Source organism: Oreochromis aureus, linkage group 14 (genome assembly GCF_013358895.1).
Source record: "Oreochromis aureus strain Israel breed Guangdong linkage group 14, ZZ_aureus, whole genome shotgun sequence".
Taxonomy (NCBI): domain Eukaryota; kingdom Metazoa; phylum Chordata; class Actinopteri; order Cichliformes; family Cichlidae; genus Oreochromis; species Oreochromis aureus.
This window is the reverse complement of record NC_052955.1, coordinates 34,212,614-34,456,406: the sequence shown is the minus strand read 5'-3', so window position 1 is coordinate 34,456,406 and position 243,793 is coordinate 34,212,614. Positions and strand designations below refer to the sequence as shown.

Below are 243,793 nucleotides of genomic sequence, written 5' to 3'. Positions count from 1 at the left end.
TACAAGTGAGCGTAGACTTTGAAAAGATGATGCAGGCAAAGAAAAGATTAAAGTGTTTTTGTAGCAATAGGCGTGGTCGTACACGACTCTTGAGCAGTGACAAAAACAGAAAATGCTCATATTGTTTAGATAGCATGACCTGTTGTTGACTGCAGGGCTCGTTGCTCTTCCTTTGACATTATTTTGCTTTTCTTTCTACTTTTAATTAATCTGCGCTGTGGACGCAGGAAGCTGTGAGTTAACACTTATCATTTTATGACATCTTCCCCTCATTGCTGGTGCTGCTTTGTCCCTCACTCTATAAATAACCCGAGTGGATGAGTCATTCACTTCATTTCATTCACAGCATACTCTATGTTGGATACAAAAGAAAATTTACAAATTGTAAAATAGCCATTAAAAACTAGTGAAACACCATTTGCTCTGACTGCCACTTCAGGTTGAATGTTGCCATCATTCAGGTTATTTGTGTTCGCCTCCACAGCTCCACAGAGAATAACACCACAGAGGCAAATCAATTGTTTGTCCAGACAGATGGAGGCAGCCATTTGAGGAATCTGATGGAGACTCTTTAGAGACTTCAGTTGATATGGGCTTTTGATTACCAGTAATGATGGGACTACATTTAATTATAAATTCAGAATTAAATATCTTAATACATGGTTGAAAAACCTAAATGACAGGCGATAAAGGCCCTGGGTAATCTTTATGCTTTATTCCTTGTTTTCTCTCTGGGATAGTACAACAAACTGCAACACGCCTGTGTGCATTCTAACCATGTAATGTTTATGAACCAAAACAATGTCCCAGTAATGCAGAGTCACTCTGCAGGATTTGAGGTAACTTGCAGAGACCTTGCATTACAGACAAGAGGCCTCTGCAAAATATTTAATTGGAACTTGATCCATTATAAATGTATGCACTCTCCAAGCACTTTATTAGAAATGCTGGTACATTTGTACATATATTCATGCAATTTCCCTCAAAGATAATTGGATGGATATAGATTAAGGTCAGAAGCTTCAATTCCTGCTAACATCAGAAAGAGGTAAAAGGTTGATCTCACTAACTGTGATAACTGTAGTTTGATTGTTGGCAGACAAACTGATTTTTTTTAATCATTTCTGAAACTGCTTCTACACTGTATATCAAAATATCCTGCTAATCTTCTGCCATCACATTATTTTTTTTAAACAGAGGTTAAAAAAAGTCCTTAAAAAATGAATACAAAAATTTCCATAATTTTAAAATGGTACATTTGGCCTTTTTTTTGTAGGTTTTTTTTTCAAGGGATTTACAGCACGGTAAGACAGCTGGTCACAAAACAAAAGCACTGCAAACTGTTTTTGGGAACAATGAGGAATGACTTCGTTGAACTTCGGCGGCCTCTACACAGAGGAACCAGGATCTTAATCCCATTGAAGCACACTGGGTCTGTGAGGAATTATGGAAGTAAAATGAAATAATGGAGCAGAATCTCAAGAATATTTCGAACATCTTAAAGAACACAACATACCAAGAAATGAAGCCAAAATTCACTGCAATGTTGACAATGGACAAAAAAAGAAGAACAATAATAAGACGGAGACAACAGTGCTTACGTTTGCGTTACAAACCACTCATCTCTTTTGTTGTCTTTTCTTATTCAGAATGGAAGAGCAGGCTGATGTATTTCTTAATCTGCTCAAGGTTTAGTGCGCATAGCTGGCTTGTACTCTTAATGTTCCCTGTCCTCTGGTGTGCCAGACAGGTTCCTTCTCTCTCTGAACGTGACTCTCGTAATCTTTCACCAACCCTTTTCATTCATATAAATAGCTGGCCTGCAGACCCATCCAAGCACACGTTGTTCCTCCCCTCAGCCCAAACCCTGTTTTTAATGCAGCTCACTGTTGAAGGTTGATACATGCTCAGGGCTCGCAAAATTTCAAAATCCCTGGTAGCCCTTCGGGCAGGCACTTTTCAGTTTTTGGCAGCCCAAAATAAATTTAAGTAGCCCGAATAAAAAAAAAAAGAGGACAATTCTTTGATTGATGTTTTGTTTCCTTTATAATATTATACTTTAATGTATAATATTGTAAAGGAAACAAAACATCAATCTAAAAATATTTAAAACACAAATTACAACAACAATTTCAACCATCAACTCAAATATTTGGTTCTAATTGACCAGAAATTTCTATGAATTTGCAAGAACTGTGTACAACATGAATCAGTCTGTGTCAGATCCTGAATTTGAAATTTCCACTGAAATCACGGGTAAGAGGCAAGTGGAACCAAGATCGAGGACATTTGCTTTTTGAAGTTTGCAAAGACTGCTAAATTTTGCCAGTGGTAGTTCACTCTTTGCAACATAGTACGCTGTTCTAAACAGCTTTTTCAGGACTTCTTGTTATGCTTGGTTTACTTTTAGTATGCTTTTTGCAATTGGTGTTTGTTCTGGGAAAGATATTGCAGACTGAGCAATAATGTATTTCTTGCATTTCTCATGGGTTCTGATGGGGTCTTTCTTAAAATGACTGGTCCCAGTAACAAAGGCGCTTGTCGACTCAGAAATCGAGGGAAACTTTTGTCCATGAAACCAAAAAGCTGCGCTTTCTTTTTCCCTCATTGTCTGATTTGTCATAACTTTTCCGTTTTGTGGTCGGCTTTTCTTTGGCTGCCCCTTCTTCACCCTGACCTCTCTTGTTTGGCTCTGCAGAACTAAAATACCTGCCTAAAGCCATCTGCTCTTACACACATACTTACATAACGATCAGCAATTCTCTGCGCAATCAACCTCTATCACATGTTTAAGCTTGCTGCAGGAGATTTCACTTGTCATGTTTGATAGTAATCTAACGATTGATAAGACGATGTCAGAGGAATTGGTGCGCAATTAATCTGTGACTTACCAATTAGTGCTGCCGCTCTCTACACACAGTTCGCGCTATCGCAAAGTGAAAGTGAAAGCAAAAAACAAGCGCAAATTCAAACGCGATTTCAATGTGTCACATATTGACAGTGGCTCATCGATGCCGATGACATAATTACTCAGCTACATTTGTGAAAGAATGCAAAAGCATTGACATATCTTTCATTCCTATGATAGCCCAACGGGCAGGGCTGAGATGGATTTTGGTAGCCCGACTGGAAAAATCGCTAGCCCCAGGACGTCGGGCTAGCGATTTTGCGAGCCCTGATGCTTAAAGTTAATAATGCACATTTTTGTTGCAAATGAGAAATTGTTAGAAACAGTTACAGAATCTAAAGAGCTCAATTTTACTTTATGCTTTTTGTCTTCTTTGCAGCACGTGCAAAGTTCTTGTAGGAGCAAGTCTTGTCACTTAAAGGCAGCCCTACTTTAAACTAGAGATGGACCGATCCGATATTACCTATCGGTATCGGTCCGATACTGACCTAAATTACTGGATCGGATATCGGCGAAAAATAAAAAATGTAATCCGATCCATTAAATATAAAAAAAAGCACCTCACAAAACTTGCAACACCGCGTAACTCAGCTCATAACCGTAGCATGTCGGAGCAGTGTGCTCACGTGATAGAGCGGCTGTGTGTATTTGTAGCCTCACTACCAAACCAGCATTTCATCTCTGAGGAAGTTATCCCAGAGAGAAGTAAAGCAAGTGTGTAAGTTCATCTCTGAATGTTTGTAAAGCATTCCCATGTTAAGCTTAACAACCGATATATGGAGCGACTGCGCCTCTCTCTCCCTCACCTTCCTGCTGCTACTTCAATCGTGAAACTGCTTAACGATCAGCTGATCGGCTTTTCTGTAGCGAGTCCGTCTCTCTTCTTTGTTTTTTGGTCCACTTCGCGCCAGAAAGAGGAAACCAGCGGCTGAACAACAGCAGCACCTTTAACCTTGATAAGCTGTTGTTAGAATTTATTTAATATTACTTTCTACACCAATATTACTTTTCTTGTAGCTGACGGCTGGTAACTGTGCAGGGGCGGATCTAGAAAAATTTAGCCAGGGGGGCCGATAGGGCATGAACAGGGAAAAGGGGGCACAAAGACATACTTTTCTTTCTTATTCTCATTTAAAATGTCTAGCTTTTAATAAATAATTATCTGAATCTTACACCCAAAGTTTTAATCTGATGTAAAATGTATAGAAGTCCATTACTGCATATAGTAACTGTTAAGTCTAATATACCCTAGTAAGCTATAGTACTTTTTCCTTTGGGAAGGTACCGTCTGTGAATTCTGCAATTCTGTTGAAGAAAGATGTTGAATCTATTTAATTATTCTTGAAAAATAATTTGTTTCTGTGCATTTTTTTCACCCTGCATCAAATTAAAGTTGATTACATCGATTAAGCATCATGAGGTGGAGGGTGGGGGTGGTTCCCTTTTTTTTTTTTTTTTTTTGCTGGGAGTTTGCAACCCTATTAGTTAGGTTGCTTAATATTTCTGCTAAGTACTCTTTAAAATACCAGAATAGGGAGGATGGAGCAGGTTTAAGTTTATTAGATTGATCAGTGTTGCTGAACTATGAAATATTTTGGGTGCAGTATATTTTTACACAGGTATAACAGAATAGCTTTAGTGTTGTTGTTTATTTAAACTTGAGTATGAACTTATACAAAATGCAGCAAGATATTAAAAAAAACAGTTTTATTGATTAAAAAACACACAATATCGGATTCATATCGGTATCGGCAGATATCCAAATTTATGATATCGGTATCGGTATCGGACATAAAAAAGTGGTATTGTGCCACCTCTACTTTAAACTACTCTGCACACCTATTTTGAAGCCCAGTTTAAACCAATCTAAACTGTATTTTCAAAGGTCACCATAACGTATTGCTGCATGTATAGAATTATCAGGCATTATGTTAAAGGTGCCTAAAAATTTTACTGACTTTGATCTAAAAAAGATTTAAAAATGTTTCTTATGCCTTCTAAAGTTTTGGTAAAAAGACTGGTTTTTATATAGCTGGCTTATACTATATAGTGGTTTCAAAGCATTTTATACAACATCCTCATCCATCTCATTCACTCAAGCACTTTCTATCTAATCTATCATTCACACTTAGATGAATGCTTCAGAGGGCAACTTGTCGTTCAGTATCTTATCCAAGGCATGCTGCAGCAGCCAAGGATCTAACCACCAACCATCCAATTAGTAGATGACCTGCTCTACCTCCTACAGCCACCCCAACAGCCACCACTGCAGTGAACCAGAGAAAACATATCAAAAAATATATGAAAATGAAGATGAGCTAAAATGTAAAGCAGATTATTTAGTGTTCTAGCCTGTGATTTTGGGCTAAGACACTAAGATTGGTCAGGCACTTACTTTTAGGCATTAGGAGCATTTGTATGGCTTTTTTCTTTAGTATTCTCTCCTCCTGTTCTTGCTCTTAACCTTCCCTCTAATGAACCATCTTGTTGATTAGAGGGAAGGTAACCTGCAGAGAAGCAGAGAGTGGGTCTGCATCCATTCATCTAGGTCTGTCGTTAGCCTGTGAACCTGTGCGTCAAAGAGATTGTCATGTGAGTTAAGATAGTGAAGTGGGTTTTTGGGAGGCCTCTCAGCTCATTTCTGCTTGCAACAACAGTGTCGGTGCAGCCCACAGCAAGCTACCACGACTGCCAGGCCACAGTAGTAGTTGCCAGGCCCAGTAGTTACCTGCATCTGCTTATCCGTTTATAATCATCTTGATGTTCTAGCTGGCCTTGCCTGAGGAAACCATCCTCCTTGGAAACACACCTTGCCTCCTCACACCCATCCTACAGGAAACCTAAGTTTTTGTTTTGTTTTAATGAAAGCCCTGAGCTAAGTCTCTGCTTTCCTTATTTGTGAGTCTGATAGTTCTTGCTGAAATTGGAACAACAAACTGTTGATATTAAAGAATGACACTTTGCTAAAATTGAGGAACAAATCCTATTTGTCAGACTCACTCCTACATACTGCAAAGAGTAGGAGTAACCTTTAAGGACAGTGATCCTGTGATTAATCACATATATGCTTCAAGCAGGAGCCAAATAAAGGAACTGAAACTAATAATGTCATGTTGGCACATTTTTAGCTGAAAGCTGATCTCATGAAACTACAGGCGTAGAGTCTGAAAAAAGAAAAACATGAGCATTTACTCTCTAGCAGAGAGATTAAAAAACTGCAGGATGCTGTGTTTTTGAGCTTTGCACATATTAAAAGTCAAGACATGCTTGCCTCTGCTGCTTCTATTTTAGTTTGAACTATTTTTGCTTCTTTTAAAAAAAATATCTCTACTTAAGGAAGTTTCCCTTTAGTGCTTGCAGCGACACTTATCACACAGGATTAACTGGGAATTAAGCCTCCAGTCAAACAGGGCTAAAATTCTTATGATAGGAAACTGGAACCATAGAGGACACTCAGCAGAGCAGAGATCAAAAGGTTAAAACAAAAGATCCTCACATGCAATCAATGACAAGCTTTCAAGGTTGGGCTTCAAGTCGGTGTGAAAGTGGAATGGATGAGCTACTGAGCATGTTTTTAGTTTTGATGATGAAGATCTCTCAATACAGCTGAAAATTATGGGAGTGTAGTAACTCAGTTACTGGCAACAAAATAGTAATAGTAGAAGGAATCACATAAGGGAATTTTTGATAACTGACTTTATAGATCAGATGTAAATGACCTTACAGCTGGCTATAAGGTACTATAAATAGCAAAGTAATCAAAACCTTCCATTAAGCTAAAAACGGAGGGCTAATGGCAGAGAACAGAAGGCACACAGGCCGAGAGACCAGCAGCAGATTGGGCCACGTAATTGTGAGTAACATCAAGAAAAACAGGCCAGAAACAGCTCCAGAGAACACACTTCTCAGACCAGTAAGAACGTGTACAGAGGGAGCGTGAAAGCCATTCACAAGCTCAAAGAAAAAAATAAAAACACATCTAGGTCTAAATTAGTTAACAGACAGTAAGTTTAGGAGATACATTTTTTCAGATGGGTCCAAATTCAGCCTACACGGATCTTATGGTAGAAAGTCCTGCCAGAGGGGAAAGAATTATGTCCAAGAGAATTTGGATGCAAATTTAAAGAAATCAGCCAAAAGATTATTAAAGCAATGGGAGTGGGTCTTTCAATGGGATAATGATCCAGAGCACACAGCTAAATACTTACGGAATATTTTACAAGGAGAAAATGAAAGTGCTGGAATGACCACGGGGCAAAAAACAAAACAAACAACCTAACAGCTCGCTAATGTGCCACTGTGGGTGAACCCGAAGCTATGCTAGTCGAAACATGGAGCAAACTTTTATCACCAGGTGACAGCGCCCGGCTGAATCAACGATCAGATGGCAAGACAAAGAAAAACCAGCTTGACTCTCTTTTGCTTGATCTCCAGTGAAATAACTTTTAAGCATTTTAGAGATTTTTTTTTTCCAAATTTAAAGTGTCTCAGTTGCTTTATTATTTAAAAGTGCAATGTTGCATTTAAAAATTTTGATTTAGATGTTTAAATGCTTCTGAATCCAGTCGGGTTGTGTGAAAATTCAACTGGACTGAACCACACAGGAAGTTTCTTTTTGATACTGATGGTCTAATTATCACTCATTACTTAACTTAAGACCGTCTCCAGTTTTAATAAAATTCTTACTGAATTCTTACAGTGGTGTCCCATTTTCGGATAATAAAATGCTAATCACGACATGATGAAATAATATGTAGTTATTATATGCATCACTCAAGATGCTCCAACATGAACACATGGCCTTATTACATTCTGCACCCATGCAGATGGAAACTGTTGCTTATAATTACTTACACCATATGGCAGTTAGTACACAATGATCTGCCTCGTACAAGACGCCTCAAATACGGGTAACATGTGATTTAAAAGCCTCTGAGAGGCATCAGAGCTCCCCCATGCTGTCTGCTATCACCACCGTGTCCATCGCAGTAAAGTCCTCTGACTCTTGGTTTCAGTGGAGACACACCAAAACAGGCAGTAACAAGCTCACGAGCAGTTGTGACAATGACAGAGCACAGCTTTCAAGAAGATAATAATGGAGATACTGGCATTGGTGTGTGGTTGTCACGGTAACAAGCCTATAGGGGCTAGCTCTTTGACTGCATAATTAACAATAGTGGCTTAATTTGCCTCTCATTAGACAGGTGTGTTTAAACAGCCAGCAGAAAGCAACTTCTTCTTCTGCCGCTGCTGTTTGAGGCGGCCTGCAGTGTGCGATTACATGGAGCTGCTTTTGAAAAATAAAGCAAAATGTATCTTTTCTACACCTTGTCACTGAACCATGACTGTGCTCATTAGTAGTGATCCAGGCAAAACTGGCAGGAAGGCGCAACACCTCCCACTGACTTAATGAAGCTTCATACACACAGCACTAACAAAGCCGTGACCAAGTATTTTCAGAACTAAGGACTTCACTGCGCCTGGCTCGATGTGTCACGTGTGACTATGTCCGTACACCCCCAGACTTTTACATGAGTCAGGCTCTTTTAGAAAAGCAACAGCTTGTGCACTGGGTGACATGGTCTGAGGGAGACATTACATATTTCTGGTGTATTTGTTTTCTTTAGGACAGACCACAAATCTTCTTCCACTTATCCAGTCCCAGGTTGTGCTGGGACTGAAGCCTATCCTAGCTCTCACAAAGCAAAAGGCAAGCTACACTCTGGACAGGTCACCAGTCATTCAAGGGTTAACACACAGAGACAGACAGCCATTTAGACTAACATTTACAGCCAGTATGGAATCACCAGTTAACCTGCATGTCTTTGGACTGTGGGAGGAGGCCGGAGTAGATGCCCAGCCAGTGGATTTGAACCCAGGATCTTCTTTGCGGTTGGACAAGACTTCAGTCTTTTACATTGATGCCTGGATATAGATTAATAATAGGTTGTCCCAATAGACTGTATATAAAAGATGGAAGTAGCCACCGTGAGATCACCCATTTCTTTCTGGACTCCATATTTTGATGCCTTAATATTAATATTATTGTTTTGGCTTCATGCTAATTCATCAGCGAATGCTAGCTAGTATCGTTAACAAGCTGTATGAGAGTTTTGCGCACATTGAGAAGCCTGGTCGTTAGTGCTAACTATTATAAAATAGTAGCATTTTAATCATCAAACACAAACTTCTTGGATGTCTGTACCTCACACAAAGTCAGATAATTCCATTAGAAATTTTCACAAATTTAAAAACACACCAGGAGGTCTAGTGCAGTGACTCTGCGAGGATACTGATTGGATACAGCTTCCCGTGGTTCTTCTTTCAATCAAAGCAGATAGTCCTTAATTTTAAGCCTTGTCTAACTCCCTCAAATCCTAACGCTTCCCTTTTTTTCTGCTCCTAACATCAACTCTTAGGACCAAATGTTGACTTGCTCCCTCATATATCCCACCCACTAACAGGTAGTGTTGGGAAGGTTACTTTTAAAATGTATTCCGCTACAGATTACAGAATACATGCCCCAAAATGTAGTTTGTAACATATTCCGTTAAGTTACTCAGTGTGCGTAACATATTCTGAATACTTTGGATTACTTAATATATTGTCATGCTTTTTACAACTACATGAATGTACTATTGCTGTGTGATTTATTACTATTACTGAAGGATACTTGCCACCGAGCTAAAATTGTTAGCTGGCATTAGCTGAGGTTAGTTCATAGACTGCTTTCAGAACTGAACATGATTATTTGCAGCGAGCAGGTTGTTAACGCTATCCATCAAGTCTAACAGTCTGCAGTCTATGAACTAACCTCAGCTAACGCCAGCTAACAATGTTAGCTCGATACTTAAGTGGCACATAACCCAGGTAGCTACCATAACTAAAACAAGATAGTTGCAGTAGACTAACGCTAGTTTTTTTAAAAAAGAACTTACTTCCAGATGTTTCTTTAGGTTGGAGGTGGACTCTTTTGACACTGAGAGCAGCTTGGTTGCTTGCAAAGAGAGTTTGGATTGATCGGTCAGATTTTGCCCATCCCTTTCTTCTTTAAATATGAAGTGGTGTCAGAATTTCCAAGTAAGAAATGCATTCCTGCCCATGCACTGCTGGCTCTGTTGTGCTGGCTTTGGGTCCAATGTGTAACGGACGCCACCAACATTAACAGTACACTTACATTAGTGCCTATTATTTCGTGTTTTGTTTGGGTTTGGGCGAATGTGTGGAATTACAAAAATTAGAGAGGGGATAGAGAGGGGATAGAGAGGGGATAGCCTAACATATAAAACAGGAAAACACTGCCGTTTAATCCATTTATTTCAACAAAGTAACTGTATTCCAACAGCTACTCATATTTTGTATTTTAAAAAGGTAACGCTGGTACATGTATTCTCTTATTCCCCAACACTGCTAACAGGTACCATGATGGAGAGATAATCAGTGCTATTCACTTGACCTGTCAGCGCTCATAATGTTAAGCCTGATTGGTGTATATTGATGGTACAAGTCTGTACTTTACAGGCTCTTCTCTTTCTTGACTAGTACCGGTGCTCCCTTCAGACCAGGAAGACAGATGCAAATTAGCCTTTTGGCTTACGTTTCCATAGTAACACTTATTAGATAAAAGGTTGAGTCCAGACTAATGTTTGTGAAAAGGAAAACATGACTATCCACAGTCTGAGAGAAAGAAACACATTTAACGTGCAAAATCACACAACACTCGCACTTATTGGCTTTCTCTTTTGCTGGAGCTGACAGGTGTGTGAGTGCATTCAGTGGATAAGAGCCTGTTTACAAGGACTAAAAGAGTAGGAAGTTCGCACACAAACAATTATTTTTACTGTGCTGTAAAACACTACAGAAGAACACCTCTCAGTGTGACCCGAGAGCTCACTGGTTTAGTGACTGTGAGAAAGATAGTATTATTACGGTCTGCCCAGGAGAATGACTTCAAAACACAAGGCAATATGCTGAGAAGCTTTCTAGGATTAGGCACTAATGGTCTCTGAGATAAAGATCAAAAGGTCAGAATCAATACAAGAACTCCAAAGAAAGTTGTGGTTTTCATAATAAGCTCATCAGAAGAGTCTGACTACATTTCCATCCCCGTGTTATTAGTCTGCAAGAGGCTGTGAGAACAGTTCATACAGTGTGGATTACAGTGGCATACTGAAATGCCACGTGAGGAGACAGAGCTCCGACGCCTAACATCCTCGTGAGGTGAAAAAAGGAAGGTCAGCAGCTTTAGATTAAGCACCTGTAAACTAAAAGTACACACAAAAATATCAGTCCATCATTTAGCTGTGAGTACTGTTAGACATCTAAAGCTAAGTTACCTCTCAGACTGATTTTCTGACTGCCAAATAATAACTCTCAGCATGGCCCAAGTAATTCCTTTGGATTTGTGTTATAATTTTCTTCATCTTATTGACCTAGAAAAGATTGGGCACACACAAAGCAAAAAGATCCATGAAGACTGTTCTGGTTAATCCCCCAAAATCGGCAGATAATAGAAAAAATTACATAAATATGAAACAGTTTAGATTTTGGGATGTGAACATTTCTTTATCACTAGAAAAACTTTTTTTTTTTTTTTTGGCCATTAGTGGGCAGAACAATAAGTTTTAAATTCAGCACTAATCTGTATAACTTTACAACATTGCTTTATATGAATACGTTGCAGACTAGCTTCCTATTTAGATTGCTAAGAGAGCAACATCAGTAACATAAAGAGTATTGTAACTGGGACTCTGATGGATGCCAACTCAATATTTTACTCCAGCATCCACATGATCAAATATTCCAGAGGAAATATTTGATCATGTGGATGCTAAGTGCTACACTCTCTTCTCACGTTAAACAATTATGAAAGGTGTTTGTTCTCTGTGGGTTCATCGCTGTGGGCACTTTTCACACTACACACAATAATTTGATCCATTGTTAATATAATACCATTGACTATAGCAGCTTTAAACCTTCAGTATTTTTACGAGGTTTGCTTTCCACTAGATAAAAAAGACTACTAGCATGACGAAGATTTTCATATTTTTGATGAACTGACAAATGCAAGTTCTAAATACTTCCACTGACTACTTTTTACCTTGGCTCTTCTGGTGTCTAACTTTGAGCTGTTTCAGTGGGTATTTTTAGAGGTGTTTCACTGAAAAAAAACAGCTCCTGTTTGTGGTGGAAATTGGGTTGATAATGGTGCATTCACACAGGACTCACTGCTGGGTTCGACGTGCTATTTGAGGGAGCTGCAGAGCAAAGTGCGAAACTGAGTGTCTTTAAAATTTCCACCAGGATGCGTTGTGTCTCTGCCTCATTTCCACATTATCTCAAGACCTTCAGCAGATGGATAACAGATCTAACCTGAGGTTACACTCACTGCAGACTTACAGCAGGTTACAAACATGCAACTGATGTGTGTACTTTGATGAAATCTGTTTACAAGAAAGGCTTTTCCTCATGTGGTCTTGATACAAAATGTAACGTGTCGTAGTGTTCAGTTAATTCAGTGCTGTTCCTGTCTGCTGCTGCTGACTGGATGGACCTTCTCTGGGCAGTCGTCACATTGCACACTGGTCAGTGCACTGTGTGAAATCACCTTAATGGTGCTATGAGTAACCCCAGCCTACTCCCTCTGTAGACCTAAGAAGAGTTGCAGGGGTGGCTAATTCGGCTAATAACTAACTATGGCTTAGTTAGTATACATTGCCTCTTGATGCACAAAAAATTAGCTGCTACCTGTAAGGTGATGTAAAACATTTGTTCAGACATACTAATGCTAATTATATTTAGAGGAAATCTGAATGTGCCTTTAAGTGGACCTGTTACATAAACGCACATTAGAAAGGCTCCATTCTGCTGAAATCTCCACATTACACTTAATGAGATAAGAGAAGAGAGGACAAAAGGAGGACGAGGATGGAAAAGGGGAGAGACTATGTTGGTGGTTGGTAGTGATGGTGGTGTGTGTGTGTGTGTGTGTCTGTTTGTGTGTGTGTATGTGTGTGAAAGAGGCCTGAGGCAGGACGCAAGCTCCACCATTGACTCCCACAGGGGGACACTAATGACACACATCCTGCTTCACAGTGCAGGAGAAGCTCCATGCATCACATCTGCTTCTTATTCTTGCCCTTGTTACACTCCCTTGTTCTCTTGCTTTCCTGCCCCACTATGTCTCTCACACACTCACACAGCCGTTCTTAGACTGTGAAATAGGACAAAGGCAGTTTGCAGATATGTTTCCCAGAGACACAGCAGTGCACCCTCTTCGACTTCCTGGTTGATAATAAATGAACGGTCGACTGTGTGGCAGTGGGTTGGCTGTACATCAATAATTCAAGTGGGTGTTTATGTCGGAAATGCGATTTCGAACGCTTCAACAAGTCTGCATCCGTGTCAGAGTGTCTGGAGGTAAGGAAGACACACAGAAACAGAGACGTGCACCAAGGCTCCTCAATCATGCTTTTTCTCTTCTTCTCATAGCACTTCCAACTTATTTGAATGCGTTGCGTTCTGAAAAGATGACCTTCGTACTCTTACAATGGTAATAACGCATACTAGCAACCCCTCCACTAGGAATGTCTATAATAATATTCTTATTTTTTCTTGAATTGATCACCAGAAAAGAGCCCTTTAATGTTAGTGCATGGAATGGGCACTGGTGGCTGACTACAACAGCTTAAAGAGTCATATCTCAGAGACTCATTTTTAGGTGCTCGTACAAAAAAATCTAGGTGTTCTGGATGGCTTCATTTGGACACTGAGAAGGCTTAAATTTAGATTTACAGTGTGTGGACACAGCTGTAACGATTTGTTTACTGCTAGGCCTCAATGGCGGAAATTGGACTAACCCAAACTGGACCTGCTGGTGTTGGTGGTTTTTAATGATATTCTTTTTTTCATATTTGTCTGCAAGCACTTGCTATAACTATAAGCTGAGAGGTAGCACAATTTAAGCAAGTTTGACGAAGACTGGAAATGGAGAATTCTTGCCTGCTAATTCAAAGGTTGAAGGGAAATGGCGGTGGCCCTGAGAGACCAAACGCACTGCAACTTAACAAAATACCAGCAAATGCTGCAAAAATACACAGAAAAATGGAAGAAGTGAGACAATAACCAGACGGAACAGCTGCGGAAGTGGCAGAAAACAAAACATGCAAAGGATGGAGCCACACTTTTACAGAGGAGGATTAGTCAGTGTTGTGAGGGAAAAAAAGATGGAAGGTAATGTGTGCTGTATTCACATTATTCATATAATACTGTAGATATGTTTGCTGTTAGTCATTTACTGTAGCTCTCAATCACTTCCTTTGTATTTTGTTAGCTTTCATGGTGCTTTTCCTACTTCTGCTGTGTTTTGTGTGCTTTTGTAGTGTTTTTCGATTTGCTGGTGTTTTTTTAAGTTGCAGTGCATTTGGCCTCTCAAGGCCACTCTTCCATTTCCTTTCTGTGTGACACTTTTTAGTTTCATTATGATTCAGAGAGTAACTGGAAAATGGATGGCTGGATGAATGGTTGGGGAATATACATTTTCCGTAGGTCCGTGTCACTGGGGCTTTATTCCCTTGAGATTACATCGTTATTATGATTGTCACTTCAAAATGGTGGACAACTTAATGTCAACTGGTTAGTGGTCACGTGTCTGCAAAACCTCAATGTTCTGTGCTAATTACCCCCGACACCAGACTTTCCCTTACCTATGTCTTCATGTCACTATTCCAATGGACCAAAAGTTCCACTTTCCAGGTGAGTTACCCTAAAGTCAAGTCATTTAAATAATAAGCCTGCCGAGACTTTTGAAGCCATATGACAGCACAAGTGAATTTAGGTGTGCTATGGGAAAGAGTCTTTGTTTAAGTCCAGTTAAATTGCATACACAGCCAAGCTAGCTGCTGAGCTAAGCCACAGTGGTGCTTTGAGATAAATGCTAAAACATCATGCTAATATGAGGCTAACAACTGAGCTGAGCCAAGTTAGCATACTGAGCTAAGTTAGCATGCTAACTTGGTCTTAGTGAAAATGGTAAAAGAAAAAAAAACCCTGATGTTTGTTATTATATGTTTGGCATAAAGTAAGTAATACAGGTAGCTATACGCATATCTACATCCTCAAGCAAGCATAAATTTCTTATGAGAATCAAGCTGTTCAATGTTGAAGAAACATTAAAAGTGTTAATCCTCCATATGGGCTTCATTTGTGCTGATATTATGGCTAAATACCAATTACTGTGCTAGACAAAAATAATTTAAAACAAACAAAACAAAAGAAAGCCACACTACCAAAAGATAAATCTGAAACAATTCCTGACCTCTGAGGCTGAGACTGGATACACTGTGGGTGCTTCACTGGTTGGGGTTTTATAAAAGAAGGTCAAAGCAAAAGCTCAAGGCTCTGTCCCAGTAGTCTAAATATCATGTTTAGGTCCTTAGCATAAGCATTCACTAAACAGTGTTCGTGGTGCTGAATACTTATGAAGTCAAGTGTTTCAGTTTTTATGTTGGTAATAAACTTGGATCACATTGACATTCACATTGGATCTGCTTTGATTCACATGAGAACTTTCAGGGGAGTGGGTACTTCTCGTGATAAGAACTAAATGTCTAATCTCCCGGGATGAGGCTGAAGACCATAAAAACTCATAAATCCATAAAACCAAATATTTAGTGTAGCTGACTTCCTGCCTTTCAGTTCACTGAAATGTATTTACAATGGTGTTAAATTGAGCATGCCTGATAAACAAAGAAGAGAGACCCAGACCCTTGCCAGACACCTTGTGGGCCTATCAGGGCTGATACGGTGTCAATACATATACGTCATAAAGTCTTTACTTGTATTCCCCGTGGCCTATGTTGGTGCTAATGTTGTTGTGATGAGTTGTCATTGCAGCTGTGGGACTCAGAGCCTGCAGTGCTGCTGATAGCCCATGTTTGTGTGCTTGTGTGAGGCTGGTGGACAGGGTTGATGATGCGGTGGAGGAAAAAAAGACACATACACACATAAGAGCGAACTGAAAACTTGACATCTTTTCCCCTTCAGAGGAAAACCTTGGTGAATCATTGCTGCTGTCTGCTAGTGCTCCGTGTCAAATCACCACACGATAATGGAGGCTGATGGGTCTACAGATGTTGTCTGCGATCCCTCAGGTGGTCTGCTGTGACCTTAAACCCCCACACCAATAAAAATATTACCAATAAATAAGGAAACAAATGGGTTAAGGCTTGCTGGTTAGCTGACGGTAAAGGTTTGGGCATGGTCTGTGTTTAAACTAAGAAGCAGAATTGTGTTTACTGTGATAACCCCTGCTGTGTTTTTTTCAGGACTTTGGAAGTTTAACTAAGGATATGTGCAAAGGAGATGAGCTTCAGAGGCAACGATACACTTGTTATCAGCCCTATTTTGCATTATTCTAATATTAATCAAGGCTTTCTAAAAATAGTGAGTATTTCTCATTTCATCTCCATCATCCTTATTTGTTAGGAGCTACAACTACAACACTGCCCTCCATTGGTGAACCATTACAGTGCAAGAAAAAAAGACCTGAAGCTTGTCTTGGGTTCAAAAACATTTATTCTTTCTGTACCACTACAAAGATTCAATTTTAAATTAAGCCTTACAGTGTGACAAATGCAAACCGTATGTACAGTGCAGTGGTGTCATCAAGTAAACCTAACTCAAAGATTGTGTACAAAGCTACAATTACATCAGAGTTTACACTATTTTTCAAGTGGGTTCCAGGTATATATAAAAAACAAAACAAAAAACCCCAAAACTTAGGGTTGGCTGGGCCAGAAAGAGGCCAGGTTCAGTTTCAGACAAAATATCTTCCCCACAAGAAAAGTCATCTGTCTTCCACTCATCCCCCTGCAGCAGGGTGAGTCATCAGCCCAAACCAGTGCAGTGGAGCTCAGTGTGGCGTCAGAAGAGAGGGTGGGGAGCTCCAGCAGGGAGGCGTCACCACAGAGTGAAGCAAAAAACCCAAAACAAAACAAAATAATCATGAATATACAGTAAAATCATAGAATATATGAGTAAATATTCTGATTTACTTCTATTGAGGATATCTGAGTTTGACATGAACAGAATTCACCACTTGGAAGTTCTTCCAATATATAACATGTAAAATGACATCTGAATCTCAGCTTGTAGTTTTAAATAAAAGCAGATATACATTTAAATATGTGGCCTAACGTGGTGTATGTCTGTGGTTTCATGCTACCTCTGGGCACTCAGTCATAACTGTGACACCCTCTAAGTGGTCTGAGAGCAAAATCTAAAACATTTCACACTCAGGCTTCTTTGACAGTTCCCAGTCCCTTCATGGAACTTATATCATAAATAATGGTGGCTTGGGAAGTTGATGTTGGGCTGTTTAAGGCCCCTCTGATAGTAAGACGTCAGAAGACATCCCGATCTTCTCTCATGGTGATGTTTCTTCTCTTTTGGAATGGGGGAGGTTCAGCCTGAATCATCCCCGCTGTTCTCGGTTCCTGGCTTCGCGCTCTCCTCCGGTCCCTCCGCCGTGCCGCTGTCGGACTCCTCTTCTATGGTGAGGCGCGTGTCCGCGGAGGAGCACAGGGAACTGATGCTGCTCTGCTCCGTGCACAGCGCGCACGCCAGCGCGCTCTCATAATGGAGATTCCCAAAGTGGCTGCCGTGGTTGTTGTAGAAAGGCAGGGACATCTGCACCGAGCGCAGTCCCGAGGCCGCAGCGGGGCAGCTCAGGCTGTGCTTCTTTGGCAGTGCACCCCACTCCCGCTGCTCCTCCTCGTGCACTAGGCGCGTGAATATGTTCACCCTCCTTTTCTCCCTCCTCTTGGAGCGGAAGTAGCCCAGCATTATACCACAGAGGAAGACTCCGTAGAAAGACATGACTATCAGTATGTACAGGTACGCGTTCCCGTCGCTTTTGTCTTCTCCGGTGCTCTGCGCGTGCAGAACGAGGCGTTTTGGTGAAGCTGTGGAGTTTTCCAAGTGCTCCATTTTTAAGTGCAACTTTTGTGTAGGGGACCTAAAAAAAAAAAAAAAAGATTTCCATCCATAAATATAAGACTTTCTGTACCTTTTACACGCGTTTTACGTACGCGGCAAAGTTTCTACAGAGTGCCCCCCCCCCCAAATAGTTTTAAAAATTTTATAATTAAAATAATTTTCACGAGTTTATCTCCATGTTTAACACATGTCACTGTTAATGAAATTCTATCTATCCCTTTTTTTTTTTTTAATCCAGTGTCCTGGGGCAGGAGGCGAGGTACCGATACAGCTTGCCAGTCTGACCCAGGGCCAACACTGACAGACTGATAATCATTCACACCTATAGGCGATTTGGAAAACGCCCTCTTCTTCTATTCATGCACTCATTGCTTAAAAATATCGTTTTGAGGGTTTTTTGTTTGTTTGTTTTTAAAATTTTGCTCATTTGCTATATTTTAATTAAGCTTTTTGTGCATTTCCCTAAAGTTGAGAAAAAGTTACCAGCAGTCAAAAACAGAATTAGTCTCAAACTAAACCTACAGTCTGTAAACATTAAGAAGAGTATCAGGATTTGTCAACTCACCAAACTGAAGAGCGGTGTCTCATGTGGGCCTTTTTACCACTTGTGTCTTCTTGCAGCTCTTCTGGAGTTTGGCAGAACTACTAAAAGTTAGAAGTTATTTATACCCTTTCCCTGGAGCGTCATCGTGAGTCACATGACGGGGACTGGTTGTAAGATGAGCCCTCTGTATATGGAACCCTTGAGGGAGAATCTTGTGTTTAAAAAAAAAAAATTGAAGTAAAGTACATCTCTGAATATTCTTCACACCTCTGGAGGATTCTTATGAAACTACCACATGCTCATGAGTACTTTAGATCTTATGAAGAATTACATCACATCTCCAGAGTCCAGGAGAAAGTGGCCCCTGGGAGGGCGTAATGGAAAAATACTTTTAGACTGCAACTGTTTAGAAGCAGCTGATGAAAAGTGAATTAATACTGGAGTCACTGCTCACACTCTCTGCTGTCAAAGTCCATATCTTATCGGACCACTCTATTTTTCCATCAATCTTCTGGACCATTCTGAGGCAAAAACAGTTTTACGTTTCCTTGCAAATGAGCCTGAAGTCTATGGATAAAATCTTAAAGATGTGTTTGAATAATGTAGGGACTTCATTTCCAACATATCTGTGCTGACAAATATTCTGAGAACTCTACAGTCTGATGGTGGTCTTTTGAATCTCCAGCAGAAGTATCCATGTAACAATGAAATAATCACAAAATCCGTCCCAAATAAAAGTGTATCAGTGCTGTTAGCATTATGACAGTCTTACAATCAGAAGTATTTTAGTGTCCTAGCTGTTAAAGGAGCCGCTAACTGATTTTAATCTAGTGGTTCACCTCATGGAACAAAGTTCTGCTGCAGACTCTGTTCTGTTCTTCTGTTGTTGTTCTAGCATAATTTCCACCTGTTGGACCTGGTTTAAAATGAGATAATCAGAGAGGCTGAGAAGAAAAATCATTTTAGCCACTGATAGAGGGTTGAAATGTAAATGCACTTCAGAAGACCAACACTGATATTTGATATCTGAAACAACTGTCTGTTGTTTTAGATATCAAATGTTCTTTTCAAAATTCAGTAGTAACCTTAAACATATATGTAAATAGATAAAGTGCAATATCCCTTTCTTAAATGTATTACAAAGGAAATGTAATATAAAAAGTTAATACTCAAGTGCAGTAACAGTTTTTATGTAGCAGACTATAAGTATAAAATATCAGTGTATTAGCAAAGCACTATTTTTACACCTTCAGCAGTTATTGCAGTATGCAGCAACAGAACTGTTAGTTTGGAGTTTTGCATCTTATTATTTTGTTAGTGTAACTCCAATACTGACTGGCTCTTTGGTCTCTTCTTTGGTCTCCACCAGCCACTTAAAAGAAATAGCTCTACTTTATGTATCATGTATGAAAAAGAGCCAAAAGCATTAGGTTATTATGAGTTGTTACAAGCCAGAGAAGAGCTGCAGATTCATGTGAGATTCCCAAGTTCATCAAAAACTTCAGTCTTGGGTGTTGAAAATTGAAGGTTTTGCTAAAATGCCAAAAATTGCAGTTTTTCAAGTGGCCACTTGAGGCCAGCTCTAAAAGCATGTTAATCCAACACGTGCTACGCCCCGGGAGTGAGAACGGGCTGGTTAATCTGTACAGAACGTGATGTTCAAATGGGCAACTTTATACGAGAAATAACCACGATTATGGCATGGAGCAAAAAACAGTTTTGAGTTCTACAGATATTTTAACCGTTTCATAACAACCGCTGGTAGAACACAGAACAATGGTACAGTTGAAAAACACCTTAGTTCTTCAACACAGTGTGAACTAACTTAGGCTTTCTGTAATTTCTTTTAGTAATCATCAGGAATAGTGTCAAGGCTTCTTGACGGACATTCAGAGCTCTTGTGGGATCCTCTTGATCCCTAGAGGATCCCACACTGCTTCAGTGATGCTGAGGTCCGGGCTCTGAGGAGGCCAGTACAGGCTGATAGTGTTCCACTCTGGGCTTTTTCTAACCGGGTATGCTTTTATTGCATTGGCAGTTTGGGATCATTCCAATGCTGAAGCCGTTGCCAGTCACTGAGTCACTCTTCCACTGACATCATTTCTGAGAAGATTTCAGCGTAGATTTATCACACTAAAGAGCCAGGTGCTCTCAGGCCCTGTTTCAGATATTTGATGGATTTTTTTCTATTGATAAGATAACTTTCAGATACTTTTTAATTTTTTTTTAGATATGTCACTTCGTTTGTCCTACACTTTAACGGTTTTCTCAAACTTTTTAAGGACACACTGCACACCATGCAGCGACTTGTCAGATTTTTTTTCTACCTAACAGCTCTTTGGAAATTACCTTACTGGTGCAAGGTACAAGGACTGGACTGAAAATGAGTGAAAAGCAGCCAATGCCCAACGAAAAAATTTGAAAGGCCCTCAGAAAGCTGGAGAACTTAAGCTCAAGACCTTTTTTTTTTTTTACTACTACTATGTTCAAAGTAACACAAATAAATAGGGCTCAGATAAAAGGGCTGACCCTCCAGAAAGCAAAGCTAACATAGATGTTAAAGATCATGAAGGTCGCCTTGCAGTTTCATCTTCCATGTGATGTGACTGACCTGCTGACTGTTTGTGTCATTTCATTTCAAGGGCGCCTCCATTTGTTTTAAAAACGCGGCATCCAAAGGACATTTCACCAGACACAGCCAAGGATCAGTTTGCAAACACTCCAAACTGACTCCTCAAAACTCCAATGACTGCTGAGCATTAATGATTGAATTGAATTTAGTTCCAATTAGCCATTAGCATTATTGAATCAGTGGAGGCTGATTTCACTCTGTAGCTGACGTTCAGGCACAAATAAATGTCATCATTTCTCTGTTGTCTGGTGACACAGGCATCACCCCCACACCCAGTAAGGCTAATGTGCTCATTACAAAAGAATGATAGTGCTTAATACTTTCAATTTAATTAGTCAGACTTGGTGACCACAGCGGAAATAAAACGCACTTACAAGGAGACCAAAAGCAATCTTTATTTACTTCATTGGAGAAGGCAAATTATGAATAAATAATTTTCATCACTGGGCTGGGCGATGTGTTACAGTGTTCAAACTGGCAAACCACTGAATCACAAATATTCATGTAGGTGGGCGTACAGCACATGCAGGAGGTAGTGTGGCTCACTGCCCCGTGTGCCCTTTTCACCAAATGCAATCACGGAAGACTTTGTTATAATAAAAATGACGTATTCTTACACTTGCAACCTCTGTATAGAAAGACAACAACAGACAATAAAGCCCTACATAAAAGGTTTGGTCTAATTCTCAAACATGATTTTGGAACAAAGGTGGGAAAACACGATGCCTCAACTAGTTCCCGTTCTAGCACACACTTTAAATTGCACCTGACAGGTTGATTATTTAGCAGGCTTCTCAAGGTCTAGTTCCCTGAGCTGCAACACACACAAAAACAAAATTAAACACAGCAACATTTCACTTTAGGGAAAAGGTAGCCATAATCTTTTAAGATTTTAAATGCTGGATCCAAAGGCTCTCGCTAAATGTTGGTACTGTTCTTGTGTAAAATATAAACTGAGGGAATGAAAGAGGAGACTGGAACCTAAGGGACTACTTTAACAAAGATATTCAAATGATGTATAGGCAAAGTAGAGGACCTCATACACACCATGAAGCTCACAGTTTTTGTGCTGATGTTAATGCCACAGAAGGCTTAGGTTCCAAATGCTTCCACTCTGTAGTAATACCACTTACAGCTGATTCTGGAATATCTCGGCTGGACTCCAGTGAACTCTTCAGAATGGCCCATTTTCCCACAGATGCTTGTAAAAGCAGACTGCATGGCTAGGTGCTTGATTTTATCCAACTGTGGCAATGGGACTGAAAACATGTGAATTAAAACATGAAGAGGTGTTGCCCAAAATTATACAAGGCAAATATTCTAAGAGTAGAATAGAAAATAACCTAAAACAGCTCTACAATATCCCTTCTGTTTCCATAAAGTGAAATATTGTGTTTGGACAACAGAGTCATCGCATCATCAGATTAGCTCACGTGTATCTGATGCATTCATCGAATCGTGACATGCTCCAAGGCAGGTTCTCACTGCAGCAAAGGAGTGCAGTGAGTTACAAACCTGGTTTTTGATAATGTAACTTCAGTTTAAACACAGCCTACACATTTGCTTCAGTGACGGATGTGTGTGAATAAGGAGGAACACCCGATCAGCCAAGATTGACAAAAAAGGCAAAAGGCTGTGAGGGTTGTGTATGTGAAGCTACACACTTGGCCATTCTCACGCAAAACACAACACGTATGACACAACTTTAAAGAGAATGACTGCAAGGCAGACAAAGTCACACTTCTATAAATGTGCTTGTTCTCCAGCCCAGACACACACACACACACACACACACACTGATAAAGTTTTATTTAGATCCTGTCTGTAATCAACTGCCTTACTCGAGCAGATGCAATCTACTTTCATATTGCATTATGATTTATCAATACTACAATGATTACACAGTCATTTCATCTGTAATATAAGGAGTACCCACTGAAAAGTGTACTGTATTGCTGTAGAGAATGTCTAAACATGCACTTTTGTTTCTTTTTCTTCAGTGTTTAAAAGGCCTATTAGTCACAATTTGGTAATTTTCCGAAACTAGAATCATTGTTAAAAGATAAAAATCATCAGCTCACATAAAAGGATTTATCTTTGATTACCAACCTGCTTTCATTGCCCTCAAATGACTTTGTGCTTTTAGTTTCACAATGTGCTGATGGGAGAGACGCCCCACGAGCGTGGGAGTCGCAGTCTGACTGTGGGAGGGAGGCAAAATAAACCACTGACAGAACACCAAACAAGTTAAAGACAAGAAAAGAAAATTAACCGTCTCCTGACCTGCAGGAAATTAGAAATTTGAAGTTAAACTTTTAGAAGAAGACCAAAATGAACTGATTTCGCTACATAGTGCGACACAGGTGAGCAAAAAGCACCGAGGCTACAAGCGACCTGAGCTTCTGCTGTGGCAACTCAGACAAGAGTTCAACAGACAACACCAGCTTACGCATGCTCTGTTTCATAACTCACATCTGGAACAATAAAGACCTCTGGAATAGGGTCACACACCTGGATGGAAAAAAAGGGCACAAGGGATGTTTTCTTACAAAGACCTTCTCAGCCCGTCTTTTGCAACAAATTCAAGTAAAATCTGCTTCCTCTGTAAAACTGGTTTATCTGTGTTTCTGTGAGATCCTTGAAACAACAAGATTTCACACAGATTTATGTTGCTGTGGCTCTTTCACTGCAGACTAAAGGAATGGGGGTTGGGGGTGTGGGAGTGTTTCAGAGTTAAGTATTGTTCTGGTCTCGGGTCTGTGCTGGTCCTGGCTGTCATTTTCCACCGTACATTCTCTCTATGTCATCCTGGTAATGTGTTTTCAGCTCCTTGCGTTTGAGCTTGAACGCATCAGTCACTAATCCTGTCTCGGGTGTCCACGGTTCTGGGCTCAGTCGGATCTTGCGGGGGATCTCAAAGCGTTCTAGCTGGGCTACAAAGGAAGAAGAAACATGAACTTGGTAAAAACTAGTTTGTGTATGCAGCTCTGAGATGAAGCTTAACCCCTTCTCTGACTTTCTCACCTGTCAGTGCGGCCTCAGTAATGACCCTGAGGACGAGCTCCTCCACGGCTTTGCTGTTGCACAGCTCCTCCCATGACCCTCGGATACCGTACTGGTCAACCAGAGCCAACAGCTGCTTCTGATTGGGCACCACAAAGCCAATCACGTACGTCTCGTCACTGCAGAGCAGGAAGACGAGTCAAAGAGAAAGAAAAACAGAACAGTTATTAGCTTAAACTGGTCTTCAGGATGTGGACGCTGGGCCGAATAAGGTGATGGAGCACCAGAGTGAGCAATCTTTGCAATCTTTTCATCAGTGAGTGGCATATTTAGCCTTGTAAGGAGATGGAAAAACTACATGCTTGAGAGAGTGTGAACAGATTGCACGCTCCAAATCTCTTGACAAACAGCTGCACTGTGACCCAGAACTGAATAAATATTTCAGGCTGCAGAAACAGATCCAGGTTCTGAATCAGAAAAACAAAATGTTTTCGTGAATCTGTGGAAACACACAGAGCAGGAGGGCCTGCCACTTTTAGGGTACAAAATGACGGTTTTCACTCCTACCGAATAATGAAAAACAGATCAGAGCCCTTTGTTGTTAGCTGAGCTTAATTCACTATAGAGATGTCAACTCTGCCTCTTGGTTATATCTTGCGGGGTAGATACATGGAGCTTAATCAGAAAAATATTGCACTGCAGATTGCCAGACAGCCAAAACTTTAATAAACGATGAATAAACATTCATCTTCTTCTGCTTGTTATTTGCTAGTTATTTGTCCATCACATAGCTAACACAGACAGTCATGCTCACACTTATACCTTACAACCATTTTAGAGCCTTTCGGCCACAGATGTGGGCCTGTGGGTGTCCTGTGGACTGCAGCTTCCGCAGAATGGATTTTTTGGCACATCTGCTGTTAATGAATAAGACTGAGACGTGGTAACAACTTTGGCTATTTTTTGTGTTCCCTCAAGCCATTCCTGAGCAAATTGCATCTTGCTGGGTGAGACTGCTGTCATTGGGGAGTGCCTTTGGCATGAAGGGTTTGCTTTGACAGCCCCAGTTTGTTAAGGTGGGTTGATATGTCAGAGTAACATTCATACAGATGAGGACAAAATTATTACCCACCAATAACATTTAAAGTTTTTGTCAGAATTTTGTGTGTGTGTGTTTTTTTTTTAACAGAGCAAAAGATTTTTAACGTAACATTTCTTAACATAACAGTTTTCTTTATAACATGTAAATTATTTCTATTTGCACACAACAACAGACTCATTTAAGAAAAAAAAAGATGACCAATTCATTATTAAATTAGTATCGATAGATCGATAAATATTATTATTAGTGCCCTGACCCCTTTTTATTGAACAACAGAACAAACCAGTGCTGTGCAATCATGTGCTTAAACTTTTAATGCTCAAAGCAAATCAACTTAAAACTGAGAGGGTTTGAGCAGTTATCAGGCCAAAAACACAAATCAGTTTAGACTTAGAAAAAATGTTGTTGCTCAAGAAAAAAAACTTTGCAGAAAGACAGACTGAAATATGCTAAGGAAACCTGGAGAAAGATTCAGGATACGGAAGCAGGTCCTTTGGTCAGATGAAGTGAAAGTAGAGCTCTTTGGCCACAGAGATGCTGCTTATATTTAGAGAAAGAAGGGAGAGGCGTACAAATCTGGAGGGGCTTGAGAGATTCCCCAAAGAAGAATTGGTTGGGATATTTCAGGAGACGAGTTTGAGACTTACTGAAAACTACAACAAAAGACTGCAGGCTATTATACTGCATAAAGAACACATAATTAACTATTAGCATCAATAATTTTGACCTTGGTAATTTTTGTAAAAAAATTTGTTTCTAAGTACACAAAATAAAACCAGGATGTTTGAAAAAGCTGCATAAGAAATTCCTAGTTCTGCTTACTAGAACTTGGAAAATACTTTTTTTTAAAAACAGAAAATTTCATAGGGGGACTAATAATTCTGTCCTCATCTGTATCTGTGCCAGAGGGTCCTGAGAGTGGTTGTTGTTGATGATGTGAGTCGGGCTCTGAGCTGGAAAGCTGCAGCTGACTGAGTGTGTTTATAGCAGCAACTGGAGTTAACAAAAAGATGGTGAAAGGCATGTTCATGAACATGTTGCCGGGTCTGCCGTGGTTTGTTTACAGTGGTGCCAAAACCCAGCATGGGGGCACGGCAGACTCAGGACTGGGCCGAAATGGTGGCCAAGCTGGCGGCCACACAGCAGGAGCAGGCCAGAGTGTCACGCCGCCAGCAGGGAGAACTCCAGGACGGTATTGAGCACCAGATGCAGAGGATTGAGAATTGAGAATCTGGCAGCTCTGATCCGCTCCTGGCCGACACCGCCGCCATTCCCCCCGGCATTCCCCGGCGGCGTGACAGCTGCTGAGGTCCAGACTGTTCCGGCATCTGTGCTGGCCCCCAGGGTGCAACCAGCCAGGACGCAGCCTGCCACTGCACCCATCCCCACTCCTCGGGTGGAAGCGTCTGGTGCCCACCAGGGGCCTGCACCCATTCCAGCTCCCCAGAGGAGGGCGGTGGAGTGACCATCGTGTCCTTGACCGGAGCAGCTGTAGGTGGAGGACAAGGCATCCGAGGGGCCTCACCAGCCAGAGGTGGAGGTTGAGGCGCCAGAGGGACCTGCCCAGGAAGGTCAGGTGAATGAGGGACCGGTGCAGTTGGGGTCGGAGGTCACAGCGCTTGAGGGTCCTGCCCAGCCGGTGCCGGAGTTCGGGACATGCCCAGCCCGAGGTCGGTGTGCTGTCTGGACCAGCCTCGTACTGTGTGGTCCTGCGTGCTGGCCGCCTGTCCAGCCATCTGTGAGCCTCGGCTCACATCCAAGCCTGCTGCGGTGCTGCCACTGACCACATGGGTGGCCCCCAGACCAGCTCCGAGGCCACTGCTGGACACGCACCTCTGGGCCCATCTCGTCACCAGTCCCACTGGATACACGGGCAGCCACCTGAACTCACACCTCCCTGTCCGGGCTGATTCCCTCTCGCGCTTGTGTGGGGGCAGTAGGTTCAGCCAGATGGCTCCCCGGCCTCAGTCGGGTGATGTAGGTATGTGATGGGGCGTGGTCTGCGGTGCCACTGCAGGGGAGGCGGACACACCTGAGCGGCATCCGCAATCACGCCTTGCTGGTACAAAGAGTTCATACTGGGTCCTGTTAGGTGTTGCTGTTGTTGTTAGTGTTGTTAGTGAAGCTGCAAAGCTTCAGCCAAGCAGTGTGTAAACAGCAACCGTGTGAGTTAATAAAAAGTTAATGCTAAAAAGCATGAAAACGTCATTGGGTCTGCCGTGGTATGTTTACAATTATAGATTATGGAAAAGAAGCTAATGCGAGAGGTCTGTTTTATAATTAAAAGTCAAACCAATACGACGATCTAAAAGAACAGGATCCACAGAGACAATAAAGGTTTCAGTGGATCTGTAAACTACTCTTATGTATATTTCTGCCCCACTCCTCACACACCTGTTGGCATAGGCACAGATGTTATCGATCAGAGGGCAGTTCTTCAGCATGGCCTCCACCTTTCCCAGGGAAACGTACTCTCCTGCCTGCAGCTTCACCAAGTCTTTCTTACGATCTGGAAACAGCAAAGGGAGCAGCCGGTAAAAAGTGTGTTTGTCCATGTATACATGTGGATACATCTTAAAAAGAAAGGAGGAAGTGAGATAGAAGGATGCATTTTCTACTCAGCTGTGCGCATCTGAACAAAATCATCTTGATAAAAGAGGAAAGTTAGGGGCTGGGACTGGCTCACTGAAGTAAACAGAAACGTGAAATCATCCTAGGATATGAAGTAAAGCCTGATTTGTTAAAAGCTTTCCAGACACACTGATAAATGGCAAGTGGAGATGAAAGGTTGTCTGGGACAAGACCAAGCATGAGAGGCACAACTTTGAGAATGTGAGCTTTCAGACTTAGTGGCGTTAAAAACCAGGATAAGACCTTCTCGGTCTACTCACTCCACCCACACACACACCTCCTCATGCCTCCTCACCAATGATCTTGAGACAGCCGTCTTCCTGAAACTCTCCAATGTCGCCTGTACAGAACCAACGCTGGCCGTTCTCGTCTACAAAGAAGTCCTCTTGGTTTTTCGCATCCTTCTTGTAGTATCCCATGGTTACGTTGGGCCCACCAATGAGAATCTCTCCCCTGGGATGAGGCTTGTCAGTGCTACGGTACCCACCTAAAAGCATTAGCGGATTAGAAATGAAAAAACTTTTATTGGACTGAATCTGCTACATCATAACACTGCTGAGAAACAAAAAACCCCCAAAAATCAGATGGTATGTTTACTTAAAATTCTATTTTTACTCTGCAAGCAGTAAACTCAACTCGATAAGTATCAAAACTTCAACAGAGTGCAATGAAAGTGAGTTATGATTCCTTGCGTAAAAAGTGGAGAGAGCAGTGCTGTCCTTACAAGGTTACAGAGCAATGCTCAAAGTGCCACCAGGCAGGGAAATGTGAAAGAAAGTGTTGGATCAAGTGTGTATGTGTGTAAAAGATGACGCATAAAGAAACAAAACATGCAGACTAATGTTTTTTTGAATATTAATCCAAATGACCGTGTTTATATCATCATAAAATCTGCGTGTGTATGTGCGTAGTGCCTCTCCCAGTCTCACTCACCCTCCACCCAGTCTTTAAGCTTGATCTCACAGCACACCAACGGTCCTCCCACTCTCCCAGTGCTGTAATCCCACACTAGAACAGACAACACACATAGACACACGCACATATCAGGAAGCACACTAGCATCAAGGCACAACATTTATTGCCATAGCAACACGACCTGACTTGCTCTCTCGCCATGGAAACCCCATCCCTAAGGAGCATTCGCAACTCAGTGTTTTCCTGACTCAGATGACCACAGTGGATTTGATGGGTCTGTTGGTCTGGGCTGCCTGGGAAAGGCTGATAGGGTTTCTTACATTTCGCAAACGCTTTGGCAGTGGAACAGATAGATTAATTCATATCTGATTATTGGGACAGACATTGGCACTCTAGTTATGTGAAACATTCTTCTTGGTCTTCATGTTTATGAGGGAATGGAGACTCTCACTTGTGTCTCTTTTGTTTTCTTTTACAAAACTCATAAAATTTCACATTCATTGCTTTTCTTTTTCCTTTTTTTTAACCTGATAGGGTCTCAGTGTAGCGTGACTTATTGCTAATGTTGATTTTTCCACATCACTCTGTCTGCTGAAAACAGATAATATACTCCCTTTTTTTGTTTACTGCAACCCACGCACTGTATATCTACTAATTATTTTCCTCTCATCCATTTTCCCATCCTGGCTATAAGGCCTCTTTCCCTCTTTGTGTTCTCCCCCTGTTTTTATCTCTGCTTTCAGGCTGTCAAAGTTGACGGGAATTTCATGGGGAAAAACCACAAAATAGGAGGGTGCCAGGACTTGAATGGAAAAATATGGGAAAACTGAGGAAAAACTGGTAGTAGGTATATTTTTATGTTACGTGCCAGGGCTCTACAGATGTAAATTAGCAGCTTTACTAAAACCCAGCATGTTTACATCTTATATATTCACATTGATATCCAGTAATATGGAATGTCCCTGTTAAATAAACAAATAAACACAACAAGCTAGCAATTTTGCCTGAGAAAATGTGATTTGTGAAATTCCACGGATGTCTAAAATATTGGCAACATCCCATTTTTATTCTTACATATCATGATAAAATCAGTAATAAATTGTAATACTTTACATAAACAGTGTCTGTCCTTCTGTTTGTCTTTCTTCCACTGCACACAGACTAAGCATAACATAACAGTGGTTTGGAGTGTTGCTTTCAGCTGTATATGAAGCGGCGGTCCTGTCTGTGACTTTATTAAATGCCTGCAGATTTACAGGGTTACCTGCCCATTTCGGTATCCATAAAGCACGATGGTAAAATGTGACCTTAAAATTATTTCTGCTTCTATGATCACTAAAGGAGGTTTGTAGCTTTAGCTATGCTGAAATTTTTAGGTACACTTAGCAGTAGCTACTACAGTCTAGTACCATTGTAGTGAGGCATTTCCCTTGTTTAGTCTAGCCTCGTTTATAAAAATAGGGTCAGCAGAATGATAGAAACCACTGTGAGTGTGTCACAATGATACCGATGCAATCGGTGATCATACAGCTAAATCAAAGCATGTGTAAAACAGTTTTAAAAAACAGGACTGTACTGGACTGAATTAGTTAAACTGGTTGAAGTTAATAAACTGACAAGTGAGTGTATTTTTTTCATTTGCACAGGACAGATGTAAAGTGTGATCTACTGACTGATTGTTGCCAAACAGGATACAGGGATTTTACTCTGAATGAGTTCAGCTCACATTAAAAATACTGATGGCCGGCAGTGCTAACACTCAGACTCTGAGTAGCTACACCTGTGGTATGAATTTGAAAATCCTTGGTAATTTTCAGAAAACTTGACCTCTGACCTTGACATGGGTTAAGGTCACAGAGATTTGAACTCATCTGAGATTTTTAACAGTTGCACCTTTTATATAAGTTTGAAAAATTACATCGTCTCGCTCTCGATTGATTAATTTTCATATTCACCAACTTGGGTGTCCACCCCGTCCGCTCACTCGGTGGGGTGATGACAATACGTCATCAGCCTTTTAGGGCTGAGGGGTAAAAATTAATGACATAAAATGTTTTCGTTTTCCTAATTTGTGAGTGGTTTGAAATTTTACATATACTGCTTGCATGCTAACTGCATGCCTACTATAAGATTTCCATTCATGCTCACGCTCGCTAATGGTTCCAGCTCCGCAGGTCTCCGTCAGGCCGTATCCTTGACCCACAGGGCAGCAGAAACACACATTCATGAAACGCTGCGTGGCTGCTGAGAGTGGCGCCCCACCTGAAAGCAACACCCGTGTCCGTCCTCCTAGCAGAGAGCGGACTTTCCTGAACACCAGTCTGGATGAACAAAGGAGGAAAGACATGAAGAAATTCTGAGTTTTAAATATTTCTTGCGAGTCCAAGCTGCAAATGCAACAGTAACATCTTGTCTCCATACCTGTCACACAGTGGTGTGCTGTATCCTTTGGCGAGCTGCTCCAGTTTGTAGTTGTATGCCAGAATGAAAAGCGTTCGCTGAACACAGTTCATCTCCTCAACCTTGGTCATCACGTTCTTATAGATACGGTCCATGATCTCCTGAAGTCAGGAGGCGGGACAGGGTGAAAAGAAAAAGAGCATTAATAAGTAAAAGAAAACAATAAGAACAACAGTTAAGCCTGATACAGATACAGATACAGAGAAAATACTAAAATGATGGTTAAAAAATGTAAATTTTTATATTTAACTTATAAGTGAACTTACAGCTGTGATTACAGGTGATTATACTGGAGTCAGAGCAATGAAGAAAATATATATCAGAACTGGATTTTAGAGACCAGTGCAAGTTTAGGGTGCAATATTTTTTTTTTCTTAGAAACATTTGGTAAATAAATCAGTGAGAGTTTCTTAAAGTTTTTTTGAAAGCACGGAAAAGAATCCAGCCATTGTAAGTTGGAGCACGCTCTGCTGGACAGACTATGCGATGACACTGGTTCTAATGTTACCCTAAGCATGTTTTTTCAGCATCATTGTGCAGAAATAATGTTTCACATCTAAACCAACATATACACTGATAGCAATATCCCTGTCACAGGACGACAATAGGAGTTAACCTTCATGTTGGCTGGGCTTAGACATATGGTCCCTGCTTTGGAAGTATTTAAACAAGACTAAACACTAATGTGTTCAAAACCCCGAAATCTCATAGTTAAGCAACTGTATAAAACAAAAAAAAAGATCAACACAAGCACACATGCAAGTGTGCTCCTCAAATCTGGTTTCATAACTATAAGGCTCCCAATGGATATGTAATGTGTTTCTAATTTCTATGTGACCTACAAAACTACTAAAAAACCAAAAGCAAACCAGAAGAGGGACTTTCTCTTTGGAATAAACAAAACCATGTGGTAAACCCACTGCTAACTGTGGCCCTAATCATCAGATTGTTTGTTTTTTTTAATATTTATTTTCTGACATTTAGCCTTTGTTGGATAGGAAAGTAGGGAAACATGGTAGGGGGACAACACACAGGAAAGGATTGGAGCAGACTCAAACCCAGGCACCTGCAGTGGCAGCAGCTCAACCAGGTGAGCTAAAGCAGCTCCTGCTGAGCTCCTTTGTTTAGTATAACAATATGCCAGCGACAAAGCAACATTTGGGACTTCCTTGGAACAGCTTTCACTGATACATTACAGGAGAATTATCACCAGAATGAGCACCTGCATTCATCTCTATTGTGATTTACACTAAGTTTCATCTCCAGTACTTTCTGAGCACCAAACAGCAGGCAGACTCAGTTAGAAATGAGCTGGTGAACGTTAAGCAGCAGAGGATGCAGATATTTCCCCACAGGAGTCCAAGAACAGAGCAAAAAAAGAGGAAGTATCACATTTAAATCTGCCAGGTGGCCAGAAACCTTCTAAAAATCCTAATGAATGCACGTGTTTCTCTGTTAATACTGGGTAACTAAGCCACTGTCTGCCATACCAACTCAAACTATCTTCTGTCAAATGCCCAAAATGCCTTAGCCCAACATTCACAACAAATATCTTCTTGGCTAAAAATGGGGTGAAGTGGTGTAGGAACAGGACGGTACAGGGAAGAGGAATGTCAATCATGGGAAGTGGTATAATTTTGTATCACCAAAGGGACTGTGGTGCAGAGAACAGAAACCCACAGATCAAGAGCACTTCATCATCAACATCAGTGTCGTCAAAAGGCTGGACATGGTGAAATGGGGGAAAGGGCACAAATAAACCCCCCTCCCACCAAAAAAACAATAAAAACCAGCTGGTCCCGGTGGGTTTGTGTATGTGTGTGTACGTGTGTGCATGAAGCAGTGAGAGAGGAAGTCGACACAGGATCCATGCAGCCGCCTGTTGTCATATCACAGCAAACAATTTGTATGTGTGTGCGTGTCGTGGGGATAACCACATGGGGCTTTCTCACGTTCTGTTTACAGCTGTGAATGGTTCCAGAAACTGGGGCCCTCTGGCCTTTACACCACGACCACTGGGAGATGGGGGGGAGGGGGTCTCCATGTGAGTGAGAGGGAGAGAAGAGTGCATCCTGTATTGAATACAACTAGCTCGTTAGATGACATTCATTTTCAGGCGCCTTCAGTATTGCCAATGGTCACAGTCAAACAACAAGATATGGGAAAACAAAATCCTGAATGGAGGAAAAGTGCCGAGACCGTCACTTTATCAATGTGTCTGCAGTCTGTTCACTTTTAAACAACTGGTAGGTAAGCAAATGTAACTTTTCAGCCTAATAATACAGTTAAAACAATAAGTGTTTTTATACATGTAAATACAGTCTGAACTTGTGCATCAAACTGGTAAAGTTTTATTAAAAAGGAAAAGAACTTTGAGGCCACAATATACACAAATTTGCTCATCATGGAACGTCATATTAATTTGGAGCTTTTAATGCTTTCTTTTTTTCTGTTCCTTTTTCCAGACATCTTTAATGAGGCAAAGAAAAAAACACAAGAATTGGCTGCACAAGTTTGAATTTCTCAAGGTTTTTCTCAAATTCTCTACACAGAATCAAAAGATTACACAGATTACTGTCCATGAATGATTGTAACAGGTAGTTTATCTCTGCCAGCATAAAAATAATTTATTTCACAACACTCTTTCACTCACTCATTTCCCTCTGGGATTAATAAAGTTTTGATTCTGATTAGATGCCTTCTGGAGAGAAGTTTTATGGTGAGACGAGATAAAGACTTGGCTATGTGGCCACAATGATAAGAGATATGTGGAGGAGTAAAGGTGAGGTTTTCAACGAGAAGCGCAACTTCTGAAAAACAACCCCACACCATAATCCCCCTTCCACCAAACTTTACACTTTACCGTTCTCCTGGCAACCACCAAACCCAGACTCGTTCATCGAATTGAGAGACAGAGGGGTGTAATTCGTCACCCCAGACAACAGTGGCGGCGTGCTTTACACCACTGCATCCAACGCTTTGCATTGTAATTGGTGATATAAGATTGCAGGCAGCAGCTCGGACATTGAAACCCATTCCATGAAGCTCTCTACACACTGTTCTTGAGGTAATTAGGAGACCAGATGAAGTTTGAAGGTTTGTTGCAGTCAGCTCTCCAGAAAGTTGTTGACCCCTGTGCACTATGATCCTCAGCATCTGCTGACACCACTCTGTGATTTTACTTGGCCTACCACTTCATGGCTGAGTTGTTCTTGATACCAGTTGCTTCCACTTTGTTATAACCCACTGGGCAAAGTGATGTTGGAGAGACATCTTTTATGAGTCATTTTTGGACCTCCAATTTTGGTCCACTGAAGGGGTTGTTTTGTATCACCAGGCGTTCACAATGAAACAGGATACTTGAAACTTAATGCAAATGCTCTTTTAAACTTATGAAAAAATGTTTTTTATGAGTTTAAGAGCAAAAGGAATTTAAACATTTTTTAAATACTCTAACCATTACTGTTTTACATAGATTTCAACATATTTAATATTTCAACACATTTCAATAAATGACAGTTTTAACCTGGTTACAAACAAATAAGTTGATTAACTAAAATACTATCTATATTGGACCAACAGACCCAATATACACATGATCACATCTATCCACCAGTGTTTAGTGGGAACACCCACAGCTGACTGTGGAACATTTAGTAGCAAGAACATTTCACAACAGCGAGCTGTTCTTTCACAAATGTTTGAAGAAGCAGTCTGCATGCATAAGTGCTTGATTTTATTCACCTGTGACTAGAATATCTGAATTCAATGATTTGGATGTGGGGGTGAAGACATTTGGCAACATGTTGTACAAGTTTCCATCCTAGAAAAGAACAATGAAGAAATAATTAAAAGCCCCCAAATTACCATGACCTTTATGCCCATGTTGAGTGGATGTAAACCTCTGACCACAACTGTATGTGTCCACTTTTATTGACTACTTGAAGAAATAACATTTATCATACTATGGCTGTAGATATAGCTGTTATCGCTTTCTGAATTGAAGCATGGATTGGACTTTAAAGATACTACAGCCTCCAAAACACAATTTCAGTTTATGAATTTTGTAGAATGTCCTGGGAAGAGACACATATCCTTTTGGAGTTGTGTCAGGATCCAGGATAAAACTCTTCCAAATCAAGCACGTGGCACTACCCGCTGTGACAACTCCTTGTGAATAAGGATGTGGGTGTAGAATGGGGGAAAATTAAGATACTGCAAGCTGGAAAATGCAAACTAAAAGACACTTTAACAGTAAAATATAATTACGACTTCTTTTGGACCTGTAGACACCCTGTTTCTCCATCACGACTGAATAGAGTGCTAAATTTTGTTGACTCTGAGTATTTGTATGAATATCTCTCTGCAGCAAAGCACAATAAAATTACAACCAGAAGAACCTTCAAAAGTGTGAACACTTGGATTTGTTTGAAGTCATGTTTCAGGCCACAGCCTGAATTTTAGTCCAGCATTTACTATCATTTTTTCCACTTTTAATAATAATCACTTCATACACATCATATATCTACCAAGTAGCTGCAAAATGTGCTTTTTGGTTTAGAGCAAATGGGGGGGGCGGGGTTAGGTTTTAGGACTCTTTCACTTAAAACAGCCATCTGCAGCATTTCGACCAAACCAAAAGTTGTGTGTTGTAAAAGAGAAGTGAAAAGACTCCAAGTCCATCTCGGATTTCTGACTGCTGAAATGGATTAATGAGTAAAATATACTTCAAAGACAAGCAGCACTAGGCAACCACAAATATTCAACTTAGACCCCTGAGAATCAAACATTGTCTGGTGATTAAAACCAGCATTGACCATTGGTAGGATGTATTTACGTCAGACCAAGATCCAGCAGATCCAAGACTGCTGGACTCTGTCACTGCTATTCTATGAGTAAACCTTGTGCACAGGCCTCAAACGCAAGCCAGCACCATTGTTTGACACACAGACTCAAGTCGAGTGAGTCAGTGAGTGATACTGTTATTGTTAATGGTAATGGTTCTCTAACATTATACTGGACAGTGCATTATGACATACCGGGACAGCTGCCATCAGAGTGGGCTGGAGCACACTGGTGTCTCCTTTGCTTCCTTTCTTGATCTTTGTTGACTTAGGGTGGGAGAAAGAAACATCAATTTATTGATCATTTAAATTATTACATTTGTAATTAGCTGTTACCTCATTTTGGGGTTTTTTGCACATATTTGGACTGAAATGATGTCTAAAATCTAGTAGCTCCAGCTATATACAGTCATGAAAAAGTAAAAGTACCCACTTTAAGGTTGTTTTTGTATCAGTACATAACAGTAAAATAATCTGATGCTTAGCGAGATCTAAAATTATTTAAATACAACCTCAGATGAATATATTATATTGGGTCATTATTTATTTAACAAAAAGTATGCCCCCGCTGTTTCCACAGGAATTCAGAGGGTAAATAGCAAGCATGTCCTGCAAATCAAACGCATGTTTAGAACTGATCATCTGCAAGTGTGAGGCACCTCTATAAAACCAGAAGTTTTGGCAGTTTGCTGGTCTCGACTATCCACATGAGTGTTGACAGATGCAGTGGAGGAAAGACATCAGAAATGATCTTAGAAGAGTAATTGTTGGTGCTCATCTGGGAAGGGTTATCAGGTCATCTCCAAACTATTTGAAGTCCATCATTCTGCAGCGAGAAAGATTATTCACAAGTGGAAAACATTCAAGACAGCTGTCCATCTTCCCAGGAGTGGACGTCCCAGCAAATTCACCCCAAGGTCAGACAGAGCAATCCTCAGAGAAACTGCAAAAAAACCAAGAACTAAATCTCAGACTCTACAGGCCTTTAACCCTTAAACTTCAGGTCAGTATAATTAGAAGGAGAAGTATTTTTTATTTGGAAGGGTTGTCAGGAGAAAGCCTCTTCTCTCCAAACAGAACATGGTAGCACAACTTAGGTTTTTCAAAGTCGCAACTAAACTTCCGCAACAATGTCCTTCGGACAGATGAGACCAAAGTGGAGATGTCTGGCCATACACAGCACAATCACCTTATATTAACTGTATACCAACTGCATGAAGTTTCATGATTTTGGCTTGTTTTTAAGCCACATGACCAAAGTATTCTACAGCCCTGTGTGAGGCCATCTGTTCAACAATTAAAGCTTGGCTGAAATTGGATCATGCAAAAGGATAATGATCCTAATTTCAGCAGCAAACCTACAAAAAATGGCTGAAAAGAGAAATAAATCAAGGTGCTGCAGTGGTCCAGTCAAAGTCCAGACCTCAGCCTGACTGAAATGCTATGGCTAAGAGAGCTGCGCATAAAGGTATCACAAACCTCAATGAACTGAAGCCCGATTGTACAGAAGAGTGGGCCGAAATTCCTCCACAATGATGTGAGAGACTGATAAAGTCGTACAGGAAGTTACTGTTGCTAAAAGTTCTACAAGCTGCTGAATCATGATGTATCCTTAGTTTTTCACACAATGCTTCTACATGTTAGCTTAGTTTTTGTTGAATGAATAATGACACAGTGTGATATGTCGTGTGTTCTTATTCATCTGAGGTGGTGTTTAAATAATTTCAGAACATGGTAAAGATGTCCTGATATATAAAACCTTAGAACAGTCAAAGGGTGTGCTTTCTTTTTCACCACTATATATTAAATATTAAATACATGAAAGGTAACCTAAAACCAGAATGCACTTCAGATGAGACAGATGAGAAGTTTTATTACCTGGTCAGCAAGAGTCTGAGGCGATGAATAGCCAATCCTACAGCCATGAGACACACATACGAGCTCTGCACTGAGCTCCAGTACATGGGCAAGAGGCAGGTAGCCGATATAGGTGTCTTCTTCACTAAAAACACGCAAATTTCAAAAACCCCGATGTGATGTGGGCTATTAAATGTTTGAGACTACTGCAAACATGAAGGTCTTAGGGTCATCCCATCTAAAGTCAGACAATTTTTAGAAGGCTTCCTGCATGACCTTTCTCAATTTGCGTAAAAACTTTACCTTTATATATAAAATACTTTTCAAGATATATTTGCATATATTTTTATTTTTTGTATTGTTCAAACATTGCCACAGATTTCATAGCGCAAGACAAACCGCATGAAAGTGGGTCAACAGGCGTTTGGAAATTATTTTTTTTTTAAAGTTATTTGTTAAAAAAAGCTGAAATTAACAGCAATCATTACAGTTTGTATATTCAATTCGAATTTGGTTGGTTGATTTGAGACAGAATGACCCTTTAGTGAAATTAATCAGGCATTAGCGGTAGTTCATTTCATCAAGCTGAATCAGTACTTAGACAAACTATTGCAAAACATATTCATCTCAACACAAGTAACAACCAAATTTTGGGGAAATTTCCATTTTAGTGAACATGTTGTACATTCAAGCCATGAATGAGGGGGAGGTTTACATAGTCGTGTTACTTAATCCACAAAGGAAAGCCAACATTTTTATAAGATCGACTGAGACTGTCACAACTAAACCCCTTTAACCTCCATCCATCTCACCCTGACTCCCTTTCTCCCACATTGTTCCTCTACTCATACTAAGCTCCCTCCCTTTTCTGTTTCCTCTCACTCCCATCTTAATCCCCGGAGACGGGTCAGTTTCTCTTTTAATATAAGCAATTGAGCTGCATGATGATACCAGCTGAACAAGCATATTTCCCATAATGTTGGTTAAAATAATCCTTTGAAACATGCAGAAGAGAGAAATTTGAACATTGACCTCAGCTTAGTTTTGATTACAGACTTCCCGACTATTTCTTCTGCTTCCAGTAATCCAGTGCATCACACTCTTCTGGTAATGAACAAACCTAAATGGCATGTTCTAATCTGTATGTTTCCTGGCTGGTGATTCTGCTTAGACGTGTAGCAAAGGAGATGAGCTGCTTTGGAAATTGAATTTCCCTGCGAAACTGCCACCATATTTTACAAACAGATGAGCCAAAAATCATCATATTTAAAGCCAAAAACTATTAGACCATACCCCGGGGTGTGATATAATAAGTTAGTTTGAGGTCTTTACCACAGGTTGGGTATCCTCTCAGCCATTCCTGTAATCCCAGCGATGATGTTGCTGTGGGAGATCATAACGCCCTTTGGAATGCCTGTGGATCCGCTGGTGTACATGATGACTGCAATGTCCGAGGGCAGCGGGGCCTTGCGCTCACGTGCTGCTGGAATGTCAACAGAGAAAGCCCCAAAACATACACACTCAAATGTGGCAGAACTAGATTAATGGTTTATAGCACAAAAATTAACCAATGTTTAAACAATCCCCAGAAACACGGTTCACTTGTTGTGTGTGTGCTGGCTAAAAAAATCTTTTTGTATGTAGGAAAAACCACATCACTTAAGAGTCAAACACAGAAAGGTTAAATGGTTATCGCAGAAATTAAATCAACTAATTTCAGTTAATCAGGTAACACATCTGGCACAATGCAGAGTTTAAATAAGTGCGTTCGCCAAAAACACTATTTGCACGTGTTCATTCATCTCTCTTTCTCATGTCGTTTGCTGCTGTCTGTCCTTTCTTATCTATTCTTTTCTCCCTCCTTACACTCTTCCTTATGCTCCAAAAACTACCGTACTTCCTGGTTGCACTGTTTAGGCCAGGACGCTATGTTCAACTTTTACCAAGAACTGTACAACTGCATGTGTTTTACTGGCTACTGCAAAAAGTTGGTAGATTCCTTGATATTGCACTGCAGCAAAAGTTGAGCATGACTTTTTTTATGCATATTTTTCTTTCACAGACAGTCGCTTCCCACCCATGAGTCTGTTTTCATCACTGCCTCCCAGCAGGTAAGGTTCACAATCAAGACATGTGATCAAGAACAAGAAAAGCTGCTGTGAATGTTTCTTTACATCAAAGAACACAGCAGATAAAGGCAGTGAAAAAGACATTCACATGTCTAGACAGCAGAGCACAATATGATGAATCTCTTGCCTTCTGATCCCTCTCTTGGACTCCTACGGTCTGAATAAATAAGTAAAGAGCAAGTCAGTTTCCAGCGGGAACAGAACCAGTTGGGAAACAAGAGATTGGTTTTTGTTTTTCGCTTTCTGTCAAGAACAAAAACAGATCTAAGACGCCCAAGCTCAGCAGGCACTGACAAACCAAAGGATGAAGTAAAGTGCATCACAGTCACAAGGGCAGACATCGCTTCTCTCCCTCCCGAGACGCGGATACGAGGCGTGTGCACTCTGAAAGCTGATGTCATGTGAAGTTAATAGCGCCATGTGTAAACATGACCCTCGCCTATATCCCAGCACTCTATCCTCCCTTCCTACTTCCTTCTCCCTTTATCTGCACATGACTCTACCAGCTAGACATGTTTTGGGTCAATCAGTTCAAGGGGCCTCAATAAAAAGTGAAGATGGGTGATGGCCTCTTCCTTATCTGTGCGCTAACTGAGCATGCACGGTATCAACCTTAATCTGACACAGATGTTAGCACTTCCTTCTTCACATGACCTAATGGGCCAGATACCAATCTGCCCCCACTCCATACCCCCAAGAAACAAGCCCTGACTATTTCATTTATTTGAGAGGAAGAGATGGCTACATCAAAAAGCCCGGCAGATTAAAACACATGTGCTGTGAACGGTAGTGTTTTAGGACCTTTTAGTTGGAAAGTTGCTTCTCTTCAAGGTGTTCTGCTGTTTGTTTGTTTATTGGTCTTTTATAAATTATAACAGCACTGCCTGCTAATGGATTTGTTTCATTTGCTTTTATTCACTTCAAGCTTGTAACAAGGCAATTGTGCGTTGTAGGTTGCTTCTGCTGCCCCCAAGTGGCCAACTGTCATTTTATTACATGTTGATGAATACACACTTTTAAAAGAAAAAAAAATTAAATGTGTATATATAACTGAATAAAAGAAATAGACATTCAGTTTTGAAAATCTGTATCCATGGGAAAACAGGAGCACTGCAAGCTGCTGTCTGTGTCCCAAGTGGCACAGAGAGGAATGTAAAGTTTGGTTTCCACCAGAAAGCTGCCAGATCCATTAACAGAGCGCTGCTTAGTCACAGAAACCACACTAGCAAAGTTGGGACAGCTGTGTGGTGTAGGTGTAGCTCTCTTTGGACTTGAGCTTGGCTGTAACCTCAGAGGATAACAAAAATGAAGCAGCAGTTCTGCAGTTCTTCTGGTCAGGCTGCCCCCAAAAAGGAATCAGTCCCTGTATGCCCCAGTGTTAAAAACCTAACTGCAATAAAAAGTATGTTTACAGCCTGATACTGGAGTGTAAGGATAGTTTCTTCTTCAAAACAACCACACGAGTGGTGGATGCTTGGTGTGACAGGTGTGGACAGTAACAGCTACACCTGACTGATCTCTGCTAGGCTTCATGAACACTGATTGAAGTCACTGAACTGGACCCTTCAGCTGTGTTTGTGCTGTTGGAGCCTTTTGGAGCTTTTACAGTGGAATTATCTGACAAATAATATGGTGTGTTGTGTGCTGCCGACCATTCAGCTTAACAGTCAGATCAGGGCAGTGGTTAAATCAAGCTTTTTCCAATTGAGGCAGCTGGCCAAAACAAAGCCAACTGTTTCCAGGCTGATGCTGAAACCATTGTAGCCTCACTCCACTGTCTGCCCTAACATTTTAGGATTCATTTTAAAAGTCTTTTCTTTCCTTTTAAAGGCCTCATTGGTTTTGCCCTTCCCCAGCTCTCTGAGCTCCTGCATTCTTTTGCACCCACCTGTTTTCGTCTGATAAGCTGCTCTTGAGTGTGCTTAAAACGACACGTACGCTGTGAGGGGAGCACGCTTTCACTGTTGTGGCTCCCAGAATGTGGAATGATCTGCCTTTGCACATTAGACCGGCCTCTCCTGTCTGTTTTTTAAAGCTCTTCTTTCAATTTCTTCTTCTCTTCAATGACTTTATTGTATTTGATTTGATTTAGTGTATGACTGTTGTTCTTCTAATATTTTGTGTCTTTTATTTATTTCTATTAAAAAATATTCACACAGTACTTCTAAAGGCTGTTAAGAGTTTTTTTTTTTTTTGTCAAACTGTAGTTAAGGCCACAATTTTAGATCAAAATGCCTCCTAAGAGCTCCAAAATCCTTCACTGGAAAATGGCATTTTGCCATAGTGAAGCAACGTGGAAAATATTAAACACTACATAGATCACTCTGCACAACTCAGTTCTGTTTACACTGTTAATGTCCTGCAAGAAAGTACTTTATCTCAAGTGTTGTGTTGTGTGGTGACTTTAATTGTCACTGTGACTCACCATGATACACAAAACTGTAGAGAAAACCTTTTTCTTAATGGGCAAGCAGCTAAATACTTTTTTAATGTTTTAAAATGGAGCAATCCTAATTCTGTGAGTCATGAACTCTTGAAAGCAAACTTCACATAAATCAATAAACAGACACACAGACAAAACCTACCATTCTCATGCCTGGCTCCCAGCTTCTGAACCGCAGCCATGTTGTGGATGCTGATGCCACGTGGATAGCTGGGCCACACGGTCGGTGTGTTGTCCACTACGATGATGTGCTGCAGCCTTGGAACGTCTGTTAGGATGGCCTGACACACACACACACACACACCAAATGTATACACATGGCATCTTGATATATGTTGTTTCTATATTGACAAAAGATAAAGAGTGGGTTTATCTGTGAACAAGTGAACAAAGGAACATTCTGTTTATGCCGCCTCAATAAAAATGGAAAGATGAAATGCAGGAGCGCTGCTTGTCTTGGCACTGAACCTGGCCAAAACAGGCCAAAGCAGTCAGCACGTGTCTTCTAACATTTACAACTCTGTTATGGGAGGCTGCAACTTCTCTGTTCTGTCAGCGCTGAACATCGTGTTCTATCTGATTGAAAACTTTGGCTCCGACGTTTCCTCAGAAGATCAGATATATGAGATATTTGTCCACACAATGATGTTTGTCACTGTAATGTTCGCTGCTTTATACGGTTTTGTCTAGTAGTTTCTCATACTTTGTGATGAAAAATTAATTTCCTGTGAAAAAAGATTTGCAAAGAGAATTTACTCAGTGTATTCTAACCTTGAGTCTGGTCTCCAGGAGCTCCCTGCTGGTGATGATGTGGGTCACCTGAGTCTCATTCAGCCCGTGGGCAATAGCGGGACCTCCCAATGTGGAGTAAATGGTGACCACTGCAAGCCACAGGGACACAGAAAAGGCACATTAGAGTATAATAGACTAAAACATTAATGACCCCACAGGCAAATTTGCTTTCCACATAGTAGTCCGACAAAATATATACATGCATACACAGAGGACATACAGAACCCACATCCATATGTACTCGTCTGCCACTATGAAGCGTGAGGCAAAGGTGGACTTAATGTGATGTGCAAGAGGCAGGATGGGCTGTTTATCTAAACTGTGTTAATTCAAGACAAGCCTGTCTGTGTGTGAACACAGTGACCGCGCAGACATGTGAAGATGGACCATGTACGTGCTGACTGTCTACAATCCTCAGTGTCCCTGATTTAGGCCCCTCTCACTCAAATGAGCTCTTCAGGCACCTCCAGAGGCTGCTGCTAAAGCTTCCGAGCCAAACGGCTCTCGTTGCATGGTAAGTACTCTTTGGGGGATATAAACAAGTACTGATATTTGAGAGGGTTTACTGTTTTGACTAAGTGCATATGTCTAATGAAGCACTGTGTGTTTGCATGAATGCATGCACTCAGCAAAGCAGGGTTAGCCTTTCAAGCCGTCGTTTAAAACCAGATATTGACTCTTGTCTCATGGCTCATATGTTATGGATATGATCTAGTTTGGTTACACAACATTGTGCTTTTTGGGAAGACTTGATCTGAAGACTGATCAAACTCTGAACACCCAAATGATGCACCTATATGCGCTTGTTTAACATCTTTATAAAACTGCATTTTGGAACCAGAGCTGTTTGTATGGGGTCGACTATGTTGACTCTGTACAGACGTTCTTCACGTTCTTTGTGCTATCTGCGTGTGCATGAAGGGTCACGTCATGTTTAAACAGGAAACGGCATTAGCCCGATTTACTGCCACAAATTTAGAAGCTTTTGATTTTCTAAAATATCACTGGATGTTTCAGCATTATGATTTGCCTCGAAGGGAATAAAAAGGATCAAAGGGACTCAAAACATGACAAAAATAGCCCCAGATCATAAGCACAACTGAGTATGTAGTTTAAATTCCCAAACGCAGATCATAAAGTTTTTAAGTGAATTATGTTTATGTGCTTTTACAAAACTTCTCAGCAGAAGAAAGTTAAAAAAAGGTTTTCTCTTCTCTACTTGGGGCAAAAAAAAAAACATGGTTTCCCTGGAGAAATATAATCAAAAAGGGTTAAAAATCACAGCATTAAAAAAACCCTTATTTAAATTTGGACGATTTCCCCTTCAATCTTCTTATGCATGTTTGATTGGCTGTGTGTGTTATATGTTCACATCATACCAAATGTTCAACATATGTATGGTCTCTTTCTTCCTTTGCATTTTTTTCCACTCTGTCAATTTTTAGAGCAAATTTCAGACCATAAACTTTTACCTGTACTCAACGAGGAATATCATGCATTTTTAGAAAACAGAACCACAGGCCTATTAAAAGACATTTTAATCCTCCACAATTAAAGTACAGACAATAAAACCTGACTTCACTATCCATATGATTCCTACAATTGTTTTTCTTTTTGGCTGCCCCTCCCTGAGCTTGGACCTCTTAGAGGTTTCCTGCTATCACCTAGTGCTTGCTCTTGTGACTATTGGCATTTTCTCAAATGTTATAGTCTTTTATATGTTATTAAGGTGACTGCTGTTGTGATTTAATTCTATATGAATTCAATTGCTTGCCTCAAAGTTATCACGGGACTCGCTTGCATTGTGTCACTAATGGTTATTTCACCTGTTGACACCACATGTTGCAGAATTTGCTCTCTGTTTGATTCTAGTCTCTTCCTGCAAGGACCCCCACCCCCAACTTGTTAAATAAAAACACTAACAGTATTGATTTTGCTTCATGTCCGGCTTATGATTATTATTCAGCCTGGTGTCTCACTGAGGTACTTAACGGGTAATAACATAATTGTGATTGACTTAATTGATTGCCTCGAAATTTTCTTCATTCTTATGATTTAAAAAAAATCTTTTGCTGCATGTCCTTGTTGTGACTGATTCCCTGAAACTTAATACATTTTGAAAAAACTGCAATTATTTCTTCCTCACATTAGACAGAATGTATTTTCTTGCAAAGTGCCTCTACTATGATATACTGCAGGAATCCCCGCTATGTGTGCTTATAGTGTGCTGCTGACATGCACATTTACACAGAAAGACTGAAAAAAACATAATATAATTAGTGCTCAGCTGAAGAATGTGTTTGTTTTAAAAGATGAGGGCAGGAGACAAAAAAAACAGGAGGAAGGAAAGAAGGAGGAAAAAGTAACAAGAGGAAACAACAGTAGATACACTGACAGCAACAGAAGCAGGCTAGCACAGAATAATATGTCTGCAACCCTGTGTCCCGGCTCTGACACAGACACAGGGGTTTATGGGACAGGGCTTTGTGACATCAAAATCTTGCGTCAACACTTCCTGCGCTGCTGCTGTGTGTGGGTGACCATGTGTGTGAGAGGGAGGGCCATGACACCTCCAGCCGTGAGATCTAAACATTCATTGTGGCCCAAGCTTAACACATACACACACTGTCACACACTAGATGTCAGTACAGGAAGCTTAGCAAACATCCAGATTCCACTAAGTAGCAACAAAGTGGAGTCTGGACTCTTCTTTTTTTGATTTGATACAACAAATGACATCTTGAAAGAGAAGCCTGTCCTTGACTCTGCGAGGGGGAGCTCTGCTGTGCAGCTGATGCTTGTGATACACCTTTTATGTAACTTATATACGGTAGAGTAGACAGGTCACAAAAGTTGGCCTTCTGAGCCAATGTACAGTGAATATGAAGTACAATGAACACACATACACACACACTAAGTATGTGAGTTCACTGGGGGCCTTTGGCTGACTCCTTGATGCCTCTGTCAACATCAGATGCTCACGTAGACTCTCTCACCCCTCTTCTGACGCCATCGGCCCTCACTTGTCTTGTTCTCCTTCCTCCCCTCTGTTTCTTCCTCTGCTGCTCTTTCCAACCTTTAAGGCCTCTGTGTGCTGTCCACTGCCCCTGGCTTTTCCACTCTCCCACTGTTTGTGTTTGCAACGGAGGAAGATGAAATATAAAGATGCTTTCTTGGCTTGCATGGCTGTGTCTTTTATGAGAATGACAGTTTAATGGAGCTTAAATTAAAGTGGATAGCCCAAACAAAAGCGTCCTCTATGGGTAATCAAAAAGATTTAACGAACTGCCGTGGAAGCTTGTGATGAATAAAAGGTGCTGCAGTCTTTGCTATGGAACATATTAAATAGTAAATCATGCTGAAGCCCACAGCTGCTTTGCTCTCTCTGATTATTAACGTTTTTATTCAGAGTGAGAGAAGATCTTTGCTTTTCTTTCTTCCAAGTAATCCTCGCCGGCTTTTATTGTCGTTATTCTTGACGTTCCCAGAAACACCATTAGGAAGCTCAATCAGCTTTGCCCTAACACTGAATGATTCATTCACTGGAAGAAATGAAAAACTACACTGAACAAACCACTTTCCATTACACAAGACACGTTTTTGCTAAGTGTATGAGTGCCGTACAAGTACAGACACCATTCGTGTATAATTTTTTTTTCAAAAATGTACTCTTGTCAGTGTTTGAGCATCTTTTCCTAACAAGAACTCGGAAAAACGGATGGGGAAAAGAGAAGCACCGAAGGAGGAGAAATGGGACACTTATATAACGCCGAAGCAGAAGGGACAAATTGACCTTCTTCTGTCTCAGCTGGGCCCTCCATGTTACAAGTTGTCCACTAACATGAAACCACTAACATGCAAACACACACAAACACATTTTCAAACACACATACATGCACACACACAGAGAAATGGCTATAAATCTGCCACATCCAGACTTATTTAGAGCTACTCAGTGGGAAAGACCAAACAGAAGAGAATACAGAGAATACAAACCATACAGCCAAAACTGAAAGCACATGATAATGTGCAAATTATCTATATATCCGTGAAAAAGGCAGATCCATTTGTCAGCCTGTTTTACTGCAGGCACTCTTACTTTTCAATTGATACTATCCATTAGAATTTTTTACTGTAACACCTGTGGGAAAACATCAAACACCTTTTACTTGGGGAATTACAAAGTTACACGGCAGGTAGCTGTGGCTTACAAGTGTAGCGTGGGTCAGATACTAAATGAAAGGTTTGAGGTTCGATTCCTGGCTCATCCAGTGTATGGGCCAAAATATGATAATGATGATAACAAAGCATCTAGAGGCATAAAATAAAAGTGCTGCATGTGGGAATGAAGCTTGTAGTAGAAAAGCTATACAACTACAAGTCAATTTATAAGTATAGTTGGAATTGTTGTGGGAACAAGGTTGGTATATTATCTAAAATAAAACATTTAAGTTCACTAATAAAATTATCCAGGATGTGTTACAATTTGTGTCTGAGTGCCTCTGGTGCATGTTTATTGATACTGGGATGTCTACTATGAGCCAATCAGTTCCTCATGTGAACGTGGTCCAGCAGTTTCCCATGTCACAAGTCTGTTTATTGCTTTCATACCATTCTGTATTGAGCCTAGTTTATTTGTTGCTTCTTTCCTTTGTTCCTGGATATAAAAAACTGTCTTCTAGGAGTGGTGGAAAAAAATCCATACAGCAGAGTATTGCAATATTTTGTTTGGCAATATTGTATCAATACAGGGGCACCAAATATCTTTTTTTGTTTTTTTTTAAATAAGTTCAACTACTCTGAAAAAATACTACGATCAAGAGAGCTCATCCCCTTCACCACACTCCTGAGATAACATTATCTAAGAAAACTTGAAACATCAACACTGGAAACAAATCTTCCTCCTAAGAGCTCAGTCACACAAGTAAAATAGGACAGCAACCTCCTTCCATCTACAAAAAAACAAACTGGTGGCTGATAGATTGCATTTTTTTCACTAATTACAACTTGTGATGGTTAAATCGTTGCCCAGAGTTGAGGCTGTTACACACTAATGGCTGCTTATGATCCCAAAGTGATTGCACCCGAGCACAACTCAAGTGGACTCGACTCAACTGGCTGCCAGCTGGTTGTATTGTTGTTATGTTTCTGTAGAATACGAACGTTTCAGAGTGCAAATGTAAATGTTAAATGCAAATTTCTGTCTATGTAAAGAGCAACAGATATGTGATTTTTGATGCTTTATGGCAGTTAATTGTTGTATTATCAGAAATAAATAGGATATAATTGTCATAAATTGACCCCATACAATTGCAGACAGATATGTGATCAATATCAGACTGTTATCAGATGGATTCCACTTTATGGGAACATGTATTTCAGTTTTAGGGACAGTGTTGGTACGCTAAAATATCTTATTTTTCAGCAAAAAAATAACTGAAGTGAGATAACTTTATCTTATTGAATAACAGATATTGACAAAGTTTGACTCGGAGGACACCATTTGCAGGTGAAAACATGATTAATCACAATATATATTACTGAAATACTCAGCATATCGTGAGTTAAGTATTGTGATAATATTGTATCATTCGGTGTCTGGTGATTCTCACCTATAGCCTCTTTCCTGTGTTTTTATGTACCTGACTAGGTTTGCAATTTTAAGCTGATGCCTCCTGTGTCCCTCATGTGGGCTCGCCTACTTCTAAAGTAACACTGAACTGAGGAGGCCTTAACTTCAGCTCTGGACATACTGCTATAAGGGTGGATTGTAGGCTGAATGTCAGTTAGCATTTGTCACATGTAACACCAAGAAAAACTAACAGTACCTGACAGCAGCTCGCGCTGCACTGGCAAGAGGACCCAAAATAACACACAAGACACACACACACACTCCTCTCCATTACACATCTGTATACAGTGGTGCCTCGCTATATCGCGGTTCACTTTTCACAGCCTCGCTGTTTCACTGATTTTTTCTGGTGCAATTTTTCACCAATTTTGCATTTTTTTATTTTATTTTTTTATTTTTTTTACAGCGCATTGTGTTCTGCGTCCTGATCGGCTGTAGACCATTTTCAATCAATCTTGTGCCGTGTCTCCTGTACAGTACAGAATGCATCCAGCTTGTCAAATTTAAATCTTCGCTAGCAGAAGAAAACAAAAACAACAGTGTCGACGTCAAAGGATTATAAGGCGCATTAAGCGAAACCAAACAGTCAGATAAGTCAAACTTTACTCAACTCATTCTTCTTGCTTCCTCTACTTCTGTACCATTGATTCATTAATGTTGAATTCTCTCGCAGCTGCTCTATTCCCATGTTCTGGACCTGAAAACAGTTTGATCTTTGGTTTCATTCTATAATACTGGACTTATTTTTCTTTGAGAGAACTTTGAGAGTGTTTAAACAAGAGAGAAACGTGTGGAAAATGGCGATGCCTGTCTGGGAAAAGTGTATAAAGTGTGTAGTGAGGGATTTTACAGCCTTACAACATCTATAATAATTGTAAAAAATGGAGCTCACTACTTCGTGGATTTCACCTATTGCGGGTTATTTTTTAGAACGTAACACCAGCGATAAACGAGGGACCACTGTAGTGTAAAGGAGGGCAAATGGAAAGTCCATATGAAACAAAAAGATGCATAGTAGTATAGAGAGATCGATGTTTCTATCCTTGTGTTAGCATTATGTATGCAATATTCGCTGTATGTTTAAGTACTCAGAGAAACCTGGACTTACATGGGAAGTTGTATGTGAAACAAGCCTGGGCAGCTATTATCCATTCTGCTCGTGTCTCACAGAAGATAGCGATGTTGGTTTTAGGCCGCTGCCCCAACGCTGCCAGACCACTGCCCAGATGGGTGGCTGCAGTGAGGGTGTCCTCGTAGGAGAGCCAGTGGTACTCGCCCAGAAATACCTGCAGTGTTGGAAAGAGGGGAGGTCAGAGAAAGACGCAGAAAGATCTTGCTGTCAGTAAGAGAAAACTGTTTCCAGTCTCAATGAAGACAAAGTGTAAGTGTTAATGGGTTTTATTATCATTTTGTCAAATATAAAGGGCTTTATTAATGGAACAGAGCAAGGAAAAAGATGAATAGTAAGAAACTGAAAGATGAAATGATGCAAATCTATTATCTCCTTAAAAAAGCCACTGAACTGTTGCAAAGCCCTGCTCCTGTGTCCCATCCCACAGTCACATGCTTGGCCTGTTTCTTATTAAGAAGTCACAGGAAAGGGAGCAACTGTCCACTGTTGCCAAACAGAAGTACTTCCTCTTGCTGTCATTCTCATGCTGCTGCATGTCACGGTCATCAGCTGCACGAGAGAAAGATAAGCACAGGCTTCTGGATATTCTCTTCACCACTCACACATTATGATCAGAGAGCTTCCTGGACATGTATTAGTGAGCTTATACCGGCTCCTAATGGTTAATAAATGTCAGTGCACATAAACACGCAGAAGGACACAGAGCCACAGTGCCTACACGGTGCTGTTTTCCACTGTTTGGGAACAATAGCTAGGAGTTAAACAGCTTAATTATGTACTCTTGCAGCAATAAGTGTTTCAACAGTGGAGATTCAATGGATTACAGGGATCAGGCCACTGGGTTTAATGAGGTAATTCACAAGTAACATAAACACCTAACTGTGCAGGCACACTGAAGAAGAAAACATATAGCCACAAATCTTGAAAGCAGAAGCCTTCCTCCTTTCTTTCTACTCCAATTTACACTAATTCTGGATTGATAACAAATACTCTTTTTTTTTTTTACTGTTTTGACTTTGCTACTTCGTATTCATACTCTATCCTCTGTCCTAACATTTGCAAGGTCGAAGGAAATAAGTGGTCTAGTAGACAAACAAGCTGTCAGCTGAAAGAGTAGCAGCATCTGGAAGTGGATTTTGAACATTTTAAACATTAAGAAGAGGTTTGTCTAGACAGCAGGCCAAGAGAAGTCACAGAGGAACATTTTGAAGACATTTGGAATTTTACAAACTTTATTTTTTAGAATATGAAAAATGTCTAGCCTCCTCTTTTCCTCATTAGTTTCCGAAAGCTATACCCTTGACAGCTTGCCTATTGATTGACATCTCAGAATCCTTCTGCTCTTTGCCCAGTCCCTATCAGAGGCTTCCTTACACTGACTGACACCCTGTCCAATATGGCTATGCAATCTCTTGCTTATTATCCAATGGATGTGATGTTTTCATATAACACCATAGAAATCCATACATTGAGTGATAACTATCTAAAAATATTGTCTTACAAATACACCATTGAGCCACAGCGTTGCACTTGAATAACACGATCCTTCAATATAATGAACAAAGGAGCTCCAACATATCAAGACATTTCCACATACAGTTACCTGGAGCTTTGAGTATGCACCGATACAACAAATCTACAGATGAAAATAGTTCACAACAAAAGCTCTTTTTAGTCTAGAGTGAGTAACTTTTATTAAAAGCTACACTGCATAGCTGGTTTTCAGGTATTCATCCTAAATACATAAAAGATGTTTTTTTAAATGTGAGGTTGGGGCTGAGAGCTGGGCCTGTTAGATTTAAAGAAAAGGTGCCATGTATTTCAATGCTTTGCTTTAACAGGCACGTTGCTAACATAACTCACACTAGATAAAGAAATGAGGCAAAGCTTGTTTAAACAAGCTTTAAATGAGATCAAAGGTTTGCACACTGGGTGTTAATGCAGTTCACAGATCCATACCACAGTCATTATGGAAATATGAATTATAACTGAACCACTGTCGATGCACTTTTCCTACATGGAGCTACACACACAGGTGTTTATGGGTTGTAATTTAGTATCTTCTATGCTATCCCACATGGGAAATAAATTAATAAAAATGGTAAATATTCATCCACTGGATATATATAAAACTTGTGTTTTATATAGATGGTACCTTTCATAAGACTACTATGTCTCACATTTCCTGACAAATCCTGAAATTGTACCCATTTTACTTATTTCAAAATCAATATTTTTATTCTTGCACTCTAGAGCAGCTTTGTATGATTCAACTAACGCAAGCCTTCCTTTTTCCACCGTTCTCCCGGCTCTAGATGCAACTTCCAACCCCACACCTTGCAGCTCCATAGTGAGTCTTTCAGTTTCAGTCCCACTTTTAATATCACTCTCTGTGCTCCTTCTTATTCTATTTCTATTACCCCATTTGTAAGTAGACATACTTCCTAACTTTAAATGCTGGTTGCAGCTGCATACTTAAGGGACAGATAAAAGTGTGTGGTCCTTTAAGTACCTGTAATAGAATGTTGGATAGCCCTTTTTTAGCTACACTGCTACTACAACACAACATTTACTGCCTCACTTCCATATCATTTTTTACCTTCTTGAACACCTTCCCGTTGCTTTGTCGCTCATCTTCCTCGCTAATCACCTCTCTTGTCCCAAGGCAGTCTCTGTGGGGGAACCTCATGGCTGCATACTCGAACATCTTATCCAGTGTGTCCACTCCTGGATGCAGAGATGTGACCAGCTTCTTCATGGAGCTCACTGCTCGGTATGGTCCCTCTGGTTGTCCCAGGACCGAACGAGCTTTGGCTCTCTTGGCTCTCTCCTCCTCTGAGCCGTAGAAGCTCCCGTCAGGTCTGGACACCCAGCTAAGGAGGTAGGAAGGTAGAAAGGTGATGACGGTGTAGATCCACACCATGAGGTGGAAGAGGAGCAGCAGCATGGGGTTCAGGTCCTCTTTCAGCTTCATCTTAGCAAAGCTGTGACAAGCAGAGAGGAGAGAGTGGGGAAGAAGTGCCTGCTCGTGCTGGTTCAGTTGCTCCCTTGTTTCTTCTGTTGCCTTCTCAATTCTCCCTTTCTGCTAATGGAATGCCCACAGCTCTGCAATACTCCTAAAAAATATCCATAACATGGCATTAGAGGAAAAATTTAAACTAGTTTCAAAATTATGCTTGTGTCTACAACACTCCTGTGGTTTTCCAGGAGATTCATTCTGAAACTGAAACAAAGCACTGTCTCACATGTTCTCGCTGATAGTAAAGCAGAAGCTTGTTATTGTATTATTGGCAGGTGATGGTGTGACACACCGACTCTCTTACTCAAATGTTCCTTCCCCACCCTGCAACTCCTGTGTCCGGTGCACTCACGCCAAAGCAGAGAGCACATCAGTCAACGTCAGCCACTGTTAGTGTCGAAGAAAGCAAAACAACACAGACAGATGAAGGGGGTGAGGAAGGAGACCAGAGAGGAAATATAAGGAGAAACAAATCAAAAAGGATGGGGACACGTAGGAAGAAGTGAAAAAAGTAAAAAGGTCAGCTATAACAGACATAAACTACACTAACTGTGAGGTTTCTGGAAGTCTACATGTGGGCTGTGTGACAGGATACAAGCAACTTGACAGAAGGAGATAGCCAAGTCAGGAGCAGATAAGAACAGGGAACAGGCTGTAGCTCAAGAATCCACCCGTTAAACTCCATGATGTAAAATTTAGAGAGAATGTGATGAGGTTTGCATAGAGGGACTACCTCACATCTACTTCACTGGGTAAAAGGTGACTGTATTGTATGTGCGTATCTCTGAAATTTTACCTCATCCCTAGCTTCTTCACACACAGACAGAACAGATATGCACTTGGTGACGGAAACTGTAACCTACAGAAGATGAGTTTGGGAGCTATCCAGCGTCCTGAACAGAGATCAGCGTTAAGGTTATCTTACAGACTTCCTGGTAAGTGTAGTTCCCTATAATCCATGAAGGGAATTAGGCAACATTACCATGTCAATATAAAGATGCCTTACCAATAGGTACCAGTTAGGTACAGTATAAAGTGCCAATATCTAATTTTCAAGGCAGATACAGAACCTGGTCAATGACCTAAAAAATAATAGGTTCAGCATGAATGTTTATTTCACACCATGAAGGAAAAAGCAAAACAGATAAATGAATTTTGAGTTGAGATTATTTTGCAATTTAAAAAGCCTACATTGACTGAAATCTTATATTATCCTATCAATGGGATTTTTTAAATTATCTGAAGCATGTAGTTGTAGAAGAAATCAGGATGTGTTTTCATTCATCTGAGTTTAAGACCAGATTTTTTTTCATGTCCTGATACACAAAACCTCAGAATTTAAAGAGAGTTTACTTTAATGTTTACCATGACTCTATATGCCAAAAACTGAATGTAAATTTGCCATCAAAGAGGCACAGAATTGGGAGTTCACTGACTGGTTTTAGTACAGAGTGTTGAGAATGAGCAACATTAAACAGTTTCTTTTGTCAGTGTTACATACGTCTGTGTATCTACTGTACATACATTGACTAAACATTGACTTTCTCACAGTTGGACTTTTTAGTGTGTGTAATGAGAGAAATAATGATTTCAAATTTGGGGTGAGGAAACAGGAATGGTAAATAAAAGTAGTTCCCAGTATAACCAAACACTTAGTTATAATGTCTTCATCAGTATTAATAATGACAGTGATTCAAGTAAATTAAATGTCATGCCAAGCTGTAGAAGAATGTCCCATCAACGCTGAGACACCACAGACACCAGATCACAATTACTGTGGATTACTAGGATAGCCATACCCAACAGCCGAATAATATGACGATCTGGCTGTTAGGTGTGGTGACTGAGCTGGAAAAATGCTTATCTTAAAACTGTCATCACTACTGGCAACCACTTAACCACTTGTTGATACAACATGAGCATGATGTTATATTTACCAAGGCATTAAAGTAGTGATGAGACTATAAACCTATCAGTAAAGTACAACAGTTTAAGTGAGCTGTTTTCATAGACTGTATCCATAGACTATACGATCAGAGAATCAGCCCCCTCTTTGGTTTTAGGCTAGTTAACACTTATTGATAAGCTGTTTTCGCTACTCAGCTCTGTGCTATATTATGGGGTTTTTTTGTTATTACACATCTCTTAGTTTCTGGGTTAATAAGGTTCTTAAGGTGTTATTTACGGGCACCACTATGACAAATAACCATAATGTATATTGATGTTTCTATTCAGGCCATCGGCCGTCTTTGCAGCTGCGCAGCTAAAATAACACCGTCTGTCAAAACAGCTTGTGTGTGTGTGTGTGTGTGTGTGTGTGTGTGTGTGCGCGCACATTCGCACTCTACAACAGTCCGTTTTAGCAGCAGTAATTTATTATTCATAGGAGGAAGAGGCTCATCTTGCCACTTCACATTGTTCCCCCACCTCTCCAAAAAATTGCCCGCTGAAAAACACACACACTGTGCCCACCTTCCTCCTGTACACACTCATCTCACAAGTGTCCCTTTGAGACTCATAAATAAATCAAAGATTTTACCAGCGCTGCTCTCCCAGACTACCATCTGTTCCCTGTGGGACATGGACTCCTTTCTCTGCAGCTCTGTGGTTCTTCCTGGTGTCTCGTTACCCAGCAAGGACACCCTGCTTCATCACAGGATGCTAAAGCCTACCAAAACTGTACCCTGGTGGAACACAAGTTTTACCCCATCACTGTTCAGTGTTCGTTTGTTGGCCCCACTGTCCCACTTGTCATTTTTCTTTTGCTCAAAGTGGAGCTCAAGGAAATACAGACAACGGACGAGCGGCACTGTGCTAAACAACCTATAAACAAGAGGAAAAAGATTCAGGAAGGCATGGTGCTGGCAGACTACAACTTCTTCCACTGCTGCTCAGTGTCAACAAGGAACAGATGGCTTAGATCTCCAGTAAAAAATCAAATAATTTCCACTATCTTCTGCTAGTTGTTAAAAATGACTCCTGACTTCCATTAAGCAATAAAGTTAAAATCTGTTTTTCTTCTGAACTCAGTGACTCCGTCCTTCACTTTGCTTCAACTCATTCAGAGGGTTTGACACATTTTATACCATGGCAGAGGTTAAAGGGCCAGTGATTTATGTTTTAATTTAGTTTAGTTCTAATGATACAGTGCTGTTATTGTAGTGGATTTTTAAAAAATTGAGAACATTTAACAGAGAGATTTAAAAAATTTGAGAAAGTTTAGCAGGATAGACCCAGACATACTGAATTTTACTCCAGAAAACACAATGTCACCCCATCATGTCTTTAGAGATCCCTTACTGCTAAACAGTGACATCTTTTAAACTTCACAGCTCTAGTCAGTATCAGACTTCAGCTGCTTTGGCTTTGGTCAGGACTTTGAGGTCAGTTGGCATCTTTCCATCACTAAAATAGGAGCAATAAATATTTGCTGGGAAGCTTTTCTTGTTGGCTTATCTCTTCCCTTCTCATCTCTCTCTCACACACAGTGTCAGCAGAGGAAAGAAATTGTGAGAGTATGACCATGAAGGTTTGCATACTATGCCCTAGAAAGCACCTTTCATAGCTGTTGTTCAATGTAATTCATGTGTAATTGATATTCTTTCTCACGTTTCTGCTTTTTTTCTAGTGTCTGAAACATGTATGTGTGAAAATGATGAAATAAAAAGAAATCATGAAGGGGGTAATACTTTTTTACAGCACTGTACTTCCTGTTTTTTGGGGGGGTTTTGATGGAGGGGGGGTATAAAAAGTCTCTGTTTGTTTATACAGATTTTCCTTGCTTCTTTGTGGACACCTCTGTTTAAACAGTATTGCTCCTCTCCTTATCAGTTCTCCATTTGCTCTTTACTTGTTCCTCTTTTTCTCTTTGTTTTTTAGAATCCTGCTGTGGTTTTGAAGCCCTTTGGACTTTGTGTATCTCAGCTATTAAAGGTTCATCTCTTGCGATTTAACGTTGCTCTGCATCCTGCATTTGCAGACTCTCCCTCACGAACCTTTACAGAGGAGTAATACTCACATTTCAAAGGCTGAATACACACAATGTCCAGCATTGTTGCTACTTGAACAATATTTAAAACTTAACAGTGGTTAGTGCTATTGTGTGTGTTACCAGGTACCATTAGTTAGTTTGTGCGAGGGCAGTGAAAGGAGGACCTGATAACTTCACTACCTTTACAAAAAAAACAGTGAGTTCCACTAGACGCCTTCAGAATCAGTTAATTTTTTATAGCGTATTAAATTAAAAACATTAGACAATACAAATTTTATTTTGACACAGAAGGATGAAGATGAGCCTGGTATCAAAATGTAGCTAAGAAATAGACCTTTGAAATGCTGTAACTTGTTCAGGACCAGCCACCTGCCCACCTGCATTTTTCGCACTGCCCAAATGTGTTGAGGAAACTGTTGCTGTGATTTGGCACTATATAAATAAAATGTAATTCAATTTTTCAGCCCTCAAAATGTAATGTAAGATATCTTCATGGACAAATTATATGGGCTAAAAAATGTTGGAAAAAATAAGGCAGTTTAAAAAGTAGCACGTCGCACCCCAAACCTATGTGCTTATAAGCTTCATAACTGACATTATGGAGGTCAGATTTCACTTGGCTACATTAAATATACTCAAGTTAGCATAAAGAAAAGATTGATGGTTCTGAGGAGGTCTGGTGAGAACTTTTTTCTGATCTACATCACTAACTGCCCTAAATAGCCATTTGCTGACTATAAGACAGCATCTTGACCTCCTGATGGTTTAGAAGAGGCTTTTCAAAAGATACAACCACATGCAGCCTGATTTACACACGTCTTTCCACAAAAAAAAGGATCAAGAGTCTAAACTGCAAAACTGGAACCAATAACAAGGCTGACTCTAATCTCCTGCATTCAAGAATGGGTATTCATAACATGTAGCTAGCTTAGCTTTATGCAACCAGCGAGATCTCTGCAAGCAGCCTCCACTCACTGGATTAAATGAGTAATATAGTGGCACGGTCTACGTAGTGGTGGGGTGAGCTGGCATGTGTGTGCGCCTGTGTGTGCGCCTGTGTGTGTGCCTGTGTGTGCGCCTGTGTGTGCGCCTGTGTGTGCGCCTGTGTGTGCGCCTGTGTGTGCATGAGGGAATCTTTGCTTCCTCAGGAGATGGCGTGAATGGGGTCTTTTGTGTGCACACGTCATAGTGCTTACACCCACTCGGCTATGCAGGCGGCCTCGAAGCCTTGCAGAAACTTTAACAAGGACATTGTGGCGAAACAATGTACCAAACGGAAACAATCGGGGTCAGGGTTAGCAAATATAATCCTTGAGCCGTTTGCTGTGTGGGTCAATCTAATCTGAAAAGGGGCACCTCTAGGCTAGAGGGTCACACTTTGTGTGTGTGTGTGTGTGTGTGCGTGTGTGTGTGTGTGTGTGTGCGTGTGTGTGTGTAAAAAGAAATAGGATATGAAGTTAGTTTGTATGTTTGTGTTTGGTTTGAGGGATCAGATTTAAAATTATGACACAATTAAAACAAATGAAGTGTGATTTCAACAACAGTGAAAGCACAAAACACAATTGTTTGGATTATGCGGATCAGACTGCAGCTTTACTCTGCTTCTGTGGTGACACAAACTGTTGGCATGCATGCCAATCAACAACTTATTTCTTTCTCCGATATGAGCTCGCTTACAATAGATCGAAAACTGTTAATACAGCAGATACAGAGCCTTTAATCACATCAAATTTAGAAGGTGTTCACAGTTAAGCAGAACAATGACAGTAAATTTAAATAAAAATCCTTATTTCCCCTCCATACCCAGCTTCAGATGTGTTTTATAACAGCATAACAGCACAATGAAGTAGATAGTGTCTTGGCTTGCAGGAAGGAGTGTGTGTGTATGTATGTGTGTGTATGTATGTGTATGTGTGTGTGTGTGGTGGGTTTTCTGATCACATCAGACCATTCCCTGCAAGACAACAGCGTCTCTGTCTCTAGGTACAGGAGCACTCTAAAGGACCTGCATCATTTGATAACTGCCACCACAGGCCAGTTCCCCTCAGCTGTGTAAATAGAAACTAAAAGTGGCCAGCAGGTTGGGATTGTACGTGTTAGAGCAAGGATTGTGGTGAGGTTGACACACTTTCCGCTCTGGGCCTTTGAGTACAACAAATGCTCTTTTAAAATGTGCTCCACTTGTCTGCTTTTCGTAATTGGGTAAATGTGAATACCAAAGGAGAGATGGAAAAGGGACATTAATAAAAGTTTTCACGTCAAAAAAAAAATTAAGACTGTAATAAGCCGGCCTATATTAGCTCATGAAGAAATGTTACAAAATTATTTTAAGGGGCATGAATCATTCCTTATTAAGGCTTAAGAGTGAGACCAAAGACATGTAACATGTTGTGTAATTTCAATGACTTTATCAGTTCAGTGGGCTCAGCAGTGAGCCACAGATGTTCCAGCTGCAACATTCAACACAAACCAGTTACCCTCAGTTACACTTCCGGTTTCAAATTCTAAAGTAAAACACTTTACAACATGGAAGGCAATGCCCACATTTAAGAAGAAAAATAAAAAACAAACAAACAATAAAAACAATAAATATGGGCATTATTTATCCTTACCTGCAACGAAACAAGTCAGGAAGCTAATAGCAAAACTGTTATTTAAAATACTTAGTACATAAAATCCCCCCAGTCACTGGCTCTTTTTTTTGGTAGGCCTCTAAGTTAGCTCCCAAATATTTAGAACATGTGACATTCAACATCATTTAATAAACCCCTTAGACCTGTTTTTGTTTTTAGACTCATAAAGTTTGTTACTTGCAGAGTAGACTTCATTTTTTAGTGTAGCTTGACGGTGCCACAGCATCCTGTGTGCTCGTCACAAAACGACGGGGAAACTTACCGGTAAATGTTTCTGTCAGTTTATTGCCGACACGTCTTCAGTGTGTGCTCAGGCTCTGTCTGTGACGTCTCCGTTCATATGTTCATCCATCGGCTCTCACTCTGCCTGCTGATGCTGCGCGCTGCACAGTCCGGAAGTGACACGCGCGCTGTGTTGTTGTACGGGGACGACTTGGATGGCGGGTTGGGAGGGAGAGGGTGGGGATTCTTTGAGTTATGATTGGACTCGCGGAGGTGGCGCGTGCTAGGGGCCGGCCGACATGGAAGGAAGGCTCGACATGACCGCATGGGTTACTGACGGTCAGAAAAGAGCAAGATGCCACGAGCACCCGCACACAAACCAGTGCGCGAACCCCGAATTCACCTTTATAGACAAAATTTAAGATGGGATGCTTGTCGCCATGACAACGCGCGGTGACGAGCTTCTCGGTGATGGGAGATTCCTGCCTGAGTGTTTGTTTAATGTATATAATCATTAGCTCATGCAAAATAGTGTTCGTATAAACGTAGTTATTTTTATGTGTAAAACCACACAGACAGCGGTTTAAAATCAACCTCTGGGTAATACTTCAGAATAAGTACACACTGTTAAACATTAAAGTCTACCCTGGCATCATCAGAACAATTTGAAATTTTTCAATGTTTCAATTAAAGTGTGCTTTAAATCTCTGCATCTTTTTTTCCCCCACAACACTGAAAGTCTTATTGAGGCTATTAATGACAAAGCGCACTGTAACATCATGACATCAACAACACTGGACATAAAACCTGTTTTCATTCTATCCTGTACTGTCATCAAAAGATAAGTTAGAAGAAGATAGACAATTCCAGATAATAATTTTTTAAAGCTATTACTACTATTATTAAAGGGTCTAAACTTGCCTATGATATGACACACAATGCTAATCTGACATTTCATTGTACTGTATACTACGATATTTCATAGAATGAGTGGTGAAGTTCAAGTGTTTTTAACAACCTGTTTTTTGTTTTTGTAGAATTCATCAGCATCTGTGGAGGGATGTATTTGAATATCTCCAGTGACACTTTTCCTAACCTGCAAGCTGAGAGAGGGCTTAATCCTAACCAAGCGACAGATCTCAGTGCTTTGCATAGATGTTACATCCTCCGTGCAACAATTCCACTAAGAGAGCAACGATCATTCTCTACGATCAGACACAAGTCTGTCTCTTTCTGTTGCTGTGGTTGAAGCATAGCAAGATAACAATGAACAGATAAAATAATAAATACTTCAACTTCAGGTAGATTTGTATGAATCCGAAAACTGAAACTCAACTCTATTACCTATTTGCTTTTTGTCCAGGTGTATGGAATGGCAGTGCGATTGTTATGTCTGTACTGAATAATGCTATTTTAATCACGTAGAGTAAAATTGACTGACTTTATGTGATTAGGAGACTGAAAAAAGGAGACTGAAACAACATTGTACATGTTTCTCCTCATATCTACTTTGCAACAAGTTATTCTTTACTTAATTTGCACAATGTTCGTCAAAAAATCGAATCAGGTTTGATGACTAAAGAGTCGACACTTAAACACTGTAGAGTGGACATTTCTATATGGAAAACTGTAATCATTCATTCTGAATCATTCTTAGACTTGAAAATAGGTCATCCAACTTAGATTGCGTTTGAAAGTATCATCGCAATGTGTACTCTGTTGATTTGATTAGAAACAGACTGAATATGTTTGCAAGCAGCAAATATATGATCATGTGTTTGCTTCAGTTCTCTCAGGGTACTCCACAGCTTCCTCCCAGGTCCAAAGACATGCAATTAGTGAGGTTAGGTTCATTGGTCCTGGACCTGTCCAGGGTGTACCCTGCCTGCTACCTGTGGTAGCTGGGATAGACTCCAGAATCCCACCCCCACCCCACCCCACCCTGTGTGATGGGAGTGCATCACTACTAGTCAAATGTTTCTTCTCACTCATCCCTTTACTGTAGTGTTTTCAGTCAGCCCTCAAGGGTTCTCTGTCTTTTTTGACATTTGAATTCATTATTTTTAGCTAGTTCACATACTGCTACTCTTTTTCAGTACATTTTTCTTCTCTGAAATTATTTAACCTGACTTTTGCCTTGGGCGCCAACAAACAGTTTTCTCCTCAGTGTTACAAATAGTAGTGCATTTTGTTTTCTATGAGAGAACTTAACTCTTATTTGCTATGCTATCTGTCCTGTTAGTGGTGCTTTTTTAAATGTTTCATATATGTTCAGACAGAAAATGAAGAAAAGTACTATTTACTATGTAAATAGCAATCATTTTTAATTACATTATCTTCTTCAAAGTATAATAATAATTCCCTCATTAAGACAACTCATAATATTTATGACAAATGTGAAAGAAAATATGAACAACATACATCTAATTTATATAGCGCAAGTATGTTATATTTATAATTCAGGCTAAAAATGAATGTAATTTACCCCTGTAAAAATGCCAGATATTTGTGATTTTAAATTAATGAGACCACAATAAATAATTTTAAAAGTTTTCCCGTCTTTAATGTGACCAATTTAATTTGATTTTTCAATTCAATTCTATTTATGTGGAACCAAATCACAACAGGAGCCGCCTGAGGGTGCTTTATATCAAAAGTTTAAGTGCAGGATATAACCTCCGGGAGAACCAGGCTGAGGGAGACGCAGCCATCTGCCATTGTAGAATAAACCTGCATAAACTGCATAAGTTCATAATAAGTTGCATAATCAGTTTAGATCACCAAAAGAGCACCATACCCTTGGTGAAGCATGGTGGAGGCAATATCATGGTTTGGGGTTGCTTGTCTTCAGCTGGAACTAGGTCTTTAGTCAAGGTGAAATGAATAATGAACAGTTCCAAATGCCAGTCAATTTTGGCCGAAAACACAGAAAATGGTTTTTTTAAAACTTTTTTCAGAAGTGGTTTGGCTTCTTTTTCCTCAAAATCCTCCAAGTCCCGAAGCCTTCAAAAGAAAACAAAACAGAGGTTTTCTCTTAGCATTTACACTTCATCAGGTGTGAGGTGGATGGTCTGTAGGTGTCACAGTAACTCACTGCTCTCTGAATGTCTGTTTGCTCTTCTCCACCAAAAAATCCCCCAGATCTTCAGCAGTGATGTGTGATAGGATTTTGTTTTCCTGCTATAGTCTAAGGAACTAAAAAGGAGACATTTAAACCACCACCACTCTCAGGTCCTCAGAAATGATCTCATATCAGTCACTCATGTCAGTTTTGGTTTCGATGGGTGTGGGTCTTACATAAGCCCTGTAGCCTGGAAGATGCCAGCAGATCTTCAAAGCTGTGTTGCAAATGGGCGTGTTGAACAACACCTGCCAAAGAAATAAGAAGTCACTCATTGTTACTTCAGCTGATTCTCAGTTTATCAGCTTTTAAAACTACATCAAGTTCTTTAAACTGCTGAAATGCAGTAAAAACAAAAACTGTAACATACCCTGATGGGTTTGTACATTCCTCTACTTGCTTCTATGTAAATGTTGTTGTTGTATCACAGTCGGGAACAAAAACTGTCAAATACTCTCTAAAAATTGCGTAATGTAAAACTCTGAACTCGATGGTTTCTCTTGCAAAGATGAGCTGTTTTTAAAGTCTGTTGCAGATTTACGAATGCAGAATTCTAGAACGGTCAATATGGAAACACTTGATACAGGTTTCAGGTTATTAAATTATAAGAAAATGCTATTTTGCGCTACATTACACTAAACTTTATTTACAGTATCATATAAGTAAATAAGTGTAGGCTGCAGCTGTCTTTAGGTCACTCCTGTGAAAAGATGCATAAAAGCTGGTGAATCAGAAAAAAAGCCTGCAGCATCGTCATGTCCTTTCATATTATTTGCCTGCTTATCTCTATTTTCCTTCTGTAGATGTAAAACACTGGACTGTGGAGGGGGCTAATGCATAAATTTGAAGCCTGACAGCATGTGGTATATATTATATTATATATTATATTAAAACAGCCCAGAGGGAGAGACCTCTGTATAGAGTCTAAAACACAATAATAATGATAATAATAATAATAATACCCTAAATAATTAAGTCATTCTTAGTTACTGATTGTGAATGATCCAGACCCCACACAATGCTCGGGTGATTGTTCACTTTTGCTCTACTGCACACAATGCTCTTTGGTTCGGCATCCATTCTCAGTTAGGCCAGCGTTCCAGCAGACCTCAGGTTCCACTCCTCTCTCTTCCACTCCCCGGCGTCACTGAAGAAAGGAAGAGCATTTGTTAGGCAAATGACTTCCACGTGCCCCCTCAGCCTCCCTGGCATTTATGGAGAACCACAATAGCCGCACGTATCGAAATAAATATTCTGTTAGAAAATAATGAATTGTAGAATAAATTGTCCATTTGTAAATTCATTTTTGAATTCATTTTTTAAATCATTTTATTTAAAGACTATTTTTAAATACATTTTTCAAAATTAATTATTATTCCACCAATAAATGCTTGAAATCGAAAATAAATTTCACAAAAGAATTAAAGTCTCAATAAAAACCTCATTTCAAAGACCATTTTTGAATTCCAAATTAAAAAAATGATTTTTTAAATGTTTTTTTAAACACAATTTAAAATGATAATTCCATTCATTATAAAATCAATTTTCCTTTCCTGTTTGCTCACGGATTAGCTCACAGGTTAACTACTGGATGAACTCCGGGATTAGCAATGCAAAGTAGCCACACCGTTGGATGTAAGGAGCTCTCTGATTGGTTGGACAGACACAGGCCTGCTGGATTTTTCTATGCTGGTGTTTACTATGGAAGAGGATCAGGGCCATGAAAAAAATGGGCACCGCTTTTTTTTTTTTTTCCATAATTCTGAGAAAAAAGTCTGAATCTCAGAATTCTGACTTTTTTCTCAGGATTCTGACTTTTTTCCCAGAGCTCTGGAAAAGAAATGTAAAAGACGTGTCTACGTTTTTCGTTTTTTCTGGTGGCCCTAATCCTCTTCCGTACAATTGAAGCACGGTGCATTACTGAAAGCTTTTCAACACAGTGCAATATGGTGACATCTGGTGGCCAAAAATATGAAGAGCAGCTTAAATCTACAAAATAAAATGAACCGCTTAGACTGCCCACTCTACAGAGTGGAGTTCACAATTCTGTCTGATATTGGGCCACAATAATACACACACACACACACACACACACAGACACGTGTGTGTGTGTGTGTGTGTGTGTGTGCATGTTTATAAATAAACAAAATAAAGAGCAAGGAACAAAAATGAAGGAGATAAGGGGGATCATGAAAATCATTAAAAGTGAGGTTTTATAAACAAGACATATAACTCGAATAGGGGCTAAGAAAGATCAAGCTCTTCTAAAAAAATTTATGCAATTTAGTTGCCTGGGGCTTCAGAGAATTACACAACAGGGAGAGCTCATTTAAGAGCAGGCCATGAATCTTATCTTGCGGTAATAACCCGTTTTTTAACACAAGCTTCAAAATGCTTCAGAGAGCTTCATTTTGCCCTCATTAAATTTAGTGTTTATTTGCTGGTTTGTTGGTGGTAGGGCTGGGTATCCGCTCTGATTTCAATAACTGATTTGATTCCGATTCACAAGGTCCCGAAATTTTGCCTCAGATAGTCAGAAATATTATAATTCTAAACTGTTTATCGCAAAGTGGGTGATAAACAAACAAGAGAGACGGGATTTGCGATAGAAAAGCCGATCAGCTGAACATTGATCACTTTCATGATTGAAGTAGCAAGGGGGGAATAGGGGAAGAAGAAGAAAGGGGCACCTGCGCAGCGTAAAGACACAGAATAACTCCAGCTTTGTGTTTTGTTTTTTATTCTAGCTGAAGTACGGGACTAATCGCGTTCCTTTTAACCTCAATACGGATACCTCAATACCATTTTCTTCTGTTTATCTGTGATAAGGTTGCTTTCAGAACCGTTGCTCAAGGAAGGGGGAGGGTGCAGCCAACCTCCTCGGCTGTAATCCTCCACCTTTCATATACCGCTACAAAAAAACGAAACAAAACAAAACAAACAACAACAACGAAAAACATCTGCTCATCTGCCAACGGAAAATCACCATCGGCCCACACATCTGTTTGACCGTCACCGGTTAATTCACGACGCCAGTTAATCCAGAACACTGGCGACACAGAACACCTGTCGCACCTCCATCAGCGGGCACTCCCGCCTCAGGTGTCACAGCAGCCCACACTTCCAGCACTCCTGCCCCAGTTTCTCGGGAATAGTACCGGCAGAGACGAGGGAAAAGGGTTAGTCGACTGCAACGGCGGTGTCCGCTCCACCGGAGCGTTGCCAGGGGGCTTCCTCCTTGAGCCTCCTTTAAGTAATGATACTTGAAAATAGGTAAAGTGCTGCATTTCTTCAGCCCAAGGCTGTTCGGTCAGCACACGCAGTCTATGTAATATTTAAATAAAAATAAATATAGAGGTTTTGACCTTCAGCTAAAAGGAGCTTCGGGTTTTGTTTGTTTGTTTGTTTTAATATCTTACACACTGTACTACACCATACAGTGTAATTACTGTACTTTTAATTTCTGAAAAGCTACTCTAAAGCTTCAAAACCTATTTGGACAGAACTGAAGTATGAAAGTATGCGTTCCAAGGTTTATGTCGGGGCCCATGGGGTCAGGCGTAAATTCGATTTACTCAGTGTCTTTGGCAAATAAACTTACTAATGTGTATTTTTGAAGATGTTCAGCTACTTTCCAACCTTGAAACTTCTCTTCTGTGTGAACTTCATCTTTCAGGTGAATGATTCGGTGTATGTCAGTTAAATTTAACAAGTTTCCCAAATATTTCAGCAATTACAGGATTTCAGCTAAAAATATTCGCGTATCAGCTTTCGCACTGCATTTTCTTTAGGGAACGCATTCTCTAGTTGTTATTATTATGATGATGATTATTTATCCAGCACGCAACAATGTGTTACCGATTGTTTGAAGTAAAATTAAATAGCTAAAAAGCTGTAAATAAATAGCTTAACCTTTTTGTAGTTCTGTGTCCCAGAGCTCACATGCTGCACTGCAAAAATTGAACAAATATATATCTAAACGTTTCCCTTATGTTCAGAATGAACATAACGGCCTGTGTTAAGTTCTAAATAAAATTTTTGTGAGAGTAAAAAAAATGAATAGTCACTCAGGCACCTCTGCAGACAACTACAACCGGCTAGTGAGGGTCCTTTTTCCCACATAGCTGGTGACGATTAGCAGCAAACATGCCGACTGTCGGAGTTAAACGGGATCTTCTGTTCAAAGCTTTGGGTAGAAGTTACAGTAAGTCATATTTACTGTATTTTCCGGTAACCGGTAATTTGCTCGTCTATTTTCTCTGTTTTTTGTTTCTAAACAACAGAGTTAGGTCAGTACATTGTGAACTCGCTGTCTGATTGTTAGCAATTTAGCAGCTGCTCATGAACTGTATAGCTAATTTTAACTGCCTTCATTTCTAATTTTTTTTAAAGGAAATACCACTTATTTGATGGCGAGTTTATTTATTAATTTGTTTTTTTTGCGATAAGAAAATAGTACTAGTTCATTTTTATCTGCTTGTTGACTGACAGCGTGATTGCATCATTTCCTCCGCTTCCTCCTGTCATTTAAGCCTCTGGGTTTGTTCAGAGTCACTATCCTGTCAGCTTGTTCGTTGCCAAAAGTGTCCACCAACAGATTATATCTGTAATTTTTAAATAATTTTTATGTTTTGTTGCTATTTTTACTGCATAAAGTCTTTAACATCAGTTTTTATCATTTTTTTCACAATAGTCATTACGTTTGTTTGTACAACGCACATGTTGGAAGACAACCTCAAAAATTACCGTTTCATATATTTGCAGTGCTGCTTGATTTTCTTGTATTGTTAATGGTAAAGTCTGGGACATGTAATCGATTAGATAAACATTGTCATGAATTCCCTCTTACGTTTACTGATTTGCTTCCACCACGATTAAATCACACTTCCTGCACAGCTCTCTCTCAGTGTACTTCATGACCAGTATCTCACATCTCAGTATCTCAAATCTGTTTTCTGCATTATTCACTTTATTTGTTTATTATTCGCTTATTATGCACAAGTCATGTACAGTGCTGCTGGTTTTTGTTTTTGTTCGACAAGAAAGCATAATTTCTGCTGTTTAATACCGAAGGAATTTAAACTTTTTAAAATTATGCCAAATTTCAAAATGCTTAGATGTTTTATTAGAGACACAGCCAACTTTGCTGTGCTTCACTTCAGCAGCATTGGTTAATGTTCATATGTTGATTCATGGATTTCTTCAGTTTTTGATCTACTGCAGAATTTTTTTGAGGCAGTTATCTGTTATAAAAAGCCAGGCCAGGAAAATCTTCTTTGTGTTTTTCTGTGTTTTATCCTCAGTTACTTTAATACAAAGGCATCTGCTGTGATGCTTACACCTCAGATGAAGTCTCACAAGTGTCAGTACTGATCAGAATTGTAATATTTCTGACTGAGTCAAAATTGAATTGAATCGAATCGAGACCTTGTGAATCGGAATCGAATCGATTATAGAAATCAGTGACGATACCCTGTTCTGGTGAGTAGCCTAGGCCCAACAGTTTCCCTGGCTAAGATACAGTAAAGTTGACAACATGATGCACTGCATTTACTGTCGTGCGTGTGGAAGGACCATGGGCGGCAATACTGCATTTGTGACTGGTGCTAATACGTTTTAAATTGAAATGCTGAAAAAGCACAGTGTATCCAGAAAAAACATTATGTCACGATAAATGCACTGCTCAAGTGTCCCCTCTCCCCGCTGCCTTTCAGCAACAGGCAGCAGCAAACAGGTCATCAGAGGAGGCTGAGAGGATGGTTAAGTTTAACATTACCTACGATATTGCCAAAGAGTGACAAAGCACTTTAAGCACAAGCACTTTTTCAGTAACTTACCATATTTTCCATACTAGAACTCACTGGCTAGAACTCATCATCATGCGCTCAGCCTATTTGGAGATTGTCCCCTCATCTTCTGGAGAGGAAGTTTCTTCATCTTGGGTAGATGTCTTTTCTTCAAGGGCAGAAGACTCCTTGCTGTCCTTGCTCTCTGACCAGATCGTATAGACACTGCTTCAAGCAGTGATGCCCTTCTTGCCATCTTACCAGAAAAAAAAATGATCTGGAAGCTGTTAGGCTTACTTATAGCAGTAGCACTGACTGCACCTGCATAAACTTAAGGACAGATTTACAGTGTTTGGTGTTGTTTGTGCTGTAGCTTTAGCTGTGAACTCTCCAAAATGTCCTGCGATTATTATTATTATTATTGTTATTGTTATTATTATTTTTTTGAGAGTTAATATTTTGGGTATGGTATTTTTTTTTTTTTTTTATGAAAAGTACAAGAGTAAAGGTGCTTTTAGCATTTGCTTCAAAGTTAAGGGAAACTAAAAGCTCAATAACCTGCATCAACATAAATTCACTGCAGCTTATGTTATGTTTAATGCATCATAATTTCTTTCAGTCTGTCTTGCAAATACATATTTCTGCTGCAATGTCATGCACAAACACAAACTATTATCTGACATCCTCAAGATCAAACCTGTGTCAAAATTGTGTCATACTTTTGCATTGGAGTCTGGTAAGCCATCATATGCCCCTATTGGGAACTAAGAATATTACATGAAATTGCTTGTTTGACTAAAAATGGGTAAATGACGTAATTTAATTAAAAAAAAAACCCATTAAAAACTACAATTTTCATGTGTTGAGCTTAGAATGAAAGCAATTTTACCTAAATTACATGATTTAGTACTGTCAGTAACAAGGAATTAAAAAATGGGTTTAAGTTGGCCAAAAGTGGCCACCATAGAGCCAAGAGGAACAATTGGATGTATAGTGTATATTATTGATATAATTAAGGAGCTGAAGTTGAAAATTAAAAATTAGTGAAAAATCGAAGAAAGTGAAGTGGAGACAAATGGCCAGCATAGAGCCCAGAGGGTTAAATGTGAGCAGGCTGCTGTGACATGTGCCAGTAAATATCTTCTAATCATGTCTGTCTGCCTTTTGTTTTAGCTGATGAGGAGTTTGACGAGCTTTGCTTTGAGTTTGGGCTGGAGCTGGATGAAATTGTAAGTACATGACATCAAATACGAACAGCTCGCTATTTGTGGCTAATAAAGAAATACAGTAATGCTCTGTTATTACGGAGATGTAACTACAGTTCTTTGATTTGTCTACATTTTGTGTCTGAATTCCGGCATGCTGAAGTTCCTCTTCCCCATCTGCTTTACAGACCTCAGAGAAAGAGATAATCAGCAGAGAGCAAGGTGACACTAAGGCCTCAGGAGCATCTGATGTGATCCTGTATAAGATCGATGTACCAGCTAACCGCTATGATCTGCTATGTCTGGAGGGACTGGTTCGTGGACTGCAGGTCTTCAAGAATAAGTGAGTTTCAGAATATGCAAAGCGTCTTCTGTTTCTGCAATTTTTAACAGGCTTAACCTGAAATAAATGATAAGAGATTATTTATAAATCAAGTTTTGTTGCCGTGATTGACCAGGACTTTGTTTTTTTGTTTCTGTGTACTGTATTTTCCGCACTATAAGGCCCACTTAAAATCCTTAATTTTCTCAAAGATCAACAGTGCGCCTTAAAATCCGGTGCACCTTATGTATGATATCTGGTTGTGCTTACTAACCTTGAGCCAATTGTATGTGGTACACGGCGCTCATAAACCTGTAAAAAAATGTTTTAGTACGACTTTGGTAAGCTACGAAGCTGCACTGCTTGATGGATTGTCGGAGCATTACGGCTACCGTAGTCAGGAGCCTCGTGGAGTAATCTGGGTCCAAAACTCTGTCCGCTTCAGGTCCCAAAGTCAAACAAACACTGCGGCATCACTGAGAGTTAAAACTGTTCTTCCCGCTAACTGCAGAGATTGTGTTTTTGTTTTAGGCTGGAGGCGCCCCGATATAAACGTGTTAGCCCACTCAGTGGGGAGCCTCAGAAGCTGATCATCACTAAGGAGGTGTGTGGAGCTGTTCACAATGTTAAAATGTTTAACAAGAAAAAACTAGTTTGTAACCTAAAACAAGTATCAGTGCGATTTGCCTGTTGACCCTACGTTTACGGTGTTTCACTCCCCTCAGACGGAAGCAGTGCGACCTCACGCTGTGGCAGCAGTCTTGAGGAACATCACTTTCACACAGGAGCGCTATGACAGTTTCATTGAACTGCAGGAGAAACTACATCAAAACATTTGCAGGTGAGAGCACACCAACCATCTACTATATATAACATGAATGTGTTTCCTTTAAAAATTTGAGTCTAATGGCTAGCTGCAGCTTTATTTACAATGAAAAGCCCAGCATGATGCTGCCATTACCTCTGACACTTGTTACTATCCTAAGTCACCTAGTTAAGCAACTAAAGACATAATATACTTATTTAAAAGTACTAAAAATCCTTTTGATAAGACCCAGTAATAAATCTTGCAGAACAACACTTATGTTCTGTGATGATAGTTTTACTCTTATGAAACTCACTGCAGAGCCAAAAATCCTCAGGGCCTTTGTTGCCTCAGATTGATTTTTCCACATGCCTAAGGATGAGTTTCGTAAGGACTTAATTGTTTACTTTTTATTGATACTACTCCTTATTTTGTGTAAAATTTACTTGATGATTCATCAAGTAAATTTCATGAATGACAAAAAATCCTGGATTCAATTTTTTTTTACTTTGATGCTTTGTTTACAAAACAATGCTGTGGCGTTCTGTAGCCTTCATGGCAAGTGGTTCACATACATTTGCCAGTAAAACTACACCTTGAGCAGAAACATATCTAGGAGCATGTGTGTCAATAAAAAGTGTGACAATATTAAGCCCAAGGAGCCCCCAGTTTTCAAGAAAAAGACCGATAACACAACAACAACAGTGACAAATTTGCTGTCATAATTTAATGTGGAGCTTTTCTGTACACGTACAGCAAAGAGTGAAAAGGCGGTGCTGTTAATGAGATGGTGAGCTGAAATGGATTTATTACTGTAACCACTATTAAACCCCTTTACTGTGAAAAAGTTGGCGGAAGTCATTCATCAAACCACCTGATTACCAATGTCCAACATGAAGTAAAGCTAATTTTGTAGCTGCTCCCATTTCGTCGCAATTTGTTATATATACAGCAAAACTCAGCAGAAAGCTACAGAAGTTCAAATAAAATATGCAGAGCTGTTAACCTTGTCTGATACCATGTTTTAATCAACAGCTGTTACAGTGATACATGCAGCAAGCAGGAGTGAGGGTACAAGACTACATTTATTTAAAGGCTTTTGTGACATTTTATTTTTCAGATGTAGATTAATCTAAAATATGAATACCATATTCCATCCATCCATCCATTCGCTTCCGCTTATCCTTTTCAGGGTCGCGGGGGGGCGCTGGAGCCTATCCCAGCTGTCATAGGGCGAGAGGCGGGGTACACCCTGGACAGGTTGCCAGTCTGTCGCAGGGCCAACACACAGGGACAGACAACCATTCACTCACACATTCACACCTAGTGACAATTTGGATTATCCAATTAACCTACCCCCTCAAACTGCATGTCTTTGGACGGTGGGAGGAAGCCGGAGTACCCAGAGGGAACCCACGCAAACACGGGGAGAACATGCAAACTCCACACAGAAAGACCCCGGCCTGATGGTGGAATTGAACTCAGGACCTTCTTGCTGTGCGGCAACAGTGCTAACCACCGTGCCACCGTGCCAAAACAGGAAACATTTCACAGAATACTGATATGCTCTGTTTTCCTCATTGCAGCCACCACATGCTCCTATAAAGGCTTCGAGACACACACAGTTATTCACAAGCACACTTAAATACACAGAGGCACACACACACAGAATCTAACTCGGTGTTTCCCAAGCTTTCGGAGCCACAGCACATATTTTACATTAGAAAAATCACATGCCACACCACAAAACAAAAATGTCACAAAAAGCATATTGATAACTCTTCCGGTATACCTGGTGCACGTACCAGGTATACCGGAATTGGCTCAGTTTGTCCCCAATATACCATTTTTGCTTTCTTCTGACCACTACTTCATGCTAGGGCCTTCATCTGGGTCAGAATTTTCTCCAGGACCCAGGTTAGATTGACTACTTTTTCTTTTCAAATATTTATCTATTGCTATTATGTGCTGCATTCTCACTCACAGCTTGACTATTATGTACTTTCTTCAACCCATTTCATTAGAGCAGAGTAGTTATACTGCCCTCTAGTGGAAGAGAATGTAATTGTTGTGTCTGTTACTCACACCGATCGCTTAGAGTACTAATGAGGTTGAACCAGATAATCTTCCACGACACACCTGATCATTTGTGGTGGGGAAACACTGATCTAACTCATCCAGAAGATAGAAAAAAGCTCACAGTATTGTATCTTGCCTCCCACCAATGTAAGAAAGCCTGAGCAGTTAAAAGGTCTGAGTTTTTTTCTTTTGAATATTTTCTCATTAATAAGACAAAAGCATTTCTTATCCAGTTGCATAATTAATTGATGGAATAATCAATAGAATAACTGATTACTAAAATTACTATTAGCCGCAGCCCTGGTTGTCTCGAACACGCTGCGTGGACATCCACCCAACTGATTTTCAGCCTTTTTGTTGGAGATGAAAATAGAGGCTCCTTTGATGGGTTTTTTTCTTTTCTTTTTAACATGTATTCCTAACCATGTGTTACACTTCACATCACATCAGCTTTTAATTGCAAATGAGAGCAAAATCCTTTCACAATCAGAATATCAATTTAATATTAGTTCTTTATATCCTATTGTGTCCCAGACTCTACTGCCTAGTAGTTATTGAAACAAATTAAAGTGTTGTCTCAGGGCCCTTTGTTGTTGTTTAATACTAGAGATGGCACGATATCACTTTTTTATGTCCGATACCAATATCATAAATTTGGATATCTGCCGATACCGATATGAATCCGATTGTGTATTTTATAATCAATAAAACTGTTTTTTAAAATATTTTGCTGCATTTTGTATAAATTCATACTCAAGTATTAAAAAGCAAAACATTAAAGCTAATGTTGCCAACTCCAACTTTTTTGCTGCCAACTCCCAGCAAAAAAACAGTCAGCGTAATCGACTTTAATTTAAAGCTTGTGTAACAAAACCTTGAACCTTGAACCTTGAACCAAAACAAAAAAAAGCACAGAAATCAATTATTTTTGTACAATGATTAAATAGATTCAACATCTTTCTTCAACAGAATTGCAGACTGCACAGATGGTACCTTCCCAAAGGAAAAAGTACTATAGCTTACTAACTATTAGACTTAATATTTACTATATACAATAATGGACTTTATACAGTTTACATCAGATGAAAACTTTGGTTGTAAGATTCAGATAATTATTTATTAAAAGCTAGACATTTTAAATGAAAATAAGAAAGAAAAGTATTTCTTTGTGCCCCCCCTTCTCTGTTAATGCCCCTGGCCCCAAACAAATTTTTGCTAGACCCGTCCCTGCGCAGTTAACAGCTCTCAGCTACGTAAAAGGATCCTGGTGTAGAAAGTAATATTAAATAAATTCTAACAACAGCTTATCAAGCTTTAATGTGCTGCTGTTGTTTATCCGCTCGTTTCCTCTTTCTGGCGCAAAGTGGGCGATAAACCAACAAGAGAGACAGGACTCGCGACAGAAAGGCCAATCAGCCAATCATTGATCAGTTTCGTGATTTCAAGTAGCAACAGGAGAGGGAGGGGGAGAAAAGAAGAGGCAGTCGGTCCATATATCAGTTGTTAAGCTTAACGTGAGAATGCTTTACAAACATTCAGAGATGAACTCACACACTTGCTTTACTTCTCTGGGATACCTTTCTCAGAGATGAAATGCCGGTTTGGAAGCACATAGCGAGGCTCCGACAGCTCTTGCACACCACAGTCGCTCTATCACGTGACGCATACTGCTCCGATGTGCTAAGGTTGTGAGCTGGGTTACGCCATGTCGCAAGTTTTGTGAGGTGCTTTTATGATATTTAATGGATCGGATTACATTTTTAATTTCTCTCCGATATCCGATCCAGTAATTCAGGTCAGTATCGGACTGATACGTAAAGTCAAAGTCAAAGTCAGTTTTATTTGTCAATTTCTTCAGATGTACTTGCCATACAAAGGAATTGAAATTACGTTTCACACTGTCCCATGCGTAGACATAGACAACAATAAAGTGCAGATGCACAACATTTAGGTAACATACAGGATATAACAAGACAGGACCTAACATATAATAAAGTGTTCCAACAGTGTGCCCTGGAAAGTAGTGTACTAGTCTACTTGAGGTAGTCCCAGGTTGTGGTTGGTAAGTGTTTTTGTTTTAATGCAGCATAAAACTGTAGCAGCAGTAATAGTAATATAAATAATATAAATAGTGCTAAAAAAAATACTAAAAATATATAGCAGCAGGTGTGTGCAATTGTAATGCAGAGGTAGTTGTTTTCAGTCAGGAATGTTTTCCAGTTCTTGGTTCAGAGAGTGTTTCCTTGTTGTGGAGAGTGTGTGTGTGTGTGTGTGTATGTGTGTGTGCGTGTGTGTGTGGGGGGGGTAGAGTCCAGTCTGTCTTCCTATAGTTCTGCCAATCTGGTGGTTCTGCTGGCTGGGAGCCGGGAGGGGAGAGAGTTCAGCAGTCTCACAGCCTGGTGGATGAAGCTGTTGGTGAGCCTGGTAGTGCGGGAGCGGAGACTTCTGTATCTTTTTCCGGAGGGCAGGAGGCTGAACAGACAGTGCGCGGGGTGGGTTGCATCGTTGACAATTGTGATGGCTTTGCGGGTGAGGCGGGTGGTGTAGATGTCTTGCAGGGAGGGGAGTGGTACACCAACTATCCTCTCAGCTGTTCTCACAATGCGTTGTAGAGCTTTCCTGTTATAGTCAGTGCAGCTACCGCCCCACACAGTGATGCAGCTGGAAAGAATGCTTTCAATGGTTCCTCTGTAGAATGTGGTCAGGATGGGTGGTGGAGCACTTGCCCGCTTGAGTTTGCGCAGGAAGTAGAGGCGCTGTTGCTTTCTTGGCCAGTGATGCTGTGTTGGTGGTCCAGGAGAGGTCCTCACTGATGTGCACCCCAGGAACTTGGTGCTGCTCACCCTCTCCACCGCAGCGCAGCGCCGTCGATGGTCAATGGGGGTGACAGGTGTGGCCTCTCTGGAAGTTGACAATAACCTCCTTGGTCTTGCTAACATTTAGCAAGAGGTTGTTGTCTCTGCACCACGTGGTCAGGAGCTCGACCTCTTTCCTGTAGTGGGTCTCATCGCCCTTGGTGATGAGCCCCACCAGCGTTAGTGTCGTCCATAAACTTCACAAGGTGGATGGAGCTGTAGGTTGGTGTGCAGTCATGTGTCAGCAGGGTGAAGAGCAGAGGACTGAGCACACAGCCTTGTGGAGCCCCCGTGCTCAGGGTGATGCTGTTTGAGACCTTGTTTCCCACACGCACCGCTTGAGGCCTCTGGCTGAGGAAATCCAGCAGCCAGTTGCAGAGGGAGGTGCTGAGGCCCAGTCTGTCCAGTTTACAGATGAGTTGTTGTGGTATTATGGTGTTGAATGCTGAGCTGAAGTCTATGAACAGCATTCTCACATATGAGTCTTTCTTGTCCAGATGAGTTAGGGCTGGGTGGAGGGCAGAGCAGATTGCATCCTCTGTGGATCGTTTCGCTCTGTATGCGAACTGGTATGGGTCCAGGGTGGGAGGCAGGGTGGATTTGATGTGTGACATGACTAGTCGTTCAAAGCACTTCATAATAATGGGTGTCAGTGCCACGGGCGGTAGTCATTGAAACAGGCTGGGGATGGTTTCTTTGGCACAGGTATGATGGTGGCAGTCTTGAAGCATGATGGGACAGTGGCTTGCCTCAGGGAGATGTTAAAGATGTCTGTGAAGACATCCTTCAGCTCCTCTGCGCAGTCGTTCAGCACACTACCAGGGATGTTATCTGGACCCGCTGCTTTCTGGGCGTTGATGGTGATGAGTGTCCTCTTCACGCTGGCAGCAGACAGGCACAGAGGCTGGTCGTGTGGAGGTGGTGGTGTTTTCTGTGGGCGTGTGTTGTTCTGTGCTTCAAATCTTGCAAAGAAGCTGTTCAGGTTGTTGAGCAGAGTGGTGTCGCTCTCACAGCTACGCGCTGCAGGCTTGTAGTCTGTAATAGCCTGGATGCCTTGCCATAGGCTTCGTGCGTCCTTGCTATCATTGAAGTGGGAGGTTATCTTGTGTGTGTAGTCCTGTTTCGCTTTCCTGATGCCACGGGACAGGTTGGCTCTCGCTGTTCTCAGGCCTATTTCATCCCCAGCTCTGAAGGCCTTGTCTCTGGCCTTCAGCAGCCTGTGGACATCTCCTGTTAGCCATGGCTTCCGGTTGGCTCGAGTTGTGATACTTTTCATTTGTGTAACATCATCAATGCATTTGGTGATGTATGAGCTCACCGTGTCTGTGTAAAAATATCAGATCCATCCCTATTTAATACCATTTATTATGTTTGTGCAGAAAGAGGAGCCTGGTGGCGATTGGGACCCATGACCTGGACACCATCTCTGGTCCTTTCACGTATACGGCCAAACCTCCAGGAGACATCTCCTTCAAGCCACTCAATCAGACCAAAGAGTACACGGCCACCCAGCTCATGAGCCTCTATAAGGTGAGCAGGTGAATGACTCAGTGTGGGTCACACAGACAGTTTGTAGTTTTAGCTAACCCACTGATGTTCTGCTGGTTCCTACAGACGGACAGCCACTTGAGGCATTATCTTCACATTATTGAAGACAAACCTGTGTACCCCGTCATCTACGACAGCAACGGTGTTGTTCTGTCTATGCCTCCTATTATCAACGGTGAGTGCTGTAGCCTCATTCTGCTTTCATTTTCTGCCTCTTGTTTTTATCTTTGTTTTTTTTTTTTTAATTCAAAAATTTGTGTTAGATGAGATTACACGGTTTACAATTAATATATTTTGTTCATAAATGCCCAGGGTCTGTAGTTAGAGAAGATTAAAATAGGAAAGCAGTAACGCTTCTTGAAATATTTCCAGTAAAATGAAGTGCTGTTTGTTTCAGGGGACCATTCAAAAATCTCCCTGAAGACTAAAAACGTCTTCATTGAGTGCACAGCGACAGACCAGACCAAGGTACAGTTGAGAGAAGAAAACAATAAATCTGTCACTTATCACCACTGTCATGAGAAACTGACTTTAACTTGATCACATTTCCTACAGGCGAAGACTGTGTTGGACATGATGGTGACTATGTTCAGCGAGTATTGTGCTCAGCCTTTCACGTAAGTAACGTCTTTCTGAAATGCTGGCTTTCCTGTTTGCAGGCAGACAATAAATGGGATGTCAGGTCACTTATGCTTGTTCAGGATTGAAGATGGACATGTTGTTGACTGTGTAGTATAGTGTTGTAGAGGTTTACATTAGCAGTGAGTCATATTTTCACTTTTTACCTCTCACACTCTGCTGTGTGATGTGACAGCAGCTGTTTGCCATCAGCTGTCACATGTTTACTGGATATCATTTTAAAAGCCCGTCTACAAGCTGTACTTTATTTCACCGACTTTCTGTCTGTCTGTGTTGTTAAATTCGGCCCAGCTTTGACGTCACTGAATATTACAATGAGTGTGATGTTTTCTTCTTTCTCCCTCAGGGTGGAGGAGGCTGAAGTGGTGTACCCAGATGGCAAGACCTGCATATACCCAGTACTGTATCACCCACAGTTATCCTAAATGTGACACATGTGACACTAATTTCTTGGAATGGCTCTTAATTCTTGTCTCTTGATTTTTGGTTTACACTTTAGGAGCTGGCTTACAGGAAGGAGAAGCTGTCTAGTAAATTCATTAACCAGAAAGTTGGCATCAAGTAAGTCATTTATGTATCAGTGTAATTATCAAAGTTTGAGATGCATATGGAGCACGTGGATAAAATGCTTTGTTTTGGGGTTTTTTGTTTTTTTAAAGAGCCTTTTTTAAAGTTAATAATAAAGCTTAAGAATAAATGTCACGCTTACATGTTTCAGATTAACAAAAATTTATATAAGACAACGATAATCTGAATTTACATTCAGTTTTTGACCTTTACGGCCAATATAGGCCGGTACAGATAAACAGAAAGAGACTCCTCTTTAAAATTCTCTCTGATTTCTTTTCACACTCGCATGTTTCATATTGTCAGATAAATCTTAATATTAAACAACGATGATCTGAGAAAATGGGGAAACGGTTTTTAAAGTGATGATTTCCTTAAGCGGGAGAAAAAAGCTTTCCAAACCTACCTTGTTAAATCACAGAAGTTTAGTTCAATTTCAGTAGTCGCACCGAGGCCCGATTACTGCCAGAACTGTTGATTTAAATGCGTATTCACAGCACTGTATATTTTTAACTGATATATGGAGAGCAGAGTTACCTAAAACTGACCAATAGCTGCTGATTGGTCAGTTTAAGGTAACTCATCTTTGAGCCACTTTCCCAAGTGTAAATAGTGTAGTTTTTAGGTTTAAAAGATTTAATAAAAATTAAAAATTGTCCGACATGTCACTCTGAACGCTAAAATGTTTAATACAATGAGGCGGTGTTCCTGTAGCCCTTTTCCATTTAGTAAATATGTCTGGTGTACATTTATTACAGTGGTTTAACTTGGCAGCTTTACATATGTTCACATAAACTAAGTACAGTGTGTTAATCTGAGCTGTATATTCAATGTGTTTTGTTTTCTTTCTCAGGATAAGTTTGATTTGAATTTTAAAGTAGTTTAATGCCTCAGAAGATCCTAAGATCAGTGTTTGAAGGAGACAGATTTGGAAACTTTTCATGACCAAAGCGCAAATGTAGTATCTCCCTTTCCTGGTATGATAAGTTGGTTAACCCTTGTGGGGCTGACTTCAAAGATCTTATCAGTGATTTATCACATCGTACCAAATTTCAAACATATGATTAACTATTGATGAACAGATTTTTCCCACTCTCTCAGAGTATAAATCCATGTTGTGCCCAGGGAGAACTGTCTGTAGCCACGTTTTTACTTTCCATTGAAAAGTTTCAGATCAGTTTGTCAGTATATGTTCTTAAAATGATATACTCGCAATCTGCATTTGATTCTTGGTACTAAAACATTACATGCTTGGTGTCAGCTGATGTTCAGTAACATGAAAAGGCTCACTTTTGTTTTTCCTCTCCTGACAGTGAATCGACAGAGAAAATTGCTCAGCTGCTGACCAGGATGTGCCTGCTCTCCCAGGCTACCGGTGTCAGTGATGAGATTGAGGTCGAGATCCCACCCACTCGCTCAGACGTCATCCACGCCTGCGATATCATGGAAGATGCCGCCATTGCCTACGGTTTCAACAACATTACCCGCACCACCCCACGCACCTACACTGTAGCCAACCAGGTAGCTGACTTTGCTTGTTTTCTACACATGGTGCATTACTGTAAGCAAATGCTGAGTTAATTAAACAATCAAGTGTGTCTAATCAAGCATGTGCATTGTGTTATGTATTTGTTCACAGTTCCCACTTAATAAACTGACAGAGCTGCTGAGGCAAGACCTGGCAGCCGCTGGATTTACAGAGGCCCTCAACTTTGCCCTGGTAAAAAAAAAAAGAAGAAGAAGAATAGTCATATACTTTTGTTTTGGGTTGGGGTGTTTTTTGTTTGTTCTGGGTTTTTTGTTGCTTTTTTTTTTGTCTCCCTTTAAAAAAAATCCTCAAATTTTTCATCTTCTCTTTCTGTAGTGTTCTCAAGAAGATATTGCAGACAAGCTTGGGAAGAAGATCTCAGAGATGAGGGCAGTTCATATCTCCAACCCCAAGACTGCCGAGTTCCAGGTAATATACAGTCAAACAGAGAGACCAAAATATAATGGTGACGTGTTTTGGGCATTAAAAAAAAAAAAGTCACATTTTTATCCTCAAAGTAACTTAAAGAGTAGGTTTATTTGGTTGAGCATTAATTGGTCTTTTTAGGTCACTCTGTGATTGGATATTTACACTGTACAGTAATCTGCAAACAACAGGGTGCAGTGAAATTTGGAAATGTTCAGCATGTCATCTGCAGGTCTTCATTTCACTGTATGTGTAATGTACTCTACAAATGTTTCAACTCCAAATAATGTTTATAGATGCATTTTAAAATTTCTCTCCTTAAGCTTAAAATGAAAAAGGTAAAGACGTTTAATGCAGGGATGATTTTGAGAAGTTGAGAACTAATCAGAAGCACAATGTTGTACTGTTTCCATAAGAGGGCGCCCTCTTCCTCCATAAGGAACCGCAGGCCTGTTTCTAGCTTGACCTGATTTTTTTTTTTTTTCCCCACCAGGTGGCGCGCACCACCTTGCTGCCAGGCCTGTTGAAAACCATAGCAGCCAACAGGAAGATGCCACTTCCCCTCAAACTGTTTGAGATATCAGACGTGGTGCTAAAGGATGAGACCAAAGGTAGGCGTCAGCAAATCTGAAGTGATGGAGACATTTTTATTACATGTAGAGTTGTACAGTTTTAGAAAGGGAAAAACTTTCCTAAACACTACAAATTAGATAAACTTAAAGTGGAATCGTAGTTGAAATTAATAGATTTACTTAAAGAAGGGTCGATGAATGTTTTAATAAACATAAAGGATTAAAAAAAAAAACCTAAAATGTGGCATACTGAATTGTGTGTATTAGCTTTACTGTAGGAACTGTTACTTATGTCTCTCATTGTTCCACCCAGATGTTGGGGCGAGAAACAACCGACGTTTCTGTGCTGTTTACTACAACAAGAGTCCGGGTTTTGAGGTCATCCATGGCCTACTGGACCGAACCATGCAGCTGTTGGAGGTGAAGCCAGCCCGTGGAGAAGGCTACCACATCCAGACTGCAGACGGTAAGAAGCGTGGAGATGAAGGGGGACGTGGGACTAAAGGAATGTATGTACAGCCTAGCTTTGTTGGTAAATAACTGAAGACCGGATTTGTAAAGCAGAGAAAATCCCAGCCACAGATTTCAAACCACGTGATCTTTTGTTTCTGTACAAGCTGTTGAATGAATTAATCTGCCTCGTGATGATAAAAGGCAGGTTTTGTTGACATTATGTAAATCAACTCTTTGACTAGCAGCAACTGCCTTGTTGTGTTTGCTATGAAAGCAGCATCTACATGCTTTATTGTGAGGGAACATTTATCATCGCAGTGAGCTGCACAGTTCTGTTTCAACTCCACACTGGCTTGCATCATCAGTGGTGAGGGTAACTCCACAGGAAGGATATACAGGAGCTTGTGTATGTATACAGAGGGGTGATGTAATGATTGGCATGGATATAAAAATGGATTGTTGGCTTTTTTTTTTTTTTTTTTTAAAGTCAGAGTTATGGGTTGTTAACTCAATCCTACAAAACAAAAATGAATAATCAGTAGTTGCTTGGGCTGTTTAAATCAAAAAACACGTCAGGGGTTCCACTCATAGACGGATAACCATGGAGTCATAAATCAGATGTTATGCTGTAACTTCAGCACATTGTAGTGTCTATTTTCATCTTATGTTGTATGGTATTGCATTTTTGAGCACACAATCTGATTACTTGGAAGTCGTGGCCCAAAACTAACATTTAGATATTTGAGTTATTCACTGACAACATGGTTGCTGCACATGTAGTCAGACAGTGTTAGGATCCTTTATTTTCCCCATTCTTCATGCTGTAGTGCCTGAGCAGGAAGAACAGGTCTTTGTGTGTGTGTAAAACTGACCACACACATTTTTTTTTCTTTTTTTGTTAGCAGACAGAATTGTGAAGTAGCCACCTTCGCTCAATAAAAAGTTAATGGAGAGCATGACCGGGTTCCCCTCTGGTCTGGGTTGGACTGAACGTGCACGGTTGCTACAGTAGCTTATATTTTCAGTCTCTTCTGGAATAGACTCACCGGCTTCTATTTTCTTTTTCTTTTTTTAAAATTTATTTATTTTGGGACATAAAGAACTGGAGTGAAGGTCAACCCCCGCTTCCTTCCTCACCTCCAGATTGCTCACCAATTCCTGTAAGAAGAGGTTATGACTTATGTTTTATTGTTTGTTTTAGAAAGCTGCAGAGTGAGTTGCAGACCTCACTCATCCAAAAATCTGAAAGATGTGCGGGAAGGATTTTAGAGCTTCTTCACTTAAACATTCTGCTACAACAGATAATATGAACAGTGACCGATAATCATCAAATATTTTTATATTTAGAAATCCTATGTCATTTGAGCTCTTTTATTGATAGTAGACTATTTAGTGAGCAGGACTTGGCTAACATTGTGAAGAGCAGCACTACAGCACATTTAGCCAATGATAACAGTAAAATTTTAACAATATGGTAATAGTAAGGGTCAATTGTTGAATTAACTAACCCTCACAATTACTTTTCTCCAGATCCAAAGTCTTACAAGCCCAGTGGCCTGCTGTTTTTGTGCAAAACTACAACTGTTAAGTTGGCTAATGCATCTCATTAGCCTACTTTTACCTTGTGTGTTTAGCTCTACATGTGTAATATGTGTTTAAGATACGTAAAAGTAGCCAGAGAAAATCTATCAAAAGGAATGAGGAAACGGAGAAATGTTGCAAGTTGACACTGGAGATATTCATCTTTTAATCGTGGATTAATCTTGCAGTTATGCTAAGGAGAACTGTGGCTCTGGTCAGGGCATGACAAAAATGGCTGCAACCAGGTGCAATTAACTTGCAGTCCTGTTCCATTTGAAATGGTTGAGTTCTGGTGTGCCACGCACAGACACTTGCAATCTTCAAAGTGAGTTTGTTGTGTCTAGATGGTGATAAAAGCTAACAGTATGGAATTGGTGTGCTGTCAGGTTTCAATTTAATGGGGCCAAGTTGGCAATTACATACAGTCTGTTTATGATGAATGAGCAAAAATTGCAAATCTCTTGCTGTATGAATGTAAGTAGTTACTGTTTCTATGTGTAGAGTTCAACCAGAACCATACAGATCTGAAACAGAAATTCCTCCACAATGATGAGATAGTTGTTACAGGACAAAAATGTAACTGCAAAATGACATCATGATCGACAGCCTTGCTTTTATATAGGAGTGGAACCAGTTGAGTTGAGTCCCCTATTGTCTGTATTATAGAGACACTGCAGATGGGTTGTGCTACTCTGTATTTATAAATTGGACAGCAGTTATTTGCCAACCTTTGCCAAACTGTCTGAGAGCGACTGCAGTCAGTCTGAGTCAGACCGCAATTGTTTGCAGACAGGTGGCCTTCGACCTGTCCTCCTGTGCAATCACCCAGAGGTGGAGGTGTCAAATGTGAAAAAATCAAATGCAATCATCAGGCAAGGATTCAGTATCTCTCTCCTTGTGTGTGCAGAGGTGTATCTAATACACTGCACCTTCACTTCTCAATCTGTGCCTCATGATTAATGGTATAGTGGCTAAAAACATGCCAAAATATGTCTTTATACACGATTCTTTGTTAAGGATATCACTCTTGAAGTTGACTGCATGTAAATCATCCTAATGCGCACCATCCAGACCTGGCTCAATCCACCAGGATGTTAAAGCCACGGTGCTGCCAATGCATCTACACTTGATGCCAACATTTGACATGTTGGTGGTGTTGGTGTCATCCAGTTTCTCTAGCACCTGGAAAATACCAGATACGATTTTAGTGGGAACTCATAACGTGTCATCAGTGTCAGTTTTTGTGACACCCTGATTTTTAACACGTGTTATATTATGTTCCTTCGCTGCAAATCCAGCGATCACATCCCATCACCCTAATAATCAGTCTAACCCTCTTTCTATTACATTCATATACAGATGGCATTAAACTGTTCCTGTCATCTCTTTGCTCAATAAAAATAAAAGGTGTCACATCAGCGTTGGTGTTTCAGGGGTCATGGACCCAGAACGCCACTTCACTTAACTCTAATGATGAAATGCATCTGAGCACATTTTCATAGGGGTTCTTTCTTAAGTCACTGTGAATGAAATTAGTCATATTGCATCAGCACTTGGAGCCTGTTGAGAAATCTGCTGACCTTTAATTCTGAAAGGCTCTTTTAATCACCGAGAACTTGAAAGCTGTAAACTGTACAGTGCGAATGAATTTTCTTTTTCACAGTCCGCTGATATTAACATGTGGTGACATGTGACCAGCTTTGTCAAATTTGCTGTAAAGCTCAGTTTGAATGGCAGGTGTGACTCAGTTTCTGATGCAGTTGCTCTGTTCCTATGAGATTGTTAATCAGAAATGTTCGACTGCAGGCCAATCTGTATGCATTTGAGCTGCCCCAAGTTTCCCAGAGGGATTCTCATCCATTCATTTCAGTTTTAGATTCCTCGCCTCTTTCCATTTCCCCCACCCCCAGACCCATATTTTCCTACCTATTTACCTCTCCACCACCCACCACTTCCGCCCCACCTCTCCTTTGGGCTTTGCAAGGTCACGCTGTAGGATATCTGCCTCTACTGGCCCATTCAGACTGCAAATCAATGGGCTCAAGTATCGGTGAATGAGAGATGAGTGGAGAGAGAGGAGTGGGGAGGATTGAAAGCAGACATAGGAGAGGAACAATGGGGGGAAAAACTACAGGGTACAGATAAAAACTTGGGGGTGGGGGGGCAGAAGAAAGAAGCTAGGTATGAGAGCGTGTAAAAGCTGCAGAGTGGAGAGGAGCACAGGAGTCACGTCACCCACTGCAGTGCCGAGCAACGAGACAGACTGGCACATACAGCACCCACCCACGGGTGCTTAGACTGGCCATCTGACAGGCACAAAGTAACACACATACTTCAAACAGGAGCTGAAATGGACATCCTCACAGTTTGCTCTCATGCACAACATACTGGAACACACACTCCCACTCACTCTACCTTCTCCATTTGTTTTTTCCTGTAGTCTATGCACCATTAGCCACACACATGTCAGCATGTCCTTAAACCCATTACAAGGTCGTGACCCAGTCTCAGAGCCCACCTGATGCAGACACATGTCCTCAGGATGTGTCCATCAGCAGCTCTGGTGCTCCCTCAGCATCGCTCCCCAGGAATACATGTCAGCCGTGTTTCCACCACTCAATGCAGAAAGGAGATGAAATAACGAGTCAGGGGAACAGAGGCAGAGCAGAAAACACTTAAGTGACAGATGCCCACGTTTCACTTAACAACTGTGTCCAATGCACGGTCTCGGCCCATTTGTTCGTATCATGTCTTCTATGTTTGTTCGCTTTCTGACCTAGAGTGATCAGTCTGTGTGTGTGCTTTCTAAATTGTTCACAGGCTGAAGGCTCAATTTAATGACACTAAATGACTTATTTTCAATCTGTCCTTTGGTTATTGTTCCTGTTTGTACGTGGTAATGACACCTGTTACAAAGGTCCTGAGATTTAGGTGACGTAACTCGTTGTGAGCCCGACAGAAAGAAACAAGTGATCAAGTCTGTTTTTTTTAATAAAGCAATACATTATACAAAATTACTTGGGGAAAAACAGTGAGCAGTACTAAAAATAACCAAGTAAGCTGTTGTAAATGTGCAACATTTTACAAACCAGGCTCTTCTGTCTATACATACACAGCCTAATATTTTTCCCTCTGTGCTGTAGAGATTTGTCATTGGCATGACAAAACTCATTATGCATCTGGTATTTACATTAATTACATTAGTTTTAATGGTGATAACAAAACTGTAGACCATCCCCAGCTGTAACTAAGGAGTCTTGACTGACAGCTTCTGCTCTGACCCAGATTGAATTCATTTTAGGGGTAGAACTATAACATATATCATATCTCAGGAATTACGTGAATACACACTGTTTATCATAATTAACAGAAATGATGGCTGAAGCTATAAAAGCAAGACCTGGAATAAGATTTGGTGAATTTTTAACTCATTTCACAAGTTCTCCTAAAATGTGGAATTAAAAGCAGGGAAAAGCCTCAAAAAACGTAAGTGATTACTGAAATTCATTTGATGAAAGTCAGTTATATTGGTACTAATTTCAGATGTGTACCTGCTCACACAGTGAGGCATTCATTGCAGTTTGCTGCTCATTAAGTTGATTAAGAACTTGTTTGAATTCTCTCTAAATAAAATAATGGTGATAAATTGTCCAGTTGGACTTGTTGATGATGCTCCGATCTAACCGCGGCTTCCGCTGAAAGCTCCGCTGCAAGTTGGAGGAGAGGGGGCGGAAAGTGGCGGCGCTCAAGTGTAGGATTTTCATTGACTGATTGGTTATTTAAGATGTACCCGAGCTATTTATATAGTTGCCATGGTATCCTGCTCACGGTGCAAGTAAATGACGTGTGAACCGACGCAAGCACATTCCACCAATTTAACAGGCCCTGAAATAACTGCTCGACTTTTTCTGCTCTAGCAGCCCAACACATGTTTGAAAGCTCATGCATTTCTCTCGTAAGCCTTCGTCCACAGCAGTGATGGAAGATCTAAGCAGTGGGCTCTGGAACCCATTAGCAAGGCAGCGTGGGAAGAAGCGGTGCACGATGGGAGAATGCCGTGTCTGTGTGAGAGTGTGTGGGGCTGTAGTCATAGCAACCCCTGTATCTTGTTATCTCCTGACAAGTCCGTCTTTCAGTCAGTGTTTCACACGCCTCTCACACAAACAAAAATGTTTTCATATCTGTATCGATGGAGAATTTTTCTTCCCATCTGGAGCAAAGTGACCTTTTTTTTTTTTTTTTTTTTTTCTCAGTCCGGATGCTGACACACTTACCGCATCATGTGTGAGGGAGACTAAACCAATTATGGTCAAATGGCCTCCAGTGGTGGTTGTTTTAGAGTAGTGACCCATGACATTTTCGCATAAATGGTGTTCCTTTCTGTGCTTTATCATTGATCAGTAATAAACGGTAAGAGTCCAGCTCATACTCAGTCCAGAGGGCTGTTTTCAGTTTTTGAAGTTTTTCTTTTTTTTCCTTGAGAAGAAAAAGATGCTCAGGAAGTAAAGCCTTTGGAGGTTTTGGCTTTGTTCTTATCAGCTAACCAGTGACAATGAACGTGGGTGAACAAATTATGATCAGGGAACAAGAAAAGCTGTGCAGTGTTGCCCACATGCTACACTTGACTCATGATCATTATGATGTAAAGCAGGAGAAACACCAAGCATGTCCAAGGAGCTGGCAAAACACCTCATTTGGAGATGTTGCAACTATGGCACAAACAGGATCCAAGAAACACCCAAATCACACAGTTGGGTGTGTAGATAGTAACCCTAGTGGGGTGGGGGGGGGGTGATAATTGTCCAACAAAAGAAGTTGCTCTTGCGGGAGCTCAACAGTCGGGACTGTGGCAAGAGTAGAAGTTGGTGCCAGGTGTAGGTGTTAGCAGCCAAGACCTGGAAGTCTAATTTAAGCTGTTTTATTTGTGAGCAGAATCCAATCAGAGCAATGGACCTTCAAATTAGTTTTATTTATCTAACCCCACTTCAATCATTTTATATATTGTAATGTAACAACCCTACAGTGTTTCAAAAATACAAAGACGAGACAGAAGAAAGGAAAAAGCTCGACCATCTTGAAAAAATTTACCCAAGGATAAAACCAGTGAGAGACTGGGACTAGGTGGAGGGCCACACTGATGAGCTTTCTTTATAAGCTGCTTGGTACCGCCCTCCACAACAGTCCCAGTTGTGGCCCCTTGGGTAGATTAGTTGGCCACCCCTGCCCTTTAGGATGTTTCAGTAATTGTAGCTGGTTCATTGTCTTGGGCTAAAAGATTAGATGCTCCATCTGCTTCATTTTCCAAGTCTTTTTTGCTTTTGTTTTTTTGTCATTGGACACAATCCTGCTTCATTACTGCCACCCAGGCCTCACATTGTTAACCATTGTCACATCTTAAGAGACAAGGTAGCCATTCTGGCCTAACCTCTGACCATTATTCTTAAAGTTTCCTCATGTGGAAATTCTCCTGCTTTTTACTTTAGCAGCTATAATTCAGAATTATTGTGTCATGAATGTCACGAACATTCACACTGTATTATGAAGAAAATTGGCCATTACTAAAGAACACATGTATATTCATGATGGCGAATGAGGGCCATTGTCTGTGTTGAACACATGGTCTGACTGTTAGAATCAGTCCATTGGTTTTTATTAGAAGAAAGCTGCCTGGAGCTCCTTAATTTCTAAAAGAAAAAGATAACTGTTGCAATGCTTTTTCTAAAATGGCTTTAACAAGAAGGAAGTGGGGCCAAACTGTTAAGTTTATTTTCCCCCCCCCCTTTCAGATTCCACCTATTTCCCCGGTCGCTGTGCTGATATCTTCGTCCGTGGAAAGAACGTCGGGCGTCTCGGAGTGCTTCATCCAGATGTCATCAATCGCTTCGAGCTGACAATGCCCTGCTCCGCCCTGGAGATGGACATCGAACCCTTCCTGTGATTTCACCTTCCTAAACCTAAAACCATATATAGCTGTTTGTTTGGTGTATGTTACGGAGGTGTGCTGCTGATGATCGTTTTAGTTGGTTAATCAGGAAACAATACTGTGCGGGACTGTGTGGAAACATTGTTTTATATAAGAGTAACAGGGCTGTTTTTACTGAAGTCAGAAGAATTAAAAATTAACAAGACTCCATTGTGTTTGTAGCATGTGTTTGTGCGTCTGTGTGTGGGCTTGTGCATGCATGCCTGATCTTAATTTAGCCTATTTGTGCCTTGGGGTTAGTGCATGGTAATTAAACTGAGTGACTCATTACCTGTTGCTCTGTTGCCTTGGTTCTTCCAGTGGCCACACCGCTGAAACTCCCCTCACACACGACGTTCCCATGAAAGAAGTCGTCAAGCACAGGTTCCCCACACGAGATGAATCCCAGCAGAGTGCCCACTCCCGTCCGACTTCCACAAAAACTGTGTTTGGTGACGTGAGCACACAAGTGGGCCTCGAAGCTCTCAGTGATTTTCTGGCTGACAAAAGCTACATCGAGGGCTTTGTGGCATCCCAGGCTGACATGATCGTGTTTGACGCCATCCCCTCTCCTCCCTCACCGACGCTCTGCCACCTCTGGCGCTGGTACAACCACATAAAGTCTTTCCAGACAGACAGAGCTCGTCTTCCATCAGCCAAGAGTCGGTATGTCCTCCCAGCTACTCCACCGGCCACGCCAAACGATGCCAGCGACGAGGAAGACATCGACCTTTTTGGGTCAGACGACGAGGCAGAGAGCGCAGAAGCGGCCAGAATCAAGGAGCAGCGCCTCGCCGAGTATGCCGCCAAGAAATCCAAGAAGCCAGCTCTTGTCGCCAAGTCCTCCATCCTGCTTGACGTCAAGCCCTGGGACGACGAGACGGACATGTCCAAGCTGGAGGAGTGCGTCCGCAGCGTCAGCATGGACGGGCTGCTGTGGGGGCAGTCCAAGCTGGTGCCAGTGGGTTACGGCATCAAGAAGCTCCAGATAGGATGTGTGGTGGAGGACGATAAAGTGGGCACTGATATGTTGGAGGAAGCCATCACCGCCTTCGAGGAATATGTTCAGTCTGTGGATGTGGCTGCTTTCAATAAGATTTGAATCACTGAGACAGAACGGTACCATCTGAGATTTTGTGGACTTGGTGTAAGCTAGGTGATAAATGCAATGTTCAGTTAATATTCCAGCATCCTTGTATTAAAACAGCTAATGCTCAGGTGCTTTATTTCTTTATCCTTTGATACAAGTCCAAAAGGCTTTTGCCTTCAGACACAATTAAAGCTATTCAAACTTGTGACTTGAGTGCTCTGAATCTTTGTTTTTTCCACATATAATCTGCACCTGTTTATACATTACTAGCAAATGAAAGAGAAATTTGTGGAGCCAGTGGACTCCTGTAAGAAAACGAGTGACACAGACATCAATCTGCACTGTAAATGAAGTCTGACAGATGCTCTCACATTCCTTTAAACTCTACTGTAGCAAAGGGAGCTTAACTGCTTTATTCCTGCACTAGACAAAGTAACCAGGCCAGCATGGTGTAACAGATTGCATGCTCTAACCTGCTGAGAGGACAAAGGCGGGTTCGGCTGAAATTAACTTGTCAGGATTCAGTTAAACTGGATTTGGTATGAGCTAATCAGGTTTAAGGTGTGGTTCTCCCATTTGCAAAAGTAACAAGAAACTTGGACCTGTGTGCTCTGAAATGGAAACGACATGTTCAGAATGTAAAACCAAGCTTTTAAACACAAAATTTTATTTAAGCAAAATGTTTTATTTTCTTTCAGCTCAGTTACAGGTCAGTCACAAGTACACAGTTGTGAATCATTCCCTCTGAGGACTTTTTCTGAAAATCTTGCAACGTATTACAAAAAAATTATCATTTTAAGAACATTGAGATAAATATGAGGTTCAGTTTTGTTCAGATCGTTTTGATCAGTCAGGTCATAGCAGTCCCAATAAAAGGAAAATTCTGTTGGCCAGTATAGAATTAACCAGCCCAACAGATGTATATGTGGCAAACTTAGAAGGCACTTCAATCTCTTTTCTCCTCCTGGCATTGTTGTCACTTTTTGGTACTTTGTACCATGAATACAACACGTGCAGGCTCACTGTTTTTGCTATCTGCCGAGTTGCCAGCAGTATTGCAGCCCCCACCAAGAAGCGGCCAGTGCCTAGCGCCAGTGCGCTCGCTGTCATCGTGGGCAAAGGTACGGGCAACATCCCCTCGGGCTCAAACGTCTGCCCCAGCTGCTGATTCACCCAGTACCCCACTGAGGCCCCGGCGCAGGTTCCCAGAATGGTGGTCGTATCCGCCCGTGTGGTGCTGTAATGATCCAGCTCTGGGTATATGTAGCAGAGGAAGTAGAACAGTACCAGCACTGCAATGGGGGAGATGGGGCTGTTGAGCTGGAAGTGGTCCATTGTTTCCCAGTAGGGATAGGTGCCCCCTAACAGCACGGCAGAGATCAAGAGCCCACAGATCACATCCTGAAGGCAGAAAGAGAAGAATCACTTATAAACTGAATTCCTAAAAAGATGGGATGCCGCAATGAATCTGCATATCTCATCTACCAGCATTTTTTTCACATAGGAAACATATCAAATGTTTGAACTGTGACATTTCACTGTTTCAAGAAAATACTAGCTCATGTTGAATTTGATAGCAGCAACATGTTTCTGAAAAATTGGGAATAAAATGAAACAGCTGTAGGAACATTTTGCAACTAATTAGGTTACTTGGAAACCGCTCAGTAACACGGCTGGTTATAAGAAGAGCGGCTTAGAGAGACAGAGTTTTACCAATCTGCAGAAAACTGCAAATTTCAGAATACTGTTCATCAGACTCTAAATATCTCATCATTTACAATGCATAAAATCATCAAAAGGTTCTGGAGAAATCTCTGTGTGCAAGGGACAAAGTGGAAAATCAATATTGGCTACCTGTTTTCATCAGGCATGCATCATCCTCACACAGCACTGCACTAAAAACAGTCAAGATTCTGTCATAGAAATCAATGCATGTGCTCTGGAACACAACAAGTCTTCTCTGGATGAAAACATTATTTAAAATGGACTGAGGCAAAGAGGAAAACTGCTCTGTGGTCAGAGAAATTGAAATGTGATATTCTTTTTGGGAAAACAGAATCATCTGGCTCGTTATCAGCACTCAGTTAAAAAGCTCTGATCGGATGGAGGTGCATTACTGCCTATGGAAGTGGCAGCTTGCACGTCTGGAAAGGCACATCAGTCTTCAAAGGTAAATGCAGGTTTTAGAGCAACGCATCTTCCTGTCCAGACAATGTTTTTTTCAGGGAGGGTCTTGCATATTTCAGCAAGACTGATAAATCACATGCTGCATCTATTATAACAGCATGGCTTTGTTTTAGAGTGTGTGTGCATAATTGACTTGCCTGTAACATTTGGCATCAATCCATATGAAATGAGAAATGCAACCCAGGATTGTTGCGCAGCTAGAATGCACTATGCAAACACAGTCCCTGCCCTAACTTGAGATGTGTTGGTGCCATCAAATTCAAAGTGAACCAGTATTTTTCACATTTTCCTCAGTTTAAACATTTGAAATGCTTTTTGCGTTCTATTGTGAAGGAAATAGTTCACGAGGTCTGTAAATCATTGCATTATGTTTGTATTTACATTTTACATAGTGCCCCACCAATTTTTTTTTTAAGATTTGGTGTCGTACAACGAATGCATCAGGAATAAAACAGAAAGTTACAGGTATTTTTATCTTGACAAAATTCAGATAAGAAGACATGTCACCTTTGTGTCTACTCTGAAAATATGAGCCTATTGTTAGTGCTCAGTTAGCTCTCCTGATATGATATGATATGATATGATATGATATGATATGATATGATATGATATGTCGGTCATTTTGGAGAAAAATCCGGAGGAAGAGGAGCCACGTCAGTATTTACTGTAGCCATTCACATGCTCTACAGTGATACAATATCACAATATTTACTTTGAATTTATGCAGAAAAAGGAAAATCCAAACTTTAGTGAACACATCAGACTTTTACCAACACTAAAATCAACATGTCTGACAGCTTTAAAGGAGTTCAAGTCTCAGTCTGAGGAAAGCTCCTGTATGACAACTCGTCTGTCTGAGGTAGAGAAAAATACACACTGTAATACACCAGTTCCTCCTGATCTGACCTGGTAATTAATAATAGATTTTAATATCAAATGAAGGAACCTTTTGTCCTCTCACGTGTGTTAATATTTGTTGAATCTGCTGTGGGCTATGAGTCTCATTCATAACCTCTCATTCAAGACTTTATGTACACTTCTTGCAACCTAAGCAAGTAGACCTCTGTTTGTGTCCTCTGTGATGTTTCAGAGGACAGAATTGTGGAGACATGTCTGACTCGGAGTAAATCTGACTGTGTGCACATCGATGCTTTTTCATTAAGGAATGTCTGGAATGAGATGTGTTTGGGCAGAAAGTGAAAGTCTGTGCTATACCCTGCAAAAGAGTTGCAAATGAATTATTAAAGATTTATGGACTGCAGGCATAGGTTAGATCATGTAAAACCTGACCAGGCATTTATATTATTTATGATTTACAAGGTGCATTTATGAGGACGTATGGTGTTGTAACAGTGGACGATGGGTAGTTTAACCTTCTTGTACTCCACTGTAAATAAAGATCAAATTTTACTATGGTGCTGTGCACAAATCTGAATAGTGTGGCCTCTGTGTGACTGACCAGCGTGACATACGCCACTTGAAACCATGAAAGACGTCAACTACCATTCGATCTCAGTGTGACTGGATATTAGAGTCAGATGTTTTGGGAATTTTCTCACAAGCAAGAAAGCAGATGAGCATATTTCCCGTAATCCCACATTTTAAATGGCTATGGTCTTAATAAATGTGATAAAAAATAACTGTGTGAGTCATAAGTGCTGATGCTTCCCATTTAAAAGAAGGCAGCATGAAGTGCCTGCTGAATTTTGAGTCTTGGATCAAAGCCTCAGCCAGACAACTTAACCAGACACAATGAATAATGAATCCCGTGTTGAGCTTTAATGTTTTATACTGTAGTATGTGTGCATGTGTGTGTGTGTGTGTGTGTGCGCGAGTTGAGAGAATAGCTCACCAAAACCGAATGCATGCCAGTGTAGAGGCGGCTCAGAGACACCAAGGTCGCCAGTGTCACTGCGATGATCAGGCCCACCTCGAACTGGAACTGAGGCACAAAAATACCCACGTTATCAGCAGACATCACAGCGACCGTTGAGCAAAAAGCACTCCCTGATTACATGATAAAAGATTAAATCCATCAGCAGGATGAGGCATGCCTACAATTCTTCCTCGTGCAGTCATCTTTCAAGGAAAAAACCCAAGAATTGTTTTTATTTGGTGCTTTTTGTCCTTCCAGTTTGCCATTAAATCATCCATTCATCAATGCTCCTCATTTGGGCGTTTAGCTCGTCTCTGGCAGTTATATAGCCTGCCTAGTTGATGTACTGCCTGTCGCTGCTCCTTTATTCCTCTACAGCAGGGATGTCAAACTCATTTTACATTGTGGGCCACATACAGCTCACTTTAATCTTCAGTGGGCTGGATGGGTGAAGCTTCCCTTTCTGTCAATGAAAAGAAGTTTTTACTGCACAATTAATTCTTGAGATATTTTAATACAAGAAAAAGAAGTGAAATTGCAACAGCACGTCTCAGTTTTTACACACGATAACGAAATCCTGGTGTAGAAAATGAAGGCCTCTCAGCATGACTGTTTGAGCTTAAAATTGCTTTGGTGTAGTGTAAATGGTCATGGAGGAGGTCTTTATCAGTAGAAAAAGCTGTAACACTTATGAAAGTACAGTTTAAAGTCCAAAATCTCCATCCTTCTTCAAAGCCGTCCAGTGGGCCGAATTGGAGTCTTTGCCAGGCCGATTCTGACCCTCAGGCCGTATGTTTGACAACCCTGCTCTACTGTCTCTCCATCTTTTACCTATAGTGGCAGGTTTTGTTTCCTTCGTCCATTTCAATAACAGTAAGAAGAGAGGCCTCCCTCCTCTCCTGAGCCCCCTCTTATCCTGCCCTCTGCCTTTTTTCCTGTGTCTGTTCCTGTCCTCTGCAGCTGGAAGCCTATTCACTGCTAGTTCATGAAGAGTATTTTTTTTATGAATGGCCACAAAGGATGTCAGGGAGAGGGGGGGGAAAGAGTCACTCTGTGATTGACTGTCGTGACCTCTGACCTGCTTGGGGAGAAGTTGCCCCAAGGCCTTGTGGCTATTCAGTGGCCTCTGCAACAGCCTGCTACTCATCTATAGCGATACATGCTCTTTTCTTTCAGGGCATTCCTTGTGGAATTTCGGGACACGTTTAAGGGCTCTACTGTACATGCACATCCCTGGGGTGCTGATCTGATTTCTCTGACCCTGAGAACAGCCACAGCAACAAAGTGTGACACAGAGCTAGCCTAAACGATCCAACCGCAAATCAGTCTGACAGCACCGGAGACTGTAAACTACTAAACTGAAGGGTTTAGCATTCATTCAGCTCCTCAGTCAAACACGCTGCGTGACTAAGACACTCTATGATTGAGCCCCTGATTGTTTTATTGACTGGACAGAGGAGTGGGAAAGATAAAGAGAGGAAGAGTCAGAAGGAGGAGGGAGGTGGAGACGTGGACTGACAGTCATTGACTCAGCGGAGTCCATCAGAAGACCAAACAGCAGCTCGACGGGTGTGGCTGATGGTGACTGATGGTGACTGCTGGCCCCGCCCTTCCCCACCCATTGTCCAACAGCTCAGGCACGACTCTGTGATGGACAGCTGGGCCACTCCCTTCATCCCAAACCGCCATCCTCAGGATCCCAGTGACGACACTTGGATCTGAGAGAAAACGATCATTTAGCTGGGATAACTCAACACCCAATCTTACTGCGGTCCATAAAATCCAATGGCAGTTTAATAGCACATCTAATTAGAAACCTAGTGTCTGAATTACAGTTCAACATCCACTTAGCCAACACTTCCCAACTCTAATAGCAGATGAAATACATCATCTGTGGTAGGCAATGGTAATGAGCCATGACTATTACAGTTTCAGTAATATTATCTCAATAGTGAATCAAGAAATAGTTTGTAGAACCACACTAAAAACTATCTGATTATGTTATATCCTGATCATCTTGTTGTGTTAGCCCTGGGATGCCCTGTCAAGGGCGTAGCCTGTGACCCCAAGTTTGATGAACATTTAAGAAAAGAGATAAATGTTAGAGCCTGAAGTTATATAAGTTGGTATTTGTCAGGTTTTTCAGCATTGCAGAGCAAGTGCAGAATCTGATAGTAAAATGCTATTTCATTTTCCTCTTTCACATAAGTCCACACGTACAAGGCCTTGAATAATCAGGTCACATATCTTTTGTTGAAGCCCTCATAGTCCTGTATCACTCCATTAGAACACTTCGCGCTTAGACTGCTGGTTTATTTGGGGTGCCCAGGATATTTAAAAGTAGAATGGGAGGCAAAGCCTTCAGTTTATCGGCTCCACTTCTGTGGAACCAGCTCCCAGTTCCCAACTCTCCCAACTCTCCATTCTGGAGACAGACAAGCTCTTTACTTTTAAGATTAGGCTTAAAAAGTCTTAAAAGCTGGATCAGGTGACCCTGAATCCTCCCTTAATTATAGTGCAATATGCCTAGGTTGCTGGGGGATTACCATGATCCAATGAGTGTTTCTTCTTCACTCACCTTTTTCCCTTTCTATGTGTTTACACATCACTCGGTATCAATTTACACATCATTCTTAATCATTAGTTATTATTAATCTCTGGCTCTCTTCCACATCATGTGTTTTATCCTGTGTCCCTCCCCTCAACCCCACCTGTCACAGCAGATGGCCGCCCCTCCCATCGTTCTGCTGGAGGTTTCTTCCTGTTAAAAGAGAGTTTTTTTCTTTCCACTGTCGCAAAGTGCTTGCTTAATCCTAATTTTAGGCAGCAAATTTTATGGCAATCCATCAAGCAGATTTTGATACATTTCCCTCAAAGCTGCAGTGTCATGGAAACCCAACAAATTGTATGTGATGTACTTCAGTTTTGTACAGACAAACATTGTAAAGAAGCTCCAGATGGTCATGGCTGAAGTGTAATGTGCATTGACTGTAGTGACTTTGGGGTCTGACAAGTGAAGCTAAACTGGCTTTCTTGCCAGGAGGGGACAACTGGTGTGGTTGCAAAATCAGGAAAGCTCCTGTTGTATACAAGTCTATGTAAAAACACGATTTGGTTTCCTGATGAGCCTATGGGCGCAGGTTTGAACACTTATTGAACAGAACATGACATTATTTTGTAAATTATGGTCCCCATAGTTCCCAAAATGTGATAGCGAGAGTGAAATTTACTGGTTGATAGCTTTGTCCTTATTGTTGCTGTGACTCATTTTGGATCTAAGCCAGCTTCATTCGCCCGTGGAAATTCTGGGATGATGTTGAAAACTCAGGAAAGTGAATCTGAGCCAGTTTGGAACAGATATCATTAAGCTTGCTTGCTGTGTTTCATGTTTCCCTGCATGCTCACCTGTATTCTGGAGGTGGCGCTTAGTAAAAGTGTGAAGGAGATGGCAGTTGCTGCCATGGCATGGGTGGAGGGCAGTCCATATTCTGCGTCCACACGCGTCTCCAGCTTGACAACAGGGGGAGAGAAAGGGCGAGGCAGCTTCAGGAGGTCCTTCATCACCTGGCCGACGTACATCACTAACTGCAAACGATAGAGAAGCACAGCTTTAGTAGTGCATTATGGTATCGTGTTGTTGGCTTCAAATGGTATATATCTGCCATCCCTACCTCAATGGTGCATTATTACAATAAAGCAATAAGAAATGCTGCAGAAGTGTACTAAAGTATGCTGTCCACAAAAGCAGAAATTAGATCATAAAATAACGCAAAGAGGAAGCAAGGATCCTACTTTAAAGCTAACCACACAATCTCATAAATAAGTAATCATCGTCCCCACTCAAAAAAGAAAAACTGCCCTAGAGCAAAGACTCACACTTGTATAAAGTGCAGATGCTGCAGTAGTATGGTAACAAAACCTACTGCAAGAAACAGACGACTGAAGAAAGTAGAGGTTGCTGATGCAGCGTCTCCAGCTGGTATGGTGAGACAGAGGGGTTCTGACACAATGACACAGTCGGCGCGAGGTGTGCACGCGTGCTGGGGGGGTGTATCGATGTGTGTGTCCTGCCAAATGTGCTGCCTATTCTCTTTCATGAGATCCCCAGTGGCCCTCGATGGGGCAGCCTGCTCCAGCTCCAGGTTTATTTAAAGCTCTGCCTTGTATATTTAATGAATGGCTGTCTTAGCAAGAAGCAGGGAGGCTAGTTCATGGAGAGGGAGATAGGATACTAATGTATGTGTTTAAGGGAAAGAATAGAGAGGTTGTTATTACCATCTCCACTGACACTGTAATCAGGAAACTCTTGTTACCATGGCAAATGATATAAGAGCACATCTTCTGACCCGCTGTTAGTGCAGCAACTATTTAGAGAAACAGATGCAGATAGACACAGAGAAAAATGATAGGACCAATTGTGTGAGGACACTGAACATCCGTCTCAATCTTAAACAATATAAATAATGTGCTGGATGAGGATGAAATCAGAGCTTGGACTGATAAAACCTCTTCTTGAGGGTTGCTGTGTTCATAGGTGGGATAGAAAGAGACACAAATCCGTCATGGAGGGTATTTGGTCTCCAAATCTACCAAATCAAATATGTGAGCTGCCCTCTGTTGTGACCCTTTGTGCCATTCCTAGACTGCATATTATCTTTTTAAAAATCATATTGTATGAAGTTTGACTTGGTGAAAGTAGTGAATAAAAGCACAAACCTACTAGGCCTGTCACACAGGCCTAGATGCCAGTCTGGGACCCCCCTGGGAACATCTAATCGTATTCTGCAACCAGTTGCGCAGTGGTTGCTGGGGGTTGTGCTAGGTAAAATTGGTTGCAAAGGTAGTGCTGGTCACTTAAAGATTATAGCAGTCACCTATAGTCATTTTGTCTGCAAACATTCACTAACTAAACACCGAGCGGCAGTGAAACTTGAGAAAGGGAAATGGAAACCGGAAACGAAGAAAGTCCACCTTAAAAGTAAACGTTGTACTTAACTGCCAAACCGACCAGTTCCTAGAAATTGGGACTGGGGAATTAGGTAAGTGTTTACTGACATCACAAATCAAGTGACTGATAGTGACCTTTTCTCCTAGACTTTTATATAATCACCCCTAAAGGCCAGAAGAAAGAATGCACATTTAAGGCACTTCTGCTTTGGAGAATTGCATTGGATATGGACAGTATCTCTCACTGTGAGCTCTGGTGGCAAACCAGAGCTCACAAACCTCTTTATGTTTTCCTCATGCCAAACTACTCTGTTCCTTCTCTCCCTGTCCTCTGGTCATGACTGAATACGAAGTGTGTTATTGCAATATTTGCGTCTACACTGACTGTACCCACACAAACTGAGACAGACAGAATAATTGGCTCCAGGAGGTGAACAATAAACTGAGGTCAGACAATGGCAAACCCAACCCCTTTCATACATCACAACTGTGTATTCAAGCAATAATCCATACTAGTGTGCACCCCCACCGTCTGCCTTCACACAATGGATCTGCATACCAGTTCAAGTGCTTGCATGATATGATACCCCTCCACCACCCTCTGAACTCACCATCCACACAAACATCACATTCAGCTGCCTCCAGTGAAGCTGTCACCCCAGTGTCTCATTGTAACGGTCACATCAAACGGGCTGACCCAAGGACAGTCTGGCCACATTAGGGGAAGAGTTAAAGATAGCTCACACATGCTCTGAGTGATCCTGTGAATAAGTGTATTGATCGAGGCCAGAGCAGCTTTGGACTTTGATCTGTCAACATGTAGATGAGACTCTGTGCATGCGTGCATGCATGTGTATGTGTCGGTGTGAGTACTTGTTAAGACATCTTTGTGAGGACAGAAAATTGGCATGTCACTAGACTTGTGGGGACCAACAGTCACTTATGGGGACAAAATGCCCATCCCCACAAGTTTAAAGGCATTTTTGAGGCTCAAAATGTGGTTTTAGTGTCATTGTTACAATTAGGCTATGGTTAGGTTTAACCTAAGGGTTTGGGTTAGGCATTCATTTTTGATCGTTAGGGTTAGTGTAAGCGGCTAGGAGAAGCATTATGTCAATTAGATGTCCTCACTAAGATATGAAAATGAGTGTGTGTGTGTGTGTGTGTGTGTGTAGGTGTGTGTGGAGGAGATTGGCTTTCCCACAGGCTACTGTTTATAAGTCAGAAACACAAGAATGTTAGTTCATGGTGACATGCTAAGCGGGCTTAGCTTAGCTCAAAACTGGGTGGCTAGCTCATATATTTTTCTAATATATGACCTCCAAGGTGCTGTAAAATACATGTGTCATCAGAATTATTGTGATAAATCATGGTAGGACCTGTTAATGAATGCACACAACAAGTAAAGTATCAGTGATTATAACCACCGATATCATAGCTTCAAGAGGTTCTATCATGGATTTCCTTAAAACTGAGCTTATACACCAACATAATGTTCAGATAACATGTAGAATCATTAAAACACTGTGCGGTGCTTTTTTTTTCTATAATACTTACTTTTTGGATAATTTTATGTTTAAATTTACTTTATTATTTTGTCTTTTTAAAGTATACCTATCATTCTTTATTTTATTTTCTCTCATAGTGGCTGCCACTATTAAACATGACCAAAGTTCAAAGGTCAGTGTATGTACAGATAATCTCTTTGATCCAGGTCTGACTGCTCGGAGTCTGACAGTTTTTTATATACTGTTGGCTCTACATGATGTCATATAAAATGGTCATCACAAGCAAAGTCCCCACCCACCTATTACTTAGATCACTTTGCTCCTGTAGTAGAGTCCAGGAAAAAAACCATTGTGTTCAGATTGAACATCACAGGATTCCTTTTACAATAAAACCTTGAAAAGTTTAACTTTCCTGACTTCACGACTCCTTAACTACAAATAATAGGGGCTGGGTTTGTACAATGGGCAATCTGGTAGTCACGTTCCTCCGTAATATGGCTGTGGAGCCAATATGCCAGGTCCCCACAGCATGGTTTCTGCAATTTACTGCAATAGCTTTAATAAGGAAGTGGAAACTGTTATTCTTCTGGGAACAGTTTTAAGCAGTTCTTTTAACTTTTATGATTTAGAGTACGATCCTCCGGTGCTCCTTTGTAAGTTTCTACAGAATTGACTTTGCTGAGCGGGCCTTTACTTTTCAATTTGAGAATAATCTCATCTGTATCAAATAGCTTGTTCTAACATTTTGTTACAAGTGGCTTTTTCTGGGAATAAAATTAGTTTTTATCTCTATGTTGGAACATCATATTAGAACACCTAATGTGGTTAAAAAAAACAAAAGCTATGCCACTGTCTGGATGTAAACCTTAAATTTTTGACAGCACATGTGATTTGCATAACGCTATGTTACAATGACACCTGTGTAATTCATGACCATATGGTTAGGCACAGTAACTGTTTTCTAAGTCAACCAAAGTCATTGTTTAAGTAAAGCCAAGAGCGAGCAGTGAAGGACACAAGGGTGCATGTGGCATCCGTGCTGCCGGGGCGAAGATTTGCTGTTTATGTCCGCGACAGAAGAGAGGACGGGGGGTGCAAAGCCCTCCATGAACCTCAGATAACTCCACCGACACAATGGCGGGGCGCTGTGAGAAGTTAGAGGTGCGGGCTGACACGCCCCGAGGGCTGACAGACCAAATAGTGGGTCCAGAGAGAGAAAGCTCAAATGCACTGACGAGGCCAATAAAACACTCTGCTGGTAGAGCAGGGGGAGGAGAGCACACAGTAACGCTGGTAATGTCTAACTAGAGGGAGGGCAATGAGTGTGTTTAGCGAGTGAGATGGGGACTGTGAGTGTGTGTGTGTGTATGTGTGTGTGTGTGTGTGTGTGTAGCTGTTTATGTGTATGTTTGAAAGTTCACACAGGGGCATGGTGCAGCCAGGATTCCAGAAGAATGATATCCAATCCACCCCACCCCCCAAAAACACGGAGTTCAGATACAGGGCATCCACCCAGCTTTAGGGGCAGGGGCACAAAGGGCACAAAAACACACTGCCCATCACACACACTGCAAAGAGTGAGGCTGTCTGTCTGTGTCTGCATGTCTACATCTAGACTCCTTCTGGGGTTTGACATGTTTTCAGGGTCATCATGTGCTCGATTCTGCCAGAATACACATCTGAAGGGGAGCTCCTAACAGTACTTTCCCACTGATGTGTCCTCATGTGTGGCCTTTCACCATGTCAGGGGTCCTGGTCAGGCTGGCCCCTGTGCCCCCCACCCCAAGGCCTGGGGATATATGCACATGATGGTGTCAGAGACAGGTCACTGGAAGGGGGGGGCAAGGATGAAAGGAGGTTGAAAGGTGAAGAGAGGAAGGCAGAGAAGCAGAGAGAAGAGAGGTGGCATTGTGAAGGAAATAGACATCAGACTGGAGGCTTGTGCACGCTAATGCAGTCTGACTGACACATACACACACACACACAAAGACACACTCTCCAGCTGCGACTTACAGCCCACATGTTGAGAAGGCGGCGGCACAGGAAAGGGTCCACACTCCAATGTATGTTGGGCAGACAGGTGATGTAGAAGATTTCATGCCCGAGGCTGGCCGACAGCAGGAAGAGGAAGTGCAACGGCCAGTTCCTCACCTCGTACCGAGGCCTGCCGCAGTCCTGCAAATGAAATGCAAACATCATGGAACAAGCTGCCTACAGATAATGCCTGGCTGTCTGTCAGATCAGATCAGACCAGACACACCTTTTGTTTGCGACATATCATTTTCTTTTAAAGCTTCCTTATTTAAAAAGCAGGGAGTTTGAAGCCCATAGAATTCCTTTACTCAAGCATGTTGTGTCACTATCATGAAACCAGTGGATTCACAGAGATACCTAAATTGCAGTTTTAATCTCATGGTTCCAACATCTCCCATAATGCAACTGCTTAGCCTCTCCTATTAAACCTCACATTGCCTAGTAAATCCCCACTGCTTTCAAACCTGGCACTTCCACTTTGTTACTCACACTTTATGTTATAAACATTTCCTAGACACACTTACTACATCACTGCGGCATAATGGGGGAAAATTAACCTGGCAAAGGTCCTCCAGAGCCACAGAGGACATCACAGCCTTTTCTGTCGGTATATAAGCCTCATAGAAGGAAATATACTGCAGTTACTGAGGCTTCCTAGTCTTTAAAAACATCCATATCGCTTTGTGCTGCTCCGTTTATCAAGAAATCTTTCATTCTTAAGTCAGAATGTAACCTGACTGCATCTTCACTCAGTGGCATTACTTAGAAAAACAACAAGGCCACTGTTACATGTTAGTGTGTGACCCAACTTGTTATAGTGCACATGGTGATCTGCTGGCTGACAGAAGCAGCCAGTCAAACGGGAAAAGCCAGACAGCTTGTTTTGCATAATCTCAAATAAATCTAATTAACCCGAAAGTGAATTCTCAGAGATTCGCCACCAAATGTGCTTTATCCTACTGGATTTAATGCCGCATAGCAGGAATTAAATAAATGAATAAATAAAAATGAACACCTTCACTCCGGTGCTTTGATTGAACCAAAGAAGAAAGCTTACACGTGAAGCGCATCCATTCTCCTTGTATTTATAGTTGGAATTGCTGTCCTGGTGGTCCAATCTGTCCCTCACCAGCTGCCCACGTGGTCTCTCGGGCTTGAGATGCGCGCTTTCGACGAGGAAGAGTCCGCATAGCCGCTGGAACCGGGCCACGAGCTCTGAATCGTGGAGGTAAGTCAGGAGCTCCATGCAGCGCGAAAGGGGAACCGAAATACACACTCACACAAAGACGCACATACACACACACACACACACAAACTAAGGAGAGGAAGTGGGTGATGAGGATGTTCCGGACAGGAGGAGTAGTGGAAAGTGATATGAGCCCAAGCAGGGGCGCATCCCAGGGGGCAGGGTGTAGAAGGGCGTACAGGTGCGGCTCGCCGTGCGTCACAGGTGTGCGAAGCGAGGCGGGGCTAGCTACAAAAGGAGGCTGACCCGGTAGTCTTTAGTTGCTCACCAGTAGCTAAAAGTTAGTGCGACCTTTATACCGGGCTGGATCAGGTGTTATCATCAAGTATTTATAGCAAGCACGAGGAAGATTTATGGCATGTCCATGATAGCAGGGCTTTTGACGGGGCTGTATCTTCATGTTGCTGACAACCGCACAACAGAAGTTCAGTGGTCCAAGGCTGTGCTCATAGAAGGTTTTAAGTTAAATCAGCATGTCAGGGGGATTATTACTGAGTTATTACTATGGAGTGTCTGAAAAGTCAAACTGTGTGGCTTATTGCAGTAAACTGCCATAACTGTGAGCATTTGTCTCAAAACACAAGTCTCCCTTTTCCAATAATTGGTTTATCTCGTAGATATCAGATTCAGTGATGTGCTTCTCCCACAGGCTCAGACCACATGCATGCTCTAAGAGGTTTAACAGGCTTTTCTGAAACTTTATGTTTTCTTGTAATGACTTGCCTTTTCTCCCGAGCTTAAGATAAGATTTACCCCATCAGACTTCAGTCTATAGTATTCAATTTATTTAAAATTTTTCTGGTCTTTTAAGCTTAAGATTTCTTTTATGTTTTTATTGAGCTAAATTATTGTAAAGTTGTGTTTGATTTAAATGGTTTGTTTTTTTCTGTCATGTGTCAGATAACCAAGTGGAAACCTTTGCCAGGGTCACACTACTCCATCATATTCTGCAGGCTATAGGTATTTTCTTAATAATAACTATTTGTTTTTCTATCAATAATTAATTGATCATTGATTTAAAATAATAATAAACATTATTCCACGAAGCCCAAATGCACATGTTCAATTCAACCTCAAAAAATGCTTATTACCTAAATCAACATTTTATGGTCATGAGGTGGTTATCCACAAAATTAATCTGCCTGTGATTTTCACCACAGCAGAGACTTAACTGTACAGTTTAAATATAGCAGTGAGCTTTGATTGGGAACAGCTCTGAGGTGAATACAGGTCAATTGTGACCATTCTGTAGACATTATCATGTTCACTTTCATATGTGCAAATTCTGAACTCATTGTTGGTGCTCATATTCTCATATCATTGAATAACCAAACAGTAAACTAACTTACCCGTGGTTACTTGGGACCTAATACAAAAATCGGTTATACAATCCTGTTAGAGTGCAAAGTAAAATGTTATTACAAACAGAATGCGGTGATTCAGACATCATTTAACCTCTTCAGATGGAAAGGGTACAATGAAAACTGACAGGTTCAAATATTTGCCCATTTTAAATATGATAACATGGTGCTTATTACTGTGTTGCATCACCTCTTCTTTGTGCTTGTGCTGACATCACTGATATTGCAGGTGTTTGGGAACTCAGGAGCTCAGTTGCTGTAGTTTTGGAATGAAAATATTTCCATCTTGCTCGATCATATAATAGGAGGTTGGCTTCTTAACAGTCCGAGGGTGTTCTTTACTGTGCTTTTCACTGCTTATTGTTCTGACTCTTTTCAGTTGATCTGGGCAGCAGTTACTCCACACTATTCATCTATAGAACCATCCTGCTATAATGCAAGGTACCGGCTTTCTGAAATAAGCAACAGCTTCTTTGAAAAAGACGATTCTGCGTGGCAGAACCTGTGTATGACATTCAGCATTCATGGTGCCCTCACACATTCTGCAAATGCACCATGGATGCTGGCTTTCTGGGCAGTTGGTCCCTTGCACAAATAAACCAGAGCTTGGGATTCTCTTTTCACACCCAGTGTGCCACTGTGGGCCAGGTTTACTAAACAGGGTGAAATAGCGCTTATAGGTGTGGTTAGTTCTACAGGTGTTTACAAAAGTTGCACAGTTTTCTAAACACAGGTGCAGTCAGTTCATTTCAATATTAAATGCAAAAATAAGACACACTTAGGCCAATTAGCAGTAAATTGCGTGCTGCAAATGTTAGTGAGTCAGTTTGCTCCTTCCTGTATTTTGCGGTGTGAGAGAGGAACTACTAGAAATACATATGTATCAGGGTAGGTCGTAAAAAATCTCTGAGTTGTCACCTTTTATGCCTGATTTAGACTTCTGTGGGAAATCTGCATTGTAATGACATAACTGGAAACTCTAACTCTACAAAGTGACTTTCTACTTAACCTGAAGTGCAGCTCCCTAGAAATGTAACTACAAGTCAGGCTGACACAGCCCGCAGCGACTTGATGGAATGGAAGGTTCCGACATCAGGTGAAAAGGGGTGTAGGATGCATTTGATTGCATTAGTATTCGCCTCCCCTACAACTCTGTATGAATTAATGCGTTCTTTCCTTTCACGTTTGAGGGACCGCATAAGATGAGAGAGGGGCCACCACTGGCCGGCGTGCTGCATGTTGAGAACCCTGGCCTTAGCTCAAACCAAATGTGTGTCTCAGATGATTTCAATTCCGCTCATTCTTTAAAATACCTCTCCAAAGGGTTCTCATTTGAGAGCTCATGTTCATACTTTAGAGTTTAATTTGATAACCCAACGCCTAATTAGATTTGCCCTAAATGTTCAGATGTTATGCTTCAGCTTTAGTCCCTCACTTCCTCTGGGGCAGGTATGAAGTTTGAAAAGACTATGACTATGATTGTTGTCTGTCCTCCATCTACAGCCTACACCAGCTACGTATTTTTCAGACTACAGGTGTAAATGATTCTGAAGAGTGTGTGTATGTGAAACTTGTTGATGGTCACTGTGACACACCGCATTGTGTCTGCCAGAACACCGTGTGAGTTTTGATGTTCTGTGTTACAGGAAACAGAGAATTGACGCCCCCAGTTGACCAAATAAGCGCATCCTATTGTGAGCCAGGGTCTACGTAATTCCCAGCCAGCATGGCTGTCATCATAGGCAGCCTGCTGCACGACCACAGCGGGAACAGCAACAGCAGCTCTCTAACAGGACTCTAAGACGCAGAGTCCTCTCTCTCTCTCTCTCTCTCTCTCTGTTTTGTCGGATGCTCGGACTCTCTGGATGGATGAGCCCCCCTCCTCATCCCCCCACCTTCCCACCGGAGTCACCACCATTACATCATCTATTCCCACACAGGCGAACACGAAACGAGGGCTTCTTTTGAAATATTTAACCGGGATCCCGAACTGAGTCCGGGCGACTCCACGTGAAAAGGACGCTGAGGGAGGATTTTTTTTTTTTATTTTTAAAAGAACCAAAAACAACAACAAAAAAAGAAAACACACGAGTGGTGATGTCTGCACACGGATGATGGCGTTTCAATGAAAGGGGAGAGGAGAGGAGGGGGCAGAGGAGGAGAGACGTGCACCGTCATCAGCATCTGTCCGCCAGCTCCCTTTGTGTTCACCGGAGAATGTGAATGGCGAAAGATGACATGGCAGAGGTAGATCTGGCATCGAGTGGAGCGGAACCCCCCGGCGAGGCCTCCTCGGCGTTTCCCTACGAGGAGTACGAGTGCAAAATCTGCTACAATTATTTCGACCTTGACCGCCGGGCTCCCAAGATCCTAGAGTGCCTGCACACGTTTTGCGAGGAGTGCCTGAACACGCTTCACCTTCGGGAGGAGCGGCCATGGCGCATCAGCTGCCCCGTCTGTCGCCACCGGACCCCGGTTCCTGATTATCGGATACAGAACCTCCCCAACAACACTAAGGTGACGGAGGATTTCCCGCTCTACATCGACTCGGACCCCCTGCCTCAGGACGCTTTGCCGCCGTACCCTCCCCCGCTGCACCCGGCTCTCGTCGCCCTCCGCCGGGAGGAGGGGGCGTCCAGCGCCAGTCAGGCGACCCCGTCCACCACCGTGTCCGCGGCCACAACCCTCTCCCAGGACTCGGTGCGCTACGACAGCTGTCAGAGCTGCAAGAGGGTGGCGCTGACCACCGGCTGCGTGTGCGTGATCTTCTCCTTCCTCTCCATGCTGGTGCTGCTGTTCATGGGCCTGATCTTTGTGCACAGCCACAGCATTCCTCCCTCGCCGGCGGGACCCATTTGCCTGTCGGTAGCCAGCATCTTGGCCATGTTCTCGGTGGTCGTCACATGGCTCATCTGCTGGCTCAAATACAGACCGGACCATGAGACAGGCCGCTCATCCGCCACCAGTAACTCCCGGAGAAACGCCTGATAGGCTGCCGCCTCTGACTATCGATGGAGATGTTGCAGGCTGCTGTGGGTGTGTGGGTGGTGATGTACATAGTACTGGCAACTCCTGCTCCCTTTACTTTTCTAGGAATAAATCTTGCCCGAAATGGCCTTTTATGAGTATAGCAAACACCCGAAGGCCTTCATGTTGTTGGAGCAATAGGCCGACATGATCCTATATGTTGTTTTTTCTTCCCTTAAGTTATGCACTTGAATTTGCAGTCTGGGCATCTCGATGAGTGAACTCCAAGTCTTAGACCCTCTGCCTGGGCCTAAGTCTGTATTTGGTTTGTATATGGCTGAATGTTGAAGTGCTTATTTCCAAGGTTTGACACCCTCACCACCTTACCCTGCTGAATAATATGCATATCCCACTATGCCAATCACTGTATGATAACTGTCCACGATCGTTCACTCATATCTCAACAAAGCACTATTGTATTGTACTGATATTTGCCGATATCTCATCTCTGAGTTTCCAGGCTGGTTCTTATGAAGGGTTGCTTGTATATGTTTGCGTGGAGAGCCTCTAAGATGCCGATGCAGGTACAGTAGAAGATGCATCCACAATCTAACCTTGTAAATAGTCAACAGGTGCAGAGGTGTGGGAGTGATCAGCCTTTCTTGAGGACACTTCATGAACCTTGTGCTTTAACCTCGCCCTGCAGGGTACCACTGCAGGAAAACTGCAAAGCTTGTGATTTTGAACCTGTGTTTTGCTACATTTGTGCATGTTTGGCTACTGAAAGGTCAAGGCTTTTTTTTAATAGGTTTATTTTATTTTTTTTCTTTTTAATTGGAAGAGACGGTGCGTCTCCTGACTTGTGTGCCTCACCTTGTTGCTGAATGAAGCAAAACGTCACTGTTATAATAATGGAAATCATGCACGGGCCTCCTGCTGCAGACAGCACCCAGCTGTGGGTGCTGGAAGGGATTTCCCCCTCCTGTCACATCAATGAGAAACAGGGTTTCCAATGTTTAGCACACTTGCTCATGAAAAATGTGTGGTTTTGAAGAAGGAAGCAACCTGCCCTTGTTTGCTAAATGATCCAGGCTCCACTCCCAGCTGCTTCCAAACCCGCCCGTTTTCTTCCTTCAAAGCCATGTGTGAAAAGCCAGTGATACATCTTTAAAGCTATGAAGGAAAACTCCTAAAAGGATACATTTGGTGTCATTCTGGCTCTTGAGACATCCTGTGAGTCATAATTACCTCTGGACACTTAAAGAGCCCCGTGAGCTGTGTGTGGCTAGGATTAGGAAGAGGCATTCAAGATAGAAAAACAGTACAATATGGTCTGAGAGGGTTTGTGCTATTCCGGTGCCTGCAGTAAACTAAAGCATAATATAATTTAGATGATGTAATTTATAGCTCTGAAAGGCATTGCGGGTCTGCATGTAATGCACTGGGATGAAAGAGGCTGAAGCTCACAGGCTTTATCATGAGTCAGTGGTAAAGCCTGTGAATGTTCCTGTTGCTATAACCTATACGGTTATTTATTAGGGGTGCAGTGTGAGGCCTTTACACTGCTAAATGTGCTCCACAACACATGTGAATTTGAATACTGTGATATCTTCTAACTCCGTGACAGCATTTAATATAGAATTTGAATTCAATCTGGACACCAAAGTGGGTTTTTTTTCTTTTTTAAAAAATATATAAGCACTTCTGGCCCTTGGTATCCCTACCTCACTGCAGGGGGAAAGAGCAAAGCAATTTAACCTGATTATTAAACAAACCCCCCCTCTTCTCCTTCTCAATCTGATGTCGCGTTCAATCATCCTGCTTGACCTTTTCCCAACTTGTATTTGATGCACTTTCACCCTCTTATTTGACACAAGTAAAGGGGTTTACCTTTGACAGATGTACGCATATTGTATTTATTTCAGAGGACCTAGAAAAACGTTTTTCTTTTTTTTTTCTGAGATTCTGTGGTTGTTGTTGAAGTACCAAATGTATTTGCACAGAGAAATGTTCTTTATGTGCTGTTTTACATACATAAACACATTTCAGTAATAAAGGAAACATGAGTATCCGCTCCATTTTTTATTTCTCTCACTAGGCTGAAGACAATGGTCTCTTCTTCTCTCTTACATAATGAGTGGTCATACGCTGAATACTGTACGATCCAACTTGACACATTTAGCTCCCTGCTGTGCGTCAAACATGCCCCCTGCTGGACAAAGGATGCTACACGCAATAAAAAAAAAAGTACAAATTCCATCCCTTAGTGTCAACATGGTTGCACTTCTCATGTAGGTCTAGTTATGCAAACGTTCAGCGGCTAAACGCTGATTAAAAGTAAATACATTTTTGAAGTATGAGTTGGATGCTGATGTGCGCGTTAATATCACAGCCTGAGATTTGTCATGCGTGTTTACCTACTCATACAAGGCTTCCTTTTAGCTCACATAAATTAAGCCATTGAGCATCAAGACTTTTTCCCTTATAACATAAACCCAGCAGAACAGATTAAAAATAAAAACAACAACAGTGTTGACTGTTTACCGTCTAATTGCTGGTTACGATTCAGCTCGTGCATTCTTCCGATCACGTGTTAACCAGAAGTTCCATACCTCATAAACTGATGTTCTTACACAGCGGATTTCATCGAGGAATACGCACCTCTTTTATTATCATTAGAGCAGCATGTAAATGAGCCCCGGTTCACCGGTTTGAGTGTGCACCGCCCCTCTAAGTGCAGTTACAGAGATTTCTGGTAAATAGTTTGAGGCACATTTACAAGCATTTACAAACGACATATTCTTGTAGCAATGCTAAACTTATGTATGTATGTATGTATGTATGTATGTATGTATGTATGTATGTATGTATGTATGTATGTATGTATGTCGCTTTAGATAGTTTATTTTTATTTATCTTTAGTTTAATAATTACAAGTTTCCACCCATTGCCCTACAGTATAATATACATATATAATGCAGCTTAGTATGCCCAGTTTACTAGTTTTATTAGCTTAAAATAAAGACCAGCTTACATGTTCTTTGTTTCCATTAGTCATTGTAGACAAAACATCATTTTGGCACAGCACAGTGACATCTTATATTTCTTCATTTAGTTCTCATTGAACAATAAAATATAGAGTAGGATGCTATCAAACACTCATCGGAAATTAAAGTGTCTGGCAACAGCAAGGTAAATGTAGAAAATAAATTCTCTCTCTCTCTCTCTCTCTCTCTCTCTCTCTCTCTCTCTCTCTCTACCTATATATATATATATATATATATATATATATATATATATATATATATATATATATATATATATATATATATATATATATATATATATATATATATATATATATATATATGTAGTCGAGTAGAAGTAAAAATAAATACAGATACATACAATTAAACAATTAAACCATAGCTACATCGTAAATGTTATGGTTCCACAAAACAAAGCAAATTATACAATAAGGCTTTATTGTATAAAGCCTTATTGTATAATTATACACTTTTCTGTGTGTGTGTTGCTCTTAAAAGTGATGGATACAGAGATGGACGAATAAATTTAAAAATAAAACTACAGTAAACAGAAAAACTAAAACAAAACTTCAGCTGAATCAAAGACGGTAGGCAACTTTAATGAAACATAAGTGAGAAATGTTAGTAAAAGAGTGGTCTATAAAGTTATTAGGCAATATCTCAACAACGGAGAAAATGTTGCTTTATATTTTAATGAATTATGTTTCCATTAAAATATACAGGCTATAGTGGTAAAAATATGTAAGCAAAAGAAACAATCACACAGTTTAACTTAAAAAGTGGTCCACAACTTTAGCCTACTAAAAAATAGCCGGCCTAATAAACTTGAAGAAATAAAAGGACTCTACAGTCAACATGTAACAAAGCCAAAAATAAAATTTTACCATTTATGGTGTGTGTTAATGTAATGTCATTATTGATGTTTTAATTTATTTTGAACAACTTTCATACAGTTGTGTGTGGTTTGTGTAAAGCACCGAGCTTTGTGAAGTTGAACTTTCTTTCACCTGAAACACTCAACCCTATCTCAAATCAAATAATTAGCCCGCTCCTCTAATACACTGATGGAAAAGTGTCCTGATTGATGTGACAAATATACGTGTTTGTGAATGCCGTCCACGCATGATGCAACTAATTTATTTCTCATCGGGAAAGATTTCTGACTTTGAATCTCATCTCCCGGTAATGGATTGGACACGGAGATTCGATGTCGCTTTAAAAGAAAAGGGTCGAGGTATGCATCATGCCTCACTTTCTGTTTTCCATTTGCCCCTCTATGGATTTTTTTAATTCTATAATATCCAATTTCAACGGGATCTATCCCAAATCGTCACATCCGTCATCGAAAAGAGTGATGGTTCAAACTTTAGAAGAAACGAAAACACAACGCAGTTTAACTCCCAGCTTCTTCTACACTTTATTGTACTGCTCAGATGGGGTAAAACATTCATTTACATATTAACACTGTTCATTTGGATTTCCCTACAGCCTGAAAAATCCCTGACCTTACTACTCATGTTTAATTTGGCTTGAATGGCTGACATAAAGCTCTGCCACAGCGTAGAAATGAAATCACTCTTTACGCGTTTTCGGTGGAAAATAAACAGTTTTCTCTTCTCTTTGAAGCCGCCTTATGAAAACCTGCAGGATTCATTGGCTGATGATAATAAGCTTCAGCCCGCAGATAATGACACCCTCATTAGCAGGTGAAAGACCCCCGTTAGTCCAGCTTATTTTAAAGCCAGCTTCTATCTTTTGTCTTCGCGCGTTTTTGACAGTAAGGACAACATCTGAAGCCGCCCCCCCGCCCCCCCCCCTTTTTTTTAAAGGCGAGCGTTAATTGAAACCTACTAAGCCTGTGGGGTATCTCTTCCCTGCGTACATGAAGGTGAATGACAGTGAACCCCTCCGTCGAAGCCCCTATTGCTCAGTGGAAAGCCCATAGGTGAGTGGACTGAGACGTTAAAGGGATGATCAGGTGCTGCGGGGCTTTTCAGTTTTAGTTTTGCGCGGGTCACACGAAGATTTCAGGACTTTCGGTCCAGGCTTTAAACAGTGTACATCTCCACCTGGCGTATTCATCCATGTAGGCCCACCACAGCTCATATTTAATCATACAAATGTTTTTTGTATGATCACAGCGAAGCCCACAAGAAAATATGGGCTTTGATTTGGTCCAAAATCAAGGATGTAATTGTATTAATGAGAAATGCATCAGTGCCACTAAAAAGTCAGTGAATTTTAATTGCAAAGCCAGCATTTATGATATTTTCCAAAGTCAAATATTGATAAGTTCATCTGATGACCAGACCGAATATCCACTTTGATTGTCACATAGGTGATGATGGCGTCGCCTTTCGTCATCTAGACAGTGAAGGAAAGCGAACCTTCGCTCACAAGTGAGTCTCTGGCTTCAGTGACTGATCACAGGCTAAAGGATGCTATGGCCCACGACACCCGGAAAAAGGAGAAAGGATGCTGAATGTTTACAGAGTCAACTCGTCTCCCCCCATCGTCTTTACAGAGTGGTGGACAATATTGGACAATAACCTTTGGGGGTATACGGCTCTAAAGTGCCTCAGAGCTAGACTAGCTTTACAGCCGCCCTGGCGTCGTATCCTGCTGTGGCGCACGTCCCCCTTTAGACTGTTCTCTGCTGGTCGGTGCTGCAGTCTGAAAACCACAATAAATTCCTAGAGGTCCACACTTTTTTTTTATCACCATTTGAGTCATATGTGAGGGCATGGGGTGGGAACAAATTGGAGGTCATGAGCCATAACGTGCGTAAAACACACTGGAGACGATATTACGCACAGTTGTCTTTTAGCTTTGCTTTAATAGCTGATGCTCAGAGTTCTGAAAACGCTGAACTCATAGGTTTTGCTTCAGACTGAAGCTTTTTCTGAAGCAAAATTCACCATAAAACGTAGTCGAAAACAGAGATGACAGAAAAATGTGTGTCTGGACATACGCAGTGTTATTTATCAATAAAACTGGGTCGAGAAAATAAAAATAAATAATAATTATTATGTTTTTGGTGCCAAACCAGTTAAATCACAAGAATCTTTCTACAATGCAACACATCAGGCCGTCAGGAATTTGTGGAGTAATCGTTAGGACGCAAATGTTTCACAAGAAAAACTTACGCATATCTGAGATTCAGCGGGTTAAGCTGCAGTGGAGGGCCTTATCATTTTAGTGCAATCCTAAATATTAAAGTTTTTAGTTTTTACTTGCACATCAAGTCTTTATTATTATTTTTTGGCATTAAAATTGTGTTTGGATAATTTTTACTTGACAAGGCAAAAAATTAATAGACGCGCTTTTTTCAGGACCGAGTGTGTAGTTCTGTGAAAAATAGTTCTGTGACCTGCTAATTTTAACAAAATAATTATTCCTCGTCAGTCATCTTTTGTTGCCTCACTTTTCACTCAGCAGTTCACTCAACACACGAGTGGATCTGGAGATGTTTCTGTCGTAGCTTTGGATTTGGTGAATTGAAGCCCTGTCCTGTCCGGTCTGAGTGGAATTGTGACAGTCTGTGATAGGACGAAAGTTTTCAGTCTCAGCCAATCCGCGCGCCGTGCTGCCTACCGAGTGGAGACGCTCTACCAATCAAAGCCGGGAGCGCTGACCAGGGGAGACAGAAGAGCTCCGCTACTTTTGACGGGCTGCTCTCACTTTGAACCGGTGTCAACAAACAACAACAACATATTTCTCCCGGGCTACACCGCCTTAGCACCCGCGTTTCTCAGAAAACCTCAATACCGGCGATTAAAACCAACAGAATGAGAAACATACTCTTTTAACGACCCCCAAATCACGCTCTGCCTGTTTTTTTCCTCGTCAAATTTGCCTCCTCAGAGGCTCGTGGCTGTCCCGGGACGGTGCTTGGCTTTAGCACGAGCACGGCTAACTTTTCTCCGAAGCTACACAGGATAATTTTCGGGGGAAATTCTCGCAGTCGACGGGGAAACCTTTGTAACAACGTCCTCCTGCCGCTCGGTCGGTGCTAGAGCAGCTGCCTCCCCGGTAGGAGGAGGTTCCTGCAGTCGTTGGGGTGTCGGTGGTATGACTGCGTTAGCGGGGTCAATACCCAGGATGATGCGACCCTCGCTGACCCAGAACTATCCCCGCAGCGGCTTCCCTTTGGAAGGTAAAAGGACGCTTTAGTGGCTGAAGATTTTCTGCGTTTGAGAGCTAGTTAGCAAAAAGGCACTATTGTTTTTATACTCAGCTCCAAAGCTCAGCTCCAAGACTAACTTTGTTAGGTCACAGTGACAAGAATTAGAGGTTATATACCTATAAAATAGCCCCACATCTCAACTGACAGATATTTAACATTTTTTATTAGGTTTTATTAATTATTTTTAACACTGTTTTCACATTTTTGTACTTTTTTGTTCTAATTTATCCTTTAAAAAACTCTAGGCCATTTTAATTTTCATAAATATTTGCCCCACTCCGATAACATAATCAGCTATATTCTTTGTCAAGTGGAGCATTTGTCGCCTCCCTTTTTTGGTGATTATAGCCCAAATAATCAATGCTATATTATATATTATTTATATATTATTTTTGCGTCTTTGCTAAACTTGCCCTCTCTGTGGTGACCAGTTCTTGTAATATTTTGATTCAATCCAGTGTCTACACCGCTGGGTCAAGGCCGAGTCAACCAGCTCGGAGGAGTTTTCATAAATGGCAGACCTTTGCCCAACCACATCCGCCATAAGATCGTGGAGATGGCCCACCATGGAATCAGGCCGTGTGTCATCTCCCGACAGCTGCGTGTCTCCCACGGCTGCGTGTCCAAAATCCTGTGCAGGTACCAGGAGACCGGCTCCATCAGACCCGGGGCCATCGGAGGCAGCAAACCCAAGGTAGGGACCGGAATCTCTTTGATCCAAATTCATGTAAGGCTGTTTGATGGCGATTCATTTTAGTAACCTGTTGATTTTTAGTGATAATAGAGTCATGTGCCTTGTGCCCCAAGGGCCACAACAAGTGAATAAACACAGCGACTTTTCTGATCTTTGAAGCAGGGGACATCGCCGGACGTAGAGAGGAGAATAGAAGAATACAAGCGGGAAAACCCGGGTATGTTTAGCTGGGAGATTCGGGATAAATTACTGAAGGATGGGATTTGTGACCGCAACAACGTTCCGTCAGGTAAAAAATAAAAAAAAAAGTCAGAAAAGAACAGAGTGTGCCTACTAGCTACACTTTATTATTTTTTAATGTACTTATTATCCGTTGTTTTTATTTGTATTTTTTCCCCAGTATTTAATTACTAAATCTACATCCTGATAAAAATATTTTGAATTTGGAAAATAAAACAATAAATAAACTGCAACTTTTCTACTTTTTAAGACTTCTGACAAACCAATTTATTTCAGATTGTTGTTTTTGATACTTTAACTATTAGTTATTCATTTATTTCACTTCTTAAAACAATTCATATGATACATTAATTTTACATTCAGACTTAAAAATATTTACTTTAATTATTTATTTATTTTTACTAACTACTTTGCTTTATCTTAACGTACTTTCACAGTGAGCGCCATCAGTCGCATAATGCGGAGTAAGTTTGGGGGAAAAGGCGACGAAGAAGAGGATGAAGATGAAATTGAGAAGAAAGAGCTGGAGGACAACGAGCGGAGGGCCAAACACAGCATTGAAGGCATCTTAGGAGACAGATGTGAGTGAACTCTCCCAGCTGTTGTTATTGTTTTTGTTCTTGCTAAAGAAAATAAGTGAAACGACTTCTCTTTTTTCATATCAGTGAGCTTGATTAGAAACATTAGAGCTCAGCAGATCCCGTTTGATCAGATACGGTCTCAGTTTGCTGCAGTCATTTCAAGTTGGGAAGTTGCCTATCAGTGTAGTGAAAGTGGAAACACCCGCCTATATTCTGTGTTGTTGTAATTAAAGGGGGCATACGCTATCATGATCTCCACAACAGCCTCCACACCTCCAACCTGTTGAGCGGAGTGTAAAAAAACATTGCTTCATTTGGTGGTGCACTGGCCTTGTCTGTGAAGCTGCTGCGTGCAGTAAAGTTGCTGTGTGTGTGGGTGGAGAAAGTGTGTGCGTGAAGCTTTGTTAGGAATTCTTTATCGACCATATCTCTTCGCTAATGCTTTTCCCATGAGGCCGTACCGTAAATCAAACAGCAGGTGATGGCTCTGTGCGGGAAAAAAGTAAGAATGTGTGTGTGTGTGTGTGTGTGTGTGTGTGTGTGGTTTAAAAGCAATGTGGGGCTCAATAGCCGTGTTACAGTAACTGCATATTATTATGCACATATTTCAAAAAATCCTGTGTACTTGTGGAGCGTCATAAATCCACGCAGCACTTGTAAGAGAAGTGTCTTCATGCATTATAGAAACATAATTGGCGTTATGGAATAGTTTGATCTTTTTTTTATAATGTAACAAATCGATTTTTATTGGTGCTGCAAAATGCTGTCGACTATAAAAAAATAAATAAATAAAGAAGAAAAGTAAGCACCTGTTGGAAAAGTCTCACAATCTGCGGAGAAATCCGAGTTTTATGAAAATAATTAATAAGATAGTTTTTTTTATTTTTGTATGTTTTTTTTAAAATTGAAAGTTCATTACTTTTATTACCTCTTTTTAAAAGTAGTTGTTAAGTGACCCAAAATGAAACATGGCATATTCCCCTGCCTGCAGTCGCACTCAGACAGAAGCCTAATTGGAGATTAGTGACGTTTGAGGTTTGGGGTATCATTACTTCATAGCTGCATAAGGTCCAGTTAACTACCTCATTTGCAATGTCATCACTTTACCTTTAAGCTGCGTCATTAGAGTAGAAATTCGTTTTATTTGGTACCTTCCCAACTATTACTGCGCATATGCAGCTTCACTCCTAAAAAGGCCTGTAATGTGGTAATGTGCTTGTCAGCCTTTACTCGGTGAAATCACTTTAAACATTTTCTTCCTGGAAAAGTTCATTATAATTTTAACTATAGCTCAGAGGGTCGGTTAAATTGAAACGAGGCATATAATTCAGGAGAGAAACACTACGAATGATGGATGTCCGCTCCATTTATCCCCATCTTTCTATAGAACTGGCGGCATTATAACGAAACCTTTATTTACCGGCTGCTTTCATAATCAAGCTATTACTATCTATCAGCCGTTTGGCACCAAATGCTAGAATGCGTTGGTTATTACAAGAGTACGACAGTTTCCATTGCCTTTCCTACCACTTATTAAATCAGTTTAAGCCGCCAAATGTCAACATTTAACCCACTGTTTCCCTCTAAGCACTCGCTCGCTGTCTGCGTCGGGGGAGGACAGATAAAGGTCTCTGGTTTGAGGAGACAAAATGTCCCCCAGATGAGTTGATCAAACATTTGTTCAACGGTTTCCATCTCCTCACAAAGGCACGCCTCGCGCGCACAACGGGACGCTCAGGGATGAACTTGGGAGACAAAGGCGTGAGAGTCTATTTGGGGCTCACGCTTGGGCTGCACGAGGACAAAAGGCCAGCTTGGAAACAGCTTTGGCCGGCGCAAAAGAAGAAGAAGGCAACCTGCTTATAATTCAGCCCGAGAAAGAAAAAAAAATGTGGGGGGAGAGAGGAGAGCTTCTGCACAGAAAAGCCCAACGACGCACATTATGAGACCGCAATGAAGGATGAATTATTCAGGGAGCGCTCCGGCGCGGTTTAGAGGGCCCGTTCACCGAGAGAAAATGGCCGTTTTCACCTACAAAATGTTTCCTTTCGGGGTCGGCTAAAAGGAGCCGGCTGCCATTCAGAATGACAATTGAGGCCTCTGAAATCCACTCACGTATCGCCCGAAGTTGCGCGCTCGCTCCCAGAACCTGCGCGCGCACGTTGCCGCTCGCGTGTGCGCTGAAAGTGTACATTAAACATTTACAGTCGGTTAGCCACTTTGAAAGTAAGCTAACAAGTGGCACGCAGCAAGATGGAGCGGGTAAAACTTTGTTTACGAAAATAAAAGCACATTAAAAATGAAGACGTAAAGATGCTTAGTTGCAATTTTTGTGTTTTAATTATTTCTTTAAACTTTTCTGTATTTTTTTTTGTCTGACTACAGTAAACTTTGAAGACGTTTCTTGCTGTGTTGCGCGTGCAACCCCACGCGCTTAAAGCAATGTTGTCCCATTAAGCAGCATTTGAGGAAGCCTAATTGCCGCGTTTGTCATAATGTTCAGAATGTAATTGGTCAACAGCACAAAGTGGCCTTCTCCTCCTCGACGCATGAATTCCGCGCCGTGTCCAGCCTGTAATACACCATCCATTATCGATTCTTTGAGGCGCCCCGGCCTTGCCCCCTCGAACATCAATAATGTCTTCTAAATGATGTCGATATTGTGCTATGTCACATTTAATGATGGAGGGAGTGTATTAAAGAGTGTTTGCGGTGAATGGGGACCAATGTTCTCCCCGGAGAACCCCGGTCTGGCCCGGAGCGCAGCTTCACAATGGTGCACCCCCCGGCCACCCGTCCTGCGCTGCGCAAAGCTCCGAAAACCCTCCGCACCCCACTCCCCACTGCCCCCACCTCCTCTTCTACCCCCACTTGCTCCCCAAATCTCTTCAAGCAGATTAAATCGACCCTTTTATTTCATCTCACTTTCATCTGGAGAGCAACACCGCCCCTCTCCCTCTGTTTCCTACTCCTTCTCTCTGTCTCTGTCCCTCAGCCCGCGGCGCTGAGCTCGTTTCATATCGGAGCCGCATCCTCCGGAGCGCACAAAGGAAAGTCAGTCCACTCTCTAAAGTTTTCTAATCAAGCTCTGTATTAACCGTTTGTGGGGTGATTGTGTATGGATTTATTGCAATTTCAAGCCTGATTTTAAAAGTTCCCATTTGTAAATTTTGCTGCCCAGCTGTTTAAACTGGAGCAACACATAGTGTCTTCGATCCCAATGAACTGACATAAAGCGGTGTCAATAACACCATCACTGCTAACTGGGTTTTGTCCTTTAAAAAAACCTGTTTCAACAAAAAGTCACATTTGTTGAAAAAGGTAGCTTTATAGTGTTAATCCCCTTTTGGTAGTCATAGTCACACTGAAGGCGTTAGATTTTAAAAGGTGAAATATGTAAGCAGCCTGCTTCTAAACTAAATATATAAGGGCTTAACCACTAAGAAATGCCTAAAAGCTCACCTTTTGATTTACAGGTAAACATTTTATTCCAAATTCCCATGCAACAAGGAAACTGAAACTAAAAGAAAGGTTCGCCAAAAACATAATGCCTCTTCTCTTTCAGAATAAATACATCCTTGATAGTAAAGTTGGCCATGCAGACCTGTCACTGGGCTGCACCAAGCTCTCAGCCTCATAGTAATTAACCCTGGAGACAAAGTTAATGATTAAAACAGTCACAGTGCCCCCACCTCCTCCCTCCCCCTGCTGCACATTTTCACAGTATATCTTTTGGAGTCCATACTTAGTTAGGTGAAATTAGCCAGATAATACAGTGGAGCCTTGTTGAGAGCCAATACATTTCCATTTAGGCTGGCCGTGTGTGCGCGTACACAACATGCATGCATACACACACACATTCCACTCTGCAATGCAAACAGTCAAAGGGATAACTTTATTTGGTGAAAGGGGATCCTGGAAAGGGCTAATTGAATAAGCCCGGGATCTTTGAAAAACCCCTACCATGGTGAGCGCAGTCATCATGTCATAATTAGGTTTATTGAGGCGCATTCCTTCAATCTGCCTCCATTCTGCCGGCCTCATTGTATCTGTGGCCTGGGCCAATGGCCGAGGGACAAAAGAGAACCGTGAGCAGACAATACATGAAAGAGCCATAAAGATTTAGCTGGCTTTGTCACAGAAACGGAGCAGGACTTTGTTTGTGTAAATAATGCGGGTGAAGGAGGGATTCGGGGTTTCTCTGCCACTTGGGGTGAAGATGGCGTGCTGCAAATGTGATACATGGGCAGACCCTGGACCAATGCCATGGCAGGAGAAAACAACAGATCGAGGAGGAAGGAGTGAAGGAAAAAAGTGAAGGAGCTGAAGGGGAGGCAGAGGATGGGTCGAGAGAACATAAGCCTAAGGCTTTAGCTCAGGCAGAATTTTAACTTGAACTTTTGTATATAAACTATAGTTATTATCTGAAGATTAGTTAAACTACCTATTTCAGTTCATATCTATGCACATGAGAACACTTAAGGCAGTGGGTGTGTGCTACCTTACGTAATAGAATAATTTCTTTCTTATTTCTGGCTGTTACAAAAAGGGTCCAAAAAATTTCAAAGTTGAAAACTTATTGTACTTTTCACTAAGCTGCTAAACTGAAACAATAAGCCGGTCAGTCTGTAAACATACCTCAGATTCTCTCTTTTTAACTTCACCGATGAGTGTCTGATGCTTTCCTCTATTTTGTTTCACTGTATATTAAACATATTTGGGTGTCTGGGTATACATACAAATAAGACAGATGTGACCTTGGATTTTTCCAAAATTTGTAACACACATGTTCTGATATTTCACAGACCAAAGTCATTAATCATAACTGTGAAATAATCAGTAAATGAAATCGTAATGAAAGTAACTGCCCTAATAACTTACCAGTTGCTTTTTTGTCATCAGATCTGACAAACACAGAACCAATAAGATCTCGATAGATCCTGTAGCTATTAGCTGTTAGTGGCCTGAGCCAAGTGTCTGGTGAAGAGGGCTCTGTCTGTCCACTGAAAGAATGAATGTGTCACTCAGTGAGTCCCTGGGCACGAGGGCAAAGGGGGGCACGAGGGCCAAGTGGTCGAGCACCAAATCACTCTCTTCTGCCCCGGGGCTCTCTCTGTCTCTCTGTCCTCTCTCTTCTCCTCGCCCCGTACTCCTCCCTCTCTCGTGAGTTTTTTCTAATAAGCCCATGCATGATGACTATCCAAGCATGAAAACATAGTTATCTGCAAATGAATGGCCGCTCTATGCTTCATTAAAGCCTCTTTTTCCTTTCACACTCTTATTGTGACACTCTGATATCAATTCAAAGGGCAATTAATGAATGCACACCAACTTTGAAGTCAGGGTGATTTCTTAAAAGGGCGGGGCTTTCGAGTGTGTGCGCATGTATGTGTATAAGGGGGAAGGGGCAGTGGTGTGTGGTGGTGTGTATTTGGGGTATTCCCCCTTCAAGACCCGCGGTAGTGCCCCAGCCTTCACCCGTGATGGACTAGCCATATTGAGCTGAGAGTGAGCAAGCCCCAAAAACGATTTGAAGGGAGTGAAAGAGTGAAAAGGCCCAGCGAAGGTCAAGTAGAATGGCTCGCCTTAGAATAAGGCCCCTCTTTATCTGCTGCAAGTATGCACTATAGGCACAACAGCTGGGGGGGTGAAAGGGGTAGAGAGGTTGTTTTTTAATGTGCATGAGTGTGTTAGTGTGCATCTCTGAGAAAATAAGGAGGAATGTGAGTGCATGTCTGTCCCTCTCATATATATATCTGTCTGTTTAGGAGCATGGATGTTTTTTAATGTGTGTGCATCTGTGCATGTGCGCGTTGTGGGGTTAAGGGTTGAGTGTCAAAGATGGCAGAGGCCAGTATATGCTGCTGATGGGGGGACAGGCAGCTGTCAATCAGCTGACTGATGAAGCTTGACTTCTTCTTCACAGCTTTGTTAACTAATTAGCCCATGAGCTTTTGTGTTTGTGTTGGAAAAGAAGCTTTAAAAGTGTGTTAAGGCTGCGGTCGTGCCCTGTGGGAATATGTTTTAGAATAACTCTTAAACTTGAAAGCAACAACTCGACACAGAATTGGTGAACAGATCTATCAGTATTGTCCCGTATACGCCCTGTGGCCTGCCTCGGGCCTGTCAGGGATTTAGTTTCATCACTTTGTATCCTTGAATCTTTTCCTGTTCAAAGAGTATGTGGAAGGATACAAAGACTTTAAAACACTATCAGTTATTTATGTAGAATCAAGATTTTGTTGTTTTCCTGACTCAAATGGGTTAAAAAATAACTGCATTTTCATTTTAAACATTAATATTAATAAATTCTTGGGCTATAGCCAAAGAAAAACACATTTTAATTGAGGAAAAACTTTTAAACTCTTTTTTATTTCTTTTTGTTTAGCTCTTCGTGACACTATTCAGGGTTTCTGGAAGCAAAGTCGTTAGACCCGGCAGTGGCAACCAGCATGAGAGACATAATTTATCTAACACTATATCTTATTCATTTTATTTACCCTCTATCACACACATTGCTAACTGTGTGGTAGCTCAGATAGGGCAGCGGGGCTGTGTCAGGCTTGGAGGGAGACACAGAGAGATAAAAGAGGTTTTATTGTAAATACATTTACTAGCAGGAGAGTACTAACCCTTGTTCACGTACAGCCGTGAATGAATTAGACAACCTTAATTAGTGGACATAAGTGATGTCAGCTAAACGGGTCAAACAGAAGTCATAACATTTACCTGGGTCTTTATTTCTGCTGTTGTTTATGTGAGAGATACTCACTTGACTCACAATACTTCAGTAAGGTACACTAGCTAACTGAATGGCTGTACCTTTCTCTTAATTAAAAAAAGAAGAAGCTTGTAACACTGGCAGATACTCTTTGAGTACAAATTCGGCACTATATAATCTACCGATAGACCAGACGATAAGACATCACCTAAGAAAGCTGATACTGGCCAGTACTGGTTTTAAATATGAAAATATCAGTGCATTTCCAACACAAGTTGCATGTGAGCTACATTCATGATGAAAAAAATTAACCATATATAAGCTGTCTGAGTGAATGTACCACTGTGTAGAACCCGATTACAGGTATGTCTTTGTTCACACAGGGATTCACTGCCAAACCCAGAGTTCCTCTGTAATATTTACTATCTGAGGTAAAAAGTTGGAAATTCATGTCCACATTCTCCCATAAAAAAATGAATCAGTGCACCATTATGCAGCCTGTTACTTCTAATCCATAATCTCACTAGATTTTATTATTCATGCCTTTCATCATATTTGAATTAAAATACAAAAACAACAGTAACACATGTCCATGGATTGTTTCTTTGCCTTATATTTCCTCTGAAATTTACCTTCATTTCTGTTTTGTGCAGTGATGAAGATCCTCCTTGTCAGCAAAAAAATTAATAAATTAAAAAAAATTGCATATGGCTGTGAGGCCAGCTTACCTCCCCATTGACTGGAGCTGAGAGACATTTTCAAAAGTTAAAAGACAGAGAAGGAAATGCAGGGTCACCGGGCTGAGGAGGGTCGCTCCCCCCTAACGCTACACAGGAAACGGGGTTAGAAACACATTTAGCCATAAATGACAGGTAACCACTTCCTGATCCCCCCCTTGACATCCACAACAGCTCCCGTAAGTGTTGACTGACAGCATCCCCCTTTATTCCATTTTTCTGCTCATAACAAGGCAGTGATTGATGACTGTTTGTCCTCGTGTGCCATTTTTCTGTATATTCACATTTTAGCCAACACACACACACACGCACACGCACACACACACACACACACACACAGCTCTGGCTCATTTACAGGGCATCTGTGAAGGTTGAAACCTCCTCTTAGCAAGTCAAGTGAGATCATTCTCCTACCACCCCTCCCTCTTGCCTACCCACATACAAAAAATACACACATGCACACACGCACAGTTTTGCTCAACCCATCAGAAAGAGTCGCAGATGGGTCCATAAGCTGTCAGTAAAGCCATTATCCATCCCAGCATCTGCCTGCCTTGACTTCTATATACTGTTTAATGCAGTCGGCCAGTCACTTAGTCCCCCTGCCGCTGAATAGGAGCAGCATGGTCGGCCCGCCCAAATAAATGCTGCGTTTGTCTCCTCTGCCTTTTGTTTTGTGGGTTTTTTTTTTTTTTTTGGTGAGGGTGATGGGTGGGGGGTGCAATGTGTCAGAAGCTCAATTTACCCTCACTGTTAACCAAAGCCCCAGAAGAGCTATTGGGATGTCCAAAGAGGGGTGTAAATAGCCCACATATGGTCAGTCAATTCCCCCAAGTCCCAAAATCCACATTGGACACATCCCCATCAGCTCCTTCTCTGTCCGTCTCTCACGCACACAGGCGTACATGCTCAGTGTGTACTGTGTGATGTCTCTGTGGACATATTTAAGCCTTTGTGTCCCCATCTGACTATTCCCCCCCTCCCTCCTAGAAATCCAGCAATGCTGAAGTCTTTCCAATAGTGTGTTTCAGCTAAATCCCTCTCTTCTCCTCCTTTTTCTCCTCTTCTCTGGGATGGCGTTGCACGATGGGAGCCATTTTGGGGGGTTTTTTCGTTCTTTTTTTGGCTCTGAAAAAGTTGTTTTGGCCCGGAGTGCTGTGCCCCGTGTGCCTCTCAGGGCTTCAGTTTGGTTAAATTAAACAGTTTTCTTTTCTCCTCTAACCCCTTCCCACCCACCCTCCCTCCCACTCCAACTGCTCCTCTCTTATTTTGCGGCTTAATGCTCCCCAGCTCCCGGATAAGCTCGCAGAGGCTACTTTTCCAGGCCTTCTACTTCTCAGATAATTTTACCCTTTTAAGGCTTGTATTTTCTCAGATTTTGATGAATTGACAAGAGCTGGGACCGCATGCCTGTAGCCTTTAAGCTGAGGTGGAGCAAAAGTATACAGAGAGAAGTCAAGTGTTTACAGGGGCTATAAATACTGCATTTTAAGATATAGCATATGCATATGTGCAGGGAGTGATATGAGAGTTAGAGTGGGTAATTTGATTGGCTAAGGCTATTTGACGGTGCCAAAGCGATATGATCAGATCTTAGGGATAGCGAGGCGATGACGGCAAATGGGGCACTCCAAAACCACAGGTTTACAAGGTTGGAAAAGATCCAGGAAGCAGGGGAAAGGTTTCTCACCATCTAACCTTTCCTTGCTTCCTCTGTGAGTAGGAAAGGTAGGGTACACTATGTACTGATGTTGCTCCAGTATTTTATTTTGTCATTACAAAGATCATGGTGGGCTTGATCGGCTCTTTTAAGCCATGTGAGAAGGGAGAGTAATACTGGACACTGAATTAGGGACGCCTCAGGGCTGACAAGCTTGATTAACGTAGCTTTAAAAGCTTAGAATGAGGAGCGTACATGGTGTGTGTGTGTGTGTGTGTGTGTTTGTGTGTGTTTGAGAGCTCTTTAACTGAGCTGCAGGGTGTAGAGAGCTTTAGTGGTGGTTGGGTGACTGGCATCGTTCTTGGCACAGCTCTGCCTACACAACATATGAACTGCCATCACCTGCCACTTTAATTTGCATGACATTACATTTTTAGAATTTAAGGGATTTTTTTGATTTCAGGTCGGAAAAATTGCCAAGAAATACATTTTAAATTTAAGATTTTTTCTTTCTTTTATGACGAACACGTCTCTCACGGTCCCCCTTTATCACCTAGGTGTTGTGGGTTTTATGACAATTATAGAATTGGTATATTTAATATGAAGTATACCTTAAGTAAAAAACAAAAAATGCAGGAATTCAAATCTGTTTTTGGAACACGTTTTAATTATTTGAAAGGCACACTAAAAGATAATGTAATACTGACTTCTGATTCTTTAAATTTTTGTTGCAAATATACATTTGTAATAATTGATTGCCACAAGGACTTTATTTCTAGACACAAAAGTTGATTTCCACTGACCATTGCAAATAACAGTATAAAAGACACTGACTATCGTTCATTAAATTTATAACGTTAATGCAAATTTTATTGCTAACAAAACATAGAATAATAAGCAAAGTTTACAAACTGTAGTAATTATAACATAGATGTCATTAGGGTGTGAAAAAAATTTGCTTTATGAATTTTATCACAGATGATATGCACCAAGAAAAATTACATTCTGATGACATCGGCAAACATTTTAGATACATTATCTTCACTGTTAATCATTACCAAATGTTGTAGTTTTGTTATAAAGGATTTGTTACTGGTCAGTGAGCCTGTCCTCTTTCCCTGTGCATCTAATACTATCTGATGTTGTTTTAATGGGACCAGTCTTAGGCTTAAATCCTCATATGTAAGTGCAGCAGGAACCCTTGGTGTCATATTTTAATATGATGGGTGTCCTTGTAATTTTTTAGCCTGCAGAGTCAATGTTTGGAATGGGCTTTTTTAACACCAACCCTGACCAAAATGAATAAATAAATATATAACAGTGACAATAACACGACAGCGGCCATAACTGACATTTTACTGTAAATAGATATTTAAATAATGTTTAATGTTTGTTTACAAAAAAATCTGTTTTAACTTGACAATAACCATCCAGACAATGGTCTGCAAACCATTTATTTACCAGTCAGAAAACATTAATACATATAATCTTATTGTGAAGGAAACAGCTTTCAAGTAAAGTTTAAGTTCACAGTGACAATTTATTAACATTTTTATCACAAAGTTTTACATAAATGCTTGAATGAGTTGTGTCATGAGTATGCCATGAGTGTCTTCTCCCAAATGTGTTCACATTGTTGTTTTTCACCACTAAACATTCACAGTAAACTCAGTGTTTAAAGTCTTTTCCAAAGACATGTCATAAACAAACCTCACACAGTTGATTTCCAACTTGAGAGAGTCTCCAATTTGATTTCAAATGACATTTTACAACCAGCTGCACTGTTGCTTAAAACAAAGGAGACCTGTGGGAAGAGACACAGGTCTCTAAAAGGTTTGGCTCTTTTAGAGCACATAAAAATAAAATCTGGGGAAATTGTTGGAAGGGGCACACTGTATTAAAAGACAAAACTGTGGATGTACTTTGTGTCTACCAACAACAACCAAACAAACATAGATGCCCAGACAGACTATCCCCATGGGTACATTTACAAGCACAGCAACAGCCCCTGTTGCCTCCACTTCCCTTCTCACCCCCTCAGGTGCTCTTACAGTTCCCTCTGTAAGAAGGGTTTTTTTGGGGGGGGGGGTTTAGAATGCCCCCGGCTATACCCCCATCTATCCCACCCCAACCCCTCCAGCCCTCTGAGAAGCCTTTTCATGCCCCTCCCCAGCCCCTTCCAAGCTCCCCCGTGGGGCAGGTGACAGCCCTCCACTGTGAAGGGCTGAGGGAGCCATGACGGATTCCACAGATGGAGCGTGGAAATTGCCGGCAAAGACCTCAACTCTGTGGAGCAACAAAGAGCCCGAGAGTCAGAGGGAGAAATATGGGTGGAAAAGACAGAGAGAGAGAGAGCGATGGGAGACAAAGAGAGGGTGCGAGAGAGGGTGAGAAGGAGGGAGAGCGACTGAGAGAGAAGAGGGAGGAGAAGGTGGTGCTTGTTTAAGGAGGTCCAAAAAAGTGTGTGTTACGCTGCTGTGAAAAATGCTCCAGTCTGATGTTTTCTCAGCACTTTTTCTCGCCCGTTTCACCTGTCACTACATGGTGCTGCTATTGTTTTGTTGCACTGACCAACACGGTTATCTCGTTCGATCTTAAGATCAACCGATGCTACAATCCAACAAATCGAAATGAAACGAGCCAGCTTTGGTCCTCTCTGCAGGATTGTATCTCGACTAGATTCCCGAGACTTAAGAGGTGCCACACTGTCGCTTCTTTTGAAAAGTTCTTGAAACCCTGGTAGCGCTCATAACCGATAGGTAATTCCAAAGTGATTAAGGATTTTCCCGGGCTGCCTCAGCTTTCCCAAAACCCAAATCCCTGTGAAATGCCGAGGAACGTGCATGCTGGGGTGGAGTGGGGGAGGTGGTGGTGGTGGTGGTGGGGGCATTCCTTGCGGCCCTCCTCCACGCAGGAACTGGAGGGGGGAGGCTAAAAGAAGGCCTCATCTCTTGTTTTTCAGCCATCCTGTCCAAAAAAACTCCAAAGTGCCACATACCCCACACCCCGAATTCCTTCCTCGCCATCTGAAGCACAAAGTCCTCTAGTCATATAAAAAACTTGGCCCTCAAATCCAGAGAGGTTTTGCCTCCAAAACTGTGAGGAGCAAATGTAAGAAGTTCCAAAAACGGCTGTTATCTGAAACCACAGTTGCCGCAGTTTTGAACGATCGTGTCTTTGAGAAGCGCTGCAGTCTTTTTACGACCGCGATGGCGAATTTCTAAACTCACAGGGACACTGAATAAGAGCTGGAAATTATTGAGAGCAAAATTACAGAAATATTCAGCAGCAGCTTAAGGCAATGTCTCCATTTCTCTTGCTGCCTCTTTGAAAATATTTTACTTATTGCCTCCCTCATGCTTGAATGTTTCTTTACCAATTTGCTCCTAATGCATGTTAAGTTGACTCCCACTGCTATTGGTGTTGTGAGGAGAAAATCGCCAAAGGGGGGCAGAGAGGATCAGTTTCACATGAGGGGCCCTGAGCTATTTGGATTCTCTTGTATTTTATTGTTGCTTCTGAGGGGGGAACTAATACAGTGTTGCACACAAAACTTCCCCTGTGCTGAGGGGGAATTAATTAAGTGTAACACAAAAAGTGGGCGCTTTGGCCTTGGTGAACTTAGAAGGGAGCCAATGAAGTGTTTGAAGTAAGTGTGTTAAAAAAAACCCAAATGGCTGGCTTATAGAGCGCAGCTCACAATGGAATTAATACTAATCTGAGACAGAGAGGAAAAGTAAAAACACACAAAAGCTGTCAAGACACATGATATCACCAGGCTCAGTCAGCCTGGTAAAAAAGCTAAAATTTGCGCAAATTTTTTAAAATAAAATTGTGTAACATAGTAAGCAGGAATGGCAAACAATTCAGTGATTGGAGCTTCTCTAACGAGAGGATTTGCAGTTTATAAGGTTTAATGTTAGTTTTGGATCAACAGTGCTGGGCAGTATTACTTAAAAAAAACAAAAAACACCTGTTGAATTCAATGATTTTGTTAAAAAAGTAATCCATTATGCTTTAATATTTCATATTGAGAAAAGTAACCTTTTGCATTTAGTTTTGACCAAGGATTGTGTATACTGGTGCCAGTATAGTATATTTAAAGTAAATCATTAATTTTGAAAAAGTTCTCCAACATGTTCAGTCTGGTGCCATTTTTCACAAGTTGCCAAGCTTGACATGTTCACCTAATATGACACCTGCTACTGCAACGAGTAAAACTGATGTTAGATTTATCATGCTTCATTTCCAACTGCATTAACTTCAATAGATTGTGACTCACACTGTCATAGTTCTATATTCTCACTCTTCTCTTTTCATTCATAAATTTTTTTACTTTTGACCGATGAAAACTGGATTCTCTAAATGTTTTCATCCATTTTGACTTTGTAGTCATGGCGCTTTTACTGAATAAATCTGGGGATGCTTTTGCAATAATACATTTCAAACAACAGGCAGATTATTCATTGAATGAGTCAGTGAGTAATCTATCTGTTGTTCAGTGAATTATGTCACACAACCAGGCATGATACACATTCACATTTTCCTCCCAATATCAGTGTTATAAGTGCTACATTCAGCCCTGTACTAATTATAAGTCTTTTTATGGGTTAGTTTTAATCAAATCAACACATGTCATCCAATGTTTTGTCACCATTATAAAATCACACAGCCTAGTTTACAGCAGGCACTTCACTGACTTGTATCTGAGGGACTTGTGCAATTGTAGTTTTGTGCATGTCGACTGACAGGAAAAAGGAGACATTGTTAACAGCCGTTGCTGCATAGCGTCCCTTTGGATCATAAAGCGGCAATCACCTGACTGAAAAGACAGTTTGCCTTTCATCGAGTCAGCTTGCTTCTGGCCATTCAGGCTACTGTCCATACACTCACACCCTCACACACTCGGAGAATGGCCCCTGGATCCAAATTAGCCTTTTGTGTGGCTTTTAGTACACCGGTCCCCCTGTGGTGCTCTGGGAATCATGTCCGATGGGATTATTCCTTAGGCTTGGAATATTCCTTCTGAATGGAGGTCTGTTTGGCTGTTTGTGTGTGTGATTGTGTGGGTGTGTAAAGAAGCTGAACCCCCCCAACACACACACACACACACACATCTTCTATAAGCAACATAAACAAAGGACAACAGATGGCAAATAAGTGAGCATTTCCCAATCCTGCTGAAAGTGATATCTCGTCCTTATCATAAATAAAGGTTTTAGACTTTAATCTCAGTTGGTTTGTGCAGCAACAGGAATTCAGGTGTTCACTTTATGTTTTCTAGACAGACCATAATTTGGCTTTCAATGTGTCATAAGGAAAGACTAATGGACCTGTTCTTAAGGCTGTCTTCTTTTCTTTTCTCCTATGTCTGAGCAGCCAGTCACTCAGATGAGGGTTCAGAAGTAGAGTCGGAGCCTGATCTGCCGCTGAAAAGGAAGCAGCGGCGCAGTCGGACCACCTTCACTGCAGAGCAACTGGAAGAGCTGGAGCGGGCCTTTGAAAGAACACACTACCCTGACATCTACACCAGAGAGGAGCTCGCTCAGAGGGCCAAGCTCACGGAGGCCAGGGTGCAGGTATGAGCAGACACATGCGTGCACGGTCAGGATCTACAAAATGTTTTTTTTTTTCTCTCTCTTTTTCAGCTTTTTAACCCTACAGAACCATGAAAGCCATGACCTAACACCGCCATACATTAAACATCCCTCTGAAACAGACGTAAACTTTGTGGCTTTATACACACTCTAACCATTTAAAGGCAACCTGCTGATCTCTCTTTGCTCCATACAATAGCACAAACTTACCCTCTGCTCCCAGGGGCCCAATCTGTGCTTTCCTATTTCTAATGTGAAGTCCAGTAAATTCTCCTCCATGGGCTCCATATGTGAAGTGTAAACACTCCCAGCATGAGCTCCGTCCATATGGGCACAGTATGTCAACTCAACCAGCCGTGTTATACACGCATACACAGACTTTTTCTCTCACATTGCTTCCCACCTTCGTTTTCAACTTCACACCCTGAAAATGTTTCTCTGTGTATTTGTGAATATGTTTGTGTTTGTACCATTCAAAATATTTGTAATTATCACTACAGCTTGTAAAGGTGTTACGTTATTACCTTTATAAGCTAGATTCTACTGTAGTAGATGGGTTGTGTAAGATTGCAGGGCTAAATACCAAACTGTAATCATTAGGGAAGCACACACACACACACTGACTGAACATCATCACTGTGATGTCTTCTAGGTGTGGTTCAGCAACAGGCGAGCGAGATGGAGGAAGCAAGCTGGAGCCAATCAACTGATGGCATTTAATCACCTCATTCCAGGGGGTTTCCCACCATCAGCCATGTCCAGCATCCCGCCCTACCAGCTCTCTGACAGCAGCTACCCCCCCTCATCCATAGCTCAAGGTAGGTTTAAATTGTGAATGCAGTGCTCTTGGTGTCATGTTAGTGGGTTCTTTTTCAAACAAATTTTTGTTTTCCAAAATTCCTATATATTATTCTGGTATTCAAAACATACTTTTAATATCTTTTATTCTGGCATTTTTCACGTGCAAGGTTATATCGACAGCATCAGTTTTGCTTTTACTTTAGTGAAAATTCAGTATAGATGTCTGAAATCTGCCTGGAGGATTTGTTATAGTTTTAATTGCACTTTCAGTGATCCAAATCACTTCTCCCAAATGTTTTTCCAAACAATGTTAACTCTAACTCCATCTTTCCTGTTTCCAATAGTGTCAGAGCCACCCAGCACGGTGCATCGCCCTCAGCCTCTGCCTCCCTCCTTGGGCCACCAGGCCTCCGGTGGCGGTGGACAGGGAGAAGGAGGCTCCGCTTACTGCCTCGCCTCCGGACGCCACTCCTTCTCAGGGTACTCAGACAGCTTTGTGAGCCCTGGAGCACCAACCAATCCCATGAACCCTTCCATAGGGAATGGGCTTTCTCCACAGGTGAGACACAAGGTAGAAATATTTGGAGGTATGTGTGGTGATTAATTACTGACATTAAACAGGAACTTATATCAAGCAGTGTAAAAAGCACAGACGTTCTTGGATTCTTGATTTTGTTTTTAGAGAATAAGGAACAAACTAATCACTGAGGTAAGACTGCTTCACTCGTGCTCATTATACTTTATCGTATTTAGGGAAAATAAAAACCTTATATTAAATTACACATAGTGACATTTAGTTTGGGATTAAATTAACCCATAAGAACCCACGGTGTCACCACCGCTTTGCACATTGAAAAAAGTTCCTGTTAAAGTTTGAACATTGACCTTCCCATAGTTTTCCTGACAGTAAAAATGGGTCTGTGCTGTCATGGGTTAATTCAGGGGAAACAGCATAATTAAGAAGGTGCTTCTTCTGACTTGATTTTTTTAGGTTGGGAGATGGAGATCGTGTTACATACTGTATCTGGGGAGAATTAAATCTGAACATGACTTCAAAGAGTTGAACTCAAGTCGAGAAGCATGTGACGTGAGCTTTAAAAGTCTCAACCAAGTTGCAAAATGATAAAAAAAAACAGCGTTACTTCTTTCTGGTTCCAGTTTGCACCATAGCTTCAAGGCTCTCCGCTCAGTGGCTGATGGGTCACTTGCTGTTGAGGGAGATAAGTACGAAGACTAGAAGCACAGAGGACAAGTGAACGTGTGACAAATGAGAAGTGAAAAGACAATTACAGTCAATTATCGGGCATGAAGTCCCAAGGTCTCTGCATCTAGACAGAGGGCGCAGCAGAGGAGACAGAGGAGTCAGAGAGCCTAACAGGCAGAAAATGAGATTTCAGCCTGGCGGAGGCTGACTCCTCAGAGATCAGGCCACAGCAGTGTGAAGACGGAGACACTCGCAAAGATATACACACAGATTCACATAATTACACACACATACACACACACACACACAGTGTAGATAATTGATCAACTCCATAACATTTAGAGGATCACTTAAGGATTTTGCAACATCTTTTACACAAATATTACATGTCACGGTCAAGCGGCATGTCTAACTTAACTCTTCAATCTTGTGTTTAGATTGGAGGATTTATTACTGCATTTTTTAGGATTTTCAAATACATCATGCAAGAAACTAAAGCCAATTTATTCACGAATGACTCACAGTAATTTTGCTAGGAATGCACAAATTATGTAATTCTGGGCTGACACGGATACCAATGTTCAAAATAATCATTTGGCTGTTATTTTATCTTTTAGTTTAGTTTATATTTCTTTTTATTATAATTTCCAGCTCCGTGCCAAGGAAACAAAGACACGTCAACCATTAAAGAATACTAAACTTTTTAAAACTTTTTAGCTGTTGATCCTGATATATTTTAACATTTAGCCAGAATAAGAAGGATGCGATATAGCAAAGAAATATCAGCCACTGCCATCAGTAAATAGATCAGTGGTGATGTTTGGCTGATCTCAGCATTGATAGTCAAATGATCTGAATATACGCAGGTAAACTGAGGGAGCATGTGGAAGAGCTTTTAGTTTTACATACATCATACATACTTTTAGATGTTTAGCCGTTCTCCTGCATAGATAAGACGTGCACAAAATAAAATACTGTGCACATGTAGACAGCGTGGTCATGTGTGCATATGCACGCACCGAACGTTAAACTACAGCTGCAAGGAAACCTTCTCATGATCGCATTCTTAAAATGTTTGCTTCAACATTCTTCCACGCAAAAGCAAAGCTTCTAATTTTATTTGTATATATTTCGTACGGATGGGAAGGAATGCCCCATCTTAGACATTTCCCCCATCCTGACATTCTTCCCTGCTAAACCCTGATTTAGGCCGCTGGCAACGGCAGCGCTCCAAAATAAAACACCCTGGATGGGGCAGCCCCCTCGTGAGGTAGGGAGAAAGGGGAAGGATGGTAGCTAGAAGTCTGGTTAAAGCAGCAAAAGCATGAAAGTCATCAGAGTAGAATTCATTCACTCACGGGGCAGGTATTCCTGCTCGTTGTGGTTTGATTCGGCCGTGTTGTCTCCCCGATCTCTGTGTGCTTAAATCGAACCTTCCAAACGCAGGTTAATTCTTTAGGAAAATGTTACCAGGCACAGGAGGAAACACAACTCTCCTCTCAAAATCAACTTGGACTCCTCCACTCACCTCCCCTACTTGGGAAATGATTTAAGCAGGACCATGTGTGTATGTGAATGTAGAATAATATGTCACTTAGAGGACCAGGAGGACGCAGAGTGGTGTACCTGCTTCTGATTAGGACAACTGGAAGAGCCTTGAGGCCTTTGCGTGGTTGAGAAGGAGGTGGGATATGATACATTTAGAAGTAGCAGGTTCAGTTAGAGTTAATTTCATAAGTGATAAGGTCAGTCTATTCCTTATTTATGGTTTACCAAGGATTTTGTTAACAAACAGGTAAATTCAAAGAGTGAGCGAAGAGCATCGTGATATCAGGTCTGTTTTGAAGCCAGCTGAAACACTTTGCCCCGCAGCTCTTTTCCATTCTTTGCTGGCCAAGGACTATTCCCCCCAAATTTGATTATCTGGTCGCTAATAAAGACCAGGTCAAGAGCTAACGGAGATCTGAACCTGGAAATCTATTTGGAGGGTTTGAACGGAGCTGAGCTCACACAGACCTTTCTTTTGTGTTGTCTTTGTCAGCATATCTCTCTTGGAGATAAGTTGTTATCTTGTGCCATGGGTTTTGGAGCAGTGTCAAAAAGGAATTTTAGAATAAGTAGAGCCAAGGATCAGAAACAAATTGCTTAATTCTTCCTTTCTGGTGCTATCTCAGTATGGGACAGGCTCGCTGGCAGCCTTTTGATGTATGCGACAGGGGGATTTCCTTACTTAGGGTTGGTGTTGGTCTTAGTGTCTGTGGTGTTTTGTACTCTAGAAACTACAGATATTTAAGCTATTATAGTGGTTTATCAGAAACAAAAAAGGAAAAGGAAACATGTCTTCCACCCCTTTGGTATTAGAAAATAGGGGTTAAGGTGCTAATCACTAGCATTTTGAAAATCACTTTGAAATATTAAAGTTTGCCTTGCTTATAACGCATTATGTTCCAATGATTACACCTATCTGAGCAAGCCACTGGGAGGTGACACATATATTGTCTTCCGCTTATTTCCAAGATGAATAATCTGCACTAACATTATTCAGATGTCATTGTCTGCCGGTTGCAGCAGATGGCCGCCCCTCCCTGAACCTGGTTCTGAGGTTTCTTCCTGTTAAAAGGGAGTTTTTCCTTCCCACTGTCGCCAAAGTGCTTCCTCATAGGGGGTCATATGATTGTTGGGTTTTTCTCTGTATGTATTATTTTAGGGTCTACCTTCCAATATAAAGCACCTTGAGGCGACTGTTGTTGTGATTTGCGGCTATATAAATAAAATTGAATTGAATTCAGATCCTACCAACGTTAGAGGCGGTCTCAGTACTCGTATTCAAAAAAGAACACATAACTTATCCGATTTTCATTTCTCTCCTCTTCTTTTCATTTTTCTAATCAGGTGATGGGTCTTCTGAACCCAGGCGGTGTGCCGCATCAGCCCCAAAGTGACTACGCCATCTCCCCACTGACAGGCGGCCTTGAGCCGCCGGCCGGCATGGCTGCAAGCTGCAGCCAGCGGATGGATCACATCAAGGGCTTGGAGGGTCTCACCAGCGTTCCTTCCATGTCAGCTCTGCCCTCCCTGCCCAGCTCCCAGTCCTACTGCCCCCCATCCTACAGCTCACCGGGCTACACCGTTGACCACGTGGCATCCTACCAGTACAGCCAGTACGGACAAAGTAAGGTCAATAAACTTCACCTTTTTTATTCCTACCTTTTAGTTTCACACCAGCCACTGCATGGACAAAGTAAAACAGGAACCATGTCTAAATAATGACATTAAAATGCCATTATTTAGATATGGTTCCTGTTTGTGTGTTTTTTTTATGCAATTGTGTAAAAAAAAAAAAAAAAAAAGATGACAATAACACACACACACACACACACTTATGTGTTATAGAAAAAGTATTCAGTCTTGGCTCCATTACAAATAAAAAGCCTGTATTTCAAAAACACCGGTGTAGCTCAGTAGGTAAGCAGTCTTTTCTTCCCTGCTTAACTGTCTAAATAAAGGCGTAAAAGTAAGCAGTATTTTAAGATTATAGATGTATACATTGACAGATCCAACTTTAAATACTTTGTAAAATCTTAAAAATTTGTTGTATTTTATAAAGTGATTTTGTGTTTCGTGTGTATAGCATTAAAACATGCTGAGTGAGAAATGTATGAATAAATAAATACAGAGGAATGAAAAATACAGTATCCTGCAGTAAAATATGGTGTATTTTCATGTCTATACTTTTCTTAGGACTTTGAGATCATGTAACTAAAGAACAACAAAAACCACAGAGTTGTGTTTATTTTGAATCTATAGTATGGCTTTCAGTAACTTTCCAGTTTTCTAGTCCAAACTGCTGACTGGTTTTATTGTGGCCTTTTACTTACTTACACATGAAAACATTTGAGCCAAATCAGGCGTTACAGTGTATGATTATCGAGCACGCTGGTAGTCCAGTGGTCTCAGGTCTACCCTGTAACCACAGATTGGTTCCTTTCCTTCCACAAATGGGAAAAAAACGCTCTTGTACATGCAGGATGCAGGTAGCTGTAGCATTGCTTGTTAACATTTTGCGGGTCCAGTTATGCAGTTTCAAGTGTTGGGGTTAATTGTGCAGATCTGATTCCATCTAAGAGGAGATTCAGCTGGGCTGAGACTGAACTCGGCGGTGAAGTACACTGCAGAGTCAGCTTGCATCAGGGTAAAGGACAGCAGCAGCGGAGCCCTCCTCAGACTGTTTGTCCTCAGAGAATACCTGGAGTGAGGGTCTTTTCACTTCACATTACTGTTACCTGAAGGGTTAAAATCAACTTCAAACACATCTCCCTCTAACTTTGGAAGGCAACATCGTTTTCCGTCACAGCGTGATTACAGCGGCCGCCGTTTCCAATTTTGCTCCACAGGGGGTTGACCAATCAGATTCATCCATTGACCTTGTGGCAACCTCAATACAACTGGGTCCTTCAAAGAGCATGGCAACGGTCCAACAAGTCTGACTCTGTGTAGCTCTGTGGGGCGGCGGGTATCAAATGAATATCTAACTTAATATCCGATAGCAGCAAATGTCTAATGAAATATCTCGGTCTGATATCTTAAAGCGGACAGAATAAAGAATTAGTGCGACACACATGATGAACCGCTAACATGTAGCTCTGTGCGCTTATATACACACAGACCTCCAAATGCAGCCCCACACACACACACGCACGCACCTCGGCAGCGATACAAGGCTGAGCAGTCCATCTTGATGTGATTAATCAGTGTGACTGGATAGCCGGTGTGTGGTTGGGTTTGGAGCTGCAGAGGAAAGGTCCTTTCTGGGGGTGGACGGATCCTAATAGCCTCTGGCAGGGCGGCTATTAGAAACAGGTGCTAGGACTGAGGTCAGCTGGGGAAGCAGTGTTGAACAGTGCTGCTCCAGGTTCCAGAGCAGTATGAAAAAACTAGTCCACACACTGTTGCACATTTTGACAACACGTTAGCTCTCACTGGACCGCCTCACGGAAATTACAGCGGTAATCCATGAAGCACTTGTTTGGTTTTATTTATGTAATGTCTCTGTTGCTAAGCAGACATTTCTGTGGTGCTTTTTGCAAAGGTCACCTGTCATTTTCTTTACCTGTAAGGCTGTGGTGCCAGTTACAGCTCACGTCGAGTACATTGGGAAAAAATGGACACATCTCACATAAACACATCTCTTCCTGTGTATTAGGAAAGGCCTCCAATCAGAATTAGTCTGAAAACTGTTCCATAACAGACAAGTCACGGAGACCCAGGGCGCTCATCGACCCATAAAAACGTCTTTGTTTGTTGAACCGATGACATTTCTCAAAAATCTTCAGAGCTACTGTTTTCTGTGCTCTGTTCATTAAGTCTCATTTCCATTATATCTTTCATATGTAATCAGCCCTCAAAAATACAAAGCCAGTTTGTTCTTTAGCATTTGGTTTTTAACATACATACAAAACTCTGTTATAGAGGACCCTATACACACACGTGCTAATCAATGACAAAAATTGATGATAAAATTCTATTATAACAAAAAGCTGCGGCCAATTAGACATTTTTGATTTTCATATAAATACATATAATACTGAAATACTGGTATTGCAACATAGCTACCTGATTCCGCTGGCAGCACATATCAGTGTTTTTAATGAAACTTGCAGCGGCTCTAAATAGCCTCTCCAAACAATTCTACTTATCAGAATCACTACTTTATAATCCTCTGTGGACACGCTTGTCCGATGAGTGAGTGTGAGTGAATGCCAAGGACAGGTGACAGGCTTACAGAAGAAGAAAAAAACTACTAAAAAGATCGGAGCACTGGAAAAATAATCTGAGAGCTAATAAATGGAACTGGACCATTTGGTTTATGTGTGTATACACAATTAAAGGCACATTAAAGTGACCTTTCTAAGGCCTTTTTTGTAGTTTCTAAGATATTGGGATGTTTATTTAATAACAGTCTTGCAGTGTATTGAGTATTACAACGTCTCTGTGTCATGACACACTGATAACCACATATTGTAACATTATTACGAGGCGCTCTGAGATTCTCTGCCCTGTTTGTACATCAGACTCAATAAATAAGTGCAACACAAATAAAAAAAAAAATTCTGCAAATTACAAAATGTAGTTGCTGCGAGTCGGGAGAAGAATTTAAACCAGCATGCGATTATTATTATTATTATTATTAATATTAATATTATTGGTATTTAAATACATGACCTCAGTATATTCTACCTGATCAGAATAATATGTAGCAATTATTAAAGTGATATATGCTCTACATCTAAATTCTTCCATTAAATTTTTACTTTAATAATTAGTTTATAGTTCAGTTTCCCTCTGCACATACCTGCACTTCTCACACCTCTCACCACAAACCACTGTTATCACATGCGATGCTAACAACAGCCATATGTTGGCAGAACTGGACGTAAAAACACATGCCCAAAATTTATTGCAGCCATATATCTCTTTTATTGTATTTCCACTTAATTTTCTTTGAAAGAATTCACATTTTCCAGGTAATAATTTAACAACTGTTTCATCCTTTGTTTCTTTTCTTTTTTTTTTTACAGGTACCCTTCCTTATCTGAGGCCTGAAATCACCTGATGAGCAGCTACAAGCTTCACTGAAGGCCCCACAAGAGTGTGTGTGTGTGTGTGTGTGTGTGTGTGTGTGTGTGTGTGTGTGTGTGTGTGTGTGTGTGTGTGAGAGACAGAGCGAGAGAGTGTGTACGTAGTGACAGAAATATTTGAATATCTGGACCAAATTTGTTTTACCATTTACTGTCTACTACAGGATGTTACTTAATTGTCTTTGGAGGAAAAATGGACAAAAAAACAAAAAGAAGGGACCACAAGAAAGAATACGGGAGCAAAAACTCTTTATGAACCACAAACATTGCTATTTTAGATGAATGGCGGAGCCTCCAGTGCTTAATGTCGTTGAGTTTGGACCATTTGCTGTGACACGAGGATGAAGTTGTACGGCCAGCTCTGCCTGTAAGGACAGAGAACCCCGACCTATCATCACAGACTACCTTTGAGCCTCGAAGGGACATGTTTACGTATCTCTGCACCACATGAGCGCCTAGAAGATTCCCAAATTAATCCTTAAATTGTATGGGGGAAGAAAATGGCTTTGTTGATTCTGTTGCATTTATTTGACATCTCAGCATCCCACACATGGAGAGAAATTCCAGAGAGAAGGAAAACAAGCTCAAACTAACGAATCCGTGGGTTTTTATTGTGTCAGAAAGTCTAATGTACACCACAGCTGTACGGCAGAGAAAGTTAATTCAAACATTCCTCCCGCCTCCCTCCCCCTCTGCCTTCTCTCCCTCCTTTCTGTCTCATTGATGTCTCAGACGGTGAGGCCTTTTGTCGTTTTAAAGAGGAACTTTAAAGAGGTCAAAGGGTGACTTTAAGGAAAGTGACAGATGAGAGCGCAGTAGAAGAGGGTGGCAGAGAAGTGGCTTTTAAAAAAGGGTGTGCGGAACGGGAGGGGGGACGACAAGCTAGATCGATCACAGTGTTCAAAAAAACCCTCTAAAGATCTTCTCCTGGCAAGAAAAATCCAGCGGGTCACAAGTCACGACCAGGAGACACTTGAGAAAGCAAGAAAGCAAAAGAGTTTAGACTAAAGACAGCCACTCTCCCAGCTGACCAGAAGTGCAATATCACATAACTTAGAGTCAACCTCAGCATTAAAACAATAAGAAAATCAAACGTGCCTCTTGAAGTCATTCTCTGGATCGAGTTTGGGACTCTGCAAAGGAGCAACACATGTGCCTTTGAAGGCTTTCGGGTCCAAAACAAATAGGAAACACTGCTAATATAGCTAAAAGAGCACTCTGAGGGGACCACATTTGTTAGGGCTTGAGGGCCTTGAAAGGACTGAGTGAAGGGAAAGCCAGTATATAGAGCAAACGAAGGAATGACAAAGCCAAAATTGTATTTTTTTATTACTTTGTGTTGTTTGAAACTTTTTTTAAACTTCCGTCTTACAAAAGCAGGAAATGCTGATTAGATTTCCGATGCATTCCAGGCATATTTATTGTCACGAGCGTCCTGTGTGTCAGCAACGTCATTAAAAAAAAGCAAAAGAACTAAAATCCTTTATCCGTGAAATTGTGAATAGCAGAGTGTCCTCAAGAGCACTTCTGCTTTGTCCTTCTGTCTATATTAGAATGAAGCAGTCCTTTCATTCATTTGATATATTTTTTTGTATTATTTGACAAAGCGATATGACATGATGTCATGTGTACGAGCGCATTATCACTCCTATTTATAATGAAATAAAACTTCCAAAAATAGCTGCTTGTTTTCGTCTCTTTTTTGTTGTTCTGCTAAATGGGAGTCTTTGTGTTTATTTTTTGCCACAGCTTATAAAAAAAAGAGAGTGACTGTAATTCACTGGCGGAAGAATACTAGCGCACTCGGAGACAAATGTGTACTTTTCAAGGGGGCTCATGTGAACCCTCCAACCAAAATAGGCCCAGCCAAATGGGGATCACCAGACATTGGATTTGACACTGAACACAACAGGCTTTCTCACGGATGGCTGTAAATGCTCAGACATCTGCATTGGTGTGTATTAATACCCCCCGCTGGCCCCCCGCTACTGTAACAAACTCACTTTTGTTTAACAACCTCTCCGATGAAGAGAACAAGCCTTAAAGCGTTTCTGGACAAACAGCACGCCGGCCCAGCCGCTCCGAAAACCTCTGCAACCCATCCGGCCTGCTTACATACACAGGGCCCCTTCTGTGTATGTGTGCATGTGTATATGTGTGTGTTTGTGGACCACATGCATTCATACATTATGTTCATGTTCACTTATAGTGTTGTTTCTGTGTGTGCGAGTGTGTGTGTGTGTGTTTTCATGCAGCCTGAGGGTATTAACCCTAATTATAACATTCTTCTGATTAATCGTGTCTGCTCGCGCGCCTCGGAGGGGTGGCACTGTGTGCAGCTCATGCAGCAGGACCACACACTCTATAAATAAAGTCTGAGTCAATAACAACGTTAAGGATCACTCATAGTCTTGTCAGCTCTATTTGCCAACACACTGAGACGCACACACACAACCATACACACATATTCTGGAAAAGTGCAAGCAGCAGTGGTCTAATCACCTGCGGCGCGCACCAACACTACTGCGGGTACACACAGATGCGCGTGCATGTGTGTAGCCACATTTGGACTCTCTCTCACATACACACACTGTTTGCTTTCTTAATCAGTGCGTACCATTAAAGATGAAGACAAATCACACCTGCACAGTTCCTAAACTAAGACATTACTTTTATTAATGAACTGCTGCCCCCTGCTCTGAAAAGGCTATTATTTCTTTAATACACCCCAGAGTGTAGTTACATGGAACTATTTTAATGACATTTCATACTGCCAGATAATGATACATTTTTGGACGGGTCTTTTTTGCTCAACACAAGCTGCCGTATTCAAAGAAATCCAAATGAAATAACCTGATTTTTCCCCTCAAATTATTATTTTTTTCCTTCTTCTTTTTAATGCTCCTTTCTTCTCCACAGCATGGAACTGGTTAGTGCTGCAAGTGTATTTATCGTACCACAGACATATTTTATGATTATCTTATTGTTCTCACTGACTCCTGGTCAGGATTGTTTTCTCTTGGTTGCAGCACAGTTATCTATAGTACTAAAATCTTTTCTATTGCTGTCCTTCAGATAAAACGTTTTATTAAACCCAATCACACACACACTCTCTCTTTCGTTGTTACTCATAGAGACCCACAAACTCAGGCAAACACTCACAGCGTTGTATCACCATGTGATCCAGTAACTCAGATCTGAGACAACCCCCCCGGGTTAAAGAATTTGTTTTTTACCTCAGTGTTGTGATCTAACATGACCTCCAGATCATGCCAGCAGCTGCTTCTGTCATTCTCACTATGTTAAGTGTGTGTGTGTGTGTGTGTGTGTTGGTGTGTGGACACTTTCTGATTGTCTCTACCATGTGTTTCGTGGTTCTTGAGTAACTTTTAAAGGATCATATAGTCAAAGAGAAAGCTGCTGGCACACTAGCTCAGTGGTTAGCACAGAGGGGTTTTGGTTTGAATGTGATCACCAGCTGGCTGGTGTTAGCATGGTCTCCCTCTGTCTGTGTGGGTTTAGTCCAGATGTACTGAGGCCAGTTTCACACAGATAGACTTTGACTATGGCTTAGGTAAAACAAACAGTCAGACTTTCGATAGATGTATAAATTAATCAGTGGCACAAGGCAGATTAACCAATGAATTCTGGGTAAATGAAGACTTTGTTTACCCTGCCAAAAAAGTGCCTTCTGGAAGAATTCATCAGTTACTATAAGACACCACTAGAAAAAAATCAGTCAATTCAAGTATAATGATAATACTCTTGCAGCTTATCTGTTCTCTTACTCCTCTTAGGCACGCTGATTTGTTGATCAGTCTGAACGTAACTTCCTATGTAAACTGTCTATGGTACCAGGATCATATATACAACATCTATATAACTTCTGGGAATTATATTTACAACACTCAAATCCTTACAAGTTACATATTTTATATGTATCTGATCTCAGAATGAATGGCATGTTATATAACGTGTACGCTATAGACATTGCCTGTATTATGTGTATGTTGCTGTTTGTAAATAACATTTTTAGTGCAGTGTATCACTGAATTGTGTCATCATGCATATCTGTAAATAAATGTTCAGAACACAATTGAGCTTGAAAAAAACAAGAGCAATACATGTATGTTCTATTAAAAGTGCAAGACCCAATGCCTTGAAAAAATAATAAGAATTGCTAGTAATAATAATAAAAAATGAAATTAATAGTAATATTTGTGAGGAAGGGGGAAGCACCAGTTAACAATGCAGTTCATTAGTGCTGGGAACAAGTCCTGATATCTGCCGCAGACAGTAACCTTCTCTGTCTCCCTCTGATATTTGTCAAAAACAGGCAGTGTAGACTTTGTACACATTGTTTTATCTAGACATTGAGAGTTCCTTTAGCTACAACAATCTCAGCCAGTGTTTTACCGTAACGATTGAATGTTTTTGCTTTTTCAAGTGGTAACTGAACTAAGCACACTGGCACTTGTATTTTGTCTGAAACATCAATGAAACTCTTGCTTAGCAAACATATGAGCAGTTGTCAGTAACGTTAGACCTTCAGCTTCCTTTATAAGTGATTGTGACAGGGCAAACAAACACATTTTGACATTGATTAACAGTTTCTTGGTGGGGCTTTTATTTGTGAATTGTTTGATATTTTCCTTTATTGATTACGTTGTCAGTCGCTAGCTGACCATACAGCTATGGCTGATTTAGACTAGAGTGAAACTTTGTAGAGTCTATGATGTAACCTATGCAAGTGGACAGCATTTATATTTATGCTGGTGCATTACCTTTAAGTTAAATGTGTGGTCGTGTCCCGGTGTGCACGTCAGGTTATGGTTTGTGGTTATGTTGTACCTACAGTATAGATTTCCCGTAGAAGCATATCTCCCCTGTGAAGAGTTTTATAATGCTGATGTTAAGCAGCAGAGAGGCAATTTTTGCATTTATTTGATAGTGACAGGAAAGGAGTGAGAGACAGAGGGGAAAAACATGTGGCTGGGTCGCACTCGAACCCGGGCCACTGAAAATCAATACTGGATGCCTGTAGTTGAAAACAGTCATGATTCTGTTGTGGAAATCACTGCATGGGCTCAGGAACACTTAGATAAATCACTGTCTGTGAACAAAGTTCACTATTTTCATCCACAAATGCTCTATCATGCAAAAATGAAGCCAGCATGATCCAGAAACACCATTTTTGGAGTCCATTTTGAATGGGTCGTTGAGCTTATTTAAAATTTTTATTGAGCCAGATGTGCCATCCAGGGTGACTTTTTCAAGGTAGGCCTTGCGTATTTCAGCAAGACAGGAGTAAACTGCATGCTGCATCTATTATAACAGCATCTGTGAGCAGAGTGCAGTTGCTGAATTGGCCTGCTTGCAGTTAACAATTAAAAGGAGGACCCTGGAATATTGAGCAGCTACTATGCTATACCTGAAAACAGTGGAACAACATTCCTCTTCCAACAGTCTACTCACTTCCCAGACATTTATGGACTGTTGTTAAAATACGAGGAAATGCTACACAGTGGTAAACATGATTCTGTCCCAACTTTTTTAAGACATGTCACTGCTGTTAAATTCAGTTGTTTTTCCCTTCTCTTCTGTGTTGTTTTGTGAATAAAATATGTTTTAGGAGATTTGCAAATCATTGCTTTCTGTTTTTATTTACATTCTACACCAGCGGGTCCCTAACCTTTTTTTGGAAATTCAATATGATAAATTTCATCAGGAAAGCCTTGCTGTACTTTCACTAAAAGGGCTTCAATCTATTTGTACTATAAACCATAGTTTATAATATTTGTACAATATAAATATTATATTTGAAAGGAAACACTCAGAATCCAGACTAGAGTTAGCCAAAATATGAATTACACCACAGATTAGGTTAGGTGCAGTGGACTAACAGGAATTACAAACTGACATTAAATCTACGTGAAAGGTTGTAAATTGTTATAAATTCCAGAAATCAGGAAAAATCAGGTATCTTAAATTCTCTAATTAGATCATTCTTAACTTCTATTCAGATTTTGTTCATATGTAAACTCGTTAAAACCTGTTATCAACCCTGTCCTGTCTGAACACCAGGTGAAAAGAAGTATTTTGGGGTGTATACCCCAGCTCGCCATGCAACCTGTACACACACTTAACCCCTGACACTCCCCAGCGTTCACACACTCTGTCATCACAGGTTTTGACTGTTGCTGACCTGAGCGCTAACACATGCTGGGGACAACTTAACCTATGAACCTCCGGATGGAAAAACACATCGACACAAGAGAAGGAAGGCATCTGAGAAGGAGGAGGAGGAGGAGATGACGGGAATAGGAGGATGAAAGATCACTGTGTGTGCAGATTATGATTTATCAAATGTTGTCTCCATCCCCTTTTTTTAGCATCCTTGTTCCTATCGAATGTATCTACTTAATCTTGCCTGGCTATCTTGGGCTCACTGTATGACTGCAGGACTTAGGAGCACTTTTCAAAACTCAAGAGTTGAAAAGAAAAGAAAGCCATAAACAGCAGTTTTAACACTTGAAAAAGCTGACATGATGGTACAAATTTTATCTCCTTGGTTTGTCTCATTTCCTATGCAAAATATCCAACACATCTGAAATTGTGCATCTGTTGGTTTGGTTTGTTGAGTACTTGCAACTACAATCATTGCACAGTGACATCTTATTTGGTGATTTAACTAATTTTCTATAATTATTACTTTTTTAAGTCAGAATGTTCTTTGATTTTTCAGCAAAACACAAAGTGCCAGCGTTGGAAAACATGTATAAACCTCTGTTAAACAATCCACTCTGTTTCCTTCATCTTTAACAGTTGACTATTGGTTTTCTTAATGACTGACTTTGTTAACGAAACTGTTCAAAGTCAGAATCCCTAGTTTAACAATTGCTAGTTATTTTAGTCACAGATCTTACTTGGTAAAAGTTAAACCAATGGTGGCTTATGTTAAACACACCCTCTGTTACATGCACCACATGTTCGAAAGCACCATTAGGGTTGTGCTGATGGACGGTGAACTCGGGGGAAGGTCAGAGTGAGCCAGTAACTTGACAGTCAAGGTGATATTTAGCTTGTTTCCTTTCAAATGTTTTTAATTATACTAGCTTCATATTAAATCTCATCTCCCTTGCTATGGTGTTATTGCAGAATTTCTGCATTATGATGACACCTGTCACCTGTCTAGCTTCTTTAAAACGAATGTGCATGTGGCAAACAGATCCATCATCATCTCAAGATAAGAGAAAACAGAAGGAGGACGGTTCTCTCTGAGAAAAATTGGACCACTACCATTTTTACTGTGCGCATCCAAGCTGGGCGAGTGTTCCTCTACTGTTCATTCATATATATGTGTTCTTACACCAACTTAGAAACCTTGCAGGCTGCCTGCTGTTTAACTTCTAACTCTTAGGAAATAGCATAGAACAGAATAGCTCTTTATTGTCATTGTACATGTACAACAAAATTATGGAGCCTTTCACCTGCCAAATGCCAATAAGCTAACCCACTTATCGCTAATCCAACTTGAAGTTTAAGAAATATAATGTTCAGTTGCCTTTAAGAGCTTTTGTAGCTTTAAGCTGCTGTTGGTATAAACCATGTTAATGAGTGGGTAGAGAATAAACCCAAAAGGGCATATAAAACCCAAATAAAAGAGGTTAAAGGATAGAGATGAGAAGACTTTAAGAGTCTATAAAAACTGTATACACTGTTTCAATAGTTTGCCACTGTTTGAATGAGCTGGCATGACTGCATTGCAGTAGTGGGAAAGTTTGCCTTCAGGGCTCTCCGCCAGAAAGGCTTGCTTGCAATCACGAGTTTCATAGGGTTTAGGCACCAAAGCTACTTGGAGGAGTTTAGGAAAATGGCTTTGGTTAGGGTTAAAGTAGACCCTTTAGCAAAGTTAACTACATGTCAGGCCGCCTTGAAGCCAAAGTCCCTTTGCCCATGTGCCCCATTTGGTTAATAACTGCTGTTTAATACAGAGGATGAAACTATAAACCTTTAACAGCTACTTTTTAAGACAACAGCTGGTGAGTGTTGGTCACCCAAATGACCCGTTTTGTGTGCAGCATCACCTACTACAGCAGCCAAGAGACTGTTTTGATAGTGAGGGAGAACAGCAAAAAGTGGGACTGTACTGACCCGTTTATAGAATCACATACTGAGATAGAAATTATGTTGGGCAAAGAGAGAGTGGACGGTTGTGTGTCAGTGGAAGCTAGGTGCAGTATGTGCGCTGTAGCTTACATGTGTTTCTCTGTAAAAGCAAAAGACAACTGGCAGACACAAATCAAAGAGGAAGAGCTAGGGGAATGAAGTCAGGCAGGAATTTCTAGGAAATGACGGCTAGCAAAACAAGATCAACGTGACTGCATCAATAATAGTGCTGTTCTAGTCTTTAGCTATGCACTACCGCTGCTTTTAGGGCCTTGCTTTGCCCAGAGAAAATGTCACATGTCTTCTGTGTGCGTGTGTGTGTGTGTGTAATGGCTTGGATGAAGAAGCTGTTGGAAACTGGGCAGTAACATGAAGATCTATTCTGTGTCAGAAGGAGTGTTAATATCATGATATAATAACATGCCACAAACTATATTAGTGAAGCTAGATAATGTTATTTAGCACTTGTTGGAAGCACAAACACTCAACCTCTAAAAACACTAGAAGTTAATATGGGCTCTCTGGCAGGACTTATTTCTGTCTAATCTCTCTTGACAGTCATCTGGACTACAAGGACGACATCTGTGTAGGAAAACCCTGTCCTCATGTGGACTTTCTTATTTTACTCATCTTAAAAGCTGTTCATCATTTTTTTCGAATGCACTTCTCACTGACAATAGCCTTTCCTTACCCGTTTGCAAGTTGTTAGGTCAATCCTGAGGAAAAAGAAAATATCTAGGAAAACTGATGGAAGAAAATTAAAATAATGGCATAAAAACTATGTTGGAGAAAGAAAAACTTTTGTCTTTCTAGAGTCTTGAGATTAGCCTTTTCACCATTGCCCTCTTGGTTTAGAAAAACAAAAAGATATGACACGTGATATGACAAGGAGGTGGTGGTCTGAGTGTTAAACCACTTGGTCATTACTTTACAATTTGTCAATAACAAGTTGATACCTTGATTGAAACTGTATTTTGGCAAATGGACTGACTGAGACCATGAAATCATCAGTAAAGTGTTATCAGAGGTCAACCATCTATCACTGTCTGGTGGCCTTTAGGTAGAATGTAGATTAAAAGGACTTCTGCATGGGCTTAATCTTTCCAACCTGGATGCTACCTACATGTTTTATCCTATCAATAGATGGTACTCTAAAGTCAGCATGCTAAAAATGATGATAAACCGAGCAGCAGAGTAGCTTAGCCTAACATAAAAACTGAAAAAAAGCATTACTTTTTAAAGTTCTTCTTTACAGTATATAAGCTCTGTTACATGAGAAATTCCTATTGTTTCATTTTGGTTTCAAAATAAAAAAATTAGAATACTTTGAACAAATTTCATAACAAGTTTTAAAATAAGTCTTTTGTGTGTGTGTGTTTTAAAAAAAAATCTTTTTAGAGATAGTTTGTTTGCAAAAACATAAAAATAGTATATTTCTAAAAACTAGTTACAACATTTTGTGTAAATCAGCTGAATGGATGAAATTATTTTCCATCTGCCACACATATTGGTACATTTTGTTTTGGGTTATTTTCTTCTTCTTTTATATGTCTAGAGTTGTCACAACACTAGAATTTCAAACTTACGGCACCAATACCCAGGGAAATACTTGATGCTCAATAGCACTTTTGATGACATACTGGTATCTGAGTAATATTTTAAGATTCTCTCAGGTAGTGCAAAAGGAAAACCCAAAAAGAGACAGTAGCACTGTGCCTCTGGTGACCTGGCACCATATTGTTTTTGGTAAGGTAGGCTGATGCTGTTTCTGTCTGTTGCTGGTAGACTTTTCTCACTTTTAATCTGGGTAGTTGAGAAATGCAACACTTTTTAGAGACAAATAATTGTGTTCTCCTATCAAAATAACATTGTCTATTAACGTTACAGATGGGCAGGACTCATGAAGTTCCCTAGCTCGAGCACATTAACATTATTATTTTAATATTATCCACAGCTGCCAGCCACAACCCTACTGACAACTTCACAGACAGCTAATGTGGCTACTGGGTAATTGCTATAAGCTAAAAGCTGTGTTGGCAGCAGACCGTACAAACTGGATAGGGAACCAACTTTGACAGGGGCATTTGGCTCAAGTCGCTTTTCACTCACATAATTACAACCATACATGCATAGTACTCACAACACTCACAGTTATAAAAGTGCAAAAATATGTGTCTTAGATTGCAGAGGCAAAGCAAGCAAGACACCTTTTGTAGGTGCAGAGGTAGGTCAGTGAACCAGAGGTGGGAAGCACTGAAGTACAAATACTTCATCACTGTAGTTAAGTAGAATTTTCAGGTATCTTAGGTACTTTAATTGAGTATTTTTTTTCTCACAACTTTTTACTTTTACTCCCTACATGTTTAAACAGATATCTCTACTTTGCAGCAATCCTATTCAATTACTAATAACCAGGATATGTGGCACAAAAAGAGATGAAAGAGGAAAAAACTGTGTGACTAGTGCAATGAACACACGGCAGACCTATCCACACATTCATGCTTTTCAGCATCTTGCTTTTATTCACGGGTTGCTGTTCACACGCGCCTGAAGCTTTCCAGTTGCCAGCTGAACATACATGCCAACAACAACACAATCTCAGGACCCAGTACAGATTTTAAAGCCAGCGCCTCGCGACTGCAGATCCCACGAGCAGGAGAGAGAATCAGCCTCATCCTTCGGCATCCACAGCCCATGGCCCAGCGGCAGGGACGTGTTGATTCAGGGGGCCGCCCGCGGATCCACCGGCGGCGGTGATGAGGTGTGTCTGGGGGCCACCTGTGTGTCAACCAGCGACGGTGCAGCAGTCGCGGCTGTGACTCCCAGGTGGTTTGGCAGTGGAGGTGAGGCTGGTCTGGCCAGCACGCCGAGTTAGGCTTGGCAGGACCCTCGTGCCCCTCGAGTTCTGTCTCCGGCTGATGAGGTCCCTCGCGCGCCTCGTCCTCCACCTACGGCTGGTGAGGTGAGTGAGCTGGTGGTGGGCCCAGCGGTTGCTCAGAGGCCCTCCTCCAGGGAGCAGGAATGGGCGAAGGCCCCTGCCGGGCACCAGCCAGTCCACCCGAGGAGTGGAGACGGGTGCAGAGGCAGGCTGCGTCCTGGCTGGCCTCACCCTGGGGGCCGCCATGGGCGCCGGACCAGTCTGGACCGCAGTTCCCGTGCAGTCGAGGGTCGCGGGTGGGAATGGCGGCAGCGTAGGTCAGGAACTGACCTGAGCTGCCAGACTCATGATCACCTGCACCTGGTGCTCCGATTGGTCCTGCAGTTCTTCCCACCGGCAGCGAGACATGGCTGCCTGCTCCAGCTGCGTGGCCGCCAGCTGGTGATGACGCTTAGATCCACTGACCGAATTCCACCTTCATACAAACTTCATACTATCTAGAAAAAAGACAGCATAAACAGGTACTGCCACTGTAGAGGAAGGAAATCACCCACGACAACTCACGAAACATCTGCCCACATCTTGTTTAATTCAGCTGTGTACATCCACAAAGAGCAGCAGGTCAGCTGATCACAGCCTGTACATTTAGAAAGTCTGCTGGCGCTCTCAATAAACATTATTGTGAGTTGTGAATCTTTTCCTTACGCTGAGCCAATAAAACTGATTTTATAGTTCCCCCCACCTCCCGAATCCCACTTCCACCTCTTCCCTGCTCATTTCCCTGTTTCGAAGCAGAGTCACCTTCTACAATGTAGGCAACAGAAAATAGGGCTTTTTAAAATTTTCTGTTTTTTCTCTGCTCATTTTTTGCCTAACTGATTCAAGCTTAGTACCTTTATTAGAATTAAAATTTAGACTAAAATAAAGTCAGTATTCCTATTTACTAATATTATTTTATTGCTACATTAATAAAAATAGATGGTAGAATTGTCCTTCAAGGAGCTCCTTTTTACTTTCTTACTTCAGAACCAGTACTTTTTCACTTTTACTTGAGTAAAGAAGTTGAATCCATACTTCACCATTTACTGGAGTATTCTTTTTCACTTGCATCTGTACTTCTACTTAAGTACATAATGTCTGTACTTTTGCCACCTCAGCAGTCAACTCACCGCACATTAGGACGGTTAACTTATATTCTCAGCACTTTTGGATTTGTTTTTGGAACTTGACCTCGTTTTTGTTTCAAAGAGACATAAGCAGTACTGCCCAAAGTGTGACCTGCGCAGCCCCGTCTGCTCAGCATCTTCCTCGGTCATGATGGTTACCACGGCTGCTGCAGAAGCACCAAACTACTGTGAACCAAATAATTAAATTGAGCTGGCACTAAGCAATAAGCTAATTAAGATATGAGTGTCTAAGTTTTTTCATTACCAAATTATATAAATAAGTGTACTTTCAATTCAATTCAATTCAATTCAATTCAATTTTATTTATATAGCGCTAAATCACAACAAAAGTCGCCTCAAGGCGCTTTATATTGTACAGTAGATAGCACAATAATAAATACAGAGAAAACCCAACAATCATATGACCCCCTATGAGCAAGCACTTTGGCGACAGTGGGAAGGAAAAACTCCCTTTAACAGGAAGAAACCTCCGCAGAACCAGGCTCAGGGAGGGGCGCCATCTGCTGAGACCGGTTGGGGTGAAAGAAGAAAAACAGGATAAAGACATGCTGTGGAAGAGAGACAGAGATTAATAACAGATATGATTCGATGCAGAGAGGTCTATTAACACATAGTGAGTGAGAAAGGTGACTGGAAGGAAAAACTCAGTGCATCATGGGAATCCCGGCAGCCTACGTCTATTGCAGCATAACTAAGGGAGGATTCAGGGTCACCTGGTCCAGCCCTAACTATATGCTTTAGCAAAAGGAAAGTTTTAAGCCTAATCTTGAAAGTAGAGATAGTGTCTGTCTCCGAATCCAAACTGGAAGCTGGTTCCACAGAAGAGGGGCCTGAAAACTGAAGGCTCTCCTCCCATTCTACTTTTAAATACTCTAGGAACAACAAGTAAGCCTGCAGAGCGAGAGCGAAGTGCTCTAATGGGGTGATATGGTACCACAAGGTCATTAAGATAAGATGGGGCCTGATTATTTAAGACCTTGTATGTGAGGAGCAGGATTTTGAATTCAATTCTGGATTTAACAGGAAGCCAATGAAGGAAGCCAAAACAGGAGAAATATGCTCTCTTTTCTAGTCCCTGTCAGTACCCTTGCTGCAGCATTTTGGATCAGCTGAAGGCTTTTCAGTGAGTTTTAGGACATCCTGATAATAAAGAATTACAGTAGTCCAGCCTGGAAGTAATAAATGCATGAACTAGTTTTTCAGCATCACTCTGAGACAGGATATTTCTAATTTTAGAGATGTTGCGCAAATGGAAGAAAGCAGTCTTACATATTTGTTTAATATGTGCATTGAAGGACATGTCCTGGTCAAAAATGACCTCAAGGTTCCTCACAGCATTACTGGAGGCCAAGGTAATGCCATCCAGAGTAAGAATCTGGTTAGATACCATATTTCTAAGATTTTCAGGGCCGAGTACAATAACCTCAGTTTTATCTGAATTAAGAAGCAGAAAGTTAGCGGCCATCCAGGTCTTTATGTCTTTAAGACATTCCTGCAGTTTAACTAATTGGTGTGTGTTACCTGGCTTCATGGATAGATAGAGCTGCGTGTCATCTGCATAGCAGTGAAAATTTATGCTATGTCTTCTAATGATGCTGCCTAAGGGAAGCATGTACAATGTAAATAGAATTGGTCCTAGCACTGAACCCTGTGGAACACCATAATTGACCTTAGTGTGTGAAGAGGACTCTCCATTTACATGTACAAATTGGAGTCTATTAGATAGATATGATACAAACCACTGCAGTGCAGTACCTGTAATACCTACAGCATGTTCTAATCGCTCTAATAGGATATTATGGTCAACAGTATCGAACGCTGCACTAAGGTCTAGCAGGACAAGCACAGAGATGAGTCCACTGTCAGAGGCCATAAGAAGATCATTTGTAACCTTCACTAAAAGCTGTTTCTGTGCTGTGATGAGCTCTGAAACCTGACTGAAACTCTTCAAATAAGCCATTCCTCTGCAGATGATCTGTTAGCTGTTTGACAACTACTCTTTCAAGGATGTTTGATATGAAAGGAAGGTTGGAGATTGGCCTATAATTAGCTAAGACAGCTGGGTCTAGAGATGGCTTTTTAAGTAAAGGTTTAACTACAGCCACCTTGAAGGCCTGTGGTACATAGCCGATTATTAGAGATAGGTTGATCATATTTAAGATCGAAGAATTAATTAATGGCAGGACTTCTTTGAGCAGTTTTGTAGGAATGGGGTCTAAAAGACACGTTGATGGTTTGGAGGAATTAATTATTGAAGTTAACTCAGAAAGATCCATTGGAGAAAAAGAGTCTAACTTAACATCGATGGTACTAAAAGTAGCTGTAGATAATATTACATCTGTGGGATGATTATTGGTAATTTTTTCTCTAATGATAAAAATTTTATTTGTGAAGAAGTTCATGAAGTCATAACTAGTTAACGTTAAAGGGATGGTTGGCTCAGTAGAGCTCTGACTGTTTGTCAGCCTGGCTACAGTGCTGAAGAGAAACCTGGGGTTGTTCTTATTTTCTTCAATCAGTGACGAATAGTAAGATGTTCTGGCTTTATGGAGGGCTTTCTTATAAAGCAGCAAACTATTTCTCCAGGCTAAATGATGATCCTCTAAATTTGTGACACGCCATTTCCTCTCCAGCTTACGAGTTATCTGCTTTAGGCTACGTGTTTGAGAATTATACCACGGAGTCAGGGACTTCGGATTTGAGGCCTTAGTTTTCACAGGAGCTACAGTATCCAGAGTCGCATGCGTAGTGAGGAGGTAAAATTATTAACAAGATAATCGACCTCTGTTGGAGTAGCGTTCAGATAGCTGCTCTGCTCTGTGTTGGTACAGGGCATTGAAGATGATAACAGTGGGTGGATTATATTCTTAAACTTAGTTACAGCACTTTCAGAAAGACATCTACTTTGATAAAGTCTACTCTCCACTGCTGTGTAATCAATTATTGTAAATGTAAATGTTATCAGGAAATGATCAGACAGCAGAGGGTTTTCAGGAAACACTGTTAAATGTTCAGTTTCTATGCCATATGTTAAAACAAGATCTAGAGTGTGATTAAAGTGGTGGGTGGGTTCTTTTACATTTTGAGAGAAGCCAATTGAGTCTAATAACAGATTAAATGCGATGTTGAGGCTGTCATTTTTAGCATCTACATGGATGTTAAAATCACCCACAATAATTATTTTATCTGAGCTGAGCACTAAATCAGATAAAAAGTCTGAGAAATCAGAGAGAAACTGTATGAGAAAGTAGTATGTTGTATTACTACTTACACATTTATAGAATATAGTTTTACAAAATTAAAGCCTGATTGTCCCAAGAAGGTGTCAATATTGTATTCTTGTCATCAGTTGATGATGTCCTTCGTTGTAGCGTCTTGTTATGTGTATTAGAGACATACAAGAGGCCCCACCTTGAGAAGGAGAGGCTCCTTCTGTTCACTTGTCTGCTCCCTACACCCTCATACATAGCTGTAGGTCTCTTGCTGGGCCCCACCTTGCCAAGTAGTCTGAAAGATGTCCTGGCTCATAAAAATCCCAACTACATTTGTAAACATCGCTTGTGCTAAACCGTGTAGTAATCTGGTTGCCATAGCAAACAAAGCCATGCAGTAAGCCAGACTGAAGTGCCGTCTGACAACACGATGCTCACAGCAGGTGAGCAAATACAGTTATGAAGAAAAAGTAGAACATTTTAAAAGCACAGAGGGACTCTTATTTAGTGGCTTGGCAGATGCAAGGCAAGAATCTGCACACAGGACAGAAACACGGAAAATTCTTCCTGTTAACCATAAGCCAGTAAACTGCACCTATTGTCTTGTCTCTTACTACTGAGTACTGTCTTAGGATACCTGTAGAAAAACTAAATTAAGTATGCGGCCTTAACAAGAGAAAAACCCGTGGCCACTGCACACATTTTCTAAGGACATTTTCCCTTCGTAAAACTAACAGCCATGACCCGCCCAATACAAAGAGGAAACTATAAACCTTTAACAGTCACATCATAAGCCAAAAAGGGAATTCTGTCCAGTTACAGAGGCAAGTGCAAGGGTGGTTTCAATTTTCTCTTGAAGATGTGTGATGGACATTAGGCCTGTCACAACAGCAGGTTTTCACAACATCCTTACCATGGTGAAAATCCTTCACAGTAGCAGCAGTTTTGTGATATGCATATGCATTAGGAAAATAATAGAATGAGCTTAATTTGTCTCTTGCCCTATGTAGTCTAAGTTACCTGAATATACTAACCCCCCAAAAATAAAATAAAAATTAAACTTACCCAAGTATATAAGGGAAATCTCAGCAGAGTCAAACCTGTGAAAACAAGAAAGAGGAAGTTATTCAGCTCTAAAGGTCTAAAAAGATTATTTTCTTTTCTTTGTGGGGTAAAATAATGCATAATTATTTTATAATGCATGATAAAAAAAATTTCTTCTTCTTATTTTTTTCTTTTGTTTTTCTTTTTCATAGAATTTCATTAGGTTGACTGACATATTCTCTCTTTGTATGTCTTTTTGATTATTTTAGATTTTTTTATATATATATTAAATTGTATTATTTATTATTTCAGTTATTTAAGTATTTATATATTCACCTTTTGCCCTTTTAGCTTACATCCTTTCTTTAGAGGAGGGGGTGAGTCTCAGCTAAAGCTCCCTGCCCAGGTGGAGTGTCGTATATGGCGACAGGAACCAAACCCCTGTTGCCAAATCACTGGAGCCAGAATCGTGGCAACAGGATACCAATTTTCCCTTATCCAAGTCTAAATTCCGATTCTTCTTCCAAGTCCCAAATCAGTAAACAAAGAAAAAGAACATTCTAACACACATTAAAAACTGTCGGCATGCTTTTCTCCTAAGAAAATTCAGTTTTGCCCTTCTCTAAAATATAAGATTAGGGTAAAGTTAACAACTATGATGGCTTAGACCTCAGAGGGTTAACTGATACTGAAAGGGTAACCAGATGTACTGATAAAGAAGATACAAGGCCTAACATCTGCTATCCATACAGGGTCAGCTGAAGAAAAACTAGTGGAAGCAGGTGACGGAGAGTTAATGTGTACTGTATGAGAAAATTCATATCTACTGTGGTTTAACCCTCAGAGACTCTTTGGCAAGAGTGGTAAGGAAAAAATCCCTTTTAACGGGAAGAAATGGGTGGGAAATCATATTCCTGTTTAGCCTTTCTCCAACATATAGCATCACCTATGATGACTTACACCTCAGGGAACTGTGCTGTCCACTGAACATGCCCTTGTATGTTTTTAATTCTACCAAATGTTTACTTGTGGATTTCTAATATTCACTGAATATAAACATTTTACTTTTTAAATATCACAACTAAGATTATCATAGTTAAAAACATTCAAGGGGGCAAACTAAAAAAAGTGCATTCTGTTTTTAATGACATTTCACACAGTGTACTACCTTTTTTCAGAAGTGGGGTGGTAAATATGCTCCATTTAAGCACTTAAAATGTGCATTTGATCTTCTTAATTAGTTCTAGATTGCCTGCAGCCACTGGCAAACCAGTAGAGTATGTGGAGCATTTGAAGTTGATACCACTACACTTGCATCATTGTAATGTTATGAGACAAGTCCATGTGACCCATCTGAGACATACAACAAAGCTCTTATGTGAAGCTGAAATCAGGTTTTCTAATGCAGTGCATTATGGGTATTAATAGAAAATATTAGGAACAGGAGAAAAATTTGTAGGGTGTTTACCCACCTTAATACTTTAAGTATCAAAACTCAACTCATGACTTCAGCCATTAGTTGACCTGGAATGACATGACAATTGATCTAATTACACCGAGCTCATAAGAAAATAGAGCAGTTTATTTAATATAACATTGTAGCATGTTGAATTTAAAAAAGAGCTTTTTTTAAATTTGAAAAGAGTTGTTTAATTTCAGTTTAATATTAAATTTGCCTTAAAGTAAATCAGTAACTTGACTTGTTCATAGAATGTCAGCAATTATGAACCCTGATAAAGTACTGCATGCATATGTTTTATATCTCAACCTCAAATTCATAAGAACACCACCAGGCAAGTGACCAGGAAATCATGACACTAAACTGCAGTTTAAATAATGCAAAAATCTGTCCTGGGGTGTTTGGTTAACAGCAGACAATTTTTTACTATATGTAGTAAAGCTATATGCAGAGGTAATGCATCTCCCTGTGCAGCATGTTAGAGGTCATATGTTACCATACTGCCACATCAGCAGAGGATATGAATCCAATCCAGCCGTCAATATCCATTCATAATTCATGCAATTTCTTTGCCTTTTGTCTTTTCATAGGCTCTGTGGTCTTGTGATGTGATTGACAGGGGAGTTCCTATGAGTGCATATCTGAGACTACGAGTGCCTCATGGCTCTGGATTGTGCAACAGAATCGCCCACGAACTACACAGTCCATACCGTGAGGTTTGGCCAGCAGTCTGAGGACAAACTAGCAATCTTGCATTTGTGGTTATGTCATGTTGACGAGTGTGAAAGCTGAAAAGACAAGAGAAAGAGAGCGAGCGATTAAGATGCAGGGTGAATTAAGAAAGGGAGAAAGAAAAAACAACACAGAGAGGAAAGTTGGCTGTAATTTGCACACTCGTTCTTCCATAAGGGCGTTGTACAATGGTTTTATGACATGGAGGTAAAACTGGAAAACCTTGAGGGCAAGCAAAGGAGAGGAAAAGGCAAAGGTGGCTGTGCGTTGGAACTCCCAGGTCAAGAACAAGCGGGGATTTCGTAAAGCAGATGGACAGAAGCAGATGTAAATGTTGGCCAACACTTTTTTTTGAAGGATTCTACTTACTCAAAGAAATATTGGATCTCTGCAGAGTTTGTCTGTCAGTGGGAGAGCAGTGGGAGCTGGGAGGTATGCAGAATATTTTTTTTTGCAAAACGGTGGAAGTGGGATAGCAGCTGAAGCTGTCCATTGCCCATGAATCAGGCTGAGGCACCGTGAAGAAGTGGCCCTCACTGGAGCCAGATGGGCCCTTGGCTCGATGCTGGACAGGATGAAGGAACACACAAACACACACAGCGAGCAGGATAGGAACAAACGGCCCCTTGTGCTCGCTGCAGATACTGATGCAGAAAAGTAGGCTAAAGTGCCCATGTATACAGGGTTTTATATAATCGATTCATAGCCATATATGCATATATATGCAAGTAATTACTAAATTGTATGGAACTGCCACGAAACTGCTAAAAAGCAGAAATAAACAGTGTGTTCAAAAATACATAAAAACATTAGCTACACATATCAATACTAGTTTTCTGATAAAAAATGTATTCTGGTAACAGCGGTTTTATTTTAGCCAGCTAATGCAAATAGCATCAGTTAACTAACTTGTGTGATTTTGTTAGAAACAAAGATTTAAATCAAAACACAATTTCAAGTAACAGATAACTCTTTTATTATTTCCATTCCATCTTTGAATTTGAAGATATTGAAAGAAAGGCAAACGTATGTGAAGCGTTTTCATGAACACTGAAGTTTGTAAGGTTAGCGAAACTGTGCTAGCTTACATTAAATGACATGCTGTGTCATGGCTAGCTACAAAACTATGGTTAGCCTATTATAAACACTTGTGTAGAGAAGATGTAGGGTTAAATTACAAATGACAGAGAGATTAAAAAGAGTTTCTGATCCTATTCATAATATGAAGTTATTATCATGCCATTGTGTAATTTGGATAATGTGAAAAAAAAAAAACTGAATGAAAGAAAATGGATGGATGGTTAGCTGACTGTCCACACTGAAATCTTAATGGGCAGACATAGCAGAGTGGTTTTTACACTATCAGAACAGAAACACTGTCTAGAATGGCCTTTTAAAAATGTAGCTTAAGGCTTGCTACACATGCTACACATGTTACACAAGTGCTTATACAGGCTGTAGAGTCCTGAAATGGCAACTGAATCGTTTTTGATAGCTATTCAAAAAACGAGGGACAGAGCATTACACCATGTAGGCAAGAGTCTCATCCAGTGCAGTGGAGGCTTGGACCCAGAAACAGTTGCTATATTCTCACGTATCAAATTGATAATCTATGTATTTCTATGTGCACCATATGCTGTTCCTGCTAAACGCTTCTAGCAGAGAGCCATAAAGTTATTGCTAACATGCATGACTTTAAGTAGTCATTTTTTAAGCAGAGATTTTACTCAACCAGACACACAATTACTGAAAAGAAACAAACTTCAAGTGGAGTTAAAAAAAATCCACATTCAATTAAATTTAAAAGGCGGGGTAAGCATAACAAAGACAAATGAGGGAGCAGACAGCTGTAAGTAGAGAAGATCCTCTGCCCTCAGATCATTTCAGCAGGTCACTCTTTCAATGGGGCCTGAAAAGTGTACGTTTGCTACAATGAATGGTTTCCTAAAGCCCATCAGCTCTCTCTGGCTGACTTAACTTAGACAGACAGTGACTGAGCTCAACCCAATTTATAGGCCACAGAAGAGATGGGTCGAGGATAAAAAGCCACAGTTTTGCGACTAAGATCATTATTCAGTTTTATGTGATGGATTTCTCTGAAGTCTTTTCTTAACATAAAAAAGGCCAGAATTTAAATATTCATTAAAGAATTTACATTGATTTTTATTCTGTACCAAAAAATGGGTTAAGAGTGAAAACTTCCATAGTTTAAACACAAGTAAAAAAACATTATTTTATAAGGCTATCTTAATGAAATCTTCTTTTATAAAAAAGAAGGAAACAACAGTAAAATACACAGCATACATTTTAAATCTTTATACACTGCATTAATTTGGAAAGTGCTTGAATAGAATATTTTCCCTGGGAGGTCTTCAGATTCAACATATCAAAACAAAACACACAAACCAAACTGACCACTGTTTGTATATGAAGAAAAATAATCGCTCCATAAACATCTGAGGCCACTTGTGATCATGTTCATAAACATTTCCATAATTTTATCCACTGACCTCAGAAAAATCCGCAGGCTTGTGCCAAGGGTTTCATACAGTGACAGCTAATCATAAGCTGCTTTGACATATGGCTGCTCCGACATCGATCAGATTACTGTGGCAGGATTTGGTTTTTGTGGTATCGACTAGCCAATAAATCCAGTCCTGGTGAAGGCAGAACACAAGGCTGTAATTATTAACAGATAGAAAACTCAACCTGTGAGCCACGCTGAACAGATGCTCAGCCTCCAAGACAGAAAACTAGAGAAAGTGTGTCAAAGACTAATACTGAAATCATGCAACACCTTCAGATGCAACAACACAGACAGAATTGGAGTGTTTCGTGATTTATCTATAAATGCAATAAAAATCGAATAAAACAAAATACGAAAAACTCAGGTTAATTAAAAAAAAACCAAACAAAAATAATGTTGTCCTAGATTTAAGTTAAATTTATGAAAAGAAAAATTATGATTGAAAGCAGTGTAAATTTTGTTTTTGATAAATAAGTTGTTAAGAGTGAATAGTCACCCTGTTTCATTGTACAAATGCAAGCACCCATATTAGCATTTGTTCATAATTCTTCTTTTGGCAGGTCATTTAAGTCAAGTCTAAAATAAGGAGGCAACCTTAACATAATGACAGGAATAAAGAAATGCATCAGTAATAAAAACAACTGAAGACACTCGATTGTGCAGCACATCCACTGAGTTGTAACCTCCTTAAAACTTACTTGACATCAGCATTATCCAAAGCCTGCTGCTGCCGGTTTACTAAACTACATTTACTACTCAACACTGACCTCTGCTGGCCACTCGATGTAAAACAACTTGAATTCACAGCAGCTCTCACACAGTCAGGGATGGATCTAGATACATTTTCTTAGGGTGGCATGGAAATCAGATGGGTTGACAAAGTCAAAGCCAGGTGAGATAATTTAATATATTCAGTTTTAAAATTCATATTCATTTTCATTTGTAGCTAGACTTGCTCAAAGCATCAATCCTAGCTCATTTTAATAAACAAAACTATGCAAAACTAGGGTAGTGCTCAGGTTGGCAACAAATTATTTTAGAGTGGCACATGGCACCACAGTAGATCCACCCTGGTGTCTAGCTGGGCTAGGCTCCAGGCCCTAGGGGCATTTTGGAAAATAAATGGATCGATGGATACATTCACAGATATATTCTAAGGGGTTCTGACAGGAACAGATACTTTAAAATACAGCTCTGTTGGAGGTTTTTTTGTTGTTGTCATGTTGTGGAATCAGTTTGAATGTTTTATTGTGTTTGTTTTATTAGTTCGCATTTGTAGTTGAATGTTTTTATATATTTTTGCATGCTTTTATTTTGAAAAGTTATCACTTCAAACTCGTATTTACCTAATCAAGGAAATTATCAACAAGTGCTCAGTCACTGTATAAAAGAGGGAGGTCACAATCAAGGGAGCAGATACACAGCACAGCAAGCAGAAGGAACAAAATGGACATTACAGACAGATGTCAAGGAGACCTGGGATTGGCTACCAGAGCTGGCAAAAGTACAGACAATCTGTACTGAAGTAGAAGTACAAATACTACTGCTAAAAAATAAAGCTGAATTACTGATTCAGCTTCTTTACTCAAGATAAAGGAAAAAAGTACAAACTCTGAAATCTACTGAAAGTAGGGAAGTAAAAAGTAGCTCTTTGGAGGATGTTTCTGTTTTTGTGCAAAGCTAACTGAACCTTGTGCTATATTAACTTAACGATAAAATAATATCAGTAGATGGGAATACAAACTTTAGTCTAACTTGTTAACATTCTAATTATATTCAGCTTGAATCTGAAAAAAAGAAGGAAAATTAAAAAAAAAGATATCTGTTTTTTGTTGCCTACATTGTAGAGGGTGACATTGCCTCGAAATAGGAAAATGTGTCCAGTCAGGGGTTAAAGTGGATTCAGCAGGTGGGGGAACCTTAGAATTGGTTGTAATGGCTCAGTGTAAGGAAAATAATCATAACTCACAATAATTTCCATTGAGATCTCCAGGAGATTTCTTAGTGTACAGGCTGTGATCAGCTGACCTGCTGCTCTGTGTGGATGTACACACCTGAATTCAACCAGATGTGAGCAGATGCTTCATGATGAGTTGGCATGGGTGATTTCCATCCTACATTGGCAGTACCTGTTTATGCTGTCTTTATATTGTACCCTATACAGTTGGTATGAATTTGGAATTTGATGAATGGATCTAAGCAACATCAGCTAAATTCATATGAGTCTCTGCTACACTTGATGTAATCTAACTCTGACCATGAAACCACAGCCACTGTGCACCAGTCACACACTGCTCTTTATTTTAAACCCACCCGTACAGAAAACCTGTTTATCCTGCACTAACCTGCAGAGGATTTTGCAGCCTTTAAAAACAGTTAGCCTACCCCAGTTTGTCTTGCAGCAGGTTTCACAATATGAAAAAGCATAATGTCACATGTACAGACCCAATATCTGATTAAAAACATGAAGACTTCCATGTAAGCTTAAAATTTCCAGTTTATCAAGCACCACTGAGCATTCTTACATTTAACTCTAAGCTCTCTTCTTCCTCTCCTGTCCTGTCTTTCTTATCTTCCTCCATCTCTGGGTGAAGTTAGATCTCTGTCTTTTCTCTCCCTGTGAAATACAGCAGCTGGAACTTTAGCTAGCAACACACTGTGAGACAAACTACGCACAAACAAATTGTGTGATGTTTGTTGAGCTGAAAGAAACAATGGAGTTGCGATGACCTTCTACTTAAAAAGTGTCACTCCCTTTATGCTCCTAGCGCTAGTCGAATGCTAAAGTACTGCAACTGCAACTTACAGACACCTGTAGTGTTGTGCCGAAAACAATAACAAATAAACAAAAACAATGACTTTAGCTCTTGTGTTTTAATGCCCTCGGCTTGTTTTTATTGTAAATGCATTAAATTCTTAACTACAAAATTCTTTTGTAGTCCTTGACTACAAAGTTGCTCTCCAAATGGTAAATTAAAAACACCAAATAGGGTATACTATTTTTGAGCTCTTAACAGAATTTGCATTTGGATTAAGATTTAAATAGTAATACATTTTTTTAATTTTGCCTTTTATTTTTTTTTAAAAATGTATATATTAAAAATGCCTCTGCATCTTATAGAGGAAAATTTAACCTGTGAGACTCTTTAGAACACCAGCCTTAAGTCTTATGTCTCATCTAACATGAAGCCTTAAAAATGAGAAAAACATTTCTCATTCTCACACTACATCACCTCGCAGTATCCCCCAGATAATGCACCCCCCTCTGTTTACATACCCCCATTATCTCAAAGCAGGGTAGATTGTCATCCAATAATCCCACTAGGTGGCAGTAGTAGCCTGCTGTTGACTTGAGTTGATGAACCCATTAACCCCCACTTTCCACCCCAGAGCAAGAGAATCCTCAAGCTCCCAGCACTGTAACAGAGATATGAGCCTGTCTCATGCTGTTTCAACTCTGACATGCTGTGCTGCCAGACTAGACTATGAGATAGTTATGTATGGATGTGCACGTCTGTAAATATGTGAGTATGTCTGAAGGATGAAGTAAGTTGTCAAGAGTCCACCACAGTTTCCCATCCTAGCTGCTTAAAGCATGCAAAACCTCCACACCTCCTCTCTGCATATTGCTGGTTAGAGCTGCATGTATATGTGTGTTTCTGCTGTCTCCCGGGCGCTGCCACTCTGCCCAGACTACTAATGCCCTACCTGCTCCTCATTAGAATGTCCTGCTTGAGTGTAGCCATCTGCACCAGCTGGTTGGATAACCCTCTGCCAAGCGTTTGATGTCATTGAGGATCTTGACGAGGTGTACCGCCGCCAAACTACAAAGCAAAAAGACCTTTTTGCTTTGTAGTTGAGGTTTTTTTTCTTCCATTTTTTGAAAAACCTGAGAAAATTCTCAATGTTTTCATCTGGCAGGCTCATAGGGGACCAAGGTGGGTTTGGATGGCATGAGTCACAGGTACTTCACTGAGGTTTGCACAGATTGGACAGCCTGAGATGCACTTGTCTTGGCAGATGCTTTAACAGAGGGTGGGAGAGGTGAGGCGGCGTAAAACAGAGAGGAGGGGAAACTAGACAGAATGTACAAAATGTGTCCCTCTCAGTGGGTTTCAGAGGATTTTACAAAATCAAAACCACAAAAATTATTAACTGTTTTTCAAACAGAAAATTTTCTTCATCCTTGGAAGTCTTTAAATCGAATCTTAAGACCTACTTATTTTCCAAGGCTTTTACATTTCTCTTTGATATCCTTTTTATTTTTGTTTATTTGGTCTCTTATTTTATTGGATGGTGTTGTATGTGTATATACGTTATGTTCACATATGTGTGCTTGTGTGTGAATGTGTACAGTTTTTGTATATGTATGTGCATATTTGCATGTACATTATATGTTATATACTCTTACATGTTCTACAATTCCTTTTTTAAAAAATGTTTTTTCTTCTATTTTAATTCTTTCATTATATTATCCCTTTGTTCAGCACTTTGGCCGACACTTGATGTCTTTTAAATGTGCTATATAAATAAAGATGACTTGACTTGACTTGACAAACTCCATGTTTTTATATTTGGGCTACTTTGCATGTTTCACTAGTTTAAATGAATGCCTATTTAGTCTATGCAGCCTCTTAATTCATCCTCTGTCTGAAACTCTTATTTCTTTTGGGTAACTTGTTTTAAGCATGTTTATTGAAGGCGTATCAAACTGTTTATTGTGTGCCATGGACAGGTTGCCAGTCTGTCACAGGGCTAACACAGAGAGACAGACATCCAATCACACCTACCAATTAGAAAAACTAATTAACTAACAGGATGTCTTTGCGCTTTGTTAGGGAGCTGAAATACCTGGAGAGAACCTCCAGACACAGGGAAAACATACAAACTCCACACAGAAACGCTCTAGCTGGATGGTGGATTTGACACTGCTGACCCCTATTCCACCATGCCGTCCTGACATGACTATAAATTCAGCACTCACATTGGATACTTACACTACTAGGGTATTTACAGTCTATTTGCTATCTGTAATTTCTTCAAGATTTACTAGCTCAGAATCTCTTGAAAAGCCTCTAGATCAATAAAATTAAGGTAATGGCAACCTTGTTTCAGTCAGTACCACTAAACATAAAGAAGATGTTTTATTTTCATCCACATCCACCATATTTGGTGGCAAGACTGTGTTCTCCAAACTCTCCGCCCTTCCACATGGATACCCAGAGTAAAGCTGTGGATGACAACAGATGAGGCATTGGTTAAGTCAGATGCAGTATGAATTGGACATAAATTTGCAAAGTGGCTTGCAGATGTGCAGCAAATGTGTGCAGGCTGAAGCATCTGAAATAGTGGGTTCTACAAGCATTATTAGCTCAGATATAAGCTGATCTCCCAGGAGCTCGACTCCACAGCGTGCCGGATATGCTAACATTTTTGTAATTAAGGACTGTAAATAGCTTCTTTCATAAACACTGTCCTTGTTACTCTCGATACTTCAAGTCCACAATTTCCTAGAAAGTAGTTCCTGTGAAACGTGCTCAGTTTCAATTGTGAGGATTATGCAAAAGAACCATTTCTTTCTGAAGTCAAGAGGCAGTTTAAAACTAATATAACCAGCTCCGTACCTGCTCTCTTCCCCTCTAATAAAAAGATGAGTTATATGGATTTAGCTTCAGTACAAAGCATGCCCTGGTGGTTTTTCACCCCCCGTATCTGGATCAGCGATTCCTCTGCCCAGAATAACAAACAGCGAGTGGCTATTCTGGCCTGCTCTGATGTCAGGCTGGCCTGTGAGGCAGGCAGAGACGTCTACCGTCGTTGCTTTTGGATGCCTGCGAGGTGGGTAAACATGTGTTTGGAGATACTGGATACGGGCAAATACATTCACAGGCACAGGCTGACACATGGCTGAGCTAATCCTGCTCTCAATCTCTTCATCTGCCCCTCTCACCCTCTCTCTCTCCCTCCCCTGGCTCACCTCCTCCTCCTCCTCTTCTGCAGCATCATTTCCCACACTTTGAAAAACAAAACTACATAAACCTGAGGATCTAAATCAGGAGCCAGGGTGAGAAGAGGGGAGGAGGATGAGAGCAGTGCTTTAAACACGGTAATGACTGACTCTCCATCGTGAAGGGCTTCTTAAAGCTGGCAGCTACCATACCCGGGCTTCAAGTGGTCCACTGAAACATAAAGATAAATGAATTGTTGGCTTATCTCTTCATTCCTCCTCTCCTCCATGCCTGCTCTCTCTCACTTTCCTACAGCTACTCTCTTTGTCAACATTGCCTGCTTGCAGCATCTCTGTCTTCCTTTCTGCACTCTCTCTTACCTCGTTCCCATCGCCCCCATCTGTCTCTTAAATCCTCCCCTTCCTCCACTCCAGCGGGTTGTGCTGATGTGTAATGCTGACCCACTTTATCTGACAAGCAGTGAATAAGGAAGAAATGGCTGAGGGAGAGGGAAGATGGAAAGACTTTACGTCTCTCCTCTGCTCCCCGCTGCCACTGCTGTCCCACTGTGCTTTGTTTAAGGTAAATATTATTGCAGCAACGCTCACAGGAAGAACTTCCAGCCCAGCCGCCCCTGACTTTCTCCTACCACCCCAATAAAACCTCTCTCACTATAAATTAAAATATTCATACACCCTCCTATCATATCTCTCACGCACCCTCCTCATCTTTCTGTTACTCAGTATGCTTAACCCCAACATCGTGCCACTTCGGGCTCCATAACTCCTCCACACGCTTTTCCACCGTCACCCTTAGTTTTTTTCCCACCTTCACCCTAAACATGTTCCACCATCTCCATACTTGAACTCCCACATCCCTCAGTCTGCTCACACGCTCATGAGCAACATCACTTGCAGCCTACGTATGCTATCACTTTCAGCATGACACGAGCCTGAAATGCACGTGGTCACATGATCAGACCGACATGCTCAGCTATGAATGTGCATGTCACTCATGTGTTTTTTGAGAACAGCAGAAACAGCAAAAATGTACCGAGTTCACAGAGACAACTTGCACTTGAAATGACTGATTTATCGCAGCAGCAGAATACACTTACAAGTTTGGCATCTAGGCTCAAAGGACATTTGATACTCCCCTGCAAATATGATACACTGGGGACTAACAGTACATAAGTATGTACTTATGATGGTAAGAGTCTACAGCTGGATGTTGGTGGTGGGGGAGGGGTTGAGAAACCTGGCAGCAATATTAATTAAATAGACTGGGAGATACTTAAACTATAATAAAAACTAAACTAAGTGTATTTTTTTGTGTTAAGCAGGCTTTAGAGAAAAATGAACTATTTGATACTTACAAAAATAATGAAACAGGCTAAACATATACAGCAGTCATCCTAGTCTCAGTTTTTTATGATTTGGTCAAATTTGTCAGCACAGTCAGCATCAGAAAGCTTTGGTACATGCTTCATGAGCCAGGGATGTCTACGTCGCTGCCACTAAGATATCAGTACTGTTGTACTGTACCAGCCACATTATAATAACAATTAAACATGACTCTAAAAGTAATAAGAGAACAAACTCAGTCTGGGAAGTATAAGTGAATCTGATCTGCAGTCAAAACTTAATGAAAATAAAAAACTTTAATGACTCTATTGGGAGGGTGTGTTCGATGTATGATATATGGCATATGGTATGTGAGGAGTGTGGGGCATGTTATGGGTGTATGGAGTGCAGTGCAGCTTGAGTCACTTGCATGACCTAACTCGCTAGCTTCACTCTATTAAGAAGACTTTGTAAGAAAGGAGTGAATGGCAAATGTCATTCTGCCTGATTTATAATGAGCTTATACTGCTGCTGTACCAAATGTGTCTATTTTGTAGGTATTTAACATAGTCAGAGGGAACACTTCTACCATGTCAAATGTCAAAGTCATAGTCAGTGTTAATGAACCAATGTGCTGAAATGCTAAAAAATGTTCAGATTTGGTTCTGTTTGTCTGCACTTGTATAAAACATTTTTTTAAAATAAAGAGCCTTTGACGCTTCCTCTTATTTGGCATGAGATTTGTTTGGGCAGCATGAGAGCGTGAGACTGAGAGACTTGGCAAACCTTAACGATGTACTGTCCAATCTTGTGCATATGGCAAATATGGCACATATGGTGTGGCTCTCCTTGTCACTGTCATGGGTATGTTCAAATGAAGCCGTGAAAAATATTCACATAAAAGTGAACATTCTGAACAACAGAATGCCATCACTTTAACAGACTGACAATGTGAGCAATGTTACGTATCCTTCTAGAAAGCGGCATAGTGTATGTTAGGATAGACATATAGCGTATAGGTGGTACTTGTCATGTATTTAACACATCAGGTAGAAGCAATTTGTGGTTCCTTTTTTTGGACTGATGTAGGTTATGGTAAAGTAGCAGTTCAGCACAAACGCTCACTCTGCCACATGATTGCATGCAAGGACAAAACGGCACTGCTGGATCATACTGGAGGCTGAAATCTGAGAACAGCAGTGTAGGAGTGAAGCATGCTAAGTTAAAACATATCTTCTCTATGTCTTTTCTCCTTCCTCACTTTTAATAATACAGTTTAACCCGTAAAAAACATGCACTTTCTCAGTTTATCTAAATACCAAAAAGCAATCAGGACAGGGAATATGTTAAATAACATAGTAGTAAGATATGTACAGTGCTTCTCGAAAGGAGTCGCAGCGCTTCACTTGTCTCACATTTTACTGATTTTACAGGCTTTATTCCAAAATGGATTAAGTTCATTTTTGTTTCAAAACTACAACACCCCATAATGACAAACTTGCTCAGATTAGCTGGGCAGCTCTAGGAAGAGTACTGGTGGTTGCAAACTTCTATTATTATATGAATAATGGAGGCGACTGTGCTCATTGGAACCGTCAATGTTGCAGAAATGTTTCTGTCCCTCAAAGAAATCTTGTTTCAGAGGTCTACAGACAAGTTCTTGGACTTTACGGCTTTGTTTGTGCTCTGACATACTCTCTAAACTATGGCACCTTATACAGGCAGGTATGTGCCTTTCAAAATCATGTCCAACTGAATCAGGTCATAGAAACATCTGACAGATGATCAGTGAAAAGAGGAAGAGCTCAGTTCTGAGTGACGTGGCAAAGGTGGTGAACACTTTTGTACAATTTTTAATACATTTGCAAGAATTTCAGGCAAACTTTGTTCACGTTGTCATTTTGGAGTATTGTGTGTCGAAATTTAAGATGAAAAATGAATTTAATTCATTTTGGAACAATGCATAAAAACTGTGGAACAAGTGTAGTGCTGTAAATATGGAAGCCCTGCATATGTTTGCTACGTTCTGTCATGAACAAAATATGGCTGTATGAAATTTGTAAATCTTTTTTTAAATTTATATATTTTTTATTTAACAGTTTTACAACTTTTAAGGAATTGGGGTTGTATTTGCTGGGTGTTTGCAACATTTGCAACATTTGCAATACCAATGTAATGCAATGACATAGGCTCGAGCTTGTGCTGAAGCAGTACATGTGCCTAAAAATAGTCAATAATGCTTTACTATAAGTAAAACATGGCAAATGCATAATGCAAACGGGGATAAAAAAAAATCATACAGTTAGTATTTGCATTACTTTCTGTACTTTGCAGTAGAACATATGGATAATTTAGCAATTTGTCTTTGTTCTTTTCCACATTTGTGCTTTCAGGAGTGCCCACAGATCAAATCAACAGGGACAACAACAGGAGAGGGCAAGCAGGACAGGGAGAGAAAAAAATGAGTCAAGAGGATTTAAGGTGCATCTGAAGAGAGGGATGTAATTCATATGGGTGGTGGGCAGAAAAGCACGTGGCAAAGCTGCCTCTCTTCCTCTATGAATATTTGATACAAAGAACTAAAACCAGCGTCGTGAACTCTGAAAAAGTGTGACAGCTGAAAATGCTCAGAGGAGAACAGCTTACACCAGCCATCTAGAAGCAAAATGAAGGGAGGGCTGCTACTCCGAAAGACGTCTTAGAGAGGGAGGAATAAGGAAGAAGAGAGCACGTGAGTGTGTAGTAGCATGCCACGGGTTGAGTCACCACAAAGGGTAGTCTGAGACACTGACATCTCTATTATCAGCATCCCCAGAAGAAATAAAAGGGAAATATCAGTGTGTTTCTGAAAATCACATGCTTTTGTTTATTGGCGGTGGTTTTCTTAGGAAAATAAGAATTTTGCCCATCTTTGTGAAGGTGTTTGTGCATTACAGAATGTGCAGGAACACACATGGTAGCACTTGCACACACTTGTGGGCAGGCCCATTGAAATATTGATGGAAGCATTCCCCTTGCCGTAATGAAAAATCGTCCTCCGATAAATGTTTCATCCCTCTTGATGCATCACCTACCCATTTTTAACAGATGAGGCAATTCGCTGCAGAAACACAAACACTGGGGAAATGGGTCGCAATTTGTTGCCCTCTGCATTCAGCTGAGAGGGACAAGCTGAGGGGCTGGCTTTAAAACCAAAGAGAGTACAGGAGCAATGCTTTAAATCAAATTCTCACCCCAATTAGTCTAATTTAATAGTCTTTTTAAGATTATTTACTACCATCCATCCTACAGAGGTTGCTCAGGAAGACACAAAGAGGTCCATGTAGACGAGATTAATTTAAATACAAAATTATTGTTGTCGGAGTTTAGCAACAGACATTTAATCTGGTTCAGATACCACAGCTAAATATTAGAATAGAATAGAATTCAACTTTATTGTCATTGCACATGTCACAAGTACAAGGCAACGAAATTTGTATTTTGCATCCATCCAGAAGTGCTTTAGCCATGATATAGATATATTACAAAATATATATTAGCAATAATATAGATATATAGATATATTACAGAAATGGGTAAAGCGCGCATGCGCAGTGCCTATGTTTACATACGCACATGGCGGCGACGCAGAATGAGAAGAGCGAAAGTGGATCGTTAAATGAAACGGATGAACCAGAATTGGTTTGTAAAAATGCTGCAACTTCAGTGGTGTGGAACTGGTTTAGCTTTCGTCCGTCAGATACACAACAAAACACTATTTTTGGTAGAGCATGCTAGCGGGCCGTCGTTATTACCGTGTTGTTTGGAAAATACGGCACACTTAAAATCAATCCTTTGATTTTTCTGAAAATCGACAGTGCCCCTTATAATCCCGTGTGCCCTATGTATGAATTCTGGTTGTGTTTACTGACCTCGAAACGATTTTATGTACACGGCGCTCAAAAATCTGTCAAATGTTTTAGTACGACTTTGCTACGCTACGAACCTGCACCGTGTGATGGATTGTCGGAGCATTACGGCTATCGTAGGCGGGCGCCTCGCAGAGTGATACGTACTGTGCTTCAACATAATATTACCGTATTGTGTGTGTATAACCTCTTTTAAGTTTTGTGGATATTATACATGGTTGTGTTGAGGATATGTCGGCCAATTTCCACTGGAAATGCCTTTTGGTTAAACTGTCAGCAAGGAATTTGCATTTGCACTGTTAATTTTTATATAACTTTAATGCACATAAAAAAACAGCTGCTTGTTTAAGTGAAAATACATTGATGGGGTTTTTTGCACTAATAAAGTTGTGGAGTTGTAAAGTATTTTGTCTAGTGTCAATTATATCGTCAGTTATATCGTTATCGCAAATTTTCAAATGTATATCGTGATAAATATTTTTGGTCATATCGCACTGCTCTACTCAGTCCATTGTAAAGGAAGAAGCGCTATCAACACAACAACAGAACCTTTATAGACCAGATTGCAGGGCAGTCAAAGATGTGTAGAGCTATGAATGGGAGGTGTGGCTGCTTCTGAGAACTAGAAACTTTGAAAAACGCATTGAAAAACCTTCCTCAGAGGTAAACTCTATCTGTTTACTATACAATGCACCGCACCATTTTTTGCAGAAACCTGATCATGCTGGAAGGCATGAAAACTTTCCATCACACATTGCCTACTGCTTATATTGTGTCAATCATAAGCATGCACAGGAAGCTGCAGCTTATAATTTCTTTGTAATGATGCTTCCAAACAGTGTCGCATCATTTGAGAGTGAGTCAGGAGTGATTTCTTCCCTTTGAAACGACAAATGCGTCAGGCAAAGCAAACTTTAAATAAAGATTCAAACCCCCAGACAAATGAGTCATTTCCCAAAAGGATACAGTATGTGTCTGATAATTGATTCCTCTCTTAAGAGTTGCTTTGCCACAGCATTATATATTACCCCAAGGAAAGCACAGAAACTAGAGTTGAATTCTAGCTCTGTGACTTGAATGCCCTCCCATCATTGTGTGGGAATGTTTAATACCCCTTAGATGTTGAAGCTAACTCAACCTCTAGAGCCTGAAGATAATAAATAAATATATACAGACAGCTAGCCTGTGTAAAAAGTATATGGTTCCTTTCAGGGTGAACCTCCAACCCACTGACCCATTTTATACCATACCAATGGCCCATGGCTGAGCCATGCAATGCGGCATCTGCTGTTCTGCTCGCAGCACCTGCTTCCCTATATCTGCACTCTCTTCGTATCCTATTTATATATATATATGTATATATGTGCGCATGTATCTCGCATGCCATATGTCCGCTAAAGTGCAAAAGCTCTGGCTGAAATTTGCATGCAAGCTGTTTCCAATGTTCAACTGCTCTAATAACGTATGAAGAGTTTAACTTGAGTAACAAGGGCCACACGCACCCTCCTCTCTGTGAACACCGGCTTCCACTGATATACAGTGAGTGATTGATTGTCCACGGCCTGATATGTCATCTAAAGCATGAAAAATCACATGAATGTTTTGATTGTTCTTGCATGGTGTGGCTGGGCGTGGCCGCTCTGGGTTTGATTACAGCAGAGACTTGTTTGGGCCACATTTTGCCGCTCAGCGTCTGTAATTAGAAAAGCCTTTCTGCTCCCTCGCTCATTCAGCAAAGCGTACTGTAACTGGAACTCCTCTGGGCTATTTTCCTCAAACTCTTTCCAGGCTGTAAATGACTTGCAACTTGTTTGATTGGCAGCGCGTGAGAGCTCGTCATGGAAAGCAGGCCCGTGGTTGTATTAAAATGCGCCCGTCCTTATTAAGATTCAGAAAGGATTGGCTGATTCTGTCTTTATGGTACTCTCTGTCGCTTCATTGTTATTGAGCGAAAAGCCATTAAAGCTGGGCTAAGACTTGGCAAGCGTGCGGGATGCCGCCAATACAACTTCGCTGACATTGTCTGTACCCTTGATACCGCAGCCGTTTTGCCGGTCTTGTGCTGAATGATAGAAATATTGGAATTCAACTGAGTTTCCACTGGCAAAGCCAAGACACTTTTCCAGCTGCAGTTAAACACAATACGAGAGGTGAAACAGCTAAATTGAAATGATAAAACACTTACAGCTGGTGTTCTTAGAGACAATAATATCAATCAGGAAGGATCCTAAAGGCTTGAATGGGGAAAGAGTAATGTCATTGAATTCTTCTACAATGTCCCTGTGTGTCAGGGTGCTGGGGGGAACACAACAGCAAAATGGCCTTACAGAATCCCTTTTAGCACTGCAGTCATGCTTATCCTAACAATCTCTGTGATTGTTGGAAGGTCAAAATGACAAGCACTCCAGGGAAGATCACCTGGTCCTCTAGTTTTTGAGGCTAAACTGTCTGTGCTGTGGTTAGTTAGCACTTTATTCATCAACAGCTGCTTCGCTTTAATAGCTAGCTGAGTCACATGCTCTTTGGCTGATCTCTGCTGATCACTGTAGTTCATTCAGACCCATGCTGGGCTGGTCACCAACACAAACACACTAATCACTGGTGTCAGTGGGCCACTGTCAAGCAGGGAAATGGTCTTCTTTATACTACCCTGGTTAGTCTGTGTACATAGGTGTCAATAAAAGATGCAGGAAAATCCTCTACAGTTAATAATTTTAAATAATTATGGGTCAGAAGTTCTTGACCTCATGAGACGTCACTGGTGCATTGTAACAGGTTTTAGTCATGATCATGTGCACAAGTCTGATCATGCTAAGACACTTGTTCTTTCTGCTCTCAGTTCCAATTTTAGTTTCTATAGAGGTTAGAGGTTAATTTAAAAAACCATGCATGATTTTTTTTTCCAAGCTGTAGACTATTTATATCGTTGAACTGTTAAAACGCAATAGCTGGGAATGGGCTTGTTTAGGTGTTGTAGCACTTGCTAGTTTTACAACACTCTAACATCGGTTTTAGATATGTCCTTGATCGAACACAGCTGATTTAAATGGCTAAATTACCTCCTCAACAAGTCTTGAAGTTCTCCACAGGCCTGGTGATGAACTAATCATTTGATTCAGGTGTGTTGACCCACGGTGATATCTACAACCTGCAAGACACCAGCCCCTGAGGCCTGGAACTGGACACCTTGTTCTAAACCTTTGACCCTGAAGAGACTAATATCGATGATGAATATCGATAGTTTAAAACAGCAGTCCCCAGCCCCCGGGCTACAGACCAGTACCGGTCCGTGAGTCGTTCGGTACTGGGCTGCGAGAGTTGAGGCTCGGGTGTGAAATTTGTGGTTTTCACGATTTTTATCGTTAACTCGGTTTCCCTGGGTCTTTTCCCGTGTTGTAGCTGTGTGTCTTATTTTGAAAGAAATATTTAAGCATTACCATAGCGACCAGAGAGCATTAAGGGGCAGAGAGGATGTTGTTGGTGCATTTCAGGAGGACGCTGCAAATAAAGTTACACAATTACACAGTGAATTCGTGTTTATTATTATATTTACAAAATACCACAGTTTTTGTCTTGGTCCTATCATTTTATTTTGTTGTATTTATTTGCGACATCTTAAAAGCCCATTCGTGAAAATATTGTCTGACATTAAACCGGTCCATATAAAATGTTGTGGACCACTGGTTTAAAAGATTTTTTTTTTTTTAAATCATTGCTTGATATGTGATTTAAGCTGCTGAGCACTTCAGTGCCTCCTTTGTGCTTTAGAATGACTGCATGTGGTTTGACATGGTCTTGCTGTAATAAGCAGGTATTTTCTTTACAAACTCTTATTTTGAAAGGCAGCATATTGCAAATACTGCAATAATCATTTAGCTTTAAGTTAAATGTGTTTAACACTGCATCCCAATTTTTCAAAACAGGAATGGAATAACAGAAATTTTTGTGTAGTTCATTTTTATCACGCTTTACCACATATGTTTGCATAGACAAGTTAAGTTAATTGAATATTTCATTACAAAAGATATCTTTCATTCCACAGTTTTTTTTCTTTACAAAAAATATTGCTGCTTGACTACAGTGCAGTCACATTAGAAGAGGCCAATGTTGCCTTGAACTATTTTTTCTTTTTTACTTCCTCACTCTCTATCAAAGTTTACTCAAATAACAAAAGTGTTCATACAACTTTTTTTTGTTTACATATGTAGTCGACTAGAACTTCACAACCACTCTGAAGACATTTTTTTGTCTAAAATCAGAACAGCTCCCTTTAAAACGATGTGTTTTGAAATGATTAAAACAATAAATGTCCTTAACAGCTACCAGATCCCAGCTGAAACCTTTCGTGAGCCTTGGACTAACATGCTCAGACAGCACTCTACACAGACATCATAAATACGCTAAGTGCATAATTATCATTTGGTCATACTCTGTTCCACAATCAAACTAGAGTCTCTATTTTGCGTCTTCAAGAAGAGCACTGAAAATGAGGCCTGAGTACTGTTCTCACCAGTACATAAAAAAGATATGACTTTTTAATCAAGCCTCTATTAGCAGCTGTAAGGACTAACAGTTTTAGACAAAGGTGTTAGAATAATCCTATTAAGCTTATTGTGTTTCTACTCCTAAGGGGGGGATTTACAGTTGACCACTGAGTGCGTGAGGTGACCAAAGTCGCCTCCAGGGGGTGACAAGCTACAGGTCATCAGAAGAGGGACGGAAATAAAAAAGAATTGAACAGCTGCCGCTGGGTTTGGAGAGCTGGAAGAGGATAAACTTTAGAGAAAATAAATAAAAAAATAAATTGCAGATTATGAGTCAGACTTGACCTCATTTTCCATGGTTGGGGGCTAAAAAGGAAAGAAGCACAACCTTGTAATGGGGAAAAAGGGAAATTGTGTTAATGGGAATGTATGTATTGATTGTAGCTTTAAAGGGAGTTTTTGTCAGTCTTTTTTTGTTTCCAGCATTGATCTTATCTCCCAAATGCACTGTTGGACTCCTTCCTATTTCATTTAAATCGCTGCCATCAAGGTACACCATTTACTCTGCTATAACTGAACATTCAAGGTAAAAACTATTAAGCCTTTATGTATTACAAACCTGCACATTCTCTAACTTTCCACTTTCTACTTTGGAGCTGTGTCGGTCCAATTAACAGCAAACAAACTGAGGCAGCCTTTTCTGATATACATTGTTCGGCCAGATAAATTGCACAAAGATCGAGTGGTTCAGTGATACAATTTCATGCCTCAGCAGATAAAATTATTTAACAATATATATAGTGAGAGGTTTATGGTTTCAAACACTATTAAACCCTCTGCTGTTATTTTTTTTAACTTAAATTTAAAAGGAAATTCAATGTGATTCCATTTTCATATATCACAAACCATACAACTGATCATTTTTTATGACCATTAGGGGACAAAAACACAAATCTTTCCTTAACCTTATTTATTTATGCGACATTTCTTCTAACCATTTTTGTGCAAAGGCAACTGAATCTTGAGCTATATTAATATAACAACAATATTAGTACATAAGAATGCAAATATGATTCATATCTATATTTTAGCTCTAATGAATGTACTCAGCTTGAATCTGTTATCTAGGACACATGCACACATTCACACCTAAACAGTAAAATGAGTACAGTCTAGGGTTACAGTGGGATTCAGCATTTGAGCTTCAGTAGGTTTTCTTTGAGTACAGACTGTGATCAGCTGTCCTGCTCTTTGCTGATTTACACACTGAATTCAACCATATGTACGTAGTTTCACGAGCTTTCCTGGCTAATTTCCATCGCCTGCACTGGCACAATATAGCTTGTATTATCTTTATACTACGCAGTATAAACTTGGTATAAAGTTGGCATCCAGTGAATGAATCGAAGCATCATCAGCTTAAAATCAGATTCTCTGCTACACTGACCATCACAGCCACTGTGCACCAGTACAACACAGCGCTTTACTGTAAATTCACCACAGTACTGCAATATGTGAATAAAATGATGACATCGAATGTAATCTTTAAATTTGCAGTTTATCAAGCGTCGCTGAGCAGTCCTTACCTTTTAATCTAACCTCTCTTCTTTCTCTCGTGGCCTCTCTGTCATCCTACACCTCCCTTCATCTCTGAGTGAAGTTTGTCTCACACTCTTTTGTCTTGAAGTATTTGTACTTTGTTACTTTCCACCTCTGCTAATAAAACAGGTCAAGAACAGCAAGAAATGGGTTAACTAGTGCATTCATCCACTTCAACGTTAGCTTTAAATTTTAGCTCACCTAGCTTAAAACCGCCACAATATAGCCTACATGCATAGCAGCTTATGAAAAACGTCTCTGCTGTTGCTTTATTACAGAACGGTTCAAGCGAGCTTGGTCAAGCAGCAAAATTATATTAAACTGATTTAATCTACTTTTCTGAAGGTACGCAATGAAGTAACTACTGATACTCTCTTTGAAAGGCTACAAGTACTGAGTAAGCTGGTGGAAATTATGTAAGAGTAAAAATATACATGAAAAATGAAAAAAAGACATCAAAATCTGTGGATATGTTTCCACTAAACACGTATTTGAACATGTTTGTGGGTAAACTGCAAAATAATATATTTAAATAATTTTACAGTTCACTTAAATTGATGTAACTAGTAGATATTAATGAACTTTCACCATCCTCTGTGACTGCTACACAAAAACTTCAAAAAAAATAAGATAATGAATTCAGTAAGCAGTGATAATTGTAACTGTAGTTGGACACAGAGCCCGGATTAACATATATGAATCTTTTAGGCACAGTTTTACTATTGCAGTAGGATGACAGCTGCTACCCATGAAGTATACACTCTGTATAAATTACTTACAGTGCCATGTTTTCACATTTATTGCATATATTATTAGAAAATGTCCCGTTAACATTACCAAAAAATATAATACTGCAAAACACACGTCACTTTTCATTTTTGAACTTTTTTCCCTCTTTTTAAACAGTGAAATACATTCAAATAAAGATCTCTGTTTCTTGTCCAGCTTTCAGTGAATTTTTAAACAGTCTGATCTTGCTTTTTTACTCATGATCTGGTTAACCTCATTAATACAAGGCTAATCAGGCCTATGATATAAGCACATGTGCCATCACATGAGGAGGACAATGATGTATTAGTGAATATTTTGGAAAAAAAACCCTCTTTGGTTCTCCCTAAAATGCAAATTTCTTCATAGAATGACCCTGTAAAATCACCTATATAAGGTAGTAAAAATCTGTTTTTACTTGAAAGCCCTCCAGCTTATTTCTTAACATCGTCTGTGTACAGTACACTGATTGCTATACAGTAGGAGGAAGGGTTAAAGGTCATCACTAAACAGAGTGTTTTGCATCGACAGAGACAATTCTACTGTGATTTGGCCTTTTTTCCTCTCTTCCCCCTCATCTCTTTCCTGCACTACCCTGTTGTCTAACAGCCTCTGGTCAGCTTGCAGCTTGGTACTACCGAGGACAGAGAAGGTTAATTGCAGTGATGTGTGCCTAGCACTTCGCCGAGGATCTGAAAACAACTGCAATAAAGAAGAAACAGCAAAGAGCAAAGAATGTTTTAGTGGTTTTGAATTTGCCCATGAAGCAAATGTCCCTTTGAAAATCCCAGCTGTGAAAACTGTGCAGCTAAGACAAAAGTGCTGGCACCTCTGATGTTGGAGGCCTTCCTTTACCTTTGAATTACAGAAACAAACCTTTGTCAATAAAAACATCAATCATGCACATCGGACATTATGCATTTCTTCTTTCGTGCAAGCAACTTACTGGCACCAGAATGAGAGAGGATAATTGCGAGTGGTTGGAACAGCGACTGGGATTCCCAGCAGGCTCTTAGAGCCTGAAAGCGCTGCTGTATGACAGCATCAGACAGCACCCATGCGTCAAAATGATGCAGCATTGGCACATTCAGGACATATATAGACACAGCAGTATCGCCAAGTTGGCAATGTGGCAATCATGCCCACACACTGGTACGCCTGGCAGGAACATGAAGAAGAAAAGCTGCTGTCTGGGGCCTCGGGCATAACTGTTGGCACGCCTTGGCATTTATAGTGCCGGTGTAATGAGTGTGTGATTGATTGGCACCACAATAGGGGCTCATGTACTCAGAGTGGTATACAGCACACACACTCACACAGACACGGTGGCTGGCACTCCTGGATTAGAGGCCCCCTGGGCTTCCACCCAGATTAAAGGGTTACATTAAACAGCATGAATAAAAGATTGAAATTATTCTCTTTGGAGTGTACCCGCAGGAGAAAGAACCAGTTTCAAACTGTGCCTGCAGGGACGGATGCTTTGGATGAAGCTTTTTAACCATTTTTTGTTTGCTTCTGAAACACAAAGACGTGGATATCAGGGCCGTATCTGTCGCTTTATGCATCCAAAGGGCGCGCAGAATTTAAATATGTAATTAACGGCGACAAATTGTACAAATGGGACACCAACAACGTGATTATGCAAGAGTTAAAGGTTACCTCAGTCATTTGGATAATTGCATTTACACGCTTGGGGCCGAGGCTCTCCTTGAGGAGGAGAGGGCATGGAGGGAAACGAGCAGTGCCACCTGAACTGTTTTGAAAGGATCCAGGAGCTTAATGTTATCATGCTTTAATGAGGGCCTTTGCAACTGCCGTCAACATAATTTTGCTTAAACCTTGAGAGGAAGGACGGTTCCGGGCGCTTTTATGACTTTTAATCTTTGTAATTGGCCCTTTAGTTCATGAGTTTATAGCATAAAGAAGGACAGGGCATCTTAAATGCAACGGTAGGTAAACCGGCGCCTGGTAAGCTCTGACTCCCACGCCCATGCCACGATATTTCATCTCCAACTGATCACTTAACCAAATGAACTGACTTCTGCACATGGTGCCATGATGATATTTCACATGTTTTTACCAGCATCATAAATATTACAACCATTTCTGCCTTACTGGGCTTTGGTAATTATTTATTTATCAGCAGCAGTGCTTTACAGTTTTTAGCTTTCTAATGGTTCATACCCGGCTTCGCCAAGACTGAAAGGGGGGGCAAAAAGCCATACTTACCATGACATTAGGATAATTAAGGTGGGGGGGGGATCTTCATTCTGTGCCATCCTGATTGGATATTCTTCAAACCGCTCCTATTGATCTGTAATTCATCATTCAATCCAGGGCAATGGGCTAACGCAAGTGGAACAAGCATTGGCTCAGGTCTCAGATGATGGCTCGCATATAATCAATGGCTGATAATAAAGAGGCCTCCTTTGTTATTGACGACCAAAGCAATGCTTCCTTCTGTTTCACTCTTTATTCACACAGGGGTCCATTAAATTGCCGTTTCGGCCTCAAATCCGGGCTGTCCAGTTGGTCAGGGCAGGCTGGCGTCCTGTGGGAGGCAGAGGTGATAGGGTAAGGATGAAGGGGATAAGATCCAAGAAAAGATTTACTTATCTGTCAGCTCATCAGCGAGCAGCCGCAGGATCACAGGTGCTGCTTGGCAGGGGATGGACTCAGGGCGAAGACACAAAATCAACAATGACTTAAGGCAAGGTTACAGTCTCAATGTTATTCTTTATTTTCTTTCTCAGCGTCTGCTTGAGGGACATTATGTGTGTATGTGTACATGATATTAAATGAACGTTTAAGTGCAGCATACTTGTGCCGCATAGTTGGAAATGTTTCTCAGGATTTAGTGTTGGAGAATGAAAAAAAGGGCCTGTCATTGCAAGCATTTCACATATTTCCCTGTCCCAGCCTTGAAAAACAATTCTAGCAGAGGCTGGAAACAAAACAACACACGTTGTCTTGTTTTTTCCCATGAAACACACACCAGCTGGGCCGATAGGTGATGCTTGACTATCCAGAGTTGGGACCAGGAAGCAGAGTTGCAGTCTTACACGCCTCTCTGCAGCTTCTCTCCTCCTGCTACCCCCCCAAAAACCCATCTCCATTGAGACTGTGTCAGCTCCCAAACAGACAATAAACAAACTAAAAACCAGCAATAAACAACTTAAACATAAAAAATCAAAAAGAAAGAACAATACAGTATCCACATCTGAACCAAAGAGTAAAACAGTGAAATGTGCATTATTAAATATTAGGTCTCTCTCCTCCAAGTCTCTGTTAGTACATGACTTAATAATTGATCAACAAATCGATTTACTCTGCCTTACAGAAACCTGGTTGCAGCAGGATGAGTATGTTAGTTTAAATGAATCAACACCCCCGAGTCATTCTAACTACCAGAAATCTCGAAGCACAGGCCGAGGGGGCGGTGTGGCAGCAATTTTTCACACCAGCCTATTAATTAACGAAAGACCAAGACAGACTTTTAATTCATTTGAAAGCCTGATGCTTAGCCTCGTCCACCCCAGCTGTAAAACTCAGAAACCAGTCTTACTTGTTACCATCTATCGTCCACCTGGGCCTTACACAGAATTTCTCTCTGATTTCTCAGACTTTTTATCTGATTTAGTGCTCCGCTCAGATAAAATAATTATTGTGGGTGATTTTAACATCCATGTAGATGCTAAAAATGACAGCCTCAACATGGCATTTAATCTGTTATTAGACTCAATTGGCTTCTCTCAAAATGTAAAAGAACCCACCCACCACTTTAATCACACTCTAGATCTCATTTTAACATATGGCATAGAAACTGAACATTTAACAGTGTTTCCTGAAAACCCTCTGCTGTCTGATCATTTCCTGATAACATTCACATTTACAATAATTGATTACACAGCAGTGGAGAGTAGACTTTATCACAGTAGATGTCTTTCTGAAAGTGCTGTAACTAAGTTTAAGAATATAATCCACCCACTGTTATCATCTTCAATGGCCTGTACCAACATAGAGCAGAGCAGCTATCTGAACGCTACTCCAACAGAGGTCGATTATCTTGTTAATAATTTTACCTTCTCACTACGTACGACTCTGGATACTGTAGCTCCTGTGAAAACTAAGGCCTCAAATCCAAAGTACCTGACTCCGTGGTATAATTCTCAAACACGTAGCCTAAAGCAGATAACCCGTAAGCTGGAGAGGAAATGGCGTGTCACAAATTTAGAGGATCATCATTTAGCCTGGAGAAATAGTTTGCTGCTTTATAAGAAAGCCCTCTGCAAAGCCAGAACATCTTACTATTCGTCACTGATTGAAGAAAATAAGAACAACCCCAGGTTTCTCTTCAGCACTGTAGCCAGGCTGACAAAAAGTCAGAGCTCTACTGAGCCAACCATCCCTTTAACGTTAACTAGTTATGACTTCATGAACTTCTTCACAAATAAAATTTTTATCATTAGAGAAAAAATTACCAATAATCATCCCACAGATGTAATATTATCTACAGCTACTTTTAGTACCATCGATGTTAAGTTAGACTCTTTTCTCCAATTGATCTTTCTGAGTTAACTTCAATAATTACTTCCTCCAAACCATCAACGTGTCTTTTAGACCCCATTCCTACAAAACTGCTCAAAGAAGTCCTGCCATTAATTAATTCTTCGATCTTAAGTATGATCAGCCTATCGCTAATAATCGGCTATGTACCACAGGCCTTCAAGCTGGCTGTAGTTAAACCTTTACTCAAAAAGCCATCTCTAGACCCAGCTGTCTTAGCTAATTATAGGCCAATCTCCAACCTTCCTTTCATATCAAAAATCCTTGAAAGAGTAGTTGTCAAACAGCTAACAGATCATCTGCAGAGGAATGGCTTATTTGAAGAGTTTCAGTCAGGTTTCAGAGCTCATCACAGCACAGAAACAGCTTTAGTGAAGGTTACAAATGATCTTCTTATGGCCTCTGACAGTGGACTCATCTCTGTGCTTGTCCTGCTAGACCTCAGTGCTGCGTTCGATACTGTTGACCATAATATCCTATTAGAGCGATTAGAACATGCTGTAGGTATTACAGGTACTGCACTGCAGTGGTTTGTATCATATCTATCTAATAGACTCCAATTTGTACATGTGAATGGAGAGTCCTCTTCACACACTAAGGTCAATTATGGTGTTCCACAGGGTTCAGTGCTAGGACCAATTCTATTTACATTATACATGCTTCCCTAGGCAGCATCATTAGAAGACATAGCATAAATTTTCACTGCTATGCAGATGACACGCAGCTCTATCTGTCCATGAAGCCAGGTAACACACACCAATTAGTTAAACTGCAGGAATGTCTTAAAGACATAAAGACCTGGATGGCCGCTAACTTTCTGCTTCTTAATTCAGATAAAACTGAGGTTATTGTACTCGGCCCTGAAAATCTTAGAAATATGGTATCTAACCAGATTCTTACTCTGGATGGCATTACCTTGGCCTCCAGTAACACTGTGAGGAACCTTGGAGTCATTTTTGACCAGGACATGTCCTTTAACGCACATATTAAACAAATATGTAAGACTGCTTTCTTCCATTTGCACAACATCTCTAAAATTAGAAATATCCTGTCTCAGAGTGATGCTGAAAAACTAGTTCATGCATTTATTACTTCCAGGCTGGACTACTGTAATTCACTATTATCAGGATGTCCTAAAAACTCGCTGAAAAGTCTTCAGTTAATCCAAAATGCTGCAGCAAGAGTACTAACAGGGACTAGAAAGAGAGAGCATATTTCTCCTGTTTTGGCTTCCCTTCATTGGCTTCCTGTTAAATCCAGAATTGAATTCAAAATCCTGCTCCTCACATACAAGGTCTTAAATAATCAGGCCCCATCTTATCTTAATGACCTTGTGGTACCATATCACCCTATTAGAGCACTTCGCTCTCGCTCTGCAGGCCTACTTGTTGTTCCTAGAGTATTTAAAAGTAGAATGGGAGGCAGAGCCTTCAGTTTTCAGGCCCCTCTTCTGTGGAACCAGCTTCCAGTTTGGATTCGGGAGACAGACACTATCTCTACTTTCAAGATTAGGCTTAAAACTTTCCTTTTGCTAAAGCATATAGTTAGGGCTGGACCAGGTGACCCTGAATCCTCCCTTAGTTATGCTGCAATAGACGTGAGCTGCGAGGGATTCCCATGATGCATTGAGTTTTTCCTTTCCAGTCACCTTTCTCACTCACTATGTGCTAATAGACCTCTCTGCATCGAATCATATCTGTTATTAATCTCTGTCTCTCTTCCACAGCATGTCTTTCATCCTGTTTTCCTTCTTCACCCCAACCGGTCGCAGCAGATGGCCCCGCCCCTCCCTGAGCCTGGTTCTGCCGGAGGTTTCTTCCTGTTAAAAGGGAGTTTTTCCTTCCCACTGTCGCCAAAGTGCTTGCTCATAGGGAGTCATATGATATGATTGTTGGGGTTTTCTCTGTATTTATTATTGTGCGATCTATTGTACAATATAAAACGCCTTGAGGCGACTTTTGTTGTGATTTGGCGCTATATAAATAAAATTGAATTGAATTGAATTGAATTAATTCAGGATATTAGATGTTGTGAGAGTGTGGTTTGATATTTCTCCTTCCACATCACAACACTGACACTGATAAAGCTACGGGAAAATGGATTTAGCTAGCGACAGCTGCCCTCTCCTCTTAGCCACAGCTTACTTCTTTACGCAGTCCTTCATGTATCCCATTTCTTACAATAAAGATCTGCCAGGCATTTCGGAAAAGCTTACTGTCATCAGAGCAACTGTGTTGTTCATTTGTGACACGATTATTAGAAGATTTGATTTAGTTTAAATATCCATTTTTAAAAAGTGCCGCTTATTCACAAAGTTGACCCCATAACCATCTATTCTTATCACAGTGCATTCATGGTTGCGATGCACGAATGGTCATCACTGACAGGTTGCTCGTGTATTAAAAGAGAATTAAGTTGTATTTTTTTAATGTATCTTTTTAAAAATTATTTTTAATAAAGTTCTTCTATATGTAACAAGTCTTTAATTAGTAGGGTACTACTGCTGAAAAGCAGTTAAAGGGAATCTTTAATGTTATTAGAAAAGAGCTGTCATCAAGTAGTGTAAGATAAAAACTGGCAAAACCAATGGCAAAGTGAGGATTTGCTATGGAAGCCATCATATTGTCCTTTCTCAGAATTAATTTCAATGAGAAATGAGAAATCAGCTCTTGTATGAGTAAACAAGTTATAGTGCCTTAACTTCAAATGCCCTTGCAGCAGCCTAGTAAACACTAAAAGATTTCTTTCAGAACAGATAATCTTGCTTCCAGCGTGGATTCAGCAGCCAAACTGTCTTCTGTCTTGGTTTTTGAAACAGTGTCAGTTGTTGCATATCACATAATATATAAACAAGGACGATTATACACACCTGCAGGTGATCAGCCTCGTCGGGGGAGCTGCTTAGCAGTGTGGCTGAGCTCTCCTCGATGCTGGATCATTGCGTGAAACTTCCAGTCGGTTTCCCAGCTAGAAGTCAGTGAGCGTGAGCTTGTAGTGTGAGGTACTAACAGTTGCCTCGGTGTTTCGCCTGCAGGAGTAAAGCTTAAAGCTGGTTTATTTAATTAATATCCAATTTATTTCCAATTTGTGTCAAATTTATCTGTGTTAAGATGGTGTTTTAGGTCTGATTGAAGGACTAATGTGATGGTAAGGTGTCGGCAGCTCCGTTTTGAAAAACAGTAATAACTTGACACAGATTACTTAATGGATTTTAAGCAAAATTGTGCCCAAGTTCCAGAGCATATTCATTGGTTGTTTTTGTTGTTTTTTTTTGGGGGGGGGGTTACAAGAATTGCTATTTCCCCTAGAGTTTTGGCCACCCCAACATTAGACAATTCCCTATGAACAAGTATTTAGTAACAGTGGAGAGGAAAAATCCCCTTCTCAAAGGGAGTTCTTGATGTGATGACCTCTGGTTGATTTATAATGTAATTTCTACCTCTTTTGCAGACTATTACTAGATTCCTGCCCTTGTGATGCCTCAAGGCACTGCTGTTCCAGAACTCCCTCTATCCCTGCATAGTTTATGGTTCATGATGATGATATCTTTTGAAAACATCATCTCAGTCACCTAAATTTTGTGAGCCATTCTTAATCGAAGAAGAGTTTGTCATTTGTCAGCTTTTGGGTTTGTTTTTTTGGCCTTTTCCAACATTAAATCAAAAGTTTGGGACTGTAGTGGCATGGGGCAGCCTGAAGGATCTCCTCTTTACTGTTGACTGAACTGTAGATTATCAATGATAGCAGAACGATTACATTTGTGATATATGAGCAGTAAATTATGTTTGGTGACTTGGCTCTATTCTGGGACCTCTCCACTCATGCATGCATGGAGAGACTAAGGTGGGGGGAGCAGCACAGAAACCACAGCACAGAACATATGCCATGAAATTATGCTTAATTTCCTGACTTCAAGGTCAGAGGTCAACTTTTCTGAAAATCAGAGGAGTTACACATTTATAACACAGGTATGTCTACTAGGAGGCTAAAGGGTAGCACTGTATTTATAAAGAATTACAAACAACAATTATTATTCAATTTATTTATTGATTGATTTCCAATTTGTATTGAATTTATCTGCCTTAACATGTTATATTTAACATGTGATGGTAAGGTGTCCGCTGCTCCGCTTTGAATATTGGTAAGAACTTGACACACGTTTTAAGCAAAACTGTGCTCAAGTTCAAAACCATATTCTTTGGTTGTTGTTGTTTTTTTAAGGCTTTTTTTTTTTTTAAATTTTCACAAGAATTGCTAGTTCCGCTAGAGTTTTGGTCACCCCAACAATCAGACGATTCCCTATGAGCAAGCATTTAGCGACAGTGGGAAGGAAAAACTCTCTTTAAAAGGAAGGAACCTTCGACAGAACCAGGCTCAGGAAGGGAAGCCATCTGCCGTGACTGGTTGGGGTGGGGGGAGTGAAAAAATTTTTTAAAAAAAAGAAAGTGATCATTATTGGAGAAGCTTAATTAATTTTTGCAGTGTAATTTGCTGTTAATATCCTTTTCCAACCCCAGTTTGTGTTTTTGTCACTTTTGCCCAGGGTCAAAGAAGCGATGCTGGAGATTGCTTCTGTGTGGTCTTTCATTGTAAATACACGGGAACATCTTAGAGAGACCAGGGTTGAAAAGGGGATGCTGGAGAACCTCCGAGGGTGTTATCCGCTGGTGTGCATCCAAGGCCAACATCTGTTTAATAAGGGTGACAAATAAATGTTGGCCATTTTCATGTCCTCTTCTAACCTTCATTATCTGTTCAAGGTCATCAAGATGCTTAAGTTTAATATATCGAGTCTCCAGGGATTGATATCCTGTCTCGTATTTAAATTGTTTTTCGGTCTTAATTGTCCAGCACTGTTGGTTGTAGCTGTCTTCAATAAAATAGGCATCAGTGTAGATGCCAGAGTCAAGAACAGAATCTGGGAGCTGACCCTGAGTCTGTACGATGAATTTCAGTACATCATAATCAATATTTCCAGGGTAGAGTGGCACCCCTGTAGCAAGTTCCACAGCTACCAGTCCCAGAGACCACATGTCAGTTGCTACATTATAAGGAAGGCCAAGCATAACCTCAGGTGCATTATAACCAACCGTCCCCACACAGTCACGAGGATTCACTGCAGACGCAGGACATGCAAGGCCAAAGTCTATAAGTTTAACTTTGACGGGAGACTCATGGTGGTTCACAACCATGATGTTTCCAGGTTTGAGGTCAGCATGCACTATTCCCAGAGAACCCAGGTGGGACAGAGCATTTGTGAGTTGACGTAATATTGGCCTGAATTCTCTTATGGGGAGACCCTGGTTATTCTGGCTCCATATGTAGTCCCACAGGCATTGATCAAGGAGTTCAAAATTTAAGCAAACCCGCTCTCTGTCGAGGAAAAAGCCGTTCCATTTAACAATGTTGGCGCCATCTGGATCCAACCTTCGCAGCTGCTCCAGGATGAAAATTTCCAGTTCCATTCCATTCTATACTACAGACCTGTGAAATGTACACATATGATTGTGGAATTTGTATAAAATATTTTTATATGTGATTTAGATTCAATTTTCTGTATGCAAAGTTTCATCAAGATCAGTCTTCTCATCTAGGAGTAAATAAAGAACACCCATACATAAAATCCTTGTAGTATGACGATTACTCTTAGAAAAGTGGTCCAAAGGCATAACACTGCAATATTTCAGTTTAAACATGGATAAAAAAGGACATTAATCTCATGCAGATTTGGGTCTTGAACTAGAGCAATGATGCTGGAGAAGACTAGCTGTTGGCCTTTCCATTAAGAATTATTGTGGAAATTAAAAATCATACTGATTTAATGGTCATGAAAATGTGATTGGAATGTGAGTGGAATTTATAAATCTCCCCTAAACCTCCCCTACATAAGCTGCCTTTATTGGCTAAAAGTATCAGTATCAGTATTGGTATCATCATTACAGCCCTATATTTACTTGGAATTACTTGGTATTGGATCAATAACAAAATGTAATGTTTAGTATCCCACAGCACTACCACTGTCAGTCAGATTTGGTTGTTGAGCGAGAGCAATGATGCTGGAGAAGTCTAGCTGTTGTTCTCTGTGTATACCTGTGCTGTTAGACCAGCAGAAGGAGAATGATCTCAAGAATAAAACTTGGTCTGATTTCAATTTAAGCACACTACCACACTTCCTGTATGCTTTGTGTGTATATCAGAGTAAGCTAATCACCCCACATCATTTAGGATTAAATAAATATTAAATAATGACTAATCTTTAGAATAGATCTGTTCAAAATGCCAGATATACACTAGATGAAAAGCTCTTTTTTCCAAATACTTAACACATGGACACATGGAATTAAAATATATATATATATATTAGAATGTATTTGAATATAATGTTCCCTGTTTTGTATCCATGAGGGCATCATTTGATGGATTGACTGCAATGTCATTCATCTATTCTATGGGACACATTTCCATGCCATTCCAATGATTTATCCCAATGTCACATCTCACATTCAGCTTGTCAGCCTCTAATTAAGTCTCTGTGATAAGAAGCGCAGAGTGCAGACAGAGGAGGAGCAATCAATCTCTCCTCTGTGGTCACAAGTGTAAATGTTTAGATGTACATCCATGTTACTTCCCATGTTAACTTGCACATCCATTAGAAGGAGCCAGCAGGTCTATAGACTCCCTCTGACCTGTTGGGCTTTTATCAGTGGGAGACCCTGCACCTGGACTCACACGTTTGTGTGCGTAGGTGTGATGAGTATGGATCAGTTCACAAGTGAGGGGAAAATTGTGTATTTTCTGTTACAGAGAACAAACTTTGATTTGTTTTACAGAATTATGGGTGTATACCCAAGTGTGACTTCCTTTGTGATTGTTTTTATGTCACAGGTCAGAACTGGGAGACACTGGAAGGTCGATGGGATCGTGACATAACCACCACAACCGTCTCCCAACACACACATACATACACACACACTCCTCTCTCCCATAAGGAATGCCATTTTTCAGTCTGACGCTGACTTTCCTGTTTGAATTAGAGGTGCAAACATCAGTCTGCTGTGATAAATGATGTTTATCCAGGGCCAAAGGATCAAGGCGACTGTAATATAGTGTAAATTGATGAAGAAACAAAGAGAGGCACAACAATTGAGAGTGGAAAAAAATCCCAATGAAGTCAACATTGTATTCTGGCCGCTACAAAGACAAAGAAGCTGAGTGTGAAGCAGAAAGAAAGGGTTGGATGGATTTTAGCTTGAGTCAAAGAAGAGCAAGGCATGGGGGCATTAAGACTGTCTGGAGGCCACTCTTATCTCTTTCAATGAGAGGAATGCGTACACTCACAGAGAGAAAATTAAGAAGTGCATTGAAGGAGAAGCATGAACAAATCAATGAGCAGTTTAACACCACTGGTCAAAGGGGTGCAGGATACTTTCAGGGTAAGACACCAGCTCTCGACTGTTTTCAAGTATCACTTTTTGTACATGTGCATGTGGGGGTATGCACTATGTACTCTAGCTGCAGGGGGGAAATTAGGTGTGAACATACACCCACACACATGCTCAATCATCATCCCCCATCCTTCAACCACTAGAACACCCCACCTCAGCAGGTCTGCCTGCCCAACTGCCTGGAACCCTTTTTATTGGGGAGAAAAGAGCGTGTAGGTGGTGTTTAATGACTGAGCGGCAGGGTGTCCTTAAGCCACACGTGGGTGTACGTGAAAGATCACCATCCCCCTGAATGAGGGTTTGTCTTTGTTTCAGAGAGTAGGGGTGAAGGATTCTGGCCTTTAAATACTGTCTTACAATAGTAAACCGCCTTCAAACAATCCACACAGTTCCCTTTTTTATCTTATGCTTAAGCAACATTTTACACAAAAAAGAAGCTAGAAAGCATTTTTATAAATAATTTTATAAATAAAAAAATATTAACATGAGATGTTCATTTTGACCTCATTCAGTGTAAAATAGATTATATAGTAGCATGTGATTTAGGGCAAGGCTACCTTGTAAATGACAAGGCGCTACCAACAGGCTTTTAAATATATATATATGTGTGTATATATATATGTGTGTGTATATATATATACACACACACATATATATATATATATACACAACTGAGATTGAGATTATGAAAGAAATAACAAACCATCAAATCATCCCGTGACCTCTCAAAACTACTACAATCTAAACTTAGCTTTTCGTCTCAAACCATGAACCTTTCATGCTAGCTTATATTCAGACTGCAAGTCTGCTTTTTTTTTTTTTTTTTTTTAATAAAGCTGTTTTATTAAAGAAGAAGAGAACTTTTAGTAACTCTGCCTACTTGGACTGAATTGTGCTGTGAATTGTGCTGGTCCACTGCAGCACTGCAGGGTTAGAGTCAAGCTAAACGCTTCCTTTCCTAATGTAATAATTTCTCTTGCTTCTGTTTTGAGTTTGAGCATTTATTACAATATAGTTATGCATAAATAACCTATTGCAGTCATAGACAGTGAGACAAAAATGCTTTTGTCTTCTACCATGTCAAATAACAGGTATACATTTTTGGAGTGTAAACAAAGTGTCTGCATTAGTGTTCTTGGCTATGCCCCCCCAAAAAACATGTTTTTAATTTTCTTACAAAAGTCCCTTCACATTACCACATTTATTGTTGTACTGAGAGTTGGAAGGTTATGACTTGATTTTGGACTTCTCAAGTCTTTATTAAACATTATCATGAACATAGATCACTCCTTTTCTTAGCTATGAAATTATGCTACCTATATTTTTTCATTGTATTATATATATAGATAGAAAGAAGCTAAGATTAACTCTGAGCATAAGTGGGGCACTGTATTAATGCCCAAATAAAGAGTCAGTCTCACAGACCGAATGAAGGACAAAATAGGAAAATATCTTTTCTATTACTTTTTGGTCTTGACTGAATTTCAGTATGTTAAAGTGCTCTAAAGATTCACTTACAGTGTTAACTTAGTATTCCAGCATTTTCATATTTCTGTATATTGCATTATTTTTAAATGTCATTTTTCCATGTTAAACTCTTATTCCTTTTTTATTAGCTGTAGAAAGAAAGCTTCCCTATTGAGAATAATTAATGTTTTAATTACACCATCTAAGAGGCCAGATTTCAAAGTCAAAATATTTCTTGAACGTTACATTCTTTTATTCATCGAAAAGCAGTTTCGTGGTTTTACAAACGGCTCAGTTTGAAAATTACATTTATTGGAATTAGGTCAGGAGAAGTCAGAGCAGGGGGGTAAGAAGTGCAGCAGAGCGTCTCATTTCTTAGATCTGGCTTGTTTAACTCTGACATTTGAACAGAACATATTTCAGATCGCTGTTTTTTTTTTTTCATTGCAGCAGAAATTATAATATGGAGGAAATTAGTTGATAAATTGTAAAAGAGACACTTTCTTCCCTCTTTCTTTGTTTCTTTTTCCCCTCTCTCACACTCATACGTACTCCCACCCACCCACCCACACACACACACACACACACACACACACACACACACACACGCACACACACACACACACACACACACACACACACACACACACACACACACACACACACACACACAGCCTGGCTGATCCTGGTGTTTAATCATCATCCATTAGTAATTAGGAGCTGTTTCCTGAGTGTGTATCCAGAGGCTTGCTGAATAAAGGCTTTAGAGGAAATAATAATAAATAATAATCAGACCGAGCCAATTAAGACTGATTACCTTCCCCATGATGTTGGGTGCTACACACTGCTCTGCTCTTACACACACAGAGCCTGTTTATAGAGCTGTGCTGATATGTGAATATTTATGTACAGCCCTCAATACCATACACACACACACACACACACACACATATACATGTCGGATATTCATATCTTGTGGGGAAATCTAATTGAAATAATGCTTTCCCTAGCCCCTTACCCCAACCTTAACCATGAAAAATGAATCTCTAACCCTTACCCTAAACTTAAATATAACCCAACTAAATATAACCCAACCCCCTGTCACTAAAACCACATTTTGAGTCTCAAAAACTTGTGGGGACCAGAATTTTGGTCCCCATAAGTACAGTAAACTTCCAATTTTTGGTCCCCAGAAAGATATGAATACACGCTCACACACACACACACACACACAGCCTGGTTTTGTCCTAAAAAAGCCAATTCTATGCTCCAGTAAATAGTGGCGCAGTAATTGGGAAAATGTTCCTCCTCACAGAGGCTCAGTCTGACTCCAAGAGATGAGGCCTCCGCCTCTCAGGATGACTCTAAGCCCCTTTAAGTCTCAGTCTTAGCTGAAGACAAAAGCTAGGTGGCTTGGGGAGGATTAGTAATACGGGTGGAGAGGGTCGACATCCCAAAACGTGATTAAGTGTTTGGTAAGTGACTGAGAAGGACTCCTGAGATTTAAAGGTACGCACTGAAGACGTGGGGGCCTTTCTGATGTTAAATAAGGCTGGGAGATGCAGCGCAAGAGGGAGGAGAGGGGGTGACAAGTAAGAAGGAAGACGCGCAAGTTGTCAATAAGGAATGCTTGGCTTCTAATGACAAAGATGCGCCTGCTTTTGTTTCTCTGATAACCTGAGGCTGGACCACATGGAGGTATCAATACACAGATGCACTGAGGAACTATTTTTTAAATACATGATAAGTTCTTGACGCTTATAAAAAAAAGGCACACTCTTTTTCATGTATTCATACTTTTGTAACAAACAGAATGGACAAATTTGTCCATAGTTTTCCCCCCAAAATTAAAGAATCATTCTGTTATTGCCGCTGTCTCTTTCTTTCTGCTTCTATCAATGGATTTTTAATGGCGTGTAATCGTCATCTGTCAGTGGCCTGTGGGCCCTGTCCCCAACGGCTGGTTGGAATCCGACACCCACGGCAAGTCTCTAAGAAGTGCCATATGGCCACAGTTAACACTGATATATAGGACTGTAACACAGCCTCATGGGAAGTCAGTGACAGTTCTTGTGGAAATGGTGTAATGTGTCTGTTGTGTGTGTGAAAGCGAGTGAGCGCAAACACACAGTAACAGATTGGCTTTAAGAGATATCACTATCTGCGTTAGATTAGATGATTAGAAGAGTGGCTCTGATTTGTCGAGATGAAGCCCTTGTAGATTAGAACAAGGCCAGCGTGGATTTAAAATATTCTGATAAAGCATTTGAAATTACACTGGAGTGTGATTGGACATAGCTGACGAGAGCAGACGGGAGCAGGAAAATCAAAGCATTATTGCTTAAAAGGAAAAAGAATCCACAATAGGCGTGGCATATTACACATAGTTGTAATTATTCTCTGATACCAGGACTCAAAATGCTAATGATATCATACTCCCTCTTCCAATAATTATAGCACATTGATGAAACCTGAATTTAGTAAATTAATTAAAATGGCTACTGTCAAATATGCCTAATAAAAAACAACTTTTTTAGAACAGCCTGAATTTTTATGTTTTAAGATATATATTAACAATAAAATTCTACCTTCAGTAGTATGTATTTTAAAAAACTAGATAGAGCCACATATCTAATTTGGCACAGATGTTTACACCATGCAACCTTTCATTTATGCAGGCTTTAGATCAGCAGGGGTTATCCACTACCCCGTGACCCCTTACAGGTCTAGTATTGCATCTCCTACCAATTGTGAACCAGGAATTATTCCCTAGACTATAGAAACACATCAGCTTTAGTTAACTTTCAGCTTTATCCTGTAGACACAACATGAATGTCCTTGAAATATTCAGTGCATTTTGATAGTTTAGGCATTAGCATGTTTGTCTGACACATCAAATTTGCAACTAGCATGATAAACAAATCCAATCTTGAGTGGGGCGGTCACAAGTTAGTGTAGAGGTTGATCAGGAAAGGTGTTTGATGTAAAAATCTGTGTTAAACTCAGAAAAGTAGAAACTCATAGGAACATGGCAACTGATTAAACAACAGCATTCAAACTTCCAAAATTCTTCTCCAACTGTGAAAATCTTAGCAAAGTTAACAACAGAGGTCAAATGTTGAGCAAACTCAGAAAGCAATTGTATGGAAGCTTGTTCCCATCATTGACAAAAAAGAGCCATCCATAACTTGGCATTTCAAGTAAATAAGTCTAAATCCTGAGAAAATAACTCGAACTTTTGAGATGCCAGTTAGTAAGCTCTGTGAAGCTTCCCCATTTTTTTTCAGCAGAAGGCAGAAAGCATCAGCTGTTCAGCAGTTTGACATGAACACATTGCATACCTTTTATGCATGTATCATTTGCTAGAATACAGTCAAAGAACCTGAAGAACCTGGCATAAGTTTGCTCACGTTTGCTATACATTTTGCTATCGCTACCCAATTTTGAGTGCACATGCGTATGTGCCATCTACCTCCAGGTAACAAGGAAATGCTGTCAATCATGGGACTTCTGATTGGCAGAGCTAACTTGAAATTTCAACTTGCTAATTTTGAAAACTTCTTTCTAGAAAATAACTCAAAATTTTGACTTATTTGCTGAAAATTATTTCTGCTTATTAACTTGAAATTTTGAGATACCTAACTTGAAATTTTGTCTGAAGCACATTCAGTTTGGGAAAGTCTTCAGTCTTACTACTGTTGGGAAACCATAGACTGAAGTTACAGGAAAGCTAGCCAGCTTCTGAAGCATCAGACGTTGCATTTAGTTTAGTTTAGTTGCCAGTACTGTGATAGCTCACTGACATGTGGATATGACACAATGATTTGAAGCAGAGCCTTTCTTGTTGTTGGGCTAATTTTTACAGACTTGTCTCAGTTTAGAATTATCCCACCCTCTCTTACCTGGACAATATACCATAAAATACACTGCATGCATTGATTAATCAAAATAAAGTCATTTTATGTGAATCTAGGAAACAAAGCAAATGAAAGTGTAACGTTAACTTAACAAATAAAAATGAATCAAAACTCTGGGATACATTACAACACTCCCAAGATAAGAGAGCAAGATAAAAAACAGGAGTGCTAATATTTATGTCTGTAATTTAAACAGTTACACGAATGAACAAAAAAAATATTTTTTAGAGTGGGATGATACATTTTTCAGATGTGTAAGCAGCACACTGACATACTTCTGGTCCAGGTTGTTATTTCAACAGCAAAATTAGCTTTTAATAGGACCAATTTATTGCAACAGCTCTGAAGAAAAAAACTCTATTAAAAAAGCAGCATTCATTTCCTGTCTTACATGTTACAAGCACTATTCCTGCACTGATTATTTACTGAAAAACTGTGCTCGTACTGTATGTTCTGGCCTGAGTCATTTACTATTGGCTTCGTGTGATAAATATGACCTGTCTCTGCTACTCTGGGTTATGTGCCATTGAGGGATGGAGGCTGTGTTTTGTTACTGGGGAATGAGGCAGGAGAACTGGCCTAGTAAATGACTTTAACCCTGGGAGAGAGTTAGGTTATCATTAACAGAGGCGCAACACCGTCGCGCTGCTGTCAGAGCTCTAACCCGTGACATAGACGTGACAAGGACACGAGACGCTTCTCTACAGTTTTGACCTTGTGTTACTTTAGAGAGGCTGTGTTTGGCAGCTCAGCTGTTTGGCTGGCTGGTTTCCTTATTTTTGTGCTGCTTAGATTTATGCACCAGGTATGTCCATGAGTTTCAGGATGTCCATGAGTGCAAGTCCGAGAAAACATGCTGACACACATGCACACAAATTCACACACTTTCTCAAAGGCTCTTTGTCAGTTTGAGTTGACTTGGGTTGTATTCCACCCCTATTTTTAGATAGCTATCCTTTACCAAAAGCACGGATGTCAGATAAACAATGAACTGGTCGTATAACATTCATCAAACTATACACTTTGTCTGATGCCATAAAAATCCTTTGGAAAATGGTTCCTTGTAGCTCAGATTGTAGCTACTATATTATTAATTCCTGTAATTCCCTCCTGGGTCATCACATATATTATTTTTTCAAAGCTGCTGTATTCATAGTGACATGAACAAGGTGTCCTTTGGTTCTGGTGCCTTGACACACCAGCTGCAGCAATGTTGCACTGCAGGAGACTGCAATTTGTATCCTGTCCTGAGAGCTCTATGTTTTGCACTTTACTTTTTCTTTTCTCCTTTTTTCGCTCACTAGGTTTTGGTACCAAACATTTGGTTCGGTTAATGAAAAGTTAATGACAAGAAAAAATGTAATTAAGCCTGAACACTAATAAATGTTAAAGTGTAAGTAGTGCATTCAAAGGTAACATTGAACGTTCCTGACCAAGAATCCTTATGTTATGTATTGGGAGTAAAGCACATGTGCTTATTGTCTTGACCCATGCATTAAGGCACTTACACTAAAGTTAGATACTTATAATACCTAACAAAAGTATTTGATGACCTGAGAACAAGCATGGGGTCAAATATGTCAGCTTTGGATTGGACATGCCGCATGGATAAACTGCACTAACTATATAAGATCTCCCAACTTTTGATGTTGTACAAGAGGTTCAGATCTGTCTAAGAGTGAGATATCTCAACAGCTGTTGATCAAACTGATGGAAAAAGGATTCAGATCCAGCTTTAAAGTAACTCTAATATTGTTAGAGTTTTGATCTTTACTTTTTCCTGATGTGGTAATGATAGTTTTGCTTTACTTTTGTCATATAGACTAATATGATCAAATTTAGTGCAGTTAGCTAACACTCTAAATTAAAATGGATATTATTTCCTCTAAACATCTGTATTTTAGCTTTAGAAATGCAGCTTTAAACATGGTCTAAACAGAGCTCTCTGTAGACTCTGTCATTTTCCACTAAGGCCAGCCTAGTTAAAAATAATACATTTCTTTCCACTGTTGCATTGTTAGAGAACCCCTGTCTTCATCAAAGAAGCACTAAAAAAGCCTTCCTTTGTCTTTGTCTAGCCCACCTGTCTTTATTCCACACAAACCTCTGTCATCCCAGCTGTCTTCCTTTTCCTCCCATGCCCATGTCTCTGTCCTGTTGCCTAATCAGTTTGTCAGTCCATCACTTTCTAAATAGGCTAAGCCAGTGCAGCATTGTTGTTGATTTCATACATGTCATACGACACAATTGCGTTAATGGCTCCATGAATAGATTTCATGGAGAGTTGGTCGGATTTGTTTGGGAGGCAGTTTAGAGACACAAAGACGCTGTCATCTCTGTTTGGCCATCAGCGCCAAAGCTCTCATTAGCAGATGATAGATTTGACAGTCTTGCTGCAAATGAAGTGATGATTTCTTTATGATGAACACATTAGAGAATTGTCGAAGATGAGTTCACTTTCTTTCTTGCTTGCTCTTGTTTTACATGCTGGTGAATGGAATATTGAACTTGAAATTTTTTTATGTTGAATTTGTGTTTAGTTTGCTTTATAGTGTATGTAACGTAGATGATTTGGGTCAGCAGTCACACCACCTGGGCTATTAGAAGGAGAAAATTTGAACTTTCTTTGGGGAACTGAGCCAGAGAAGAATGCAATTCAGTCCAGTCACCTTAACACTCGCCTTTGCTGCTCCTCACTTTTAACACTTTAAATCACTTTCCACCTGAAGGCTCAGATTGTTGTCCTTCGAGGTGTCCTTCGAAGTCTTCTCAGTACAGGCTTATACAAAGTTATGAAATCAGCTTGTGTGCACACTGTTTTGTTGTTTAACTCTAGTTTTTGTGTAGATTGCTTATATTTGAAAGCATTAAATTTCCCCAGCTTGGGAGTAATGGGGTTATGACTGTCTGAGATGTCAGCCTCAGTGAAAAGGCTTGAGTTCCTGCATGACACAGTGCAATACTGGTTTGTAAACTGGTTCGTGAGTCTAAGAAGCACCAAAAAGGCGAGCCATTTCATGGCAAGCCTGTATTCATATCTTTGCAAAATAGCCTTCGTGCCATTTGTCTTGCCTGACTAATGGATGTTATTTTTAATAATAACTTTATTGTTTTTTCAGGTGCTATATAAATAAACAGTTTAAAAATAACAAAATGATAAAATGACATCAAACCAACTTCACAAAAATCTGGCTTTAGAAGTGAGTGCAGGAAATCACTGAGCCTTATCTCCTCGGCCAGGTTGAGCTTGATGGCAGAAGCACGGTCTCCTTTAGATTTAAGCTCTGACTCTGGAACAGCTAAGAGCTGTTTACTAGCACATGTGGGGTTAAGATTTTTGCTGTTTAGGCAGAGACCACACACAGCTGTTTTGTAAGTGATCAGTAAAATATTAAAAATCAATTCTATAAGAAGAAGATTTTGAAAGCTGAATTGCAACATCTGGAACAATGTGCACAATGTCTGCACATTTTGGATGTTGCTAGTCCTTTGGCATATACCTTGACTTCAATGCTTTATCCAATACTTTAACATAATCTTGGTTGAAATCTGGTTTGAATTCAGTACTCTTCTCTTCACAGAAGAAATGTTTGGTTTCCAAGTGCCTCTCTAGATTGCTTGACACCATGGTTGTCTGATTGTTGGGGTTTTCTCTGTATTATTGTAGAGTTTTCCCCTTACATTATAAAGCCCCTCAGGGTTACTGTTGTTGTGATTTGGTGCTAAATATATAAAAATGAATTGAACTGAGTATATAGCAGTAACAATATATCATAATTACAAAATGCAAAGTAGCTGGGAATACAGGAATAGCAGCACAATAGCAGTACTCTGTGTGCAGGTATTATAAAATACCATATTTAATAAAGGTTATACAAAATGCGTCCTTATTTAAGGTTAAGTTTGGGAGGATTTGTAGTGGTGATGTTCTGGTACAGTTATTCACATGAGCATAAAAGTAATAAATTGTACATTTTTTGATTGAGAGCCCATTCTAAGTCTGGAATACATACACAAGGTGTCCCTGGCATATCAGTGCAACAAGTCCCAGTCAAAACTTGTCACATATTGTCTACATCCTTTGTTTTACCTCTGACCTCACTGTCTTAAGCAGTCTTGAGAGTCCTTTTTGAGCATAGTGCAAATGACTGGAATGCTACAGTTACAGTTTGGTGTAACTTTTGAATGGTACTATTAAGCTACTGTGTATTTGTCTATTTGATTTTTTTTTTTATCTGAGTAAGGCTAGATGGACAGATGTGAAAATGTGAAAAGACATGGCTGTTTCTGTAAAATGCAAAGGAGTGCAGCAATATAGGCATATGAAATAAACTGATGAAATAAACAACGCTCATAGTTAGTGTAATAACCATGTAATATTTCTAATCTGACAAAGCCAGCATGCCAGGTAACTTAGTAAGTTGCGCAGTAGCATAACACAGATCCAAGCAGAAAAGGCCCGTTCCTGCTAGCTTAACATTTTCCTTTTAACAGAAAAGTTTTCCCAATAGCACAATCACCCCAATGGTATTTTACATCTTTACCTGTAAATGTATCTGCCACGCAGCTTAAAAAGTAAACTGTTCTGCTGCTCTTTGAAAATCTGAAAACAAAGAGAGGATTGAAAGTTAAAGCTAAGACAAAAGCCCTGGATCTGAAGAAACTTCAACACAAGCTGCTGTGGCAAAACTTACCAAGTAGCATTAAGCGGCTAACATAACCACTGAGTAATAGCCCTTATATGTCAGAGACCACTGACTTTGACAGAACGAATCAAATTTATCAAAGGGAGTTTGAATACAAATCTGTCATCCCGAGGCTCAGAAAATTCTTGCTTTCCCCTTTCCACTTGAAGTCACTTCTGTTGTTTTCAACCACCTAACAAAGCTAAGAACTACATTTTCATCAACCAGCCATCAAACAAAAGCCAGCAATCACAGAATATATCCCCACTTTGTGTTATCAGAGCTAACTGACACAGACTAAGACACAAGCAGGGCCTCGGTGCACTCCTACCTGGCTAGCTGCCACCGCAGCAGCCCTGTTAGCCGGGACATTGCAGACAGGGAGCCTGGGCTTTTTGTGCATTCACTGCCCACCATGCCAACCAAAACTGAGTCATTGTGCTGCAGGGAGTTTCACAGTGGACTGTTTTTCTTGGATACTGTTACCGACGCCAGTGCAGAGAAACTTGTGTGCGCAGCAGCACTGGAATTGAAGTTGTTTTGTTCACAGATAAAGGAACAACCGCCGCCAGCAGGAAGAGGGCCGCTGAGTTTTGTAACCTAATGCTATTGCTTCACCTCAGATTGCTCCTTCATTCATTCACTTTCCTAAAATGATAAGCACTTCACAAATTATCAGGAGCAGTAAGTTATGAATCGTTTTCTTTTTGCGTTAGCCAGCCCTGGGCCTGAGATCAGGCAGTCCAAGCAGGAAGTGGAACACAGGAGTTCAAAAAAAAACACACACACACAGAAAATAAAAGAACCTGCAGTGTATGATATTGTTTCTGTTTAAATAATATGATTAAGTACTGCAGGCTGGGGAATTTTCTATCAGTAGTGAAATGGCCACTGAAGTGATTACAGCTATTATACAGACAATCCATGAAGACATGTACCTAGTTAGTTACAAAAGTAGCTTTAATGGCTCCAAGCGTAAGGTTATATGTGGAAGTTCTTTCTTTTCTCTTCTGTCTTTGCTTCTTTTAATCATAGAAAGTATTCTTGTCATATTTCTGCAATAAAACAAGCTTCCTTTATTATTTTATCATCAATATCTTACTTCAAAACAATTATCATACTTATGAATCATTGTCTCCTTTTTGATATGTCCCTTGTAGCTTAGAAGTCTTCCCTATGTGTTTTTACCTTACCAGACAAGAAAACCGGCTCTACTGTAAGTGAAGGTAACCCTGCAGGTGACAGGGTTTAGGGTCCCTTTTAATTACTCTGTTGTCTTAAAGCCTTTCACCTCTCAGTATAACTCTCATGGAATAAGCTGGGATGGAGAGGACAGCGCTAAATTATTGCAACTGCACGTGTGTGAACAGTAACCTGCACAGTGATCAGGGATATAAAGGTGAACAAACGTGTGCTTCAGTGAAATATCTAGTGTTGCCAAGGCAAATACCCGTTTTAATACCAAATACTAACACCTCTGCCATATTGTAAAAGACAGCTACACTTATACAGTACTTTTCTAGTCTTACTGGCAACTCAAAGTGCTTTAGACTATAAATAACATTTCATCCATTCAGACAGCGCTTCAATCTGTACATTTCAAGCACCCCACATGCACAACTTATAATCACCAATTAACCTAACATGCACTGAACAGTGGATGAAGCCAGAACACTTGGAGAAAAGCCATGCAGGTACAGGGAAAACATGCAAGCTCCACACTGGATTCAAACCAGTGTAACAGTTTTAATCAATCCACCACTAACACTGAGTTACATTAGAGTCCATACATACCCATAATCTCTTGACCACTAAACAATCTTAATGCGTAATTCCACTGTTTAACTCCTCAATGAGACAAACTAAACCAGATTAAAGCATACTGCTGCTGCCTGTCTCTAGGCAGAGCTTCTGCAAGTATTCAACTATATTTGACCTATAATGTACTTTATAGAAGAAAACTAACCTGACAGTGTCCAGGAGTAATACCACTTCAAGTAAAACTGTAATAAAATGGCTGTAATATGAAGCCTTAAACCTCTGTTAGGTACTTTCATCTAATCTACTAAATCATATGTGTGTAGTGTGGCTGTGCTATAAAGAACACATATCTTGTGTTCTCATGTTCAAATATATTACTGTAATAACAAAAAATCAGAGCATCCAGTAAATCAAAGCCAACAACTGTCAGGATCTACAGGAGACTTGAAGACATTAAAGAATAATAACTGTGTTTAAATTAGCATTACTGGTTTAACTTAACAAGTTAGTTATTGTGTTATACGCTATTGTGTACTCCACACACATGGAGAGATGCCAAACTGCCTTTCACTGTTCTTGTAACAGTGACAATAAAAAGCTATTCTATTCTATTCTATTCTATTCTATTCTATTCTATTCTATTCTAGTTCTCATATGTGGAGTGGAGCCCTGCACATTTTGAACTATAAAACGTATCTGTTTTCTAAAAAGCCTACTTGGAGTAATAGCTCACAGATGTTGTTGAATCAAGTCAATGTGGCTAAAGTCTAATTTCTAAAGTTGATCAGCTAATTGTTTTAGGTTTGACTGTTTTGACTGAGTCCAACCCCAAACTGTGCCAAATAAGGAGGATGAATGAACTTATGATCATCAGGTGAACAGAAACATGACATTAAATGGGCGCTGCACCACAGCAATTGGCTGTATAAATATAAATAAACAGATATATAAAAAGCTGTTTAGTTTAGCCTAGCAGACAAACTGAAAAGGTGACATTGTCATCTTTAAAGTATATTTAGATGATGATGCATAAGAATAACTGTAATAAATTACTTCTAGAAAACCGTAAAAATGTAACTTTTACTCCTAATATTCCTTTCCTCATCAGAGGTCCCACGCATGACAAGCGAAAAGGCTTTATGTCACATGGACAGACCATGACAAATGTAAAAATAATGAAAGGAAATGATGATTTATTTGGCAATATTTGCGCAAGTAAAAATAATATCTTATATAAAAACATGCGAGAATGAGCAATATAATTACTTTTTAAATAATATAATTAGGGGTGTTCGATTAATGGGGCCACAAATTACCCTCAAAGAGTAATTCATAGTCAGCAAACTTACTATATGGTTAATATAAAGTATTTTAAATGGGTGAATAGTTTGTATTTTTTATGCATTTTAATTAAAGTTCATTCGCAAATGAACCGCTAAATTAGTTTATTTAGTGTTTTCTTTCCTAATGGATGCCCTCTAGTCATTCCATACACACTTTTTCCAACTCCATATGGTGAAAAATCACTAGCCATCACTGGAAATGACTTCACTAAGGTAAGTGATGAGAAAAGTAAGCACGCTTTTCTTCATAATAAACCCATTCAAGCATACGTTAAATAGAGAGATAGGGTAAACCAGTGGGGAAGAAAATGACAAATGAATTAAGTTGGCTTATGCTTTGAGTAGAGACTGAACAGGCACAGTATATATGTGTGTGTGTGTGTGTGTGTGTGTGTGTGTGTGTGTGTGTGTGTGTGTGTGTGCATGCGTGGATGTGCATGCATGCTGTACTGGTCAAAGGTGGCGTTAGATAAAATACTTGCCTCTCTGGCGACCCCACTCCCATCCGTCATGGTAGGTAAACAGCCCTCTGACACCCACTGACACTCCACCAGGACCCCGATCGTCCCAATGTGCCAAGTGACGGGTGGGCTTCTGTGGATGGTTAAATGAAGGACACACACACAGATACACACAAAACCTCTTATACATTACCCTCGAATAACACGGCAATAACCAAAGTTAACTTTCTTTCTGGGTACGTTTCTTAACAAAAGAAAAGAAGGTTCTCTGACTTCAACACATGCACAGAAGAAAAGATAACACACACATTTCCTCCTCACTGAGGGGTCAGTGTGGGGTGTGAGGTTGCTGGCAGTTTGTTGTCACATTCATGACAACAGTGATGGGGGTCTTCCGCCACCTGGTTTAGACTAGCACCTTATGCCAGATGTGTCTTTTCTGCAGCACATACTAAGTGAGCAGGAGTGCTGCAGAGCGGTGGCAACAGAGAGGCTGAGCTCTGCAGCCACAGAGCGACCGCCTCGTGACATGCATGATTGAATGAGCGGCGCATCTGCTCTCCTTCCCGGCCTCTTGCAATAACAAAGCCTGATTTGAAAATCCTCCGCCTAGGGCTCTGGTTCATGCTTCATATGTAGCTATACGGGCCGGAGCCCTATACTCTGTAACTGCTTCCAGTGCTTGTTGAAAATTTCAGCACGTCAGTGACGAATGTGGGGGAATTAAACTTTCTAGACACCACATTGAGAAAATAATCCTAGCTCCAGCTCTTTTTTTTTTGGTGTGTGTTTATGTAAAAGATTTGTGTAACAGGTCATTGTAGAAAAAATGCAAAACTCCTTTTTCGAGTCGGTTGACAAAACAAACTCACTTCTAGGTCCATTTGATATGATACTCTGGAGCTTTCAATCACCCAACCTGCAAGAGCAGATGGAGTTTGCTTGGCTTTTACAGAACTGTAAGTGCTCAAAATTCTACTTTTTGTAAGACTTTTTTCACGCACTTTAAACATTTCATGTCCATGTGCTGTTGAAGATGATCTCAAATGATTAAAAGGACCACAATAGCTACTAAATGTCCTTTGAGGTGCTGAGATTTAATCAGTTGCCGTTTTTAAGGTAACAGATGAACTTTCAAACTCTGATTCCTTAGTGCACAGCAGTTCAAAACAATCCTGAAGAATTATTTTCTTGGTACTTTAATGCAGTAATTATTACTAAGAGAAAATAAAGAGAAGAGAGTGGCAATCATTACCTTTCCATATGTCTACAAACATACTGTGAAAATAATTTTAATCACGTACTTTAAGATATTATATTCCAAGCAGCATCTTCCGAGTCTTTCAGTAAAAAAAGAGTGCACAATAATTGGCTAGATCCTTGTTTTGTCTTTATTTTGCAACAGATTTCTGCATATTTAAAGCAGGATGTCATGCACAGATGCAGACCAAACAAAGGGAGCTCATGTTTCATGCATATCTTCAGCATTTGCATCTGCTGATTCACTGAGGCCACCGAGTCAAATGATGATGGCAAGAGGCAGAGCTTTATAAGCATCTATGTGCTTTGCTTTGTGTCTGAAATCCACCCTGTCCTAAAACCTGCTAGCCGTTCCACATATGTTGAATAGATACCAAGTGGGGACACTATTTTAAAATGCTCGCCTATGACCTGACAAACACACAAGTGAATGGAAAGCCAATAATAAAAGGAAGTGAGAGACCAAACTCAACAAATTTAACAAACTTTAAAAACATAGACTTTATTTAAACCCACATGAGGAAATTCACTTGTTACAGCAGCACAACGGACAAGAGGAAAAGACGAATGAAAGATATATTAGAAAAATAAAAATAGAAACAAATAAATAAATACAAAAAAAAAGTGTACAAAAAAACCCAAATACTATCATATCACCAGGATTTTTCTTTTTTATATGTACATAAATTGCAGTGGGAGTGATGATAGCTGTGGGTATATTTACAGTCACCGGAAGTCCACAGCACAGGGACCTTCTCCAAACTGAGGTTCATACAGACAATCTGTGGAATTTAATAATTCCTCCAATTCTTGGTGGAAGTCCCTTTTTCTGTGAGTCCACACTGAAGAGACTAGCTTCATAGAACAATTTTGTGATCTTTCTTGGCTCCACTACTAGATAATGGTTGTAACAGTAATGTTCCTGTTTGTGGTTCAAATACAGTCATTCTTGAGGGAGCTCCCAGTGGGCATTTACCTTTAGGAAGTCTCTGGAACTCTTTAGTTCAAGGGTGATTATTAACACTGCATTATTTTACATATAAAAACAACTATCTGAATCTTTTTCCCCAAAAGTACTTTTCTTTAAACTCCAAAACATCTAGATTTAAGGATAGACATACAGTTAGGTCTGTACATTTTTGGACAGTGACATAATTTGTGTACTTTTACTTCTGTACAAATACCACAGTGGCTTTGACATCAAACAATCAAGATGTAATTAAAGTCCAGACTTCCTTTGCTTTAATTCAAGCAGTTTAACAAAAGTATTGCGTTTACTTTTTAGGAATTATTTTTACATACAGTGCCCCAATTTCAGAAGCTCAAAAGGAATTCAGTGGTTGACTGACAAGCAGTTTCATAACCAGGTGAGGCCTATTCCTTCAGTATCTCACAGGTTTGAGCAAATAAAAAGATCTGCAGTTGACTCCCAGTGTAGAACTTGATAGCTGTTCACTGGACCTCTAAATATGAGGTCAGAAGAAATGTCGATGCATGTGCCATCATTGACTGCAAGGATTTTCATCCAAGTAATAAAACAATCCTCATATTCAAAATTATGTTAGTTTGTCCATTTACTTCTGACTCTCTGAAAATGGGACATTTTAAAAACGGATGTAATTCCTAAACAGTTAATCCAATAGTTTTGTTTAACCTCTAAAGTCTGCACTTCAATCACATATTGATTGTTTTATTTAAAGTTCACTGTGGTGGAGGCGTGCAGAGCAAAATCACAAAAAACTGTGTCTTTGTCCAGGTACTTATTAACTTAACCCTAATCCTGAGATGAGTTAGATCTCAGAGGGTTAAATCCGTTTTTAATGTAGTGCTCAAGTAGAATTTAAAAGTCAAACTGTCATGCTGCTTCATGTATTTCCTCAATTTGTCTGTACTCATTCCAGGGGACAGACAAATGGCTATGATGTCATGCTGCCTAATATTTTCAGAGTGGAAACTGAAACACAAATGACCAACATACGTCTCCTCTAACAGTCAGCTGGATCCGCTTAACTCTGAAGGAAAATGGCTCTCCTACACTAGCCTCTACAGAAAAGATGTAATCTCATGGATTTTCTTTGAAAATTAATGAGCAATATGTTATGCTTTTAAAGCAACTTTCGGAACAGTTAAGATAAGATAAAACTTTAATGATACCTCTGGGTAAACTGGGTCATTTCAGAAGAAAAAGAAGGTTATATTGTGTGAGAAAAGAGAACAAATAAATGCTTGCTACAACACTTTGGTTGGATTTAACAGTCATTAAGTGAAATTCTAAGATGAGTACATATTGTGTTTCCACAGAAGTGCTGATTCTGTTCTTACTATTGTCTGGTGGACTGCCTCTGGGTAACTGGTATCAGGCCAACTTTACTCCAAAAACAGGCTGTCATCAGCTGGGTCCTAAATGACTTAGCGCTCCCTACCATTGCTTCTACCCCAGCTCCAGTCCTTGACTTGTTATCAAGTCGTTAGTCCTCGCTAATCTTCAGGAGCTTCTGTCTAAACCTACCCCCGACTCCATCCACCCTCCAATAAACATTTTCTTGTTGCTACTTGCAGTTGGATCCAGCATCAACACAGCAATACTTTAACTTCTGTGTGTCTCTTAGGTGATTTTTTTTTTTAGGTTGTTTTAGCTTTTACAAAACCAGAAGGGTTGCCTGCTGCTGGCCATCAGAAAGAATTACGGCTGAGCATTAATTTTTACAATTTTCAGACCCAGAAGCCACACCTACCTTCTATATACAGTGTAGTCTATGGTAGGGAAAAGTTTAGAGGTGAAATTGCATTTGAGTTAATTTACAAAACTGTGATGACAATGTTTACAGAGCTCACCATTTGCATATTTCCATTTGCTATTTACATGTTTATGGGTTTAAATGTTTACAAAAGCCTCTTTTCCACTAGCACCTACTCGATTATGCTCAACGCTGTTTTGGTCATTTTCCATTACAACTGAGTACCGCCTCAACGTGGATGGGGTCTCTGGTTTTTAGTTTGACTCCAGTCAAGTCGAGTAGGCACTGGTGGAAAAGAGGGTATGTGGACCTTTCAAAACAGCAATAGAAATGTGCTGACCTCTGTGGTTTTTAATGGTGCTACAATGCAAATGTACCATATGTCCACTATGCACTATAGAGCCACTATGTAGATTAGCTAATTGTTAGCATAATAATAATGACTCATAATAGCAATAATAATATGCTAATGTTTATGCAGTACTATATTATCCAAGCATCTCAGCTGGCATATGCAAACAAACTCTTATACAAAGTTGGGTTTACAGCTAATGTGAACATGATCATAGGATAAATGCAAATGTTGGCATGTTAGTGGTGGATAGAGCATCAGCAGACCATATCTGCCGCAGATATTTTGATAAGCCTGAGATTAATCTCAATATATGGACCAAATTGCATTTAGTTGGTCACATCTGGTCAGAAATGCCAACTTCACAGTGGCACAAGAGTCTCTATCAGAGAGTCATGCAAGGCCTTTAAAACACAGTGCCTGTGAACCGTGAAGATCTGAGTTGACAGGTAAATGTGGAGACACTTTACAGTAAGTGTGAGCCGAGTGGCAATTCAACAGAAATATTCAGGGTATCAACAAAGTCAGAAAGAATATGTTCAAATTTTCAAGGAAATCAAGTGAATCCTTCCATGATGCTATCAGAATCACTCAAAGCCAGTAAAGAAGAATTAGAATTAGCTGGAAAATGGATGAATCACTCAGTGTTTTGGCAAAGTTAAGAAGGGAGAGCTGCTCTCAGGTCAGTTTAATAACCTGATTCAACTGAAAGCACCCATCAATTAGTTCAGGCCTTGAAGATGCTAATGGGAGTCCATGTGTAGCACAAGGAGACAAGGAAACGGGCCAACAGGCTCACTCTCACCTACATACCACCCGACGAATATACTGCCCTTGCTGTCGTTATCTTCAAATGAAGAGTGGATGGGTGGTCTGGGAAAGGGAGGAGAGGGTGATAAAGCACTGAAGTCTTGTTGACAGGTAGTTGCTCGATGGGCCAGACTGTGTCTGACAGGCCTGCCAGAGAAGTAGTGTTGACGTGTCTTGTTCTTTGAAGAGACAGCTGGGTGTCTCTCTGTCCTGGTCATTGTTATAGGAAGCAAATGAGCATCTCTTCCGCTGCCACAGTGTGTTACAGGAAGTTCTTGACATGTTGTGATGTATTACATTGTCTTCTTTTGGACTGATTCAGCAATACTGGGCTCAGAGTTGGGAAAATAGCATGTCATGTAATTTCCCAATTGTCAAAAGTGGACAGAACTGGGATAAATGTCAAAGGAAAATGTTACCATATGGAAGTCAAACTCTGATCTCAAACACCAGCTTTAAGCATATACTGTACGAGGTTTCATGTTGTAATAACTCGAGTTATTGAAGTGACAAGATTTATATTATAATTAGTGTAGGTGCAAAAAACCTCAAGTGCCTGTTTCTAACATGCGCCTCAATAAGATTATTTCTTCAAGAGTTGTGCCACTTTGCAGAAACGCTGCTCTATCATTTAGCCTTTTCTGCAATGCTGCACACAATCTCACATTTTTATAAATGAGCCCGCTCGTTTTATTCGCCGTGTCTCAGCGTAGAGCGACCTTGAATTTACGGTTGGTTGGTTTCGGCAGCAGCGATGATGGTTGGAGGAGCTCAATGGGCTGCGGTGCTGAAACCCAATAGGGGCTCCATATTAGCAGGCACTGAGTGAAACAGTCAACAGCAGTGTTTCAGGGAAGCAGTGGAGCTTTAACACCTACTGTAACGCCCTGTACTGCTTCCTGTTCTGGATTACATCTAGGCTTAGGACACGCACACATAGATGCTGAGACTTTGTCTCTGTGTTGGCCTCTTTTTACCCTGATTTTTTTCACCTTTCCCACCTACTCGCATTCATGCAGGGGTTACCGAAACTGCGGGACTGCACCTACTCATGATAACATAAGCGCACACACGAGCTATGACATCTAAGCTATTTCCCATCCCACTTAATACCTACTTGTTATAATCTGTTTGCAAGTGTTGTTAATGGACAACCAGCAAAACAACCAAAGTACTGAGCATTAGCAACATAAAACACACCATTCAGAACAGCCATGATAGGTTTTCACATACATGCACACACACACACACGCATGGCACATACACCCTGATGGAAAGCCCCTTCTGTAAGTGCTGGCCTCATTTTAGTAATTACCGTGTGGAAGGTGTAATGGAAGCCTAACCCCTTAAGCAACACACGAATGCAGACAAGCACACACATTCAAACACTTATCAGCATATAGAGCTACATATAAGTGTGTTTTCTACTTTCCCCCTGTTAATTCTCACTGTTACACACACACAGCATGAATTGTTCCTCTAGTCAGTCTGCCTATCACAAATACACACACACACATACACACACAAACATATGTGCCATCTGTCAAATGGCCAGTCATATCTGTTATCAGCATGTCTTGGCCTGTCATACCTGCCTGTCGTCTGCAGCCTGTGTCCCAGAATGCTGACAAGATAAGCCTGTGCTGGTGTGTGCGTGCATGTGCGTGTGTGCTAGCGTCAGTGAACATTTCACGCATCCCACACTCACCCACTTATAAGAGTTTCCCACGTTCTGCAGGGTTAATCTTAGTCCCACTAGGCCCGACTGAAATGGCCAACTTTACAGAGACAGCACATTTTTTAACCCACACAGACATCCACGCTACTCTAAGGACATGAACACAACAACACGCTTATGAATACAAGCGAAAGGACACACCGTATGATGTCACGCTGTAGAAACAGTAGAAACAGTTGTAGCAGCGATACAGGGCGCTCACGAAACCATAACATCAGTTTAGCGCTGTGTTTAATGGCATAACTGAGCATGAAATAAAGCCTGGCAATTTAAACTGATACTTGTTATAAGGGTGAAGTTAGAGAAAACAAGTCATACACTGATAAAACTTGGAACATGCCCTTTCTCAAACACACAAGCTCTTAGGAGCTCAAGAGGCCACAACTCCAGAGCTTCATTCATTGAAAAAAGAAGATAAAAAGCGGAAGAGCTGTCTCTAGAGGTTTTTTTTTCTAAGTGTGACTTAAAACCACGTAATAACAGATAACGTTCTGTTTTAGTTGTGTGTCTTCTTCTCTCAGTTGGCCACTCTTTTTCATCTTACTCTTGTTTGGCTAGTCCATACGGTGGCCCTGTGAGGCCAAATGGACTGCAACTTAAGAAAACACCAGCAATAAGAAAAACGCTGCAAAAGCACACAAAACACAATGGAAATAGGAAAAAACTGATTTCCAAAAGCACAAGGGAAGTGTTTCTGGGGAGACAATAACCTGACGGACCAGTTGCAAGAACCAAAATATGCTAAGAATTGAGCTGGGAGACACTTAAAAGAAGTGGAGGATCTATCGGTTTTGTGAGGAAAGAAAAGATGAGAGGTAAGTGTGTTAGCCTAACTATTAGCCTAAAAATCCATCATCAGTATTATATGAATCATAATAAAACACGCCTACCATGTTTTGGGTTCCTGCAACTGGTCCCTCGGGTTATTGTCGCCCCAGAAACACTTCCCTTGTGCTTTTTCCTATTTCTGTTTTCGTTTTTCCTATTTGTGTTGTGTTTTGTGTGCTTTTGCAGCGTTTTTCTTATTGCTGGTGTTTTCTTAAGTTACAGCCCGTTTGGCCTCTTAGGGCCATATTAAGTAGTTACAGTTTGAAACATTTTTTTAGCAGTTTGACCAGTGATAAGTCTTCAGATTTCTTGCATTACCTCTGTAAGAGTTTCGTTTGAGCTAATTCAGTTGAATTCAATTTTATTTAAATAGCGCTAAATCAGAACAACGGTCGCCTCAAGGGACTTTATATTGTAAGGTAAAGACCCTACAACAGGGGTCCCCAATCCCAGTCCACGAGGGCCGGTGTCCCTGCAGGTTTTAGATGTGTCCTTGATCCATCACAGCTGATTTAAATGGATAAATTACCTTCTCAACATGTCTTGAAGTTCTCCAGAGGCCTGGTAATGAACTAATCATGTGATTCAGGTGTGTTGACCCAGGGTGAGATCTAAAACCTGCAGGGACACCGGCCCTCGTGGACTGGGATTGGGGACCCCTGCCCTACAATAATACAGAGAAAATCACAACAATCAAACGGTCCCTATGAGCAAGCACTTGGTGACAGTGAAAAGGAAAAACTCCCTGTGAACAGGAAAAAGCAGAACAAGGCTCAGGGAGGGCCATCTGCTGTGACTGGTTTGAGGGTCAGGGGAAGGAAACAGAACAAAGACACTGCAAAAGAGATCCAGAGATCAATAATAACTAAAAATGAATGCAGAATGATGTATAAACACACACAGACTGAAAAAGGTGAGTGAAGAAGAAACACTGTATTATGGGAAGCCCACAGCAGCCTGTTGCAGCATAACTAAGGGAGGATTCAGGGTCACCTGATCCGGCCCTAACTATAAGCTTTATCAAAGACGAAAGTTTTAAGCCTAATCTTAAAAGTAGAGAGGGTGTCTGTCTCCTGGGCCTGAAAGCTGAAGACTCTGCTTCCCATTCTACTTTTAAATATCCTGGGAACCACAAGTAAACCAGCAGTCTGAGAGCAAAGTGCTCTATTAGGGTGATACGGTATTATAAGGTCTTTAAGATAAGATGGGGCCTGATTATTCAAGGCCTTGTATGTGAGGAGAAGGATTTTTAATTTGATTCTAGATTTAACAGGGAGCCAATGATCCTAGCGAGGCAAATTTTCAGAAACTAGAAGTTGCTCTTCAGTTACGTATCATACAACATTAGTTTTTCAGCTTCTACATTTGACTCTTTAACCTTTGAAAAGCCGGTGGACGTTAACCTATCTGAAACTCTACCCTTTACCTAAACCCTAAACCTAGCCGTAGATGGGTCATCAGTGACCTGGTGAATGTTAGAAGATCAATACTGAACACGTTGCAACATTCTGAAAATTTTAACCTTTAATAACAGCTGCAAACGTGATGTAGCCCTTATATCTAACACTCCTGTCTTTTTCACTCCCCAATAACCTGTTCTTGCACAACAGAGGTTTTCGCAAATGCACTCTGCAACCCTGATTTGTTTTTCAGTATAACTTTGTGATGCTCGATATGAGAAAGTAAATACCAGATCCAACATTAAGTGGCGTTTGACCTGCCAGCTCCTTAAGTACAAAGTCCATGTGAATGGTCCAGAGCATTCACAGCAAGCCAGTGGCTATCCTATGTCCCACCTCCTACACATTATACCCAGGCAGAAATAAGAGTATTTCCATTGATGCTGACTATCTCATGCTGTTTCCTACATGCAAGGGCAGATTTTCCTGACACTGTCTGGAGGTGACATTTGAAAAACCCTTAGTTATGTAACATGCTTTCAGCAAGCACAATCTCCCAAGAGCAGTTTGAGACACTCTACATCAACATCAACAACATCACCAACCATGAATTTTTGACTAGCAATAAGAACAAATAACTGAACAAGATCTTGGTTTCTCTAAATCTGGAGCCTGCTTTAATTAGTTGGAGAGAGAGCTTCATTAAATAACATGTAATAACACTGCTTCACTTTCAAAGCTGACTACTTGCTTGCTTCTGATTATAAACTAAATCATCCTTTTCATCTCTTGAGACGATGTTAGCAGCCTGACAATATCACACCCTTGGACACTGTTACTGGTAGTAAAATATCATCCCTGCCTCTTCCAAATCCTTGACAGTGCCAGCAAATGCATGTAAACAGCTGTCCATTTGGATGATGGGTGTGGTGGTCAAAGCACGGTTTGTATTTACAACAGTGGTGTAAACATGAATTGCACATATGGGGGAGTCAGCTGCAAAAAGATGACTTGCACATTCCTGCAAGCCTCGATTTACTATTGTGCATCCCAATCATAGGAATGATTAGCATCACTACGTTTTAAACAAACTATCTTTTATACAGAAACATTTAGATAAATAGTTGTTGCAATCAACGGCATGAAACACACATTGGCCAATGAATAAAAAGACAAACCCAGGATTATTACATTGTATTACATTGGAGACACACACACACACACACACACACACACATACGTGTTTTCGTGAAATATCAGGACCTATGACAAAAATGTGACAAATGGGAACGTGCCTTTCTGAAGGTCCTAGAGGCATGGGAATCACACAAAGTTTGACCCATGCTTCCAGGAACACGCCCATCTGTTGAGATTTTGGCTAGGGTGAAATTTTGGTCAAACCTGAATTTAATGCTACTTGTGAGGACACTGTCAGGTTTATGTGACTTATGAGTACCATAAGGTCACACACTGATATTTCATGTTTAGGTGAATTGTGAAGCCCATGGAAACACATAATTTTCAAGTATATATGACTTATAAGGACCAGGTAAGGGTAGGTTCTGTATTTTTAAAGCTTGGCTCCTTTTGAGATTACAATATAATAGGCATGGATGCACAATAGTAATGCTCACCAGTCGGGTAACTTCTGACAGAAATATCAGACATTTATGTGTTAATAAAACAGTAAATATGAGCTGTGTAGAGACTTAAAAAAGACATAGGTCAAATGTGGTCAGTCTACTTTTTAAGTCTTAATATTGTAATGCATTAATTCATTTTGTAGTGAATGTTCATGTCAATAAAAACGTGGAACATTATCTGCCTTTCTTATCATTTAATTGGAAAAAGCACCCAGCATAAACCACAGATTTATGAGTAAGAACAATGCAATACAGAAAACTACAATATTGACATAACTGTGGAAGCAACAAAGTATCTCTCTTGGTTGTTTCTTTTTTTTCCTTGCATCTTTCTTTTAATGCAATGATCCTGTTGTGGATGTAGTACTTTATGGCAACCCAGTCTCTGCCTTTACGAGCTGCCGGCTCTGCTTGGAAGCAGCAGTCACATTCCTTTTACCTGGTACTTTGCAGCAACCTTTACTTCATCATTTGTCCACTTGCTTCTCACCTTCCCAGCTGTCATAAATGGAAACAAAAGAAAATATCTTAATGTGAATGCAAGAAAAGATAGAAAATATTCTAGTTTATAGTTTATAATGTGAATACAAAATGTTCTTAAACCTTGCTTTCTACTGGAGCACTTTAAAGGAGCAATGTAACACAAACTAGAGTTGTTGGTTCTACCAATTGAGAAAGGCTACAAAAACACATTCATGTCCTTCACAGCTTAAAACAATATGAGGACAATGTAACACAAAAACACAAAAATATCAAATTTAGTAGGAATAAATATCAAGCTGATGCTTTAAAGGGAAAGTTAGAACTAACAAATGGTACGCCAATTTCTTTCTCCTAAGATCTTCACAAAGAAGTAAAGCTAATGTTGATTTTGGGAAACTTTGACTCAAACTGATTGTTTTAATACAATCAAAGTGCATTTAATTTATGCACTAGGCCCAACTGACACATAAACTTGATTACTAAATACAAAAAACATGATGTGTAACCTGTTGGAAGAATGAAGTGGGTATGTCACTCACCAATTGGTCTGTATGAGGCTGAGACAGGACCTCAGCACTTGGTGTCTGCAACAAAAAGACAACAATATAACGTCAGAAACATTCTCTAGTATAAATCCCGACTAGATGATCAACTACAGATCATATTTGTAGCAGTGAACATTATTCACAGAAGGATCCGACTTCCTTATACAAGATTCTATAGAAACTTAACACTGTACAGTTCTGCTACCAACAATATGAGGACAGTGTAACACACACTAGAGTTGTTGGTCCAACCACATGAGGAAGGCAACTGAAACACACTCATGTCCTTCACAGCTTAAAACAATATGAGGACATTGTAACACACACTACAATCACTGGTCCTACCATATGAGGACTTCTTCTTAAACACACTCATGTCCTTCACAGCTTAAAACAATATGAGGACAGTGTAACACACACACTACAATCACTGGTCCTACCACATGAGGACTTCTACTTAAACACACTCATGTCCTTCACAGCTTAAAACAATATGAGGACATGACGACTGAACACATGTAGAGTTCATGTTCCTGACTTCTAACTTCTCCTGCTGTTGTCAATAAAAGCTCTAAACCCAACACTGATGTAAAGCCATCTATTTCCCCAGAAATTAAATCATGTAAACTGATCAGCGGGAGGTTAAATGGACAAAAACATGTGTAAAGGACAAAAATATCAAATGTAGTCAGAATAAAGATCAAGCTGATGCTTTAAGGGTAAGTTTGGACTAACAAATGGTATAGACCAGGGTGCCCAATCCCAGTCCTCGAGAGCTACTGCCCTGCAGCTTTTAGATGCGTCCTTGTTCGAGCACACCTGAATCAAATGAATGGCTCGTTATCAGGCCTTTGCCAGACTTGATGGCATGCCGAATTGGTAATCCAACTATTTGATTCAGCTGTGTTGGAGTAGGGATGCATCTAAAAGCTGCAGGACAGTAGCTCTCGAGGACTGGGATTGGGCACCCTGGTATAGACAATTACTTTCTCCTAATGCTAATGTTGATTTTGGTTAACTTTGACTGAAACTGATTGTTTTAATACAATTAAAGTACATTTCATTTATGCACTAGGCCCATCTGACACATATACTTGATACCAAATACAAAAATATGATGTGTAACCTGTTGGAAGAATGAAGTGGGTAAGTCACTCACCGATTGGTCTGTATGAGGCTGAGACAGGACCTCAGCACTTGGTGTCTGCAACAAAAGACAACAATATAACGTCAGAAACATTCTCTAGTATAAATCCCGACTAGATGATCAACTACAGATCATATTTGTAGCAGTGAACATTATTACAGAAGGATCCGACTTCCTTATACCAGATTCTAAAGAAACTTAACACTGTACAGTTCTGCTACCAACAATATGAGGACAGTGTAACACACACTAGAGTTGTTGGTCCAACCACATGAAGAAGGCAACTGAAACACACTCATGTCCTTCACAGCTTAAAACAATATGAGGACAGTGTAACACACACTACAATCACTGGTCCTACCATATGAGGACTTCTACTTAAACACACTCATGTCCTTCACAGCTTAAAACAATATGAGGACATTGTAACACACACTACAATCACTGGTCCTACCATATGAGGACTTCTTCTTAAACACACTCATGTCCTTCACAGCTTAAAACAATATGAGGACATGACGACTGAACACATGTAGAGTTCATGTTCCTGACTTCTAACTTCTCCTGCTGTTGTCAATAAAAGCTCTAAACCCAACACTGATGTAAAGCCATCTATTTCCCCAGAAATTAAATCATGTAAACTGATCGGCGGGAGGTTAAATGGACAAAAACGTGTAAAAGGACAAAAATATCAAATGTAGTCAGAATAAAGATCAAGCTGATGCTTTAAGGGAAAGTTTGGACTAACAAATGGTATAGACAATTGCTTTCTCCTAATACTAATGTTGATTTTGGGAAACTTTTCCTCAAACTGATTGTATTAAAACAATCAAAGTGCATTTCATTTATGCACTAGGCCCAACTGGCACATATACTTGATACCAAATACAAAAACATGATGTGTAACCTGTTGGAAGAATGAAGTGGGTATGTCACTCACCGATTGGTCTGTATGAGGCTGAGACAGGACCTCAGCACTTGGTGTCTGCAACAAAAGACAACAATATAACGTCAGAAACATTCTCTAGGATAAATCCCGACTAGATAATTAACTACAGATCATATTTGTAGCAGTGAACATTATTACAGAAGGATCTGACTTCCTTATACCAGATTCTAAAGAAACTTAACACTGTACAGTTCTGCTACCAACAATATGAGGACAGTGTAACACACACACTACAATCACTGGTCCTACCATATGAGGACTTCTACTTAAACACACTCATGTCCTTCACAGCTTAAAACAATATGAGGACATGACGACTGAACACATGTAGAGTTCATGTTCCTGACTTCTAACTTCTCCTGCTGTTGTCAATAAAAGCTCTAAACCCAACACTGATGTAAAGCCATCTATTTCCCCAGAAATTAAATCATGTAAACTGATCAGCGGGAGGTTAAATGGACAAAAACGTGTAAAAGGACAAAAATATCAAATGTAGTCAGAATAAAGATCAAGCTGATGCTTAAAGGAAAGTTTGGACTAACAAATGGTATAGACAATTACTTTCTCCTAATGCTAATGTTGATTTTGGTTAACTTTGACTGAAACTGATTGTTTTAATACAATTAAAGTGCATTTCATTTATGCACTAGGCCCATCTGACACATATACTTGATACCAAATACAAAAATATGATGTGTGTAACCTGTTGGAAGAATGAAGTGGGTAAGTCACTCACCGATTGGTCTGTATGAGGCTGAGACAGGACCTCAGCACTTGGTGTCTGCAACAAAAGACAACAATATAACGTCAGAAACATTCTCTAGTATAAATCCCAACTAGATGATCAACTACAGATCATATTTGTAGCAGTGAACATTATTACAGAAGGATCCGACTTCCTTATACCAGATTCTAAAGAAACTTAACACTGTACAGTTCTGCTACCAACAATATGAGGACAGTGTAACACACACTAGAGTTGTTGGTCCAACCACATGAAGAAGGCAACTGAAACACACTCATGTCCTTCACAGCTTAAAACAATATGAGGACAGTGTAACACACACTACAATCACTGGTCCTACCATATGAGGACTTCTACTTAAACACACTCATGTCCTTCACAGCTTAAAACAATATGAGGACATGACGACTGAACACATGTAGAGTTCATGTTCCTGACTTCTAACTTCTCCTGCTGTTGTCAATAAAAGCTCTAAACCCAACACTGATGTAAAGCCATCTATTTCCCCAGAAATTAAATCATGTAAACTGATCAGCGGGAGGTTAAATGGACAAAAACATGTGTAAAAGGACAAAAATATCAAATGTAGTCAGAATAAAGATCACGCTGATGCTTTAAGGGAAAGTTTGGACTAACAAATGGTATAGACAATTACTTTCTCCTAATGCTAATGTTGATTTTGGTTAACTTTGACTGAAACTGATTGTTTTAATACAATCAAAGTGCATTTCATTTATGCACTAGGCCCAACTGGCACATATACTTGATACCAAATACAAAAACATGATGTGTAACCTGTTGGAAGAATGAAGTGGGTATGTCACTCACCAATTGGTCTGTATGAGGCTGAGACAGGACCTCAGCACTTGGTGTCTGCAACAAAAGACAACAATATAACGTCAGAAACATTCTCTAGGATAAATCCCGACTAGATAATTAACTACAGATCATATTTGTAGCAGTGAACATTATTACAGAAGGATCCGACTTCCTTATACCAGATTCTAAAGAAACTTAACACTGTACAGTTCTGCTACCAACAATATGAGGACAGTGTAACACACACTAGAGTTGTTGGTCCAACCACATGAAGAAGGCAACTGAAACACACTCATGTCCTTCACAGCTTAAAACAATATGAGGACATGACGACTGAACACATGTAGAGTTCATGTTCCTGACTTCTAACTTCTCCTGCTGTTGTCAATAAAAGCTCTAAACCCAACACTGATGTAAAGCCATCTATTTCCCCAGAAATTAAATCATGTAAACTGATCAGCAGGAGGTTAAATGGACAAAAACATGTGTAAAAGGACAAAAATATCAAATGTAGTCAGAATAAAGATCACGCTGATGCTTTAAGGAAAGTTTGGACTAACAAATGGTATAGACAATTACTTTCTCCTAATGCTAATGTTGATTTTGGTTAACTTTGACTGAAACTGATTGTTTTAATACAATTAAAGTGCATTTCATTTATGCACTAGGCCCATCTGACACATATACTTGATACCAAATACAAAAACATGATGTGTAACCTGTTGGAAGAATGAAGTGGGTAAGTCACTCACCGATTGGTCTGTATGAGGCTGAGACAGGACCTCAGCACTTGGTGTCTGCAACAAAAGACAATATAACGTCAGAAACATTCTCTAGTATAAATCCCGACTAGATGATCAACTACAGATCATATTTGTAGCAGTGAACATTATTCACAGAAGGATCTGACTTCCTTATACCAGATTCTATAGAAACTTAACACTGTACAGTTCTGCTACACACAATATGAGGACAGTGTAACACACACTAGAGTTGTTGGTCCAACCACATGAAGAAGGCAACTGAAACACACTCATGTCCTTCACAGCTTAAAACAATATGAGGACATGACGACTGAACACATGTAGAGTTCATGTTCCTGACTTCTAACTTCTCCTGCTGTTGTCAATAAAAGCTCTAAACCCAACACTGATGTAAAGCCATCTATTTCCCAGAAATTAAATCATGTAAACTGATCAGCGGGAGGTTAAATGGACAAAAACATGTGTAAAAGGACAAAAATATCAAATGTAGTCAGAATAAAGATCACGCTGATGCTTAAAGGGAAAGTTTGGACTAACAAATGGTATAGACAATTACTTTCTCCTAATGCTAATGTTGATTTTGGTTAACTTTGACTGAAACTGATTGTTTTAATACAATTAAAGTGCATTTAATTTATGCACTAGGCCCATCTGACACATATACTTGATACCAAATACAAAAACATGATGTGTAACCTGTTGGAAGAATGAAGTGGGTAAGTCACTCACCGATTGGTCTGTATGAGGCTGAGACAGGACCTCAGCACTTGGTGTCTGCAACAAAAGACAACAATATAACGTCAGAAACATTCTCTAGTATAAATCCCGACTAGATGATCAACTACAGATCATATTTGTAGCAGTGAACATTATTACAGAAGGATCCGACTTCCTTATACCAGATTCTAAAGAAACTTAACACTGTACAGTTCTGCTACCAACAATATGAGGACAGTGTAACACACACTAGAGTTGTTGGTCCAACCACATGAGGAAGGCAACTGAAACACACTCATGTCCTTCACAGCTTAAAACAATATGAGGACAGTGTAACACACACTACAATCACTGGTCCTACCATATGAGGACTTCTTCTTAAACACACTCATGTCCTTCACAGCTTAAAACAATATGAGGACATGACGACTGAACACATGTAGAGTTCATGTTCCTGACTTCTAACTTCTTCTGCTGTTGTCAATAAAAGCTCCAAACCCAACACTGATTTAAAGGCATCTATTTCCCCAGAAATTAAATCATGTAAACTGATCAGCGGGAGGTTAAATGGACAAAAACATGTGTAAAAGGACAAAAATATCAAATGTAGTCAGAATAAAGATCACGCTGATGCTTTAAGGGAAAGTTTGGACTAACAAATGGTATAGACCAGGGTGCCCAATCCCAGTCCTCGAGAGCTACTGCCCTGCAGCTTTTAGATGCGTCCTTGTTCGAGCACACCTGAATCAAATGAATGGCTCGTTATCAGGCCTTTGCCAGACTTGATGGCATGCCGAATTGGTAATCCAACTATTTGATTCAGCTGTGTTGGAGTAGGGATGCATCTAAAAGCTGCAGGACAGTAGCTCTCGAGGACTGGGATTGGGCACCCTGGTATAGACAATTACTTTCTCCTAATGCTAATGTTGATTTTGGTTAACTTTGACTGAAACTGATTGTTTTAATACAATTAAAGTACATTTCATTTATGCACTAGGCCCATCTGACACATATACTTGATACCAAATACAAAAATATGATGTGTAACCTGTTGGAAGAATGAAGTGGGTAAGTCACTCACCGATTGGTCTGTATGAGGCTGAGACAGGACCTCAGCACTTGGTGTCTGCAACAAAAGACAACAATATAACGTCAGAAACATTCTCTAGTATAAATCCCGACTAGATGATCAACTACAGATCATATTTGTAGCAGTGAACATTATTACAGAAGGATCCGACTTCCTTATACCAGATTCTAAAGAAACTTAACACTGTACAGTTCTGCTACCAACAATATGAGGACAGTGTAACACACACTAGAGTTGTTGGTCCAACCACATGAAGAAGGCAACTGAAACACACTCATGTCCTTCACAGCTTAAAACAATATGAGGACAGTGTAACACACACTACAATCACTGGTCCTACCATATGAGGACTTCTACTTAAACACACTCATGTCCTTCACAGCTTAAAACAATATGAGGACATTGTAACACACACTACAATCACTGGTCCTACCATATGAGGACTTCTTCTTAAACACACTCATGTCCTTCACAGCTTAAAACAATATGAGGACATGACGACTGAACACATGTAGAGTTCATGTTCCTGACTTCTAACTTCTCCTGCTGTTGTCAATAAAAGCTCTAAACCCAACACTGATGTAAAGCCATCTATTTCCCCAGAAATTAAATCATGTAAACTGATCGGGGGAGGTTAAATGGACAAAAACGTGTAAAAGGACAAAAATATCAAATGTAGTCAGAATAAAGATCAAGCTGATGCTTTAAGGGAAAGTTTGGACTAACAAATGGTATAGACAATTGCTTTCTCCTAATACTAATGTTGATTTTGGGAAACTTTTCCTCAAACTGATTGTATTAAAACAATCAAAGTGCATTTCATTTATGCACTAGGCCCAACTGGCACATATACTTGATACCAAATACAAAAACATGATGTGTAACCTGTTGGAAGAATGAAGTGGGTATGTCACTCACCGATTGGTCTGTATGAGGCTGAGACAGGACCTCAGCACTTGGTGTCTGCAACAAAAGACAACAATATAACGTCAGAAACATTCTCTAGTATAAATCCCAACTAGATGATCAACTACAGATCATATTTGTAGCAGTGAACATTATTACAGAAGGATCCGACTTCCTTATACCAGATTCTAAAGAAACTTAACACTGTACAGTTCTGCTACCAACAATATGAGGACAGTGTAACACACACTAGAGTTGTTGGTCCAACCACATGAAGAAGGCAACTGAAACACACTCATGTCCTTCACAGCTTAAAACAATATGAGGACAGTGTAACACACACTACAATCACTGGTCCTACCATATGAGGACTTCTACTTAAACACACTCATGTCCTTCACAGCTTAAAACAATATGAGGACATGACGACTGAACACATGTAGAGTTCATGTTCCTGACTTCTAACTTCTCCTGCTGTTGTCAATAAAAGCTCTAAACCCAACACTGATGTAAAGCCATCTATTTCCCCAGAAATTAAATCATGTAAACTGATCAGCGGGAGGTTAAATGGACAAAACATGTGTAAAAGGACAAAATATCAAATGTAGTCAGAATAAAGATCACGCTGATGCTTTAAGGAAAGTTTGGACTAACAAATGGTATAGACAATTACTTTCTCCTAATGCTAATGTTGATTTTGGTTAACTTTGACTGAAACTGATTGTTTTAATACAATCAAAGTGCATTTCATTTATGCACTAGGCCCAACTGGCACATATACTTGATACCAAATACAAAAACATGATGTGTAACCTGTTGGAAGAATGAAGTGGGTATGTCACTCACCAATTGGTCTGTATGAGGCTGAGACAGGACCTCAGCACTTGGTGTCTGCAACAAAGACAACAATATAACGTCAGAAACATTCTCTAGGATAAATCCCGACTAGATAATTAACTACAGATCATATTTGTAGCAGTGAACATTATTACAGAAGGATCTGACTTCCTTATACCAGATTCTAAAGAAACTTAACACTGTACAGTTCTGCTACCAACAATATGAGGACAGTGTAACACACACACTACAATCACTGGTCCTACCATATGAGGACTTCTACTTAAACACACTCATGTCCTTCACAGCTTAAAACAATATGAGGACATGACGACTGAACACATGTAGAGTTCATGTTCCTGACTTCTAACTTCTCCTGCTGTTGTCAATAAAAGCTCTAAACCCAACACTGATGTAAAGCCATCTATTTCCCCAGAAATTAAATCATGTAAACTGATCAGCGGGAGGTTAAATGGACAAAAACGTGTAAAAGGACAAAAATATCAAATGTAGTCAGAATAAAGATCAAGCTGATGCTTAAAGGAAAGTTTGGACTAACAAATGGTATAGACAATTACTTTCTCCTAATGCTAATGTTGATTTTGGTTAACTTTGACTGAAACTGATTGTTTTAATACAATTAAAGTGCATTTCATTTATGCACTAGGCCCATCTGACACATATACTTGATACCAAATACAAAAATATGATGTGTAACCTGTTGGAAGAATGAAGTGGGTAAGTCACTCACCGATTGGTCTGTATGAGGCTGAGACAGGACCTCAGCACTTGGTGTCTGCAACAAAAGACAACAATATAACGTCAGAAACATTCTCTAGTATAAATCCCAACTAGATGATCAACTACAGATCATATTTGTAGCAGTGAACATTATTACAGAAGGATCCGACTTCCTTATACCAGATTCTAAAGAAACTTAACACTGTACAGTTCTGCTACCAACAATATGAGGACAGTGTAACACACACTAGAGTTGTTGGTCCAACCACATGAAGAAGGCAACTGAAACACACTCATGTCCTTCACAGCTTAAAACAATATGAGGACAGTGTAACACACACTACAATCACTGGTCCTACCATATGAGGACTTCTACTTAAACACACTCATGTCCTTCACAGCTTAAAACAATATGAGGACATGACGACTGAACACATGTAGAGTTCATGTTCCTGACTTCTAACTTCTCCTGCTGTTGTCAATAAAAGCTCTAAACCCAACACTGATGTAAAGCCATCTATTTCCCCAGAAATTAAATCATGTAAACTGATCAGCGGGAGGTTAAATGGACAAAAACATGTGTAAAAGGACAAAAATATCAAATGTAGTCAGAATAAAGATCACGCTGATGCTTTAAGGAAAGTTTGGACTAACAAATGGTATAGACAATTACTTTCTCCTAATGCTAATGTTGATTTTGGTTAACTTTGACTGAAACTGATTGTTTTAATACAATCAAAGTGCATTTCATTTATGCACTAGGCCCAACTGGCACATATACTTGATACCAAATACAAAAACATGATGTGTAACCTGTTGGAAGAATGAAGTGGGTATGTCACTCACCAATTGGTCTGTATGAGGCTGAGACAGGACCTCAGCACTTGGTGTCTGCAACAAAAGACAACAATATAACGTCAGAAACATTCTCTAGGATAAATCCCGACTAGATAATTAACTACAGATCATATTTGTAGCAGTGAACATTATTACAGAAGGATCCGACTTCCTTATACCAGATTCTAAAGAAACTTAACACTGTACAGTTCTGCTACCAACAATATGAGGACAGTGTAACACACACTAGAGTTGTTGGTCCAACCACATGAAGAAGGCAACTGAAACACACTCATGTCCTTCACAGCTTAAAACAATATGAGGACATGACGACTGAACACATGTAGAGTTCATGTTCCTGACTTCTAACTTCTCCTGCTGTTGTCAATAAAAGCTCTAAACCCAACACTGATGTAAAGCCATCTATTTCCCCAGAAATTAAATCATGTAAACTGATCAGCAGGAGGTTAAATGGACAAAAACATGTGTAAAAGGACAAAAATATCAAATGTAGTCAGAATAAAGATCACGCTGATGCTTAAAGGGAAAGTTTGGACTAACAAATGGTATAGACAATTACTTTCTCCTAATGCTAATGTTGATTTTGGTTAACTTTGACTGAAACTGATTGTTTTAATACAATTAAAGTGCATTTCATTTATGCACTAGGCCCATCTGACACATATACTTGATACCAAATACAAAAACATGATGTGTAACCTGTTGGAAGAATGAAGTGGGTAAGTCACTCACCGATTGGTCTGTATGAGGCTGAGACAGGACCTCAGCACTTGGTGTCTGCAACAAAAAAATACAATATAACGTCAGAAACATTCTCTAGTATAAATCCCGACTAGATGATCAACTACAGATCATATTTGTAGCAGTGAACATTATTCACAGAAGGATCTGACTTCCTTATACCAGATTCTATAGAAACTTAACACTGTACAGTTCTGCTACACACAATATGAGGACAGTGTAACACACACTAGAGTTGTTGGTCCAACCACATGAAGAAGGCAACTGAAACACACTCATGTCCTTCACAGCTTAAAACAATATGAGGACATGACGACTGAACACATGTAGAGTTCATGTTCCTGACTTCTAACTTCTCCTGCTGTTGTCAATAAAAGCTCTAAACCCAACACTGATGTAAAGCCATCTATTTCCCCAGAAATTAAATCATGTAAACTGATCAGCGGGAGGTTAAATGGACAAAAACATGTGTAAAAGGACAAAATATCAAATGTAGTCAGAATAAAGATCACGCTGATGCTTAAAGGGAAAGTTTGGACTAACAAATGGTATAGACAATTACTTTCTCCTAATGCTAATGTTGATTTTGGTTAACTTTGACTGAAACTGATTGTTTTAATACAATTAAAGTGCATTTAATTTATGCACTAGGCCCATCTGACACATATACTTGATACCAAATACAAAAACATGATGTGTAACCTGTTGGAAGAATGAAGTGGGTAAGTCACTCACCGATTGGTCTGTATGAGGCTGAGACAGGACCTCAGCACTTGGTGTCTGCAACAAAAGACAACAATATAACGTCAGAAACATTCTCTAGTATAAATCCCGACTAGATGATCAACTACAGATCATATTTGTAGCAGTGAACATTATTACAGAAGGATCCGACTTCCTTATACCAGATTCTAAAGAAACTTAACACTGTACAGTTCTGCTACCAACAATATGAGGACAGTGTAACACACACTAGAGTTGTTGTTGGTCCAACCACATGAGGAAGGCAACTGAAACACACTCATGTCCTTCACAGCTTAAAACAATATGAGGACAGTGTAACACACACTACAATCACTGGTCCTACCATATGAGGACTTCTTCTTAAACACACTCATGTCCTTCACAGCTTAAAACAATATGAGGACATGACGACTGAACACATGTAGAGTTCATGTTCCTGACTTCTAACTTCTTCTGCTGTTGTCAATAAAAGCTCCAAACCCAACACTGATTTAAAGGCATCTATTTCCCCAGAAATTAAATCATGTAAACTGATCAGCGGGAGGTTAAATGGACAAAAACATGTAAAAAGGACAAAAATATCAAATGTAGTCAGAATAAAGATCACGCTGATGCTTTAAGGAAAGTTTGGACTAACAAATGGTATAGACAATTACTTTCTCCTAATGCTAATGTTGATTTTGGTTAACTTTGACTGAAACTGATTGTTTTAATACAATTAAAGTGCATTTCATTTATGCACTAGGCCCATCTGACACATATACTTGATACCAAATACAAAAATATGATGTGTAACCTGTTGGAAGAATGAAGTGGGTAAGTCACTCACCGATTGGTCTGTATGAGGCTGAGACAGGACCTCAGCACTTGGTGTCTGCAACAAAAGACAACAATATAACGTCAGAAACATTCTCTAGGATAAATCCCGACTAGATAATTAACTACAGATCATATTTGTAGCAGTGAACATTATTACAGAAGGATCCGACTTCCTTATACCAGATTCTAAAGAAACTTAACACTGTACAGTTCTGCTACCAACAATATGAGGACAGTGTAACACACACTAGAGTTGTTGGTCCAACCACATGAAGAAGGCAACTGAAACACACTCATGTCCTTCACAGCTTAAAACAATATGAGGACATGACGACTGAACACATGTAGAGTTCATGTTCCTGACTTCTAACTTCTCCTGCTGTTGTCAATAAAAGCTCTAAACCCAACACTGATGTAAAGCCATCTATTTCCCCAGAAATTAAATCATGTAAACTGATCAGCAGGAGGTTAAATGGACAAAAACATGTGTAAAAGGACAAAAATATCAAATGTAGTCAGAATAAAGATCAAGCTGATGCTTAAAGGAAAGTTTGGACTAACAAATGGTATAGACAATTACTTTCTCCTAATGCTAATGTTGATTTTGGTTAACTTTGACTGAAACTGATTGTTTTAATACAATTAAAGTGCATTTCATTTATGCACTAGGCCCATCTGACACATATACTTGATACCAAATACAAAAACATGATGTGTAACCTGTTGGAAGAATGAAGTGGGTAAGTCACTCACCGATTGGTCTGTATGAGGCTGAGACAGGACCTCAGCACTTGGTGTCTGCAACAAAAGACAATATAACGTCAGAAACATTCTCTAGTATAAATCCCGACTAGATGATCAACTACAGATCATATTTGTAGCAGTGAACATTATTCACAGAAGGATCTGACTTCCTTATACCAGATTCTATAGAAACTTAACACTGTACAGTTCTGCTACACACAATATGAGGACAGTGTAACACACACTAGAGTTGTTGGTCCAACCACATGAAGAAGGCAACTGAAACACACTCATGTCCTTCACAGCTTAAAACAATATGAGGACATGACGACTGAACACATGTAGAGTTCATGTTCCTGACTTCTAACTTCTCCTGCTGTTGTCAATAAAAGCTCTAAACCCAACACTGATGTAAAGCCATCTATTTCCCAGAAATTAAATCATGTAAACTGATCAGCGGGAGGTTAAATGGACAAAAACATGTGTAAAAGGACAAAAATATCAAATGTAGTCAGAATAAAGATCAAGCTGATGCTTAAAGGAAAGTTTGGACTAACAAATGGTATAGACAATTACTTTCTCCTAATGCTAATGTTGATTTTGGTTAACTTTGACTGAAACTGATTGTTTTAATACAATTAAAGTGCATTTCATTTATGCACTAGGCCCATCTGACACATATACTTGATACCAAATACAAAAACATGATGTGTAACCTGTTGGAAGAATGAAGTGGGTAAGTATGAGGCTGAGACAGGACCTCAGCACTTGGTGTCTGCAACAAAGACAACAATATAACGTCAGAAACATTCTCTAGTATAAATCCCGACTAGATGATCAACTACAGATCATATTTGTAGCAGTGAACATTATTACAGAAGGATCCGACTTCCTTATACCAGATTCTAAAGAAACTTAACACTGTACAGTTCTGCTACCAACAATATGAGGACAGTGTAACACACACTAGAGTTGTTGGTCCAACCACATGAGGAAGGCAACTGAAACACACTCATGTCCTTCACAGCTTAAAACAATATGAGGACAGTGTAACACACACTACAATCACTGGTCCTACCATATGAGGACTTCTTCTTAAACACACTCATGTCCTTCACAGCTTAAAACAATATGAGGACATGACGACTGAACACATGTAGAGTTCATGTTCCTGAGTTCATGTTCCTGACTTCTAACTTCTTCTGCTGTTGTCAATAAAAGCTCCAAACCCAACACTGATTTAAAGGCATCTATTTCCCCAGAAATTAAATCATGTAAACTGATCAGCGGGAGGTTAAATGGACAAAAACATGTGTAAAGGACAAAAATATCAAATGTAGTCAGAATAAAGATCACGCTGATGCTTTACGGGAAAGTTTGGACTAACAAATGGTATAGACAATTACTTTCTCCTAATGCTAATGTTGATTTTGGTTAACTTTGACTGAAACTGATTGTTTTAATACAATTAAAGTGCATTTCATTTATGCACTAGGCCCATCTGACACATATACTTGATACCAAATACAAAAATATGATGTGTAACCTGTTGGAAGAATGAAGTGGGTAAGTATGAGGCTGAGACAGGACCTCAGCACTTGGTGTCTGCAACAAAAGACAACAATATAACGTCAGAAACATTCTCTAGTATAAATCCCGACTAGATAATTAACTACAGATCATATTTGTATCAGTGAACATTATTACAGAAGGATCCGACTTCCTTATACCAGATTCTAAAGAAACTTAACACTGTACAGTTCTGCTACCCACAATATGAGGACAGTGTAACACACACTAGAGTTGTTGATCCAACCACATGAGGAAGGCAACTGAAACACACTCATGTCCTTCACAGCTTAAAACAATATGAGGACAGTGTAACACACACACTACAATCACTGGTCCTACCATATGAGGACTTCTACTTTCCTGTTGGAGGTTGAGACAGGATGGAAGGAGAGCAGGAAGTAGCTGGCACAAATGATTCTATTGACACAACAGGTCAGTGAGATTAATGAACTGAACACAACAGACTCTTTCAAAATAAAACAGGAAAAATGGCATGAAAATACAAACGTTGTAATATACAACCCTAACATAAACTCCTTAAAACAATGTTAATAACGTTAAGCCAAACTCAACTAACCCGCCACTAAACATAAGAAACTCAAAACCTTAGAATAACGTCAGAAACGCTGGGCCAGAGACCCAGACCCTATTGGTTTGTGCTAAATACGAAAACATTATTATTAACATTTAAATCCCCAAACATATCTTGTGTTGAAAAAAAAAAATGTGTGTTGCAGTTAGCTACACTTAAAAACTTAGACTGACTGTCTGTGCAGTTGAAGATGCAGAGCACGTGCAAGGCCACAGGTCCCTTTAACTCCAGTGGGAATTTAAAACAGTTAAATTAAACTTCTAATATCTATTGTTGAAGATAAATCTTAAGTAATTTTTTAGCATTTATCATCATTCATCACACAGTTTGTTCAAATCGATTGTGTATTGTTTTAGTTCCGTTTAACTAGCGTTAATTAGCTTGTTAAACATACAACTTTACCTTGCTAAATGTGCGTCGAGTCATGGATATCAAAGGTAAATACATACGTCAAGACAAATCTCTGCTGAGTGCTGAAGGTCCCGGATGTGCAGTTCACTCAGAGCTCCGGCGAGTTTGTATCTTGCCGTGACCAGCAGCTCTTTGGTTGAGGCTTTCGAACAATCAGATGCAGCGTTACTCACTTGTTGTCCAATCACAGACGTCGTTCTATGCTCCACTGACGAAATGCCGCATCCTCTCACCAGCCACGGGCTCTCCTCGTCCATTTAACAACAAAACACAGCAACACTCGCTGTATTTGAGGTAGGAACACTTGAGAAGTGTCACAGTGTTTTGCAAACTGCTGTTACAGTTAATTTCGTTCCGTTAATTTGTTTGGTTCCTATTCTTAAGTAACACTTAAATACACATGTGGTTAGCTTGCTGGTCTAGTTTAAGTTAGCATGGGCATGCTGTTCACTGATGGAGTAATGCCAAAATTGGCCTGATATTGTCAGTGTGTTATCATAAACATGTCCTAATTTGTCATGAAAAAGAGAAGAGCAGTACCCTAGACCCTCAAGTGAAAATACAGATAATAGATAAGCAATTTAAGAAAATAAGTATAATGTGTATAATAAATGATTTTACTGTCACTTTCCTGGGTTTGTTGACCCAGCATTTTAAGTTTTAGTTTGTTTGGATGTCGATGTTTATTTATAAGTTCTTTAGGTTAGCTAAGTTCATTTGTTTATTAGATTACCCTTGTGATGTCTGTTTTATTGTGAAAGTCCTTGTCCTATATGCAGTGAGTCTAGTTTTGTTTCCCCTTGTCTTGTTAGGTCTGATTTGTCCCAGCTGTTCCTCATCCCCTCATTGTCTCTCTGTGTACTTACAAGGGCTTGCAAAAGTATTAGTCCCCTTTTCCACATTTTGTCACATTACTGCCACAAACATGAATCAATTTTAATGGAATCCAATTTCAGCAAAAGGTGGTTCTACAAAGTATTGACTCAGGGGCTGAATAATTACGCACACCCCCTTTTCAGTTATTTATTTGTAAAAATGTTTGGAATCATGTATGATTTTCATTCCACTTCTCACGTGTAGACCACTTTGTATTGGTCTTTCATGTGCGAGTCCAATAAAATTGATTCATGTTTGTGGCAGTAATGTGACAAAATGTGGAAAAGTTCAAGGGGCGAATACTTTTGCAAGCCACTGTAAGTCCTGTCCTCATTTGTTCAGTGTCAGGTCATCTGTTGTCTTTGGTGCCACGTTTCCATGTTCCAGGTATGTTTGTATCCATGTCAGGTTTCATGGTTTGTCCCCAGGTTAGGTTATTGTTTAGCTTCACTTCTGCCTTTTGTTTTGTAATCTTTTAATTCAATTAAATTCAATTTTATTTATATAGCACCAAATCACAACAACAATCGCCTCAAGGCGCTTTATATTGTACAGTAGATCGCACAATAATAGATACAGAGGAAAACCCAACAATCATCGACCACCTATGAGCAAGAACTTTGGCGACAGTGCGAAGGAAAACTCCCTTTAACAGGAAGAAACCTCCAGCAGAACCAGGCTCAGGGAGGGGGGGGCCATCTGCTGTGATTGGTTGGGGTGAGAGAAGGAAGACAGGATAAAGACATGCTGTGGATTAATAACAAGTATGATTCAGTGCAGAGAGGTCTATTAACACATAGTGAGTGAGAAAGGTGACTGGAAAGGAAAAAAAACTCAGTGCATCATGGGAATCCCGGCAGCCTACGTTCACTGCAGCACAACTAAGGGAGGATTCAGGGTCACCTGATCCTGCCCTAACTATATGCTTTAGCAAAAGGAAAGTTTGAAGCCTAATCTTAAAAGTAGAGATAGTGTCTGTCTCCCGAATCCAAACTGGAAGCTGGTTCTGCCTATTTTACCAGCCTTAATAAACAGCTTGCTTTCTGTTAATATTAAAATTTTCTTTCACGTTCCTTTGTGTCTGCATTTTGGGTCCATTCCTCAAATTCATACATGTGTCTAACCGTTTTTCCCCACTCGGCGACACACCCGTCGGGGGTCAAACTCTGGTAATTGGTGATTCTGTTCTCAGACATGTGAAGCTAGAGACACCGGCAACCATAGTTAATTGTCTTCCAGGGGCCAGAGCAGGCGACATTGAAGGAAATTTAAAACTGCTGGCTAAGTGTAGTGAAGTAGATTCTGGGGTAGGATTTTACATGATGTCCACAAACGCACCACTAACATCCACACCTTCCCAGTTGACAATTAGCAGGCTTATAAGAAACAGCTGCGCTTCACTACCAGAAGGAGTCATTTGGTAGTCTTGTCCATCCAAGGTGGCTGCGAGCATTAGGCAGTTAAGCGCTGCAGATCTCTCCAGGAAAGTTACTCAGTTTAGTATTGCCCTTTAGAGAGTGGTAAGTGGGACTCTTGTGTTCATCATAACGTGGCATAGTAGGGTGGACTTTGACAACTGTTTCCCTCTTTTGTTGCAGGCTTGCACTATACTACTGCTGTCTTGTCATATGCTGTTTTGTTTGTTACGCAATGCTTTTATAACAAACAGTAATTTGGGGTGTATTTGTTTTATGTAGATCTTTTACTAATCTGTTTAATGTTTTATGCTTTCTTTTATTGCTTTAGTGGAGGTGTGGCTGCTTGTTGAGGGGCTAGGCACGTGAGGTGGAATCCCTCCCGATGCATGCGAGTGTACACACCGGGCATAGGTAGATTGCACCGTTTAGTGTGAGTGAGGTCTGCAGTGAAATCACATGGGTGAGTAATTGGTGGCACCCTTGGGCACTCCTCCTGTAGGTTGCCTCCTCAAGTGGCCGGTCTCCACCATTTTGTTTAGTTGCTCTTTTATCATGTTGTGATTGTTTTAGGGTAGCATCGTGGTAGGGAGTCTGGTCATTTTAATTAACTATTTTGCCGTCTCAACCCTGCTACCTTAGGTGCCTCTTTGATTTTATAATTCTATGTTTTTAGTAGTTCTTCTTAATAAACCTTGATTTGTAAAATTCACCTGCCTCACCTTTGCCGTTAATAACAAGTCTGTGGGCTTTGGTTGCCAGTGTAACACTTACATTGGCTAGAGATATCTTTCCTGGGGTGTAACTCCCTCCCCAGGTGGCGTTGTCAACATCTTAGTTACCGTCCCGGTTATTCCTCATTCGCGCCACCACATAAGGGTAAACGTAAATTCAGTAAAATCATAATTCACATCGGCAGTAATGACACCCAGTTACGCCAATCGGAGGTCACTGAAATCAATATCGAATCAGTGTGTAACTTTGCCAAAACAATGTTGACTCTGTAGTTTTCTCTGGTCCCCTCCCAATCAGACCAGGAGTGACCTGTTTAGCTGCATTTCTCCTTAAATTGCTGTCTGTGTTGTCCCAGAAATGATGTCGGCTTCATAGATAATTGGCAAAGCTTCTGGAGGAAACCTGGTCTTGTTAGGAGAGCGGCATCCATCCCACTTTGGATGGAGCAGCTCTCATTTCTAGAAATATGGACAAATTTATTAAAGCCCCAAAATATGACTATCCAGAGTTGGGACCAAGAAGCAGAGTTGCAGTCTTACACGCCTCTCTGCAGCTTCTCTCCTCCTGCTACCCCCAAAAACCCATCTCCACTGAGACCGTGTCAGCTCCCAAACAGACAAAACAAACTAAAACCAGCAAAAACAATTTAAACATAAAAAAAAATCAAAAGAAAGAACAATACAGTATCCACATCTGAACCAAAGAGTAAAACATTGTGGATTATTAAATATTAGGGCGCTCTCCTCCAAGTCTGTTAGTACATGACTTAATAATTGATCAACAAATCGATTTACTCTGCCTTACAGAAACCTGGTTGCAGTCGGATGATTATGTTAGTTAAAATGAATCAACACCCCGAGTAATTCTAACTACCAGAAATCGCAAAGCACAGGCGGAGGGGGCGGTGTGGCAGCAATTTTCACACCAGCCTATTAATTAACGAAAGACCAAGACAGACTTTTAATTCATTTGAAAGCCTGATGCTTAGCCTCGTCCACCCCAGCTGTAAAACTCAGAAACCAGTCTTACTTGTTATCATCTATCGTCCACCTGGGCCTTACAGAGTTTCTCTCTGATTTCTCAGACTTTTTTATCTGATTTAGTGCTCAGCTCAGATAAAATAATTATTGTGGGTGATTTTAACATCCATGTAGATGCTAAAAATGACAGCCTCAACATGGCATTTAATCTGTTATTAGACTCAATTGGCTTCTCTCAAAATGTAAAAGAACCCACCCACCACTTTAATCACACTCTAGATCTCATTTTAACATATGGCATAGAAACTGAACATTTAACAGTGTTTCCTGAAAACCCTCTGCCGTCTGATCATTTCCTGATAACATGTACATTTACAGTAATTGATTACACAGCAGTAAAGGCCCTGGTGTGGTGCCTATGGGTCTAGCTAGGCCCTGGTGCGGTGCAGATGGCCTCAGAAAACAGCACAGGCCCTGGTTGAGGCTCAGTTGGTTTATGCTAGCAGCACAGGCCCTGGTGTGGTGCAGACAACTTCTGGTAGTAGCAGAGGAGAAAAAACCAAAACAAAAAAAACAACCCAAAATTCAAAGCAGACATTCAACAAGGAGACATGCTGCTGCCCTCTTGGAATTCAGAGTCGAGACTGAGCCTGATGATCATACTGAATCACATGACAGCGGCAGGAATCTCTAAGTTCAACTGCAGATTGCAGATGCAATTATATTAATGCAGATTAATATAAACTCTTCAAGGGTCAAAATCTGCACACACATCATTCTGCTTAGTGAAGGTCAGACAATTTGTGCATTGATTTTGAGAAGTAAGACTCATTAAATAACAGTAATATAATTACACAAATGTTGAAACTTTATATTTTGAGACATTTTGTCAACAACAAAAACCCCAAGATGTGCAGGCACTAATAACTGAATCTAAAGACCTTCATTTTTGTCAAGATTTGCCTGATTTAACTGTTGTTACCCTTGCTTAAGCCCCAAGAAGGGTATAACCTGGGTCAAATGTGTTATTGTGTCTGACACACCTACAAAATGAGGACTCGCAGAGAGTGACGTCACTATAACCTGGGTCAAATGTGTTATTGTGTCTGACACACCTACAAAATGAGGACTCACAGAGTGACGTCACTGAAAGTGTGTTAAAAGTGTGTTTTGTTCCAAAACTGGCCAGTAGGCGGCGAAACTGAAAGTGAGCAAAAAGCGCTAAACACACTTAAACACACTTTTCATAAAATTGTGATATTTCAGGACATTCGAGATTTTGGTTTGGGAGCATGTTGGGGGCCTCTAGAACACTTTAGAAGGCTCGGAAAAATGAGGACCTCAAAAATGTCCTCATTTTTCCGAGCGTCCTCATTTTGTGAGTGTGTTATCATAAAATTGTCCTCAGATGTCACGAAAACAAGTACACACACACACACACACACACACACACACACACACACACACACACACACACACACACACACACACACACACACAGGGAGACCAAACAGTGGACTGGAAGACACAGTGGTGCTTGGAGGTGGGTGGCACTCCTCAGCGACTCTCAGTAATAAAAGTCGAGCGTGATTTGAAAAGGCCCTATTGTGGCTTCATTCTGTTTTTCCACGAGGGTAGCATTCCTCCCAAATTGGACAAAAGAATTTTAATGGGGCGGCTAATGGACTGTGATTAGATAGGAGTAGAGGGAAAGAGACAGAGAGGGAAGGACAGAGAAAGAGAGAAATAGGTGGGCCTTACTGGGAGCTGGCAGGGTGGGGGTCTAAATGCTGTGATGGGGGGGCTTGAGTTTCATCAATCCAGAGAGAGGGGGTGATGGGGCAGGAGATTATCCCATTTACCTGCAACCTGTGAGGGGGAACTGGAGAGGAGGACAGAGAGTTTTATTGCGGAGGTTAGGTTGCTACGGAGGACACAGGGGACTCCACTCCAAAGGTATATCTGTACATATAGTGGTGGGATGGATGGAAGCCCACCTGCTTTTAGCTGTAAGTGGATTCAGTGCTGTTGAAGTGGTTTAATGCAGGGCTTACTTACTGCTGCACCTTGTGGGGCTGTGCAGCAGTATATATATGAGCACAAAGATGCTAAAAACAGAGTTTCATGTTTGAATAAACACCAAGTCACCTTTACGTGAAAGTTACCAGTAACATTTCCACTATCAACAGAGAACATGTCTGAACAGAAGCAACGGGACTGATGGATAGAAATGCACAAAATTACAACTTACAGAGGCAGGATACTTCATGTTTAATCACAGTGGCTTAAGAGGTGAGGAAATGGCAGGTTTGACTACAAAGACTTGTTGTGGTTTTCTTTGGAGAATAACAACAAAAGCAAGAATGGTTGGTGATCTGGTCTGATTCTCCTTTACGCTGGGAGCAAGAAAAACAGTCCTACTTTGTACAGAATGAAATACATGGTCTAGTCTCATGAGTCAAGTGCCAAAAATTTTACTAATTCCAGCCTATTTTCAAACTGGAAAGATCGAAAGATCAACAAGGTGAAACTGAAATGGTCAGAACATACTGTATGAGTAGACATTACGGAGTAGAAGTTGCTAATTATTTCAAAATTTGAAAGCTAAAATATATATTATGCCCCCCCCCAGGAATAAATCTTTATAATATGAACCATGATGAGCTCTTCTAGAGTCCTACCATGAGAATTTGAATAGTGCGCCAATGTTCTTTACACTTTATTAACAGCTGTAGAAATAATGTACCACTACTAACACTGTTCTCTGTGTGCTGCTGCTAAATCTCATGGCCGTCCCTGTGTGTTTTCTTTTTCCACCATTCTGTTATACATTTGCTTCAGTGCTTGGGATTATTATTATTATTGTAGTCCTGTTGCATGACCCAGTTTGGACCAAGCTTTAGCTGTTGGACAGATGGCCTCTAGAATACTTTGATATACAGAGGAGTTTGTCGTCGACTCAGTGACCGGAAAGTGCCTGGGTCCTAAAGCTGTAACACAAGCTCATATCATTACCCCTCTACCATCGCGCTTGCCAGCTCATGTGAGGTGTTTGTGCTGATATGCTGTGTTTGTTTTTCTCCAAGCGTGGTGCTGTCCATCATGACCAAACATCTCTTTCTTAATCTCATCAGTTCAGAGGACATTTTTTTTATAAAAGCCTAAGCTGTTCAGGCATGTTCTGTTTAGAGAAAAGAGGGTTTGTTCTGGCACCCATTTCAACAAAATTATACTTGGTCAGTGTTTTTCTAATCTTACTGTCATTACAATTAGAAGAAGACCTCAGACAAGCATTGAATTTGCTGGAATGTTCACTCCTGGGAAGACTGGCCTTATAACCCTCCCCAGATTGATGGGCAGCAGCAGTTGCTTCTCTAAGATCATTGTTGATATCTTTCCTACTTGGCACACCTAAATGCTCCAAACCAAAGTCCCAAAACCTCTGCTTTTACTTCTGGGGATTAGTTAATCAAGTGCATTTAATTAGCAGCACCTGGCTGCTACTTAACCTCTTAACTCCTATGGTAGCAGTAAGTACTCCCTGACTGACTCCATAACAGTTAAGAAATTATTTTTTTTACCAGACTGCATAGATTCCTCTGACATCTTTTCTAATAACAGAAAATTATCCGTATTGAAAAACGATGTAGTTTCCATTTAAAGCCAGGATTGCATGAAAATAGGTTTAATTTGCTGAACTTTTGTTTTTGTCATGTGAGCTCAGGTTATATCGACTTAATATGTAGAGTCAGAGTTAAGTTAAAGTTGTTATAAATAAGTAACATTATCAGATTTGAAGATTCTTTGAGCTGAATGTGGGTCACTTTGATTGCTAGACCTGATTAAAAAAACAACAGCAACAAACATCACCACTCACAATGACTTGTGGTTTACTTTGATGAAGATTATGTAATGGAAGCATGAGCAGAGAGTATTTGTTTTACAATAGATCAGTTAGTCTGCCAGCAGAGACTCATGATCTGAAGAATGGAACGCTCCCCTGACAGACTAGCCATCAGACGTTGTGTGATCTCTCCTATTTTCCACATTCAGATCTAAAGATTCTTCTGTCTTCAACAGAAGAAATGGATGGCAACATGTAAAAAAGTGTAAAAAAAAAAAAAGTGTATGGCATAGTTACACTTCCACATTGAATTTTTGTGTTTCATTTATGGTGTTTTCTGAATTAAATTCCAACTGAAAGTGTGACATTAGTTATGATTTTCACATACTATAATCTCTGACTTACATAATATTATAGCTGCTAATTATTGGGTTAGCTGTCACCACTGTACATGCAGCTTTACGAAGAATTATGACAATAAAATAAGCTTTAATTACACCAATCACAGCCACTATTCAGATCTCAAGAGAAATGCCTTTGTTTTAACCACGGTGAGTAAACACTACATTTCCTGTAGAATTAGAGCAGCTGGTTGATGCATTAAAATGTGTGTTTAGCTTTGTGGTTGTAAGAAAGGTGAGAGAGGTTGCTCGGTCAAGGCTGGTCAGAGAGGAGGTGGGTCATAACACTTTATCATCTCCCTGTCTAAGCTAAGACAAACAGGATGTCAGTGATTAACCAGCTACTGGTTACTTGTTATCATTTGACAGTAACTATGAAGATTGCTGAAAGTAAAGTGCTGTGATTGATAAAAAGGTGAAGCTGAACTCTGACAACAGGATTACACAGGCCTGAAAAACACAAGCTACACTGCTAGCGTTTAAGTAAATCTAATTATTTCATGTAATTAAGGAACTGTGCCCATTCAACTAGTCACACTCATGCCTTGCAAATTCATCAGATTTTATTGCTATGCTTTCACTGTAAGTAATGTAATTGGCGTTAATAATAAATAATTAGAAATGTAATAAAATCATTTTACACCTTTGCGTTTGTATGCTAGTGTGATCGGTTCTAACAGAATTTCTATTCAGGCTTTACTTCAATTGTGCAAGTCTTCATACGAAATCCACATGAGATTCACAACATCTTGTTAGTGGTTATTTCTGGACAAATGAATAGGCAGTTAACTGAATGGAGATGGAACCACAACTGACATTGCTGGAAAAAAAAAAAACGTCTTCTATGAGTGAACAGGGTTTCAGGAAAGTACAGCTTCATCTATGGCTCAGTCTACCCGAGAAGACTGAGCCATAGAAAATGTCATGCTGATTCATGTTGGGGATAAAAATCATAAGTAAAATGACCAGCATCTTTACCACAGTAAACACATGCCTGTCACCTCACAATTGAAAATGTAATGAAGTTTTGTTATATACAACAATATGATCAGCTTACATGTTTCTCAGTTTGGCAGTTATAAACAGAGGTGGCAAAAGTACACACAAGTTGTCCTTAAGGAGAAGTGCAGTAAAAGTAAAAGGTTAAGTACTGAATCAACTTCTTTAATCATATAAAAGTGTAAAAGTACAGAAATTAAAAAGTAGCTTCTTGAAGAAAAATTCTACCATCTATTTCTATGCAATGCTAACTGAAACTTGTCCTATATTAATATCATAATAATAAAATAATAGTAGCATGTGAGAATACAAATCTAAATTCTAATTCTAATGAATGTACTCAGTTTGAATCTGCTGTGTAGGACACAAGCAGTGAAAGATCATTTAAAAAGTAAGACTTTTTGTTGCCTACATTGTAGGTGGTGACTTGAGCTTCACACATAAACAGGATATGAATACAGTCAGGGATTACACTGAGATATGCCATATAACCCCAAGATTGTAGTGTAGTGGTTCAGCATGGGAGAAAGAATCACAACTCACAATAATTTCTGTTGCGAGCTCCAGTCGGCTGTGATCAGCTGACCTGCAGTTTTTGGTGGAGTTGCAAAACTGAATTGAAGAAGATGTGAGCAGTTTCATGAGCCACCTTGGCTGATTTCCATTTCCTACACTAACAGTATATTGTCATTATACTATACAGTATAAAACTAGTATAGCGATGGAATTTAGCGAATGAATCTAAACATTTTCACCTTAAATGCAAATTAGTCTGCAACACTTGATGTAACCTTACACTGACCATAAGGACCGCAGCCATTGACAAAATAAATAAATTGACAATAAATTTAACATAGTATGGCAAGCTAACCTCTTTATCCCATACAAACCCAGTATTTTCATGCCACTTTTGAATAATACAAAGTTAGCATACTTAGTTTACGTTTCACAATATGATACTTACATAATACATAATTATACATAATAATCTCAGAACCACATCCTAATAATATTAAATAATACACAAATACATAATTTATCAAAACCCATCATAAACAGATCCTTAACAGGTACCAGTTCTTACCTAAGGAATCTAACCTCGCTTCTTCCTCTCCTAGCCTGTCTTTCTTACCTTTCTCCAGTTATCTCTCACTCTTCACTCCCTGTAAAAACCAAGTATACCTTTAGCTAGCAACACACTGTGCTACAGACTGCACACAAACAGTTTGTGTGTTTGCTGTTGTTGAGCTGATAGAAACGTTGAATTTGTAATTCCCTGACAGTTTAAAAAAAGTTTAGACATTTAATGTTTAAAAAGTTAAAAACTTCTTTCATGATCACTGCTGTTCTGTAGCTAGCTAGTAAATGCTACAAAGTAGCAAGGCCACAACTTCCAGACACCTGCAGTCGCTGCTGCCCACTTTAATGCCCGCTTATAACGAGCCTGTTTTGAAAATGTAAGGAGTAAAAAGTACAGGTATTTGTGTAAGCGTGTAGGGAGTGAAAGTGAAAAGTTTCCAGAAAAAAAAAAAAATTCAAGTAAAGTGCAGATACCTAAAAACTTTACTTAAGAACAGTAACAAAGTATTTGTACCTCATTATTTCCCACCTCTGTTTGTTCTAAGTAAAAACCTAGCTAAGGTCTAATTTTTTGTCGGGTTTTTGATTTCATTGGCATTATAGTTTCAGTTTATGTGGTTTTGAATCTTAGTTCTCAAAGTGTTTCCCGAATTTTGGTTTCTATTTGTTATTCTACCCTCCTCAGCGTTTGCTTGTGTTTCTTCTGTCTCTTTTGCGTTTCACGTATGTTATCATGCTTAGGGTAGGCTCCAGAGACAGTTATCTGTTGTTTATTCTCTGCTTTAAATCTCTGTGTCCTGCATTATACTTAGTCCACAACTCTACCCTCCACACACCCACTGTGGCAAAAAGCCACGTCGATAAGATATCTAAGTACTTTTTGACCAAAGTGCAGAATAAACAAGTTGAT

General features: G+C 40.3%; 6 protein-coding genes and 2 long non-coding RNA genes across 12 annotated transcripts; 3 read left to right on the top strand and 5 right to left on the bottom strand.

Moving 5' to 3' along the window:
- Positions 1-16,465: 16,465 nt before the first annotated feature.
- On the bottom strand, positions 16,466-18,620 carry kcne4 (potassium voltage-gated channel, Isk-related family, member 4). The gene is made up of 2 exons (XM_031749852.2): positions 18,471-18,620; positions 16,466-17,924 (listed from the first exon to the last, which is right to left on the bottom strand). The coding sequence occupies exons 1-2, from the start codon at positions 18,491-18,493 to the stop codon at positions 17,372-17,374; spliced, it is 576 nt and encodes a 191-aa protein (XP_031605712.1). The 5' UTR covers positions 18,494-18,620; the 3' UTR covers positions 16,466-17,371.
- A 4,255-nt stretch (positions 18,621-22,875) lies between these two features.
- Positions 22,876-60,059, bottom strand: acsl3a (acyl-CoA synthetase long chain family member 3a). Of its 2 annotated transcripts, XM_039622286.1 has the most exons (16): positions 59,927-60,059; positions 52,621-53,137; positions 49,998-50,175; positions 43,237-43,346; positions 42,608-42,746; positions 39,226-39,376; positions 37,915-38,038; positions 36,232-36,303; positions 33,145-33,264; positions 31,154-31,293; positions 30,881-31,053; positions 28,751-28,825; positions 28,113-28,304; positions 27,581-27,695; positions 24,106-24,263; positions 22,876-24,014 (listed from the first exon to the last, which is right to left on the bottom strand). In XM_039622286.1, the coding sequence occupies exons 2-16, from the start codon at positions 52,993-52,995 to the stop codon at positions 23,857-23,859; spliced, it is 2,280 nt and encodes a 759-aa protein (XP_039478220.1). In that variant the 5' UTR covers positions 52,996-53,137; positions 59,927-60,059; the 3' UTR covers positions 22,876-23,856. The 2 variants fall into 2 exon arrangements, with proteins under 2 accessions (XP_039478220.1, XP_031605716.1); XM_031749856.2 differs by lacking the exon at positions 33,145-33,264.
- Positions 60,060-62,516: 2,457 nt separating this feature from the next.
- On the bottom strand, positions 62,517-63,248 carry LOC120443592. Its single transcript, XR_005615512.1, has 3 exons — positions 63,184-63,248; positions 62,981-63,081; positions 62,517-62,889 (listed from the first exon to the last, which is right to left on the bottom strand). It is a non-coding gene; the product is annotated as an uncharacterized LOC120443592 (long non-coding RNA).
- A 3,851-nt stretch (positions 63,249-67,099) lies between these two features.
- On the top strand, positions 67,100-90,633 carry farsb (phenylalanyl-tRNA synthetase subunit beta). The gene is made up of 18 exons (XM_031749836.2): positions 67,100-67,211; positions 69,967-70,022; positions 70,187-70,341; positions 70,852-70,924; positions 71,046-71,161; positions 77,439-77,589; positions 77,674-77,782; positions 78,005-78,075; positions 78,163-78,224; positions 78,593-78,644; positions 78,746-78,807; positions 80,127-80,334; positions 80,453-80,533; positions 80,678-80,770; positions 81,261-81,378; positions 81,653-81,805; positions 89,160-89,307; positions 89,657-90,633. The coding sequence occupies exons 1-18, from the start codon at positions 67,154-67,156 to the stop codon at positions 90,435-90,437; spliced, it is 2,547 nt and encodes an 848-aa protein (XP_031605696.2). The 5' UTR covers positions 67,100-67,153; the 3' UTR covers positions 90,438-90,633.
- A 456-nt stretch (positions 90,634-91,089) lies between these two features.
- On the bottom strand, positions 91,090-104,392 carry sgpp2 (sphingosine-1-phosphate phosphatase 2). Its single transcript, XM_031749864.2, has 5 exons — positions 104,035-104,392; positions 102,957-103,118; positions 97,894-98,073; positions 94,465-94,554; positions 91,090-91,826 (listed from the first exon to the last, which is right to left on the bottom strand). The coding sequence occupies exons 1-5, from the start codon at positions 104,221-104,223 to the stop codon at positions 91,281-91,283; spliced, it is 1,167 nt and encodes a 388-aa protein (XP_031605724.1). The 5' UTR covers positions 104,224-104,392; the 3' UTR covers positions 91,090-91,280.
- A 2,885-nt stretch (positions 104,393-107,277) lies between these two features.
- Positions 107,278-110,594, top strand: LOC120443600 (E3 ubiquitin-protein ligase rnf152-B). Its single transcript, XM_039622528.1, has one exon. The coding sequence runs from the start codon at positions 107,808-107,810 to the stop codon at positions 108,570-108,572; it is 765 nt and encodes a 254-aa protein (XP_039478462.1). The 5' UTR covers positions 107,278-107,807; the 3' UTR covers positions 108,573-110,594.
- A 4,662-nt stretch (positions 110,595-115,256) lies between these two features.
- On the top strand, positions 115,257-142,330 carry pax3b (paired box 3b). Of its 4 annotated transcripts, none has more exons than XM_039622267.1 (9): positions 115,257-115,754; positions 116,243-116,478; positions 116,638-116,695; positions 117,156-117,299; positions 131,797-131,996; positions 132,667-132,832; positions 133,160-133,374; positions 136,912-137,191; positions 140,598-142,330. In XM_039622267.1, the coding sequence occupies exons 1-9, from the start codon at positions 115,670-115,672 to the stop codon at positions 140,630-140,632; spliced, it is 1,419 nt and encodes a 472-aa protein (XP_039478201.1). In that variant the 5' UTR covers positions 115,257-115,669; the 3' UTR covers positions 140,633-142,330. The 4 variants fall into 4 exon arrangements, with proteins under 4 accessions (XP_039478201.1, XP_039478200.1, XP_031605707.1 ...); XM_039622266.1 differs by having other exon boundaries at positions 116,638-116,767; XM_031749847.2 differs by having other exon boundaries at positions 115,670-115,754; positions 116,638-116,767; positions 136,912-137,196.
- Positions 142,331-156,088: 13,758 nt separating this feature from the next.
- LOC120432897 lies at positions 156,089-159,392 on the bottom strand. Its single transcript, XR_005608171.1, has 3 exons — positions 159,317-159,392; positions 158,620-158,671; positions 156,089-157,203 (listed from the first exon to the last, which is right to left on the bottom strand). It is a non-coding gene; the product is annotated as an uncharacterized LOC120432897 (long non-coding RNA).
- Positions 159,393-243,793: the final 84,401 nt, after the last annotated feature.

Excerpts from the sequence above, each read along its gene's own strand:
- kcne4 (XM_031749852.2), bottom strand. The coding sequence starts at position 18,493 with ATGAGACACCGCTCTTCAGTTTG. Across the intron at positions 17,925-18,470 it reads AGACACCGCTCTTCAGTTTG|GTCCCCTACACAAAAGTTGC; the intron begins GTGAGTTGACAA and ends TTTTTTTTTTAG.
- acsl3a (XM_039622286.1), bottom strand. The coding sequence starts at position 52,995 with ATGAAGCTGAAAGAGGACCTGAACCCCATGCTGCTGCTCCTCTTCCAC. Across the intron at positions 38,039-39,225 it reads GAGAGGATACCCAACCTGTG|TGAAGAAGACACCTATATCG; the intron begins GTAAAGACCTCA and ends GCGTGTTTTTAG. Across the intron at positions 33,265-36,231 it reads CTCTGATGGCAGCTGTCCCG|GATGCACTCTTCTCTCCCTC; the intron begins GTATGTCATAAT and ends TATTCAATACAG.
- farsb (XM_031749836.2), top strand. The coding sequence starts at position 67,154 with ATGCCGACTGTCGGAGTTAAACGGGATCTTCTGTTCAAAGCTTTGGGT. Across the intron at positions 78,225-78,592 it reads TATTGTGCTCAGCCTTTCAC|GGTGGAGGAGGCTGAAGTGG; the intron begins GTAAGTAACGTC and ends TTTCTCCCTCAG. Across the intron at positions 81,806-89,159 it reads CCACATCCAGACTGCAGACG|ATTCCACCTATTTCCCCGGT; the intron begins GTAAGAAGCGTG and ends CCCCCCTTTCAG.
- sgpp2 (XM_031749864.2), bottom strand. The coding sequence starts at position 104,223 with ATGGAGCTCCTGACTTACCTCCACGATTCAGAGCTCGTGGCCCGGTTC. Across the intron at positions 98,074-102,956 it reads GCCTTCTCAACATGTGGGCT|TTAGTGATGTACGTCGGCCA; the intron begins GTAAGTCGCAGC and ends TATCGTTTGCAG. Across the intron at positions 91,827-94,464 it reads CTGGCATGCATTCGGTTTTG|GATGTGATCTGTGGGCTCTT; the intron begins GTGAGCTATTCT and ends TTCTGCCTTCAG.
- LOC120443600 (XM_039622528.1), top strand. The coding sequence starts at position 107,808 with ATGGCGAAAGATGACATGGCAGAGGTAGATCTGGCATCGAGTGGAGCG.
- pax3b (XM_039622266.1), top strand. The coding sequence starts at position 115,670 with ATGACTGCGTTAGCGGGGTCAATACCCAGGATGATGCGACCCTCGCTG. Across the intron at positions 115,755-116,242 it reads CAGCGGCTTCCCTTTGGAAG|TGTCTACACCGCTGGGTCAA; the intron begins GTAAAAGGACGC and ends GATTCAATCCAG. Across the intron at positions 132,833-133,159 it reads CCCCTCATCCATAGCTCAAG|TGTCAGAGCCACCCAGCACG; the intron begins GTAGGTTTAAAT and ends TGTTTCCAATAG.